The following is a 288,358-nucleotide window of genomic DNA, read 5'->3' on the forward strand; positions in this document are numbered from 1 at the left end:
TTCCATTTTGGATACTTATTTATGGATCACATGGTGGAGAGAGAGAGAGAGAGAGAGAGAGAGAGAGAGAGAGAGAGAGAGAGAGAGAGAGAGAGAGAGAGAGAGAGAGAGAGAGATGTATGAAGACAGTAGCAGTGGGCACTGAAGAGAGAAGTTATGATCTTTCCTTCATCAGGACCACAATCATGGAATATTTTTTGTAACAAATGTCCAGCAGTTGACTTCTGAGTGTGCTTTTATTTTGCACAATAATGGCTTTGGGATTATAGTCATTCTTGAGTGTATGTTGAAATGTTAAAATGTGTGTATCCTGCTGTGACATGCCATCACTGAAAAAACATGTTTCTAGTTTCATAGCCAGCTGAGGTTTTTAACTGTGCACAGTGGCAACCATATTCCGTATTTTCAACATGTACTTGTATTCCAAAATAAAACTTACAAGACCAAAATTGTTTTTTCGGTAAGTCACAGACAGGTAAAACATATTTTAAAATTTCAACAGGATACTGAGAATGGCTATGGAGCTGAAATCATGACTGTGTAAAACAAATGAACAATTAATAGTCAAATTATGGAAATTTCTTTTAAAAAGTGGAAAAGGAGGTATTAGTGGTCAGTGGGGCAGTGGCAGTAGAGGAGGAGGAGGAGGAGGAGGAGGAGAGACACCTGAAGAAGAATCAGTGGGAGAAAGAGAGAGATAGGAGGTAGTGTACACAAAACAAAAGATGTGTGTGGACATGATACACAGACTCAGTGGATTAGAGAGGGGTGGAGTCTGGACCCTCCAAGACCAGTGGGCTTGAACACACAGGTGTGGGAGAGTGCAAATTTTGGACTGAAATTTTACACACTTTGGCCTAAGAGGAAAAAAAACTTGGATGCCTCAGAATTTTTGAACTGTTCATGTGTTGTGGAGACTGTGGGAGTATCAAAGTAAGACAAAATGACAGTGTAATTGAGAGAGGTGACAGTGGCAGTGGGATATACAGTAAATCAGTGTGAGAAAATGAGAATGTGGGAAAGAGACATAAACAGTGACAGTGAGAGGGAGATAGTGAGTACAAAGGCTTCATTACAAAGAGAAACCAGTTAAAAAAATCTTGAATATTTTGTGTTAAAACAGTGGAAGTATGTTTGCAGATCAAAAATTTTGGTGATGAAGGCAGAACATAGACTGAAGCAACTGGTTCCCAATCTTCTGTCAGTATTTCAAAGAGGAACATATTCATATTTTATGTGCACTAGCAGGAGCATTTTTCTGCTGTTTTATTCTATGGTACTATTTGTTGCACGAGATACTGCTGGCCAAATTAGAGCAAATTAACAGTTGTTTGTGATACAGCAGGCTGATTCAGAGAATGTGGTAGTATACAAATGTGTCTCATCAACCCATTACTAGCAGTGCTAACTTATGTTGCATGCAATGCTATCCTGTATTGCGGAACATGTGAACATTTAAGTTCATAATCTTCCCATTGGAGAGAGGACAGGAATGTAAACATTACTTATGAATAGTACAGTTTCTGCTAATGCTTCATCTTTTGTGCAAAATCCAGTGCTCACCCCCACCCCCTCTCCATCACCCCTGATTTTAGATGCATTTATGCTTTTACTTCAACTGCGTTTCTTCCCACAGAAACAAAGAATTACTAATATTGGTCTCTCTTCCATGAAATTTGTTTGTATCTTTTCAGGCATTAAAATACACAACAATGTATTTCTATGAAAGTAAGGAAACAAGAGATTCCCAATTACAGAACTAACACAGAAAGTTTTTGCACAGTATTACTGTTTGTTTTTGGAGCATAACCTGCAACAAGCTTTGCGAAAGAAGTGGCGACACTTTCTGTGCACAACCCACCCATCATTTTGCACAACAATGTGCAGGTGCATAGAGCACAAGCTGTGGCTGCTCTGTTCAGTCGATGGAACTGGGACGTACTGTACCAGCTACTATATTCCTCGGTCTTAAGACCCTGTGACTTTGATTTGATTCCAAAGATGAAGGTACCACTTTGTGGCAATCATTTCAGAACTGTTCCAGAGATTTGACAGGTAGTAGACAGCTCCATTTGCACCATCAACAGAACGTGCTCTGCTATGGTATACTATGCATTCCGCATCATTGGCAAAACGTTATACACAATGCTGGTGACTACTTTAAGGGGCAGTAATAGGGGCAAACTCACAACTCTTCTCTATTGGTTGTGAATAAACAGTTGCAACTGTTTAAATTTCTACCATCATACAAAAGAATGCATTACTGAGCATTGCATTTTGTACCACTAGTCGAGTAGATTTTATGTCAGTCAAATTAAATTATAAAGAAGAAATAGTGTACTAAAGATTTAACATGAAATAGAAATTTACACAACTGGGTAGTTACTTGTAAAACTGAAGTGGAAGGAAGATCAGTTGTGCTGGTGCTGGAATTTGGTACTTTAAGTTATTATGAGATACAACATTTATTTTATAGTAGCAGCATGCTATTTGCTAAGTTAGGTCCCTGGGGATCTGAACCCTTGGGAGTTGCTTTCCATTAGAACATTCTAAACAGGGTACTAGCACTAATGGGCAGCCTGGGTAGCTGACTAGCGGGATAAGGATATCATGTAGAACAAAGCGGGAATTATATCAAAATGTTAGAAGTAGTCACAATCGAGCTACAGTAACCCATTGCAAACAGTATTTTAAGGTGTTTAAAAATGTTATTAGGAAGCTAAAGAATGTGTAATGCAAATAGAATAGCTAATTCACAGGATAAAATTTAAACCATGTGGTCTGTTGTGAAGGAAGTGTCTGGTCAACAGCACAAGGTTGACAATACAAAGTCAGTTCCCAGTATTTCTGTTACTGATAAATTAGATATGTTTATGCTATTTAACAATCATTTGCTGAGCAGTGCAGGTGAATTAAATAAAAATTTAGTTTCTACAGGAAATCGTATAACTTTCTTGGCAAATGCCTTTCCGAGATTGATGTCTGAACTGCTCCTCAGTGGTACAGACAAGAGGGAGATAGTCAATGATTAAATCACTGAAGACTAAGTACACTGATGGTTATGATGGAGTGTCTAGCAGAATATTAAAGTACTGTGCTGCACATGTTACCCCGGTATTTAGTCATATTTGTAATTTTTCCTTTAGGAACGGTTAGTTTCCTGAGCGATTACAGCACTCAGTAGTAAAGTCGCTTTATAAAAATGGAGAAACGGATAATGTAGATAATTTTAGACTTATTTCTATGCCATCAGTGTTTGCAAAAGTTACTGAAAAGGCCATGTATGTAAGGATAATTGATCATTTTATATCTCCTGAATGCTGTCTGTTTCTAAACTGAGAGGTGAACCAATTGTGAGCTACTCTCCGTATTCCATATTGGACCATTACAGAATACGGGGAGTAGCTCACAATTGGTTCACCTCTTAGTTTAGCAACAGACAGCGAAAGTTCATTATGAACATTGTGAATAATGGCTGTGTTGTGAGGTCTGAGTGGGGTACAGTCATGTGGGGGTGCCCCAGGGATCAGTGTTGGGGCCACTCATGTTTCTTATTTTCATAGATGGTAGGCCCTCTAGTATTACGGGTAACTCTAAAATATTTATGTTTACCAATGTCACAAGCTTGGTAGTAAAGGATGTTGTGTGCAACATTGGCTCGGTTTCAAATAGTGCAACACATGACCTCAGTTCATGGCTTGTAGAAAATAAACTAATGCTAAATCAAAGTAAGACTCAGTTTTTACAGTTTCTAACAGATAATTCAACAAAACCTGACAGTTTAATTACACGGAATGGGCATATGATAAGTAAAACTGAACCATTTCAGTTCGGAAGTGTTCAAATAGATAGAAAGCTGTCGTGGAAAGACCATGTTCAGGATCTTGTTCAAAGACTTTATACAGCCATTTTTACTATTCGAACGGTATCAGGAGTGAGTGAATGTTCAACAGGAAAATTAGTTTACTTTGCTTATTTTCATTCTCTGTTGTCATAGGGTATTATATTTTGGCGTAACTCTTCCCATTCTAAAAGGATATTTTTGGCTCAGAAATGGGTGGTTCAAGCAGTAAGCGGTGTTAGTTCACGATCCTCTTGTTGACCTCTGTTCACAAGTCTGGGTATTTTAACATTGGCCTTTCAATACTTCTATTCCTTATCATTGTTCTTTGTTACCAATGTTAGTTTATTCCCAAGAATAAGCAGCATGCACTTGGTTAATATACAGCAGAAATCAGATTTCCTTAACTCGTGTGCAAAAGGTCACTCCTTCTATTCAGTTGAGGAGTTCCCTGAAAAAATAAGCTGATTTTTATTGTATTGCTGATAGTGTTTACTTAAACTTTTGGACTGGCTTTCTTTAAGGTTCATGAACATTTATTTTTATCTGTTATTACGTTTATGTTGTAATTTCATGTACCGTCACGTTCCATGACCTTGGAGATTTGCTCCTCAATTTGGTCCTACAGAATGTGACGAGTAAATAAATAAATAATTCATGCACCCTGGAAGCTTTGGCCCCAATATTTTTGCACTCCTAGTCCACCTTCTCCCTCGCCGGCAATCCCACAATCCTACTCCATCAAGGGGCCTAATTGTAACATATTTTCATAACTCACTGTGTGCAGACATTTATTTAGTGGGACTGCTACCAGAACTTCAAACCAGGAGAGTGACTGCATCAGCTTTTGTATGCTATTTCTTACCATCACCATCCACAATGCTCAGTGATCCCTGTCCATCAGCACATAAGGCCTGCCTGGACTTCATTTAGCCTTCGTTGTTCCTTTAGATTTCCACTACACTGTCGCATCACTGACAGCTGACTTGGACAAATGTAGGTGGTTTGAAATGACTCCCTGTGTTAATTAATCAGGGGACATCCAAAGGCAAGTCCATGTTAAATATGCCGAGTTCTCATGACTGCCCATTCTGCCATTGCCACTTCTCTGCTGACAAAGCAGTACCATCTGCCATGTAGGGTCCACCTCTTGGTAGGTCTAGTGGTAAATTCTGCATTATATAAGGCTGTCCAGGTACTTTGATCACATAATATATTGATAATTCTCATTTGTGTGATTTCTGTAACCCTTAGTCATTCAAACACATTCAGACAAATTAGAATCCACAAATTACAATATATTTTACAACAGTGATGTTCGTGAATATTGAGAGGTTCAATCTAGGGCAGGTAGATACTGACTTACAAAAACTGGGAGTTTGCATATATAACAGTGGAGTGATGCAAGTGGAGATAGGTGTGGCACATAGTCAGGGGAATGGGTGGAAGATGGGGGGACAGAATTACATACTATAGAAATGAAGAGGAGAAAAATGCAGGTGATAATCAGCCAAGAGATGGGAAGTGGACATGCCTGTAGCTCGAGATTGGAATACTGGAAGTCTAGGGGGGAGGCTTTGTCCAACAGTGTGGCTCCAATGACTGATGATTTGAGTAGAAAAATGGAGGATTTTAATTTGAAAAATGAACGTTTATGTACAGTCTATTAGGGTAGTAACTGAAATGAAATATTAGAGTGTCAACCTAGTTCATAACTAGCTATAGCTGATGAATTCAACAATGCCAAATGAAATACTTGGAACTAACATTTTCAGAGTTTCTATTAACCATTCTGTGAACAATTTAACATGAGGGTCCTGCCAACATGTTTGTTTTAGAGTCCCCACAACTGTCTGCAAGTCCAATTTTTGTGTGGTTCTGTGATGTGTTGTTGAGTTTTCATACTATTTGAACACAGAGGCTGACAGTTGGCACTAGAAATATATATTTCTCCTTTATTGGTACAGAAGTGAGTACAGTAAGTTTTGTAAAAGGAGTTCCAATCCTTTTCTTTCTAGAGGGTGGCAAAATAAGTGAAGATATTATATTACATCATTTGCTACATATATAGTCTTAACATGCATAAACACTGGTGCCTTATTCTTGCAGAGAACTGATATCACTATCTCATAACTAGTGTGTACATAAAAATTTACATTTTGATCATTTCTTTACATTCAAAACTCTGTTTCTATATTTATAATAACTACCACAGCTAACACTACGTGTCTGTGGTTGGACATGCATGGCATTGCAGTAATAGTCTATAAAACCCAACCTTGCTAATTAACCTGTGTATCTATTAATGAAAACCATGTGGAAATCCTGACTGTAGCTTTATATTAGCCCTCACAAATGGGCCAGCCATTGTGGATGAGCAATTCTAGGCACTTCAGTCTGGAACCGTGTGACTGCTGCTCTTGCAGGTTCAAATCCTGCCTGGGGCATGGATATGGGTGATACCCTTAGATTAGTTAGGTTTAAGTTGTTCTAAGTCCTAGGGCACTTATGACCTCAGATGTTGAGCCCCATAGTTCTCAGTCATTTGAACCTCACAAATGTACGGATACTGTTCACTGATGTACTATTTTTGTTCCGTCTTATGAGATGGTGTACTGGAGACAATGGTATTGTTTCTTTTATTATGTCTTGGATGTTTTGAAAGTTCATTGGAAATCGCTTGAGACTTGACAATCCTTTATGGAGCACTCTTTTGAATCAGTGGTGAGGGAGAGTTGTGAAGAATCCAGTCAGCAGAAATAAGATTTCTGAGATGTAATTTATGATACATGAGGGCTGTTAACCTCTGAAATGAAGATGTTGGGAGTAAATAGTATAGTGGTAACAACTGAATTACATGATAAATGTGTTGACACATGAGGAGAGAATGGCAGATAATAAGTATTCAAAGGTATTGTACATACTGTATGAATTCTTGTTCTCTTGCTGTATCTTGGGTGCCACTCCCTTTGCTCATAAAATTTTTCCCGTTAATTCTTTCACTAAAGTCTGTTCCCAGACCAATCTGTTTGTCTTTCTGCCTCACCTCTTTATAGGGAGTCTAACAGGGAACTCCCTTGTCCCACCTGCCAACCACTCTCATTGTCCTATGAACCACCTATTGTGGATAATACATGCACAAGAAGAGAAATGTGTCCAAGTAGCCTTGGACATGAGAACTTCATTGCAACACAGAAGGTACATGATAACACTGAGCAAGTGAACCTGCTTCCTAGTGAAAGTAATGTAAAAATAATCTTGATATGCTGTAGGGTTGTCACTAATATGATGATCATTCTTGAAGGTGCATGTTGAGAACCATAAGTTGCACTGGTAGTGTCGCAGGTACCAGTGTTGTGTGTTGCACTCGAAGGAAAAGTTGTGACTATAACAGCAGTGACTGGCACACGACAGAGGCAAGATAAAACAAGTAATACTGAAGCAAAGAATCACAGAACATGAGAAAAAAAGTGAAAAGTCATGTGCAACCTAAAGGGAACAGAAGCAATTGTTTTTTGAACATGGAGCAAAAGCCTGCAAACACTGTTTGGAAGCACATGAACAAAGATAGGAAGGCTACCTGATAGAACACAACACACTGGGAATAAGTTCCCAGTGACAAAAGTAATTAAAAATATACAAGAAGGGAGATTTTACTGAGTACCCAAAAAGAAGAGACCTTCATTGCAACACAGATTATACATGTTACCATGCAGCAAATGAAACACAGCACTACAGATTAGATTGTTGATGTTGAGTCTGGAACTTGGACTGCGTGGTGAGCTGCTGTGCAGTGACCCATAAAGGCTGACCAGTGGAGGAATACTGGAAAGTTGTCTAGTGTCACACGGCTCATGGATGGGAACTATGCAGCAGCCATCACAGGCAAGATGAGATGCACGGAGTTTGGGTTCCAGGCCTCTTAATATGGCAGCAACAGACAGCCCTGGGTAGTGTCGTATAAAACTGGATTTCAAGGCAGTGGCCAGATGCTACACTACCCACTGCCACATCATTCTTATTGTGTCTCCTACTCAACCCAGTTAACATATCCATCAGGTTTTCTTCCTGCCTCACCTCTACAATGAATCCAGGTGAGTAATACCCCACCCCATCTGCCATGCATTCTCCTGGCTAAATGTACCCATCTGTATACAAAGAAAGGAGTGTTACAATGTACGTGTTTGATGTGGCAGTGTTACTGCATGAACAGCAAAAATGTAATAAGTGACAAAAGTACTTCCTGTAATGTTGTGTGAGGTATACCTGAGAAAAATTCATGATAGTTGCTAGGAGGAAAACCTCACCCATAATTTCCAACTAAGTGCTCTCTTTGAGTAATATGGGATTAATATAGTGTGGGTATATTCCTGCAGTGAGTGAGGTTGTGTATACAGTCATACACAGCATTTGTAACTGTAAAACTTGCCACAGTTAGTTAACTATGTAACATAATATTGTATGTTTTAATAAGTAGATTACTACTGGATTTACAATTTTAAAACTTAATAAACAAATACGTGAAATGTTGGCAATAAATGTTTATTTGCCCCTGACAGTCTTTAGATAACTGGCCTACAACTGGAGTAAAGTTCTGGTTTTCTGGCTCTTGGTTAATAATGTTGATTCTCATACATAATCGAGCAGATTAGATGCTCAGTTGTTCACTGATGAGTAGGGATTCCAAAAGATTGAAATAATTGATTCTGTTCTTTTTCATTTCATGTTGAAACAATCTTAGGTTCTCATTTAGTTGTTTTAATTTTGCAGATAAAATGTTTGTTATATTAACTCAAAATTTCTTTTTTTTGTCAATCAGGATCTATTGAGGACAACGGCCCACCTCCTGCCGCTGACACCCCTGAGACTGGCAGTGCAAGTGTGAGTTTCAGCAGTAGCAAGAAAGTTACATTTTGTAGTGTATCGTTAACCCCACATTCCTTCCTGGCCTCTTTCCAAGGTGCTAACCAGTTTAATCAGCCCAGGGTTTCAGCCATTACATTACTTCCTCCTGTGTGCTGCCCTGCACACTTCCAACTTACTTGATAAAATAAACTCCTCTCTACACAACCTGTTTACCACAACTTCATTCTCATTATGTCCGCACCCCAGTTGGTTTCCTGACACCACAACCTTTGCAACTTCTTCTGCACTGGTAACTGAAATGTTACCTTGAGTCCAAATTCTCTGTCAAACAATCCAAAATGTTTATCAAAGAATACTCACATACTAACTCTTCATTTAGAAGAGAATCACTCCTTAATAACTAAATGCTGCATGTGGGTTAGCAGGTAGTATACAGATCCCTAATGACAGTCAACTTCATCTTCATTCTCCTAATGTAATGGCAGTTCTCATAGTGCTCACAGATCTAAGGGCACGGCATATCAATGAACCAGAATGAGGTGGCATGCAATAAACGACTCAAATTGGCCAATACAGTGAAGCGTGATAAAGCAGCTATTGTTTTCCCACCCTGCAGAAATGCTTCATTCACGTGCGCCAGATTTCATGCACAAGAGAGAGAACTTCTAAAGCATATAAAATGTAAATCCTTCATTTGAACTAAAAAATAACTTTATGGTAGCCACCATCATCCATACATAATGTAGACATTGTGTAATACATAATGTTACCAAAGTAATAGGTCATATCACAGTTAGTATTCATTAAACATGCCAATTACCACTTAGAGCTGTCAAAAATATTTATGTGTATTGCAATTACACATCCAAGTACCTTTCTAAAATGATAGAAGAGCCATTCCTCTTGCTACAGTTGTGGCCGTATGAACTTCCTAAAATCTTCTTAACGTACTTCACTGGTTTTTAAATCTATATCACATAAACCTCATAGATAGGTCTCATTGTCTCTGGATATCAAGAGTTTCATACACACATTGATTAGTGATTCAATAAAACTGACTTCATGTTCTTAAGCTCATGTATCACAGCTTGTGCAGTGTAATGTAAAAGTAACTGTGTAGCTATTTCTGCTGTTTGGGATTTACTTCAAGTTATATTCAGATAGGTCTCTGGTAAATGAAACAGAATCAGATGATGATCCTTTTGACAATCCTCCATATCTTGTACTGACTTCTTTATGCTGACAGGTGTACCACCAGCAATGACTCTTATGATCAACACAATTGCTGTATGTCATACAAATTTCACTATATAGTGTCTGCCACATTGATTCACAATGATTCACATTTATTTTTGAGGAAAGCACAGACTCTTCAGATGACAGGGAGCTACTGGGACTCAGACTGGCTTCAGATTTTGTTCTTACAGACTGATCAACCTTTCCTTTCAGGAGCTGTGAAATAATATCTTGCTAGGATACATATAGTTGTAATGCCACCATTGCTTGCTGCAATGTTAAGCAGTGCATGAAGTTCACTTGGACATGCCCTTTCCATTGATGGGAGTGTTAAGTTTCTTCACATGTGTCGATAGTTACTTGACGGTTACTGTATCTGTTCCAAACCATATTAAAGGCCACATTAAAATAAGTGCTAGTCTGTAGAAGCTCAGCAGTTACATTGTGAGCTGCACATATTACATAGGTAAGCAAATGATAATACTTAGCAGTGCCCTGTAATTCATCATTATTTACAAGAAGACCCAAAAATCTCATAAAAATGCCTGAACTGTATTGCATCATCATTAAATGCAGCTCTGTGATGGGCAACTTGATGGAATTTTGTGATGCACTAAAGTCATATCCACCATCTAACAAAACGTTGTCACATGCATTTGTGTTCCTTTTTGCCTCCTTCACTTACTGCATTTTTATGTTTTCTCCTTTCATCAATTAAATTCACTATTTCTTCTGTTACCCAAGGTTTTCTACTAGCCCTAATGTTTTCACCTATTTGATCCTTTGCTGCCTTCACTACTTCATCTCTCAAAGCTACCCATTCTTCTTTTACTGTATTTCTTACCCCCATTCCTGTCAATTGTTCACTTATTCTCTCTCTGAAACTCTGTACAAGCCCTGATTTAGTCAGTTTATCCAGGTCCCATCTCCTTAAATTCCCACCTTTTTGCAGTTTCTTCAATTTTAAACTACAGTTCATAACCAATAGATTGTGGTCAGTCCACATCTGCCCTTGGAAAAGTCTTAAAATTTAAAACCTGGTTCCTAAATCTCTGTCTTACCATTATATAATCTATCTGAAACCTGTCAGTATCTCCAGGCTTCTTCCATGCATACAACCTTCTTTTATTTTTCTTGAACCAAGTGTTAGCTATGATGTATTTGTGCTCTGTGCAAAATTCTACCAGGTGGCTTCCTCTTTCATTTCTTAGCCGCAATCCATATTCACCTACTAAGGTTCCTTCTCTCCATTTTCCTACTACTGAATTTCAGTCACCCACGACTATTAAATTTTCATCTCCCTTCACTACCTGAATAATTTCTTTTATTTCATCATACATTTCTTCAATTTCTTCGTCATCTGCAGAGCTAGTTGGCATATAAACCTGTACTACTGTTGTAGGCCTGGGCTTCATGTCTATCTTGGCCACAATAATGCATTCACTATGCCGTTGGTAGTAGCTTACCCTCACTGCTATTTTTTTATTCTTTATTAAACCTCCTGCTGCATTACCCCTATTTGATCTTGTATTTAAAACCCTGTATTCACCTGACCAAAAGTCTTGTTCCTCCTGCCACCAAACTTCACTAATTCCTACTATATATAACTTTAACCTATCCATTTCCCTTTTTAGATTTGCTAACCTACCTGCTCAATTAAGTGATCAGACATTCCACCCTCCGATCCGTAGAACGCCAGTTTCCTTTCTACTGATAATGACATCCTCCTGACTAGTCCCCGCCCGGAGATCCAAATGGGGGACTATTTTACCTCCAGAATATTGTACCCAAGAGCACACCATCATCATTTAACCATACCATAAAGCTGCATGCCCTCAGGAAAATTATATGTATTAAAATTTCAGTTTCAAGTACAGCCCAGAGCTCAGTATCCTGGAAGCACGAGTGATAAATGAAAGGTCACCGGTTGTATTGAATATTCTGCTAGCATGTTTTTGATGGCACTAGTAATACATTTCAGCTGTGATTTGTCTCTGACACCCATTTTGAAGTAATAATGGATTAGAGTGCTACATTTGACCAGTCTCAGAGAATGTGACTTTCTTTTAGATATCTGAAATAATTTGAAGTGTATCTGTTATGTATGGCTCAAATGCTCATTTCTTTGTTATTAAATTGGCAAAATTGTTAGTGATGTGAAGATAGTGAGTAACTGAATGAAGAAAAGTAGGTCTCTAACAAGACCCCAGTGGTTCCTTTTTTCGTACATTTTTTGTTGTAATAAGAAGAGCTACATTTCATTTACTGAGGATCTCATGATACTGTGCTCTGCCATAATTAAATATTGATGTGTGAATGCTGGCACCTGTGAAAACCCTTTTGATTAGCAGGTTATTATAAGTAGAAATTATGAATTAAATTTATGTTAAACCTAAATTAAAGATTATTTGCTCCTCCTCTTGGGAAGAATTCATAGGTGATCATAAGAAAGCCAAATAGCATGAGTAGTGAGTACAAGAATTTTTAGGGAGGGCACTAGATGGGATCGTAGGTGGAATGAGTGTGATAACTGCTGAATTCTGAATACTTCAAAGTACTTTGTGCAAGCACAGTCAAAGTTTAAACTGTGAATGCAAAATGGGTAGACCCACCATATAATCTTCGGCTGCAGAACTCATCTTTTCGGCAGATTGTTTAGCTTTTGCTAATAACTTTTAAATACCCTTCAATACATAAATAAGCTGGCTTGCAGGACATGGTTGAGAATGTTTCTTACACTGATACTGCAAAACGTTGGCCCATGTTGCAAATTAAGTGGATTTCTGGGTAAACCCTAAAATACATGTAGTGTGGAAAAGGTGGATTGCCACAAGACTCTTTTTAACAGACAAGTAGAGTTTAGCCTATTGCCTGTGATCATGTTGAGAATCTAACAATAGTCAAATGTGGAAATGCTGTAATCAAAAGTATCCCACCCATGATTCTGTTCAGAAGAAAGATGTGTGAAGATGAAATACATTAAAATTTATGTGACGACACTTCTTTGGAAATAACAGAAATGGCTCACTAACAGCCAGTATCCGTGCAAAACCTTCCTCACCGTTGACACAACTAAATCACATCTGGATGGCTAGTATTTTTTCTGCTGCTTCAGAAAACAACAAAATATTCTATTGCCTACAAAGGAATTAAAAGTGAAGGTATTTCACTTGATAATAGAGCTTTGAAAACATTTGAATATTTTGGGATGTTGCTGACCTAATTACTGGACTAAACTGGAAGAGTTAGAACTGTCTCAGATGTGATATTTGTTACGTGCCTGGCTGAGAGAAATGACACAAGTGAGGCTGACTACTGTTTCTTTGAAACAGGAATCTTTGCTTCCAGTCCTTAAGGGATTCACAAGTCTAGATTGGCACCTTCAGTGTTCACTGAGCATGCTATTGAAACGACTTTCAGGTGTGATGCATCTAGCTTATCATGTGATGATTCAGCAATTGACAGTTCCCCCCAAGTTATTCATCTAATCTAGAGGCATTTATCAGGAACGTTCAGGGATCACAACCAAAGAATGACAGACAAACATCCTCACTGTGTAATACAAGTATTGTAGAATTTCTCGGTATTTTATCTACTAGACAACTACAGCAAAAACAAAAGAAAAAGAAGACTACTTCAGCACAGTGCTCAGAACACAGAGGACAAAATTATTTTGAAGTGATTATTACTAGTAAAATGAACATCAACAAACTCGTGGTTCACAGCAAAACCCAAAATAGGTGCCAAGCACAGAAGCAAAACTCCTCAACCTAATGAGAGAAACTGCTTGAAACACTAACCAGGACCAAATTGTACCCAAGGGAGATAAGCACCAAATTTCAAGATTTATTGTTTTATATTCTGAAAATACGGAAACTTCATTTGTGCTAGCCGGCTGAAGTGGCCGAGAAATTCTAGGCGCTATAGTCCAGAATCGCACGACAGCTACGGTCGCAGGTTCGAATCCTGCCTCGGGCTTGGATGTGTGTGATCTCCTAATGTTAGTTAGGTTTAAGTAGTTCTATGTTCTAGGTGACTGATGACCTCAGAAGTTAGGTCCCATAGTGCTCAGAGCCATTTGTCCTGATTATGTGGATGACCTGTAAAATTAAGTTGAACATTCCATTATCAACTTAACCTGAAAGTTTCGTTTGTTTTGTTTGCTTCATTATTTTTTTCTGAAAGTTTTAACTGAATTTTGTATTCATTAAATAAGGGCCACTTGATGAGTAACTCTTAGCCATTTACATCAGAAAAACTATGAAATTCGTAATCTACCATTTTTACCCATCTTAGAGAAATAAGTTGACTGTCTAGTACCATAGGATTGCCATGAATTTCTAAATTTAAGATTCAGGATGTACTGGCATCATGTTCCTTACTTCATAATGCCATCAGTTACAGAAAAGATTGATTGCTGCTCATTATAAACATGACATGTGGCCTACAGCAAAGTGGAGCACCCTGCACAACATGGAGATAAACATAACATGCCCAATTTCAGTGGTTGCTTCACTACCCAGGCCCTCTGCATTGTCTCATACACCACCAGCTTTTCTGAACTGTGAAGATTGGCATTATCCCAAAACTACTGTCGCCACATCATCTGCCAAACAGTCCCCTGCCATCCTCCCCCCACTCTCCTACCACCTCCTCCTCGAGCCACATCCCTGCATCCCCACTGTGCACAGCTCTCCGAAAGTGCACCAACAAGTCCCTTCTACTTTTCTGTGCTCCTCTCCTTTGTGCTCAGTTTCATTTTCCCCTCCACTTCCTCCCTCACAGTCTCCTGATGCTACATCAGATAGCCTTGTCAGCCACCTCCAGTCCCCGCACAAGTCACCAGATTGCACTGTTTCCCCCTCTTCCACCCGTGCTGGGCTGAACCTCTCCCTGCCCTGCTCCACTATTTATCGTTCCTCCTGTTCGACGTACCTCTGGCCTGAGCAGCCAGAGATAGTGTGTGTGTGTACGTGAAATGATTTAATAAGATCCTGCTATGGTGGTCACTGAAGACCCAACAATCCACGAACCGTGGACCGTGCCTAGCCGAGGTGGCTTAGATGATATAGGAATACATATATCTGTACCATATGTACCATCACAACATGGGTGTATCTCTGGAGATGTTAGACTAACCTGAAGTTCTCGAAGAATGAAGCTTCCTTTTCAGTAGTGGCAACTGCCTGTAAGACTTGTTTGTTCTGGTAACATATGCTAATACGGCCTCGATGTGCTGGTCCCACGAACAGCTGAAATCGTGGGGAAACTACAGCCATTCCTTTTTCTTGTGGCTGTGTAGCTCTACTGTGTAACTTAATCCATTAGCACCAAATTAATTTTTAGTTAACATATATTTTGTGTTTTTGGATAACAGTGCTTTGTAAAAAGGCAACAGTACCACTTTTTATCATGCACTGCATTGGTATTGTGGTTGTGGGAGGAGGGGCAGAACTAAGAGTAGAATACAAGTGGTTAGCTTTGAGAAGTGAAATAATGAAGGCAGCAGAGAGTCACATAGGTGAAAACAAGACTATGATGAAAGGAGAATGCATTAAAATGAAGCAGGTGAAATGAATAGAAATTTGTGGAAAATATTCACAAAAAGTGGAAAATGGCTATGCATGGCCAAAGGAGTGTGCATAATTATGGTAATGACAGAGACCTCCAGTAGTAAAATTAGAAATGTTGGGAGAAAAGAGGAGCACCTGAAAGAACATAGAGTTCTGATGGCAAGCGAGTAATAAGCAAAGAAGAGAAAGCTGGAAGGTTGGACGAAAAGAGAGGGTTATGTTATGGGGAGAGAGGGAAGCAGGTGAACATGAGATGAGGGATATGATGGTGCTAGAAGAGTCTGACAAAGCACTTAAAGACCTAAGTGGAAACAAAGTTCCTGGAGTAGATGACAGTCAATGCAAATTATTGAGACACATAGGAGAGCCAGCTACGTCAAAATTATTTCAAAAATTCCAATTCGAAGAAAGTTGTGTGCTCACACATGTGAATAATACTGAGCCGTTACTCTGCCACAGTTAGAAAGTAAGTCCATTATTATGTGCAGAAGAATCAAAAGCTGGCAGAACATTATCTCTGAGAAGGTTAGTTTTGGTTCTGGATAAATGTCAGTGCTGACCTTAGAACTTAACCAAGAAAGTGCCTTGAAGAAAAGCAAATCGACACTTTTATCATTTATCGATTTAGTGATAGCTTGGAAAAAAAATGTGGATTGGACTCGACTCTTTGAAATTTTGAATGTGGCATGCATAAAATACATTGAGCAAAAATTGATTTGCAATTTGGGAAACATACCATGGTTACAAGAGGACACAAAAAGGGACATTATACATCATAAGAGAGGGAGACAGGACTATAGCCTATCCTGAATGTCATTCAGTATACATCTACAGTTACACTAAATGCAAAAATGTGTAGTGCATGATAGAAGGTACTTTCCACTGTATCAGTTGTAGGGTTTTTTTCTTATTCTGTATGTGTATAGATCTTGTAAAGAATGATTGCTTAAATTCGGTGCATTTATTTGAACTAGTCTAACTTCGTCTTCATGATTCCTGTGGAAGTGGTATGTAAGGGGCTGTAACATTTTAAAAGGGTTTTTCTGGCCCTTCTAGGATGGACCACAATTTTTTTTTTTATGCAGTTTCTTTCGTGCACTGATTTCATTTCTGTTATTCTAGCAATGAACTGCATTATGCTGCCTGCTTCACCTCTGATGGGTTCTGTTTCATATCCATGAAAATGGTTACACCCAGGTGACCAGAAGAGTTGACAGATCACCACTTTGTCATTGATATATAGAATACCCTGCTTCTCCTGTTGGTTTTGTGCACAATTTTGAATTACCGAACATTCAAAATATGTTCCAAATGTTTCACCATTTTGAAAAAATTTCAGGGTATGACTATTTGTGCAGCTTCTTTCAGACTGTACTTAACTAAAAACAAATTCATGATCAGAGGTTATTAATATTAACAGCTGAAAGTTCATTAGGATACAACATTAACAGCAAATTTGTTAACATTCTTTCCTGGGACACACCTGAAGTTAGTTTCACATCTGTCAGTGACTCTCACCTGAGCTAACTTGGTGTGTCCTACCTGCCATAAAATCCCAGTACAGTTGTAAATTTTGCTCAGTTCCTCCCATGTTCATGCTTCGATATTAATTAAGCTTAGATGTGTTATCAAGTCAAACACCTTTCAGAAAATCCCAAATTCTGCACCTACCTGACTTTCTTGAGCCTTGGCTTTCAGTATCTTGATAGAGTAAATTGTGAGTCTGGTTTCATATGATTACTGTTTTTGGAATCTGTGCTGATTTTCATAAAGGAGATAATTCTGTTAGAAATACTTAATAATTATGTAAGTCACAACATGTTATAAGATTACGACAAATGAATTTACATTGAGGAAATTGTGAAGGAAACAAACCAGAAATTTGGAAAGGAAATTAAAGTTAAGAGGAAAGAAACAAGAAAATAAAAAAATAAAAATGGTGGATTGCACATGACACAGTTATTGTGTCAGAGATGGCACAGGACTTAAAGAAGCTGTTCAAGGGAATATATAGGTTCTTGAAAAAGAGATTGAGAGTTGAATATCAACAAAAGTTAAACAAGAGAAATGAGGTGATGTTGGGTGAATCAGATTGGAAAAAATATACTAAAAGTACTAGATTTGTTTAACTATTTTGACAGAAAAAAAATGACCATAGTAGAGAGGATATAAAATGCAGACTGGCAATTGCAAGGTAAGCATTTGTGAAAAAAATGGAATGTCTTCACAGCTGGTGTCAGCTTAGCTGTTAGGGACATTTGTGAAGGTACTATTCTGAAGTGAATGGAAATGTGGGTGATAAGCAGTTAAGACAAGAAGTGATCAGAAGTTTGTTAAATGTGGTCCTACATAAGCATGCTAAAAATTAGATGGATAGGACGAATAACAAATGAAGTACTGAATTGAATTGAATAAATGAAACTTGTGGTATAATTTGACTAAAAGAAGGGGTCAGTTGATAGGAAACATTGTGGGACATCAAAGGATTGTCAGATGGAAGTGAAGTGTGAGGGGATAAAAGTTACAGAGGGAGTCCAAGGCTTCGATGCAGTAAGCAGGTTCCACTGCTGTAGGTTTTGGAAGTTTCACAAAGATGAGGAGGAGTGCACTGGATAGAACATCACAGATAACTACATCAAACCAATCTTCAGACTAATGACAATAAGTGATTGCATATTTCATGTGTTGCCCTTTTGAGAGCTAGATGTGCTCCCATCACAATCTCTCTGTCTACAATACTGTTTTATTTTACATCTATTATTCAGTAGTCATTTTTCTATCAAAGTTTCCTTACAGTGTTCATCCTATCATTAACTGTTAAAAGATTTCAAGTACAAATATCTTGAACTGAAAAGAAAGTGTGTAAAAAAAAAAAAAAAACGGTGACATACATGTTGTGTGTTATGACAGTTTACACGACATCAAAAAGTAGCAAAGATGTATTCACTGTGTAACCGTGGCTATTTCAGGTAAAAAGATTCACAATTGCAGTGGCGTAGCATGGATTTAAAGGTTGGGGAGGCCTTACAGTTATTATAGGGAGACAAAATAGTACAGTAAACAATAATTTAAAGAAAAGAAACAAAATGCTTCAATTAAAACAACAAAAACTACTACTACTCTTACTACTACTACTCTTACTACTACTACTACTACTACTACTGCTACCACTACCACCACCACCACCACCACCACCACCACCACCACTGATGATGATGATGATGATGATGATGATGATGATGATGATGACATTCGGGTGTTGGACATTGAATTTCTTAAATAATTCATCACTCATTTAAGAGTACTCGTGCTTCTTTCTATGCTTGCTATAATTGTGGGTAGGGTCAAAACTAAAAGCAGGAACTTCATGGTTTCTTCATACACAGAGTTTAAATCATTGTTGACAATGTACTTTCAGAGAATTCTTGGAGGTAAGTGTTCTTTCTCAGCAGCGTATATGTTACACAGCTCATGCTCAAGTTGTTCTTGTTAGTAAAAAGGATACTGTTCTAATAACTGAAGCAGTTTCAATTTTGGAAATTCTTTTTCATAGTTAGGGAAACACTTTTCATTCAGAAGTTCAACAAACTGAATTTGCGATAAAGTCTTTAAATCTTCTTACCATCTGAACAATATGCAAATCCATTATCTCGTAAGTTAATGCCATGAGAGGTGTCTTTTGACAGTCACAGGATGATAAGATGCCATTCAAACACAAGCTGCATTTAATGCATTCATGAACGAATGTTTCTGTTCTTAATTGTCATAAGTTTCTCACAACAGTTCTTATTTCATTGTGGGAAGCAATTATGCTGACAGATTTTGACTGATGAACATTAAAGAGATGATCTACATCAACAAAGCACCCTTGGTAGAAGCAAAGCAAGTAGACAAACGTAGGATCATTCATTCGTCATTTCTTTCCAGCAGCACAGCTCAAAGATTTTGGGTCCCATTGACAGTCTGTATCATCAATTATATAATTAAAAGTACCATATAACTCTGAGAAATGAATAGATATTGTTGAAACTGCCCTGGAATGAAAGTTCCAGCGATTGTTGCTCATGTATGGCAGTTTAAATCCTTTCTCAGTTAGCAATACAGTTCATTTTGATGATTTGCTGAAGAAGTGTGGAATTTAGTACTAACAAACATGTGTATTTGTCATATGATTTTGGAGGTACCAAATTCAGGTGATGTGTGTAACAATGAATAAACAGTGCATGGAGTCAGAACTACTTACCAATTGTTGTAGTCACCTTCCTCTGCCCTCCATTACTGATGCGCCATCATCTGTTTGACTAACCACTTTTCCTTCCACATTCCATTCTTTCAATACTGCATGAATAATGTTTGATACACCTTCAGCAGTTTTATCTCCATAAACATTGTAAGAAACAATGAATCTTTCCTCAGTTTTGTCTACAATACGGTACCTGAATATTATAATCATTTGACTCTTGCATAATGTGTTTCTAATGTTTCATAACCCTGAATCCAAATGAAATTGCAGTTCTGAATTTCAGATCTTGTTTTCTCATTAAGTGCCAAACTTATCATTTCTATTACATCATTCTGTATATCTGGATAAGTTCCCTTAAAGGATGAAGATAATGAAAGGTGGTCTCAGGTTAACTGCTCTCCTTAAGCTAGTAAATCCAACAATCCAGACAGTTACCGTTGTCTTCTCCATGGCTGCAAAAGCCTAGATCTTGTTTACAAAAAAATAAAATATTCTGAATAAGACGTGCCAATACTCTCCTGTTGGATGCAAGTAGTTAATTTTATTTCGTTGCCGGCAGACGAGCAGCTTCAGAAAGGGCATGGTCAATTCTACTTTTGTCCAATAACTGAAATGATTCTTTGTTCTGCAGGTCACATTTTAATATCTGATGCTTTTGTTCTCTACTGTCTAAGTTCTTTTTTGTACAAATGCCCTCACTGCACCATTCCTTTTCACCACCGAGCAGAAGACATACTTAACAATATAATCAGTTGTTAACTGCATTCACAGTCAGCCAAGTATACTTTTCATACCAGGCTGTATGAAAAGTGCGTTTTTGTTTGGCTTCACTTAAAACTACACTGAGTATAGGAGTAGGTAATTTGTTCTCCAATTCACACTCTATTTCATACATAAGTGTAGAAAAAGGCATTCTTAATAAAAATTCTCTAAGGTGTTCAGTTGCTGGCTCACTCATGTTGGCGACACAACGAAAACATGCACTAAAATCACACAAGAATGACGAAGAACACAAACCGCATGACTGTTCACTTTCATGTTAAAAGCCAGCATAGAAGCGCCAGAGACTAGTCTCGATACCTGCTAGCAAGTGCAACGCACCGGCCTTTGTGGAAGGGCAACAGGAGGGCAGTGGAGAATGCTCAGGCGCACACAGCCACGTAAGGGAAGGGACGTAGAGACTGGGAGCAGCAGAGTCTCAAGCAGGCAAATACACCAATACTCGAGGTGTGGCACGGGCTACAAAACTGATGTCTTTGCACATTTAGAGCTCTTAGTAGAAAATTATTTATATTTTTGTTGTGAATTACTATTGCATATTTTTAAATCATGAATACAGGGGAGACTAAGTCTGTTTTCCCCTCACGCTAAGCCACTGCACAATTGTAAGCCAGTTCAATGTTCCTAAAATTGCCATTTAATGGATGTTGATGGGAAGGAACCTATTGTAATGGGAGAGGAGAGAAAGTGTCATATAGTACTGACATTTCATTTCACCAAAGAGCAAGAAATCTCCAAGAAATAGAAGACATGTTTATGAAGTTGGTCAATAATAAATTGTTGCCAAAATGTTGTAAGCTTTGTTACAATGGTCTGAGTTGTACGGATACAGTAATATCATTGAAAATTATTTTTTGGTCAATATTATTACAGTGATAGTGTCTTGTAATAACAACACTTTGTATAGTACCTACATTGAAACAGGTCTCATTGATTAAAAGACAGTCGCACAAACAATGGTCAGCAAACTACAAAGGGCAACAAAAACAGATAGAATATTTTTTCAGAGAGTGGAAATCCAGGACTGGGTAATGACGATATTATAAAAAGTAAAAATTGCTACTCACCATACAGTTGTGATATTGAGTCACAGTAATGCACAATAAAAAACTACAAAACGCAGAAGCTTCTGGCCAGAAGGCCATCTTATGAAGTAGCGTGCACACATGCATGCGTGGATGTGCACGCGTACATGCATTAGATTTGGTGTATCTGTTGTCTCTATCACATGATGTAGCAAGGCTCTCTGAGAAAATACAGAAGTGGCTGCCAGTCAACAATAGCATGCTGGGATGGCTATGCCAAGAATTAGATTATTGTATTGATGTCTGCTCAGTCACTCATGGTTTGCGTATCAAATGTCTGTAATTTTTTTTTTTTAAATCATAGTTTCTCTCCAAAATGCAGTATGTATGACAACTGTGCAATGTTTAGTTCTCCTGCAATAAATAATTAAATGTGTTCCCAGATGTTATGTACACCTAGTGAGATGGTTACATGGCCGCTGACACTGCAAGTTCTCAATAGTCAATCTGCTGGCAACATTTTTGGCCTGGATACTTTGTTGCTGTTTGTATTCTACATCGCAAATGAAGTTCAGATTTTCTCTGACACAACCTCCATTTTTTCCAAATTTTCCCAAAGAGCAAGCCAATAGAAGAAGGGCACCTTATCTGGTGCATCATGTGCTTTCATCATTCCTCATCATCACAGCTTTGCAGTTGTGCTCACACTCAATCTTTTGGGTGAGGATACCTTCCTGTGTGCAATTTCCTCCATCCACTATGCAGTGCCGGTTTCTGTACGGATGATGACGGTGGACTTCTTTGCACCTCATATCAAGCAAGGTAGCCAGTTAATTGTGGTGGGACCACCATGTATCCTGTTGGTTGTAGCCTCCTAACTACATAGGGATTGCTCAGCTGCTGCCTGTGCTGTTAACTCCCCATGTAGACCAAGAAGTAGATGAACCTCTACCTGGGGCATTATCGGGACTCCCGGGACTCCCGACAATGGCCATCCTGCAGCTGGGTGGTTTCCTTGGGGAGGGCCCTGGCCGGAGTGGGTGGTGTCAGGGCAGATGACGTGCCGTGAAGTGTACCATGTCATCACTTCGTGGTGATGAAACACCAGCAGTGTCTAAGCACTCCAGGTCTCAATTTAATGCAAGGAAGTGTGACCCAAACTTGTTCCCCTCCCTGTCCACACCTTGGGAGGAATGCTAGGCTAAGGATGGCAGTGAACCTAACTGACACTGGTACCTCATATATATGAGAGCTGATGGGGAATCCTTCATGTTGACAAAGCTTGTTTTTTGTAGAGCATTTAGAGAACAATTTTAGGGAGGTGGAGGGCTTGTCAAAAATGTGATCTGGGTCAGTCTCAATAAAACCAGCATCATTTTCCCAGTCACAGGCATTACTCACCTGTGACAAGCTGGGGATGTTTCTATTACCATTGGGCCCCATAAGAGCTTAAATATGGTGCAGGGTATTACGTTGCTCAGGGACTTTCTTTTGCAGTCTAATGTTTGGCTGTGCACCAATTTAGAGTAGTAAAGTGTCAACTTCATGTGGTGGGTCCATTGGGGTCTGAGGGATAATTAGGTTGCCACCGGTGCCTTCACCTCAACCTTCAAGGGTGACACATTACCTGAGAAGGTTGAGGTGATGGTCTATCACTATGATGTCAAGCCATATACCTACCCCAATGCAGTGCTCTAAGTGCAGGAGGTTTGAGCATGTCTTCCCACTGTACTTCCCACATCACCTGTCAACATTGTAGACATCCTTCACATCCCTACACTCCGTGTGCCCCACCTTCCATTTGTGTCGGCTGAAGAGAGCACTGTGCTCCTAGCTCGGCAGACTACAGGATTTTACAGAAAGAAAGGAAAATTGTGGAATACGAGACACTGAACCAATTGACCTACACTGAAGCTAAGATGAAATTTGAATGCCTGCATTCTGTGCATATGACATCCCCTTATGCCACCGCTATGAGAACAGTTCTAGCCCCATTAGTTCTGCCAATTCCTGTTAGCTCCCAGAGCCATAAGACTACACCTGCTCCCTTGCTGGTTGGGGGGGGGGGGGTTAGGGGGGGAGGCGGCCTGTGGTCCCTGGCATTAACATCAATGTCATTGCTGAGCATCTTTCTGTGCACTATGCCCGAGCCTCTGCGACAGAGAACTACCCCCCAGCCTTTGGCACCGTCAAACGATAGATAGAGGGGAATGTCCTGTCATTCACTGAACGTCACAGTGAACCCTATAATGCTCCATTTACAGAGTGGAAGCTTCTCAGCGCCCTTGCACATTGCCCTGACTCAGCTGCTGGGCCAGATTGGATCCACAGTCAGATGATAACACCTCCCTCATCGGATTGCATGGGACATCTAGTCATTTACAACCAGATCTGTTGCGATGGCATCTTTCCATCTCAATGGCAGGAGAGGACCATTATTCTGGTGCTCATATTGGGTAAAAACCCATTAGATGTGGATAGCTATCAGCCTCACCAATGTTTTTTTGTAAGCTGTTAGAATGCGTGGTAAGTCGGCACTTGTGTTGGCTCCTGGAGTCATGGGGCCTACTGGCTCCATTCCAGGGCTGTTTCCACCAGTGTTACTCTACCACTGATAATCTTGAGTCCCTAGTCTGCCAAATGAACAGCCTTTTCCAGATGGCAACACCTGATTGCCGTCTTTTTTGATTTACGAGAAGCATATGAAACGACCTGGTGACATCATATCTTTGCCACTTTATGCGAGGGGGGTCTCCAGGACCCACTCCAGATTTTTATCCACAACTTCCGGTCACTCCGTGCATTTGTGTGTCCAATAGATCTCTCTCTCCCCCCCCATATCGACAAGAACGTAGTCCCACAGGTCTTTGTATTGAATGTGTCTCTATTTTTAGTGGCCATTAACAGCCTAGCAACAGCTTTAGGTCCATCAGTCTCAACTTCTCTGCATTAAGACCACTTCTGCATTTTGTACTGCTCCTCCAGTACTGGTGCTGCTGAGTAGCATTGACAGGGAGCCATCCAAAAGGCGCAGTAATGGGTTCTAGATCAAAGCTTGTAGTTTTCAGCCATGAATTCCTGTGTCCTGCATGTCTGTTGGCATCGTACCATTCATCCTGAACCAGAACTTCTCCAAAATGAAGATCCACTCACAGTAGTGGAGGCATATCGATTCTTAGGACTGGTTTTCGACACCCAGTTGACTTTGCTCCCTCTTCTTCATCAACTCAAGTGGAAATGCTGGCAGCATCTCAATACCCCCCACTGCCTGAGCAACACCAACAGAGGTGCAGATCGTTCTACGCTGCTGCAGCTCTATAGATCCCTTGTTCAATCCTGCCTTGACTACAGGAGTGTGTTTTATTCTTTGGCCGCACCCTTAGCATTGTGTTTACTTGACCCGGTGCAGCGCTGCGGAATTAGACTATTGACAGTAGCTTTTAGGATGAGTCAAGTGACCAGTGTACTGGTGGAGGCTGGAGTCCCTCCATTTTAGATCAGACATGCACAACTGCTCGCCATTTACATTTCACATATTCCTAGCTCTCCTGAGCATTACAATTACCGTCTCCTTTTCCCAACCACTGTGATTCATCTCCCGCATCAGCAGCCCAGGTTGGCGGCTTAAGATTGCTGTTCATGTCCAATAACTTCTCTCTGAATTGGAGTCCTTCCCCTTACTACTTCTCCTTGTGGTACATTTGTGTACTTTTCCATGATGTAAACCTAGGCCTAAGCTTCGTCTGGAACTTATGTATGGCCCTAAGGGTTCAGTTAACCTCATGGCTCTCTGCTCCAACTTCCTTTTGATTCTTGACATGTCCTGGGGCTATGAAGTGGTTTACAGAGACAGCTTAATGGTGACAGTCATGTTGCCTTCGCCTGTGTTCACAGAGGATATATTGAACAGCACTTACTGCCAGATGGCTGCAGTGTTCTCACTGCAAAGCTGGTGGCCATATCTCATACTCTTGAGCACATCTGTTCTGGTCACGGTGAGTCATTTCCTCTCTGTACTGACTCCCTGAACAGCCCACAAGCTAAGTAGCAACCATCCAGGTGTCCATGTATACCCTGGAACAGTCCGTTCATTCAGTGGTGTATGTCTGGACCCTGGGACATGACGGAATCAGAGGTGACGAACCAGTCGACAGGCTGACCAAGTGGGCTGGCCAAGCAGGCTATGTGGAAATTGCTTATGGAGAAGGTATCTGTGAAACTGAAATGTGTTCAGCATTACACCACGAGGTTGTTGGGCTTTGAGACGAAATGACACAACCTCAGTACACATGACAAATTGTGTGCCACTAAGTAGACCACAAATGTTGGGAAGTCCTCCACGCGGTCCTCTCACAGGGACTCCGTGGTTCTCTGTTGGCTCCACATTGGCCATCATCAGTTGATCCATAGCTATATCCTGTGCCACACAGACCCACCTCAGTGTTGGTGCGGTGCCCGGTTAATAGTGGCCCATATGCTGTCGAGCTATCCTGCTTTGGCTACCTGCATCGTAATCTTTGTTTACCAGACTTGTTGTAGCTAATTTTAGCAGACAACACCTCATGGGCTGAGTTAGCTTTAAGTTTTATAAGTGAGGGGTTATTTATTGTTCTAAGTTTCAACACATCCTTTGTCCCTCTGTGTCCTCCACTCTGGTGTTTTTAGGCTGGAGGTCTTTCTGTGGTTCTTTTGGTTTTTCCTTCCTTGCAGTATTGTGCTGCTTATCTTGTGTGTTTTATACTTTCCTTTGTGGGATTGTTTTAACAGGAACAAGGGACCGATGACTGAGTAGTTCGGTCCCTTTCCCCACTTTTAAACCAACTGACTAACCCTTCCAGGAACTTCATGACCTCCGTGCTTTCACACCTGTTTGAGCCTGGCTTAGTGTGTGCCACAGATTTCTTTACATCCAGATGTAGTGCCCCGGTCCTGTTGTGCACATCATCTTCCAGTCTCCTAATGGATGCCTGTCAAGCTAGAACTCCATCACCTTAAAGATGATGGGATCCTAGAATTGGTCAAATCCAGTGCTTTGGCCACTCCTCTGGTTGTAGTCCAGAAGTCAAATGGTTCCCTCTGGCTGTGCGAAGATTTTACTTTGATAAACAATGCCCAAGATGTGATGGAAACCAACCCCATACTATGTCAAGCGGACCTCCTCTCAAAGCTTGTTGAAGGTGATTTTTTTTCTAAAATAGACCTTGCTGATCCTTGTTTACAGATTCTACTCGATGAGGAACCACAATACATTGTCATCAGTATTCCTCTTGGCTTATATGAATACAAGAGTTTGCCTATTGGTATCTCTTCTGCTCAAGTGATCTTCCAGAAATACCTGGTACAGTATACTGTGTCAATCCCAGCTTGTTCCAGTTACCTGGATAACTTAATTGTTATGGGTGCTACGCACCAAGACCACCTACATAACCTCTTTTCTACATTGCATGATGCAGGAGTCAACTGATGTTTACACAAATGCCAGTTTTTCCAGGAACACTTTCTCAGCAAGAACAGGATTCAGTTTGCTGATTCTAATGTTTCTGCTACTTATTCTGTCCTGTGTCCACAAAACTGTCAACCGTTACAGGCTTTTTTGGGAAAGTGAATTATTACTCAAAGTTCCTTCTGTAAGCAGCATACATCATTCATCTTCTCAACCAGTTGTGGAAGAAAAGGAATTCTGTTTCACTGTCAGCATCCTGTGAGCAGGCCTTAACACAGCTGAAGCATATGTTAAATTGGGCACTCTCCATTACAATCTTTTCTCTGTCATGCTCCCTTGTTTTGGCTGTGGACATTTCTCACAATGGCAGTGGTGCAGTGCAGCCACACCATAATGATGATGGTACAGAGCAATCCATCCCTCATGTATCCAAAACACTGATGCCTGCATAATGTAATTATTCCCGTACCTTTGAAACAGATGTTGGCAATCATCTTTGCTATACATTATGTCCTTACTTGTTACAGACCATAAACTTTTCACCTTGCACACAACTGGCTCACACACAGATTTTCTGGTACCTTTCCTGGGAAAATGTGGTTGATACTGTAGGACCTCCAGTCCTAATTCCCCTATATAGCATGGATGTCCACAACAACAGCACAAAACAGTGAGATCCACCAGCAAGAAGAGGGTGCACCAGCTATGCTACTCTGACACCCAAGGTTTGATGCATTCATTCACTGCGGTGGTATATAGCCCCTGGCCACCACTATCTTCCATCAAATATTGAACTCGGAGGTTGAGTGGAAAGTCAGGATATTTGAGACGCAAATGTGTAACGTTGTGCAAACAGTGACAGTAAATGATGATTTTCCACAATTCTTAGCCATGAACTGTGCCTATTGAGTAAATGAGTATAGTCAGATGGAATTTCTACACCGATGACAGCTCTGTATGTTGTCAGATCTTTTGCACCGCTAGCAGCCATGTTCTATGCCCAGTTTCCAGGTGTGTGTTCAGAGTGTAGCGGCAGTGGGGAGTCCGGTGCACCACGTGGTACACCCCAGGTGTTACATGGCTCACCCACTATCCCTGCTGTCGAGAGATATTTGTGGGTACTGGGTGCAGTTGGGCCACCCTCTCACCAAGGTAAATGGTGGGTTCAGCAGCATTCGCAGTACACGAGGCGGAGGGTCAATGTGGAGGCTGGCCATGTGGCATTTCCCACTCTGCCTGGGAGTGGACATGTGGCCGATCCTTCAGCAAGGTCCGAGGAGGCACAAGGGAGGAGGGATTTATTAGTGATTGGGAGCTCCAACGTTATGCGGGTGATGGAGCACCTTACGGAAATAGCGGAAAGTTCGGGGAAGAAGGCCAGTCTTCACACTGTCTGCTTGCCGGGGGGTCTCATCCGAGATGTGGAAGAGGCCCTGCCTGCGGTGATAGTGAGCACTGGGTTCATAGGTCATCCTCAGTTTGTACAGGAGTTGGTGAAGGCAGAAAGCCTCGCTCGCGGGGTGGAATCTGAGCTAATTATTTTTAGCATCGTTCCCAGAACTGAGCATGGTCCTCTGGTTTGGAGCCGAGTAGAAGGCTTAAACCAGAGGCTCAGACGATTCTGTGGAGATCTGAGGTTGCAAATTTCTCGACCTCTGCTATCGTGTGGAGAAATGTAGGGGCCCCCTGAATAGGTCAGGCACGCACTACATGCAGGAAGTGGCTACAAGGGTAGCGGAGTACGTGTGGAGTGCACAAGTGGGCTTTTTAGGTTACAGAATTCCCTCCCTAGGCCTGACAAGATGCCTTCTGAGACGCGGCATGGTAGGAGTAGGCAAAATGAAACAGGGAATAACAATATTAATGTGCTAATAGTAAACTGCAGGAGCATCTATAGAAAGGTCCCAGAACTGCTCTCACTAATAAACGGTCACAGTGCCCACATAGTACTAGGGACAGAAAGTAGGCTAAAATCAGATGTAAACAGTAATGAAATTCTAAACTCAGATTGGAATGTATACCACAGAGACAGGCTGGACAGTGAAGAAGGCATGTTTATAGGGATAAGAAGTGTGATAGTATCAAAGGAAATTGGAGATCTGAAATGTGAAATAATTTGGGTGAAGGTCACAGTTAAAGCGGGCTCAGCCAGGAAATTTGGATGTCTCTACACGCCCCCTGGCTCAGCAGCTGTTGTGGCTGAGCACCTGAAGAATATTATGGAAAATATTTCAAGCAGGTTTCCCCACCATGTTATAGTTTTGGGTGGAGATTTTAATTAGCCTGATATAGACTGGGAGACTCAAATGTTCATAATTGGTGGCAGGGACAAAGAATCCAGTGAATTTTTTTAAAGTGTTTTCTCTGAAAAGTACCTTGAGCAGTTAAACAGAGAACCAACTCGTGGCGATAACATATTAGACCTTCTGGTGACATAAAGATCTGAACTATTTGAAACAGTTAATGGAGAACAGAGAATCAGCTATCATAAAGCGCTTACTGCATCAATGATTTCAGCAGTAAATAGAAATATTAAAGAAGGTAGGAATATTTTTCTGTTTAGCAAAAGTGACAAAATGCAGATATCAGAGTACCTGATGGCTCAACACAAAAGTTTTATTTTAAGTATAGATAGTGTTGAGGATCAGTGAACAAAGTTCAAAACCATTGTACCATATGTGTTAGATGAGTATGTGCCAAGCAAGATGGTAAGAGATGGAAAAGAGTCACTGTCGTACAACCACCAAGTTAGAAAACTGCTGCGGAAGCAAAGGGAACTTCACAGCAAACATAAACATAGCCAATGCCGTGCAGATAAACAAAAATTATGCAAAGTGAAATTTAATGTGAGGGGGGGCTATGCAAGAGGCATTCAATGAATTTGGAAGTAAAGTTCTATGTACTGAAATGGCAGAAAATGGTAGTGAAAAGGAATATGAGAGACTAAAGGCCGAAATACTAAATGTCTTTTTCCAAAGCTGTTTCACAGAGGAAGATTGCACTGTGCTTCCTTCTCTAGATTTTCGCACAGATAACAAAATGGTAGGTATCAAAACAGATGAGAGAGGGATAGAGAAACAATTAAAATCACTCAAAAGAGGAAAGGTCACTGGACCTGATGGAATACCAGTTTGATTTTACACAGAGTACGCAAAGATAATGGCCCCCTTTCTTGCAGCGGTGTACCGTAGGTCTCTAGAAGAGCATAGCATTCCAAAGGATTGGAAAAGGGCACAGGTCATCCCCGTTTTCAAGAAGGGATGTCGAACAGATGTGTAAAACTATAACATAATACGTGTTCCAGAATTCTACAACTGATAGACGTTAGAGATACAGGTCTAGAGTATAATGACTATTCTGGAAACTAGAAATCTACTCGGTAGGAATCAGCATCGGTTTTGAAAAAGACAATCATATGAAACCCAGCTTGTGCTATTCATCCACGAGACTCAGAGGGCCATAGACACGGGTTCCCTGGCAGACGCCATGTTTCTTGACTTCTGCAAGGTGTTCGATACAGTTCCCCACAGTCGTTCAATGAACAAAGTAAGAGCATATGGACTATCAGACCAATTGTGTGATTGGATTGAGGAGTTCCTAGATAACAGAACGCAACATGTCATTCTCAATGGAGAGAAGTCTTCCGAAGTAAGAGTGATTTTACGTGTGCCGCAGGGGAGTGTCGTAGGACCGTTGCTATTCACAATATACATAAATGACCTTGTGGATGATATCAGATTCACTGAGGCTTTTTGCAGATGATACTGTGGTATACAATGGAAAATTGTACTGAAATGCAGGAGAGTCTGCAGCGAATTGATGCATGGTGTAGGGAATGGCAATTGAATCTCAATGTAGACAAGTGTAATGTGCTGCGAATACATAGAAAGAAAGATCCGTTACCACTTAGCTATGATATAGCAGGTCAGCAAATAGTTAATTCCATGAATTATCTGGGAGTATGCATTAGGAGTGATTTAAAATGGAATGATCATATAAAGTTGATCATCGGTAAAACAAATGCCAGACTGAGATTCATTGGAAGAATTCTAAGGAAATGCAATCCGGAAACAAATAAAGTAGGTTACAGTACGCATGTTCGCCCACTGCTTAAATACTGCCTACCAGTGTGGGATCCATACCAGATAGGGTTGATAGAAGAGATAGAAAAGATCCAACGGAGAGCAGCGCACTTCATTACAGGATCATTCATTAAACGTGAAAGCATTATGGACATGATAGATGAACTCCAGTGGAAGACCCTGCAGGAGAGATGCTCAGTATCTTGGTGTGGGCTTTTGTTGAAGTTTCGAGAACATACCATCACTGAGGAGTCAAGCAGTATATTGCTCCCTCCTACGTATATCTCGTGAAGAGATAAAATCGGAGAGATTGGAGCCCACACAGAGGCATGCCGACAATCCTTATTTCCACGAACAATACGATACTGGAATAGAAGGGAGAACCGATATAGGTACTCAAGGTACCCTCCGCAACACACTATCAAGTGCCTTGCTGAGTATGGATGTAGATGTAGAAGTGTGTGTAGATGTGTCTTCCCATGCCAACCAGAAAGGCTCCAAGAAATCAAAGAAAGGCAAATGATACGCTTCTTTATCTGCTCGGAGATCCTCCGTGATGGTGTCAGTACAAGATATCTATCACTGGCTGGCCAACTTGTTGCCAATATGCACCACCAGCCATTTCTCTGCTTTGAATTCCACGGAGAGACCGAATGAGAATGCTGACACCTCTGTAGATCTCATGGAGGTGGAATCTTCAGCCTCTTTGCCCTGTTGCAGTGAACTGCCACTCGATATCCACTGAGATGACACCCCCTCCATTATTTCCCTTTCCCCTTTTCTAATCATTGCACTCTTCCAGTGGAATGTTTGTGGCCTTTGATCCAACAAAGAGGATTTATTGCTGCTCTTGGAGTTACAGCCTCTACTGGGTTTCTGCTTCCAGGAAACAAAATTGCATGCTCACGACCTGCTTTGAACTCTCTCATTTATTTCCAGTCTGCTTTGACATGCCCCCAACCTCACACGATCACCCAGGGAAAGATTCCATTCATGCAGTGGAGTTATGCTGCTCATTCAGGATGACGTTCATAGTCTTCCTGACAACCCATCTTCAAGCTATTCCTGTCTGCCTTTTACTTCCTCTGCTGGACTTTTCCATTTCTACTGTTTACATCCCTGTCACTGGACAGTCTACATCCATTTGCTGTCCATTTTCTGTCTCATCCCCACCTACATGCAAATGGCAGCATTGCAAGGATGACTAGAGATTTTATGGTCCATGGCACCTGCTGAGAAACATTATTTCTGCAGTTAGAAATGTATTCATTACTGCCAACAAAGTTCACTTCATCTTTACCATTCCATGTCACAGTCACTCGATTGACTGAGTCATGTTAGGATTGAACTCGCATGCAGAGATGTGCTCTCCATGTTTTTAATCATCATTCTGTGATTGCAAACAACATTCATTATAAACAGTTGCACACACAGTGTCGTCGCACCGTTCAGGATGGAAAAAAGGCCAGATTTAATTTACTAGTTCTTTTAACAGTTCTGCTCCATTTTCTGTTGTGTGGCTCAACATCAGATTGCTCTCTGGGACCATGATCCATTCACAAAGTCCTGGCCTGATAGCAGCAGGTGGAGTGATGATGGATTTAATCACTCTTTCTATGATCCGTGATTTTTATGCCAGACGTAGTGGCCGAGTGATTCTAGGCGATACAGTCAGGAACCGCACAACCGCTACGGTCGCAGGTTCGAATCCTGCCATGGGAATGGATCTGTGTGATGTCCTTATGTTAGTTAGGTTTAATTAGTTCTAAGCTCTAGGGAACTGATGCCCTCAGCAGTTACGTCCCATAGTGCTCAGAGCCATTTGTATTATTTTGACATTTTATAATGGTATGTTACTCATTTCCTCTTCCATGATCCTTTGGACTACTACACCAGGTCATAGCTGAGGCATGTTTGATTCAGCAAACTATGCTGTACTTCTATTTTGATCACTGGCAGTATCCTTATACCAGCCTTCAAACATCCAGCAGCTATGGTTTGCATTCCCACCGTGCTGACATGCATTTTGTGGGCACCTTTGTCCTATTCTGCAACAGTGGCTGTATGTGGCAGCTGGCAGCTCTAGTGAATTCACACCGTTAAGCACAATTAAAATTAAAATATTTTGTGTTTCTTAACTTGGATTGTTATGCTGTTTTCATCAGTCTCACATCAATAATTTTCCTTATCTATCTACTCGTCACTGCACCTGATTCCTAATCGATATCAACATTTAATTTACCAACATATCAACACTTAGATGAACATGTGCAGTGAGATGACACACCACTGACACATTTCGAGGTGTTTGATTGACACTTAAATTAATTGATGTAAAATTATTCAGCTTTTTAATTTTTTTTTTGCAGGAGCCACTACAGGTGCAGGCAGAGGAGGTAGTAGCAGGTGAGAGTTTCACTTTCTTCAGTATCTTAAATATATGTTAAAGTTATCACTTTAATGTTGTCTTGTGTGGCACATCTTTTTCTTTGACATTAATTCTTCATTGGTCGTGTGCCAAAGTATATCAGTGAAACGGTTGTTCAGAATTTTATGCTTGAACCTGACACTGGATATTAATTACATAGTACATAATTCATACTGATAATTGGCACTGTCTTTGTAACTACAAGAGATTGGTCACAAATATGAAGTTGTGTTTCAAATGTGTACTTTGGTAGATTGTGTGGGAAATGTGTTAAAAAAGAATGAAGACAAATTTTTAGGTACCAAATTTACATTTAAAAATAAGTCATTGTATAGGTAAGTTAACATTAAAAATTGGCACACCACAGTAAGTACTAATGTTTAGATCAGTCCCCTTATTTCATAGTCATGGCTCATATTAAAATCATCATCCTTGGATGAATATAGTACTAACATGGTTCACATTTTCCATTGCATTTCACATAGAGTAGACTCGGAACTGTCTCCTAGGCATGCCTAATGTGAACTGACTGGGCACAGCCCGTGCTGCCTGAGTTGTTGTTGTTCCACCGGCAGAGGTCGCTGTCAAATTCTTGTGTGCCCTCTGATGGATGAGACTCTACTTGCAGCAACTACTGTCCATAACACGCCCGCAATCTTTTTGGTGGCTACTGCACACCTTCTCCTTCAGGGGGTGAAGCCACTGTGATGAAGGTGGAACGTTGTGCAGGAGTGATGACCTCCACATCCATCAGAAGGCTGGAGTCAAGGGGATATGCCAACCCTTGAGCTGGAACCTTCAAATGTGGCTGGAAGTGACCCACATGAAGAGGCCCCCGTCATCCCACCACCGGAACCCATGACAGAACTGGAGGCAAGCTGTCGTATTCCGGATCCTGGTCCACCTTGGGAGGGGCAAGACCCAGTGGCAGGGACGATGGGGAATGGACAACCACAGGTGGTCCATTGTCCTGAGAAACCAGGTCTGCGAGGGGGGCCGGCTCTCACTAGGGATCTCGAATGATGCCTGTGGTGGTGTTTGAGCTACTGGAGGCTGCCAAGGCTGAGAACCATCGCAGTGTGGAGGAGTCACAGGGGGGGAGGGGTGGTAGTGTCCACTGAGAAACCAACATGGCTGCCAGCAATGGGGAAGCCAGTGCATGAGGGGTCGTAGGGTGGGTGCCCAAACGTGGACGTAGCTGATGTCAAATCCTCCTCCGCAGGAAATTTGCACACATACTTTTTCATCTGTGTCTTAAATGTGCACACCATGCACTCGGCTTCCCCATTCGATTGTGGATGAAACGGGGGAGAGCAAACGTGCCGAATACCAAAGTTCCTACAAAAATCCTGGAAGGTCTGCGAAATAAACTGAGGACCATTGTCAGAGACCAGGTTGACTGGCAGACCTTCCACAGAAAAGATTTTTGCCAGTGCCTGGATTGCAACTTCTTAAGTGGTTGAGGAGCAGCAAACCACATATGGAAATAGGGAATAAGCATCAATGACAATGAGCCAAAAGCCATTGAGAAACAGGCCCACGAAATTGATGTGAACACGTTCCCATTCCTGGGTTACAGGCGGCTATGAAGAGAACGCTGACCTGGGAGTTGCCTGTCGGCAGACCTTCGCAAACTTGCAGGAACAACCATGTGAGGAGCTGTATCACCAGTAGCTAGAAGGAGAAATCCTTCCAAGACAGAGGCAGTCTCATAGAACAAAATAATTACGAAGAGGGTCAGAGGCCCGGCCTGGAGATCGGGATGACCACCCCTGCTGAATGAAGTGAACTACTTGCTGGAGAACCGGGTCAGCTGCCGTTTCCCTGGCGACTCTAGAACCAGTGATTGGGAAGCCATCTACAGCTCAGAAGGAAGCCACATCCAAATGAAAACACATAATCTTCTCTCGTACGAACTTACGATCCGGGCCCACCAGAAGATGGGAAGGAGCGTCTGTGTTGGCATGCTGTCCAGTAGGTCGAAAATGAATGTCATAATGGTACTTACAGAGGAACAAGTCCCAGCGCTGTAGTGTGTGGGCTGCCCTATCCGGAATCTGAGATGCAGGGCCAAATAATGATATGAATGGTCAGTGATTAACTGAAACTTCATGCCATACAAAAAAAGGTGAAACTTGGTAACAGCATAGACAATGGCCAAAGCCCCTTTTTCCACCTGGAAGTAATGGGCCTGTGCGAGATTAAGAGTTTTAGATGCAAACGCTAGTGGCTGCTCGGAACCATCCGTGTTTCAATGGGCCAGGACCACCCCAACCCCATACTGTGAAGCATCTGTAGCAGGACCAATGGCTTATGGGGGTCAAAAATAGCCAAACACAGCGCTGACATGAGAAGGCCTTTCAATGCCGTGAATGCTCTCACATGCAAGTGACCAATCAAAATGAACACCCTTGTGCAGAATGCAGTACAGGGGGGAGGTTATGGTGGAAGCCCTGGGAATGAACCGGTGGTAATAGGCAGTCATGCCTAAAAATGCTTGTAACTCCTTCAGTGAAGCGGGCCTTGGAAGGTCGACGACAACTTGGACTAAACTTTGTATACGCTGGACACTGTGCCAAGAGATGGTGTAGCCCACATACTCAATGGACGGTTGGAAGAAGTTCGACTTACGCAAGGCCACGGACCTGAATTTGAGAAAGAGGTTAAGAAGGTTGTGCAGGTGTTCCCCCATGCTGCGGCCTGTGACAATTACATAATCCAGTTAATTAATACAATGAGGGATTTTTGACGGGACTTGCTCAAGATAACGCTGGAATATCGCCAGGGCACAGGATATTCCGAAGGCCAAACGGGGTGTTGACAACTGCCAGCCGTTTATAGTCCTCATCAAGTGGTATCTGATAAGCCTTCGAAAAATTGATTTTTCGAAAAATATTGGCCTCCGGCAACGGTGGAGAACAATTCATCAGCATGAGGCAAAGGATAGGTGTCCACCACCAATTGGGAATTAATGGTGACCTTGAAATCGCCACAAATACGTAATTTTCCTGAGGGTTTCCTGACAGTAACGAGGGGCGAAGCCCACTTACTAGAAGAAATGGGAACAACATCCCTGAGGGCTGTCAGCCAGTCTAGCTCTTCTTTTACCTGAGTGCGGAGAGCCAAGGGGATCTTCCTCGTGATTAGAAAATGTTAAGTGAGCTTCAAAGTCTGAAACACAATCCAGGCCCTCCTCAAAGATATCCAGAAAGTCCTACATCAAAGATCCCAATAATTGATAGGGAACGTCTTTGGAGACCAGCTGTATGCTGTCAGCGATAGTAAAACCGAAAGCTTGAAAGGCATCCAAACCAAAAAGGTTAGCGGAGATCGCATCACTGACAACAATAAAAGTAATAGGCCGAGTAACTGATTAGTAATTCACGTTGGTAGTGAATTGACCCAGTAGGGGAATGAACTGTTTACCATAACCGTGTAGACACTGGTAAACTGGTGCCAATGGAGGCGACCCAAGGTTGGAGTAAGTCTGTGCATTCAACATAGTAACTGCCGCCCCCATATCTACTTGCAGTTATAATGGGTGAGATCAAACCAACACCTCAAAAAAGAGTTGGTGTGCCGATGCATCGGGAGCCTGGCCTGATGAAACTACCTGAATGTCAACGTCCGTGTCCTCTGTACTCGCTTCTTTCAATTCTTTTGAGGCTGAGCGGCAAACTTTAGAAATTTTATTACATCTGTGACAAACGGCTTAATGCTGTGGGCTCTCTGACCGATAATAATGTATATATCGCGATGCACAGTACAGTAACAGGGGCCGGCGGCCAGAACTCTGTTCACGCGCTGTGTGGGAGCGGCCGTAACGGCTGGATTGTACCGCTCGCACGTCGCCATCCCAGACGCAGTGGACGTGTGCGCGCCATCCTGAACTGCTGCGACGCCGCATGACACTTCCAACTGTTGACCTGCAGTGTGAGAGGCTTCATACGATTGAGCAATGGACAGGACTTCCTCGAGGAAAAGGTCTTCTAACTGCAGGGCCCATTGCGGGACCTCCCTATCAGGGGCCGAATGAACAATGACGTCACGCACCATAATGTGGCATACAACTATGCAACAGCTCCATGACAAAATTACACTTGTGACTAAGACCGTGCAGGGTAGCGGCCCACGCCAGGTAAGACTGATGGGGCTGCTATTTAAGTATACAACTAACACTTAACATAGTTGAGCTTCTTAAATAGAAAAACTGCCAATGTTATTGGGGACTGGAACAAGTTAACCACACTCATGGCCAGTGATTTGAAACCTCATCATCATGTCTTGGAATGAAGAATATTGCACCTGTAATGCTTCTTCTCTCCCAAAGTCATATTTTGCTACCTGACTATTGTGTGAAATAGCCTGACACATCTGGGTGCCACAGTTATCCCTCGCCTGCCAAGAGGTTAATTGACTATCAAAAGACAACATGCTACGGAGTACAAGGTGACTGACTTGTTGGTAGCTCCACAATATGTATACTGCATTCTCAAGACCTGTTTTGGTTGAAAAGGAGAAAAGTGAAGACTGGAAGTGATGGTGAAATGAGGGCTGAGCAGTGCTGGAATAAGAAGGTATGGATGTATGAGGAAAGTGAATAACCAAGGTGGAGGGTAGAAGGAACATACAATATGTTTGCAGGGAGGGATCCCACCTTCACATTTCGGAAAAGCTGGTGTTTGTGGGCATGATCTGTATGTCTCAGGCAGTGAAGCAGTCTCTGAAATGAAGGATGTAGTGTTGGGCAGCCTGCCCAGCACCACGGTATTAACTTGTTTCTTGCTGCAAACTTGTTTCTTGCCCTGTTTATAGGTGGCCCTTTATATGGACAGACAGCTTGTTTGTTGTCATGCCAACATAGAATGTAGCACAATGGTTGCATCTCAGCTTATATATCACATGACTGGTATCACAGGTAGCCCTGCCTTTTATGGGATACGTGGTGAATGTGACCGGACTGGAGCAGTAGGTGGTGGTGGTGGTGGTATGTATGGGACAGGTCTTGCATCTACGTCTGTTACATGGATATGAATGATGAGGTAATGGTTTGAAAATAATTCCTAAACACTCGTCTCGTTCAGGTTCACTGAAGAGATCTTTGTGATCTGGATGGAGATTGAAGACACCCTATTCACATCCCACAGAACTTCAACAGCTTCTCTCCCTTTGCTTCACCTGGACCTTCTCAAGCCAACATGACACCTTCATAGAAGTTGACATCCACTTCAAAGATGGCTACATCACTGCTTCTGTCTATATCACATCTACTAACCACAAGTTATGCCTCCATTTTGACGACTGTCACCCATTCCATACCTAGAAGTTCCTTCCATACAGCCTATCCTACCACAGTTCTCACATCTACAGTGATCAGCATTACTCTGTGAAATATACTGTGTGTCTCAATAAAGCTTACAAAAACCAATCTCTTGTGCCTTATCTTTGCAGTCTCCCACAACCCCCCAAATCTGTCTGTCTGTCGACAAAGGAGCATTTCCCTCGTAACTCAGTACCATCCAGAATTGGAACAACTGAATTACAGTGTCCACCAAGGTTTTGACTACCTGTCATTGTGTTCTCCCAAAGTGGTTTTGGTCCATCCATCAACCTACATTATATAATTGGCCATCCAAACACAGCCCCTACTCCCAACCCCTTACATCATGGTTCATATCCCTACAACAGAACTAAAAGGGGACCTGTCCCATACATCCTTCCACCGTCACCTACTCCAATCAGGTTACATACATCACCTACCCACCAAAGGCATGGTTTCCTGTGAAACCAGTCATTTGATTTACTAAGTAAACTGCAACCACTGTGCACCTTTTTGCATGGGACTGACAAGCAAGAAGCTGCCTGAAACTTCCTTGAAGATTGAAACTATGTGCCCGATCGAGACTTGAACTCGGGACCTTTGCCTTTGCAGGGAAGTGCTCTACCATCTGAGCTACCAAAGCTCGACTCACACCCGGTTCTCATAGCCTTACTTCTGCCAGTACCTCATCTCCTACCTTCAAAACTTTACAGAAGCTATCCTGCGAACCAAGCAGAACTAGCACTCCTGAAAGAAAGGATACTGTGGAGACATGGCTTAGCCACATCCTGGGGGATGTTTCCAGAATGAGATTTTCACTCTGCAGGAGAGCTTCAGTAAAGTTTGGAAGGTAGGAGACGAGGTACTGTCAGAAGTAATGCTGTGAGAACCGGGCGTGAGTCGTGCTTCGGTAGCTCAGATGGTGGAGCACTTGCCCACGAAAGGCAAAAGTCCCGGGTTTGAGTCTCAGTTGGGCACACGGTTTTAATCTTCCAGGAAGTTTCATATCAGTGCACACTCCGCTGCAGAGTCAAAATCTCATTCTGGAAACAAGTTTTCTGTCTGCAGGAAAGGCCACTTACAAACTGTTGCCAGTAAACAAGTGGACCACCATGTTGCTGCGCATGTGCCCAACATTACATCATTCACTTCAATGACTGCTTGAGAGCCTGTGCCATTATGGATCCTTCTCACCAACCCCAGCTTTTCTGAAATGTAAAAGTGGGAACCCTGCCTGCGGTACATCCTTCGTCCCCATAACACTCCTGGCCTCAACCTTGTGTAGTCAGTTTCCTCACCCATTCTGACCCTTCCCTGTCTCCACAGAAGAAATGTTTTCACACATGTGGAGAGAATGGCTGATAATAAGTATCCAACAATAATGTAAGTACAGTATCACCATCCCTTTGTTCATAAAATATTTGCCATTAAGAGTTTTGCTACAGTTTGTTCCCAGACCAATCTGTTTTTGTTTTATTTACTTAGTCTGGGTGATCTGATGGTACACAGTGTGTTGCAGATGTCGGAAAATGTGAGTTAACATTGTTAACATATATTAACATGGGCCCATAGTATCCTAATGTATTATATTGCTCAATGTTTTCAATTTAATAGAAATAGCAAGATTACTGTTGTAAGTATTCATTTACAGAGTAAAAACAGTGACACAACAAATATGACTTCACAGCTTTGCTAAATTTTATGTTGTCTTCGATGAACTTAACACTTATGAGAAGATTGTTGAACAGTTGGAGGTCCATGTGGAAATCTCCCTTTTTACACAGTTAAGTGTTTGTACGTATAACATGCAGATTTGCATTTTTCCCGGTGTTGTGTTCATGTATTTCATTATTTTTTACGACTCTGGGGTCAGTTGGCACTATGTGGTTTCTGAAAAATTTTAGTCTCGAGAATGTAGAGGCAAGGCAGTGTAAGGATTTCCAACTTTCTGAAGTTGGGTTTGCAGGAGTCTCTGGGTTTGCTCCCAGTAATAATCTTCATTGCTCTCTTCTGGATTCTGAATGTGCTCCAAGCAGTTGGAGAATTTCCCCAGAATATTACACCATATTTTAGGTGGGCTCGTATGTAATCACAGTACGTGCTGGTTAATGTTTTCAGGCTCGCACATTTTCAGTACACTCAATGCAAAACAGCCGGTACAAATCCTGGCATTTACCTCTCCTGTATGTGTATTCCATTTCAGGTTATCTTGAACCCACAGACCCAGGAATCTGAAAACAGTGTTGGTATATATTTGTTGGTTATTTACAGTGACAAATTTCTGAGAGGAATTTGTGCTTTGTGTTGTGTGAAAGTTCATGGAATCTGTCTTTTTGGTATTAATAGTTAATCTGTTGATTTTAGCCCATATGCTGAGTTGTTCAGTGGCCAAGTTCTCAGCTTTTTGCACAGCCTCTGTATTCTCCCCTTTGAGGAATACAGTTGTGTCATCAGCAAATATTATTGTTCTGTGTGCGTCAACATTCAGGCTCAAGTCATTAATATACAGGAGGAAAACTAGAGGTCCCAATACTGAGACCTGTGGAACATCTTGCTTTACAGTTTTATTACTTGATAGTATTTCGGTTATTGAGTTGCTTTGTCTATTAGTGTATTTCATGCTGACTCTCTGCATCTGATTGGTTAGGAATGTAGCAATCCAGTTGTTCGCAATTCCTCTGATACCATAGTGTTCTATTTTATCCAGTAATACTTTGTGATCAACAGTGCCAAAAGCCTATGGAATATCCAGAAATCTGCCTGTTATGGGTTGTTTTCTATCTAACAGTTCTAATAGCGTATTCATGCAATCACATACTGCAATTTCAGTAGATTTGTTGCTTCAGAACCCATGTTGAGCTAAACTTAATAAACTTTTTGTTTCTTTGTTTGTTTTTCAATGAAGTTCATCTTTTTTTTGTACATTCTTTTTTCAAAAACGATAGAAAAGCAGTATGAGACTGAGATAAGCCTGTAGTTATTCATGTATTTATCACCACCTTTTTTGAAGACAGGAATTACTGTAGAAAATTTCAAAGCTTCAGGGAAGATACCTGCCTGGAAAGAAAAGCCACAGAGGTGAGTTAATGGTCCAGCAATTGTGGGTTCACAATTTTTTATTACAGCTGCTGGGATACCATCAATTCCAGCTGAATATGAATTTTTTAACTCTCTGGGGGCTTTAGCAACATCATTTTCAGTGACTTTGGTAATTAAAGTTGACTCTGCACATGTGTGATATTTTTGGTTTGCTGGTTGGTAATTTGTGTTAGGATTATTTTCAACAATTTTTCAGCTATGCTCGTAAAGAAATTGTTGAGAGTTCACCACAATGTTGGGATTAGATACAGATTCATTGTCGACTTTAATTTCTATGTTAGTGTGTGAAGCTTTCATTTCCCCTCTTCACCTTTTTATGATATTCCACATTGCTTTCACTTTATTGCTGGATTTGTCATTGTTCTCATCATTTTGCACCTTTTTTGCTTGTCCTATCACTCTTCTTAGAATAAATGTGTAGCTTTTATAATAGTCTGTTAGTTCGGGAGTCACTACTTTGTTTCATAACATATGGAGTATTCTTTTATGTTTGCAAGAGATTGTTATAGCCGGTGTAAACCAACTCTTGTTTCTATTATTATTATTATTATTATTATTATTATTATTATTATTACTATTTACTCTTACTGGTTTTTGTTGAAAGGCCTCTTCAAAGTGGTGGATAATTTTGTCAAGAAATATGTTGAATTTCATGTTGACATTATTGGCTGTCTACCTATCTGTCCACTTTTCTTTACTAAGGAGGGCATTTAGTTTGTTGAAGTTCTCTTGGGTGAAAAACTTTAAAGTTTTAGGTGGGACTGGGTATGAGGTATGTTTGCTCTCATCAACCTATAGAATGACAGCTTGGTGGTTGCTGAATCCTGCACTGTATACTCGTAGAGTTGGGTTAAGTTTATTTCTATTTGCAAAAATTTGATCTAGAGCTGTCTTGGATGTTGGTGTTATTCTAGTGGGCTCATTTACAAGGCCATGCATTTTAAAAGTTTTTGCACTGTTAATCAATGTTTCCCTGTGTCTGTTGTGAGTGCGGAAGTCTATATTAAAGTCACCACATATAATCACATCTTGTTTCCACTGACTTATTTTGGACAGAAACAAGTCCATTTGTAACAGAAAATCAATAATACTACTGGAAGGGGGATGGTAAATTGTAGCTACAATTATATTTAGATTTGTAAGCATTATGGCTGCACATTCAAAGATCTTGTCTGTTCCTATTTCCTTTAAAGTAGGAAGTGGGCTATATTCAATGTGTCGATTGATGGAGATGCCAACACCACCATGTCCTTCATTTGATCTGGAGTAGTGTTAAGCTAATTTGAAGTATGGTAGTGAGATTAACTTAACTACATGAGTTCAGAGCCAGTGTTCTGCTAGGCATACTACTGAGATATCACTGAGTTCACTGGACAGCAAAATGCTTAAGTCATCAGTTTTGTTGCTCAAAGATTGTGCATTGTGATAACAGATTTTCAGGTCTGAGTGGGTTTTACTCAGAGGGGCTCGAAGTCATATTTACTGTGTCACTGACCTTTAGTTTAAATTGTGCTGTATTCCAGGTATGTTGACATCTGAGCAGCTATGCTGGTTCTGTTGGTTGTCCTTGGCAGCCGACTCATCTTCCAGGTGGGCCTGAAAAGTGTCCACATGCACTTCACACTGCTGAGGCATCGCATTGACATTTTGGAGGGACGTAATTCATAATATTCACTATCACATTATTGATCCTTTTTGAGGCATCAGGGGGTTTTGTGTTTCGTCTCTGTGACTTCATGACCCATTTGTCTAGTGCAGTTTGCACATTATGGTCGCTATTACTCTTTTTTATTTCCCATCTTGTTTGTCTTTATCCAATTGCATATAAGCATCTGTTTATGGTTTCTGAATTTTGGTTTCTTATTGTCCCCCAAAGTTGTCAGGAAGGCCAATCTACTGCAGGTAATCTCCTTGCCACATTTGTTTAGGTGTAAACCATGTGTTGTGAAGTGGTTTCTGGCTATTCTCTCTATTTCAAAGTTTGCAACAGTTCTTCTTTTGTATGCATGTTTTTCTAAAGTCAGGTGGAGGTTTGCAGTATCAACTTTACTACTTAAATTTTGAACATCATATGTCCTGGGTATAGAATGGATAATGATATTCATTTTGTGACTTAGAGTGAGTATTGGTGCCAATGGTTCTACCACATGTTTCAACATTAGATTCAGAGGTTTGTCTATGTCGTTAGAACCCACTATTATGTTCAAAGTACGAGGGCTATCCACAAAGTACATTACGTTTTGGAATTAAATACAAATAAAGTACTGGAAAAGTTTTTTATTATATACAGATGAAAGCCACACTTAAATACTACTTCTCTACATAGTTGACATTTAAATTAAGGTACTTATCATAGCGAGGGACGAGCTTGGAAATTCCTTAGTCGTAAAATTCGGCCACCTGCGCCTTCTACCACGTGGTTACCTCATTTAGGACAGAAAAGGTGTGATTTTTGTGGATTTCCCAGAAAGAGGCACTACAATAAACTCTCAAAAGTATTGCAAATTCTACACAACCTCAGAAAGAGCAATACAAAAGAAGCGCAGGGGAAAGTTGGGCTCAAAGATCTTGCTGATTCATGAGAACACCAAGGCCCACACGGCAAATGTCGCTCATGAAGTTCTCGAATCTTTTCACTGGGACTTGTTTCCTCCTCCACCTGACAGTCCCAACCTGGCACCGAGCCAGCAATGAAGAACTGGTTGGCTATGCAGTGTTTTGATGACGACGCACAGCTTCAAGAAGAGGTAACCTCGTGTTTGAAGGTGCAGGCGGCCAAATTTTATGACGAGGGAATGTCAAAGTTTGTCCATCGCTACAAGTTCCTTAATTTAAATGGCAACTAAGTAGAATAGTAGTATTTAAGTGTGGCTTTCATCTGTATATAATAAAAAATTTCCAATGCTTTATTTTTAATTGCAAATCATAACGTACTTTGGGGATAGACCTCGTATATACATCTACATGACTACTCTGCAATTCACATTTAAATGCTTGGCAGAGGGTTCATCGAACCACAATCCTACTATGTCTCTACTATTCCACTCCCGAACAGCGAGCGGGAAAAACGAACACCTAAACCTTTCTGTTCGAGCTCTGATTTCTCTTATTTTATTTTGATGATCATTCCTACCTATGTAGGTTGGGCTCAACAAAATATTTTCGCATTCGGAAGAGAAAGTTGGTGACGGAAATTTCGTAAAAAGGTCTCGCCACAACGAAAAACGTCTATGCTGTAATGACTTCCATCCTAACTCGTGTATCATATCTGCCACACTCTCTCCCCTATAACGTGATAATACAAAACGAGCTGCCCTTTTTTGCACCCTTTCGATGTCCTCCGTCAAACCCACCTGGTAAAGATCCCACACCGCGCAGCAATATTATAACAGTGGACGAACGAGTGTAGTGTAAGCTGTCTCTTTAGTGGACTTCTTGCATCTTCTAAGTGTCCTGCCAATGAAACGCAACTTTTGGCTCGCCTTCCCGACAATATTATCTGTGTGGTCCTTCCAACTGAAGTTGTTCGTAATTTTAACACCCAGGTACTTAGTTGAATTGACAGCCTTGAGAATTGTACTATTTATCGAGTAATCGAATTCCAACGGATTTCTTTTGGAACTCACGTGGATCATCTCACACTTTTCGTTATTTAGCGTCAACTGCCACCTGACACACCATACAGCAATCTTTTCTAAATCGCTTTGCAACTGATACTGGTCTTCGGATGACCTTACTAGATGGTAAATTACAGCATCATCTGCAAACAATCTAAGAGAACTGCTCAGATTGTCACCCAGGTCATTTATATAGATCAGGAACAGTAAAGGTCCCAGGACGCTTCCCTATGGAACACCTGATATCACTTCAGTTTTACTCGATGATTTGCCGTCTATTACTACGAACTGCGACCTTCCTGACAGGAAATCACGAATCCAGTCACACAACTGAGACGATACCCCTTAGCTCCGCAGCTTGATTAGAAGTCGCTTGTGAGGAACGGTGTCTAAAGCTTTCCGGAAATCTAGAAATACGGAATCAACTTGAGATCCCCTGTCGATAGCGGCCATTACTTCGTGCGAATAAAGAGCTAGCTGCGTTGCACAAGAGCGATGTTTTCTGAAGCCATGCTGATTACGTGTCAATAGATAGTTCCCTTCGAGGTGATTCATAATGATTGAATACAGTATATGCTTCAAAACCCTACTGTAGAACGACGTCAATGATATAGGTCTGTAGTTAAATGGATGACTCCTACTACCCTTCTTGAACACTAGTGCGACCTGCGCAATTTTCCAATCTGTAGGTACAGATCTATCGGTGAGCGAGCGGTTGTATATGAGTGCTAAGTAGGGAGCTATAGTATCAGTGTAATCTGAAAGGAACCTAATCGGTATACAATCTGGACATAAAGACTTGCCCGTATCAAGCGATTTGAATTGCTTTGCAACCCCTAAGGTATCTACTTCTAAGAAACTCATGCTAGCAGCTATTTGTGTTTCAAATTCTGGAATATTCCCTTCGTCTTCCCTGGTGAAGGAATTTTGGGAAACTGAGTTCAATAACTCCGCTTTAGCGGCACAATCATCGATAACAGTACCATCGGCACTACGCAGCGAAGGTATTGACTGCGTCTTGCAGCTTGTGTACTTTACATACGACCGGAATTACTTCGGATTTTCTACCAAATTTCGAGACAATGTTTCGTTGTGGAACCTATTAAAGGCATCTCGCATCGAAGTACGTGCCAAATTTCATGCGTCTGTAAGTTTTAGCCCATCTTCGAGATTTCACGTTCTTCTGAACTTCGCATGCTTTTTCCGTTGCCTCTGCAACAGCGTTCGGACCTTTTTTGTGTATCACGGGGGATCCGTTCCATCTCTTACCAATTCATGACGTATGAATATCTCAATTACTGTTGCTACTATATCTTTGAATTTGAGCCACATCTCGTCTACATTCGCATAGTCAGTTCGGAAGAAATGGAAATTGTCTTTTAGGAAGGCTTCTAGTGACACTTTATCCGCTTTTTTAAATAAAATTATTTTGTGTTTGTTTCTGATGGATTTAGAAGAAATGGTATTGAGCCTAGCTACAACGACCTTGTGATCACTAATCCCTCTATCAGTCATGATGCTCTCTATCAGCTCTGGATTGTTTGTGGCTAAGAGGTCAAGTGTGTTTTCGCAACCATTTACAATTCGCGTGGGTTCGTGGACTAACTGCTCGAAATAATTTTCGGAGAAAGCATTTAGGACAATCTCGGAAGACGTTTTCTGCCTACCACCGGTTTTGAACAAGTATTTTTGCCAATATACCGAGGGTAGGTTGAAGTCCCCCACCAACAATAACCGTTGAGTGGGGTATTTATTTGTTACGAGACTCAAACTTTCTCTGAACTGTTCAGCAACTGTATCATCGGAGTCTGGGGGTCGGTGGAAGGAGCCAATTATTAACTTAATTCGAATGTTAAGTATAACCTCCACCCATACCAATTCGCACGGAGTATCTACTTCGACGTCACTACAAGATAAACCACTACTGACAGACACAAACACTCCACCACCAATTTGGCCTAATCTATCTTTCCTGAACACCGTCTGAGACTTTGTAAAAATTTCTGCAGAACTTATTTCAGGCTTTATCCAGCTTTCTGTACCTATAACGATATCAGCTTCTGTGCTTTCTATTAGCGCTTGAAGCTCAGGGACTTTTCCAGCGCAACTACAACAATTTACATCTATAATTCCGACTGTTCCTTGATCCAAGCACGTCCTGTAATTGACATGCACCCTTTGACACTGCAGCCCACCCCGTAATTTCCCGAGGCCTTTTAACCTAAAAAACTGCCCAGTCCATGCCACACAGCCTCCGCTACCCGTGTAGCCGCCAGCTTAGTGTAGTGAGCTCCTGACCTATTCAGCGGAGCCCGAAACCCCACCACCCCATGGTGCAAGTCAAGGAATTTGCGGCCAACACGGTCGCAAAACTGTCTGAGCCTCTGATTCAGACCCTCCACCCGGCTCTGCACCAAAGGTCAGCAGTCGGTTCTGTCAATGATGCTGCAGGTGGTGAGATCTGCCTTCATCTCGTAAGCAAGACAAGCAGCCTTCACCAAATCAGATAGCCGCTGGAATCCAGAGAGAATTTCCTCAGATCAAAAGTTACACACGTCATTAGTGCCGAAATGTGCAACCACCTGCAGCTGGCTGCACCCTGTGCTCTTCATGGCATCCGGAAGGACCCTTTCCACATCAGGAATGACTCCTCCCGGAATGCACACGAAGTGCACACTGGATTTCTTCCCCTCCTTAGTCGCCGTATCCCTAAGGGGCCCCATTACGCGCCTAACATTGGAGCTGCCAACTACCAGTAAGCCCACCCTCTGCGATTGCACGGACCTTGAAGGCTGAGAATGATCCTCGGAAACAGGGCAGGCAGCTGCATCTGGCTCAGCCAGAGACAGTGCCTGAAACCGGTTTGTCAGACGCACCGCGGAGGCTTTCTGATCAGCCTCCGGGGACGCCTTTCGCTCCCTGCCACGCCTTGGAACGACCTCCCAATCAACCACAGGCGAGGGCTCAGCCCCACTGCGGGCAGCAACCGGGGCAACCACAGCGGCAGACCGATCTGGGGACAGACGGGACGAGGTTGACATTCCCGTGATACCCAAGTCCGGCTCCCCACAGTGGTGCCCATTGGCAACAGCCTCAAGCTGCGCGACTGAAGTCAGCGCCGATTGCAGCTGTGAGCGAAGGGATGCCAAGTCAGCCCTCATCCGAACACAGCAATCGCAGTCCCTGTCCATTCTAATCGATGCTGAACAACAGTTGCTGAAACAAGAGTCCATGCCTAGATAACGCAAATGAAACACGGAAAGAATGTATCAACTAACCTGTACAAATGCCTAACGACTGTGCGACAATCTGCTGAATTTACGATTACAGTAACTAAAACTCGAAATTGCACCTCCTATACGAAACTCTTACGCAATTTAAATACGAATCTACCAAGTAAACAATAAAGCGCGATGCTACCACTGTCAAATACTATAATACGCCTGAAATATATGAATTAAACAATGCAAGTACCCAAAAACACGCAAAGAAGCTAATTAAACTATCTAACAAGTAAGCAAGCTAGGGTTATACGACTTGCTGCTGCAGCTGCTTATCCAACGGCGGTAGGGAGCACGTGTACTGAAGTTTCTTTGTCAAATTTTCTGCGTTTTTATCGCCTTTTTAGTGGGGCACCAGGTTTACTATGCTTTTTACCTGATACAAGGGCCCTAGTTTGTCTTACAGTATTTGAGCACAGGCCCCTCCATCACTGTCACTTAATGTTATTACTTTCACTTTTTCCGATATTTTCTTGCTCTGTAACATTCCGGAATTTCTTTCACTTTTGTCCTGCACATACATTGGTGCTTGAGAAACTGTTCATCAGTGATTACTCGTACACTTTGTGGCAGATTGTTCACTTTGGGTTAATTTTTGTGTAAGATATTGTGCAACGTTAGACTGTAAATTGATCTTGCTAGCATCTTGCACCAGGTGGTTATCAGAAGTTACACTTTTAAAATCACTTTCTGGAACCATTTCGCATAGGTCTATCCCACATTAGCTTCGTTTTCATTGCAGTTTGTTCACATGCAGACTTTACAGAGCTATGATTACATGTGGTGCTAGACAACGCATGATTTCTGAGCATTGCATTCTGAGCATGATTTACAGCTTGACTATTTCTTGTACTACGCTGTCCTGTCAAACGCCAGTTTTTGTTACCGATATTTACATTCAAGGTGCGGATAAAGAGTTCATTGTTAGTTTTTTTACTGGTTACTGCCACTTCAAATTCATTACACTTCACTAATAGTTCATGATACTTAACCAGTAGGCTTTTATCCTTGTGGTTGAGGTCAATTGTTTCTTGTTTCAGCGACGTAATTATATGATCCTGCATTTTTAGAGTATTGTTTACTTTGGATTCAGTTGCTAGTATGATGCACTGGTGGCATGTCCACTGTTCTTGTCTGTTAAAGTATTTCAGGTTAACTTTAATGCACTTTTTGTGGTACCAGTAATTACAGTTAATACACAGAATACCTCGTATAACTCTTTTTGAACATGTTTTGCACTTACTACGGTCGAAATTCGTTAGAGCTGTTTGTATTCCTGCTTCACCTCTCTACAGGGAGTGCAGCAGGGAGCCGCTATTGGCCACCCAAACCCATGGTCATTTGTCCCACCTAATGTGGATGATCCATGCACAAGGGGAGAAATGTTGCTCAGGTAGCAATAACGTTAGTACTTCGTTGCAACACAAAAGGCACATGATAATGTTGTGCAAATGAATCAGCTTCCTAGTGCAAGCAACGTAAAAATGGTTCTTATATGATCTAAGGTTGTCACTAATATGAGAATCATTCTTTAAGGTGTCAGGTGAGCCCTGCAAATTGGACTGGTGATGTCCTCGATTCCAATGTTGTTGATGTGCTCAGTGGAAAAGTTGTCTATATAGCAGCAAAAAATATGGCAGTGCCATCCAGGAGGCACAGACCTGGAAGAATAATACAGTAATAAGGCCACATCATCATTGAAGAAGGATGGTGAGATGGAATGACCCTGGTAATAAGTTTCCAAAAACAAAGAAGTAATGAAAATAACACAAGAACAGAGATGTTCCTGAGCAGTCAAATTTAATAGTGTTTCTTTGCCACACAGATTGTGAGTAACAACATGCATCTAATGAAACACACTTCTAGTGAAGGCAAGATAGAGAATGCCTTGTTCCACTGGAATTTATTTGCTACAATGAGAACTATTCTTGAATCTCCAGTTCAGTCCTCAGTCGGTAACAACTGAGAAGCACTGCTGTAGGCACCTAAAGTGTAGGTTGCACTGGTGACGCCAATATAGAGGGCTGCATTCTTATTAAAACAGCCATGGCACACCGAAGTAGATAGTTGATATAGAGTTTGTGACCTGGGTTGGCTGGTAAGCTACTGTGCAGTGATCTATGAAGGGTGTACAGTGCAGGAATACTGGAAAATTGTCCAGTGTTATCGGCATCTGTACAGAAACTATACAGAGCCTGTCATGGACAAGATGAGTTGCACTGAGTTTGTTTCAGGCCCCCTAACATGCCAGCAACAAAGCACTTTGTTGAATTCCACAAGAAGGCATTGTAAGGTACCATCCAGATGGTACACCACACACTTCCTTCTCATTCCTATTATGTCTCCTACTCCATCCTGTTCCCATACCCATCAAAGCACTTCCTGCCTCACCTCTATGAAGAAAGAACCTGAGAAATACCCCACATCATCTGCCATGCCTGCTTGTGGCTGTATGTACCCATCTGTAAGTAAAGAATGAAGGGTTGCATTGTATTTGTTTCATGTGGCAGTTTGACTGCATGAACAGCAAAAATGTGGTAAGTGATAAACATTTCTTCTGTTACTTTGTGTGAGGTATTGCTGAGAAATATTCATAATAATTTGAAATTGGGGATGAAGTTTTCTGCAAGTAACTAAGTGCTCTCGTTATAAAATACTTGATGAATATAATATTTGCATATGCCTAAAGTGAGTGATGCTTTGTATACAGCCATACACACAGTTCCTAACTTGCCACAGTGAATTAATCCTGTAACATAAAGTTGTATTTTTCAATAAGCACGTTACTACAGGATTGTAAAATTTGGTCAATAATTATGTGAAATGTTGACTAAAAATTTATTTGCTCCTGGAAGTCTTCAGATAGCAGCCACGAACTGGAATAAAGTTTTGGCTTTATGGAACTTGGTTAGTAATGTTCACTGCTGTACATAATTGAGTGGATCAGATGCTCAGTCATTCACTGATCAGTAGGCACATTAAAAGATTGAAATTATTCTTTTCTTTATCATGCTATATAGTAACATTCTTAGTGAATCACCTGTTCGTTTTACCTTTGGAGACAAGGTTGTTTTTATATTAACACGCAATTTCTTTTCTTGTCAATCAGGCCCTGTCGAGGAGCAAAGTCCACCTCCTATTGCTCAGGTGAGTGAAACTATAGGGTAGCACCTGTGAGACTGGCAGAGCATGGGTGAGTTTCACCAGTAGCAAAACAAGTCTGGTTTTGTGGCATGTAATGAACATCACACTGTTTCCTGGCCTCCTCCTAGGGTGCTCACTAATTTCATCAGCCAAGGGTTTTCATCTCTTGTGTGTGCCGCCCTACACAACGTCATTGTAATTAATCAACTCCTATCTATGTATCCTATTCATCTCCACTTTCTTTCTCATTGTTTTCTGCACTCCACACCTTCCTGGCCCCTGCAACATATGCAACTTCGTTTACACTGGTTACCAAAATCCATTATCACAATAAAATTGTATACTGAACAATCCAAAAACTTTCTCAGACAATACTTTCATACTGGCTAATAACAGCTCAACTTCATGTTTTTCTCCTGATACAATGACAGTTGCCACTGTGCTTACAGATCTATGGGCTAGGCACATCACTGAACAAGAATGACGTAGCAAGGAATAAACCAAAAATGAGCAGGTACGGTGAAGCCTAATAATGCAACTATCGTTTTCCCATTCTGTAGAAATTCTTCATAAATTTGCAACAGAATTCATCCACAAGAGAAAAAATTTCTGAAGTGAAGAAAAGTTTAAATCAACTGTTTGAACTAAAATATGACTCTATTATTGCAGCCATTGTTTATTGGTAACATAGACATTGTGAAATATGTAATTTTACCCAAGTTTTAGGTTACACAGCAGTAGATATAACAACTAATTTGTCTAAAATATTTAGTTATTGCAACTACACAAGACGTACCTTCCTACATTAATAGCAGAGTCACTCTTCTTGCTATTATCATAGCCAGACAAACTTAAAAAAGTCTTCTTTGGATATTCTTGTGGCTATTTAATAGATATCTTGTGATTTTCATAGAGAGATCATCTTGGCTCTGGGTGTGAAGATTTTAACACATGTAGCTTAGTAATTCAATAAAACTAACTTCATGTTTGGTAGCTCATGTATCACAGATTGTACTGAGTGAAGTAAAAGTAAGGGTGTAGCTACTTTTGTTTTTTGGGATTTGCTTCCAGTAATATTCAGATAGGTCTCTGATACATGAAATAGAATCACGTGATAAATATTTGGATGATCATCCAAATCTTGTACTGATTTCTGTTTGCTAATAGGTGTCCCTCCTGCAGTGATTATACGATGAATGTGCATGCTGTCTGTCATATAAATTTGACTATATAGTGTCTGCCACAAGGAGTGAAACTCTGAGGGCAAGGGCCCAATTCACATTAACCTATGCTACCATAGATATTGCAAACATATCTCAGAACTGATGACAATGTGTCTAATAATCCAAAGGGATCAAAAATGTTTGATGTGTCACACAGTAGTGTGTGTTTTGTGAATCTGTAGATATTAGGTGCTGCTTTGATATTGTTTACAATTTTGAAAATGATCATCAGCTGGGTGCTAGAATAAATCTGAAGTTCTAATATCCTCATCATTTTCAAGCAGAAAAAAAAAGTTGTCGCTTGCACCACTGAGGGAATACTTTTAAATAGTGTGGCACTGTTTCTGTACCATTTCCATAGTGAAAATCCACTTCTGATCAATATGTTCACGAGATCTTCCTGGAGCTCAATTTCAGCCCTTACTGTATCACAACCTGAGATAAAGTGGTCCATACTGAAATAAGTGAGAATCTTTGCTGCCTCACTCTGCTCACTCTCTTCGTGAGCTAATCGTATCAGACACTGTGCTGCAAGGAAGGGGGCACAAGTCATTGTGTATGTGCTGGTCCTTCATTGGTATTCGTGAGGTGGTGCAGATCTATCACACCTCCACAATATTCATTGGAAAGTGTAATCTTCAATTAGAACCAGAACTTGTCGATACATGTTCTCCATGTCTACTGTGAAGTCAATGCGTTCCATGTGGAAGTATAACCATACAGACTACAGATAATATTTCGTGGTTGTTCTACATCTTCATCTACATCCATACTCCGCAAGCCACCTGACGGTGTGTGGCGGAGGGTACCCTGAGTACCTCTATCATTTCTCCCTTCTATTCCACTCTCATATTGTTCGTAGAAAGGAGGATTGTCGGTATGCTTCTGTGTGGGTTCTAATCTCTCACATTTTATCCTCATGGTCTCTTATCGAGATATACATAGGAGGCAGCAATATACTGTTTGACACTTCGGTCAAGGTATGTCCTCGAAACTTTAACATAAGCCCATACCAAGCTACTGAGCGTCTCTTCTGCAGAGTCTTCCACTGGAGTTTATCTATCATCTTAGTAATGCTTTCGCGATTACTAAATGATCCTGTAAAGAAGCGCGCTGCTCTCCGCTGGATCTTCTCTATCTCTTCTATCAACCATATCTGGTGTGGATCCCACACTGCTGAGCAGTATTCAAGCAGTGGGTGAACAAGCGTACTGTAACCTACTTCCTTTGTTGTTGTATTGCATTTCCTTAGCATTCTTATAATGAATCTCAGTCTGGCATTTGTTTTACCGATGATAAACTTTATATGATCATTCCATTTTAAATCACTCCTAATGCGTACTCCCAGATAATTTATGGAATTAACTGCTACCAGTTGCTGACCTGCTATTTTGTAGCTAAATGATAAGGGATCTATCTTTCTATGTATTTGCAGCACATTCCACTTGTCTACATTGAGATTCAATTGCCATTCCGTGCACCATGCGTCAATTCGCTGCAGATCCTCCTGCATTTCAATACAATTTTTCATTGTTGCAACCTCTCGATACACCTCAGCATCATCTGCAAAAAGCCTCAGGGAACTTCCGATATCATCCACCAGGTCATTTATGTATATTTTGAATAGCAACGGTCCTATGACACTCCCCTGCAGCACACCTGAAATCACTCTTACTTCGGAAGGCTTCTCTCCATTGAGAATGACATGTTGCGTTCTGTTATCTAGGAAATCCTCAATCCAATCACACAATTGGTCTGATAGTCCATATGCTCTTACTTTGTTCATTAAACGACTGTGAGGAACTGTGTCAAACGCAATGCGGAAGTCAAGAAACACGGCATCTACCTGTGAACCCGTGTCTATGGCCCTCTGAGTCTCGTGGATGAATAGTGCGAGCTGGGTTTCACATGACCGTCTTTTTCAAAACCCATGCTGGTTCCTACTGAATACTTTTCTAGTCTCCATAAAAGTCATTATACTTGAAGATAATACATGTTCCAAAATTCTACAACTGATCAACGTTAGAGATATAGGTCTATAGTTCTGCACATCTGCTCGACGTCCCTTCTTGAAAACGGGGATGACCTGTGCCCTTTTCCAATCCTTTGGAACGCTTCGCTCTTCTGGAGAACTATAGTATTCCACTGCAATAAGGGGGGCAAGTTCCTTCGCGTACTCTGTGTAAAATCGAACTGGTATCCCATCAGGACCAACGGCCTTTCCTCTCTTGAGCAATTTTGTTTCTCTATCCCTCTGTCATCTATTTTGATATCTACCATTTTGTCAACTGTGTGACATCTAGAGAAGGAAGTACAGTGCAGTCTTTCTCTGTGAAACAGCTTTGGAAGAAGACATTAAGTATTTTGGCCTTTAGTCTGTCATCCTCTGTTTCAGTACCATTTTCTGCCATTTCAGTACATAGAACTTTACTTTCAAATTCATTGAATGCCTCTTGCATGGCCCCCCTCATATTAAATTTTGCTTCACGTAATTTTTGTTTGTCTGGAAGCCTTTGGCTATGTTCATGTTTGCTGTGAAGTTCCCTTTGCTTCTGCAGCAGTTTTCTAAATCCGTTGTTGTACCTAGGTGGCTGTTTTCCATCTCTTATGATCTTGCTTGGCACATACTCATGTAACGCATATTAGATGATGGTCTTGAACTTCGTTCACTGATCCTCAAAATTATCTGTACTTGAGACAAAACTTATGTGTTGAGCTGTCAGGTACTCTGAAATCTGCTTTTTGTCAGTTTCACTGAACAGAAAATTCTTCTTACCTTATTTAATATTTCTATTTACAGCTGAAATTATCGATGCAGAAACCACTTTATAATCGCTGATTCCCTGTTCTGTGTTAACCTTTGTCACCAAAGGTCTAATATGTTGTTGCCACAAGTTGGTTCTCTGTTTATCTGAAAACTACCGGGAGCAGTTTAAGCACTTTAAAGAATTTCACTGTATTCTTTGTCCCAGCCACCCGTTATGAACCTTTGAGACTCCCTGTCTATATTGGGCAAATTAAAATCTCCACCCAGAACTATAACATGGTGGGGAAATCTACTCGAAACATTTTCCAAATTATTCTTGAGGTGCTGAGCCACAACAGCTGCTGAGCCCGGGGGCCTACAGAGACAACCAATTACCATCTCTGAGCCTGCTTTAACTGTGACCTTCACCCAGATCATTTCACAGTTCGAATCTCCGTCAATTTCTTTCGATACTATCGCACTTCTTATCGCTATAAACACGCCTCCCCCTTCACTGTCCAGCCTGTTTCTGTGGTATACATTCCAATCTGAGTTTAGGATTTCATTACTGTTTACATGTGGTTTCAGCCAACTTTCTTTCCCTAGTACTATATGGGCGTTGTGACCGTTTATTAATGAAAGCAGTTCTATGTACTTTCTATAGACTCTCCTGCAGTTTACTATTAGCACATGAATAATGTTATTCCCTGTTGCATTTTGCCTACTCCTGCCATGCCGTGTCTCAGGTGGTGTCTTGTCGGGAATTCTCTAACATAGAAAAACCCCATGTGCACTCCAAACGTACTCCGCTTCCGGCGTGTAGTGCACGCCTGACGTATTCATGGGGACCCTACATTTCTTCACCCGATAGCGGAGGTCGAGAAATTTGCACCCCAGCTCTCCGCAGAATCGTCTGAGCCTCTGGTTTAAGCCTTCCACTCGGCTCCAAACCAGAGGACCGTGATCGGTTCTGGGAACGATACTACAAATAGTTAGCTGTGATTCCGCCCCATGAGCAAGGCTTTCCACCTTCACCAACTCCGCCAACCGCCTGTATGAACTGAGGATGACCTCTGAACCCAGACAGCAGGAGTCATTGGTGCCGACATGAGCAACAATTTGCAATCGGGTGCACCCAATGCTCTCTATCGCTGCTGGTAGGGCCTCCTCCACATCTCAAATGAGACCCCCAGCAAGCAGACAGAGTGAACACCGACCTCCTTCCCCGACCTTTCCGCTATTTCCCTAAGGGGCTCCATCACCCGCCTAATGTTGGAGCTCCCAATAACTAATAAACTCCTCCACCCGTGTGCCTGCTCGGACCTTGCTAAAGGAGCAGCCACATGTCCACTCACAGGCTGTGTGGGCAATGCCACGTGGCCAGCCTCCACATTGACCCTCCGCCTCGTGCTCTGTGAACGCCGCTGAACCCGCCACTCCCCTTAGGGAGAGGGTTACCCAACCGCGCCCGGTACCCACGGAGATGTCTCGACAGCAGGGACAGTGGGTGAAGCATGTAACACCTGGGGTGTACATTGCGACTCACCAGACTCCCCACTGCCGCTACACTCTGAGGCAGCAGCCTGAAAACGGCTGACCGCGGCCATCAACATGCCCACCTGTTCTTGAAAAGTGGCCAGCTCCTCCTGTGTCCGTACACAGCAGTCACACATCATATTCATCCTAAGGAATCAATTTACTGAAGAGAGTTAATCAACTTTTAACGAGACTGCTAATTCACTAAAGGCAGCTGATTATTGACTAAACTATGATTGCTAGACACTTCTTGTAGAAAACAATGAAAATAGCACTACCTCTCTCTGACCTGTATTGAAAACAAACACTAACACTACTCTCACTATAGCTGACTAAACGGACTCTCTCTGACTGTATTAAAAACAAACACAAAATCTATGGAACACTATTACTAGCACTAGACAATTGAAAAGCTTCTTAAAACCAAAAACACACCAAAGAAGAAGTGACAAGTAAGAAAAATACAGTTATTACTTATATTAAGGTAGCTAGCTGCACAGCAGACGTGAAGCAGATGGCGGTTAGGGCGACACTGTTCCTACCATTGGAAGACTGTTCCCACCATTGGAAGGCTGTTCCCACCATTGGAAGGCTGTTCCCACCATTGGAAGGCTGTTCCCACCATTGGAAGGCTGTTCCCACCATTGGAAGGCTGTTCCCACCATTGGAAGGCTGTTCCCACCACTGGAAGGCTGTTCCCACCACTGGAAGGCTGTTCACACCACTGGAACTCTGTTCCCACCACTGGAAGGCTGTTCCCACCACTGGAAGGCTGTTCCCACCACTGGAAGGCTGTTCCCACCACTGGAAGGCTGTTCCCACCACTGGAAGGCTGTTCCCACCACTGGAAGGCTGTTCCCACCACTGGAAGGCTGTTCCCACCACTGGAAGGCTGTTCCCACCATCGGACGACTGTTGAGTGACAAATTCGTATTCCATTTGGCAAGACAATCAAACATTACTCTTGCTTTAGTAGCTAAGCTAGTTTTTTAAAGATATCTGATGTGGCATGTAATATGAAATGGCATCTGTTATGATTACTATTACCATATGTCTTAAATCTTCATACATCCCCATGAACTCTGTGTAGCTTTCGACAAACTTTGATTGTCTTGCTAGTTCCTGTTCAGTTTAAGAGAAGCATTTTGATTCATTGTGGAAAGACTTGCATAACAAACTCAGCTCTTCCTGAAATGGAAGATGAACAATGAATCTATCTTTTGAATCTTCAGTTTTTTTTTTCCTTTTTTTTTTTTTTTTTTTTTTTTTCTCCAGGAAATGTGAATCACATTGCTGCTCTTCTTCTGTTATAAAGACATTGATACCTCATAACTTGGGTTGAAACAGCTTTAAGGAAAAGAAATTGAATGTCAACTCGCATATTTTGTCAATTACTTTATGTGATTCACTTTATTACATACCGAAATTATTATTATTATTATTATTATTATTATTATTATTATTATTATTATTACAATTTACTAACTTTTTTAAAAATCACAATACTCACAGTTGAAACTTGAACAGGATTAATTAATTAGAAACCATATTTTGTCAATTGTACCATTTTGCAAAGGACTTGAAATTGGAAGTACACAGATTACAAAACTAGGAAACGTCACACCAATTGGGCAGGTTCAACAAAAAATTTTATCAGTCAAATGAACTACAATTACAGGCAGAAAATGAGCTAACAACTTGCAGCTTTTGTACCTGTTACACAATTGAATAACATTCATCCAAATACAGGAAGATTCACAAGTCACACAACTGATTGTAGCTCTTGGACAGCTGCTTAGTATTGTATAACACTTAAGAGAAAGAAACAAAAGCCCATAAGAAGTAACCCATGAATTGCAGACAAACATTAAAAAATGACCTTTATAAATATACAATCTACCAAAATTCAGAGCACGCTGAGAGCTACAGCAGAGAGCCATCAGAGTCAACAAGAAACAAGCAGCCAAATTCCCCAAGTGGAGTTAGGTAATGACTATTCACCGAGGTAACAATTGACAGTTTATACTTTTATGTCAAATGAGCAACTTCACTTCCCTTGAGCCACAACAGGGTGACTAGTAGGGCAGTAGACAGCCGTTCAATCTGGGTGCCACATGAAGAAGGAAGTGCCACCATGGCAAAGTGCAAACATATTTCTGCTCTATGCCAAGGGAACTGAAAATCATGATTTTCTGCTGACACATATCAATGGAATCAGTAATCTGCACAAATAAAGATTCACACAAAAAGGGCCAGGAAGTAGAAAATATGAAAGACTGGCAGAACTGGCTAGCAATATAAATTAACACTCTTTAAAATTTGTATTATTCAGAAGCAAATGTTTCAACAAGTTTTGATACATTAGCTCAAGCAAAAACATGTACCGAGATTGCTTTGCCTCTGACACAGGTAGTGTTGGAGTAGATTTCCTTCATGAGACTTAAAACATGGAATACTCTCGCACTTGCATGATGCATGACGCAGAACACAAAGTGCAATTCATAATATTGACAGATGATCAAGCACTGAATCACTCATAGGTGCATTATTATTGCAGACACAATTCTAAACAACACGGACAGGAACTTACTCAAATATAACAAAACAACTCAAAATGTGACTCAGTTGTGAAGGAGCAGAGCCTTGCAGGATACCAGCCAGGGTATTATTGTATCAGCGGCATCTTGGGACACACATGCACACATGAACAATTGCACATGTGCATCAATCAAAGATTTTCACTTGTGACACTCAATCGAATCAATATCAACAGTCTAAGTAGTTAGTGATGCCAGTGGAATGCTGTGCCCTGAGATTAGAGATATTGTGGCTCAGACATGATTTGACCCTTCTGACCTTCACAGTTTCTTCAAGAAACACGGCCTAAGTTTTCACAGAACACAACACAAATGGCTACCTTGACAAAATTTTTTGTTCTACCAATTGATACTGCTTTGACATACATAACCCAAAAAAGTTCTGTCTTTTGAAGCGCATGATGATCAGTTCCTATGGAGAGTGCTTGCCTTCTGAATGTACAGACAAACTTCTGCTCCCAACATCATATTGATCTTGCAAGGTGACCAAAATTCTGGATAAACAATTTTTATACTCACCAAATCTGAGACATTGGGATTGAGATGAGATGTCAGTTATCTCCAGCATCATTAAACAGACAGAAGGTAAAATGAAGACGCTTATACAGGAGTCTACTTGAACAGATATCCACTGTTTTGTTTCTGGTATGTTTCCATCTGTTCCCTGAATGGGTGCTCTACTTTGCCATTTGTGAAGTCAGAGGCACTGTGCACGTGCTTCAGATATAAATCGTGCCTGCAAGTATGAACTGAGAGAGCATAAGTTTTTCATGTGCCACTGCTATCTTTTAACCATATTGCCACTGTTGTAAGCAGCAATTGTTTTTGCCAGGGATGACTTAAGTGAGCAATAACACAATGTACTTGATGGATGTATACCATTGTGTTTGTGTTTTATGTCACTTGGACAGTCGTACCTTGTTCCACTTTGTGTGTTTTGTTTCTGTGTGGTGTCATTTTTGACAAGCATGACAGCATGCAGATGTGCAACTAGAAGTCCTATGGACACCCTTCAGGCAATTGGGCAAAACACTTTGTTGAGCATCATAATAGGTTTGTATTCACTACACATGGCTTGTCTGAATTTTCTGTATTTCAGCAAAGTATCAGGCAAGTGGCACATGACAAATGCAGCACTAACAGGTACTATATTCATCTCAAATGGGCAAAGTGCTTGGCATTGCAAGTGGTCTGATGTTTATTCCCATATGTGCTGTGCCATATCGGTCTGTAGCCTTCACGATTTCAGATTTGCTTTTATTTTAGAGAAAAGCTTATCTCTCTCCTAATGTCAGAAAGCTTTTGAAACTCCAGTGGGATTTAAATTCTGTTCTTACAGACTGGTCAACAATTTCTGCAAATAGATGAGATACAATTATGTCTTGCAAGGATACAATTAGTTGTAATACCATCAGCACATGAGTATTGTTTGAAGTAGTCCATGAAATTTACTTGCACCGTTCCCGTTTACTAAAGGAAGCACCAACAGGTTTTCCAGATGTGCTCCCACAATCAATCTCGGATTATTCTATGTATTGCAAACCGTGTCAAAAGCTGGATTAAAATTAATGCTAGTCACCAGAAAATGGGTGTTTATATTGCGAGCAGCACATATTACTGAATTAAGAAAATGGTTATTTTAGCAGTGATTTATGAATCCTCATTATTTACCACAAGACTCACGAAAGTCACAAAAATGCCTGCACTGCTTTATATAACCTTTGAATGATGGCAATTTCATGATGGGAAACTTGATGGTACATTATGATGCACTAAAGTCAGATCCCTCGCTGGGATCTCACAGTTGTTTAGTGACTTCACACGTGGCGCAGATGGGGCAATACAGCCAGTTCTTCTTCACTGCCTGCATTTGTCAACCTCCACTCCCTCTCTATCCTTGCTCATTCTCCAATGCCCTCTCCTTCTCCTTTCTCAGTGTTCAGATTCAAATTGACATGGCTATCCACCTGCTTTCCTGTATTGTTCACAATTTTGTTCCTTTTGCCTGTTCATTCATACTTTTTGGTGTTTAGGTCCCCACTTTAGGTTTGACCTCCACTTCAAAATTTCCTGTTTTTCAGTGTGAGCCACTTACGGAACAACTCCCTCCCTGGCATCTGTGATGCGGCTGTTATGTACCCATATGGGTGAGCCCCCTGACAACACAGGGATCACACTCCTAATTCTTCAGTTGTTCTTTCCACATGTATGGCAAGTAGTGTTTTATCTCCCTCTCGGAGGATTGGAAACCCTGGCAGCAGCTGTTGTCAGACGGCCCTTCTTGTGGGTGGGTGACACTCCTGTGGAGAGCCCATGGTCAGAGTGGCTGCTATTGGGGGGGGGGGGGGGGATGCTTGACGCACGAAGCATATTGAGTTACCAAGTTCTTTCTGATCTCAGAAGGAAGTTTCTATGAATTGTGAACAATCATTGAATGCAACTTCATATTAGACAGCAACTTTTCCTTTTCTGTCTACACCATTGGAGTAGGGCCTGGCTACCCTACCTTTTCTCACATTTGATAGAGAGATGCTACTGTCAAAGATCAGCAAAACAACACATTCTGAACACACTGCACTGTTACCAGTGTGATCATTTTGACCACACTGTAATGTCCTGGTGACACCCAGCCAACTGTGTAACCTGGCTGCCTCTTCCTCCCTGCTTCAAAAGTTGTAATGGTGACCATGCCATCTCCTCCTTCCATGTACCTTGATGATAGAGCATCCGTGAAATCTGGGTTAAGGAAAGAGGTGCCCTTCCAGGTCATTTGAAAATTGTCGGCTTCTCAGTAATCCTGTGTTCTACCATCAGGCAGTTCCAGTATTTCTTGCTATGTCTCAGTTCATGAAGGACATGGACATCCAGACATGTGATGAGAAATACAGCACTTTGGTTGTAAAAACACCCAGTGTCATAGTAGCAGCCCATCTCTGTCTCCTTCTGCTCCTCCGTCTCCTCCTTCTGCTCTTCCCCCGTCTCCTCCTTCTGCTCTTCCCCCGTCTCCTCCTCCTGCTCTTCCCCCGTCTCCTCCTCCTGCTCTTCCCCCGTCTCCTCCTTCTGCTCTTCCCCCGTCTCCTCCTTCTGCTCCTCCCCCGTCTCCTCCTTCTGCTCCTCCCCCGTCTCCTCCTTCTGCTCCTCCCCCGTCTCCTCCTTCTGCTCCTCCCCCGTCTCCTCCTTCTGCTCCTCCCCCGTCTCCTCCTTCTGCTCCTCCCCCGTCTCCTCCTTCTGCTCCTCCCCCGTCTCCTCCTTCTGCTCCTCCCCCGTCTCCTCCTTCTGCTCCTCCCCCGTCTCCTCCTCCTGCTCCTCCCCCGTCTCCTCCTTCTGCTCCTCCCCCGTCTCCTCCTTCTGCTCCTCCCCCGTCTCCTCCTTCTGCTCCTCCCCCGTCTCCTCCTTCTTCCCCCCCCCTCCGTCTCCTCCTTCTTCCCCCCCCCTCCGTCTCCTCCTTCTGCTCCTCCCCCGTCTCCTCCTTCTGCTCCTCCCCCGTCTCCTCCTTCTGCTCCTCCCCCGTCTCCTCCTTCTGCTCCTCCCCCGTCTCCTCCTTCTGCTCCTCCCCCGTCTCCTCCTTCTGCTCCTCCCCCGTCTCCTCCTTCTGCTCCTCCCCCGTCTCCTCCTTCTGCTCCTCCCCCGTCTCCTCACTCTGCTCCTCCCCCGTCTCCTCCTGTGCAAACAAGCCAAAAACTTTTGCCTCACAGGAAAAAATCATCTGCTACACAATTGACATTCCAGGAAGGATAGAAGGAACACTACCATGAAAACTTTCCATGTTCCTAAAGCCAACAAATATTTGAGTCTTCCTCTGCCAAACAGAAAGGCAAATGATCTGCTTATTTATTTGCTTGGAGATCCTCCTTGGTGGTGTTGTGACAAGATATCCTTGGCTGACTGACCTCCTTGTTGCTGGTATGCATCTCCAGACATTTTTCTGCTGTGGATTCCAAGGATGGACGGAATAGACAGAATGAGGATGCCAACACCTCTGTAGACCTCATAGAGGTGGATTCTCCAGCCTCTGTGACCTGCGCCAGTGAGCCTTCGAAAGCTGCCACTCGATAGCCACTGAGGTGACACACCTCCATTTTCTCCGTTTTCCCTTTCCTAATCATGGCACTCTTTTGGTGGCATGTTTGTGGCCTTTGAATCAACAAAGAGGATTTATGGCTGCTTTTGGAATCATAGCCTCTACTTGTTTTCTGCTTTCAGGAAACAAAATTGCATGCTCATGACCTGCTTTGAACTCTTATTTATTTCCAGTCTGCTTTGACATCCCCCCCAGACTCACACAATCACCCAGGGAAAGTTTCCATGTAATGCAGTGGAGTCATGTTTTTTATTAAGGATGAAGTTCATAGTCTTCCTGACTACTCAGCTTCTAGCTATTCCTGTCTGCCTTTTACTTCCTCACCTTGACTTTTCCATTTCTACTGTTTACATCCCTAAGTCACTGGACAGTCTGCTTCCAGCTTACTGGCCAACTCCCTCACCTGTTTCTCCTGCTCCCCTTGGGGCTCTCACAAAACCTGTCAGAAAGGTGCCCTCTTCGTTGACCTCCTGTCACCCCAACCTCATTTAGCTTCCTGTGGGAATACCCACATTTATTTCACACTCCATACACTCCTACCCCCATCTGGACCTCTCCTGCACTGCTGAATTTGCCCTGATGATTTCATATCATACACAATGATGAGATCATCAAGTTACCATTTCCCATTTGCCATCCATTTTCTGACTCCTACCCCACCTAAGTGCCCACACAAATGGCAGATTTCTAAGGATGATTAGAGATTTAATGCTCCCTATCACCCTTTGAGAAACATTATTTCCCCACTTACAAACGTAATCATCAGTGCCAACAATGTTCCATTCTTGCACTTCAACTTTACTGGGCAATGTCACAGTCCCTCATTTGACTGAGCCATGTTGGGGCTCTTCCCACATGAAGAGATGTGCTCTCTATGTTTTTAACCACCATTCTATGATGGCGAACAACATTCATTGTAAACAGTCGCATACTTTGTCTCGTCACACCCTTAAGGATAGCAAAAAAACTGGCTGGATTAAATTTACTTGTTCCTTTAACAGTTCGATTTCCACTTCTGTTGTGTGGCCCAACCTCAGATAGCTCTGTGAGACCAAGATACATTCACAAATTCCTGGCCCGATAGCAGCAGATGTAGCCATGATGGACCTAATCACTATCTCTACGATCTGTGATTTTATGTTGTCTGTTATTTTATGATGTCTGTTATTTTATGATGTCTGTTATTTTATGATGTCTGTTATTCATTTCCCCTTCCGTGATCCTTTTGACTACTACACCAGGTCATAGTTGAGGAGTGTTCAATCCAGAAAACTATGCTGTACCTTTGTTTTGGTCACTGGCAGTATCCTTAAACCAGCCTTCAAACATCCATAAGCTATGATCTGAATTCCCAACCTGCCTCCTTGCGTTTAGTAGGCATCTTTGCCCTGCTCTGCGACAGTTGCTGTATGTGGCAGCTGGCAGCTCTAGTGAATTCATACTGTTAAGCTCAATTAAAATTGAAATATTTTGTGGTTCTTAACTTGTATCAATATCCTGTTTTCATCAATCTCACATTTATAAAATTCCATATCTATCTACCTGTCACAGCACCTGATTCCTAATTGCTATAAATATTTAATTTACCAACTTATTAACACTTAGATGAGCATGTGCAGTGAGATGACATACCACTGCCACGTTTCAAGGTTTTTGATTTGCACTTAAATTAAGTCTATGTAAAGTTATTCAGCTTTTAAAATTTTTTTGCAGGTGCCAGAACAAGTGCAGGCAGAGGAGGAATTAGCAGGTGAGATTTTCGCTTTCCTCAGTAGCTTAATTACATGTTAAAGTTATCACTTTAATGTTGTCTTGTGTGGCACATATATTTTCATCTTTTTCTTTGACATAAGTTCTTCATTGGTGGTGAGGTAAAATATAAATTTTACCAGTGAAACGGTTGTTCAGAATGAGAAAAGTGAAGACTGGCTACGATGGTGGAATGAGGGCTGAGCACTGAGCAGTGCTGGAATAGGAAGGTATGGATGTATGAGAAAAGTGAATAACTGAGGTGGAGAGTCGTAGGAGCATAGAATATATTGCCTGGAGGGTTCCCACCTTCACATTTAGGAAAAGATGGTGTTTGTGGGCATCATCTGTATGTCTCAGGCAGTGAAACAGTAATTGAAATGAAGGATGTTTTGTTGAGGTCCCGCAAACTTGTTTCTTGCCCTGTTGGTAGGTGGCCCTTTATGTGGACAGGCAGCTTGTTTGTTGTCCTGCCACCATAGAATGCAGCACAATGGTTGCAACTTAGGTTATTTATAAAATGACTGGTTTCACAGTTACTCCTGCCCTTGATGGGACAGCTGGTGAATGGGACCAGAGTGGAGCAGTAGGTGGTGGTGGTGGTGGTGGTGGTGGTGGTGGTGGTGGTGGTGGTAGGATGTATGGGACAGGTCTTGTAGCTAGGTCTGTTGGATGGATATGAGTGATGAGGTAATGGATTGAAAATCCTTCCTAAACACTCAGAATCCTAAAGCCGTCCTTTCGTTCAGGTTCACTGAGCACATCTTGAGAGTTGGATTGAGATTCAAGACACCCTATCCACATCCCACTGAACCTCAACAGCTTCTCCCCCTTTGCTTCCCCTGGACCTTCACAAGCCATCAAGCCACCTTCATAGTAGTTGACATCCACTTCAAAGGTGGCTTCTTCACTGCTTCTGTCCATATTAAACCTACTAAACACAAGTGATGCCTCCATTTTGACAACTGCCAGCCATTCCATTCCTAGAAGTTCCTTCCATACAGCTTATCCACCTGCAGTTCTCACATCTACAGTCATGAGCATTACTCCTCGAAGTTACTGGGGGACTGAATAAAGCTTACAATAACGAATCTCCTGTGCCTTATATTTGCAGTCTCCCCCCAAGTCTCTCTGTCTGGCCACAGAGGAGCATTCCCCTCATAACTAAGTACCAACCACAACTGGAACAACTGAATTACATTCTCCACCAAAGTTTTGAATACCCGTCATTGTGTTCTGAAATTTGAAATGCCATGCCTACTATCCTTCCCACCCTTCCCACCCTTCCCACAGTGCTATTGCTCTGTCCACCAAACTTACAAAATATAATTGGCCATCTGAACACAAACCCTGCTCCCAACCCATTACATCATGGCTCATATCCCTGTAACAGAACTAAATGCAAGGCCTGTCCCATACATCCTTCCACTGTCACCTCCTCCCGTCAGTTCACAAATATCACATACCCACCAAACCAGTCATGTGATTCACAAGCTAATCTGCACCCACTGTGCTGCTATCTGCATGGGACTGACAAGCAACAAGCTGTCTGCAGGAAAGGCCACTTACAAACTGTGGCCAGTAAACAAGTGGACCACCCTGTTGCTGAACAAGATGCCAACATCACATCATGCACTTCAATGATTGCTTGACAGCCTGTGCCATTATGGATCCTTCTGAACTGCACAAGTGGGAATCCTGCCTGCAGTATATCCTTTGTTCCCATAACACTCCCAGCCTCAACCTTGCGTAGTCAGTTTGCTCACCCATTCTGACCTTTCCACGTCTCCATAGAAGAAATGTTTTCATGTACGTGGAGAGAATGACTGATAATAAGTATCCAAAGATAATGTATGTAAAGTTTCTCTGTCCCTTTGTTGGCAAAATATTTCCCATTAAGATATTTGCTACAGTCTGTTCCCAAACCAATCTGTATGTATTCGTGCCTCACCTTTGTACTGGGAGTCCAGCATGGAACTGCCATCTACCACCCATACTCGTGGTCATATGGCTATCTGAGCAATATTTCTCTCCTTGTGCATAACGTTAGAACTTTGTTGTGATACATAAGGCACATGTTAATGATGTGCAAGTGAAGCAGATTCCTAGTGCAAGCAACATAAAAATACTTCATATATGCACTAAGCTTGTCACTAATATGAGAATCATTCTTTGAAGTGTTAGGTGAACACTGCAAAGTTGCACTGGTGATATCCCAGATTCCAATGTTGTTGTTGTGCTTGGAGGAAAAGTTTTCTATGCAGCAGCATAAAATATATCAACTGTCACCCTCATGGAGGCAGTGGCAGTGGCATACAGGAGGCACAGACCTGGAAGAATAATATAGGAATCGGGCCACATGATTAGTGAAGGAGGATGGTGAGGTGGAATGACACAGATCAAGGCTACGCAATGGAACACAAGGCATAGGTATAATTTTCCAGAGACAAAGAAGTAATGAAAACAGCACAAAAAGAGAGATGTTCCTGAGTAGCCAAGTGGAATAGAGCTTCATTGCAGCACAGATTGTGTGTAACAACATGCAGCTAATGAAACAGATTTCTAGTGAATGCAAGATAGAGAATGCCCCATTCCACTGAAAGATATTTGCTACTATGAGAACTATTCTTGAATCTCCAGTTCAGCCCTCAGTCGGTAACAACTGAGGAGGACTGCTGTAGGCACCTGGAGTGTAGGTTGCACTGGTAACCTCAATATTGAGGACTGCATTCTTATTAAAATAGCCATGGCACCCCGAAGTAGATAGTTGATATAGAGTTTGTGACCTACTGCGCAGTGATCTATGAAGGCTCTGCAGTGCAGGAATACTGGAAAATTGTCCAGCGTTATGGGCCCTTGTATGGAAACTATACAGTGTCTGTCATAGGGAAGATGAGCTATACTGAGTTTGTTTCAGGCCACTTAATACACCAGCAACAGAGAGTCATTTGTTGAATTCCACAAGTTAGCATTGTAAGGTTCCAACCAGATGGTACACCACCCAGTTTCACCTCACCCTATTATGTTTCCTACGCCATCCTTTTGCCATACCCATCAAAGATCTTACTGCCTCACCTCTATGAAGAAAACACCTGAGAAATACCCCACTTTATTTGTCATGCCCTCTTGTGGCTGTATGTACCCATCTTTAAGTAAAGAATGAAGGGTTGCATTCTATTTATTTGATGTGGCACTTTGACTGCATGAACAGCAAAAGTGGTAAGTGATAACCATTTTTCCTATTACTTTGTGTGGTTTATCCCTGAGAAAAATTCACGATAATTTGAAATTTGGGGTGAAGTTCCTGCAAGTCACTAAGTGCTCTCATTGTAAAATACTTGATAAATATAATGTTTGCATATGCCTGCAGTGAGTGAGGCTGCATATGCAGTCATACACACAATTCCTAACTATTCCTCTTGCCACAGTGAATTAATCCTGTAACATAAATTTGTATGTTTCAATAAGCACATTACTACAGGATTGTAAAATTTGGTCCTTAATTATGTGAAATGTTGACTAAACATTTATTTGCCCTTGTGCATTCTTCAGATAGCACCCTCCAAATGGAATAAAATTTTGGCTTTCTTGGAATCGGTTAGTAATGTTCATTGTTGAACATAATTAAGTGGATCAGATGCTCAGTTATTCACTGATCAGTAGGCACATTAAAAGATGGAAATAATTCTTTTCTTTATCATGTCATATTGTAACATTGTTAGTGAATCATCTGTTTATTTTACCTTTGCAGGTAATGTAATTTTTATATTAACACGCAATTTCTTTTCTTGTCAATCAGGCCCTGTTGAGGAGCAAGGTCCACGTCCTATTGCTCAGGTGAGTGAAACTAGAGGGTAGCACCTGTGAGACTGTCAGAGCATGGGTGAGTTTCACCAGTAGCGAAACAAGTTTGGTTTTGTGGCATGTAATGAACACCACACAGTTTCCTGGCCTCCTCCTCAGGGTGCTCACAAATTTTGTCAGCCCAGTGTTTTCAGCATTTCTGTGCACTGCCCTTCATAAACCCCATTTTAATTAATCAGCTCCTTTCTACATATCCTATTCATCTCCACTTCATTCTGATGGTTTTTTGCACTCCAATCCTTCCTTGCCCCACAACCTTTGCAACTTCGTCCACACTGTTAACCGAAATGTTATCTCAAGTCCATTATCACACTAAAATGGTCTAGTGTACAAGCCAAAAAATATCTCAAACAATACTTTCATACTGGCTAATAACTGCTTCACTGCATGTTCGTGTCCAGATGTAATGACAGTTGTCACTGTGCTCATTGATCTAGAGGTTAGGTACATCACTGAACCAGAATGAGGTAGTAAGGAATAAACCAAAAATCAGCAGGTACGGTGAAGCCTCATAATGCAACTTTTGTTGTCCCACTCGGTAGAAATTCTTCATTCATATGCAACAGAGTTCATCCACAAGAGAAAAAACATTTCTAAAGTGAATAAAAGTTTGAACTCACTGACTGGCCTTATTGCTACAGCCATCATTCATAGATACTATAGACATTGCGAAATATGTAACTTTACGCTACAGAAGAATGCTGAAGATTAAATGGGTAGATCACATAACTAATGGGGAGGTATTTGAATAGGATTGGGGAGAAGAGGAATTTGTGGCACAAATTGACCAGAAGAAGGGATCAGTTGGTAGAATATGTTCTGAGGCATCATGGGATCACAAATTTTCTTACTGGAGGGCAGCATGGAGTGTAAAAATCGTAGAGGGAGATTAAGAGATGAATACACTAAGCAGATTCAGAAGGATGTAGGCCGCAGTAGGTACTGGGAGATGATGAAGCTTGCACAGGATAGAGTGGCATGGAGAGCTGCATCAAACCAGTCGCAGGACTGAACACGACAACAACAACACCCAAGTGATATGTTACACCTCTGTAGATGTGATAGCTACAGTTGTCAAATATATTGAAACTACAAAACAAGTACCTTTCCAAAATGATAGCAAGAGTCACGATTCTTGCTATTATCATATCGAGACACACTTCAATAAATCTTTGTAGAATATTTTCGTGGCTGTTAAACAGATATCTTGTGTTTTTGATAGAGAGGTCGTCATGTCTCTGTTTGTGAAGATTTTAACACATGTAGCTTAATAATTCAAGAAAACTAATTTCGTGTTTGGTAGCTCATGTTCACAGATTGTGCTGAGTGAAGTAAAAGTACGTGTGTAGCTACTTCTGCTTTTTGGGATTTGCTTCCAGTAATATTCAGATAGGTCTCTGAATCAGGAAACAGAATCAAATAATAAATCTTTTGTAAATCATACAGATCTTGTACTTACTTCTGTATGCTGATAGGTGTCCCTCCTGCAATGACTATATGAACAATGTGCCTGGTGCCTGTCATAAGAATTCAACTATATAGTGCCTGCCACAAGGAATGCAACTCTGAGGGCAACGGCTCATTCCACATTAACTTATGCTGCCGTAGACATTGCAAAAATATCCTTAATGTAATAACAATGGGACTAATTAATCCAAAAGGATACAAATGTCTGCTGTGGCACACAATAGTAAGTGTTTTGTGAAACTGTAGATATTAGGTTTGATATTGTTTGCAATTTTAAAATGATCATCACCTGGATGCTAGAATAAACCTGAAGTTCTAATATCCTCAACATTATCAAGCAGTGAAAGTAGTTGGGTTTCCTGCTCCACTGAGGGCATACTTTTGAATAGTGTGGCACTGTTTCTGTACAATTTCTGTAGTGAATATCCACTTCTGATCAATGTCTTCAGGATCTTGCTGGAGCTCGATTTCTGCCCTTACTGTATCACAACATGAGATACAGTGGTCCATATTGAAATGATTAGTGAGAATTTTTGCTGCCTCAGTCTGCTCACTCTCTTCGTGAGCTAATCGTAATAGACACGGTGCTGGAGGGAAGGGGCCACAAGTAATTGTGCATTTCTGAAGTGAAGCAGATCTATCGCTCGTCCACAATATTCACTGGAAAGTGACCCACCTGTGGGTCCGGGGTTAGAATAGGCCTGAGGTATTCCTGCCTGTCATAAGAGGAGTGTCGCCCCCCTTCTCCGTGCCGCCCCCCTTCTCCGTGCCAGTCTGTCCTTTCTTTCCCCCTGTCCTTGCCTGAAGGCTGAACCACACATTCGCACGCATTGCTGGTGACAGGTTATGCGTAATTCTCCATCCTGGGTAGACAAGTAAGGCATGCACGTACCCTCTGGTAAAGTCCAGGCCCAGGGAGGGGAGATTGACGGAGCTGATATCTTCAATGTCAATTGGTTCCTCCGTCTGTTTCTCGGAAGGTGTGACCTGAGGTGTGAACAATAACCTAAGGTGGGAGTGCCCTCTGATTGGGTCCCCACAAGAAAGGAAAGCGCCATTGGATATGCTGGCAATCATAGGGGATTACTCTGCAATGGATATCTCTTCTTTTCTCTCTTGACTTCCGCCCACAAAGGGAAACTTGACCAGGCACCAGTGACAAAAGTACTACCGCCTGCCCCACAGTTCCTCGTAGTTTCTTGATCTGAGGATGGAATGGATTTTTTCTCTGTCAACCCTTTCGTTATCCAGAAGGGCTTAAATGACATAGCAGGATCAGTCAAGCCTTGTACGAGGTTGCGTAATGGTACCTTGTTACTAGAAACTGAGAGCACCTTTCAGCTACAAAAATTGCTTCGGGCCACACCCCTGTACACATTCCCTCTCCGGCTGGAGGCTCACCGCACTTTAAATTCGTCTCATGGTGTGGTATACACTAGATCACTCAATGGATTGACTGACAAGAAAATTGTCTTTCGTCGCTGAGCAGGGCGTGATGGCTGTCCATAGGTTCATGAAAAAGGTCAACAATGACCTTGTACCACCCCGGACACTTTTCTTGACCTCTGATAGTGTTCAGCTGCTGTCGCACATCAAAGCAGGCTACGAGGTTATTTCTGTTCCCCCATATGTCCCGACACCTACGTGCTGCTACCAGTGTCACTGTTTTAATCGCACGCGCCAGTATTGTTCCAATGTGGCTAAATGTCACTTGTGGCTGGGCTGCCCATGAGGGTGAATGTCCACCTCCATCTCCTCGTTGTGTGAACTGTCAGGCTGACCATGCAGCTTCCTCCCGCGACTGTCCCATCTACAACGAAGAACGCTGTATCGAAGAAATTTGGGTCAAAGAGAAAGTCTCCACCTCGGCTGCTCGCAAGCTATTTGCAAGTAGGAATCCCACGCTGCTCCCAGCGGGGAAATAAAGTACTGTCCTCGCCTCTCCTTGGACTACAAGGAGGTGGCGATGCAGACTTGCGATCTGACCTTCAGCACTACGGTCGTCCGTTCAGCCAGTGCTAAGATCGCCCGGTTGACATCTCCTCTTCCTCCCATTACCCCTAAGACACAAGCACCTTCATCAGCTTCTGCCAAGACGAAGACCCAGAAGTCTGATAAATGGGCCTTCAAGAAGGAAGTCTCGTGCAGACTTCCTATGTACCTCGAATTCCCAGCCATCAACCAATACTTCCACAAAACGGCCTTCCAAGAAGGCTCATAGGAGACACAGTTCTCCTTCCCTGCCACGGCGCACTTCTTGTCCTGTGCCACCCAGCGGTTGCAGCCCCAGGCTGTCATCCGTTTCGCCTGGCTGCACCGCAGGTAGCTGAACATCTGTCTGTTCACCAGCAGAGGAAGCTTCCCCTGCCGGCCATCTTAACAAGATGGCCGATGAACCTATAGAACAAATGGACGATGACTGTCCGCCTACTGTTAGCGGCGGCAGTGCTCGCTCAACGCCGGGCCCTCAGCGGCCTTCGAGGTGAACCCTTCTTGCATCTTCATCTTCTCACGATGGCATTTATTCACAGGAATATTCGCAGCTTTATCTCCAACTGATAGGACTTGAAATTGCTGCTCCGCTTGCACCGTCCGCTCATCATAGCCCTCCAGGAAACGAAGCTATGCCCATGCAATCACATTGCGTTGGCACACTACACCTATGTGCGTTTTGACCTACCCTCTGTGGCAGGTATTCCGGCTCATGGAAGGATTATGTTGCTGGTCCGGGATGATATCTACTATGATCCCATGACATTGCACACCGGCCTGCAGGCAGTTGCCATCTGCATTACTCTCCCCAGTTTTACATTTTCCATTTGTACCGTTTACATTCCATCGTCGTCTGCTGTTACCAGGGCAGACATGCTGCAAATTATTGCTCAGCTCCCTGCACCATTTTTGTGAACTGGACAGCAACAATGCTCACCATCCTCTTTGTTGCTCTCCAGCATTCTGTCCGAGGGCTCCCTGTTAGCAGAAGTTTTCAACCAGCTCAATCTTATCTGCCTCAATACTGGCGCCCCTATTTTCCTTTCAGACACCTCTCACACCTATTCCCATTTAGACCTCTCTGTATGTACTACCCAACTTGCACGACGGTATAAGCGGTATGTGGTTTCTGATACATATTCGAGCAACCACTTCCCATGTGTTATCCATCTCCTGCATCATACCCCCCCTCCGTGCTCAACTAGTTGGAACATCTCCAAAGAAAAGTGGGGGCTCTTCTCTTCTAGGACGACCTTTCAGGATCAAACCTTCACAAACTGCGATAGTCCAATTTACTTTCTTTGTATCTGTTGATGTTATGTGATCTAAAGTGTTGTAGAAGTGGTTATGAAATTGCAGTGGTGTAGCCGATGTATTTATATGAGTGACTGCTTTGTGTATTTTGCTAGTTTATGCTCATTCTAGAAAGAATTTTCTTAAATTGTCTACCTTTCCATAATGAGGTTTCTTATGTCTATAAATCCCCTTCCTCCTCCCATTCTGCTTAATGTGAATCTTTCTGTTGCTGAATGTATGTGATGTATTTTATATTTGTGGTATTGTGATCGTGTAAGTGTATTGAGTGCTTCTAGGTCTGTATTACTCCATTTCACTACACCAAATGAGTAGGTCAACATTGGTATAGCGTAATTATTTATAGCTTTTGTCTTCTTTCTTGCTATCAATTCTGTTTTCAGTATTTTTGTTAGTTTTTGTCTATATTTTTCTTTTAGGTCTTCTTTAACATTTGCATTATCTATTCCTATTTTTGTCTGTATCATAGATATTTATAGGCATTTGTTTTTTCTATCATTGGTGAATACTTCTGTTATCTTTAGTAATTGGTCGAGTTGTTGATTTGTTGCTGCCAGTAGTTTTAGCTCACCCATGTATAGCAAATGTGTGATTTTGTGTGGGTATGTTCCAGTAATATTGTATCCATAATTTGTATTATTTAGCATGTTGGATAGTGGGTTCAGAGCAAGGCAGAACCAGAAAGGACATAATGAGTCTCCTTGGTATATTCCACGCTTAATCTGTATTGGCTGTGATGTGATGTTATTTGAATTTGTTTGGATATTAAGTGTGGTTTTCCAATTTTTCATTACTATGTTTAGGAACTGTACCAATTTATGATCAACTTTGTATATTTCCAATATTTGTAGTAATCATGAGTGGGGTACAGTATCAAAAGCTTTTACGTAATCAATGTATGCATAGTGTAGTGACCTTTGATAATAGATGAGGAGGTGACACATCAAGCTAAAACTAAACAGTTGCTCTTTACATCCTCATGCTCCTTTGCAACAACCTTTTTGTTCTTCATTTATAATTTTGTTCTTTGTTGTATGTGTCATTAATTTCTGTGTAATGACTGAAGTTAATACATTGTATATTGTTGGTAGGCATGTTATGGGGCGATATTTTAATGGGTTTGCTGTGTCTGCTTGATCTTTAGGTTTCATATAAGTTATTGCATGTGTAAGTGTATCAGGGAATCTGTATGTGCCTGCAATGTAACTGTTAACTGACTGTAACTGACCAGCAACAAACTGTCCATTCACATGAATGGACACAGGCAGACAGTGTTTGTTGGTAATGAGGATCACTCTGTGGCTAAACATGCCTTGGTGCACGGCCAGCACTTCTTGGCACAGTGTTACGCCGTCCAAGTTATCTGGATACTTCCCACCAACACCAACCTATCCAAACTCCGGAGATGGGAACTCGCCCTTCAGTATATACTCTCTTCTCGATATCCGCTAGGCCTCAACCTCCACTAATTTCAAGTTGCCGCCACTCATACCTCACCTGTCTTTCAACAACTTCTTTGCCTCTGTACTTCTGCCTCGACTGACATCTCTGTCCTTACTCTTCGCCCTTAAATGTGTGTGTTTCCCCCTAAGAGAAGTCTTTCCACTCCCGGGATGGAATGACTCCTAACCTTCTCCCTTAAAACCCACATCCTTTCGTCTTTCCCTCTTTCCCTCTCCTTCCTGAAGAAGCAACCATCGGTTGCGAAAGCTAGGAATTGTGTGTGTGTGTTTGTGTGTTTTGTTCATTGTGCCTGTCTGCCGGCGCTTTCCCGCTTGGTAAGTCTTGGAATCTTTGTTTTTGAATATGTTAAATAATTTAGTTCGATGAGAATGTGTTGAGGTGAACTCATTTAGCCATAAATTTGCTATTTTATCTTTTCCAGGGTCTTTCCAATTGTGAGTAGAGTTAATTGTTTTTGGTGACTTCATGTTGCAAAATTATCACTTCAGGCATTTGTGGTATCACATTGTATGTGTGTGTTTCTGCTTCTATGCACCGTGCGTGCCTGTTATGTTGTACCGGGTTTGACCATATGTTGCTGCAAAAGTGTTCCATTTCTGTTATGTTTGATGGATTATCTTTTACAATGTGTGTGTTACCTATTGTCTTGTAAAATTTCTTTTGGTTTGTGTTGAATGTTTGGTTTTGTTTCCTTCTATTTCCACATTTTTGTATCTTCTAAGTCATTTGGCCAATGCTTGTAATTTCTGCTTCTTTTCATCTAATTGCTCTATCGCTTCTTGTTGTGAGATTTTACCTAACCTTTTCCGTTTTTTTCTGACATTTGATGTCTTATACGTTGTTACCTGTCCGATGACTTTTCTGAGTTTTCTATTCTGATCTGTAGCCTGTGTTGTCATGCTGGGTTGTGCGTTTCTTCTGTGTGTTGGTTCGTTCTGATCTCTGCCTAGTGTGTATATTTAGTGTAGTGAGTGCTCCTATATAAACCACTAGTTGTAACTCTTCCATAGTTGTGTTTTCATTTATTTTGTTGTGTATGATTGTGTTGATAGTTTTTATTGTTGTTTCGACTTGTGGGTTATTTGGCGGTCTATGCAAGAATGGTCTAATCTCTGTATTTGTGTCTTTGTATTCTATATATATGTGTGTGCGCGCGAGTGTACATCTGTCCTTTTTTTCCCCTAAGGGAAGTCTTTCCGCTCCCGGGATTGGAATGACTCCTTACCCTCTCCCTTAAAACCTACATCCTTTCGTCTTTCCCTCTCCTTCCTGAAGAAGCAACCATCGGTTGCGAAAGCTAGCAATTCTGTGTGTGTGTTTGTGTGTTTTGTTCATGTGCCTGTCTGCCGGCGCTTTCCCGCTTGGTAAGTCTTGGAATCTTTGTTTTTTTATATATATATATATATATATATATATATATATATATATATATATATATATATATATATATATATATCAGCTGAAATTTTTCTTCTATATCTAACATGTGTGTCACTTCATGTTCTATTTGTACTTGTTCTGGTGACAGTCTTAAGATTTCGTTTTCCTCTGATTGTTTAATTGATGTGTGTTTTTCAATGTTTGTTTGCTCTGGGATGTGTGAGGCCATTACTGAATTTTCTTCTTCTTCTAATTGCACATTATTTTGTTCCAGTATTTGTTTTACTTCTTGTTTGATGTTTTCTAATTCTGACTGTGGTATCCTGTTATTTTTGATCATTACATGAATCTGAACAACTAGTCGTTGTTCTGTTAAGAATTGTAATTTAGGATATCTGGTAATAAATGTTGTTTATACTTGTGATCTGTATCCAGTTGTGTTTGTTCCTATGTTTGTTGTGTGGTAATAACAGAACATGAGGTGTCGATTAACTTCATCTGACCATCTCATCCTCTGTCTTTGTTTTCCTTCGAGGGTGGTTGCAGGAAGCATATCCTGCAAAACAGCTCTATTTGGATTTAAATCATTTTCCAGTTGGCTTGCAGTGTCGTTTCCATTTTGGGTGGGCATAGGGTTCAAGCGTCGTCCTCGACCATGACGGCACTTGTCTGAGGCTTCTTTAGTTGTGTACAGAACCAACTAATCACACTAAAAGGGAGGTTAGCCCTATTAGTGGATTGTTCTTTTCGATGCCTTTGACTGGCAGACCATACCAGAGGCCAATTCTTTTTGCGGTCCTCCACGGGTATTATTATTATTATTATTATTATTATTATTATTACTATTACTACTACTACTACTACAAATTAATAAACTACTTACAGTCATAATACTCACAGTCAAAACTTGAACAGGCTTAATTAATTGGAAGCCGTATTTTGTCAATTGTACCATATTGCACAGGGCATGAAATTGGAAGTACACAGGTCACAAAACAAGGAAAGGTCACACTGATTGGGCAGGTTCAACAAAAACATTTCAGTCCAATGAACTACAATGATAGACAGAAAATGAGCTAACAACTTGCAGCTTTTGCAACTGTTAGACAATTGAATAACATTATTCCAAACACAGGAAGATTCACAAGTCACACCACTGAAGCGGAAGCAAGGGCTCTTAGTAATGTATAACACTTCAGAAAAAGAAAGAAAAGCCCTTAAGTAGTAATTCATACATTGCAAAGAAACATTAAAAATTACCTTTTATAAATATACCATCATCCAAAATTCAGAGCAAGCTGAGAGCTACAGCAGAGAGCTATCACAGTCAACAAGAAACAAGCAGCCAAATTCCCAAGTGGAGTTAGCTAATGACTATTCACTGAGGTAACAATTGACAGATTATACTGATGGCTAACAGGGTTTAAACTTAATTTGTTGAAAATTAGTATTAAATATACAAGGTTTAATCAAGTAGTTAAAGGTATAATAAGGAGAAACCTGGGGCTTGGTAAATATGCCTTAATCTGCTGACCTCAATAAATTCACCAAAAAGAGCAAACTACTGGTTCCTGCCCAGAGGCGACACTCCACCACGGCACATGTCAAATGAGCAACTTCACTTCCCTCGAGCCACCACAGTGCAACCAGTAGGGGCAGCAGACTGCCCGTCAATTTGGACGCCAAGGGATGATGGAAGTGCCACCATGGCAAAATCCAAACATAGCTCTGCTCTAGGCCCAGGGAACTGGAACACCCATTTCCTGCTGCCACACGTCAATGGGAACAATAATCTGCGCAAATATAGCTTCATACAATAAGGGCCAGGAAGTAGAAAATATCAGCACCTGTTGATACATTAGCTCAAGTGTACACATGTACCAAGATTGCTTTGCCTCCAACACAGATCGTGTTAGAGTAGGTTCCCTTCATGAGACTTAAAACATGGAATACTCTTACACTTACACTTCCATGACGCATGACCCAGAACACAAAGTGAAATTAATAACATTGACTATTGGTCATGAACTGAATCACTCATAGATGCATTATTATTACAGACGCAATTCTATATAACACAGACAGGACCTTACTTAAATGTAACAAAACAACTCAAAACTTGACTCAGTTGTGAAGGAGCAGTGCCTTGCAGGATTCCAGCCAGGGTATTATTGCATCCTATCTCCACAGGTGATTGTCGAGGAGGCATAAAATTTAAGTTTGTAGAGTAGGCCTTTAACTTGCCAATCAGTTTGCATGCAATGTCTGTATGTCTTCACGCAGGTCACCACTATTGGTCCTCATGAGATCCAGCTCAGTTTGCCCTGACCAATGCAAACTTCAGCGGCATCTTGGGACACACATGCACAATTGCATGTGTGCATCAATCAAAGATCTTAGCTTGTGGCAACCGATCGGATCAATATCAGCAACCTAAGTAGTTCATGATACCAGAGGAATGCTGTTCCACCAAGATTAGAGATACTGTGGTTCAGACATTGCCCTTCAGTTTCTTCAAGAAAGACAGCCTAAGTTTTCACAGAACACAAGACGAGTGAATACCTTGACAAAATTTTGTGTTCTACCAATTCATACTGCTTTGACATACATAACCCAACACAGTTCTGTCCTTTGAAGCACATGATGATCAGTTCCTATGGAGAGAGTCCTTGCCTTCTGAATGTACAGACAAACTTCTGCTCCCAACATCATGTTGATCTTGCAAGGTGACCAAATTTCTGGATCAATAATTTTTATACTCATCAAATCCGACACATTGGGATCGAGATGAGATGCCAGTTATCTCCAGCAACATTAAACAGACAGAAGGTAAAATGAAGACATTTATTCATGAGTCTACTTGAACAGAGATGCATTGTTTTGTTTCTTGTATGTTTCCATCTGTTCCCTGAATGGGTGCTCTACTTTGCCATTTGTGAATTCAGAGGCACTGTGCACATGCTTCAGATATAAATCATCCCTGTGAGTCTGAACTGAGAGAGCATAAGTTTTTCATGTGCCGCTGCTACCTTTTAACCAAATTGCCACTGTTGTAAGCAGCAATTGTTTTTGCCAGGGATGACTTAAGTGAGCAATAACACAATGTACTTGATGGATGTATACCATTGTGTTTGTGTTTTATGTCTCTTGGACAGTCGTACCTTGTTCCACTTTTTGTGTTTTATTTCTGTACGGTGTCATTTTTGAAAAGCATGACAGCATGCAGATGTGCAACTAGAAGCCCTATGGACACCATTCAGGCAATTGGGCAAACACTTTGTTGGGCATCATAATAGGTTTGTTTTCACTACACATGGCTTGCCTGAATTTTCTGCACTTCTGCAAAGCATCAGGCAAGTGGCACATGACAAATGCAGCACTAGAAGGTACTAGATTCATCTCAAATGCTCTATGTGGCAGACGGCCCTTGCTTTGGCTTGGTGATGCCCTTGTGGAGAGCCCCTGGACAGAATGACTGGTATTGGGGTGGTAGCTTGACGCATGAAATATATTGAGCTGCAAAATTTTGGACGATCTCAAACAGTGGTTTCTATGAATGGTGAACAATCATTGAATGCAACTTCATATTATCCAGCAACCTTTCATTCCCTAGCTACACTGTTGTGTGAGGGCCAGGTTTGTCTTCCTTTCTTTTTTTCATATTTGATAGTGATGCTTCCATCAAAGATCAGTAAGACAAGACATTCTGAACAAAATGCACTGCAACCAGTGTCTTCATTATGACCATCAGTCAAATGTAATGGCCAACTGTGTAACCTGGCTGCCTCCTCCTCCCTGCTTCATAAGTTGTAATGGTGACCATGCCACCTTCTCCCCAGATTGTTTCATGTACCTTGATGGTCGGGCATCCAGGAAATCTAGGTCAAGGAAAAAGATGCCTTACCAGGTCACTCACAAATTGTCACCTTGTCAATAACCCACGGCCTCTCCTCTTGCCCCATCCTTTCCAATCAAGCCACAAACTTTTGTCTCACAGGAGAAAGTCACCTGCTACACAACTGATAGGCCAGGAAGGGTAGAAGTAATACTCCCACAAAAACTTTCCATATTCCTCCAGCCAACAAACATCTGAGTCTTCCTCTGCCAACCAGAAAGGCTCCAAGAAATCAAAGAAAGGCAAACGATCATCTTTATTGGCTTGGAGATCCTCCTTGATGGTGTCAGCACACGATGTGCTTGGCTGGCTGACCACCTTGTTGCCGGAATGCACCTCCAGCCATTTTTCTGCTCTGGACTTAAAGGACGGTTAGAATGAAAATACCGACACCTCTGTAGATCTCGTAGGGGCGGAATCTCCAGCCTCTTTGCCCTATAGCTGTGAGCTGCCACTCGATAGCCACTGAGGTGAGACCCTTCCATTTTTTCCCCTTTTCCCCTTGTTGCACTCTTCCAGTGGAATGTTTGTGGCTTGTGATACAACAAAGAGGATTTATGGCTGCTCTTGGTATCACAGCCTCTACTTTTTCTCTGCTTCCAGGAAACAAAATTGCATGCTCACGGCCTGCTTTGAACACTCTCATTTGTTTCCAGTCTGCTTTCACATGCCCCCCACCTCTCACCATCACCCAGGGGACAGATTACATGTCATGCAGTGGAGTTGGGCTGCTTAAGGAGGATGATGTTCATAGTCTTCCTGACAACCCATCTTAAAGCTATTCCTGTCTGCCGTTAACTTCCTCACCTCGACTTTTCCATTTGTACTGTTTACCTTCCTCAGTCACTGGACAGTCTGCTTCCAGCTTACTGGCCAACTCCCTCACCCATTTCTGCTGCTCCCCTTGGGGCTCTCCCTGAACCTGTCAGAGAGCTTCCCTCTTAGCTGACCTCCTCAGTCACCTTAACCTCATTTGACTTACTGTGGGAGTACCCACATTTCTTTCACACTCCATGCACTCCTACCCCCATCTGGACCTCTCCTGCACCGCCAAATTTGCCCTGATGATGATCTCATTATTATGTGTGGTAAAAAATCAAGTGACCATTTCCCGTTTGCTATCCATTATTGCCTCCTACCACACATACATGCACACCCAAATGGATGACTGGAGATTTACTGCTCCCTGACAATGTTCAAGAAACATTATTTCCCCATTTTTGATGACCAGGCAGAATATCTTACAAATGTTACCCTTACCACCACCAGTGTTGCATTCTCGAACTTCTTTTGCATGCCGTGTTCTGGTCCCTTGGTAGACTGAGGTGTTTCGTGACCCGACTTTTGTACAGAGATGTGCTCTCCATGTTTTTACCTCTAATTCTGCATTGGCAAACTGTCTTCATTATAAACAGTCTCATATTCAATCTTGTCACAGCTTTCAGAATAGCAAAAAATTGGCTGTATTTTATTTGCTAATTGTTTTAAGAGTTCCATTCCCTCTTCTGTTGTGTGGGCCAACGTCTGATGGCTTAATGGGACCAAGATGGATTCCCAAGTTTCTGTCCTGACAGCAGAAGGTTCACTATCTCCAATACATTGGACTCCTATTTTGCAGAGATTTTGATCTCCACCCACTATCACTTTGCTTTCTTGCATCAGAAACAAGTGACGGAATCTCAGGCAATAACCTTCTTTTGCCAGATTCGTGAGTGCTACAAGCTCTTGCACTCATTTTCTTACCTATCCTCCACCCCATTGCTGGGTGATGTTCCCATTCAGATGTTGCAAAACCTTTTCGTTGTGTGCAAGCACTTGCTGCTTCATATGTACAATCACATCTGGACAGAAAGCATGTTTCCCAGATGCTAGCATGAATCCACTGTCATACCCATACCCAAGCATGATAAGAACGAACAACTTCCTTCTAGTTACTGTCCCGTTTCTCTCATGAGCTGTGTTTGCAAAGTCATATAATTCATGCTTGGCTGGTGTAGTGGCTAGAGTCTGGCAATTTACCGCTCACTACACAGTGTGGATTTCGAGCAGGCTGTTCTGCATTTGGCCATCACGTCACTTCATCAATCTGTGTCATGAAAGGTTTTCTGTGGAAATAGCAACTGTGGCAGTGTTTCTCAATTTGGATAAAGCCTAAAACACCTCTTGAAGGATTGGTATCCTCAATGCTCTTTACATGTGGGGATTCACAGGCCACGTGTTCCATTTCCTTCAGGAATTTTTAATATACGGAGTTTCTAAGGTACGTGTGGGGTCTGTCTTGTTTGGACACCTGTATCAGGAAGACAGTGTTCCTAAGGGTACTGCCCTGAGCGTTGCCCTCATTACTATTGCCTTTAATCCTATTATGTTCTGTCTCCCCCATGTCATCTCTAGCAGTTTACTGTCCCCACCCCTACACTGGTATCCCTCACCCTCCCTGTCCCAGCCTCTTCCTTACCCTGCTTGGTTGCCTGTCCCATCACATGCAGTTTCTCCCAGTCTGGCTTCAGCTGCCAGAGACTGTGGTCACGCGTGTGCGTGTGCATTACCTATTTCTAAAGAAGGCCTTGTTGACTGAAAGCTCACTTTCTGACAGTTTTTTTGTTGTGTGTCTGTGACTCAGCATCTCTGCTTTATGGTGAGTAGCAGTTACCCTTTTCATAATATTGTTGAATTTGTTTTTGAAGGATTGTGATGGCTTGAGGCATTGAGGTGCAGAGGTATGGGCCAGTGTACACTCATCAGCAAACAAAAAATTGTGCCTCAGCAGACAAAAGGCAGGAAACATCAGATCATTTGGCAATAGTGCCATAACAACTGGACCAGAGAGTGATTTTGTAGAAATGAAGAGGGTCATCAGTTCTGTAAATGTGAGCTGTCTCATACTAACTCAGTTTTCACTTCTGCCCCCATGTGCTAGTGATTGCTTACTTAACTCCATGGATTATGGACCTGACTGTCAGAAGTTTCATGTCAGTGACTGTCATGAATGATAATAAATATGCTACATGGAGGTCCTGAAAGGCTAAGAGTGTGCTTGTAAGTGCTCACTCTGTACCATTCAGTTGATTAAGAATGGAAGACCAATTTTACCAACACGTTTTTTATATTTTGCAGTGACTCATATTCATCTCTTGCAACTTGAAAATATATCTTTCCATGTTTTGGAACAAAGGTTAGGGCAACAAAATTACCTTCTGTGAGCATGTGGAGTCTGTCTCACATCCATTCTTCAAAGTGTAATGACAGAAGCGTTGCTTGGTAACCTGAGGTTGCAGAGTACAATGCTACAGGTTTCCATTTCTTTAATTTTTGTACAAATTCAATAGAGAGAGAGAGAGAGAGAGAGAGAGAGAGAGAGAGAGAGAGAGAGAGAGAGAGAGAGAGAGAGAGAGTTATTTTGGGCAACATTTATGCAAATTATGGAATTGAGTGTGAGAGAAATAAAATTTCTGCCCTTTTTGCAAATGGGCTTCACTCTTCCAGATTATTTTCTTAACGTACCTGTAGCTAAAGTCATGAAAGTTAAAATGTCTTGTGATAGAGAAAATAACCAATCACAAAAGAAACATTTGAAGAGCTCTTTTCAAAATATATAATTGAACATGAAACCATTACCAATTTGTCATAAGAAATGTTACAGATTAGTACAGTTGCACATAATACTTAAAATACTTACATATTTAAATCTGTGGTTAAATTTTCTCAATAAATTAATGACTGAATGCTTTGAGAAAGTGTGATCAATTAACAATGTACTTGTGCACCTACATGCAGCCATTAAAGCTCTATTGGATGTGTAACATCATAAAATTACTTAAGCAACATTGCTGGGTCACCTACTTGCCAGAGAATATTAACTATGTAATATATTACATGTATTATAAACCACTAGACAAAATGAAAGTCAGCAGCAAAAGCTTTCAGATGCATACGATCTTGGATGCTCACCTCTTAAGCACTGACTTGCGTGCATTTGCTCATTTAAATGTGGAATTTGCTTTAAGTTTGATGTAGCTTGTTCAATGCAAAGCAAACATAAATGTAAGGAATAAAAACAGTAAAACTAATAATTAACAGTATCATCCAGTTCCTGGCCTAGGTAAGCAAAGTGTTCCAACAAGATACTTGATCACATTCCAACACATATCATCTGTCACATTTGCCAAAATATAATTTCACTTCCCATTGCTGTGCTTGTGTATGATCTAGCACAATGTTGACACTGTGAAGTGCACTTCCATAAACATTTCTACAGCAAAAAGAAGGTTCAATTACTTCTCGGGATTTACGATATTATGCAGGTTATCGTTGTATGATGTGTGTTTTGAATGGGAGTCCTAGTGCACTGTATATCCTTTGGATGCACCTACAGTTATTTACAAGCTGTTTGACAACAGACTAATTGTTCGAGAAACAGTGAGAAGGGTGGTGGTGGTGGTGGTGGTGGTGGTGGTGGTGGTGGTGAGCTGCAGTCTTCTGATAGACCATCATAGCAACAATAGTTAGGGACACAGAGCAGTGGAAGGTGTGATGGGAGGCCTTTGAACACAAGTGAGACCCTAGTTACTAGTAACAAATAAACATAAATAAATAAATGAATACACCTTTGGTTGTTATTACCCATGCCCTCGGCCCATCTCAAATCATTGATGTCTGCTTGACTGTGATATTCTTGTGTTTCTGATTGTGAAAGGATGTCTGTAACTGAGGTATTGTCAAAAGTGTTTGTCTTATATGTTAGAAATGCCAAATTAATCCAATGTTGATTTCTCTCTCGTCATGCTGATAATGGTGAAAGTGGTAAAGGAACTTTCCTTCGACCACATGGACTGTCCTCCAGTGTAAGCATTATGCAGATAATTTGACTTTCCATCTGTTCATATCGCATATCTGGCAGATTCATGAATTTCTAGGTATCCTGTGTTGTTGTTGATGTTGTTGTTGTTGTTGTTATTGTTGTTATCTTCAGTCCTGAGACGGGTTTGATGCAGCTCTCCATGCTATTCTCTGCTGTGCAAGCTTCATCTCCCAGTACCTACTGCAGCCTACATCGTTCTGAATCTGCTTAGTGTATTCATCTCTTGGTCTCCCTCTCTGATTTTTACCCCCCACACTGCCCTCCAATACAAAATTGGTGATCCCTTGATGCCTCTGAACATGTCAAACTAACCAATCCCTTCTTCTAGTCAAGTTGTGCCACAAATTCCTCTTATCCCCAATCCTATTCAATACCTCCTTGTTAGTTATGTCATCTACCCACCTAAACTTTAGCGTTCTTCTGTAGCACCACATTTCAGAAGCTTCTATTCTCTTCTTGTCCGAACTAGTTACTGTCCATGTTTCACTTCCATACATGGCTACACTCCATACAAATACTTTCAGAAATGACTTCCTGACATTTAAATATTTACTCGATGTTACCAAATTTTTCTTCTTCAGAAATGCTTTCCTTGCCTTTGCCAATCTACATTTTATATCCTCTCTACTTGGACCATCATGAGTTATTTTGCTCCCCAAATAGCAAAACTCCTTTACTACTTGAAGTGTCTCATTTCCTAATCTAATTCCCTCAGCATCACCCAACTTAATTAGACTACATTCCATTATCCTTGTTTTGCTTTTGTTGATGTCCATCATATACCCTCCTTTAATGACACTGCCCATTCTTGTGTTCATATGGCAACTATTCAGTGGTAGTAATATGTATTTTTAAAGCTATACAAATTCACCTCAAGGGCGACTATGGGAATGGAAGTTGCCTTAGTACTGGGAACTTTGGATTAAATATCAACCATGTGATGGATGAATCTTTGGAATGTCAGAAGTCTAACCCTAAACTTGATATCTGGATCCAGTAAATGAATGGTGTTCGGGACAAACAAACAAACAGCCGGACACACATCACCTAAAGTGTCTGCTGTAGCTACACTATGGGATCAAAACTATCTAGAGACCCCCAAAAACATATGTTTTTCATATTAGGTGCATTGTGCTGTCACTTACTGCTAGGTACTCGATATCAGCAACCTCAGTAGTCATTAGAGATTGTGAGAGAGCAGAATGGGGCTCTCTGTGGACTTTAAGTGTGGTCAGATAATTGGATGTCACTTGTCGTACGTCTGTATGCAAAATTTCCACACACCTAGACTTCCCTAGATCCACTCTTTCAGTTGTGATAGTGACATGGAAATGTGAAGGGACATGTGCAGCACAAATGTGTACAGGCTGGCCTCACCTGTTTACTGAGAGGGACTGCAGACATTTGGAGAGGGTTGTGAAGTGTAACAGGCAGACAGCTATCCAGACGATCACACAGGAATTCCAAACTGCAGCAGGATCCACTGCAAGTACTATGCAGTTAGGTGAAATGTGACAAAACTTGGATTTCATGGTTGAGTGGCAGCTCATAAGCCACACATCACATCAGTAAATGCTAAATGCTGCCGCACTTGGTGTAAGGAGCATAAACATTGGACAACTGAACAGTGGAAAAATGTTGTACAGAGTCACAAATCATGGTATACAATGTGGCGATCTGATGGCAGGGTGTAGGTATGGCAAATGCCTGGTGAACATCATCTGCTAGCGTGTCTAGTGCCAACAGTAAAATTTATAAATCCTGGTATTATGGTGTGGTTGTGTTTTTCATGGAGGGGGTTTGCCCCCTTTGTTGTTTTTCATGCCACTTCCACAGCACAGGCCCACATTGGTGTTTCAAGAACTTTCTTGCTTCCCACCATTGAAAAGAAATTGGGGTATGGACATGCATCTTTGAACACAATTGAGCACGTGTTCATATTGCATAGCCTGTGGCAGAGTGTTTACATGACAATAACATCCCTTTAATGGACGTGCTTGCACAGTCCTGACCTGAATCCTATAGAAAACCTATGGGACGTTTTGGAACGCCAACTCCATGCCAGGCCTCACCAACTGACATAGATACATCTTCTGAGTGCAGCAGTCCACAAAGAATGGGCTGCCATTCCCCAAGGAAACTCCCAGTAAGTGACTGACGATATGCGTGCGAGAGGGAAAGCTATCATCGAGGCTACGGGTGGGTCAACACCATATTGAATTCCATCATTACTAATGGAGGGTGCCATGAACATGTCATTTTCAGCCAGGTGTCCAGATGCTTCTACTGACATAGTGTATTTCTATTCTTCTTCCTTTTGCTTAAGAATTCAAGATGGGATACATGCATATTAAATAGTTCATCCCTGGACCAAATTCAAACTAACAACCTCTGTCTTTTCACCTTAGTTCCCTCTGCAATAAGAGGTCAACCAGACAAACTTTTTCCCTTTATCTATATATCTTTCAAAGACATTAGACTTCGACATGTCTGCTATGGCCACTGGCATTCAGCAACTGCACAGTACAGTTATCAATTATTTGTTCAAATTTGACTAAGTTTGTTAAGAACTAGCAAACAAATTTTTGTTTGGGGAAAAACACAGGTATGCACAGATGAGCATAATCTCAAGGTAACATCATACATGCAATATGTGGGATTCGAATCTATGACCCTAAAATGTCTCACCCTACACCTCCACAGGCTGGAGCTGCGTAGGTTTATGTTGAGACTTAGTTATACATCTGTCGCCACTGCCACACCTGATGGCAAAATGTATACTTCCTCCCCAGGCATCAGCACAACACCAAGAGGAAATAATGTCAGGAGCAGTCAGTTGTGATAGGTCACCAGAAGCATTCAACATTCTGATTGAAGGAGACAAGTTTTTGACTGGAGATGAATATAGGACGTATGGCATGCCATTCACTACTGTAAAGAGATGTTGGAACAGTTATGTTGAAAGAGGCATATTGGCAGAATTCCTGGTTTGAGCAGGAAGAGACTGAGCACACAGCAGGACAACACAGAGGTTGCATGTAAGAGCTAACAACTCCCTCTCCTAGATATGAAGCAGTTGTAGTGAGTGACCAACTTGCCAGTTCTGATGAGACAGTTCACTGAAGGCTGAGGAAAGCTGTACAGCATGTACTAATATCCACTATGATACAGGAACTGAGTGAGAAAAATGTGTTGTGCTGAGTGGCAGTCACAGAGCTCAACCTGAACGAGGTGTGGGAAAATGTACTTTTGACTGATACGGTGTTTTACAATGGTCCAAGAGTAGTTTAATGGCCCTGAGGGTTGAGACATCATGAAGAAAAAGGGGTGATAACATGCAGTACTAGCAGATAGTCAGTTTCCTGGAGGGATTGGATTTCTGTGAGAGGAGCAGGAATGCTTCCTCAATAGCAGGCAGTATGCCAACATTTTGAAGAAAGTAGTACTGCCTGTAGTGTGAATGCTATATTGATGGGAAGAATTAATGCTACAGAAAGTACATTCACTTGTGTACAAGTCTACTTCATTAAACAGCAGCTGTCCGACATGGACATAAATGTAATGGACTGGCTGTGACTGACTGCTTACATGAATGCAATGTAAAATGTGTGTTTGGAGGTAGCAGGAACTCTGTCAGAGAACTGGCTGTGAAATGAACCATTTATAGCTGATGCTCTTTGGTGCTGCTTTATTGAAGCTGTGGAGGGAATTGGCTCTTCTGACATTTATGGCCAGTGCTTCACAGATTCAGTGTCAGAGTACATGACTGAAGTTAGAAATAATGGGGTATTCTGAATAAAAAATAAAGCCCTAAAAATAATTTACTTTCTTTGTTCTGCTGCTCAGTTTCCTGTTAGTGAGAGCTAGCACAAAAACCCTTGGCAATGAAAAATACTGAACATGAGGTAAGAAAACTTGAGCTAGTTCTATTTAACATTCTTCTTGAAACTGAAATAAATTTCTTGCAATTTTATGTTTTGAATAGTACATCCTCTTCACTTGCTCCCTGCCTATATACATAAGACAAATAAATCCAGATTTCCATTTTTAAGGCTATTTCACATTACATCAAAATCATCTCTCAGTTCCCTTTCATTGCCACCCATTGGACTCGACTAGAAATGTGCAAAATATACCTTCTAATATTATATTCTCTCTCTCTCTCTCTCTCTCTCTCTCTCTCTCTCTCTATATATATATATATATATATATATATATATATATATATATATATCCCTCAAATGGCAATGTCTCTGATGACCATATAAGAAAACAGGACATTGTGATAATTTGTAGTTTCTAATCATGTTTAAATATTGAAATTTCTCTGTGTGCTGCATTTGTATGATGGAGCACACATGTGCTCTCATGGTTCACGTAGAATAAGAAACAATATGGCATTTTGTTTGTGTTGAGACAAGCAACAAACATATTTTGTCCAAAGCTGGACTACAGCATTAATCTGTTTCCAGACATCATTCTACCTATAATGGAGAAAAATTGCAACTGCAGACTCTGCATTATGTAATACCTACCATCCATCCTTCACACCATGTTGTGAATGCCATTGGGACCCTAATTTGCAATGACCTCTTTATTGAACATGTTCACATTAGTCACATTGTGTTTCTGCTATCATAATGTCAGCTTCTATCTCAGACAGCAATGACTACAGAGATACACCTGGCCAAAATACAAAGAAGCTTAAAAATTGTCCACAGCCACTGCTCTGACAGTTACCCAATTAAATGCTCGACTGCACCAAAAATGGAGTACAGATGAATTGTCTGTAGTTCTATCAAACTGTACCCTTATTGATTATTTTAAAGCCTTAAGTTTCAACATTTCCTTTCCTCTCCATGTGATGTAAGACTCACCATTTGCCTGTCACAGAATCCAAATTGACATTGCAGTTGGATTTAGTATAAATGTTTTATTAGATTCTTGCAAAAGTTGTAACAGCAGTACCTGTAAGGATTGCCACACTTATGCATGATAGTTTTGCTGGTTATGCTGCACATCGAAATTGAAATATGGTTCCTTTAGTTGCTGGATATAAAAGTTTGGATGTGTTGGAACTCCCATGTGAGTATGTTGTTTCTTCACTCAGTCACTGTTCCTCTCTGCAGTGTTGCTATGGATATGTGTTAAGCTGTCATAGTATTTTTGCTTTATATGTCACTGATACCAATGTTACGCAGTCCACTTCAAGACAGCTAGACTACCTTCTTTGTAAATTAGACATACATTTCTGCATAGAACCTTAACACTTTCCACAGTGTGAAGTGGCTTCCGCCAATTTGTTCACTATGAAACACACCAGCCTCACTTGTTCTGTGTGTACAGCTACAATTCAGTGAGGCTCATACACTGTTGCCAGTAGTGTCAGACACATTTTTTACAGGACACTGCCAGTGATAGCTATTTGGATGTCTACAGTGCCATATTTCAATCAAGTTTGCAGTCTGCTGTAGCGATGTGAACTGCAGTAGTTATTGACTGCAGTTTTGGGCTAACTGACCATGTGCTAATCAACACACATTATGTAGATTCACATAGAGAGAAAATGGCTATCCAAGACCTAACCAACAATGTACCTTGAACAACCTACCTGCATAAGTAAGAAGCTGCCCAAGAGGGTTGCATGACTGAATAAAATTGAAAACGTGCTTGCTGGCCCTGCATCTTAAGTATCCGTGGGCACATCTTCAACATGTTAAATTTCCTTGATCTAACCTCCGGTGCAGCTATTACTGTGTTGGATTCCAAGATATGGACTCTGATGATGAATTATTCTAACGCAGCAATGTTGTGGGACAGTCTAGTACACCCGTAAATTGACAAATCTCATAAAATCATAGTGTATTGTTGAGGCCAGTGTCCTCCAGTTTTGTAGGTATACAGTCATTACAACAGTTGCAAGAAATTCAAAGTGCTTCAGTCAGCATTCCCACTGGTTGTGTGACCTCTACAGCATCCTATCAACATCACACTGCCAATACACAAGAAAGTGAGTCACCAATGAATTTAAAGTTGTAAGCTGCCACAACTTTGCTATACTACATGGCATATGATTCCGGATTTCTGCCACATTTAACTACAAACTACAATGGCTCAACATTTTGGGATCTGTTTGTGATCAGTAACCTGTAAACTTATAGAACACTGTTAGTATTATACATGACATAATTTCTCCTACCCCCTAACTGAGACAGTCTGTAATTTTATGTTTAAAAAAATTGGTGTTTCTTCACTTGGATCATTATTCACTTTTTGTCAATCTCACTTTAATAAAATTCCACATCCACCTACTTGTCACTGCACCTGATTCCTATCTCCATCATTTCAGTTTAGCAACTTATTAAAACTGAGGTGAGCATGTGCAGTGAGATGACATAGGACTGCCATGTTTCAAGGTGTTTGACTTACACTCAAATTCAGTTGATGTAAAGTTATTCATCTTTGTAAATTTTTTTTGCAGGGTCCGCAGAAGTTACCGATGGCACAGCTATTGGCAGGTGAGTTTTTAGCTTTCTTCAGTAGCATTATTACACTTTAAATTTGCAACTTCAATATTTTCTTATGTGGTAAATTATTTTTCATCATTTCCTTTGACATTAATTCTTCATTGATGATGTGCTACAGTATTTCAGTAAAACAGTTTTTTAAAATTGTATACTTTGACTTAACACTGGATGTTAATTATGTAGTACATACATCATACTGAAAATTGGCAGTGTTATCGTAAATACAAATGATTGGTTACAAATGTGTAGATGCTTTTAAAATGTGTAATGTGGTAGATTGTGAAGGAAATGTGGTCAAAGGGAAAGAAGACAAATTTTTAAGTACCAAATTAACATTTAAAAGTACTCCACTTTAAAGATCAGCAAACATTACAAATTAGCACAATATGTAAGTAGTAATATTTAATTCACAATTCCTTTATTCCATTAACATGGCACATATTGAAATTGTCACCTTGAGATAAATATATTTAAGTATACAACTATCACTCTTCATAGTTGAGCTTCTTAGAAAAACTTGCCTACGTTATTGGGAACTGGAACAAGTTAACCACATTCATGCGAAATGACAGAATGACAATATGAAAATCGAATAGCTACTGCGAACTAAAATACAAAATGACAATTTATAAATAAACCAATAGCAACCAGAATACCAACATGCAAAAAACCCTAGCTACTTGAGCTCCAACCTAATATTTTTAATTTTTTGTGGCTAGGTTTCATAGGGAAAATAAATTTACTTTTAAACGAATTTTTGCCACTTGCCATTGAAACCACTTATTGTAAGCACCATTGTTCTCATTTAGCCCATTTAGCCATTTTAAATTAAAATCTATTAATGCTTTGTGTCAACATAATATTCATAGGTTGACTATTAATCTAAAAGAATGTGTCCACATTAGGTGAGAATTAGGTAATGTACTCCATAAAAATTGTGAAAAAGCAGACTGTATCCTTTGGGTTCTAGGCATATCAACTTGTCTTAGATCACATGTAATGTCACTAACAACAAAAAGCACAAAGATGGGAAAGGCTGACTAAAGGCATGCATTGTTTGCTCACTGTTACCATTATTGGTATCAGCTGCTTAAAGATGTCTCTCATTTGTGCTCCTAACATCTAATGTACCAGCATCACAAAATGTTGATAGGTTCTTTCACTAAGATATGTACAAAAGAAATGAAACTAGTGACAAGGCTGAGGATATATCTATTGGTAGGACATTACATAGAATTACATAGAACATTGTAGAAGTAACTTAAGATGTTTTCCAAAGAAGTGTGTTGGGCCCTTGGTGTTGATGTTGTGTATTAATAATGTTGCAGATATAATTGTTCTTATTTTTTTGGTTTTTTGTTTTTGCCTTTGGGACATCTAATGACCACATGTTAATTTCAATGCTTACTCCTTTGTTCCTCTTTCTTCTTCTTCCAGGTTTCTTTCATCTTCTCACTACCTATCCTTTTTCTCTTCTCAGACCATTATGACCCTGCCCTCTTCTTCCTCCTGCCTTGGAATCCTTCCATTTGCAAAACTTGCTTCTTGAAAATCTGCCTTTCTACTGCACACGTTTCTTGTATTCCTTTTGAAATCTTTCGTAACTTCTTGTATCGATGCTATTGTTGACACTTTGACCCAAAGATACTTAACAATCTGTTTGGTTAACCTGTTGCTGTTCATTCTTCAAAAATGGCCAAAAAATAGCAGTCAACTCTCCTGTAGCAATTCAGTTGTGTTTCCTATGTTGCAGTATACTACTTCTTTACTCCTTAATATCTATACCTCTGGATTTCTTAGCAAACTGAGTGTTTTTCAAGTGATTCATCATTCTAGGACATAAAGTTTGTATAATTAGTAATTCAACAGAAAACATTAACCTTCATAGACTTTTTTCTCCATTTTTGTTAATCCAAATGCATTCTTCAGTGCTCTATTCATTTCTTTGGATAATTCTTCCATTTTCCTGATTTAGCTGTTTTCATTTCTTCTGAAAAATGTTTTACTGTCTCTTTTGTGTTGTTAAGCCTGTCTGTGCCACATTCAATGAATGTTTTCTGTATCTTTTTGTTTTTATTAGGGAGAAGATTCAGGTCAATTTTCGTTAGATAATGATCAGCTTTAATTTCCCATTTTCTTGTTACTATCAAATTTTTTAGTACAAGTTGACATTTACTTCAACTGAATTGTTCTACTAAGATTAATTATTCTTGACCTTCTTCTGGTTGGTTCCTTTATGGGCTAGATATTCTCTTAATATTCTCCACCATTATCACATTACGTGCTTTTGGAATTTTTTATATTGTATTTTCCAAAAGTTCCCAGAGTGCTTTTACTTCACTCATAGTTTTCTTATTGTCATCATTAATTGGAACTTGGCAATTAACAATGGTATCCTGTTTATTTTTCATGTCACTGTGTTAATCAGTTTGAATTGTCACATAATCTTCTAAATTTTTCTTTATATGGAAAACAGTACCAGGTAGTCCTATTTTTTCATAATTTTTAATCCTTTTTTAACCCTAAAATGCCTGTAGTTTTTAAATTCTGTAACATTTTTGACTAAAATACATATTTCTTGTACTGCCAAAAAAAAAATATATGTTACGTTTATGTAGTTGCATTGTCTGAGGTGCCTTGCCCCTTGCCACTGGTGGCGTGGGTCTGTTAGTGAGCTACGCTATCTGTAGTTCTGAATATCATTGTTCACATAGAACTAATAGAGATGCAAAAACAAACCTGAGACAGAACTGAGCAGCACTGAATGCAAGTTCGAAAGAGAAGAGTAAGATCAGCATTATGTTGCTAACAGCAAGTACTATTAATGAATGGAACAGGTTTGTTTCCCAGCAATACATAGCAGGTATAATTTATATTTGCAGTGTTGTGCTGATGAATTCAGTACATCTGAAATACTATGAAATTTTCACCTAGATCTATTTATTATTTGACTAGTTCTTTGAAACCTTCACCAGAAATAGCCTTAGGATGACTTGTGTCTTTGGCTCACATTGCAGCACACTTCCATGTTAGAGTTGTTTATTATATCCAGTATCCCTGAAAGAGCTGTGACAGTGTGGGTTTCCTTACAGATGGGTTGCTTTAAAGAAGTGTTTCCTGAAACACCATAAAGCAAAAGCAGTACATGCGCAATATGTACAGACTAGACATGTTGTTTCTATACACAACCAATCAAAATTAATTCTACACTTCACTGATAAGAAACACCCTACTCCCCCCCCCCCCCCCCCCCCCCAATTTACTTCCACAATGTGTATGCACTGGTTTGTGCCTTACTCCTCACTGAATTGGCTATCTCAAGCTGCAAGATTACTCAGCCATAAATGAGAAGACATTGCTGGATGTACCCAAGAACTATACACAAGTTGAAAGCCTTTGGACTGAAACATTATCTAGATCTATTGAATGAAATTTCTGGCTTCTACTTGAATAGGGCAATGAACAATTGAATAGTGGCAAATGAAAATTTCTTCAGTATTGAAATTCAAACAGTGTTTTCTCATTTTACACATTTGTCCTCCCCTCCCTCCCCTCCCCTCCCTCCCTCCCCTCCCCTCCCTCCCCTCCCTCCCCTCCCTCCCTGTACAAGAGCGACAGTTACAATGTTTCCAAGGCTCCTCTTCTATGTCTCAGAAAGTGTACCAGTTTTTAAAATAACTGCACTTTGGAAACCTATACAACTGCAGGGCAGTGTGGTGACCCACAGAACACCTATTCCCACAGCTGAGCATATAGTTTATCACGCAATGCTGCTGTGACAATGCATATTTTCTCCTGACGTAACTCACCATAAACAAAATGGAAATAAATCTAATAAATCAAATGAACGATATTCGTATGCATCGCAAGTTGTTTTGTGTTACTTTATTCATACTGTATTAGTGACATATTTTTTAAAAATGTCAGTCTTTGTTAAGAGACATCGGTATGTTCATCACTCCTTCAAAGTGGTTTATGTAAGCGTGGTCCATGAAAGTTGTTCCAATGGACACTGTCAAAAAATTTTCTTTTTACACACACCATGTATGTGGCTTTCTATTTCTTAGTAATTCCTTCTAAGATTAGCAGAAGGCTCAATATGGCACTGTGTATGTTAAAAGATGCACATATGCCAGTTGTTGCAGCTATAATTTCAAAATAGTAGAAGAAGCATTTCACTAGAGCAGTAAGTAAGGTTATTAAAAGATGCTTTCCTCTCTCTGTGTGTGTATAGCTGCAGCTGCTGAAAGACGGCGGCAGCTCGAGCAAGAGGACAAGGCTGGAGACGCCAAGCACTCAGTGGGTGAGTAGCAGTGAGAGCCCACAAGGGGAGGCTTGTGAATCAAATGTATCAGGTCACATATTAGTGAACATTAAGATGGTGTGTGCGTCCACCCGTCTCCTTTATAGTGGCATGAACTGTTCTGTTAACACCCAAACCTCTGTGAAGGAATGGCAGCCCATTCTTCCTTGAGAGCCGAACCCAAAGAAGGTAAAGATGTAGGACATTGGGTTTGGAGTGAAGTCACCATTATAACTTGTCCCTAAGATGATCCATTGCTTTCTGGTTGGAACATTGGTGGGCAAGCTCAATGCAGGAATATAACTGTCCACAAAATTTTGCCTCACGATGCTAGTTCATCACAGGGGGCATTGTTGAGCTGATTCAGTCAGTCATTGTGCCTGAACTCTTCCTCTGCTGTAGACAGTAAACTGCTGTCAAATACACATTTTCTAAAGTGTGATAAGGAGGGAACAAGTTAAGAGGAGCAATTGCATACTGTCACACTGCCTTCTTTGCACATCATTGTTGGCACTAATGATGATGGCACGTAAAGTTAACAGTGTTCAGCTAACACAACTCCTTCCATTACATTGGCATAGAGTACAGAATGATTTGTCACTTCGCTCCTAATCCCTTGCTTCCAAATGTCCACTGTGTAGTGGATATTGCTCATTACACGACATTCAGCATTGCTTAATGTTGAGACCAGGAATGTGTGGCTTTCAGAATCAGCCCAGCTTTTGTAACCAGGACTACTGAGTGAGAGTGAAACATAACATAGTCTGGGGAGTATTGATGATACAGAAAAAATACACACTGAGATGAAATCTAAAGTAAATATAATTTCTTATTAAACACACAGCTTATCTGTGTATTTGCAATTGATAAAGTACATACAGTGTCACTTCTTGGTCTCTTGGTTTATCTCTGGTGCCAGGCCCTTTACTCATAAATTATTCCCCATTAAGACTTTCACTACAGTCTGTTCAAGGACCAGTCTGTTTGTCTTCCTGCCTCACCTCCCTACAGGGAGCCCAGTAAGGAACTGCCTTGCCCCATCTGCCACCCACACTCATAGTAACACATCCAACCTATTGTGGATGATCCATGCCCAGGTAGCCATAACATTAGAACTTCATTGCAACACAGAAGTCACATGATAGCGTTGGGTAAGTGAACCAGCTTCCTATTGCAAGCAACATAAAAATAGTCCTGATGTGATGTAAGGTTGAAATTAGTATGAGAATCATTCTTCAAGGAGCAAGTTGAGCACTGCAAGTTGTACTGGTGATGTCCTAGAGTCCAATGTTGTTGTTGTGCCCAGAGGAAATGTTGTGACTGTAACAGCAGCCAATGAAGGGGTGGTACAGGCAGAATTACAACAGAATGAAGAAATGAAGAGGTACAAGACAGAGACAAGATAAAACAAGTAATAATAAGGTAATGAATCAAAGAACATGCAAGAACAAAAATGTAGAGTCATCTGCAACTCAGAGGAAATGGAAACTGTTTTGGTCATGAAGCAAAACCATACAAAAAGTGTGCAGAAGCACTAGAACTCAGAGGTGAAGGCTACCCAATGGAACAGAAGACACTGGAAGTAAGTTCCCAGGGACAAAGCAGTAATGAAAAAAGCACAAGAAGAGAGATGTTCCCGAGTATCCAAGAGGAATAGAGTTTCATTGCAGCACAGGTTGTATGTGACAACACACAGCAAATGAAACAGCTCTCTAGTGAAGGCAAGGTAGAGATTATCCTGATCCACTTTAAGATTGTCCCTAATATGAGTACTATTCTTGAAGCTTCCAGTTCAGCACTCTGTAACAACTGACAATCATTGTTTTAGGCACATTTGGTGTATGTTGCACTGGAAATGACAATATTGTGGGCTGCATTCTTAGTAATATAATCATGGCACTCAGAAGTAGATAATTGATGTCAAGTTTAGGACTTCGGTTGGCTGGTGAGCCACTGCACAGTGACATATGAACACTGTGCAGTGGTGGTATACTGGAAAGTTGTCCAGTATCACATGGCCCCTGTACAGAAACTGTGCAGTGGCTGTCTGGGCAAGATTAACAGCACTGAGTTTCAGGCCTCTTAACATGCCAGCAACAGACAGCCCTGCATTGTGTGACAGAAGGCAGGATAATAAGGCACCACAGAGATGCTACACAACCCACATCCACATCATTCTTATTATGTCTCCTACTCCATACTGTCATTGTATCCATCAGTTTTTCATCCTACATCACCACTACAAATACAGCACCTTATCTCATCTACCATTCATTCTCCTGACTTCGTGTACCCAGCTGTAAATAAGGAAAAGAGGGTCGCATTGTATGTGTTACGATGTGGCAATTTTACTGCATGAACAGCAAAAATATAGTATGTTATAAACAATTTTGCTATTACTTTGTGTTGGGTAACCCTGAGAGAAATTTATGATAATTTGAATGATGAGTGAAGTTATCTGCAAGTCACTAAGTGCTCTTAATGTCAAATACTGGCTAAATATAATTTTGGCGTATGCCTGCAGTTAGTGAGGCTGCATATACAGTCATACACACAGTTCCTAACTTTTACACATGCCACAGTGAGTTAATCCTGTAACATAAAGTTGTATGTTTTTGTAAGCATATTACTAAAGGATTTTACATATTAAAATTTTGTCAACTACTTAAATCGTTGACAGTAAAATTTTATTTGTCCCAGTCAGTCTTCAGATAGCCAGCCTGCAACTGAAATAAAGTTCTGGCTTTCTGGAACAAGGTTAGTAATTATCACTATTGTCCATAATTCAGTAGATTAGATGCTCAGTAATTTACTGATCAGTAGGCACTCTAATAAATTGAAATAATTGATTCTGTTCTTTATCCTGTAATGTTGAAACAATCTTTGTGTATCACTTGTTTGCTTTTTACTTATGCATTTAAGTATTTTTTTTATATTGACTCGAATTTTTTTCTGTCAATCATGTTCAGGTGTTCTCTCTCCTATTAATGAAGAGCGTGAAATTGAAGAGGGGACTCTAGAGACCAGTGGAACAAGGGTAAGTTTCACCACTGGCAGAAAGTTAATTTTGTGGCATGTAATTAACACCATCCTCCTTCCTGGACTCATTCCAGGGCGCTCACAACTTTCACCAGCTCAGGGCTTTGAGCAATTACAATACTTCCCACAGGTTACTGACTTAATTAATCAAGTAAACTCCTTTCTTCATATCCTATTCATCTCCATTCCATTCTAATTACATCTCCCATGCTGGTTTGTTTCCTGACCCCACAAACTCTTTAACCTCTATTGCACTGGTTACTGAAATGCTATCTCAAGTCTAAATTATCTGCTAAATGATCCAAAACATTTCTCAAAGACCAGTCACATACTGGCTATTAATTTACAACAAGCAACTCTCCTTAAAAATTAATGCTGTGTTGTGTGTGAGTGGTTATTAACCTGAATCTTAATGAGAGTTAAACTTCATCTTCATGTAATTGCATATTTCACAGTGATCACAGATGTAGGGGGAAGGCATATCACTGACCCAGAATGAGACAATATGGAATAAAAAGTATCAGGACTGGACCACGCAAAAATTGGGACTTTGAATGGATGCTGATAACCATGCAATTGAGTGCCTCCCTAACCAGATATCTTTATCATGGAATAAATCACTCAAATCATCACGTACTATGAAGGACAATAAAGCAACTATCATTATCCCACCTTGCAGAAATGCTGCATGAATCTGTACAAGATTTCATGTACAAGATGGGATGTTTCTAAAGTGATTAAAAGTTTAAATGCACCATTTCAACTAAAAAATGACTTTCTGGTGGTGACCATTGTTCATCAGTACTGTAGACATTAGACTGTGAGATCCATAATTTTACCAGAGTGATAGGTTACATCATAGTTGATACTCATTAAATACGACAAATGATCATCTTAGAAAATGGCACATACTGCTTACTGTTGTCTAACAAAGTGGGGGGGGGGGGGGGGGTGTAAGGTGTGAACTGACGACTCCAGAAATTATAGGGATAATTATACCAGTATCAGTGTGGCTTTAGACTATCTATGTATGCAGACAAAGCAAGCTCCTGGAAACTACTGAAATGTCTCAAGGTTGGTGGCTGCAAAAATGCATCCAGTTTGTCTTCAGAAAAGTGTATTTCATGACCTTCTGTGGACTTGATAAAGAAGGCATCAATAATCGTTAAAGAGACAGTTTTCCAAGGTCCTATTTTTATTAGAGGGAAAAATTAGATAAGTTCTAAGAAACCTTGGAAAAAATCTTCTCTTTGTCTCATTAGCTGATAGTAGAGGGAGCTGTGAAGGTCAAATACAGGTAAGGCTAAAAGTCTTAAATTTTATAGTCACTGTAATGTGTTAAATAACTTTGTCAAATCAGCAATTTCTCTTGATTTTTTTTTATCTGATGAGCCTAAATATCAAGCCCCTCTTGTCCTACGTTATAACTTGCTACTTTTCGCATATGCTGCAATTGCTCTCCTATTACTGTGCCATCCCCCCTTCCCCTCCCTCTCTCCCAAGAACCATGGACCTTGCCATTGCCTCAGCGATACAGATAGCCGTACCCTAGGTGCAACCACAATGGAGGGGTATCTGTTGAGAGGACTGACAAACATGTGGTTCCTGAAGAGGGGCAGCAGCCTTTTCAGTAGTTTCATGGTTAATAGTCTGGATGATTTTCAGATCTGGCCTTGCAACATTAATCAAAACAACCTTGCTGTGCTGGTACTGCGAATGGATGAAAGCAAGGGGAAACCACAGCTGTAATTTTTCCCAAGGGCATGCAGCTTTACTGTATGGTTAAATGATGATGGCGTCCTCTTGGGCAAAATATTCCAGAGGTAAAATAATCCCCCATTTGGATCTCCGGGCGGGGACTACTCAAGAGAATGATGTTTCAGGAAAAAGAAAACTGGCATTCTACGGATTGGAGTGTGGAATGTCAGATCTAGCAGATAGGTTAGAAAATCTAAAAAGGGAAATGGATAGATTGAAGTTCTATATAGTTGGGAATTAGTAATGATCGGTGTCAGGTGGAACAAGACTTTTGGTCAGGCGAATACAGAGTTATAAATTCAAAATCAACTACAGGTAATGCAGGAGTAGGTTTAATAATGAATTAAAAAAAATTAATAGTAATTTGTGACTGGAATTCGAGTGTAGGAAAAGGGAGAGAAGGAAACGTAGTAGGTGAATATGGATTGGGGCTAAGAAATGAAAGAGGGAGCCGTCTGGTAGAATTTTGTGCAGAGCACAACTTAATCATAGCTAACACTTGGTTCAAGAATCATAAAAGAAGGTTGTATACATGGAAGAAGCCTGGAGATACTAGAAGGTATCAGATAAATTATATCATGGTAAGACAGAGATTTAGGAACCAGTTTTTAAATTTTAAGACATTTCCAGGGGCAGATGTGGGCACTGACCACAATCTATTAGTTATGAGCTGTAGATTAAAACTGAAGAAACTGCAAATGTTGGGAATTTAAGGAGATGGGACCTGGATAATCTGACTAAACTTGAGGTCGTACAGAGTTTCAGGGAGAACATAAGGGAACAATTGACAGGAATGGGGGAAAGAAATACAGTAGAAGAAGAATGGGTAGCTTTGAGAGATGAAGTAGTGAAGGCAGCAGAGGATCAGATAGGTAAAAAGACAAGCGCTAGTATAAACACTTGGGTAACAGAAGAAATATTGAATTTAATTGATGATGGGGGAAAATATAAAAATGCAGTAAATGAAGCAGGCAAAAAGGAATACAAACGTCTCAAAAATGAGATAAACAGGAAGTGCAAAATGGCAAAGCAGGCATGGCTAGAGGACAAATGTATAGATGTAGAGGCTTATCTCACTAGGGGTAAGATAGATACTGCCTACAGGAAAATTAAAGAGACCTTTGGAGAAAATAGAACCACTTGTATGGGTATCAAGAGCTCAGATGGAATCCCAGTTCTAAGCAAGAAGGGAAAGAAGAAAGATGGAAGGAGTATGAAGAGGGTCTATAAAATGGTGATGTACTTGAAGACAATATTATGGAAATGGTAGAGGATGTAGATGAAGATGAAATAGGAGATACGATACTGCCTGAAGAGTTTGACAGAACACTGAAAGACCTGAATCGAAACAAGGCCCCCGGAGTAGACAACATTTCATAAGAACTACTGATGGCCTTCGGAGAGCCAGTCCTGACAGAATTCCACCATCTGGTGAGCAAGATTTATGAGACAGACGAAATACCCTCAGACTTCAAGAAGAATATAATAATTCCAATTCCTAAGAAAGCAGTTGCTGAGAGATGTGAAAATTACCAAACAATCAGTTTAATAAGTCACAGATGCAAAATACTAATGCAAATTCTTTACAGATGAATGGAAAAACTGGTAGAAGCTGACCTTGATGAAGATCAGTTTAGATTCCCTAGAAACGTTGGAACACTTGAGTCAATACTGACCCTATGACTTATCTTAGAGGAAAGAATAAGGAAAGGCAAACATAGGTTTCTAGCATTTGTAGACTTGGAGAAAGCTTTTGACAATTTTGAGTGGAATACTCTTTCAAATTCTGAAAGTGGCAGAGGTAAAATACAGTGCGTGAAACACTATTTACAATTTGAACAGGAACCAGATATCAATTATAATAGTTGAGGGTCATGAAAGTGGAGCAGTGGTTGGGAAGGTGTGTGAGAGGATTGTATCCTGTCCTCGATGTTATTTAATCTGTTTATTGAGCAAGCATTAATGGAAACAAAAGAAAAGTTGGGAATAGGTATTAAAATCCTTGGAGAAGAAATAAAAACTTCGAGGTTCACCGATGACATTGTAATTTGGTCAGACAGCAAAGGACTTGGAAGAGCAGTTGAATGGAATGGACAGTGTCTTGAAAGGAGGATATAAGATAAACATCAACAAAAGCAAAATGAGGATAAGGGAATGTAGTCGAATGAAGTCGGGTGATGCTGAGGGAATTAGATTAGGAAATGAGACACTTAAAGTACTAAAGGAGTTTTGCTGTTTGGGGAGCAAAATAACTGATTATGGTTGATGTAGAGGGGATAGAAAATGTAGACTGGCAATGGCAAGGAAAGCGTTTCTGAAGAAGAGAAGTTTGTTAACATCGAGTATTGATTTAAGTGTCTGGAAGTTGTTTCTGAAAGTATTTGTATGAAGCGTAGCCATGTATGGAAGTGAAACATGGACGATAACTAGTTTAGATAAGAATAGAATAGAAGCTTTCGAAATGTGGTGCTACAGAAGAATGCTGAAGATTAGATGGGTAGATCATACAACTAATGAGGAGGTATTGAATAGGATTGGGGAGAAGAGAAGTTTATGGCACAACTTGACTAGAAGAAGGGATCGGTTGGTAGGACATGTTCTGAGGCATCAAGGGATCACCAATTTGGTATTGGAGGGCTGCATGGAGGGTAAAAATTGTAGAGGGAGACCAAGAGATGAATACACAAAACACATACCGAAGGATGTAAGTTTCAGTAGGTACTAGGGAGATGAAGTAGCTTGCACAGGATAGAGTTGCATGGAGAGCTTCATCAAACCAGTCTCAGGACTGAAGACCACAGCAACAACATACTGTGCCCACAATGTTCCTTCTATGTAATTCCAAAATTGCACCCTCTTTGGCTTAGAGAATGTTTCTTCCTTCTTGGTCTATATCTACGTCTACACCCATACTCTGCAAGCCACCTGACGGTGTGTAGTGGAGGGAAGGTTTTGGCTGAATCTGCATGCTGCTTCATTCCAGTATGGCGCAGTACTGTCGTGGGAAAAATTTGTCACATATTAATCTGCAAAATTTCGTCTCAACTATAATCTTATTACTTTTGTCACTATTTGACTTTCTCAAATATGCATATAACATCTTGGGTCTGAAACAGGTTATTTGAAATACAAAGAAAACCGTATAGCACAGGTGCTGAATCTTGATAGTCACATTAAAAAGATACACACACTCATAGCTTTTGGCCAGTAAGGCCTTTGTCATATATTGTTATATTCCACCTGGATTTTCCATTGTTTAACAAAGAAAACAATGATTGACAAACAAAAAAAGGAACATTTGTATGAAGATCATGGATAACTTTTATTTTTTTCCCTGTGAATAGACCATTTCAGGACCATGTTTCAGTTTCAGCTAAATTTGAAATATTTTCTGTATTACAGTGTATATCAACATTAATTTGTAATTTCCAACCTTCTGCTGTGTTTTGTGGTCTTAATATTTTCGTTGTAACTCTCCTTTGTAATACTACTAATTTATCTAAATTGCAGTATATTGCTAGGCATTCACTTGAATATAATCATTGTGACTTCATTACTGTTGTTGTAATGCCTTATCTTTGCAATTTTTGTGAGGCACTTTTTATTCCATAGTTACTTAGTGATGATCTATGCTCTCCCCAATGTATTCAAATTTTTTTGTACTGCATAATTTTGTAAATCACATTCTTGTGTTATCTCCCCTACATATTTTAATTTTTCTTACCCTCTCTATTTGGACATCTCTTTTCAGGGATTTCTAGCTTTCTTACCATTTGTTAAATTGTTCTTGTCCTATATAAGTCTTTAAGCCAGTTCTACTGCCTATTTCTTACAGAAATTTGTGTTGTAGTAGATGCCACATTTTTATCTATAGTTTTTCTGTCAAGTTAATGAAAAGCCTTCTTGTTATCCACAAGATAACTACAGTGTCCTTTGAATTAAGTAACTGATGATGAATTATTGTCTTGGGATTAAATATTTGTTATGACCATGATCATCCCTTCCTAAAACAACCTTGATATTCACCTAAATGGTCATCTAGTGTTGTTGTTATTCTGCTTAATACAATTTTGGAAAATACCTAGATGCTACTGACAGTAAATAGATTACTATGTAGTTGTTTACATCCTGTTTATTATCTTCCGTGTGCAGTGGATGTATCAAGGCAAATCTCCATTCTCTGGAATTTTTTTTTCTTTTTTCCAGGTTTCATCAAAGAGTAAATCTAGCTCATTTGCTTTATTTGGCAAAGACCACTTCAAAAGTTCAGCTGTAATAGAATCTTCTCCACAAGCTGTGTTATTTTTGAGGGTGTTAAGTAATTCTTCAGATTCTTACATAGCTGGTGGTAAAACTTCAGAATTTTCATTAATATCTCATAATTCAGATGTATGACTTTGTTCAGAACAGTTCAGAAGCTGATAATGATATCTTGCCATTATATCATAATTTCCAGTATTGCTCAACCCAGTTTGGCCGTTTCCATTTTAGAAACACATTTGCAATTTGGTATCCATGTCATTTGTTTTTCAAAGTTTGTTAAAAATCATGGGAACGATTATTACAAAGTTTTGTCTATGTGCAAAAGTTTCTCATTTTCAAATGCTCATTGGTATTTCTGATTAATCTGGCTATTTTCTTTCTTTGTTGTTTAAATTGATCATAATCTTGAATTTTCTTTGAGCTTTTTCATGTTTCTTGCCTTTCAGGCCTCTCTGCTATGGTTTGTTTGCATATTTCATTCCCCCATATTTTCCTTTAATTTTCTATAGATTGAAATATTTTTTGTGCAGCATTATTGATCACTGTGGATATCTTTTTGCCAGGGGCCATGTTTAGTCAGTTTAATTTCATGCTAATAGCTTTTAACAGATTCTTTTGGTGTAGCGAGTCTGTCTGCATTATATTTTAGTGACCTTTGTGTCTCTCTTCATTCTTTATTATGTAGGAGTTGGACTTCAAGTTCACCATTCATTACTACTTTCAAATTCATAATTTCCATTGTACTTCTTTGTGGAATAAGCACAAGATCTACAGTTTTTTCCAGACATTGTGTTTTGAGATACCCATTTGGAGCTACCCTTGGGAGCTTTGTAAGGTAGGATGACATTAGTTTCAAATGATTGGCATCAATTGTGTTGGTTTTTCTGTAAGATGAGTAATGCCCTACTTCATTCATCAATTTATCTTCTTTTTCTTTATTTTCATTACTGTCATGATTTTGGCATCAAGCCCTTACCAAGTACATAAAAATATGTGTCCGACAGGTAACAAACCTGTTTTCATTGATCCACAGAATAGACAATACAGTCATTACATTTGCTGTTTCTCTGAACATGTTAACAAATCACTGTGAAGTTTGAGGTCAGTTAAGTTCCAACATTACAGTAATTACAAGAAAAGTATCTTCCTTTGTCTTTTGGAAAATGCTCATTTGGCTGAGGAGGACCACTAGCAGTTAGTATTATTTTCTTATTACTTTGTTACATTTTCTGGAAATTCTAAAAGCTCTTGAATTTGTATGCATGGTTCATCATTTACAGACCTTCATCAAGGTAGTGTGGCACACTTGGCAGAAGTTCCAAAGCTTAACCCCCTCCTCTTGTCCAGACCACGTACTTAAAGTGATGATGCAGTCTATTGCAGTGTCACAAATATAGTATGAAACATTGTGAATTTTACATAAGCATATCTTAGCACCTACTTGAAAATATCTAATGGGGAAGCCTTGTCAGTGTTTAATTCTGTGCTTCCAGGAGTCCTGCAGAGTTTTTAACATTTTATGCATAATATTTTGATGACATATTGAGCAGGCCCTTTCAGGTGCTGCATGTCTGGAGTTACATGAACTCAGTGCTAGGTATCCAACCCGACAAAGAAGCCTTTGTTATTGATAGTGGTACATGACCAACAACAAAGTTTGATTGCTCATATCCACTATGCCCTTTCATGTACTACTCCGATATTCCATGACATGCAACTATTGTGTGTTTATCTCAGCACTAGTGAATTTGGTTGGCAGTGAGAGCTTAATAAATTCAACACTGCACTCCAAGCCTTGTTAAATGGAAATGACTGTTTATGTTTATTAGATTTTCTGACATATTTATTTCAACACTCCTTAACCCTTGGCGGTTGTGCTGATTTTTGTAACGCGAGCAAGCTTGTGGCGTACTTTATACACATGTAAAGGGTGGCTGTCTTGTAACTGAGGTAAACACTTATGAGAAAAATGACAGTTTAATCTTAATTTAACCAAGCAATGATAAAATAAACCCCTGCTATATTGGCTGAGTCACTTTTTAACTAAACAATAACAAAATAATCTTGATTGTGTAACTCTGTTGCCGCTTAAGAGTGTTGTTGCACAATTATGACCTACTCAGTGTATCAAACATCACAGTTGCATCAGATCCCAGCCAGACATATATTCAAGTACTATTTATCTCATAGGCAATTGCCTCATTAAGGGGTTGTGCTGCTATCTCAGACTCTGGGTCTTCTCTTTCACAGGTTGTAATTTTTTCTCACCTGGTTCACTGTGTATTTTATGATACTGCTGCTCACTTGGACGTGTAACAACACAGCTTTCCAATGTGTTAGCTAAAGCAATAATGAAGAAAGAGAAGTGGACTCCCAAATGTAAAATAACAATCAAGTGATACAATAGAATGTTATTTGCAGTTGGTGCACTTTATACGTAGGTGCACCCACTAGAGCTTTAATGACTTTGTTCAAGCTATCTGAAGTGTCCAACATGAAAATGGTCTCACCACATTTCATTTCATGATTATATTCAGAGCAGACTTTGGTGACATTTGATTTACTTCTTTGTTTCACTTGGTTGTGTTGCTGGTGCTCTATCTAGTTCATCTTTGATGTTACAAAGGAGACTTCTTATCCTAGCTGAAAAGAAAAAAATACACAGGATGTTGTGTATCCATAGGAGTCTCCCAATCTTCTCATATATTGGGTCAACATAAGCTAAAAAAGTAGTTTTTGGATTCTCTTACACTCTCACTCTCAATTTCTTATTCAGCTGTTGTTGAATTTCACTGCAACACCCATTCAATTTGATCATGTGGCTACTCATTCTTTGTAACACTTTTCTTATGTGATGTAATTCTTTGGTGAGGATCTCTTTGTCTGAAAGTGTTAGACATCTGTGGACTAGACTGAAACACTAAATTTGTTTGCAATAATATTGTGAAAAGGATAGTTGCTACTCACCGTGTAGCCAAGATTCTGAGTCACAGATAGACACAACAAAGTTAGTCTTTGGATTAGAGCTTTCACCTAACAAGGCCTCTGTTAAAAAAAAAGCTGTGGGCACCCCGTGGCACCATCCTATGCCTACCTATTCGTGGGGCATCCAGAGGAGTCTTTCCTAAACACCTAGACCCTCAAACTGATCACCTGGTTCAGATTCCTTAATGACATCTTTGTGCTCTGGATTGAGGGTGAAGACACCCTATCTACATTCTTCCAGAACCACAGCACCTTCTCTCTCATTTGCTTCATGTGATCCTACTCTACCCAACTAGCCACCTTCCTCAATGTGACCTCCACCTGAAATATGACTTCATCAGTATGTCTGTCCATATCAAACCTACCAACCACTAGGAGTTCCTCCTCATAGGCACCTGCCACTCATTCCATACCAAGAAACCCCTTCCACAGAGCCTTAAAATATAAAGGGTGTCATTCATGTCTTTACAGACAGTAATTACCCTTCCAACATTGTGGCATTTATTTCCAGTCACCACCCACCTCACAAAGTCTGACTGTTCAGCCACAGAGGAGCATTCACTTGTGACTTGGTACCACCCAGAACTGAAGCAAGTGAACTACATTCTCCAGCAGGGTTCTCACTACCTTTCATTGTGTCCTGAAATGTGAAATTTCCTACCCACTATGCTTCCCACAACCCCCACAATGCTATTACAGTGCCCTAGTCCATCCCTACACAATATCTGCTTCCAACTCCCTTGCTTCATGTCTCATGCCCTTGTAATAGATCTAGAGGCAGGGCTTGGCCACACATCCTCCCATCACCACCACCTACTGAAGTCCAGTCATGAACGTAGCCTATCCCATTAAAGGTAGGCAACCTGGGAAACCAGTCATGTGATCCACAAGCTAGGCTGTAACCACTGTACTGCGTTCTACAAGGAGGTGATAAACAACAAGTTGCCTGTCTGCATGAATGGCCACTAATAAACTGTGACCAAGAAATGATTGTACCACCCTGTTGCTGAGCACACCACCAAATACAATGTTGTGACCCATATCCCAGCCCCAGGTCAACAGGTAAGGTTTGCACATAAATTCTAGGACAGGCAAGGCCCAAGGAGGGGTGATTGCCTCAGCTGCTACCTTCCCAAATTACAGATTGGTCCGTCCGTCCATCTGTCTGTCAAGTGTTCAGGAGGTGTGACTTGAGTTGTGAACAATCACACAAGGCAGATGCGCTCCCCACTGAGAGGGGCGCCTGTTGAAGTAGTGTGCCATTGTCCTCATCATATCATCATCATCATCATTCATGACAGTCTCCAGACTGGACTGTGTAAAAAAATTGGACTGTGTAAAAATTGGGACTTTGCATGGACACTGCTTATATTGTAGTTCAGTGCCCCGAAAACCAGTCATCATCATCAGAGGCATTCTTAGAGAAAACACACACTCTTTTTTCTCACTTTTATTAGAGTGGTGTTTCTGTCAAAGGCCGTGGCCTATTCTCTATCACAAGACATTATAAATTTCATGACTTTAGCTACAGGTACTTTAAGAATATAATCTGAGTGAAGCCCATATGCAAAAAGTGCAGAAATTTCATTTCTCTCACACTCAATTCCATAATTTGCATAAGTGTTGCCCGAAATATCTTAGTCAGACAATACATTCAGAACCCACTGCACTGCTATGAGTATAATCATTGCAACCACGATTGTAGGTCGTGTCTACACCCAGCCAACTGTGTAGCCTGTCTGCCTTCTCCTCTCTGCTGCATCAGTTTCAATAGTGACCGTGTCACCTCTTCTGCTTGTTCTCTGCTCTGGACTCTGAGGACAGACAGAAGGAGAGTGACAACAACTCTGTACAGGAGTATAATCCAGCCTCTGTGCCCTTTAGCAGTGATCCTTTGAAAGCTGCCACTCCATAGCTGCTGAGGTGACACCCCTCCATTTCTTCCCCCTCTTCCCTTCCCTAATCATGACACTCTTCCAATGGAATGTTTGTGGCCTTCGATCCAAAAAGAGGACTTCCGTCTGCTCTAGGAATCGCAACCTCTGCTTGTTCTGTGCCTGCACAAAACAAAACTGCGTCCTAATGACTGCTTCGAGTTCTCGCATTTCTTTCTAGTCAGCTTTGAGATCCACACCCATCCCCCAAACACTTCTTATACATAATGTAGTAGACAGATTTTGCTAATTGAGAATGATGATCATAGTCTCCCTGACACACAGCTTCAAGCTATTCCAGTGTTCATTTTACTTCCGTACCTGAACGTATCCATTTGTACTGTTTAAATCCCGCAGTCATTCAGTGTCATGGGCAGAGTTCATCCAGCTTATTAGGCATCTTCTTCACCCTGTCCTGCTGCTCATTGACTGTAATGCACACCATCCCCTTTTAGGCTCTCCACTAACCTTTCATAGATGCCGTCTTGGCTGACATCCTCAATTACCTTAACCTCATTTGCCTTACCATGGGAGCACCCACATTCCTTCCAGACTCTGTGCACTCCTACCTCCATCTATAGCTCTCTGGCACTGCCCAGTTTGCCCATCATCTCTAATGTTCCATTGTCTCTGATAAGTATTCAAGCAACCATTTCCCATTTGCTGGCTACATTCTGACTCCTACCCCACCCTCGAGAACACCCAAATGGCAGCTTTTTAAGGATGACTGGAGATTTACTGCTCCCTGGCACCCTTCAAGAAACATCATTTCCCCATCTGTGATGACCAGGTAGAATATCTTACAAATGTTATCCTTACCACCACAGTGTTACATTCTCACACAATTTTAGTGTGGTGTATTGTGGTCTCTTGGTGGACTGAGGTATGTCACGTGCCAACTCGCACAAAGAGATATGCTCTTCACTTTTTAACCATCATTCTGCAAAGGCAAACTATCTTCATTATAAACAGTTCCATACTAAGTGTTGTCACATCTTATCAGGATAGAAAAAAACTTACTGTATTTCGTTTGCTAGGTGTTTCAACAATTCCACCTAGTTTTCTGTTGTGTGGGCCAACCTCAGTTGGATCTCTGGGACTGAGAACCATTCTCCAATTTCTGGCCTGACAGACGTAGATGAAGTCAAAATGGACCTTATTTTGATCACTGTTTCTATAATTTGTGATTTTAAAATGGTGCATCATTCATTTCCCCTTCCATGATCCTTTGGACTACTCCACCAGGTAATAGTTGAGGGGAGTTCATTCCACCAAACTGTGCTGTCCTACTGTTTTGGCCACTGGCAGTATCCTTGTTAACTTGAATTTTTTGGGCACCTTTGTCCTGCTCTCTGTCGGAAGCTGTGTCGCAGATGTCAGCTGTAGCGAATTCAGACTGTTAAGCTCATTTAAAATTCAAATATTTTGTGCTTCTTCACTTAGATAATTATGCATTTTTAATAATTCTCACTTCAATAACATTTCATAACTATCAACTTGTCACTGTACATGATTCCTAATCTCCATCATTATTTTAGTTTACCAACCTATTAACACCGAGGTGAGTATGTGTAGTGAGGTGACATACCACTGCCATGTTTCAAGGTGTCTGACTTACACTTAAATTAAGTTGATGTAAAGTTATTCAGCTTTTTTAATTTCTTGCAGGGGCCACAAGAGGTACACCTAGAGGAACAGTCAGCAGGTGAGATTTTTCGCTTATGACAGTAGCTTAATTATACGTTAAAGTTGCCACTTTAATATTTTCTTATGTGGTACATTTTTTTCATCTTTTTCTTTGAAACTAATTCTTCATTGGTGGTATGCTAAAGTATTTCAGTCAAATAGTTGTTCAAAATTGTGTACATGAACTTGACACTGGACATTAATTATGTAGTACATAATTCACACTGAAAATTTTCATTGTCATCATAACTATGAAAGATTGGTTACAAATGTGCAATAGCAATTAAATGTTTATTGTCATAGATTGTGAGGGAAATATGATCAAAGAGGAAGAAGACAAATATTTAAGCTGCAAATTGACATTTCAAAATAAGTCATTGTAAAGGTCAGCAAAAATTACTAATTGTAGTTGTGTTTAGACCACAGTCCACTTATTCCATAGTTATGGCACATATTAAAATCAGCATCTTCAGATAAATATATATTTAAGTATACAACTATCACTCAGCGTAGTTGAGTTTCTTAAAGAGGAAAATATGCCAATGTTAATGGGGACTGGAACAAGTTAACCACATTCTTAGCAAGTGACCTGGAATCTCATCATGCTGTGAAATGGAGAATATTGTCTGTGTAATCCTTCTTTTCTCCCAAAGCGGTATTTATCGCTTGACGGACATATGAAATAGCCTGGCCCATCTGGGTGCCACAGTTAATTTGCATCCTTTGCCTGCCGAGAGCATACTAGACTACCTAATGACAACAAGTCACTCAGTACAAGGTGCCTGACTTGTTGGTAGCTCCACAACAGGTGTACAGCATCCTCGAGACCCATCTCCAGTCCTCTCACCACTCCCATACCAGCTTCACCAACTTAAACATATGGGATTTCCCATTAACTTGTTCTTAAGTTCCACAATCCTCCTCCCTCAGTAGTTGGTAGCCCCTACATCTACATCTAGATCCATACTCCGCAAGCCACCTGACTGTGTGTGGCGGAGAGTACCCTGAATACCTCTAGAGGTTCTCCCTTCTATTCCAGTCTTGTATTGTTCGTGGAAAGTAGGACTGTTGGTATGCTTCTTTGTGGACTCAAATCTCTCTTTTATCCTCATGGTCTCTTCACGAGATACACATAGAAGGGAGCAATATACTGCTTCACTCTTTGGTGAAGGTATGTTCTCAAAACTTTAACAAAAGCCCATACCGAGCTACTGAGCATCTCTCCTGCAGAGTCTTCCACTGGAGTTTATCTATCATCCCCGTAATGCTTTTGCGATTACTAAATTATCCTGTAACGAAGCGCGCTGCTCTCCATTGGATCTTCTCTATCTCTTCTATCAACCCTATCTGGTACGGATCCCACACTGCTGAGCAGTATTCAAGCAGTGGGCGAATAAGCATACTGTAACCTACTTCCTTTGTTTTCGTGTTGCATTTCCTTAGGATTCTTCCAATGAATCTGTCTGGCATCTGCTTTACCAACGATCAACTTTATATGATCATTCCATTTTAAATCACTCCTAATGCATACTCCCAGATAATTTGTGGAATTAACTCCTTCCAGTTGCTGACCTGCTATTTTGTAGCTAAATGATATGGGATCTATTTTTCTATATATTCGCAGCACATTACGCTTGTCTACATTGAGATTCAATTGCCATTTCCTGCACCATGTGTCAATACGCTGCAGATGCTCCTGCATTTCAGTACAATTTTCCATTGCTACAACCTCTCGATATACCACAGCATCATCCACAAAAAGCCTCAGTGAACTTCCGATGTCATCCACAAGGTCATTCATGTATATTTTAAATAGCAACGGTCCTGTGACACTCCCCTGCGGCACACCTGAAATCACTCTTACTTCGGAAGACTTCTCTCCATTGAGAATGACACGCTGCGTTCTGTTATCTAGGAACTCCTCAATCCAATCACATAATTGGTCTGATAGTCCATATGCTCTTACTTTGTTCATTAAACGACTGTGAGGAACTGTGTCAAACGCCTTGGGGAAGTCAAGAAACACGGCATCTACCTGTGAACCAGTGTCTGTGGCCCTCTGAGTCTCATGGACGAATAGCGCGAGCTGGGTTTCACACGACCGTCTTTTTCGAATCCCATGCTGATTCCTACAGAGTAGATTTCTAGTCTCCAGAAAAGACATTATACTCGAACATAATACGTGTTCCAAAATTCTACAACTGATCAACGTTAGAGATATAGGTCTATAGTTCCGCACATCTGTTAGATGCCCCTTCTTGAAAACAGGGATGACCTGTGCCCTTTTCCAATCCTTTGGAATGCTACCTTCTTCTAGAGACCTACGGTACACCACTGCAAGAAAGGGGCCAAGTTCCTTCGCGTACTCTGTGTAAAATCAAACTGCTATCCCAGCTGGTCCAGCGGCCTTTACTCTTTTGAGCGATTTTAATTGTTTCTGTGTCCCTCTGTCATCTATTTCGATATCTACCAATTTGTCATCTATGCGACATTCTAGAGAAGGAAGTACACTGCAGTCTTCCTCTGTGAAACAGATTTGGAAGAAGCCATTTAGTATTTCGGCCTTTAGTCTGTCATCATCTGTTTCAGTACAGTTTTGGTCACAGAGTGTCTGGACATTTTGTTTTGATCCACCTACCGCTTTGACGTAAGACCAAAATTTCTTAGAATTTTCTGCCAAGTCAGTACATAGAACTTTACTTTCGAATTCACTGAACGCCTCTCGCATAGCCCTCCTCACACCACATTTCGCTTTGTGTAATTTTTGTTTGTCTGCAAAGCTTTGGCTATGTTTATGTTTGCTGTGAAGTTCCCTTTGCTTCTGCAGCATTTTTCTAATTCAGTTGTTGTACCACGGTGACTCATTTCCATCTCTTGCCGTCTTGCTTGGCACATACTCATCTCATGCTGCCCTTTTGCATGCATAACTCTATCCCTGTCCCTGTGCCTCCTATATTATACCCTCTGTCATCCCATCCCCTCACTGACATTCTCACTCTGTCCACCACAACTCCTCATGCAGTTAGCCTGCTGGTTTAAGACAATTTATTTGATTGGCAGAGGGATTGACTGTGGCAAATGTTATTCCATACTTAGCCTTTTACTGTTTGTTTCCAGATTAACCCTTTCATGACCAATGGATCATCTTAGCCCAATAAATAAAGCTGTAGTGTTTACTATAAGCTCAAAAAACGCATATTATACATAATGGAGACTTAAGTCATCAAATAACGTAATCTGCTGCACTGTTCACTACCATATTCCAGTGTAGGGGTAACTTTCTCAATCCACAACTTTAGAATTCATTTAGTTTTGTAGCAAAGAACACACAGAGCCATGTTCAAACTGTATTTTCACTCCAAAAGGGAGTACGTGAAGATCGTCGAACAGAGAGCAGAAAAGATGAAACTGGAGTGTGCAATATCAGATGGAAAAAGGTGGGTGCAGAAAGGCATCTGCAAGATGTCTGTTTTGCAAGGAACTCATAGTACACCACATGGCCACTGTTTGACCAGATGCATAACATTATCTTATGTGGATGCAAATAAGTCTTTCTATGTGGCATTGCTGATTGTTTGGACTAAAGAATACCTTTCTATTCTTTCCCTTAGATTAACATAAAGAAAAATTTTCTAGTCAGCAGTAATGAAACAGGATAGGAATGATCAGTGGCGTTCACATACTAATTGAGGACAAGCAAGAGGATAATGCACATAAGGCCAACCAGTAATTTTTCTGACTTGGCTTGTGGTACTCATAAACTTCATTGTTGAACGTTCTCCATTGCATTCAAATGCTACACAATGGTGGAATGGACATGAGGGAACAAACGTGGGGAATTTTTTAGAACAAATTTCCATAAATTGACTTTAGAGTGTGCTTTTATTTTTCACAATAATGGCTTTATCTTTATAGCCATTCTTCAATGCATGTTGAAATGTTAATATGTCTGTCATGCTGTGTTGTTCTGTTATTGGAAAAAGGTATTTCTATCTTTATAGGCTAATTTGTGGTTTTCAACTGTGCACAATGACAGCCATTTTACATATCCTCCTCATGTACTCATATCCTGCAGTAGAACACATCATAAGACCAATAATACAATTTTTCTATGACTCACAGACATGAGCTTGAGAATGGGTATACAGCTGAAATCATGACTGTGTAAAACAAATGAACTATTAATAGTCAAATGATGGAAATTTCTTTAAAAAGAAAGGTAAGGAGATATTGGTGGGCAGTGGGACAGTGGTAGTAAAAGAGGAGGAAAGATATGTGAAAGAAAAGTGGGTGGAAAAGAGATAGGAGCCAGTGTAGACAAAAAGACTTGTGGACGCCATACATCAGTCTTGTTGTGTACTTGAAAACACAGGTGTGGGGGAGTGACAATTTTGGCCTGAGGTTTTACACTCTTGAATATAAGGGAAAAAAACCAAATTGGATACCCCAGAACTATTTTTGAGCTGTTAAGGAGTTGTGGAGACAGTGGGAGTAAAGGCAAATGCAAACAGTGTGATTGAGAGAGGTGACATTGGCAGTGGGATATACTGTAAATAGGTGGGGAAAAAATGAGACAGTGGGAGAAGAAAGAGAGAGTGGCAGAGAGCCATATACATACACAGGGACAGTGAGATGGAGATGCTGAGTATGAAGGTTTCACTGCAGAGAGAGACCAGGTAAATGATTTTAGATTCTTGTGTGTTAAATACAGTGGGAATATGTTCACATACAAAGATTTTGGGTGAGGAAGGCAAAATGTAGACTGGGGCAGCTGTTTCCCCACTCTAATGCAAGTATTTTGAAGAGGAATGTGTTCATCTTTCACGTGCCTTAACAGCAGCATTTTGCCGGTGGTTTGCCCTATGGTACTATTTGTTGCATGAGATACTGATGTACAGAGTAGAGCAAATTAATAGTTGTCTGTGGTGCAGTACATTGAATCAGAGAATGTGGTAGTCTAAAAAAGTGTATTGTCTAGCCACTGTTGACAGTACTACCTTTGGTTGCATGTTGCATGCAGTGTTATCCTGTATTGTGGAACATGTGGACACTGAAGTTCATAATCTTCTCATTGGATAGAGGACAGCGATGTAAGCATTACTAATCAATACTACATTGCCTCCTAATACTTCATTTTCTGTGCAAGAGAGAGTGCTCATCACTCTGATTTTTAGATGTTTTCCTTCAGCTGTATTTCTTCCCACAGAGACAAGGAATTACTGAAATTAGTGTTATATGTAAACTTTATTTACTTCATTTCAGGCATAAAAATACTTGAGTGTTTCCCTATGAAAGTATGGAAAGACAAAAGGGAAACAATGGAAAATCTGGGATGTAATGTAACAATATTATGAGAAGGAAAGTTGCTATTCGCCATATAGCAGAGATGCGGAGTCGTACATAGGCAGAACAAAAAGACACCCACATAAAAGGCCGTTAAGGCCTTCATCAACAATAGTCTCTCTGTTGTGCCTACCTGCAACTCAGCATCTCCGCTATGCGGTGTGCAACAGCTTTCCATTTCATAGTATGGAAAGACAGGAGACCTAATTACAGAACTGACAATGAAAGCTAAAATTGCTGCCTCCAATAAGTAATTTATTTATTTTACAAGCACATTTTCTGCATTCACACACATTTTCAGTCAGAATTAGATTTTGCTATGAACAAATTTAAATAACATTTAAAACTGTATTTGCAAATTTAATTGTATTTAATTATGATGATTTCATAGAAATAAAACAATAGTATATCCGTATGATGAGCGCTTGCTAAGTTGTTGCTCTAAATATCTCATTTGCTTTGCTGTGAAGTACTTCCAGCCCTTTCATTAAATCCCAGCATAAGTACAAAAAGAATGCAGTAATGGACATTTCATTATTAAGAAAAATGTTTAATTTATTGCCCTCTGTTATTTCACAAGACTAGTAATAGCTATTATGATAGATCTTGTATGAAATTTATTACAATTAAAATTATCTGGAACATAGCAAAACAAAAATGTAATCATGAACCCTAACTCCAGTTTCCCACTGTGGCTTGGAAAGGGCACAAACACTAGATAAATCATGGCAAGTGATAAAAAGTACTATCACCATGATGTCTTCATGGAGGAGGAGACAGAAATAATAGTAACATATGAGTTGGAAAAGTAATGATGGAAGACAGTTTTTCAGGAGCCCGAGACCACCACAGCTAGGTAACAGAATGATAGCTCAACCATGAGCTACATGATGAGGTAGAAAACAAATATTACTGCTAAACTTACAAGCTCACCTTCAGATGCTGCTCAGTAATGAATTATTGTAAAATGTATGTATGCTCCATTTCATTTAATTTTTAAAATTACTTTTACTACTTCAGTATAAAAACTACTAAATATTGTACTTACGTGTAAGATGATGAAATGCCTGGTGTGATATGGAGTATTGAGTCCCCGTTCTTTCCCCAACATGCCCACACATTTCAGTAAACAGTGCACTCTCATGTAAATCACCATTATTTGTGTAGTGGGTAGCATATTATAACCTTCTGACTGTTACACTGGCAATGACAATTAGTGGGCCTATCTTTCAGGAAATGTTTCATCTAAAGTTTTCACTGTTTCATATTGCCTTTAAAGTTAGATTGTCAATAAGATAAGATATATTTATCTTGAATAAATCTGTTCCTGGTTTCATCAAGGAACACCTAGTGAAATTCATGATTGATATTAACTTCACTGGCAGCAACTTTAGTCCAGGGGGAGTGGGGCCCCAATTTTCATAAAAATATTTTAAGTCACTTCATAAGCTCCGAGTGTCTTACCACAACATCAGTGGTAATATTTTGAGCTTGTAGTAATTCGCTTCTCTATTCAATTGATGCCAACAACTTTAGCTAAATGGACATCATGATTAAACACCTGAATAATTTCACATAATCCTAAATGCCCTACACCACAGAATGTGTTTTACCTGACAAATATAACAATTTGGTAGCCCTGCGCCTGCTATACAGACGTTTGAGTCACAGCTCCCATACAAGATAAGTAATTTTAGTAGTAATAAACGGTTTCTAACACTTTAAACTAATTTATTACGTTAATTATAGTGCTCTTCAAGTGTACCATTAAAAGTTTTTGTCTTACTTGCGTATTTTCATAGTAATCAAGCAACGTTCGTTTTGTTTACCTATTGGGGCCAGGCCAAACTTTTGAGCTTTCAGATTAAACTTCATACCGCAATTTTAAGTGCATTTACTGATAGTTTAGTGTGCCAAATACGTTTGCTGCTGCTTTATATCTGTAGAGTATCGTCGTCTCTAAAGTAATTTTCAGTAAGAAACTTCTGAACCATTGTTTACATTGTCGCGAGTAGGCCTAATTTTTTGTACACGTATTTTCATTGTTTTCCAGTAACTTAATTGTCTTTCTGTCACTAAAATCGATTTGTACCATGAGTGTAAAGTGCCTGACGTGCCATAGAATTGTTAGCTCTGGGGTCTGGTGTGATGGATGTAGTAACTCTTTTCATTGGGGAGATTGTAGTGGTTTGGGAATTGGGAAAATGAGCGAGACTCATCAGTGGTTCTGTAGGCTATGCAGTAGAGATAGAAAGATTGTGGAACAGGAGGGGAAAATTGCTGCCCTTCAGGCTGAGTTAAATGACGCTAGACGAGAACTGTGCAGGTTAAGGGGGGAGAAGGGTAAACAGGGGTGGGAAGTGGCAACAGGCGTAAGGAACCGGCCAAGAAATTCTTCTGACAGCTTTGTTATTAATGTACAATATAGGTTTGACCTGTTGCCTCAGTCGGAAACTGATGAGCCTCTCACAGAAGTAGATGTAGACAGGGCTCAACAAGCTTTCGGCAGCAAATTGAATAAGAAGGTAGGGAAGTGTGCAAAGAGAAAGAAAGTCTTGTTGCTAGGTAGTTCGCATGCTAGGGGTGTGGGCCAACTTCTGCAGGATGAATTAGGGTCAGAATACCAGGTCACAAATTTTATCAATCCTAGTGCTGGACTGGGGCAGGTTACAGAGGATTTAGGTTCACTATGGAGAGGCTTTACTAAGGAAGATACCGTGGTTATTGTGGTTGGGCCGGGCAACTGTATTGACAAAGATCCGGGGTACAGCATAGTGTGTGACCTGGCAAATATTGCATCGGCATCGAGTCATACCAGTGTTGGGTTTGTGTCAGTTCTGGAGCGCCACGACCGGCCTCATTTGAGCTCTTCTGTCAGGAGAGTTAATTTGGAGTTGGAACGGCTACTTGGCTCTTTTGCTGGATCACACATTGGTGTGGTTCCTGTTGATTCACTCTGTAGGTGGGACTATACTAGACATGGCCTTCACCTCAACAAGAAGGGGAAGGGTAAACTGTCTGGGCTGATAGCAGGAAATTTAAAGGGGGCAGGAACTACATCTCGTGGTGGTAACTCTCTTTTTAGTGTAAGATCAGTGTCCAGTGGGAAACTCAGCCAGGCCAGTACTAAAGATGTTAAAAAAGTTAAAGATACTCACAAAAGTAAAATGAAAAATGTTAGTATATTTCATCAAAATGTTGGGGGATTGAAGAATAAAATTGATGAGCTTCTGCTTTGTTTAGAAGATATAGAAACTGAGAATGTAATAGATGTACTATGCCTGTCTGAGCATCACATTGTCACTGATATGCAAAAGGTTAGCATCAATGGGTACAAATTAGCTGCACATGTAAATAGAGATAATATGATGAGAGGAGGAGTTGCCATATATGTCAAAAGCTTGCACAGTGCAAAACATTTAGAAACTAAAAATTTTTGTGTAGAGCAACATATGGAAGCATGTGCCACTGAACTAAAACTAAATGATGGCACTTTCATAATTGTAACAGTGTATAGGTCCCCCTCAGGGAATTTCCAGCTATTTCTAGAAAACTTGGATGCTTTGTTGTGCTATCTGTCAGACAGGGGGAAGCAAATTGTCATTTGTGGGGATTTCAATGTTGATTCCCTGAAAGAGTGTGATAGGAAGAATGACCTTGTAGTATTACTAAGTTCTTTCAATTTGAGCTCCGGCATTGATTTTCCTACTCGGATAACAAAGAACAGCAGGACATTGATAGATGACTTTTTTATAGACCAAGATAAGTTTAAGGACATAAATGTTTATCCTGTTGAGGATGGTCTTTCAGATCATGGTGCACAGCTAGTTACAGTACATGCCATAGCTCCATGCAGTATATCAAATAAGAATTTCAAAGCAGTGCGTTCAATTAACAATATAAATACTGCAAACTTTAGGGAAAGACTAAAGGAGCTAGACTGGGATGAAGTGTATGTGGAACCCGATGCAAACTTGAGATATAACATATTTCACGATACATTTTTAAGGGTATTTGAAAATTGTTTTCCCAAGAAAACAGTGAAACATAATTCCAAGAAAACATATAAAAACCTTGGCTAACTAAAGGAATAAGAATATCTTGCAACCATAGAAGAGAACTGTATCTAACAGCAAGAGGGAGTACTGACCCCCAAATTGTTCAATATTATAAAAACTTGTTTTAATATTTTATGTCAGTGATTGGTTATGAGCCATTACAATTTTATTTCTCTTTTCTGTTTCTGATGTACTGCAGCAAACTTGAGGTGAAACTCGAAAAACAAATTCAGGTTTTTATGATATCATAAGTTCATTACATTAATGGAAGGTGAGATCTAACATGTAACACAGTAATGTTTCTGGATATGCTTTGTAACATTTATTCGACATGGGAAATTACAGAAAATTGACAAGAAATTGAACCACATTATTCTAATGCACATCACTTTTTTGTCTTGTATAGTGAATCTTTCTTCTCTTGAATGATATCCCATGAATATTCTGCTAACATAGAAGGTACCCACTTCCCTCCTAACGCCTTTCTATGGTAGAAATGTCTTCATCAAATTTTCACCATGTTCATCCAATATGTCACTACAGCTCTCTATGTAGTAGTCCAGATGAGAGTCCATCAAACATACCTTGAAAGACATACTGCACCACAAATGTTGTTACTCTTTCATCATCTCATTCACCAGGGCTTTGTAGTTATTAGCTCTTTTCCTTCCGAGGAAGGTTTCTGACAGCGTCTTGGTACAGGACCAGGCTGTCTTTTCTTCGTCAGTTTAACACGCTTCAAAACTGGCATCTTTCTGCAGCTCCTTTATTTGTGGTTCCACAAATACACCTTGCTATACTTTTGCAGCTGGAAGATGGGGGAATCTAGTAGCTAGATATGCCAACCCACTGCCTGTTGGATCCATGGCCTTTACAAATAGTTTCATTAGGCCAAGTTTGATGTGAAGTGGTGGATGTAGTATACCTTAAGGAGCTACCAGACTTTAATGTTGCACATTCTTTTTGCCCACTTTCCATCTCCACCTAGGCCATTTCCTTTTCACATAGTGACAATTTCTTTCTCGACTATTCTACTCACAAAGGAAACGGACATATATCAGGTAGCCTTGTTGCATTCTCTGTACCGTAGCAATTACTTTGAACTCTGCAAATACTTTCCATTTGTATTCATGGTATAGTAATGAATTTAATACCCTTCCTATGAATTTGTAATTCTCTTGGGTGAATCTGGCATAAGCTACTGGAGCAGAGGTATCTTATTTCCGTTGTACAGCAAAACACCCTTGAGACTTGTTTTCGATGCAGCGATCGGCATTCACCAATAGAGATAATGAGCTATTGCAGGTGGTCTCAATGACTTACACATGGGGGGGGGGGGAATATAACACAATGACATCGAATTCTTCTCACACGCTGTTGAACAGGCAACTGTCATATTCCATTATTACTGGATGCGGCAACATACTTGTTTCTCTGTAACGTCCATGTGTTTGAATCATGGATATATACATCGTTACATATTACATAAAAAGTATCCCACACAATGATATTTTGATTGCATATTTGAATTTCCTGTGGTAAACTGTGTTAGAAGCACACCCTTAAATATCAGAAATAGAACCTTCTTGAACAGTGTAATTTATTTGGATAGATAAATACATCTAATCACATATTACCTTGTTTCATGTGTATGTTCTGCTGCTGCATGGCAGGTAATTTTTTCTCTATCAAATTAAATTGCAAAGGAGAAATAGTTGATTAAACACAAAATGGGACTGTATGTAACTGGGGTGAATGACATAAAACTGAAGCACTGCACTGAAGTGAAAAGTGGAGGTACTAACGAGCCGTGTTTCGGGTGGGAGTGAAAGTGAAGTGCTGCTTGAAAGCTCCCAGAGATGAGGTGGGGAGAGAGTAGGGTGGATGGACGTAGTCACATGATGGGGGGCTGTGTGAATGGGGTGGGGGGGGGGGGGGAGGAGAGGAGGAGGGTGTTGTGGACAGGTGGTTGGTGGTACCAGAAAAGGAGGGTGTTGTGGACAGGTGGGTGGTGGTACCAGAAAAGGAGAAAAGTGAGGACTGGGTGTGATTGTGGAATAAGGGATGAGCAGTGATGGAATAGGAAGATATGGATGGATAAGAAAAGTGACTAACGGAGGTGGAGGCCAGAGGGGCGCAGGAACATAAAATATGATGCAGGGAGGGTTCCCACCTATCACATTTCAGAAAAGATGGTGTTTGTGGGCATGATCTATATGGCTCAGGCTGTGAAGCAGTCATTGAAATGAAGGATGTTGAGTTGAGCAGCTTGCCCAGCAGCTGGGTATAAACTTGTTTCTTGCCCTGTTTGTAGGTGGCCATTTAAGTGGACAGGCAGCTTTTTAGTTGCCGTACCCACATAGAAAGCAGCACAATGGTTGCATCTTAGCTTATATATCCTAGGTAGCCTTGCTTTGATGGGATAGGTGGTGATTGTGCCCGAACTGGAGTATGAGTAGGCGGCGGCGGCGGCGGCGGCGGCGGGGGTGGTGGTGGTGGTGGTGGTGGTGGTGGTGGTGGTGGTGGTGGTGGTGGTGGCTAAAGGACTCTTCTCGTTCAGGTTCACTGAAGACATCTTTGTGATCTGGATCGAGAGTGAAGTTACCCTATCCACATTCCACAGATCTGCAACTGCTTCTCCACCTTTGCTTCACATGGACCTTCTAAAGCCAACAAGCCACCTTCATAGATATCGTCATCCACTTCAAAGATGGCTACATCACTGCTTCTGTCTATATCATATCTACTAACCACAAGTTATGCCTCTATTTTGACAACTGCCACCCATTCCATACCTAGAGGTTCCTCCCATACAGCCTGTCCACCCACAGTTGTCAAATCTATAGTGATGAGTATTCCTTCTTGACACATACTGCAACAACTGAATTACATTCTCTGCCAAGGTTTTGACTGGACTTCGTCATATCTCCCACCTATTGTGGATGATCCATGCACAAGGGGAGAAATGTGCTCAATTAGCCATAATGTTAGAAATTCATTGCAACACAGAAGGCAAATTAAAATGTTGTGCAAGTGAAGCAGCTTCTTAGTGCAAGCAACATAAAAATAGTTCTGATATGCTCTAAGGTTGTCACCAATATAAGGATCATTCTTTAAGGTGTTAGGTGAGCACTGCAAGTTGCACTGGTAGTGTCCTAGATTCCAATGTTGTTGTTGTGCTCAGAGGAAAACTAGTCTGTAACAGCAGTAAAAAATGACGACTGTCACCCTCATGGAGGCGATGGCAGTGCCATCCAGGAGGCACAGACCTCGAAAAATAATACAGGAATCGGGCCACATGATCATTGAAGGAGGATGGTGAGGTGGAATGACACAGAGATGAAGGCTACCCAATGCAACACAAGACACTGGTAATAAGTTTCCAGGGACAAAGAAGTAATGAAAATAGCAAAAGAAGAGAGATGTTCCTCAGTAGCCAAGGGGAATAGGTCTTCATTGCAACACAGATTGTGTGTAACAACATGCAGCTACTGAAACAAATTTCTACGAAAGGCGAGGTAGAACATGTGCTGATCCACTGAAAGATATTTACTAAATGAGTCTTATTCTTGAATCTCCATTTCAGCACTCCGTCTGTACCAACTGAGAACCACTGCTGTAGGCACCTAAAGTGTAGGTTGCACTGGTGATGCCAATATTGAGGGCTGCATCCTAATTAATATAGCCATGGCACTCCGAAGTAGATAGTTGATGCAGATTTAGTGACTTGGGTTGGCTGGTAAGTAAAGAAAGGAGGGTTGCATTCTATTTATTTGATGTGGCACTTTGACTGCATGAACTGCAAAAATGTGGTAAGTGATAACCATTTCTGCTATTACTTTGTGTGGGGTATCCCTGAGAGAAATTCATAATTTGAAATTGGGGGTGAAGTTCCTGCAAGTCAATAAGTGCTCTTATTGTCAACTTCTTGATGAATATAATGTTGGCAATGCCTGCAATGAGTGAGGCTGCATATACAGTCATACACACTGTTCCTAACTGTTCCACTTGCCACAGTGAATTACTCCTGTAACATAAAGTTGTATGTTTCAATAAGCACGTTACTACAGGATTGTAAAATTTGGTCCTTAATTATGTGAAATATTGACTAAAAATTTATTTGCCACTGGCAGTCTTCAGGTAGCACCCTCCAAATGGAATAAAGTTTTGGCTTTCTTGGAATCGGTTAGTAATGTTCATTGTTGTACATAATTGAGTGGATCAATGGTCAGTTATTCACTGATCAGTAGGCACGTTAAAAGACTGAAATAATTCTGTTCTTTATCACGTCATATTGTAACATTCTTAGTTAATCACCTGTTTCTTTTACCTTTGCAGATAAAGTAGTTTTTATATTAACACGCAATTTCTTTTCTCGCAATCAGGCCCTGTCGAGGAGCAAGTTCCATCTCCTATTGCTCAGGTGAGTGAAACTAGAGGGTAGCACCTGTGATACTGGCAGAGCATGGGTGAGTTTCACCAGTAGCGAAACAAGTTTCGTTTTGTGGCATGTAATGAACACCACACAGTTTCCTGGCCTCTTCCTAGAGTGCTCACTAATTTCATCAGCCAAGGGTTTTCATCCCTTGTGTGTGCTGCCCTTCACAACCTCATTTTAATTAATCAACTCCTTTCTATGTATCCTATTCATCTCCACTTCAATCTCATTGTTTTTTGTACACCACTCCTTCCTGTCCCCACAACCTATTCAACTTCATTTACACCGGTGACTGAAATGTTATATCAAGTCCATTATCACAATAAATTTGTCTACAGTAAAAATCCAAAAAATTTCTCAAACAATATTTACATACTAATGACAGCTCAACTTCATGTTTGTGTCCTGATGTAATGACAGTTGTCACTGTGCTCACAGATCTAGGGACTAGGCTCATCACGGAACCAGATTGAGGTAGCGTGGAATAAACCAAAAATCAGCAGGTACGGTGAAGTTTCATAAAGCAACTATCATTGTCCCACTCTGTGGAAATTCTTCATACATCTCTAAAGAAGTTCATTCACAAGAGAAAAAAATTCCTGAAGCAAATAAAAGTTTAAACGCACTGTTTGAACTAAAATATGACTTTATTGCTGCAGCCATCATTCATCGGTACTATAAACACTGCGAAATATGAAACTTTAACCAAGTGATTGGTTACACCACAGTAGATATGATAAATACAGTTGTCTAAAATATTTAGTTATTGCAATTACCCATCAAGTACCTTTCTAAATGATAGCAGAGTCACGCTTCTTGCTATTATCATAGCCAGACAAACTTCAATAAATCTTCTTAGGATATTTTCGTGGCTGTTAAATAGATATCTTTTGTTTTTGATAGAGAGGTCGTCTTGTCTCTGCTTGTGAGGATTTTAACACATGTAACTTAGTAATTCAATAAAACTAACTTCATGTTTTGTAGCTCATGTATCAAAGATTGTGCTGAGTGAAGTAAAAGTAAGGGTGTAGCTGCTTTTGCTTTTTGGGATTTGCTTCCAGTAATATTAAGATAGGTCTCTGATACATGAAATAGAATCAAATGATAAATCTTTGGATAGTCTTCCAAATCTTGTACTGACTTCTGTATGCTGATAGGTGTCCCTCCTGCAATTACTATACGATCAACGTGCATGCTGTCTGTCATATGAATTTGACTGTATAAAGTCTGCCACAAGGAATGCAACTCCGAGGGCAAGAGCTCATTCCACACTAACTTACGCTGCCATAGACATTGCAAAAATGTTTTAAGTTTTATCACAGTTGAACTAATTCATCAAAAGGACCAAAGATATTTGACGTGTCACACAGTAATGTGTGTTTTGTGAAGCTGTAGATATTAGGTGCTGGTTTGACATTGTTTACAATTTTAAAATGATCATTAGCTGGATGCTAGAATAAACCAGGTGTTCTAATATCCTCATCATTACCAAGCAGTAAAAGTAGTTGTGTTTCTTGCTCCACTGAGGGGATATTTTTGAATAGTTTGGCACTGTTATTGTACAATTTCCATAGTGAAGATCCACTTCTGATCAATACCTTCAGAAGTTCTTGCTGGAGATCGATTTCAGCCCTTACTGTATCACAACCTGAGATACAGTAGTCCATATTGAAATGATTAGTGAAAATGTTTGCTGCCTCACTCTGCTCATTCTCTTTGTGAGCTATTGACAGACACACGTCTGCAAGTAAGGGGGCCCAAGTCATTGTGTATGTGTTTATCCTTCATTGGTATTCCTGAAGTGGTGCAGATCTATCACTCCTCCACAACATTCATCGGAAAGTGTGCTCTTCATCTACTTCCAGAACTTGTCGAAACATATTCTCCTTGCCTACTGTGAAGACAACGCGATGCATTTGGAAGCATAACGTTAAGGTGTACAAATAATATTTCATGGTTGGTCCCACCATTTGAAGACTGTTAAGTGACAGTTTCGTATTCCATTTGGCAAGACAATCAAACATTACTCTTGCTTTAGTAGTTGAGCTGGTTTTTTAAAGATAGCTGATGTGGCATGTAATATGAAATGGCATCTGTAATGATTACTATTACCATATGTCTTAAATCTTCATACTTCCTCATAAACTCTGTGTAGCTTACAACAAACTTTGATTGTCTTGCTAGTTTCTGTTCGGTTTAAGAGAATCATTTTGCTGCATTGTGGAAAGAATTGCATAACAAAATTGGCTCTTCCTGAAATGGAAAACGAACAATGAATTTGTCTGTTGAATCTTCAGTTGTGTGCTCAAGGAAGTGTGACTCACATCACTGCTCTTCTTCCATCATTAAGACATTGATACCTCACAACTAAGGTTGGAACAGCTTTAAGGAAAAGTAAAGGAATGTGGACTCGCATATTATGTCCCTTGTTGTTTTATGTAATACCCTTTATTACTTACCAACATTATTATTATTTCTTTCCTTTCTCAGACGTTATGTCTGGTTAAAAATGGAAAGTGATGTGGACCTTGAACAAGTGTGACTTCCTTTTATCTGTGTGGAATATGTTACATTGCATTTAGGAACTTTCGGGTAATTGAACATGATCAATAATTACAGATTTCTGTAGTTGTATATACAAGTTTGGATGTAGCTGTATGGCATTGATGTACTGGTGGATATTGTGTGGTATGACTGCTGTACTTGATAGTATAGTAGGTATAGCGTCAGCTTTATCCTGATGCCACATGTCCTTGCTTCCTCAGCTGGTTGGATGTATTTTTCATTTTTTTCTCCTGTTTTCTTTTGTATATTTGTTGTATTGGGTATGGATATTTCGATTAGTTGTGTTAATTTCTTCTTTTTATTGGTGAGTATGATGTCAGGTTTGTTAAGTGGTGGTGTTTTATCTGTTATTAGGGTTCTGTTCCAGTATAATTTTTATTCATCATTCTCCAGTATATTTTGTGGTGAATACTTGTATGTGGGAACGTGTTGTTTTATTAGTTTATGCTGTATGGCTTTTTGTTGATCTATTATTTTTGCTACATTGTCATGTCTTCTTGGGTGTTGTGTATATGCTAGTATTGTACATCCACTTGTGATGTGATCTACTGTTTCTATTTGTTGTTTGCAAAGTGTGCAATTATCTGTTGTGGTACTAGGATCTTCAATAATATGCTTGCTGCAATATCTGGTGTTTACTGTTTGATCCTGTATTGCAATCATGAATCCTTCCATCTCACTGCATGTATTGCCTCTTCTTAGCCATGTGTTGGATGCATCTTGATCAATGTGTGGCTGTGTTAGATGTTACGGATGCTTGCCATGTAGTGTTTTCTTTTTCCAATTTACTTTCTTTGTATCTGTTGATGTTATGTGATCTAAAGGGTTGTAGAAGTTGTTATGAAATTGCAGTGGTGTAGCCGATGCATTTATATGAGTGACTGCTTTGTGTATTTTTCTAGCCGGCCGCGGTGGTCTCGCGGTTTTAGGCGCGCAGTCTGGAACCGTGCGACTGCTACGTTCGCAGGTTCGAATCCTGCCTCGGGCATGGATGTGTGTGATGTCCTTAGGTTAGTTAGGTTTAAGTAGTTCTAAGTTCTAGGGGACTGATGACCACAGCTGTTAACTCCCATAGTGCTCAGAGACATTTGAACCTTTTGTATTTTTCTAGTTTATGCCAGTTTTAGAAATAATTTTCTTAAATTGTCTACCTGTCCATAATGTAGGATTTTTATGTCAATAAATCCACTTCCTCCTTCATTTCTGCTTAATGTGAATCTTTCTGTTGCTGATTGTATGTGATATATTCTATATTTGTGGTATTGTGATTATGTTAGTGTATTGAGTGCTTCTAGGTCTGTGTTACTCCATTTCACTACCCCAAATGTGTAGGTCAATATTGGTATAGCATAATTATTTATAGCTTTTGGTTTGTTTCGTGCTGTCAATTCTGTTTTCAGTATTTTTGTTAGGCTTTGTCTATATTTTTCTTTTAGTTATTTAATATTTTTATTATCTATTCCTATTTCTTGTCTGTATCCTAGATATTTATAGGCATCTGTCTTTTCTATCACTTCTATGCAGTCGCTGTGGTTATACAATATGTAATCTTTTTGTTTAGTGTGTTTCCCCTTGACTATGCTACGTTTCTTACATTTTTCTTCTCCGAAAACCATATTTATATCATTGCTGAATGCTTACTTTATCTTTAGTTATTGGTTGAGTTGTTGATTTGTTGCTGCCAGTAGTTTTAGATCATCCATGTATAGCAAATGTTTGATTTTGTGTGGGTATGTTGCAGTAATATTGTATCCATAATTTGTATTATTTAGCATGTTGGATAGTGGGTTCAGAGCAAGGCAGAACCAGAAAGGACATAATGAGTCTCCTTGGTATATTCCACGCTTAATCTGTATTGGCTGTGATGTGATGTTATTTGAATTTGTTTGGATATTAAGTGTGGTTTTCCAATTTTTCATTACTATGTTTAGGAACTGTACCAATTTATGATCAACTTTGTATATTTCCAATATTTGTAGTAATCATGAGTGGGGTACAGTATCAAAAGCTTTTACGTAATCAATGTATGCATAGTGTAGCAACCTTTGTTTGGTTTTAGCTTGATATGTTACCACTGCATCTATTATCAGTTGCTCTTTACATCCTCATGCTCCTTTGCAACAACCTTTTTGTTCTTCATTTATAATTTTGTTCTTTGTTGTACGTGTCATTAATTTCTGTGTAATGACTGAAGTTAATACTTTGTATATTGTTGGTAGGCATATTATGGGGCGGTATTTAAATGGGTTAGCTGTGTCTACTTGATCTTTAGGTTTCATATAAGTTATTGAATGTGTTATTATATCAGGGAATCTGTATGGGTCTGCAATGTAACTGTTAAATAATTTAGTTAGATGAGAATGTGTTGAGGTGAACTCATTTAGCCAGAAATTTGCTATTTTATTTTTTCCAGGGTCTTTCCAATTGTGAGTAGAGTTAATTGGTTTGGTGACTTCATGTTGCAAAATTATCACTTCAGGCATTTGTGGTATCATCTTGTATGTGTCTGTTTCTGCTTCTATGCACCGTGCGTGCCTGTTGTGTTGTACTGGGTTTGACCATATGTTGCTCGAGAAGTGTTCCATGTCTGTTATGTTTGGTGGATTGTCTATTTCAATGTGTGTTATCTATTGTCTGGTAAAATATCTTTTGGTTTGTGTTGAATGTTTGGTTTTGTTTCCTTCTATTTCCACATTTTTGTATCTTCTAAGTCATTTGGCCAATGCTTGTAATTTCTGCTTCTTTTCATCTAATTGCTCTATTGCTTCTTGTTGTGAGATTTTACCTAACCTTTTTCTTTTTTTCCTGACATTTGATGTCTTATAAATTGTGTTAGCTGTCCGATGTCTTTTCTCAGTTTTTCTATTCTGATCTGTAGCCTGTGTGGCCATGCTGGTTTTGTGCATTTCTTCTGTGTTTTGGTTGGTTCTGATCTCTGCCTGGTGTGTATATTTAGTGTAGTGAGTGTTCCTATATAAACCAGTTGTTGTAACTCTTCCATAGTTGTGTTTTCATTTATTTTGTTGTGTATGATTGTGTTGATAGTTTATATTGTTGTTTCAACTTGTGGGTTATTTTGCGGTCTATGCAAAAATTGTCTAATGTCTGTATTTGTGTCTTTGTATTCTATATATATCGGCTGAAATTTTTCTTCTATATCTAACATGTGCGTCTCTTCGTGTTCTATTTGTACTTGTTCTGGTGGCAGTCTTAAGATTTCGTTTTCCTCTGATTGTTTAATTGATGTGTGTTTTTCAATGTTTGTTTGCCCTGGGATGTGTGAGGCCATTACTGTATTTTCTTCTTCTTCTAATTGCACATTATTTTGTTCCAGTATATGTTTTACTTCTTGTTTGATGTTTTCTAATTCTGACTGTGGTATCCTGTTATTTTTGATCATTACACGAATCTCATCAGCTAGTTGTTGTTCTGTTAAGAATTGTAATATGGGGTATCTGGTAATAAATGTTGTGTATACATGTGATCTGTATCCATTTGTGTTTGTGCCTATGTTTGTTGCGTTGTAATAACAGAACGTGAGGTGTTGATTAACTTCATCTGACCATCTCATCCTCTGTCTTTGTTTTCCATCTAGTGTGGTTGCAGGAAAGATATCCTGGAAAACAGCTCTATTTGGATTTAAATCATTTTCCAGTTGGCTTGCAGTGTCGTTACCATTGTGGGCGGGCATAGGGTTCAAGCGTCGTCCCCGACCATGATGGCGCTTGTCCGAGGCTTCTTTAGTTGTGTCCTGAACCAACTAATCACACTAAAAGGGAGGTTAGCCCTGTTAGTGGTTTGTTCTGTTCGATGCCTTTGACTGGCAGAGCATAACAGAGGCCAATTCTTTTCCCGGTCCTCGACGGGTATTATTATTATTATTATTATTATTACTACTGCTACTAGTACTACTACTAGTACTACTACTACTACTACTACTACTAGTAGTAGTAGTACTACTTACAGCATAATACTCACAGTCAAAACTTGAACAGGCTTAATTAATTGGAAGCCGTATTTTGTCAATTGTACCATTTTGCACAGGGCATGAAATTGGAAGTACACAGGTCGCAAAACAAGGAAAGGTCACACTGATTGGGCAGGTTCAACAAAAAAATTTATCTGTCCAATGAACTACAATGACAGACAGAAAATGAGCTAACAACTTGCAGCTTTTGCAACTGTTAGACAATTGAATATCATTATTCCAAGTACAGGAAGATTCACAAGTCACACCACTGATTGAAGCTGTTGCAAGGGCTCTTAGTAATGTATAACACTTACGAAAAGAAAGGAAAGCCCTTAAGTAGTAATTCATAGATTGCAAACAAACATTAAAAATGACCTTTTACAAATATACCATCATCCAAAATTCATAGCAAGCTGAGAGCTACAGCAGAGAGCTATCACAGTCAACAAGAAACAAGCAGCCAAATTCCCAAGTGGAGTTAGTGTCTCACTGTGCATCAGGTTAACAATCGACAGTTTACACTTTTAACTAGCAGGGTTTAAACTTAATGTCTTGAGAATTAGTAGTAAGAGATCAAATTTTAAGCAATTAGTTAAAGGTACAATGAGGAAGAACCTCAGGCTTGGTAAATGTGCGTTAATCTCCCAATTTCAAGAGATGCTCCAAAAAGAGCACACTACTGGTTCCTGCCCAGAGGTGACACTCCACCATGGCACATGTCAAATTAGCAACTTCACTTCCCTTGAGCCACCACAGTGTGACTACTAAGGGCAGCAGACTACCAGTCAATCTGGGTGCCACGTGACGACGGAAGTGCCGCCATGGCAAAATGTAAACATACCTCTGCTCTGGGCCCAGGGAACTGGAACACACCATTTCCTGCTGACACACATCAATGGGAACAGTAATCTGCACAAATAAAGCTTCATACAATAAGGGCCAGGAAGTAGAAAATGTGAATGTCTGGCACAACTGACTAGAGATACAAGTTAATACTCTTTAAAATTTGTATTATTCAGAAGCAAAAATTTCAGCACCTGCTGATATATTAGCTCAAGTGTACACATGTACCAAGATTTCTTTGCCTCAAACACAGATAGTGTTAAAGTAGATTCCCTTCATGAGACTTAAAACTCAGAATAGTCTTACACTTGCATGATACATGGCCCATGAACACAAAGTGCAATTAATAACATCGACTGATGATCATTCACTGAATCACCCATAGGTGCATTAATATTACAGATGCAGTTTCAGGTAATGCAGAAATGACCTTACTCAAATATAACAAAACAACTCAAATCTCTACTCAGTTGTGAAGGAGCAGTGCCTTGCAGGATTCCAACCAAGGCATTATTGCATTGTACCCCCACATGTGATCATCAAGGAGCGATAAAATTTAAGCCTTTAGAATAAGCCAGTAACTTGCCAAGCATGTTGCACCCAATGTCCGTATGTCTTCATGCAGGTCACCGCTATCAGTCCTCATGTGATCCAGCCCAGTTTGCCCTCACCAAATCGACCTTCAGCAGCATCTAGGGACCTGCACTGGACAGTGGTATGTCTTAATGCAGGTCACCGCTATCAGTCCTCATGTGATCCAGCCCAGTTTGCCCTCACCAAATCGACCTTCAGCAGCATCTAGGGACCTGCACTGTACAGTGGAAGTCCCCCAAAAGCAACAACTTGCCAGCCACGTGCCCTTCAGCCAAATGTTTTCCAGGCTCCACCAAACTGACACACATGCACACATGCACGATCACACTTGTGCATCGATAAATTTGGAACATGAGATCAAATCAATATTGGCAACTTAAGTAGTTAGTGATGCCAGTGGAATGCTGTGCACTGAGATTAGAGATATTTTGGCTCAGACATGATTTGATCCTTCGGTCCTTCACAGTTACTTCAAGAAAGACAGCCTAAGTTTTCACAGAACACAACACGAATGATTACCTTGACAAAATTTTGTGGCTACCAATTGATACTGCTTTGACATACTTAACCCAAAAGAGTTCTGTCTCTTGAAGAGCATGATGATCAGTTCCTAAGGAGAGAGTCCTTGCCTTCAGAATGTACAGACAATCATCTGCTCCCAACATCATGTTAATCATGCAAGGTGACCATAATTCTGGATCAAAAATTTTTATACTCAACAAATCCGACACATTGGGATGGAGATAATACGTCAGTTATCTCCAGCAACATTAAACACACAGAAGGTAAAATGAAGATGTTTATACAGGAGTCAATTTGAATGAAGATGCAATCTAGGGTTATTGCATCTGTTGCAAACTGTAGCAAAAGCTGCATTGAAATTAGTGCTAGCCACCAGAAGATGGGCGATTACATTGTGAGAGGCACATGTTACTGATCTAAGTAAATGTTTATTTAGCAGTGTCTTATAACCCCTTATTATTTACCACAAGACTCACAAATGTCACAAAAATGCCTGAACTGCTTTACATAATCTCTGAATGATGGCAGTTTTATGATGGGCATATTGATGGAAAATTCTGATGCACTCGGGTCAGATCCCTCCCTGGGGTCTCACAGTTGTTTCCTTAGTTCAGATGTGGTGCACATGGGGCAATGCATCCATTTCTTCTTTATTGGCTGCATTTGACACCCTGCTTTTTCTGCATTGCCCCCCTCCTTCCGCTTTCTCAGTGTTCTGATTTAAATCGACATCACTATCCAATTGCTTTCTTGTATTGTTTGCAATTTTGTTTCTTCTGCCTTGTCATTCATCCTTTTTGGTGTTTAGTTCCCTACTTCAGGTTTAACCTCCACTTTAAAATTTCCTGTACTTTAGTGTGAGCCTATTGAGGAACAACTCCCTCCCTGGCATCTGTGGTGTGAATGCCTCTTTTCCCCCATTCCTTCCCTCGCCCTTTCTCCCTGTAGTCCCCTTCAACCCTGCTGAGCTACCAGGATCATGGGGCTGTTATGTACCCATATGGCTGAACCCCCTGACAACACAGGGATCACACTCCTGATTCCTGAGTTGTTCACTCCCCATGTATGGCAAATAGTTGTTGCTTGTTTTCTCAGAGCATCGGACTCGCAGCAGTGGCTGCCATTCCAGACAGCCATTGCTGTGGCATGGTGGTGTCCTTGTGGAGGGCTCCCTTGTCACAGTGGCTGGTATTGGTGGGATGCTTGATGCATGAAGCGTATTGAGCTGCAAAATTCTGGCCGATATCAAATGGGCATTCCTGTGAATGTTGAACAATCATAGAATGCTATTTCATATTACCCAGCAACTCTTCCTTCCCTGGCTACACTGTGGGAGGAGGTCCAGGCTTGCCTTCTTTTTTTCACTTTTGATAGAGTGATGCTTCTGTCAAACATCAGTAAGACAACACATTCTGAACAAAATTAACTGCTACCAGCATCATCATTATGACCACACTCGAATGTCCTGGTGACACACAGCCAACTGTGTAACCTGGCTCCTTCCTCCTCCAGCTGCAAAAGTTGTAAAGGTGACCATGCCACCTCTGCCTGAGGTTGTCTCTTGTACCTTAATGATGGGGGATCCAGGAAATCTTGGTCAAGGAGAATGATGCCTTACCAGGTCACTAGAAAATTGTCGGCTTGTCAGTAACCCTGTGTTCTACCATCAGGCAGTTACAGTACTGTACATGCTACATCTCAGTGCATGAAGGACATGGACATCTAGACATATGATATGGAATACAGCACTGTGGTTGTAAAATCACACAGTGTCAGAGTAGCAGCCCCATCTCCTCCTCCTCTTCTCCAGCTGTGCAAACAAGCCACAAACTTTTGCCTAATGGGTGAAAGTCACATGCTACTCAACTGACAGGGCAGGAAAGATAGGAGGAACACTCCCATGAAAACTTTTCATGTTCCTCCAGCCAACAAACATCTGAGTCTTCTTCTGCCAAACCAGAAGGCTCCCCCCAAACTCACACTATCACCCAGGGACAGATTCTATGTCATGCAATGGAGTCGTGCTGTTTATTAGGATGACATTCATAGTTTTCCTGACTAACCAGCTTCAAACTATTCCTGTCTGCCTTTTACTTCCTTGCCAGGACTTTTCCATTTGTACTGTTTACATCCCTAAGTCACTGAACAGTCTGCTTCCAGCTTACTGGCCAACTCAATCACCCCTTTCTGCTGATCCTCTTGGGGCTCTCACAGAACCTGTCAGAAAGGTGCCCTCTTCATTGACTTCTTGTCACCTTATATTTACTGTGCTAGTACCCACATACCTTTCATTCTCCATGCACTCCAATCCCCATCTGGACCTCACCTGCACTGCCCAATTTGCCCATCCTCTCATCATTATCTACAGAACAAAAACAAGTGAGCATTTCCCATTTGCAATCCATTTTCTTACTCCTACCCCACCCACGTGCACACATAAATAGCAGCTTTGTAAGGATGACTAGAGATTAAATGTTCCCTGGCACCCTCTGTGAAACATTATTTCCCCAGTTATAAATGTAATCATTACTGCCAACAATGTTCCATTCTTGCACTTCATCTTTACCATGCCATGTCATAGTCACTCGTCTGACACAGCAATGTTGTGACTCAACTCACGTGCAGAGATGTGCTCTCCATGTTTTTCAACCATCATTCTATGATGGCAAACAACATATGTTACAAACAGTTGCACACACAGTGTTGTCACACCCATCAGGATAGCAAAAAATGTCTAATCGCTATCAATATTTAATTTGCCAACTCATTAACAATTACAAGGGCATGTGCAGTGAGATGACATACCACTGGCACATTTAAGGTATTTGATTTACACTTAAATTAAGTTGATGTAAAGTTATTCATATTATTATTATTATTTTTTCTTTTGCAGGATCCACAAGAGGTGCAAGCAGAAAAGGTAGTAGCAGGTGAGATTTTTACTTTCTTCAGTAGCTTAATTACATGTTAAAGTAATCACTTTAATGTTATCTTGTATGAAACAGTTTTTCATAATTTTCTTTGACATTAATTCTTCATTGATTGTGTGCTAAAGCATATCAGTGAAACAGTTGTTCAGATTTTTATGATAGAACCTGACACTGGATATTAATTATCTAGTACATAATTCATACTGAAAATTGACAGTGCCTTTGTAACTACAAGTGATTGTCACAAATGTGCAGTTGTGTTTCAAATGTGTACTGTGATAGATTATGAGGAAAACGTGATCAGAGAGGAAGAAGACAAATATTTAAGTAGGAAATTGACATTTAAAAAAAAGTCATTGTAAAGGTAAGCTCATATTACTAATTGGCACACTACAACAAGTAGTAATGTTTAGATCACAGCCCCCTTATTCTGTAGTCATGGCTCATACTAAAATCATCATCTTGAGAGAAATATTTTTAAGTATACAATTATTGCTCAGCATAGTTGAGCTTCTTAAAGAGGAAAATTGACAAAGTTATTGGGGACCGGAACAAGTTAACCACATTCACGGCCAGTGATTTAAAACCTCATCATCATCTCATGAAATGAAGACTACTGTCCTTGTAATCCTTCTTCTTTCCCAAAGCAGTATTTTACCATCTGTCTGATGTGTGAAATAGCCTGACACATCTGAGTGCCACAGTTACCCATCACCTGCAAAGAGGCTAATTGACTACCAAATGACAGCATGCTACAGAGTACAAGGTCCTTGATATGTTGGTAGCACCAAAACATGTGCACTGCATTCTCGAGGTCATCTCCAGTCCTACCCATTGCACACCCATACCAGCTTTCTTAATTTGAACATGTGTTATTTCCTCTTAACTCATCCTTAACTTCCACAAAACTCATTCAAGCTGGTAGTCGCTACTCCTATGCTGCCCTGCAGTAGCATGATGGTAACCTGGCTGTGTGTGAGCATGTGTTGTGTGGTAGGGTGAGGGGGGGGGGGGGGTGGTAGCAGTTAAGGAGAATATTGAAGACTCCGTGCAATGGCAGAATGGGGGCTGAGCAGTGCTGCAGTGCTGGAATAGGAAGATATGGATGAATGAGAAACATCACTAACTAAGTTGGAGTCCAGAAGGGTCACAGAAACATAGAATATGATGCAAGGAGGGTTCCCACCTTCACCTTCATTTGTCTGTTTCTCACCGATTCAGACCCTTTCCTGTCTCAATAGGAGAAATATTATCTCATATGTGGAGAGAATGGCTGATAATAAGTATCCAATGATAATGTATGTACAGTATCACTTTTCCTTTGTTTATAAAATATTTCCCATTAAGATTTTCCCTACAGTCTGTTCCTAAGCCAATCTATTTGTATTCCTGCTTCAACTCTCTACAGGGAATCCAGCAGGGAACTGCCATGTGCAACCCACACTCATAATCCCATGTCCCACCTATTTTGCTCAGGTAGCCATACCGTTGTAACTTCGTTGCAAAAAAGAAGGCACATGATAATGTTGTGCAAGTGAAGCAGCTTCCTAGTGCAAGCAACACAAAAATAGTTCTGATATGCTCTGAGGTTATAACTAATGTGGGAATCATTCTTCAAGGTGTTAGGTGAGCACTGCAAGTTGCACTAGTGGTGTCCCAGTATCCAATGTTCTTGTTGTGCTCAGAGGAAAAGTTGTCTATAACAGCACCAAAAATGTGACAACTGACATCCTCATGGAGTGCCATCCAGGAGGCACAGACCTGGAAGAATAATGCCGGAATCGGGCAACATCATCATTGAAGGAGGATAGTGATGTGGAATGACACAGAGATGAAGGCTACTGACGGGAACACAAGACACTGGTAATAAGTTTCCAGAAACAAAGAAGTAATGTAAATAGCACAAGAAGAGAGATGTTCCTTAGTAGACAAGGGGAATAGAGCTTCATTGCAACACATTTTGTGTGTAACAGCATGAAACAGGTTTCTAGTGAAGGCAAGGTAGAGAATGCCCTGATGCACTAAAAGATATTTGCTACTATGAGAACTATTCCTTTACTCTCCATTTTAGCACTCTGTCTGTAAAAACTGAGAAGCACTGCTGTAGGCACCTAAAGTGTAGGTTGCACTGGCGATGTCAATATTGAGGGCTGCATTCTTATTTGTATAGTCATGGCACTCTGAAGTTATAGTTGATGTAGAGTTTGTGACCTGGGTGGGCTGGTAAGCCCTTGTGCAGTGATCTATGAAGGCTGTGCATTGCAGGAGTACTGGAAAATTGTCCAGTGTTATGGGCCTCTGTACAGAAACTATGCAGTGTCTGTCATGGGAAAGATGAGCTATACTGAGTTCGTTTCAAGCCTCTTAATATGCCAGCAACAGAGAGCCCTCTGTTGAATTTCACAAGACAGAATTGTAAGGAACCATCCAGATGGTACACCGCCCACGTCCACCTAATTCCTGTTATGTCTCCTGCTCCATCCTGTTGCCATACCCATCAAAGCTCTTCCCACCTCACCCCTGTGAAGAAAGCACCTGAGAAGTACCCCACATCATCTTCCATGCCTTCTTGTGGCTATATCTACCCATCTGTAAATAAAGAAAGAAGGGTTGCATTGCATTTGTTTGATGTGGCAGTTTGACTGCACGAACATCAAAAATGTGGTAAGTGATCAAAATTTTTGGTATTACTTTGTGTGAGGTATTCCTGAGAAAAATTCATGATAATTTGAGATTGGGGGTGAAGTTTCCTGCAAGTCACTAAGTGCTCTTATTGTCAACTTCTTGATGAATATAATGTTGGCAATGCCTGCAATGAGTGCGGCTGCATATCCAGTCATATACACTGTTCCTACCTGTTACACTTGCCACAGTGAGTTAATCCTGCTAAATAAAGTTGTTTGTTTCAATAAGCACATTACTACAGGATTGTAAAATTTTGACCTTAATTATGTGAAATGTTGACAGTAAAATTTGTTTGCACTATGCAGTCTTCAGACAGTAGCCACCAACTGGAATAAAGTTTTGGCTTTATGGAACTCGGTTAGTAATGTTCACTGCTGTACATAATTATGTAGATCTGATGCTCAGTTATTCACTGATCAGTAAGCACTCTAAAAGATTGAAATAATTCTGTTCTTTATCATGTCATACTGTAACATTCTTAGTTAATCACCTATTTTTTTTTTACCTTTGCAGATAAAGTAGTTTTTATATTAACACACAATTTCTTTTCTCGCAATCAGGGCCTGTCGAGGAGCAAGTTCCACCTCCTACTGCTCAGGTGAGTGAAACTGGAGGGTAGCACCTGTGAGACTGTCAGAGCATGGGTGAGTTTCACCAGTAGCGAAACAAGTTTGGTTTTGTGTCACACAGTTTCCTGCCCTCCTCCTAGGGTGCTCACTAATTTCATCAGCCAAGGGTTTTCATCCCTTGTGTGTGCTGCCCTTCACAACCTCATTTTAATTAATCAACTCCTTTCTATGTATCCTATTCATCTCCACTTTCTTTCTCATTGTTTTTTTGCACTCCACTCCACTCCTTCCTGGCCCCTACAACATATGCAACTTTGTTTACACTGATTACCAAAATGTTATCTCAAATAAATTGTCAAGATAAAATTGTGTACTGAAGAATCCAAAAACTTTCTCAAACAATACTTTCATACTGGCTAATGACAGCTCACCTTCAGGTTTTTCTCCTGATACAATGACAGTTGCCACTGTGCTTACAGATCTATGGGCTAGGTACATCACTGAACAGGAATGGGGTAGCAAGGAATAAACCAAAAATCAGCAGGTACGGTGAAGCCTAATAGTGCAACTATCGTTTTCCCACTCTGTAGAAATTCTTCATAAATTTGCAACAGAGTTCATCCACAAGAGAAAAAAATTCCTGAAGTAAATAAAAGTTTAAATCAACTGTATGAACTAAAATATAACTTTATTGCTGCAGCCATTGTTCATCGGTCCTATAGACATTGTGAAACATGTAACTTTCGCCAAGTTTTAGGTTACACAGCAGTAGATATGATAACTAATTTGTGTAAAATATTTAGTTATTGCAACTACACAAGACGTACATTCCTACATTGATAGTAGTCACACTTCTTGCTATTATCATAGCCAGACAAACTTAAAAAAAATCTTCTTTCGATATTTGTGTGGCTATTTAATAGATATCTTGTGATTTTCATAGAGAGATCATCTTGTCTCTGGGTGTGAAGATTTTAACACATGTAGCTTAGTAATTCAATAAAACTAACTTCATGTTTGGTAGCTCATGTATCACAGATTGTGCTGAGTGAAGTAAAAGTAAGGGTGTAGCTACTTTTGTTTTTTGGGATTTGCTTCCAGTAATATTCAGGTAGGTCTCTGATACATGAAATAGAATCAAGTGATAAATATTTGGATGATCATCCAAATCTTGTACTGATTTATGTTTGCTGATAGGTGTCCCTCCTGCAATGATTATACGATCAATGTGCATGCTGTATGTCATATGAATTTGACTATATAGTGTCTGCCACAAGGAGTGAAACTCTGAGGGCAAGGGCCCAATTCACATTAACCTATGCTGCCATAGATATTGCAAACATATCTCAAATGTGATGACAATGTGTCTAATTAATCCAAAGAAATTAAAAATGTTTTATGTGTCACAGAGTAGTGTGTGTTTAGTGAAGCTGCAGATACTAGGTGTTGCTTTGACATTGTTTACAATTTTTGAATGATCATAAGCTGGATGCTAGAATAAACCAGGTGTTCTAATATCCTCATCATTACCAAGCAGTAAAAGTAGTTGTGTTTCATGCTCCACAGAGGGGATATTTTTGAATAGTTTGGCACTGTTGTTGTACCATTTCCATAGTGAAGATCAACTTCTGATCAATATCATCATGAGATCTTGTTGGAGCTGAATTTCAACCCTTACTGTATCACAAACTGAGATAAAGTGGTCCATACTGAAGTGATTACTGAGAATGTTTGCTGCCTCACTCTGATCACTCTCTTCATGAGCTAATTATAACAGACACAGTGCTGCAAGGAAGGGGGCACAAGTCATTTTTTATGTGATTGTCTTTCGTTGGTATTCCTGAAGTGGTGCAAATCTATCACTCCTCCACAATATTCATCGGCATGCAATATTAAATGGCATCTGTCATAACTACTATTACCATATGTCTTAAATCTTCATACTTCCTTATAAACTCTGTGTAGCTTTCCACAAACTTTGATTGTCTTGCAAGTTTCTGTTCAGTTTAATAGAGTAATCTTGCTGTATTGTGGAAAGAATTGAATAACAAACTCAGCTCTTCCTGAAATGGAAGATGAACAATGAATCTGTCTGTTGAATCTTCAGTTGTGTGTTCCAGGATGGGTGAGTCACATTGCTGCTCTTCTTACATAATTAAGACATTGATACCTCACAACTAGGTTTGGAACAGCTTTAAGTAAAAGAAATGGAATGTGGACTCGCATATTTTGTAACTTGTTATTTTATGTAATACACTTTCTTATTTACAACATTATTATTATTATTATTATTATTATTATTATTGTTACAAATTAATAACTTACTTAAAGTCACGATATTCACAGTTGAAACTTGAACAGGCTTAATTAATTAGAAGCCATATTTTGTCAGTTGTACCATTCCAAACAGGGCATGAAATTTGAAGTACACGGGTCACAAAACAAGGAAACGTCGCAGCAGTTGGGCAGGTTAAACAAAAATATTATGAGTTAAATGATTTACAATGACAGACATTAAATGTGCTAAGAACTTGCTGCTTTTGTAACTATTACACAACTGAATAACATTCATACAAACACAGGAAGATTTGCAAGTCACATCACTTATTGTTGCTGTTGGAAGGTCCCTCAGCAATGTTTAACACACAACAAAAAGAAAGAATAACCCTTAAGCAGTAACCTGTACATTGCAGACAAACATGAAAAATTGCCTTTAATAAATAAACATTCGTCCCAAATTCAGAATAAGCTGAGAACTACAGCAGAGCTACCACAGTCAACAAGGAGCAAACAGCCAAATTCCCCAAGTGGGGTTAATGAATGACTATTCACTGAGGTAACGATTGACAGTTTATACTGATAGCTAACAGGGTTTAAACTAAACGTGTTGAGAATTAGGATTAAGAATGCTAGGTTTAAGCAAGTAGTTAAAGGCATAATGAGGAGGAACCTCAGGCTTAGGAAATATGCCTTAATCTCCTGATTTCAATAAATCAATAAAATAATAGCAGATTACTGGTTCCTGCCCCACTTCCTTCGAGGCCCCACAGTTTGACTGGTAGGGGCAGCATACTGCCAGTCAATCTGGGTGCCACGTGATGACAGAAGTGCTGCCATGGCCAAATGCAAACATACCTCTGCTCTGTGTTCAGGGAATAGCAACATGTCATTTCCCGCTGACACACATCAATGGGAACAGTGGTCTGCACAAATAAAGCTTCACACAATAAGGGCCAGGAAGTAGAAAATGTGAATGCTTGGCACAACTGACTAGAGATACAAATTAACACTCCTTAAAATTTGTATTATTCAGAAGCAAAAATTTAAGCACATCCTGATACATTAGCTCAAGTGTACACATGTACCGAGGTTGCTTTGCCTCTGACACAGATTGTGTTGGAGTAGATTCCCATCATGAGACTTAAAACACGGAATACTCTTACACTTGCATGATGCATGACCCAGAACACAAATTGCAATTAATAACATTTACTGATGATCATGCACTGAATCACTCATAGGTGCATTATTATTACAGATGCAATTCTAGATAACACAGATATGACCTTACTCAAATATAACAAAACAACTCAAAACTTGACTCAGTTGTGAAGGAGCAGTGACTATGCAGGATTTTAGCCAGGGTATTATTGCATCCTACCCCCACTTGTGATCATCAAGGAGCGATAAAATTTAAGCTTGTAGAGTAAGCCAGTAACTTGCGAAGCAGGTTGTGTGCAATGTCCGTATGTCTTCTTGCATGGCACCGCTGTTGGTCCTCATGTGATCTGGTCCATTTTTCTCTCACTGACTCGACCTTCAGTGGTATCTTTTGTCCTGCACTGGATAGTGGGAGTCCCCCAAAAGTAACAAATTGCCAGCCATATGCACTCCAGCCAACTGTTCTCCAGGCCCCACCAAACGGACACACATGCACAATCGCACGTGTGCTTTGATCAAAGATCTTAGCTTGCAACTTGCAATCTAATCAATATCAGCAACCTAAGTAGTTAGTGATGCCAGTGGAATACAGTACCACCAAGATTTGAGATACTGTGGCTCAGACTTGATTTCATCCTTCTGTCCTTCAGTTTCTTCAAGAAAGTCAGTGTAAGTCTTCACAGAGCATAACACAAATGGCTACCTTGACAAAGTTTTGTGTTCTACCATTTGATACTGCTTTGACACACATAACCCAACACAGTTCTCTCTCTTGAAGCACAGGATGATCAGTTCCTATGGAGAGAGTCCTTGCCTTATGAATGTACACACAAACTTGTGATCCCAGCAACATGTCCATCTTGACAGGTGACCAAATTTCTGGATCAACAAGTTATATACTCATCAAATCCAACACAATGTGATTGAGATGAGATGTCAGTTATCTTCAGCAACATTAAACACACAGAAGGTAAAATGAAGACTTTTATACACGAGTCAATTTGAATGAAGATGCACTGTTTTGTTTCTGGTTTGATTCCATCTGTTCCTTGAATGTGTGCTCTACTTTGCCATTTGTGAAGTCAGAGGCACTGTGCACATGGTTGAGATATAAATCATGTCTGCAAGTCAGAAACTGAGAGAGCATAAGTTTTTCATGTGCCACTGCTATCTTTTAACCATATTGTCACTGTTGTAAGCAATACTTGTTTGCCAGGGATGATTTAGGTGAGCAATAACACAATGCAGGTGATGAATGTATACCATTGTGTTTGTATTTTGTCACTAGGACAGTCCCCTACCTTTTTCCATTTTGTGTGTTTTATTTCTGTGTGGTGTGATTTTTGACAAGCATGACAGCATACAGATGTGCAACTAGAAGCCCTACAAACACGCTTTAAGCAATTAAGCAAACAATTTGTTGGGCATCAGAATAGGTTTGTGTTCACTACATGTGGCTTGCCTGAATTTTCTGCACTTCTGCAAAGTATGAGGCAAGTGGCACATGACAAATGCAGCACTATCAGGGACTAGATCAATTTCAAATGCGCAAAGTGCTTGGTATTGCAGGAAGTCTGCTGTTTGTTCCCATATGTGCTGTGCCATGTAGGTCTGTATCCTTCTTGATTTCAGATTTGCATTTATTTTACAGAAAAACCTACCTCTCTCCTAATGTCAGAAAGCTTTTGAACTCCAATGCAATTTAAATTCTGTTCTCACAGACTGGTCAACATTTTCTACAAATACGTGAGATATAGTCATGTCTTGCAAGGATTAATTTAGTTGTAATGCCATCAGCACATGAACATTGCTTGAAGTAGTCCAAGTATCTATGGTAAGAAACCAAGTGACCATTTGTCATTTGCTATCATCAGACTGCAAGAATAATTCGAATTATTCCAATCACAAAGAAAACAGGTTATGACAGGTGTGAAAAATTACTGAACTATCTTTTAAATAAGTCATGCTGGAAAATAATAATGCGAATTCTTTACAGACAAATGGAAAATCTGGTAGAAACAGACCTCAGGGAAGATCAGTTTCGATTCCGTACAAATATTGGAACACATGAGGTTATACTGATTCTATGGCTTACCTTAGAAGCTAGATTAAGGAAAGGCAAACCTACGTTTCTAGCATTTGTAGACTTATATGAAGCTTTTGACAATGTTGACTGGAATACTCTTTCAAATTCTGCAGTGTTACTCAATCTGTATTTTGAGCAAGCAGTAAAGGAAACAAAAGAAAGGTTTGGAGTAGGTATTAAAATCCATGGAGAAGAAATAAAAAATTTGAGGTCTGCTGATGACATTGTAGTTTATTCAGAGACAGCAAAGGACTTGGAAAAGCAGTTGAACGGAATGGACAGTGTGTTGAAAGGAGGATATAAGACAACCATCAACAAAAGCAAAACGAGGATAATGGAATGTAGTAGAATTAAGTCAGGTGACATTGAGGGAATTAGATTAGGAAATGAAATACTTAAAGTAGTAAAGGAGTTTTGCTATTTAGGGAGCAAAATAACTGATGATGGTCGAAGTAGAGAGGATACAAAATGTATACTGGCAATGGCAAGTAAAGTGTTTCTCAACAAGAGAAATTTGCTAACATCGAGTATAGATTTAAGTGTCAGGAAGTTGTTTCTGAAAGTATTTGTATGGAGTGTAGCCATGTAATGAAGTGGAACGTGGGTGATAAATAGTTCAGACAAGAGATTAGAAGCTTTCCAAATGTGGTGCTAAGAAGGATGCTGATGATTAGATGGGTAGATCACATAACTAATGAAGAGGTATTGAATAGAACTGGGGAGAAGAGGAGATTGTGGCACAACTTGACTAGAAGATGGGATTGGTTGGTAGGCATCTTCCGAGGCATCAAGAGATCACCAGTTTAGTATTGGAAGGCAGTGTTAAGGGTAAAAATCGTAGAGGGAGACCAAGAGATGAATACATGAAGCAAATTCAGAAGGATGTAGGTTGCAGTAAGTACTGGGATATGAAGATTGCACAGGATAGAATAGGATGGAGAGCTGCATCAAACCAGTCTTAGGACTGAAGACAACAACAACAACATCCATTTTCTGATTCCTACGCCACCTTTGTGCACACCCACAAGGAAGCTTTCTAAGGATGACAAGAATTTCAGTGGTCCCTGGCACCCTTCGAGAAACATTATTTCCCCAGTTGTGGTGCCCAGGTAGAATATCTTACAAATGTAATCATTACTGTGACACAATGTTCCATTCTTGCACTTCATCTTTACTGCGCCATGTCACATTCACTCGATTGACTGAGCCATTTAGTGACTCATCTCACATGCAGAGATGTGCTCTCCATGTTTTTAACCATCATTCTATGATGGTAAATTGCATTCATTATAAACAGTTGCACACACAGTGTCATCGAACTCTTAAGGATAGCAAAAAGCTGGCTTTATATAATGTAATAGTTCTTTTAACAATTTCACTCTCTCTTGTGTGTGTGAACCTCAAATGGCTCTCTGGGACCAAGATCAACTCACAAATTCCTGTCCGAGTAGCAGCAGATGTAGTCATGATGGACCCTATCACTATCTCTATGAGCTGTGATTTTATAATGGTCTGTTATACATTTCCCCTTCCACTATCCTTTGGACTACTACACCAGGCCATTGTGAGGGGTGTTTGATCCAGCAAACTATGCTGTACTTCTATTTTGGTCACTGGCAGTATCGTTACACCAGCCTTCAAACATCTAGCAACTATGGTCTGCTTTCCCATTCTGTTGACTTGCGTTTTGTGGGCACCTTGTCCTACTCTGTGACAGTGGCTGTATGTAGCATCTGGAATTCAGACCGTTAAGCTCAATTAAAACTCAAATATTTTGTGATTCTTAACTTGGAGCATTATGCAGCTTTATCAGTCTCACATTAATAGAATTTCATATCCATATACTTGTCACTGCACCTGATTCCTAATCGCTATCAATATTTAATTTGCCAACTCATTAACAATTACAAGGGCATGTGCAGTGAGATGACATACCACTGGCACATTTAAGGTATTTGATTTACACTTAAATTAAGTTGATGTAAAGTTATTCATATTATTATTATTATTATTATTTATTTATTTTCTTTTTTTTTCAGGAGCCACAAGAGGTGCAAGCAGAAGAGGTAGTAGCAGGTGAGATTTTCACTTTCTTCAGTAGCTTAATTACATGTTAATGTAATCACTTTAATGTTATCTTGTATGGCACATTTTTTCATAATTTTCTTTGACATTAATTCTTCATTGATTGTGTGCTAAAGCATATCAGTGAAACAGTTGTTCAGAATTTTATGCTAGAACCTGACACTGGATATTAATTACCTAGTACATAATTCATACTGAAAATTGGCAGTGCCATTGTAACTACAAGTGATTGGTCACAAAGGTGCAGTTGTGTTTGAAAAGTGTACTGTGGTAGATTGTGAGGAAAACGTGATCAAAGAGGAAGAAGACAAATATTTAAGTAGTAAATTGACATTTAAAAAATAAGTCATTGTAAAGGCAAGCTCACATTACTAATTGGCACACTACAACAAGTAGTAATGTTTAGATCACAGTCCCCTTATTCTGTAGTCATGGCTCATACTAAAATCATCATCTTGAGAGAAATATTTTAAAGTATACAACGATTGCTCAGCATAGTTGAGCATCTTAAAGAGGAAAATTGACAAAGTTATTGGGGACCAGATCAAGTTAACCACATTCATGGCTAGTGATTTGAAACCTCATCATTATGTCTTGATATGAGGACTACTGTCCTTGTAATCCTTCTTCTTTCCCAAAGCAGTATTTTGCCATCTGTCTGATGTGTGAAATAGCCTGACACATCTGAGTGCCACAGTTACCCATCACCTGCAAAGAGGCTAATTGACTACCAAATGACAGCATGCTACAGAGTACAAGGTCCCAGATATGTTGGTAGCACCAAAACATGTGTACTGCATTCTCTAGGTCATCTCCAGTCCTACAAACTGCACACCCATACCAGCTTTCTTAATTTGAACATGTGTTATTCCCTCTTAACTCATCCTTAACTTCCACAAAACTCATTCAAGCTGGTAGTCGCTACTCCTATGCTGCCCTGCAGTAGCATGATGGTAACCTGGCTGTGTGTGAGCATGTGTTGTGTGGTAAGGTGAGGGGGGGGGGGGGGGGTTGGGGGGAGTGTTAGCAGTTAAGGAGAATATTGAAGACTCCGTGCAATGGCAGAATGGGGGCTGAGCAGTGCTGCAGTGCTGGAATAGGAAGATATGGATGAATGAGAAACATCACTAACTAAGTTGGAGTCCAGAAGGGTCACAGAAACATAGAATATGATGCAAGGAGGGTTCCCACCTTCACCTTCATTTGTCTGTTTCTCACCGATTCAGACCCTTTCCTGTCTCAATAGGAGAAATATTATCTCATATGTGGAGAGAATGGCTGATAATAAGTATCCAATGATAATGTATGTACAGTATCACTTTTCCTTTGTTTATAAAATATTTCCCATTAAGATTTTCCCTACAGTCTGTTCCTAAGCCAATCTATTTGTATTCCTGCTTCAACTCTCTACAGGGAATCCAGGAGGCAACTGCCATGTGCAACCCACACTCATAATCCCATGTCCCACCTAGTTTGCTCAGGTAGCCATACCGTTGTAACTTCGTTGCAAAAAAGAAGGCACATGATAATGTTGTGCAAGTGAAGCAGCTTCCTAGTGCAAGCAACACAAAAATAGTTCTGATATGCTCTGAGGTTATAACTAATGTGGGAATCATTCTTCAAGGTGTTAGGTGAGCACTGCAAGTTGCACTAGTGGTGTCCTAGTATCCAATGTTGTTGTTGTGCTCAGAGGAAAAGTTGTCTATAACAGCACCAAAAATGTGACAACTGACATCCTCATGGAGTGCCATCCAGGAGGCACAGACCTGGAAGAATAATGCCGGAATCGGGCAACATCATCATTGAAGGAGGATAGTGACGTGGAATGACACGGAGATGAAGGCTACTGACGGGAACACAAGACACTGGTAATAAGTTTCCAGAAACAAAGAAGTAATGTAAATAGCACAAGAAGAGAGATGTTCCTTAGTGGACAAGGGGAATAGAGCTTCATTGCAACACATTTTGTGTGTAACAGCATGAAACAGGTTTCTAGTGAAGGCAAGGTAGAGAATGCCCTGATGCACTAAAAGATATTTGCTACTATGAGAACTATTCCTTTACTCTCCATTTTAGCACTCTGTCTGTAAAAACTGAGAAGCACTGCTGTAGGCACCTAAAGTGTAGGTTGCACTGGCGATGTCAATATTGAGGGCTGCATTCTTATTTGTATAGTCATGGCACTCTGAAGTTATAGTTGATGTAGAGTTTGTGACCTGGGTGGGCTGGTAAGACCTTGTGCAGTGATCTATGAAGGCTGGGCATTGCAGGAGTACTGGAAAATGGGCCAGTGTTATGGGCCTCTGTACAGAAACTATGCAGTGTCTGTCATGGGAAAGATGAGCTATACTGAGTTCGTTTCAAGCCTCTTAATATGCCAGCAACAGAGAGCCCTCTGTTGAATTTCACAAGACAGAATTGTAAGGAACCATCCAGATGGTACACCGCCCACGTCCACCTAATTCCTGTTATGTCTCCTGCTCCATCCTGTTGCCATACCCATCAAAGCTCTTCCCACCTCACCCCTGTGAAGAAAGCACCTGAGAAGTACCCCACATCATCTTCCATGCCTTCTTGTGGCTATATCTACCCATCTGTAAATAAAGAAAGAAGGGTTGCATTGCATTTGTTTGATGTGGCAGTTTGACTGCACGAACATCAAAAATGTGGTAAGTGATCAAAATTTTTGGTATTACTTTGTGTGAGGTATTCCTGAGAAAAATTCATGATAATTTGAAATTGGGGGTGAAGTTTCCTGCAAGTCACTAAGTGCTCTTATTGTCAACTTCTTGATGAATATAATGTTGGCAATGCCTGCAATGAGTGCGGCTGCATATCCAGTCATATACACTGTTCCTACCTGTTACACTTGCCACAGTGAGTTAATCCTGCTAAATAAAGTTGTTTGTTTCAATAAGCACATTACTACAGGATTGTAAAATTTTGACCTTAATTATGTGAAATGTTGACAGTAAAATTTGTTTGCACTATGCAGTCTTCAGACAGTAGCCACCAACTGGAATAAAGTTTTGGCTTTATGGAACTCGGTTAGTAATGTTCACTGCTGTACATAATTATGTAGATCTGATGCTCAGTTATTCACTGATCAGTAAGCACTCTAAAAGATTGAAATAATTCTGTTCTTTATCATGTCATACTGTAACATTCTTAGTTAATCACCTATTTTTTTTTACCTTTGCAGATAAAGTAGTTTTTATATTAACACACAATTTCTTTTCTCGCAATCAGGGCCTGTCGAGGAGCAAGTTCCACCTCCTACTGCTCAGGTGAGTGAAACTAGAGGGTAGCACCTGTGAGACTGTCAGAGCATGGGTGAGTTTCACCAGTAGCGAAACAAGTTTGGTTTTGTGTCACACAGTTTCCTGCCCTCCTCCTAGGGTGCTCACTAATTTCATCAGCCAAGGGTTTTCATCCCTTGTGTGTGCTGCCCTTCACAACCTCATTTTAATTAATCAACTCCTTTCTATGTATCCTATTCATCTCCACTTTCTTTCTCATTGTTTTTTTGCACTCCACTCCACTCCTTCCTGGCCCCTACAACATATGCAACTTTGTTTACACTGATTACCAAAATGTTATCTCAAATAAATTGTCAAGATAAAATTGTGTACTGAAGAATCCAAAAACTTTCTCAAACAATACTTTCATACTGGCTAATGACAGCTCACCTTCAGGTTTTTCTCCTGATACAATGACAGTTGCCACTGTGCTTACAGATCTATGGGCTAGGTACATCACTGAACAGGAATGGGGTAGCAAGGAATAAACCAAAAATCAGCAGGTACGGTGAAGCCTAATAGTGCAACTATCGTTTTCCCACTCTGTAGAAATTCTTCATAAATTTGCAACAGAGTTCATCCACAAGAGAAAAAAATTCCTGAAGTAAATAAAAGTTTAAATCAACTGTATGAACTAAAATATAACTTTATTGCTGCAGCCATTGTTCATCGGTCCTATAGACATTGTGAAACATGTAACTTTCGCCAAGTTTTAGGTTACACAGCAGTAGATATGATAACTAATTTGTGTAAAATATTTAGTTATTGCAACTACACAAGACGTACATTCCTACATTGATAGTAGTCACACTTCTTGCTATTATCATAGCCAGACAAACTTAAAAAAAATCTTCTTTCGATATTTGTGTGGCTATTTAATAGATATCTTGTGATTTTCATAGAGAGATCATCTTGTCTCTGGGTGTGAAGATTTTAACACATGTAGCTTAGTAATTCAATAAAACTAACTTCATGTTTGGTAGCTCATGTATCACAGATTGTGCTGAGTGAAGTAAAAGTAAGGGTGTAGCTACTTTTGTTTTTTGGGATTTGCTTCCAGTAATATTCAGGTAGGTCTCTGATACATGAAATAGAATCAAGTGATAAATATTTGGATGATCATCCAAATCTTGTACTGATTTATGTTTGCTGATAGGTGTCCCTCCTGCAATGATTATACGATCAATGTGCATGCTGTATGTCATATGAATTTGACTATATAGTGTCTGCCACAAGGAGTGAAACTCTGAGGGCAAGGGCCCAATTCACATTAACCTATGCTGCCATAGATATTGCAAACATATCTCAAATGTGATGACAATGTGTCTAATTAATCCAAAGAAATTAAAAATGTTTTATGTGTCACAGAGTAGTGTGTGTTTAGTGAAGCTGCAGATACTAGGTGTTGCTTTGACATTGTTTACAATTTTTGAATGATCATAAGCTGGATGCTAGAATAAACCAGGTGTTCTAATATCCTCATCATTACCAAGCAGTAAAAGTAGTTGTGTTTCATGCTCCACAGAGGGGATATTTTTGAATAGTTTGGCACTGTTGTTGTACCATTTCCATAGTGAAGATCAACTTCTGATCAATATCATCATGAGATCTTGTTGGAGCTGAATTTCAACCCTTACTGTATCACAAACTGAGATAAAGTGGTCCATACTGAAGTGATTACTGAGAATGTTTGCTGCCTCACTCTGATCACTCTCTTCATGAGCTAATTATAACAGACACAGTGCTGAAAGGAAGGGGGCACAAGTCATTTTTTATGTGATTGTCTTTCGTTGGTATTCCTGAAGTGGTGCAAATCTATCACTCCTCCACAATATTCATCGGCATGCAATATTAAATGGCATCTGTCATAACTACTATTACCATATGTCTTAAATCTTCATACTTCCTTATAAACTCTGTGTAGCTTTCCACAAACTTTGATTGTCTTGCAAGTTTCTGTTCAGTTTAATAGAGTAATCTTGCTGTATTGTGGAAAGAATTGAATAACAAACTCAGCTCTTCCTGAAATGGAAGATGAACAATGAATCTGTCTGTTGAATCTTCAGTTGTGTGTTCCAGGATGGGTGAGTCACATTGCTGCTCTTCTTACATAATTAAGACATTGATACCTCACAACTAGGTTTGGAACAGCTTTAAGTAAAAGAAATGGAATGTGGACTCGCATATTTTGTAACTTGTTATTTTATGTAATACACTTTCTTATTTACAACATTATTATTATTATTATTATTATTATTATTATTATTACAAATTAATAACTTACTTAAAGTCACGATATTCACAGTTGAAACTTGAACAGGCTTAATTAATTAGAAGCCATATTTTGTCAGTTGTACCATTCCAAACAGGGCATGAAATTTGAAGTACACGGGTCACAAAACAAGGAAACGTCGCAGCAGTTGGGCAGGTTAAACAAAAATATTATGAGTTAAATGATTTACAATGACAGACATTAAATGTGCTAAGAACTTGCTGCTTTTGTAACTATTACACAACTGAATAACATTCATACAAACACAGGAAGATTTGCAAGTCACATCACTTATTGTTGCTGTTGGAAGGTCCCTCAGCAATGTTTAACACACAACAAAAAGAAAGAATAACCCTTAAGCAGTAACCTGTACATTGCAGACAAACATGAAAAATTGCCTTTAATAAATAAACATTCGTCCCAAATTCAGAATAAGCTGAGAACTACAGCAGAGCTACCACAGTCAACAAGGAGCAAACAGCCAAATTCCCCAAGTGGGGTTAATGAATGACTATTCACTGAGGTAACGATTGACAGTTTATACTGATAGCTAACAGGGTTTAAACTAAACGTGTTGAGAATTAGGATTAAGAATGCTAGGTTTAAGCAAGTAGTTAAAGGCATAATGAGGAGGAACCTCAGGCTTAGGAAATATGCCTTAATCTCCTGATTTCAATAAATCAATAAAATAATAGCAGATTACTGGTTCCTGCCCCACTTCCTTCGAGGCCCCACAGTTTGACTGGTAGGGGCAGCATACTGCCAGTCAATCTGGGTGCCACGTGATGACAGAAGTGCTGCCATGGCCAAATGCAAACATACCTCTGCTCTGTGTTCAGGGAATAGCAACATGTCATTTCCCGCTGACACACATCAATGGGAACAGTGGTCTGCACAAATAAAGCTTCACACAATAAGGGCCAGGAAGTAGAAAATGTGAATGCTTGGCACAACTGACTAGAGATACAAATTAACACTCCTTAAAATTTGTATTATTCAGAAGCAAAAATTTAAGCACATCCTGATACATTAGCTCAAGTGTACACATGTACCGAGGTTGCTTTGCCTCTGACACAGATTGTGTTGGAGTAGATTCCCATCATGAGACTTAAAACACGGAATACTCTTACACTTGCATGATGCATGACCCAGAACACAAATTGCAATTAATAACATTTACTGATGATCATGCACTGAATCACTCATAGGTGCATTATTATTACAGATGCAATTCTAGATAACACAGATATGACCTTACTCAAATATAACAAAACAACTCAAAACTTGACTCAGTTGTGAAGGAGCAGTGACTATGCAGGATTTTAGCCAGGGTATTATTGCATCCTACCCCCACTTGTGATCATCAAGGAGCGATAAAATTTAAGCTTGTAGAGTAAGCCAGTAACTTGCGAAGCAGGTTGTGTGCAATGTCCGTATGTCTTCTTGCATGGCACCGCTGTTGGTCCTCATGTGATCTGGTCCATTTTTCTCTCACTGACTCGACCTTCAGTGGTATCTTTTGTCCTGCACTGGATAGTGGGAGTCCCCCAAAAGTAACAAATTGCCAGCCATATGCACTCCAGCCAACTGTTCTCCAGGCCCCACCAAACGGACACACATGCACAATCGCACGTGTGCTTTGATCAAAGATCTTAGCTTGCAACTTGCAATCTAATCAATATCAGCAACCTAAGTAGTTAGTGATGCCAGTGGAATACAGTACCACCAAGATTTGAGATACTGTGGCTCAGACTTGATTTCATCCTTCTGTCCTTCAGTTTCTTCAAGAAAGTCAGTGTAAGTCTTCACAGAGCATAACACAAATGGCTACCTTGACAAAGTTTTGTGTTCTACCATTTGATACTGCTTTGACACACATAACCCAACACAGTTCTCTCTCTTGAAGCACAGGATGATCAGTTCCTATGGAGAGAGTCCTTGCCTTATGAATGTACACACAAACTTGTGATCCCAGCAACATGTCCATCTTGACAGGTGACCAAATTTCTGGATCAACAAGTTATATACTCATCAAATCCAACACAATGTGATTGAGATGAGATGTCAGTTATCTTCAGCAACATTAAACACACAGAAGGTAAAATGAAGACTTTTATACACGAGTCAATTTGAATGAAGATGCACTGTTTTGTTTCTGGTTTGATTCCATCTGTTCCTTGAATGTGTGCTCTACTTTGCCATTTGTGAAGTCAGAGGCACTGTGCACATGGTTGAGATATAAATCATGTCTGCAAGTCAGAAACTGAGAGAGCATAAGTTTTTCATGTGCCACTGCTATCTTTTAACCATATTGTCACTGTTGTAAGCAATACTTGTTTGCCAGGGATGATTTAGGTGAGCAATAACACAATGCAGGTGATGAATGTATACCATTGTGTTTGTATTTTGTCACTAGGACAGTCCCCTACCTTTTTCCATTTTGTGTGTTTTATTTCTGTGTGGTGTGATTTTTGACAAGCATGACAGCATACAGATGTGCAACTAGAAGCCCTACAAACACGCTTTAAGCAATTAAGCAAACAATTTGTTGGGCATCAGAATAGGTTTGTGTTCACTACATGTGGCTTGCCTGAATTTTCTGCACTTCTGCAAAGTATGAGGCAAGTGGCACATGACAAATGCAGCACTATCAGGGACTAGATCAATTTCAAATGCGCAAAGTGCTTGGTATTGCAGGAAGTCTGCTGTTTGTTCCCATATGTGCTGTGCCATGTAGGTCTGTATCCTTCTTGATTTCAGATTTGCATTTATTTTACAGAAAAACCTACCTCTCTCCTAATGTCAGAAAGCTTTTGAACTCCGATGCAATTTAAATTCTGTTCCCACAGACTGGTCAACATTTTCTACAAATACGTGAGATATAGTCATGTCTTGCAAGGATTAATTTAGTTGTAATGCCATCAGCACATGAACATTGCTTGAAGTAGTCCAAGTATCTATGGTAAGAAACCAAGTGACCATTTGTCATTTGCTATCATCAGACTGCAAGAATAATTCGAATTATTCCAATCACAAAGAAAACAGGTTATGACAGGTGTGAAAAATTACTGAACTATCTTTTAAATAAGTCATGCTGGAAAATAATAATGCGAATTCTTTACAGACAAATGGAAAATCTGGTAGAAACAGACCTCAGGGAAGATCAGTTTCGATTCCGTACAAATATTGGAACACATGAGGTTATACTGATTCTATGGCTTACCTTAGAAGCTAGATTAAGGAAAGGCAAACCTACGTTTCTAGCATTTGTAGACTTATATGAAGCTTTTGACAATGTTGACTGGAATACTCTTTCAAATTCTGCAGTGTTACTCAATCTGTATTTTGAGCAAGCAGTAAAGGAAACAAAAGAAAGGTTTGGAGTAGGTATTAAAATCCATGGAGAAGAAATAAAAAATTTGAGGTCTGCTGATGACATTGTAGTTTATTCAGAGACAGCAAAGGACTTGGAAAAGCAGTTGAACGGAATGGACAGTGTGTTGAAAGGAGGATATAAGACAACCATCAACAAAAGCAAAACGAGGATAATGGAATGTAGTAGAATTAAGTCAGGTGACATTGAGGGAATTAGATTAGGAAATGAAATACTTAAAGTAGTAAAGGAGTTTTGCTATTTAGGGAGCAAAATAACTGATGATGGTCGAAGTAGAGAGGATACAAAATGTATACTGGCAATGGCAAGTAAAGTGTTTCTCAACAAGAGAAATTTGCTAACATCGAGTATAGATTTAAGTGTCAGGAAGTTGTTTCTGAAAGTATTTGTATGGAGTGTAGCCATGTAATGAAGTGGAACGTGGGTGATAAATAGTTCAGACAAGAGATTAGAAGCTTTCCAAATGTGGTGCTAAGAAGGATGCTGATGATTAGATGGGTAGATCACATAACTAATGAAGAGGTATTGAATAGAACTGGGGAGAAGAGGAGATTGTGGCACAACTTGACTAGAAGATGGGATTGGTTGGTAGGCATCTTCCGAGGCATCAAGAGATCACCAATTTAGTATTGGAAGGCAGTGTTAAGGGTAAAAATCGTAGAGGGAGACCAAGAGATGAATACATGAAGCAAATTCAGAAGGATGTAGGTTGCAGTAAGTACTGGGATATGAAGATTGCACAGGATAGAATAGGATGGAGAGCTGCATCAAACCAGTCTTAGGACTGAAGACAACAACAACAACATCCATTTTCTGATTCCTACGCCACCTTTGTGCACACCCACAAGGAAGCTTTCTAAGGATGACAAGAATTTCAGTGGTCCCTGGCACCCTTCGAGAAACATTATTTCCCCAGTTGTGGTGCCCAGGTAGAATATCTTACAAATGTAATCATTACTGTGACACAATGTTCCATTCTTGCACTTCATCTTTACTGCGCCATGTCACATTCACTCGATTGACTGAGCCATTTAGTGACTCGTCTCACATGCAGAGATGTGCTCTCCATGTTTTTAACCATCATTCTATGATGGTAAATTGCATTCATTATAAACAGTTGCACACACAGTGTCATCGAACTCTTAAGGATAGCAAAAAGCTGGCTTTATATAATGTAATAGTTCTTTTAACAATTTCACTCTCTCTTGTGTGTGTGAACCTCAAATGGCTCTCTGGGACCAAGATCAACTCACAAATTCCTGTCCGAGTAGCAGCAGATGTAGTCATGATGGACCCTATCACTATCTCTATGAGCTGTGATTTTATAATGGTCTGTTATACATTTCCCCTTCCACTATCCTTTGGACTACTACACCAGGCCATTGTGAGGGGTGTTTGATCCAGCAAACTATGCTGTACTTCTATTTTGGTCACTGGCAGTATCGTTACACCAGCCTTCAAACATCTAGCAACTATGGTCTGCTTTCCCATTCTGTTGACTTGCGTTTTGTGGGCACCTTGTCCTACTCTGTGACAGTGGCTGTATGTAGCAGCTGGAATTCAGACCGTTAAGCTCAATTAAAACTCAAATATTTTGTGATTCTTAACTTGGAGCATTATGCAGCTTTATCAGTCTCACATTAATAGAATTTCATATCCATATACTTGTCACTGCACCTGATTCCTAATCGCTATCAATATTTAATTTGCCAACTCATTAACAATTACAAGGGCATGTGCAGTGAGATGACATACCACTGGCACATTTAAGGTATTTGATTTACACTTAAATTAAGTTGATGTAAAGTTATTCATATTATTATTATTATTATTATTATTATTATTATTATTATTATTTTTTCTTTTGCAGGATCCACAAGAGGTGCAAGCAGAAGAGGTAGTAGCAGGTGAGATTTTCACTTTCTTCAGTAGCTTAATTACATGTTAAAGTAATCACTTTAATGTTATCTTGTGTGGCACAGTTTTTCATAATTTTCTTTGACATTAATTCTTCATTGATTGTGTGCTAAAGCATATCAGTGAAACAGTTGTTCAGAATTTTATGCTAGAACCTGACACTGGATATTAATTACCTAGTACATAATTCATACTGAAAATTGGCAGTGCCATTGTAACTACAAGTGATTGGTCACAAAGGTGCAGTTGTGTTTGAAAAGTGTACTGTGGTAGATTGTGAGGAAAACGTGATCAAAGAGGAAGAAGACAAATATTTAAGTAGTAAATTGACATTTAAAAAATAAGTCATTGTAAAGGTAAGCTCACATTACTAATTGGCACACTACAACAAGTAGTAATGTTTAGATCACAGTCCCCTTATTCTGTAGTCATGGCTCATACTAAAATCATCATCTTGAGAGAAATATTTTAAAGTATACAACGATTGCTCAGCATAGTTGAGCATCTTAAAGAGGAAAATTGACAAAGTTATTGGGGACCAGATCAAGTTAACCACATTCATGGCTAGTGATTTGAAACCTCATCATTATGTCTTGATATGAGGACTACTGTCCTTGTAATCCTTCTTCTTTCCCAAAGCAGTATTTTGCCATCTGTCTGATGTGTGAAATAGCCTGACACATCTGAGTGCCACAGTTACCCATCACCTGCAAAGAGGCTAATTGACTACCAAATGACAGCATGCTACAGAGTACAAGGTCCCTGATATGTTGGTAGCACCAAAACATGTGTACTGCATTCTCGAGGTCATCTCCAGTCCTACAAACTGCACACCCATACCAGCTTTCTTAATTTGAACATGTGTTATTCCCTCTTAACTCATCCTTAACTTCCACAAAACTCATTCAAGCTGGTAGTCGCTACTCCTATGCTGCCCTGCAGTAGCATGATGGTAACCTGGCTGTGTGTGAGCATGTGTTGTGTGGTAAGGTGAGGGGGGGGGGGGGGTTGGGGGGAGTGTTAGCAGTTAAGGAGAATATTGAAGACTCCGTGCAATGGCAGAATGGGGGCTGAGCAGTGCTGCAGTGCTGGAATAGGAAGATATGGATGAATGAGAAACATCACTAACTAAGTTGGAGTCCAGAAGGGTCACAGAAACATAGAATATGATGCAAGGAGGGTTCCCACCTTCACCTTCATTTGTCTGTTTCTCACCGATTCAGACCCTTTCCTGTCTCAATAGGAGAAATATTATCTCATATGTGGAGAGAATGGCTGATAATAAGTATCCAATGATAATGTATGTACAGTATCACTTTTCCTTTGTTTATAAAATATTTCCCATTAAGATTTTCCCTACAGTCTGTTCCTAAGCCAATCTATTTGTATTCCTGCTTCAACTCTCTACAGGGAATCCAGGAGGCAACTGCCATGTGCAACCCACACTCATAATCCCATGTCCCACCTAGTTTGCTCAGGTAGCCATACCGTTGTAACTTCGTTGCAAAAAAGAAGGCACATGATAATGTTGTGCAAGTGAAGCAGCTTCCTAGTGCAAGCAACACAAAAATAGTTCTGATATGCTCTGAGGTTATAACTAATGTGGGAATCATTCTTCAAGGTGTTAGGTGAGCACTGCAAGTTGCACTAGTGGTGTCCTAGTATCCAATGTTGTTGTTGTGCTCAGAGGAAAAGTTGTCTATAACAGCACCAAAAATGTGACAACTGACATCCTCATGGAGTGCCATCCAGGAGGCACAGACCTGGAAGAATAATGCCGGAATCGGGCAACATCATCATTGAAGGAGGATAGTGACGTGGAATGACACAGAGATGAAGGCTACTGACGGGAACACAAGACACTGGTAATAAGTTTCCAGAAACAAAGAAGTATTGTAAATAGCACAAGAAGAGAGATGTTCCTTAGTAGACAAGGGGAATAGAGCTTCATTGCAACACATTTTGTGTGTAACAGCATGAAACAGGTTTCTAGTGAAGGCAAGGTAGAGAATGCCCTGATGCACTAAAAGATATTTGCTACTATGAGAACTATTCCTTTACTCTCCATTTTAGCACTCTGTCTGTAAAAACTGAGAAGCACTGCTGTAGGCACCTAAAGTGTAGGTTGCACTGGCGATGTCAATATTGAGGGCTGCATTCTTATTTGTATAGTCATGGCACTCTGAAGTTATAGTTGATGTAGAGTTTGTGACCTGGGTGGGCTGGTAAGCCCTTGTGCAGTGATCTATGAAGGCTGTGCATTGCAGGAGTACTGGAAAATTGTCCAGTGTTATGGGCCTCTGTACAGAAACTATGCAGTGTCTGTCATGGGAAAGATGAGCTATACTGAGTTCGTTTCAAGCCTCTTAATATGCCAGCAACAGAGAGCCCTCTGTTGAATTTCACAAGACAGAATTGTAAGGAACCATCCAGATGGTACACCGCCCACGTCCACCTAATTCCTGTTATGTCTCCTGCTCCATCCTGTTGCCATACCCATCAAAGCTCTTCCCACCTCACCCCTGTGAAGAAAGCACCTGAGAAGTACCCCACATCATCTTCCATGCCTTCTTGTGGCTATATCTACCCATCTGTAAATAAAGAAAGAAGGGTTGCATTGCATTTGTTTGATGTGGCAGTTTGACTGCACGAACATCAAAAATGTGGTAAGTGATCAAAATTTTTGGTATTACTTTGTGTGAGGTATTCCTGAGAAAAATTCATGATAATTTGAAATTGGGGGTGAATTTCCTGCAAGTCACTAAGTGCTCTTATTGTCAACTTCTTGATGAATATAATGTTGGCAATGCCTGCAATGAGTGCGGCTGCATATCCAGTCATATACACTGTTCCTACCTGTTACACTTGCCACAGTGAGTTAATCCTGCTAAATAAAGTTGTTTGTTTCAATAAGCACATTACTACAGGATTGTAAAATTTTGACCTTAATTATGTGAAATGTTGACAGTAAAATTTGTTTGCACTATGCAGTCTTCAGACAGTAGCCACCAACTGGAATAAAGTTTTGGCTTTATGGAACTCGGTTAGTAATGTTCACTGCTGTACATAATTATGTAGATCAGATGCTCAGTTATTCACTGATCAGTAAGCACTCTAAAAGATTGAAATAATTGTGTTCTTGGCGTAAACTATGTTCAAAATACTTAGGGGCATTCAGGCAGGTTGAATTTTCGACAACTGCCGATATTTCGGCTTATGCACACTCCGCCATTTTCAAGGCTTAAACACTGATACATTTCCTCCCCGTAGGTCTCACATTTTTTACCTCGACGGGGAGGAAATGTATCGGTGTTTAAGCCTTGGAAATGGCGGAGTGTGCATCCGCCGAAATATCAGCAGTTGTCGAAAATTCAACCTGGCTGAATGCCCGTAAGTACTTTGAACATAGTTTACGCCAGGAGAAACTAAGGTCTCACATTATTTACCTCTACGGGGAGGAAATGTATCGGTGTTTAAGCCTTGAAAATGGCGGAGTGTGCATCCTCCGAAATATCGGCAGTTGTCGAAAATTCAACCTGGCTTAATGCCCGTAAGTACTTTGAATAATTCTGTTCTTTATCATGTCATACTGTAACATTCTTAGTTAATCACCTGTTTTTTTTTACCTTTGCAGATAAAGTAGTTTTTATATTAACACGCAATTTCTTTTCTCGCAATCAGGGCCTGTCGAGGAGCAAGTTCCACCTCCTACTGCTCAGGTGAGTGAAACTAGAGGGTAGCACCTGTGAGACTGTCAGAGCATGGGTGAGTTTCACCAGTAGCGAAACAAGTTTGGTTTTGTGTCACACAGTTTCCTGCCCTCCTCCTAGGGTGCTCACTAATTTCATCAGCCAAGGGTTTTCATCCCTTGTGTGTGCTGCCCTTCACAACCTCATTTTAATTAATCAACTCCTTTCTATGTATCCTATTCATCTCCACTTTCTTTCTCATTGTTTTTTTGCACTCCACTCCACTCCTTCCTGGCCCCTACAACATATGCAACTTTGTTTACACTGATTACCAAAATGTTATCTCAAATAAATTGTCAAGATAAAATTGTGTACTGAAGAATCCAAAAACTTTCTCAAACAATACTTTCATACTGGCTAATGACAGCTCACCTTCAGGTTTTTCTCCTGATACAATGACAGTTGCCACTGTGCTTACAGATCTATGGGCTAGGTACATCACTGAACAGGAATGGGGTAGCAAGGAATAAACCAAAAATCAGCAGGTACGGTGAAGCCTAATAGTGCAACTATCGTTTTCCCACTCTGTAGAAATTCTTCATAAATTTGCAACAGAGTTCATCCACAAGAGAAAAAAATTCCTGAAGTAAATAAAAGTTTAAATCAACTGTATGAACTAAAATATAACTTTATTGCTGCAGCCATTGTTCATCGGTCCTATAGACATTGTGAAACATGTAACTTTCGCCAAGTTTTAGGTTACACAGCAGTAGATATGATAACTAATTTGTGTAAAATATTTAGTTATTGCAACTACACAAGACGTACATTCCTACATTGATAGTAGTCACACTTCTTGCTATTATCATAGCCAGACAAACTTAAAAAAAATCTTCTTTCGATATTTGTGTGGCTATTTAATAGATATCTTGTGATTTTCATAGAGAGATCATCTTGTCTCTGGGTGTGAAGATTTTAACACATGTAGCTTAGTAATTCAATAAAACTAACTTCATGTTTGGTAGCTCATGTATCACAGATTGTGCTGAGTGAAGTAAAAGTAAGGGTGTAGCTACTTTTGTTTTTTGGGATTTGCTTCCAGTAATATTCAGGTAGGTCTCTGATACATGAAATAGAATCAAGTGATAAATATTTGGATGATCATCCAAATCTTGTACTGATTTATGTTTGCTGATAGGTGTCCCTCCTGCAATGATTATACGATCAATGTGCATGCTGTATGTCATATGAATTTGACTATATAGTGTCTGCCACAAGGAGTGAAACTCTGAGGGCAAGGGCCCAATTCACATTAACCTATGCTGCCATAGATATTGCAAACATATCTCAAATGTGATGACAATGTGTCTAATTAATCCAAAGAAATTAAAAATGTTTGATGTGTCACAGAGTAGTGTGTGTTTAGTGAAGCTGCAGATACTAGGTGTTGCTTTGACATTGTTTACAATTTTTGAATGATCATAAGCTGGATGCTAGAATAAATTAGGTGTTCTAATATCCTCATCATTACCAAGCAGTAAAAGTAGTTGTGTTTCATGCTCCACAGAGGGGATATTTTTGAATAGTTTGGCACTGTTGTTGTACCATTTCCATAGTGAAGATCAACTTCTGATCAATATCATCATGAGATCTTGTTGGAGCTGAATTTCAACCCTTACTGTATCACAAACTGAGATAAAGTGGTCCATACTGAAGTGATTATTGAGAATGTTTGCTGCCTCACTCTGCTCACTCTCTTCATGAGCTAATTATAACAGACACAGTGCTGCAAGGAAGGGGGCACAAGTCATTTTTTATGTGATTGTCTTTCGTTGGTATTCCTGAAGTGGTGCAAATCTATCACTCCTCCACAATATTCATCGGCATGCAATATTAAATGGCATCTGTCATAACTACTATTACCATATGTCTTAAATCTTCATACTTCCTTATAAACTCTGTGTAGCTTTCCACAAACTTTGATTGTCTTGCAAGTTTCTGTTCAGTTTAATAGAGTAATCTTGCTGTATTGTGGAAAGAATTGAATAACAAACTCAGCTCTTCCTGAAATGGAAGATGAACAATGAATCTGTCTGTTGAATCTTCAGTTGTGTGTTCCAGGATGGGTGAGTCACATTGCTGCTCTTCTTACATAATTAAGACATTGATACCTCACAACTAGGTTTGGAACAGCTTTAAGTAAAAGAAATGGAATGTGGACTCGCATATTTTGTAACTTGTTATTTTATGTAATACACTTTCTTATTTACAACATTATTATTATTATTATTATTATTATTATTATTATTATTACAAATTAATAACTTACTTAAAGTCACGATATTCACAGTTGAAACTTGAACAGGCTTAATTAATTAGAAGCCATATTTTGTCAGTTGTACCATTCCAAACAGGGCATGAAATTTGAAGTACACGGGTCACAAAACAAGGAAACGTCGCAGCAGTTGGGCAGGTTAAACAAAAATATTATGAGTTAAATGATTTACAATGACAGACATTAAATGTGCTAAGAACTTGCTGCTTTTGTAACTATTACACAACTGAATAACATTCATACAAACACAGGAAGATTTGCAAGTCACATCACTTATTGTTGCTGTTGGAAGGTCCCTCAGCAATGTTTAACACACAACAAAAAGAAAGAATAACCCTTAAGCAGTAACCTGTACATTGCAGACAAACATGAAAAATTGCCTTTAATAAATATACATTCATCCAAAATTCAGAATAAGCTGAGAACTACAGCAGAGCTACCACAGTCAACAAGGAGCAAACAGCCAAATTCCCCAAGTGGGGTTAATTAATGACTATTCACTGAGGTAACGATTGACAGTTTATACTGATAGCTAACAGGGTTTAAACTAAACGTGTTGAGAATTAGGATTAAGAATGCTAGGTTTAAGCAAGTAGTTAAAGGCATAATGAGGAGGAACCTCAGGCTTAGGAAATATGCCTTAATCTCCTGATTTCAATAAATCATTAAAATAATAGCAGATTACTGGTTCCTGCCCCACTTCCTTCGAGGCCCCACAGTTTGACTGGTAGGGGCAGCATACTGCCAGTCAATCTGGGTGCCACGTGATGACAGAAGTGCTGCCATGGCCAAATGCAAACATACCTCTGCTCTGTGTTCAGGGAATAGCAACATGTCATTTCCCGCTGACACACATCAATGGGAACAGTGGTCTGCACAAATAAAGCTTCACACAATAAGGGCCAGGAAGTAGAAAATGTGAATGCTTGGCACAACTGACTAGAGATACAAATTAACACTCCTTAAAATTTGCATTATTCAGAAGCAAAAATTTAAGCACGTCCTGATACATTAGCTCAAGTGTACACATGTACCGAGGTTGCTTTGCCTCTGACACAGATTGTGTTGGAGTAGATTCCCATCATGAGACTTAAAACACGGAATACTCTTACACTTGCATGATGCATGACCCAGAACACAAATTGAAATTAATAACATTTACTGATGATCATGCACTGAATCACTCATAGGTGCATTATTATTACAGATGCAATTCTAGATAACACAGATATGACCTTACTCAAATATAACAAAACAACTCAAAACTTGAGTCAGTTGTGAAGGAGCAGTGACTATGCAGGATTTTAGCCAGGGTATTATTGCATCCTACCCCCACTTGTGATCATCAAGGAGCGATAAAATTTAAGCTTGTAGAGTAAGCCAGTAACTTGCGAAGCAGGTTGTGTGCAATGTCCGTATGTCTTCTTGCATGGCACCGCTGTTGGTCCTCATGTAATCTGGTCCATTTTTCTCTCACTGACTCGACCTTCAGTGGTATCTTTTGTCCTGCACTGGATAGTGGGAGTCCCCCAAAAGTAACAAATTGCCAGCCATATGCACTCCAGCCAACTGTTCTCCAGGCCCCACCAAACGGACACACATGCACAATCGCACGTGTGCTTTGATCAAAGATCTTAGCTTGCAACTTGCAATCTAATCAATATCAGCAACCTAAGTAGTTAGTGATGCCAGTGGAATACAGTACCACCAAGATTTGAGATACTGTGGCTCAGACTTGATTTCATCCTTCTGTCCTTCAGTTTCTTCAAGAAAGTCAGTGTAAGTCTTCACAGAGCATAACACAAATGGCTACCTTGACAAAGTTTTGTGTTCTACCATTTGATACTGCTTTGACACACATAACCCAACACAGTTCTCTCTCTTGAAGCACAGGATGATCAGTTCCTATGGAGAGAGTCCTTGCCTTATGAATGTACACACAAACTTGTGATCCCAGCAACATGTCCATCTTGACAGGTGACCAAATTTCTGGATCAACAAGTTATATACTCATCAAATCCAACACAATGTGATTGAGATGAGATGTCAGTTATCTTCAGCAACATTAAACACACAGAAGGTAAAATGAAGACTTTTATACACGAGTCAATTTGAATGAAGATGCACTGTTTTGTTTCTGGTTTGATTCCATCTGTTCCTTGAATGTGTGCTCTACTTTGCCATTTGTGAAGTCAGAGGCACTGTGCACATGGTTGAGATATAAATCATGTCTGCAAGTCAGAAACTGAGAGAGCATAAGTTTTTCATGTGCCACTGCTATCTTTTAACCATATTGTCACTGTTGTAAGCAATACTTGTTTGCCAGGGATGATTTAGGTGAGCAATAACACAATGCAGGTGATGAATGTATACCATTGTGTTTGTATTTTGTCACTAGGACAGTCCCCTACCTTTTTCCATTTTGTGTGTTTTATTTCTGTGTGGTGTGATTTTTGACAAGCATGACAGCATACAGATGTGCAACTAGAAGCCCTACAAACACGCTTTAAGCAATTAAGCAAACAATTTGTTGGGCATCAGAATAGGTTTGTGTTCACTACATGTGGCTTGCCTGAATTTTCTGCACTTCTGCAAAGTATGAGGCAAGTGGCACATGACAAATGCAGCACTATCAGGGACTAGATCAATTTCAAATGCGCAAAGTGCTTGGTATTGCAGGAAGTCTGCTGTTTGTTCCCATATGTGCTGTGCCATGTAGGTCTGTATCCTTCTTGATTTCAGATTTGCATTTATTTTACAGAAAAACCTACCTCTCTCCTAATGTCAGAAAGCTTTTGAACTCCGATGCAATTTAAATTCTGTTCTCACAGACTGGTCAACATTTTCTACAAATACGTGAGATATAGTCATGTCTTGCAAGGATTAATTTAGTTGTAATGCCATCAGCACATGAACATTGCTTGAAGTAGTCCAAGTATCTATGGTAAGAAACCAAGTGACCATTTGTCATTTGCTATCATCAGACTGCAAGAATAATTCGAATTATTCCAATCACAAAGAAAACAGGTTATGACAGGTGTGAAAAATTACTGAACTGTCTTTTAAATAAGTCATGCTGGAAAATAATAATGCGAATTCTTTACAGACAAATGGAAAATCTGGTAGAAACAGACCTCAGGGAAGATCAGTTTCGATTCCGTACAAATATTGGAACACATGAGGTTATACTGATTCTATGGCTTACCTTAGAAGCTAGATTAAGGAAAGGCAAACCTACGTTTCTAGCATTTGTAGACTTATATGAAGCTTTTGACAATGTTGACTGGAATACTCTTTCAAATTCTGCAGTGTTACTCAATCTGTATTTTGAGCAAGCAGTAAAGGAAACAAAAGAAAGGTTTGGAGTAGGTATTAAAATCCATGGAGAAGAAATAAAAAATTTGAGGTCTGCTGATGACATTGTAGTTTATTCAGAGACAGCAAAGGACTTGGAAAAGCAGTTGAACGGAATGGACAGTGTGTTGAAAGGAGGATATAAGACAACCATCAACAAAAGCAAAACGAGGATAATGGAATGTAGTAGAATTAAGTCAGGTGACATTGAGGGAATTAGATTAGGAAATGAAATACTTAAAGTAGTAAAGGAGTTTTGCTATTTAGGGAGCAAAATAACTGATGATGGTCGAAGTAGAGAGGATACAAAATGTATACTGGCAATGGCAAGTAAAGTGTTTCTCAACAAGAGAAATTTGCTAACATCGAGTATAGATTTAAGTGTCAGGAAGTTGTTTCTGAAAGTATTTGTATGGAGTGTAGCCATGTAATGAAGTGGAACGTGGGTGATAAATAGTTCAGACAAGAGATTAGAAGCTTTCCAAATGTGGTGCTAAGAAGGATGCTGATGATTAGATGGGTAGATCACATAACTAATGAAGAGGTATTGAATAGAACTGGGGAGAAGAGGAGATTGTGGCACAACTTGACTAGAAGATGGGATTGGTTGGTAGGCATCTTCCGAGGCATCAAGAGATCACCAATTTAGTATTGGAAGGCAGTGTTAAGGGTAAAAATCATAGAGGGAGACCAAGAGATGAATACATGAAGCAAATTCAGAAGGATGTAGGTTGCAGTAAGTACTGGGATATGAAGATTGCACAGGATAGAATAGGATGGAGAGCTGCATCAAACCAGTCTTAGGACTGAAGACAACAACAACAACATCCATTTTCTGATTCCTACGCCACCTTTGTGCACACCCACAAGGAAGCTTTCTAAGGATGACAAGAATTTCAGTGGTCCCTGGCACCCTTCGAGAAACATTATTTCCCCAGTTGTGGTGCCCAGGTAGAATATCTTACAAATGTAATCATTACTGTGACACAATGTTCCATTCTTGCACTTCATCTTTACTGCTCCATGTCACATTCACTCGATTGACTGAGCCATTTAGTGACTCATCTCACATGCAGAGATGTGCTCTCCATGTTTTTAACCATCATTCTATGATGGTAAATTGCATTCATTATAAACAGTTGCACACACAGTGTCATCGAACTCTTAAGGATAGCAAAAAGCTGGCTTTATATAATGTAATAGTTCTTTTAACAATTTCACTCTCTCTTGTGTGTGTGAACCTCAAATGGCTCTCTGGGACCAAGATCAACTCACAAATTCCTGTCCGAGTAGCAGCAGATGTAGTCATGATGGACCCTATCACTATCTCTATGAGCTGTGATTTTATAATGGTCTGCTATACATTTCCCCTTCCACTATCCTTTGGACTACTACACCAGGCCATTGTGAGGGGTGTTTGATCCAGCAAACTATGCTGTACTTCTATTTTGGTCACTGGCAGTATCGTTACACCAGCCTTCAAACATCTAGCAACTATGGTCTGCTTTCCCATTCTGTTGACTTGCGTTTTGTGGGCACCTTGGCCTACACTGTGACAGTGGCTGTATGTAGCAGCTGGAATTCAGACCGTTAAGCTCAATTAAAACTCAAATATTTTGTGATTCTTAACTTGGAGCATTATGCAGCTTTATCAGTCTCACATTAATAGAATTTCATATCCATATACTTGTCACTGCACCTGATTCCTAATCGCTATCAATATTTAATTTGCCAACTCATTAACAATTACAAGGGCATGTGCAGTGAGATGACATACCACTGGCACATTTAAGGTATTTGATTTACACTTAAATTAAGTTGATGTAAAGTTATTCATATTATTATTATTATTATTATTATTATTATTATTATTATTATTATTTTTTCTTTTGCAGGATCCACAAGAGGTGCAAGCAGAAGAGGTAGTAGCAGGTGAGATTTTCACTTTCTTCAGTAGCTTAATTACATGTTAAAGTAATCACTTTAATGTTATCTTGTGTGGCACAGTTTTTCATAATTTTCTTTGACATTAATTCTTCATTGATTGTGTGCTAAAGCATATCAGTGAAACAGTTGTTCAGAATTTTATGCTAGAACCTGACACTGGATATTAATTACCTAGTACATAATTCATACTGAAAATTGGCAGTGCCATTGTAACTACAAGTGATTGGTCACAAAGGTGCAGTTGTGTTTGAAAAGTGTACTGTGGTAGATTGTGAGGAAAACGTGATCAAAGAGGAAGAAGACAAATATTTAAGTAGTAAATTGACATTTAAAAAATAAGTCATTGTAAAGGTAAGCTCACATTACTAATTGGCACACTACAACAAGTAGTAATGTTTAGATCACAGTCCCCTTATTCTGTAGTCATGGCTCATACTAAAATCATCATCTTGAGAGAAATATTTTAAAGTATACAACGATTGCTCAGCATAGTTGAGCATCTTAAAGAGGAAAATTGACAAAGTTATTGGGGACCAGATCAAGTTAACCACATTCATGGCTAGTGATTTGAAACCTCATCATTATGTCTTGATATGAGGACTACTGTCCTTGTAATCCTTCTTCTTTCCCAAAGCAGTATTTTGCCATCTGTCTGATGTGTGAAATAGCCTGACACATCTGAGTGCCACAGTTACCCATCACCTGCAAAGAGGCTAATTGACTACCAAATGACAGCATGCTACAGAGTACAAGGTCCCTGATATGTTGGTAGCACCAAAACATGTGTACTGCATTCTCGAGGTCATCTCCAGTCCTACAAACTGCACACCCATACCAGCTTTCTTAATTTGAACATGTGTTATTCCCTCTTAACTCATCCTTAACTTCCACAAAACTCATTCAAGCTGGTAGTCGCTACTCCTATGCTGCCCTGCAGTAGCATGATGGTAACCTGGCTGTGTGTGAGCATGTGTTGTGTGGTAAGGTGAGGGGGGGGGGGGGGGTTGGGGGGAGTGTTAGCAGTTAAGGAGAATATTGAAGACTCCGTGCAATGGCAGAATGGGGGCTGAGCAGTGCTGCAGTGCTGGAATAGGAAGATATGGATGAATGAGAAACATCACTAACTAAGTTGGAGTCCAGAAGGGTCACAGAAACATAGAATATGATGCAAGGAGGGTTCCCACCTTCACCTTCATTTGTCTGTTTCTCACCGATTCAGACCCTTTCCTGTCTCAATAGGAGAAATATTATCTCATATGTGGAGAGAATGGCTGATAATAAGTATCCAATGATAATGTATGTACAGTATCACTTTTCCTTTGTTTATAAAATATTTCCCATTAAGATTTTCCCTACAGTCTGTTCCTAAGCCAATCTATTTGTATTCCTGCTTCAACTCTCTACAGGGAATCCAGGAGGCAACTGCCATGTGCAACCCACACTCATAATCCCATGTCCCACCTAGTTTGCTCAGGTAGCCATACCGTTGTAACTTCGTTGCAAAAAAGAAGGCACATGATAATGTTGTGCAAGTGAAGCAGCTTCCTAGTGCAAGCAACACAAAAATAGTTCTGATATGCTCTGAGGTTATAACTAATGTGGGAATCATTCTTCAAGGTGTTAGGTGAGCACTGCAAGTTGCACTAGTGGTGTCCTATCCAATGTTGTTGTTGTGCTCAGAGGAAAAGTTGTCTATAACAGCACCAAAAATGTGACAACTGACATCCTCATGGAGTGCCATCCAGGAGGCACAGACCTGGAAGAATAATGCCGGAATCGGGCAACATCATCATTGAAGGAGGATAGTGACGTGGAATGACACAGAGATGAAGGCTACTGACGGGAACACAAGACACTGGTAATAAGTTTCCAGAAACAAAGAAGTATTGTAAATAGCACAAGAAGAGAGATGTTCCTTAGTAGACAAGGGGAATAGAGCTTCATTGCAACACATTTTGTGTGTAACAGCATGAAACAGGTTTCTAGTGAAGGCAAGGTAGAGAATGCCCTGATGCACTAAAAGATATTTGCTACTATGAGAACTATTCCTTTACTCTCCATTTTAGCACTCTGTCTGTAAAAACTGAGAAGCACTGCTGTAGGCACCTAAAGTGTAGGTTGCACTGGCGATGTCAATATTGAGGGCTGCATTCTTATTTGTATAGTCATGGCACTCTGAAGTTATAGTTGATGTAGAGTTTGTGACCTGGGTGGGCTGGTAAGCCCTTGTGCAGTGATCTATGAAGGCTGTGCATTGCAGGAGTACTGGAAAATTGTCCAGTGTTATGGGCCTCTGTACAGAAACTATGCAGTGTCTGTCATGGGAAAGATGAGCTATACTGAGTTCGTTTCAAGCCTCTTAATATGCCAGCAACAGAGAGCCCTCTGTTGAATTTCACAAGACAGAATTGTAAGGAACCATCCAGATGGTACACCGCCCACGTCCACCTAATTCCTGTTATGTCTCCTGCTCCATCCTGTTGCCATACCCATCAAAGCTCTTCCCACCTCACCCCTGTGAAGAAAGCACCTGAGAAGTACCCCACATCATCTTCCATGCCTTCTTGTGGCTATATCTACCCATCTGTAAATAAAGAAAGAAGGGTTGCATTGCATTTGTTTGATGTGGCAGTTTGACTGCACGAACATCAAAAATGTGGTAAGTGATCAAAATTTTTGGTATTACTTTGTGTGAGGTATTCCTGAGAAAAATTCATGATAATTTGAAATTGGGGGTGAATTTCCTGCAAGTCACTAAGTGCTCTTATTGTCAACTTCTTGATGAATATAATGTTGGCAATGCCTGCAATGAGTGCGGCTGCATATCCAGTCATATACACTGTTCCTACCTGTTACACTTGCCACAGTGAGTTAATCCTGCTAAATAAAGTTGTTTGTTTCAATAAGCACATTACTACAGGATTGTAAAATTTTGACCTTAATTATGTGAAATGTTGACAGTAAAATTTGTTTGCACTATGCAGTCTTCAGACAGTAGCCACCAACTGGAATAAAGTTTTGGCTTTATGGAACTCGGTTAGTAATGTTCACTGCTGTACATAATTATGTAGATCAGATGCTCAGTTATTCACTGATCAGTAAGCACTCTAAAAGATTGAAATAATTGTGTTCTTGGCGTAAACTATGTTCAAAATACTTAGGGGCATTCAGGCAGGTTGAATTTTCGACAACTGCCGATATTTCGGCTTATGCACACTCCGCTATTTTCAAGGCTTAAACACTGATACATTTCCTCCCCGTAGGTCTCACATTTTTTACCTCGACGGGGAGGAAATGTATCGGTGTTTAAGCCTTGGAAATGGCGGAGTGTGCATCCGCCGAAATATCAGCAGTTGTCGAAAATTCAACCTGGCTGAATGCCCGTAAGTACTTTGAACATAGTTTACGCCAGGAGAAACTAAGGTCTCACATTATTTACCTCTACGGGGAGGAAATGTATCGGTGTTTAAGCCTTGAAAATGGCGGAGTGTGCATCCTCCGAAATATCGGCAGTTGTCGAAAATTCAACCTGGCTTAATGCCCGTAAGTACTTTGAATAATTCTGTTCTTTATCATGTCATACTGTAACATTCTTAGTTAATCACCTGTTTTTTTTTACCTTTGCAGATAAAGTAGTTTTTATATTAACACGCAATTTCTTTTCTCGCAATCAGGGCCTGTCGAGGAGCAAGTTCCACCTCCTACTGCTCAGGTGAGTGAAACTAGAGGGTAGCACCTGTGAGACTGTCAGAGCATGGGTGAGTTTCACCAGTAGCGAAACAAGTTTGGTTTTGTGTCACACAGTTTCCTGCCCTCCTCCTAGGGTGCTCACTAATTTCATCAGCCAAGGGTTTTCATCCCTTGTGTGTGCTGCCCTTCACAACCTCATTTTAATTAATCAACTCCTTTCTATGTATCCTATTCATCTCCACTTTCTTTCTCATTGTTTTTTTGCACTCCACTCCACTCCTTCCTACCCCTACAACATATGCAACTTTGTTTACACTGATTACCAAAATGTTATCTCAAATAAATTGTCAAGATAAAATTGTATACTGAAGAATCCAAAAACTTTCTCAAACAATACTTTCATACTGGCTAATGACAGCTCACCTTCAGGTTTTTCTCCTGATACAATAACAGTTGCCACTGTGCTTACAGATCTATGGGCTAGGTACATCACTGAACAGGAATGGGGTAGCAAGGAATAAACCAAAAATCAGCAGGTACGGTGAAGCTTAATAGTGCAACTATCGTTTTCCCACTCTGTAGAAATTCTTCATAAATTTGCAACAGAGTTCATCCACAAGAGAAAAAAATTCCTGAAGTAAATAAAAGTTTAAATCAACTGTTTGAACTAAAATATAACTTTATTGCTGCAGCCATTGTTCATCGGTCCTATAGACATTGTGAAACATGTAACTTTCGCCAAGTTTTAGGTGACACAGCAGTAGATATGATAACTAATTTGTGTAAAATATTTAGTTATTGCAACTACACAAGACGTACGTTCCTACATTGACAGTAGTCACACTTCTTGCTATTATCATAGCCAGACAAACTTAAAAAAATCTTCTTTCGATATTTGTGTGGCTATTTAATAGATATCTTGTGATTTTCATAGAGAGATCATCTTGTCTCTGGGTGTGAAGATTTTAACACATGTAGCTTAGTAATTCAATAAAACTAACTTCATGTTTGGTAGCTCATGTATCACAGATTGTGCTGAGTGAAGTAAAAGTAAGGGTGTAGCTACTTTTGTTTTTTGGGATTTGCTTCCAGTAATATTCAGATAGGTCTCTGATACATGAAATAGAATCAAGTGATAAATATTTGGATGATCATCCAAATCTTGTACTGATTTATGTTTGCTGATAGGTGTCCCTCCTGCAATGATTATACGATCAATGTGCATGCTGTATGTCATATGAATTTGACTATATAGTGTCTGCCACAAGGAGTGAAACTCTGAGGGCAAGGGCCCAATTCACATTAACCTATGCTGCCATAGATATTGCAAACATATCTCAAATGTGATGACAATGTGTCTAATTAATCCAAAGAAATTAAAAATGTTTGATGTGTCACAGAGTAGTGTGTGTTTAGTGAAGCTGCAGATACTAGGTGTTGCTTTGACATTGTTTACAATTTTTGAATGATCATAAGCTGGATGCTAGAATAAATTAGGTGTTCTAATATCCTCATCATTACCAAGCAGTAAAAGTAGTTGTGTTTCATGCTCCACAGAGGGGATATTTTTGAATAGTTTGGCACTGTTGTTGTACCATTTCCATAGTGAAGATCAACTTCTGATCAATATCATCATGAGATCTTGTTGGAGCTGAATTTCAACCCTTACTGTATCACAAACTGAGATAAAGTGGTCCATACTGAAGTGATTATTGAGAATGTTTGCTGCCTCACTCTGCTCACTCTCTTCATGAGCTAATTATAACAGACACAGTGCTGCAAGGAAGGGGGCACAAGTCATTTTTTATGTGATTGTCTTTTGTTGGTATTCCTGAAGTGGTGCAAATCTATCACTCCTCCACAATATTCATTGGCATGCAATATTAAATGGCATCTGTCATAACTACTATTACCATATGTCTTAAATCTTCATACTTCCTTATAAACTCTGTGTAGCTTTCCACAAACTTTGATTGTCTTGCAAGTTTCTGTTCAGTTTAATAGAGTAATCTTGCTGTATTGTGGAAAGAATTGAATAACAAACTCAGCTCTTCCTGAAATGGAAGATGAACAATGAATCTGTCTGTTGAATCTTCAGTTGTGTGTTCCAGGATGGGTGAGTCACATTGCTGCTCTTCTTACATAATTAAGACATTGATACCTCACAACTAGGTTTGGAACAGCTTTAAGTAAAAGAAATGGAATGTGGACTCGCATATTTTGTAACTTGTTATTTTATGTAATACACTTTCTTATTTACAACATTATTATTATTATTATTATTATTATTATTACAAATTAATAACTTACTTAAAGTCACGATATTCACAGTTGAAACTTGAACAGGCTTAATTAATTAGAAGCCATATTTTGTCAGTTGTACCATTCCAAACAGGGCATGAAATTTGAAGTACACGGGTCACAAAACAAGGAAACGTCGCAGCAGTTGGGCAGGTTAAACAAAGATATTATGAGTTAAATGATTTACAATGACAGACATTAAATGTGCTAAGAACTTGCTGCTTTTGTAACTATTACACAACTGAATAACATTCATACAAACACAGGAAGATTTGCAAGTCACATCACTTATTGTTGCTGCTGGAAGGTCCCTCAGCAATGTTTAACACACAACAAAAAGAAAGAATAACCCTTAAGCAGTAACCTGTACATTGCAGACAAACATGAAAAATTGCCTTTAATAAATAAACATTCGTCCCAAATTCAGAATAAGCTGAGAACTACAGCAGAGCTACCACAGTCAACAAGGAGCAAACAGCCAAATTCCCCAAGTGGGGTTAATTAATGACTATTCACTGAGGTAACGATTGACAGTTTATACTGATAGCTAACAGGGTTTAAACTAAACGTGTTGAGAATTAGGATTAAGAATGCTAGGTTTAAGCAAGTAGTTAAAGGCATAATGAGGAGGAACCTCAGGCTTAGGAAATATGCCTTAATCTCCTGATTTCAATAAATCAATAAAATAAGAGCAGATTACTGGTTAGTGCCCAGAGGTGAAACTCCACCACAGCACACGTCAAATGAGCAACTTCACTTCCTTCGAGGCCCCACAGTGTGACTGGTAGGGGCAGCATACTGCCAGTCAATCTGGGTGCCACGTGATGACAGAAGTGCTGCCATGGCCAAATGCAAACATACCTCTGCTCTGTGTTCAGGGAATAGCAACATGTCATTTCCCGCTGACACACATCAATGGGAACAGTGGTCTGCACAAATAAAGCTTCACACAATAAGGGCCAGGAAGTAGAAAATGTGAATGCTTGGCACAACTGACTAGAGATACAAATTAACACTCCTTAAAATTTGTATTATTCAGAAGCAAAAATTTAAGCATGTCCTGATACATTAGCTCAAGTGTACACATGTACCGAGGTTGCTTTGCCTCTGACACAGATTGTGTTGGAGTAGATTCCCATCATGACTTAAAACACGGAATACTCTTACACTTGCATGATGCATGACCCAGAACACAAATTGCAATTAATAACATTTACTGATGATCATGCACTGAATCACTCATAGGTGCATTATTATTACAGATGCAATTCTAGATAACACAGATATGACCTTACTCAAATATAACAAAACAACTCAAAACTTGACTCAGTTGTGAAGGAGCAGTGACTATGCAGGATTTTAGCCAGGGTATTATTGCATCCTACCCCCACTTGTGATCATCAAGGAGCGATAAAATTTAAGCTTGTAGAGTAAGCCAGTAACTTGCGAAGCAGGTTGTGTGCAATGTCCGTATGTCTTCTTGCATGGCACCGCTGTTGGTCCTCATGTAATCTGGTCCATTTTTCTCTCACTGACTCGACCTTCAGTGGTATCTTTTGTCCTGCACTGGATAGTGGGAGTCCCCCAAAAGTAACAAATTGCCAGCCATATGCACTCCAGCCAACTGTTCTCCAGGCCCCACCAAACGGACACACATGCACAATCGCACGTGTGCTTTGATCAAAGATCTTAGCTTGCAACTTGCAATCTAATCAATATCAGCAACCTAAGTAGTTAGTGATGCCAGTGGAATACAGTACCACCAAGATTTGAGATACTGTGGCTCAGACTTGATTTCATCCTTCTGTCCTTCAGTTTCTTCAAGAAAGTCAGTGTAAGTCTTCACAGAGCATTACACAAATGGCTACCTTGACAAAGTTTTGTGTTCTACCATTTGATACTGCTTTGACACACATAACCCAACACAGTTCTCTCTCTTGAAGCACAGGATGATCAGTTCCTATGGAGAGAGTCCTTGCCTTATGAATGTACACACAAACTTGTGATCCCAGCAACATGTCCATCTTGACAGGTGACCAAATTTCTGGATCAACAAGTTATATACTCATCAAATCCAACACAATGTGATTGAGATGAGATGTCAGTTATCTTCAGCAACATTAAACACACAGAAGGTAAAATGAAGACTTTTATACACGAGTCAATTTGAATGAAGATGCACTGTTTTGTTTCTGGTTTGATTCCATCTGTTCCTTGAATGTGTGCTCTACTTTGCCATTTGTGAAGTCAGAGGCACTGTGCACATGGTTGAGATATAAATCATGTCTGCAAGTCAGAAACTGAGAGAGCATAAGTTTTTCATGTGCCACTGCTATCTTTTAACCATATTGTCACTGTTGTAAGCAATACTTGTTTGCCAGGGATGATTTAGGTGAGCAATAACACAATGCAGGTGATGAATGTATACCATTGTGTTTGTATTTTGTCACTAGGACAGTCCCCTACCTTTTTCCATTTTGTGTGTTTTATTTCTGTGTGGTGTGATTTTTGACAAGCATGACAGCATACAGATGTGCAACTAGAAGCCCTACAAACACGCTTTAAGCAATTAAGCAAACAATTTGTTGGGCATCAGAATAGGTTTGTGTTCACTACATGTGGCTTGCCTGAATTTTCTGCACTTCTGCAAAGTATGAGGCAAGTGGCACATGACAAATGCAGCACTATCAGGGACTAGATCAATTTCAAATGCGCAAAGTGCTTGGTATTGCAGGAAGTCTGCTGTTTGTTCCCATATGTGCTGTGCCATGTAGGTCTGTATCCTTCTTGATTTCAGATTTGCATTTATTTTACAGAAAAACCTACCTCTCTCCTAATGTCAGAAAGCTTTTGAACTCCGATGCAATTTAAATTCTGTTCTCACAGACTGGTCAACATTTTATACAAATACGTGAGATATAGTCATGTCTTGCAAGGATTAATTTAGTTGTAATGCCATCAGCACATGAACATTGCTTGAAGTAGTCCAAGTATCTATGGTAAGAAACCAAGTGACCATTTGTCATTTGCTATCATCAGACTGCAAGAATAATTCGAATTATTCCAATCACAAAGAAAACAGGTTATGACAGGTGTGAAAAATTACTGAACTGTCTTTTAAATAAGTCATGCTGGAAAATAATAATGCGAATTCTTTACAGACAAATGGAAAATCTGGTAGAAACAGACCTCAGGGAAGATCAGTTTCGATTCCGTACAAATATTGGAACACATGAGGTTATACTGATTCTATGGCTTACCTTAGAAGCTAGATTAAGGAAAGGCAAACCTACGTTTCTAGCATTTGTAGACTTATATGAAGCTTTTGACAATGTTGACTGGAATACTCTTTCAAATTCTGCAGTGTTACTCAATCTGTATTTTGAGCAAGCAGTAAAGGAAACAAAAGAAAGGTTTGGAGTAGGTATTAAAATCCATGGAGAAGAAATAAAAAATTTGAGGTCTGCTGATGACATTGTAGTTTATTCAGAGACAGCAAAGGACTTGGAAAAGCAGTTGAACGGAATGGACAGTGTGTTGAAAGGAGGATATAAGACAACCATCAACAAAAGCAAAACGAGGATAATGGAATGTAGTAGAATTAAGTCAGGTGACATTGAGGGAATTAGATTAGGAAATGAAATACTTAAAGTAGTAAAGGAGTTTTGCTATTTAGGGAGCAAAATAACTGATGATGGTCGAAGTAGAGAGGATACAAAATGTATACTGGCAATGGCAAGTAAAGTGTTTCTCAACAAGAGAAATTTGCTAACATCGAGTATAGATTTAAGTGTCAGGAAGTTGTTTCTGAAAGTATTTGTATGGAGTGTAGCCATGTAATGAAGTGGAACGTGGGTGATAAATAGTTCAGACAAGAGATTAGAAGCTTTCCAAATGTGGTGCTAAGAAGGATGCTGATGATTAGATGGGTAGATCACATAACTAATGAAGAGGTATTGAATAGAACTGGGGAGAAGAGGAGATTGTGGCACAACTTGACTAGAAGATGGGATTGGTTGGTAGGCATCTTCCGAGGCATCAAGAGATCACCAATTTAGTATTGGAAGGCAGTGTTAAGGGTAAAAATCATAGAGGGAGACCAAGAGATGAATACATGAAGCAAATTCAGAAGGATGTAGGTTGCAGTAAGTACTGGGATATGAAGATTGCACAGGATAGAATAGGATGGAGAGCTGCATCAAACCAGTCTTAGGACTGAAGACAACAACAACAACATCCATTTTCTGATTCCTACGCCACCTTTGTGCACACCCACAAGGAAGCTTTCTAAGGATGACAAGAATTTCAGTGGTCCCTGGCACCCTTCGAGAAACATTATTTCCCCAGTTGTGGTGCCCAGGTAGAATATCTTACAAATGTAATCATTACTGTGACACAATGTTCCATTCTTGCACTTCATCTTTACTGCTCCATGTCACATTCACTCGATTGACTGAGCCATTTAGTGACTCATCTCACATGCAGAGATGTGCTCTCCATGTTTTTAACCATCATTCTATGATGGTAAATTGCATTCATTATAAACAGTTGCACACAGAGTGTCATCGAACTCTTAAGGATAGCAAAAAGCTGGCTTTATATAATGTAATAGTTCTTTTAACAATTTCACTCTCTCTTGTGTGTGTGAACCTCAAATGGCTCTCTGGGACCAAGATCAACTCACAAATTCCTGTCCGAGTAGCAGCAGATGTAGTCATGATGGACCCTATCACTATCTCTATGAGCTGTGATTTTATAATGGTCTGCTATACATTTCCCCTTCCACTATCCTTTGGACTACTACACCAGGCCATTGTGAGGGGTGTTTGATCCAGCAAACTATGCTGTACTTCTATTTTGGTCACTGGCAGTATCGTTACACCAGCCTTCAAACATCTAGCAACTATGGTCTGCTTTCCCATTCTGTTGACTTGCGTTTTGTGGGCACCTTGGCCTACACTGTGACAGTGGCTGTATGTAGCAGCTGGAATTCAGACCGTTAAGCTCAATTAAAACTCAAATATTTTGTGATTCTTAACTTGGAGCATTATGCAGCTTTATCAGTCTCACATTAATAGAATTTCATATCCATATACTTGTCACTGCACCTGATTCCTAATCGCTATCAATATTTAATTTGCCAACTCATTAACAATTACAAGGGCATGTGCAGTGAGATGACATACCACTGGCACATTTAAGGTATTTGATTTACACTTAAATTAAGTTGATGTAAAGTTATTCATATTATTATTATTATTATTATTATTATTATTATTATTATTATTTTTTCTTTTGCAGGATCCACAAGAGGTGCAAGCAGAAGAGGTAGTAGCAGGTGAGATTTTCACTTTCTTCAGTAGCTTAATTACATGTTAAAGTAATCACTTTAATGTTATCTTGTGTGGCACAGTTTTTCATAATTTTCTTTGACATTAATTCTTCATTGATTGTGTGCTAAAGCATATCAGTGAAACAGTTGTTCAGAATTTTATGCTAGAACCTGACACTGGATATTAATTACCTAGTACATAATTCATACTGAAAATTGGCAGTGCCATTGTAACTACAAGTGATTGGTCACAAAGGTGCAGTTGTGTTTGAAAAGTGTACTGTGGTAGATTGTGAGGAAAACGTGATCAAAGAGGAAGAAGACAAATATTTAAGTAGTAAATTGACATTTAAAAAATAAGTCATTGTAAAGGTAAGCTCACATTACTAATTGGCACACTACAACAAGTAGTAATGTTTAGATCACAGTCCCCTTATTCTGTAGTCATGGCTCATACTAAAATCATCATCTTGAGAGAAATATTTTAAAGTATACAACGATTGCTCAGCATAGTTGAGCATCTTAAAGAGGAAAATTGACAAAGTTATTGGGGACCAGATCAAGTTAACCACATTCATGGCTAGTGATTTGAAACCTCATCATTATGTCTTGATATGAGGACTAGTGTCCTTGTAATCCTTCTTCTTTCCCAAAGCAGTATTTTGCCATCTGTCTGATGTGTGAAATAGCCTGACACATCTGAGTGCCACAGTTACCCATCACCTGCAAAGAGGCTAATTGACTACCAAATGACAGCATGCTACAGAGTACAAGGTCCCTGATATGTTGGTAGCACCAAAACATGTGTACTGCATTCTCGAGGTCATCTCCAGTCCTACAAACTGCACACCCATACCAGCTTTCTTAATTTGAACATGTGTTATTCCCTCTTAACTCATCCTTAACTTCCACAAAACTCATTCAAGCTGGTAGTCGCTACTCCTATGCTGCCCTGCAGTAGCATGATGGTAACCTGGCTGTGTGTGAGCATGTGTTGTGTGGTAAGGTGAGGGGGGGGGGGGGGGTTGGGGGGAGTGTTAGCAGTTAAGGAGAATATTGAAGACTCCGTGCAATGGCAGAATGGGGGCTGAGCAGTGCTGCAGTGCTGGAATAGGAAGATATGGATGAATGAGAAACATCACTAACTAAGTTGGAGTCCAGAAGGGTCACAGAAACATAGAATATGATGCAAGGAGGGTTCCCACCTTCACCTTCATTTGTCTGTTTCTCACCGATTCAGACCCTTTCCTGTCTCAATAGGAGAAATATTATCTCATATGTGGAGAGAATGGCTGATAATAAGTATCCAATGATAATGTATGTACAGTATCACTTTTCCTTTGTTTATAAAATATTTCCCATTAAGATTTTCCCTACAGTCTGTTCCTAAGCCAATCTATTTGTATTCCTGCTTCAACTCTCTACAGGGAATCCAGGAGGCAACTGCCATGTGCAACCCACACTCATAATCCCATGTCCCACCTAGTTTGCTCAGGTAGCCATACCGTTGTAACTTCGTTGCAAAAAAGAAGGCACATGATAATGTTGTGCAAGTGAAGCAGCTTCCTAGTGCAAGCAACACAAAAATAGTTCTGATATGCTCTGAGGTTATAACTAATGTGGGAATCATTCTTCAAGGTGTTAGGTGAGCACTGCAAGTTGCACTAGTGGTGTCCTATCCAATGTTGTTGTTGTGCTCAGAGGAAAAGTTGTCTATAACAGCACCAAAAATGTGACAACTGACATCCTCATGGAGTGCCATCCAGGAGGCACAGACCTGGAAGAATAATGCCGGAATCGGGCAACATCATCATTGAAGGAGGATAGTGACGTGGAATGACACAGAGATGAAGGCTACTGACGGGAACACAAGACACTGGTAATAAGTTTCCAGAAACAAAGAAGTATTGTAAATAGCACAAGAAGAGAGATGTTCCTTAGTAGACAAGGGGAATAGAGCTTCATTGCAACACATTTTGTGTGTAACAGCATGAAACAGGTTTCTAGTGAAGGCAAGGTAGAGAATGCCCTGATGCACTAAAAGATATTTGCTACTATGAGAACTATTCCTTTACTCTCCATTTTAGCACTCTGTCTGTAAAAACTGAGAAGCACTGCTGTAGGCACCTAAAGTGTAGGTTGCACTGGCGATGTCAATATTGAGGGCTGCATTCTTATTTGTATAGTCATGGCACTCTGAAGTTATAGTTGATGTAGAGTTTGTGACCTGGGTGGGCTGGTAAGCCCTTGTGCAGTGATCTATGAAGGCTGTGCATTGCAGGAGTACTGGAAAATTGTCCAGTGTTATGGGCCTCTGTACAGAAACTATGCAGTGTCTGTCATGGGAAAGATGAGCTATACTGAGTTCGTTTCAAGCCTCTTAATATGCCAGCAACAGAGAGCCCTCTGTTGAATTTCACAAGACAGAATTGTAAGGAACCATCCAGATGGTACACCGCCCACGTCCACCTAATTCCTGTTATGTCTCCTGCTCCATCCTGTTGCCATACCCATCAAAGCTCTTCCCACCTCACCCCTGTGAAGAAAGCACCTGAGAAGTACCCCACATCATCTTCCATGCCTTCTTGTGGCTATATCTACCCATCTGTAAATAAAGAAAGAAGGGTTGCATTGCATTTGTTTGATGTGGCAGTTTGACTGCACGAACATCAAAAATGTGGTAAGTGATCAAAATTTTTGGTATTACTTTGTGTGAGGTATTCCTGAGAAAAATTCATGATAATTTGAAATTGGGGGTGAATTTCCTGCAAGTCACTAAGTGCTCTTATTGTCAACTTCTTGATGAATATAATGTTGGCAATGCCTGCAATGAGTGCGGCTGCATATCCAGTCATATACACTGTTCCTACCTGTTACACTTGCCACAGTGAGTTAATCCTGCTAAATAAAGTTGTTTGTTTCAATAAGCACATTACTACAGGATTGTAAAATTTTGACCTTAATTATGTGAAATGTTGACAGTAAAATTTGTTTGCACTATGCAGTCTTCAGACAGTAGCCACCAACTGGAATAAAGTTTTGGCTTTATGGAACTCGGTTAGTAATGTTCACTGCTGTACATAATTATGTAGATCAGATGCTCAGTTATTCACTGATCAGTAAGCACTCTAAAAGATTGAAATAATTGTGTTCTTGGCGTAAACTATGTTCAAAATACTTAGGGGCATTCAGGCAGGTTGAATTTTCGACAACTGCCGATATTTCGGCTTATGCACACTCCGCTATTTTCAAGGCTTAAACACTGATACATTTCCTCCCCGTAGGTCTCACATTTTTTACCTCGACGGGGAGGAAATGTATCGGTGTTTAAGCCTTGGAAATGGCGGAGTGTGCATCCGCCGAAATATCAGCAGTTGTCGAAAATTCAACCTGGCTGAATGCCCGTAAGTACTTTGAACATAGTTTACGCCAGGAGAAACTAAGGTCTCACATTATTTACCTCTACGGGGAGGAAATGTATCGGTGTTTAAGCCTTGAAAATGGCGGAGTGTGCATCCTCCGAAATATCGGCAGTTGTCGAAAATTCAACCTGGCTTAATGCCCGTAAGTACTTTGAATAATTCTGTTCTTTATCATGTCATACTGTAACATTCTTAGTTAATCACCTGTTTTTTTTTACCTTTGCAGATAAAGTAGTTTTTATATTAACACGCAATTTCTTTTCTCGCAATCAGGGCCTGTCGAGGAGCAAGTTCCACCTCCTACTGCTCAGGTGAGTGAAACTAGAGGGTAGCACCTGTGAGACTGTCAGAGCATGGGTGAGTTTCACCAGTAGCGAAACAAGTTTGGTTTTGTGTCACACAGTTTCCTGCCCTCCTCCTAGGGTGCTCACTAATTTCATCAGCCAAGGGTTTTCATCCCTTGTGTGTGCTGCCCTTCACAACCTCATTTTAATTAATCAACTCCTTTCTATGTATCCTATTCATCTCCACTTTCTTTCTCATTGTTTTTTTGCACTCCACTCCACTCCTTCCTACCCCTACAACATATGCAACTTTGTTTACACTGATTACCAAAATGTTATCTCAAATAAATTGTCAAGATAAAATTGTATACTGAAGAATCCAAAAACTTTCTCAAACAATACTTTCATACTGGCTAATGACAGCTCACCTTCAGGTTTTTCTCCTGATACAATAACAGTTGCCACTGTGCTTACAGATCTATGGGCTAGGTACATCACTGAACAGGAATGGGGTAGCAAGGAATAAACCAAAAATCAGCAGGTACGGTGAAGCTTAATAGTGCAACTATCGTTTTCCCACTCTGTAGAAATTCTTCATAAATTTGCAACAGAGTTCATCCACAAGAGAAAAAAATTCCTGAAGTAAATAAAAGTTTAAATCAACTGTTTGAACTAAAATATAACTTTATTGCTGCAGCCATTGTTCATCGGTCCTATAGACATTGTGAAACATGTAACTTTCGCCAAGTTTTAGGTGACACAGCAGTAGATATGATAACTAATTTGTGTAAAATATTTAGTTATTGCAACTACACAAGACGTACGTTCCTACATTGACAGTAGTCACACTTCTTGCTATTATCATAGCCAGACAAACTTAAAAAAATCTTCTTTCGATATTTGTGTGGCTATTTAATAGATATCTTGTGATTTTCATAGAGAGATCATCTTGTCTCTGGGTGTGAAGATTTTAACACATGTAGCTTAGTAATTCAATAAAACTAACTTCATGTTTGGTAGCTCATGTATCACAGATTGTGCTGAGTGAAGTAAAAGTAAGGGTGTAGCTACTTTTGTTTTTTGGGATTTGCTTCCAGTAATATTCAGATAGGTCTCTGATACATGAAATAGAATCAAGTGATAAATATTTGGATGATCATCCAAATCTTGTACTGATTTATGTTTGCTGATAGGTGTCCCTCCTGCAATGATTATACGATCAATGTGCATGCTGTATGTCATATGAATTTGAATATATAGTGTCTGCCACAAGGAGTGAAACTCTGAGGGCAAGGGCCCAATTCACATTAACCTATGCTGCCATAGATATTGCAAACATATCTCAAATGTGATGACAATGTGTCTAATTAATCCAAAGAAATTAAAAATGTTTGATGTGTCACAGAGTAGTGTGTGTTTAGTGAAGCTGCAGATACTAGGTGTTGCTTTGACATTGTTTACAATTTTTGAATGATCATAAGCTGGATGCTAGAATAAATTAGGTGTTCTAATATCCTCATCATTACCAAGCAGTAAAAGTAGTTGTGTTTCATGCTCCACAGAGGGGATATTTTTGAATAGTTTGGCACTGTTGTTGTACCATTTCCATAGTGAAGATCAACTTCTGATCAATATCATCATGAGATCTTGTTGGAGCTGAATTTCAACCCTTACTGTATCACAAACTGAGATAAAGTGGTCCATACTGAAGTGATTATTGAGAATGTTTGCTGCCTCACTCTGCTCACTCTCTTCATGAGCTAATTATAACAGACACAGTGCTGCAAGGAAGGGGGCACAAGTCATTTTTTATGTGATTGTCTTTTGTTGGTATTCCTGAAGTGGTGCAAATCTATCACTCCTCCACAATATTCATTGGCATGCAATATTAAATGGCATCTGTCATAACTACTATTACCATATGTCTTAAATCTTCATACTTCCTTATAAACTCTGTGTAGCTTTCCACAAACTTTGATTGTCTTGCAAGTTTCTGTTCAGTTTAATAGAGTAATCTTGCTGTATTGTGGAAAGAATTGAATAACAAACTCAGCTCTTCCTGAAATGGAAGATGAACAATGAATCTGTCTGTTGAATCTTCAGTTGTGTGTTCCAGGATGGGTGAGTCACATTGCTGCTCTTCTTACATAATTAAGACATTGATACCTCACAACTAGGTTTGGAACAGCTTTAAGTAAAAGAAATGGAATGTGGACTCGCATATTTTGTAACTTGTTATTTTATGTAATACACTTTCTTATTTACAACATTATTATTATTATTATTATTATTATTATTACAAATTAATAACTTACTTAAAGTCACGATATTCACAGTTGAAACTTGAACAGGCTTAATTAATTAGAAGCCATATTTTGTCAGTTGTACCATTCCAAACAGGGCATGAAATTTGAAGTACACGGGTCACAAAACAAGGAAACGTCGCAGCAGTTGGGCAGGTTAAACAAAGATATTATGAGTTAAATGATTTACAATGACAGACATTAAATGTGCTAAGAACTTGCTGCTTTTGTAACTATTACACAACTGAATAACATTCATACAAACACAGGAAGATTTGCAAGTCACATCACTTATTGTTGCTGCTGGAAGGTCCCTCAGCAATGTTTAACACACAACAAAAAGAAAGAATAACCCTTAAGCAGTAACCTGTACATTGCAGACAAACATGAAAAATTGCCTTTAATAAATAAACATTCGTCCCAAATTCAGAATAAGCTGAGAACTACAGCAGAGCTACCACAGTCAACAAGGAGCAAACAGCCAAATTCCCCAAGTGGGGTTAATTAATGACTATTCACTGAGGTAACGATTGACAGTTTATACTGATAGCTAACAGGGTTTAAACTAAACGTGTTGAGAATTAGGATTAAGAATGCTAGGTTTAAGCAAGTAGTTAAAGGCATAATGAGGAGGAACCTCAGGCTTAGGAAATATGCCTTAATCTCCTGATTTCAATAAATCAATAAAATAAGAGCAGATTACTGGTTAGTGCCCAGAGGTGAAACTCCACCACAGCACACGTCAAATGAGCAACTTCACTTCCTTCGAGGCCCCACAGTGTGACTGGTAGGGGCAGCATACTGCCAGTCAATCTGGGTGCCACGTGATGACAGAAGTGCTGCCATGGCCAAATGCAAACATACCTCTGCTCTGTGTTCAGGGAATAGCAACATGTCATTTCCCGCTGACACACATCAATGGGAACAGTGGTCTGCACAAATAAAGCTTCACACAATAAGGGCCAGGAAGTAGAAAATGTGAATGCTTGGCACAACTGACTAGAGATACAAATTAACACTCCTTAAAATTTGTATTATTCAGAAGCAAAAATTTAAGCATGTCCTGATACATTAGCTCAAGTGTACACATGTACCGAGGTTGCTTTGCCTCTGACACAGATTGTGTTGGAGTAGATTCCCATCATGACTTAAAACACGGAATACTCTTACACTTGCATGATGCATGACCCAGAACACAAATTGCAATTAATAACATTTACTGATGATCATGCACTGAATCACTCATAGGTGCATTATTATTACAGATGCAATTCTAGATAACACAGATATGACCTTACTCAAATATAACAAAACAACTCAAAACTTGACTCAGTTGTGAAGGAGCAGTGACTATGCAGGATTTTAGCCAGGGTATTATTGCATCCTACCCCCACTTGTGATCATCAAGGAGCGATAAAATTTAAGCTTGTAGAGTAAGCCAGTAACTTGCGAAGCAGGTTGTGTGCAATGTCCGTATGTCTTCTTGCATGGCACCGCTGTTGGTCCTCATGTAATCTGGTCCATTTTTCTCTCACTGACTCGACCTTCAGTGGTATCTTTTGTCCTGCACTGGATAGTGGGAGTCCCCCAAAAGTAACAAATTGCCAGCCATATGCACTCCAGCCAACTGTTCTCCAGGCCCCACCAAACGGACACACATGCACAATCGCACGTGTGCTTTGATCAAAGATCTTAGCTTGCAACTTGCAATCTAATCAATATCAGCAACCTAAGTAGTTAGTGATGCCAGTGGAATACAGTACCACCAAGATTTGAGATACTGTGGCTCAGACTTGATTTCATCCTTCTGTCCTTCAGTTTCTTCAAGAAAGTCAGTGTAAGTCTTCACAGAGCATTACACAAATGGCTACCTTGACAAAGTTTTGTGTTCTACCATTTGATACTGCTTTGACACACATAACCCAACACAGTTCTCTCTCTTGAAGCACAGGATGATCAGTTCCTATGGAGAGAGTCCTTGCCTTATGAATGTACACACAAACTTGTGATCCCAGCAACATGTCCATCTTGACAGGTGACCAAATTTCTGGATCAACAAGTTATATACTCATCAAATCCAACACAATGTGATTGAGATGAGATGTCAGTTATCTTCAGCAACATTAAACACACAGAAGGTAAAATGAAGACTTTTATACACGAGTCAATTTGAATGAAGATGCACTGTTTTGTTTCTGGTTTGATTCCATCTGTTCCTTGAATGTGTGCTCTACTTTGCCATTTGTGAAGTCAGAGGCACTGTGCACATGGTTGAGATATAAATCATGTCTGCAAGTCAGAAACTGAGAGAGCATAAGTTTTTCATGTGCCACTGCTATCTTTTAACCATATTGTCACTGTTGTAAGCAATACTTGTTTGCCAGGGATGATTTAGGTGAGCAATAACACAATGCAGGTGATGAATGTATACCATTGTGTTTGTATTTTGTCACTAGGACAGTCCCCTACCTTTTTCCATTTTGTGTGTTTTATTTCTGTGTGGTGTGATTTTTGACAAGCATGACAGCATACAGATGTGCAACTAGAAGCCCTACAAACACGCTTTAAGCAATTAAGCAAACAATTTGTTGGGCATCAGAATAGGTTTGTGTTCACTACATGTGGCTTGCCTGAATTTTCTGCACTTCTGCAAAGTATGAGGCAAGTGGCACATGACAAATGCAGCACTATCAGGGACTAGATCAATTTCAAATGCGCAAAGTGCTTGGTATTGCAGGAAGTCTGCTGTTTGTTCCCATATGTGCTGTGCCATGTAGGTCTGTATCCTTCTTGATTTCAGATTTGCATTTATTTTACAGAAAAACCTACCTCTCTCCTAATGTCAGAAAGCTTTTGAACTCCGATGCAATTTAAATTCTGTTCTCACAGACTGGTCAACATTTTATACAAATACGTGAGATATAGTCATGTCTTGCAAGGATTAATTTAGTTGTAATGCCATCAGCACATGAACATTGCTTGAAGTAGTCCAAGTATCTATGGTAAGAAACCAAGTGACCATTTGTCATTTGCTATCATCAGACTGCAAGAATAATTCGAATTATTCCAATCACAAAGAAAACAGGTTATGACAGGTGTGAAAAATTACTGAACTGTCTTTTAAATAAGTCATGCTGGAAAATAATAATGCGAATTCTTTACAGACAAATGGAAAATCTGGTAGAAACAGACCTCAGGGAAGATCAGTTTCGATTCCGTACAAATATTGGAACACATGAGGTTATACTGATTCTATGGCTTACCTTAGAAGCTAGATTAAGGAAAGGCAAACCTACGTTTCTAGCATTTGTAGACTTATATGAAGCTTTTGACAATGTTGACTGGAATACTCTTTCAAATTCTGCAGTGTTACTCAATCTGTATTTTGAGCAAGCAGTAAAGGAAACAAAAGAAAGGTTTGGAGTAGGTATTAAAATCCATGGAGAAGAAATAAAAAATTTGAGGTCTGCTGATGACATTGTAGTTTATTCAGAGACAGCAAAGGACTTGGAAAAGCAGTTGAACGGAATGGACAGTGTGTTGAAAGGAGGATATAAGACAACCATCAACAAAGGCAAAACGAGGATAATGGAATGTAGTAGAATTAAGTCAGGTGACATTGAGGGAATTAGATTAGGAAATGAAATACTTAAAGTAGTAAAGGAGTTTTGCTATTTAGGGAGCAAAATAACTGATGATGGTCGAAGTAGAGAGGATACAAAATGTATACTGGCAATGGCAAGTAAAGTGTTTCTCAACAAGAGAAATTTGCTAACATCGAGTATAGATTTAAGTGTCAGGAAGTTGTTTCTGAAAGTATTTGTATGGAGTGTAGCCATGTAATGAAGTGGAACGTGGGTGATAAATAGTTCAGACAAGAGATTAGAAGCTTTCCAAATGTGGTGCTAAGAAGGATGCTGATGATTAGATGGGTAGATCACATAACTAATGAAGAGGTATTGAATAGAACTGGGGAGAAGAGGAGATTGTGGCACAACTTGACTAGAAGATGGGATTGGTTGGTAGGCATCTTCCGAGGCATCAAGAGATCACCAATTTAGTATTGGAAGGCAGTGTTAAGGGTAAAAATCATAGAGGGAGACCAAGAGATGAATACATGAAGCAAATTCAGAAGGATGTAGGTTGCAGTAAGTACTGGGATATGAAGATTGCACAGGATAGAATAGGATGGAGAGCTGCATCAAACCAGTCTTAGGACTGAAGACAACAACAACAACATCCATTTTCTGATTCCTACGCCACCTTTGTGCACACCCACAAGGAAGCTTTCTAAGGATGACAAGAATTTCAGTGGTCCCTGGCACCCTTCGAGAAACATTATTTCCCCAGTTGTGGTGCCCAGGTAGAATATCTTACAAATGTAATCATTACTGTGACACAATGTTCCATTCTTGCACTTCATCTTTACTGCTCCATGTCACATTCACTCGATTGACTGAGCCATTTAGTGACTCATCTCACATGCAGAGATGTGCTCTCCATGTTTTTAACCATCATTCTATGATGGTAAATTGCATTCATTATAAACAGTTGCACACACAGTGTCATCGAACTCTTAAGGATAGCAAAAAGCTGGCTTTATATAATGTAATAGTTCTTTTAACAATTTCACTCTCTCTTGTGTGTGTGAACCTCAAATGGCTCTCTGGGACCAAGATCAACTCACAAATTCCTGTCCGAGTAGCAGCAGATGTAGTCATGATGGACCCTATCACTATCTCTATGAGCTGTGATTTTATAATGGTCTGTTATACATTTCCCCTTCCACTATCCTTTGGACTACTACACCAGGCCATTGTGAGGGGTGTTTGATCCAGCAAACTATGCTGTACTTCTATTTTGGTCACTGGCAGTATCGTTACACCAGCCTTCAAACATCTAGCAACTATGGTCTGCTTTCCCATTCTGTTGACTTGCGTTTTGTGGGCACCTTGGCCTACACTGTGACAGTGGCTGTATGTAGCAGCTGGAATTCAGACCGTTAAGCTCAATTAAAACTCAAATATTTTGTGATTCTTAACTTGGAGCATTATGCAGCTTTATCAGTCTCACATTAATAGAATTGCATATCCATATACTTGTCACTGCACCTGATTCCTAATCTCTATCAATATTTAATTTGCCAACTCATTAACAATTACAAGGGCATGTGCAGTGAGATGACATACCACTGGCACATTTAAGGTATTTGATTTACACTTAAATTAAGTTGATGTAAAGTTATTCATATTATTATTATTATTATTATTATTATTATTATTATTTCTTTTGCAGGATCCACAAGAGGTGCAAGCAGAAGAGGTAGTAGCAGGTGAGATTTTCACTTTCTTCAGTAGCTTAATTACATGTTAAAGTAATCACTTTAATGTTATCTTGTGTGGCACAGTTTTTCATAATTTTCTTTGACATTAATTCTTCATTGATTGTGTGCTAAAGCATATCAGTGAAACAGTTGTTCAGAATTTTATGCTAGAACCTGACACTGGATATTAATTACCTAGTACATAATTCATACTGAAAATTGGCAGTGCCATTGTAACTACAAGTGATTGGTCACAAAGGTGCAGTTGTGTTTGAAAAGTGTACTGTGGTAGATTGTGAGGAAAACGTGATCAAAGAGGAAGAAGACAAATATTTAAGTAGTAAATTGACATTTAAAAAATAAGTCATTGTAAAGGTAAGCTCACATTACTAATTGGCACACTACAACAAGTAGTAATGTTTAGATCACAGTCCCCTTATTCTGTAGTCATGGCTCATACTAAAATCATCATCTTGAGAGAAATATTTTAAAGTATACAACGATTGCTCAGCATAGTTGAGCATCTTAAAGAGGAAAATTGACAAAGTTATTGGGGACCAGATCAAGTTAACCACATTCATGGCTAGTGATTTGAAACCTCATCATTATGTCTTGATATGAGGACTACTGTCCTTGTAATCCTTCTTCTTTCCCAAAGCAGTATTTTGCCATCTGTCTGATGTGTGAAATAGCCTGGCACATCTGAGTGCCACAGTTACCCATCACCTGCAAAGAGGCTAATTGACTACCAAATGACAGCATGCTACAGAGTACAAGGTCCCTGATATGTTGGTAGCACCAAAACATGTGTACTGCATTCTCGAGGTCATCTCCAGTCCTACAAACTGCACACCCATACCAGCTTTCTTAATTTGAACATGTGTTATTCCCTCTTAACTCATCCTTAACTTCCACAAAACTCATTCAAGCTGGTAGTCGCTACTCCTATGCTGCCCTGCAGTAGCATGATGGTAACCTGGCTGTGTGTGAGCATGTGTTGTGTGGTAAGGTGAGGGGGGGGGGGGGGGGGGGGGGGGGTTGGGGGGAGTGTTAGCAGTTAAGGAGAATATTGAAGACTCCGTGCAATGGCAGAATGGGGGCTGAGCAGTGCTGCAGTGCTGGAATAGGAAGATATGGATGAATGAGAAACATCACTAACTAAGTTGGAGTCCAGGAGGGTCACAGAAACATAGAATATGATGCAAGGAGGGTTCCCACCTTCACCTTCATTTGTCTGTTTCTCACCGATTCAGACCCTTTCCTGTCTCAATAGGAGAAATATTATCTCATATGTGGAGAGAATGGCTGATAATAAGTATCCAATGATAATGTATGTACAGTATCACTTTTCCTTTGTTTATAAAATATTTCCCATTAAGATTTTCCCTACAGTCTGTTCCTAAGCCAATCTATTTGTATTCCTGCTTCAACTCTCTACAGGGAATCCAGCAGGGAACTGCCATGTGCAACCCACACTCATAATCCCATGTCCCACCTAGTTTGCTCAGGTAGCCATACCGTTGTAACTTCGTTGCAAAAAAGAAGGCACATGATAATGTTGTGCAAGTGAAGCAGCTTCCTAGTGCAAGCAACACAAAAATAGTTCTGATATGCTCTGAGGTTATAACTAATGTGGGAATCATTCTTCAAGGTGTTAGGTGAGCACTGCAAGTTGCACTAGTGGTGTCCTATCCAATGTTGTTGTTGTGCTCAGAGGAAAAGTTGTCTATAACAGCACCAAAAATGTGACAACTGACATCCTCATGGAGTGCCATCCAGGAGGTACAGACCTGGAAGAATAATGCCGGAATCGGGCAACATCATCATTGAAGGAGGATAGTGACGTGGAATGACACAGAGATGAAGGCTACTGACGGGAACACAAGACACTGGTAATAAGTTTCCAGAAACAAAGAAGTATTGTAAATAGCACAAGAAGAGAGATGTTCCTTAGTAGACAAGGGGAATAGAGCTTCATTGCAACACATTTTGTGTGTAACAGCATGAAACAGGTTTCTAGTGAAGGCAAGGTAGAGAATGCCCTGATGCACTAAAAGATATTTGCTACTATGAGAACTATTCCTTTACTCTCCATTTTAGCACTCTGTCTGTAAAAACTGAGAAGCACTGCTGTAGGCACCTAAAGTGTAGGTTGCACTGGCGATGTCAATATTGAGGGCTGCATTCTTATTTGTATAGTCATGGCACTCTGAAGTTATAGTTGATGTAGAGTTTGTGACCTGGGTGGGCTGGTAAGCCCTTGTGCAGTGATCTATGAAGGCTGTGCATTGCAGGAGTACTGGAAAATTGTCCAGTGTTATGGGCCTCTGTACAGAAACTATGCAGTGTCTGTCATGGGAAAGATGAGCTATACTGAGTTCGTTTCAAGCCTCTTAATATGCCAGCAACAGAGAGCCCTCTGTTGAATTTCACAAGACAGAATTGTAAGGAACCATCCAGATGGTACACCGCCCACGTCCACCTAATTCCTGTTATGTCTCCTGCTCCATCCTGTTGCCATACCCATCAAAGCTCTTCCCACCTCACCCCTGTGAAGAAAGCACCTGAGAAGTACCCCACATCATCTTCCATGCCTTCTTGTGGCTATATCTACCCATCTGTAAATAAAGAAAGAAGGGTTGCATTGCATTTGTTTGATGTGGCAGTTTGACTGCACGAACATCAAAAATGTGGTAAGTGATCAAAATTTTTGGTATTACTTTGTGTGAGGTATTCCTGAGAAAAATTCATGATAATTTGAAATTGGGGGGGAATTTCCTGCAAGTCACTAAGTGCTCTTATTGTCAACTTCTTGATGAATATAATGTTGGCAATGCCTGCAATGAGTGCGGCTGCATATCCAGTCATATACACTGTTCCTACCTGTTACACTTGCCACAGTGAGTTAATCCTGCTAAATAAAGTTGTTTGTTTCAATAAGCACATTACTACAGGATTGTAAAATTTTGACCTTAATTATGTGAAATGTTGACAGTAAAATTTGTTTGCACTATGCAGTCTTCAGACAGTAGCCACCAACTGGAATAAAGTTTTGGCTTTATGGAACTCGGTTAGTAATGTTCACTGCTGTACATAATTATGTAGATCAGATGCTCAGTTATTCACTGATCAGTAAGCACTCTAAAAGATTGAAATAATTGTGTTCTTGGCGTAAACTATGTTCAAAATACTTAGGGGCATTCAGGCAGGTTGAATTTTCGACAACTGCCGATATTTCGGCTTATGCACACTCCGCCATTTTCAAGGCTTAAACACTGATACATTTCCTCCCCGTAGGTCTCACATTTTTTACCTCGACGGGGAGGAAATGTATCGGTGTTTAAGCCTTGGAAATGGCGGAGTGTGCATCCGCCGAAATATCAGCAGTTGTCGAAAATTCAACCTGGCTGAATGCCCGTAAGTACTTTGAACATAGTTTACGCCAGGAGAAACTAAGGTCTCACATTATTTACCTCTACGGGGAGGAAATGTATCGGTGTTTAAGCCTTGAAAATGGCGGAGTGTGCATCCTCCGAAATATCGGCAGTTGTCGAAAATTCAACCTGGCTTAATGCCCGTAAGTACTTTGAATAATTCTGTTCTTTATCATGTCATACTGTAACATTCTTAGTTAATCACCTGTTTTTTTTTACCTTTGCAGATAAAGTAGTTTTTATATTAACACGCAATTTCTTTTCTCGCAATCAGGGCCTGTCGAGGAGCAAGTTCCACCTCCTACTGCTCAGGTGAGTGAAACTAGAGGGTAGCACCTGTGAGACTGTCAGAGCATGGGTGAGTTTCACCAGTAGCGAAACAAGTTTGGTTTTGTGTCACACAGTTTCCTGCCCTCCTCCTAGGGTGCTCACTAATTTCATCAGCCAAGGGTTTTCATCCCTTGTGTGTGCTGCCCTTCACAACCTCATTTTAATTAATCAACTCCTTTCTATGTATCCTATTCATCTCCACTTTCTTTCTCATTGTTTTTTTGCACTCCACTCCACTCCTTCCTACCCCTACAACATATGCAACTTTGTTTACACTGATTACCAAAATGTTATCTCAAATAAATTGTCAAGATAAAATTGTATACTGAAGAATCCAAAAACTTTCTCAAACAATACTTTCATACTGGCTAATGACAGCTCACCTTCAGGTTTTTCTCCTGATACAATAACAGTTGCCACTGTGCTTACAGATCTATGGGCTAGGTACATCACTGAACAGGAATGGGGTAGCAAGGAATAAACCAAAAATCAGCAGGTACGGTGAAGCTTAATAGTGCAACTATCGTTTTCCCACTCTGTAGAAATTCTTCATAAATTTGCAACAGAGTTCATCCACAAGAGAAAAAAATTCCTGAAGTAAATAAAAGTTTAAATCAACTGTTTGAACTAAAATATAACTTTATTGCTGCAGCCATTGTTCATCGGTCCTATAGACATTGTGAAACATGTAACTTTCGCCAAGTTTTAGGTGACACAGCAGTAGATATGATAACTAATTTGTGTAAAATATTTAGTTATTGCAACTACACAAGACGTACGTTCCTACATTGACAGTAGTCACACTTCTTGCTATTATCATAGCCAGACAAACTTAAAAAAATCTTCTTTCGATATTTGTGTGGCTATTTAATAGATATCTTGTGATTTTCATAGAGAGATCATCTTGTCTCTGGGTGTGAAGATTTTAACACATGTAGCTTAGTAATTCAATAAAACTAACTTCATGTTTGGTAGCTCATGTATCACAGATTGTGCTGAGTGAAGTAAAAGTAAGGGTGTAGCTACTTTTGTTTTTTGGGATTTGCTTCCAGTAATATTCAGATAGGTCTCTGATACATGAAATAGAATCAAGTGATAAATATTTGGATGATCATCCAAATCTTGTACTGATTTATGTTTGCTGATAGGTGTCCCTCCTGCAATGATTATACGATCAATGTGCATGCTGTATGTCATATGAATTTGACTATATAGTGTCTGCCACAAGGAGTGAAACTCTGAGGGCAAGGGCCCAATTCACATTAACCTATGCTGCCATAGATATTGCAAACATATCTCAAATGTGATGACAATGTGTCTAATTAATCCAAAGAAATTAAAAATGTTTGATGTGTCACAGAGTAGTGTGTGTTTAGTGAAGCTGCAGATACTAGGTGTTGCTTTGACATTGTTTACAATTTTTGAATGATCATAAGCTGGATGCTAGAATAAATTAGGTGTTCTAATATCCTCATCATTACCAAGCAGTAAAAGTAGTTGTGTTTCATGCTCCACAGAGGGGATATTTTTGAATAGTTTGGCACTGTTGTTGTACCATTTCCATAGTGAAGATCAACTTCTGATCAATATCATCATGAGATCTTGTTGGAGCTGAATTTCAACCCTTACTGTATCACAAACTGAGATAAAGTGGTCCATACTGAAGTGATTATTGAGAATGTTTGCTGCCTCACTCTGCTCACTCTCTTCATGAGCTAATTATAACAGACACAGTGCTGCAAGGAAGGGGGCACAAGTCATTTTTTATGTGATTGTCTTTTGTTGGTATTCCTGAAGTGGTGCAAATCTATCACTCCTCCACAATATTCATTGGCATGCAATATTAAATGGCATCTGTCATAACTACTATTACCATATGTCTTAAATCTTCATACTTCCTTATAAACTCTGTGTAGCTTTCCACAAACTTTGATTGTCTTGCAAGTTTCTGTTCAGTTTAATAGAGTAATCTTGCTGTATTGTGGAAAGAATTGAATAACAAACTCAGCTCTTCCTGAAATGGAAGATGAACAATGAATCTGTCTGTTGAATCTTCAGTTGTGTGTTCCAGGATGGGTGAGTCACATTGCTGCTCTTCTTACATAATTAAGACATTGATACCTCACAACTAGGTTTGGAACAGCTTTAAGTAAAAGAAATGGAATGTGGACTCGCATATTTTGTAACTTGTTATTTTATGTAATACACTTTCTTATTTACAACATTATTATTATTATTATTATTATTATTATTACAAATTAATAACTTACTTAAAGTCACGATATTCACAGTTGAAACTTGAACAGGCTTAATTAATTAGAAGCCATATTTTGTCAGTTGTACCATTCCAAACAGGGCATGAAATTTGAAGTACACGGGTCACAAAACAAGGAAACGTCGCAGCAGTTGGGCAGGTTAAACAAAAATATTATGAGTTAAATGATTTACAATGACAGACATTAAATGTGCTAAGAACTTGCTGCTTTTGTAACTATTACACAACTGAATAACATTCATACAAACACAGGAAGATTTGCAAGTCACATCACTTACTGTTGCTGCTGGAAGGTCCCTCAGCAATGTTTAACACACAACAAAAAGAAAGAATAACCCTTAAGCAGTAACCTGTACATTGCAGACAAACATGAAAAATTGCCTTTAATAAATAAACATTCGTCCCAAATTCAGAATAAGCTGAGAACTACAGCAGAGCTACCACAGTCAACAAGGAGCAAACAGCCAAATTCCCCAAGTGGGGTTAATTAATGACTATTCACTGAGGTAACGATTGACAGTTTATACTGATAGCTAACAGGGTTTAAACTAAACGTGTTGAGAATTAGGATTAAGAATGCTAGGTTTAAGCAAGTAGTTAAAGGCATAATGAGGAGGAACCTCAGGCTTAGGAAATATGCCTTAATCTCCTGATTTCAATAAATCAATAAAATAAGAGCAGATTACTGGTTAGTGCCCAGAGGTGAAACTCCACCACAGCACACGTCAAATGAGCAACTTCACTTCCTTCGAGGCCCCACAGTGTGACTGGTAGGGGCAGCATACTGCCAGTCAATCTGGGTGCCACGTGATGACAGAAGTGCTGCCATGGCCAAATGCAAACATACCTCTGCTCTGTGTTCAGGGAATAGCAACATGTCATTTCCCGCTGACACACATCAATGGGAACAGTGGTCTGCACAAATAAAGCTTCACACAATAAGGGCCAGGAAGTAGAAAATGTGAATGCTTGGCACAACTGACTAGAGATACAAATTAACACTCCTTAAAATTTGTATTATTCAGAAGCAAAAATTTAAGCACGTCCTGATACATTAGCTCAAGTGTACACATGTACCGAGGTTGCTTTGCCTCTGACACAGATTGTGTTGGAGTAGATTCCCATCATGACTTAAAACACGGAATACTCTTACACTTGCATGATGCATGACCCAGAACACAAATTGCAATTAATAACATTTACTGATGATCATGCACTGAATCACTCATAGGTGCATTATTATTACAGATGCAATTCTAGATAACACAGATATGACCTTACTCAAATATAACAAAACAACTCAAAACTTGAGTCAGTTGTGAAGGAGCAGTGACTATGCAGGATTTTAGCCAGGGTATTATTGCATCCTACCCCCACTTGTGATCATCAAGGAGCGATAAAATTTAAGCTTGTAGAGTAAGCCAGTAACTTGCGAAGCAGGTTGTGTGCAATGTCCGTATGTCTTCTTGCATGGCACCGCTGTTGGTCCTCATGTAATCTGGTCCATTTTTCTCTCACTGACTCGACCTTCAGTGGTATCTTTTGTCCTGCACTGGATAGTGGGAGTCCCCCAAAAGTAACAAATTGCCAGCCATATGCACTCCAGCCAACTGTTCTCCAGGCCCCACCAAACGGACACACATGCACAATCGCACGTGTGCTTTGATCAAAGATCTTAGCTTGCAACTTGCAATCTAATCAATATCAGCAACCTAAGTAGTTAGTGATGCCAGTGGAATACAGTACCACCAAGATTTGAGATACTGTGGCTCAGACTTGATTTCATCCTTCTGTCCTTCAGTTTCTTCAAGAAAATCAGTGTAAGTCTTCACAGAGCATTACACAAATGGCTACCTTGACAAAGTTTTGTGTTCTACCATTTGATACTGCTTTGACACACATAACCCAACACAGTTCTCTCTCTTGAAGCACAGGATGATCAGTTCCTATGGAGAGAGTCCTTGCCTTATGAATGTACACACAAACTTGTGATCCCAGCAACATGTCCATCTTGACAGGTGACCAAATTTCTGGATCAACAAGTTATATACTCATCAAATCCAACACAATGTGATTGAGATGAGATGTCAGTTATCTTCAGCAACATTAAACACACAGAAGGTAAAATGAAGACTTTTATACACGAGTCAATTTGAATGAAGATGCACTGTTTTGTTTCTGGTTTGATTCCATCTGTTCCTTGAATGTGTGCTCTACTTTGCCATTTGTGAAGTCAGAGGCACTGTGCACATGGTTGAGATATAAATCATGTCTGCAAGTCAGAAACTGAGAGAGCATAAGTTTTTCATGTGCCACTGCTATCTTTTAACCATATTGTCACTGTTGTAAGCAATACTTGTTTGCCAGGGATGATTTAGGTGAGCAATAACACAATGCAGGTGATGAATGTATACCATTGTGTTTGTATTTTGTCACTAGGACAGTCCCCTACCTTTTTCCATTTTGTGTGTTTTATTTCTGTGTGGTGTGATTTTTGACAAGCATGACAGCATACAGATGTGCAACTAGAAGCCCTACAAACACGCTTTAAGCAATTAAGCAAACAATTTGTTGGGCATCAGAATAGGTTTGTGTTCACTACATGTGGCTTGCCTGAATTTTCTGCACTTCTGCAAAGTATGAGGCAAGTGGCACATGACAAATGCAGCACTATCAGGGACTAGATCAATTTCAAATGCGCAAAGTGCTTGGTATTGCAGGAAGTCTGCTGTTTGTTCCCATATGTGCTGTGCCATGTAGGTCTGTATCCTTCTTGATTTCAGATTTGCATTTATTTTACAGAAAAACCTACCTCTCTCCTAATGTCAGAAAGCTTTTGAACTCCGATGCAATTTAAATTCTGTTCTCACAGACTGGTCAACATTTTATACAAATACGTGAGATATAGTCATGTCTTGCAAGGATTAATTTAGTTGTAATGCCATCAGCACATGAACATTGCTTGAAGTAGTCCAAGTATCTATGGTAAGAAACCAAGTGACCATTTGTCATTTGCTATCATCAGACTGCAAGAATAATTCGAATTATTCCAATCACAAAGAAAACAGGTTATGACAGGTGTGAAAAATTACTGAACTATCTTTTAAATAAGTCATGCTGGAAAATAATAATGCGAATTCTTTACAGACAAATGGAAAATCTGGTAGAAACAGACCTCAGGGAAGATCAGTTTCGATTCCGTACAAATATTGGAACACATGAGGTTATACTGATTCTATGGCTTACCTTAGAAGCTAGATTAAGGAAAGGCAAACCTACGTTTCTAGCATTTGTAGACTTATATGAAGCTTTTGACAATGTTGACTGGAATACTCTTTCAAATTCTGCAGTGTTACTCAATCTGTATTTTGAGCAAGCAGTAAAGGAAACAAAAGAAAGGTTTGGAGTAGGTATTAAAATCCATGGAGAAGAAATAAAAAATTTGAGGTCTGCTGATGACATTGTAGTTTATTCAGAGACAGCAAAGGACTTGGAAAAGCAGTTGAATGGAATGGACAGTGTGTTGAAAGGAGGATATAAGACAACCATCAACAAAAGCAAAACGAGGATAATGGAATGTAGTAGAATTAAGTCAGGTGACATTGAGGGAATTAGATTAGGAAATGAAATACTTAAAGTAGTAAAGGAGTTTTGCTATTTAGGGAGCAAAATAACTGATGATGGTCGAAGTAGAGAGGATACAAAATGTATACTGGCAATGGCAAGTAAAGTGTTTCTCAACAAGAGAAATTTGCTAACATCGAGTATAGATTTAAGTGTCAGGAAGTTGTTTCTGAAAGTATTTGTATGGAGTGTAGCCATGTAATGAAGTGGAACGTGGGTGATAAATAGTTCAGACAAGAGATTAGAAGCTTTCCAAATGTGGTGCTAAGAAGGATGCTGATGATTAGATGGGTAGATCACATAACTAATGAAGAGGTATTGAATAGAACTGGGGAGAAGAGGAGATTGTGGCACAACTTGACTAGAAGATGGGATTGGTTGGTAGGCATCTTCCGAGGCATCAAGAGATCACCAATTTAGTATTGGAAGGCAGTGTTAAGGGTAAAAATCATAGAGGGAGACCAAGAGATGAATACATGAAGCAAATTCAGAAGGATGTAGGTTGCAGTAAGTACTGGGATATGAAGATTGCACAGGATAGAATAGGATGGAGAGCTGCATCAAACCAGTCTTAGGACTGAAGACAACAACAACAACATCCATTTTCTGATTCCTACGCCACCTTTGTGCACACCCACAAGGAAGCTTTCTAAGGATGACAAGAATTTCAGTGGTCCCTGGCACCCTTCGAGAAACATTATTTCCCCAGTTGTGGTGCCCAGGTAGAATATCTTACAAATGTAATCATTACTGTGACACAATGTTCCATTCTTGCACTTCATCTTTACTGCGCCATGTCACATTCACTCGATTGACTGAGCCATTTAGTGACTCATCTCACATGCAGAGATGTGCTCTCCATGTTTTTAACCATCATTCTATGATGGTAAATTGCATTCATTATAAACAGTTGCACACACAGTGTCATCGAACTCTTAAGGATAGCAAAAAGCTGGCTTTATATAATGTAATAGTTCTTTTAACAATTTCACTCTCTCTTGTGTGTGTGAACCTCAAATGGCTCTCTGGGACCAAGATCAACTCACAAATTCCTGTCCGAGTAGCAGCAGATGTAGTCATGATGGACCCTATCACTATCTCTATGATCTGTGATTTTATAATGGTCTGTTATACATTTCCCCTTCCACTATCCTTTGGACTACTATACCAGGCCATTGTGAGGGGTATTTGATAGAGCAAACTATGCTGTACTTCTATTTTGGTCACTGGCAGTATCGTTACACCAGCCTTCAAACATCTAGCAACTATGGTCTGCTTTCCCATCCTGTAGACTTGCGTTTTGTGGGCACCTTGTCCTATTTGTGACAGTGGCTGTATGTAGCAGCTGGAATTCAGATCGTTAAGCTCAATTAAAACTCAAATATTTTGTGATTCTTAACTTGGATCATTATGCAGCTTTATCAGTCTCATATTAATAGAATTTCATATTCATATACTTGTCACTGCACCTGATTCCTAATCGCTATCAATATTTAATTTGCCAACTTACAAGGGCATGTGCAGCGAGATGACATACCACTGGCACTTTTAAGGTATTTGATTTACCTTTAAATTAAGTTGATGTAAAGTTATTCATATTATTATTATTATTATTATTTATTTATTTTCTTTTTTTTTCAGGAGCCACAAGAGGTGCAAGCAGAAGAGGTAGTAGCAGGTGAGATTTTCACTTTCTTCAGTAGCTTAATTACATGTTAATGTAATCACTTTAATGTTATCTTGTATGGCACATTTTTTCATAATTTTCTTTGACATTAATTCTTCATTGATTGTGTGCTAAAGCATGTTAGTGAAACAGTTGTTCAGAATTTTATGCTAGAACCTGACACTGGATATTAATTATCTAGTACATAATTCATACTGAAAATTGACAGTGCCTTTGTAACTACAAGTGATTGGTCACAAATGTTCAGTTGTGTTTCAAAAGTGTACTGTGATAGATTGTGAGGAAAACGTGATCAAATAGGAAGAAGACAGGTATTTAAGTAGGAAATTGACATTTAAAAAATAAGTCATTGTAAAGGTAAGCTCATATCACTAATTGGCACACTACAACAAGTACTAATGTTTAGATCACAGTCCCCTTATTCTGTAGTCATGGCTCAAACTAAAATCATCATCTTGAGAGAAATATTTTTAAGTATACAATTATTGCTCAGCATATTTGAGCTTCTTAAAGAGGAAATTTGACAAAGTTATTGGGGACCGGAACAAGTTAACCACATTCACGGCCAGTGATTTGAAACCTTATCATCATCTCATGAAATGAAGACTACTGTCCTTGTAATCCTTCTTCTTTCCCATAGCAGTATTTTGCCACCTATCTGATGTGTGAAATAGTCTGACACAGCTGGGTGCCACAGTTCACCATCACCTGCCAAGAGGCTATTTGACTACCAAATGACAACATGCTACAGAGTATATGGCGCCTGACTTGTTGGTAGCACCACAACATGTGTACTGCATTCTCCAGACCCATCTCCAGTCCACTCACCCACTGCACTTCCGTGCAGGGAGGGTTCCCACCTTCACATTTCAGAAATGCTGGTGTTTGTGGGTATGATCTGTATGGCTCAGGGTGGGAAGCAGTCATTGAACTGAAGGATGTTGTGTTGGGCAGCCTGCCCAGGAACAGGGTATAAACCTGTTTCTTGCCCTGTTCGTAGCTGGCCATTTCTGTGGACAGACAGCTCATTCATTGTCATGCCCAAATACAGTGCTGTACAATGGGTGCATCTAAGTTTTATGTATCAAATGACTGGTTACACAGGTAGCCCTGATTTTGATGGGATAGGTCGTGATTATGACTGCACAGGAGCAGTCGGTGGTGGTGGTGGTGGTGGTGGTGGTGGTGGTGGTGAATGGACAGGTCTTACATCTAGGACTGTAACATGGATATGAGTGATGAGGTAATGGTTTGAAAATCCTTTTTAAACACTGAGAATCCTAAACCCCTCCTCTTTTTCAGATTTACTGAAGAAATATTTGTGATCTGGATCCCTTTGTTTCACCTGGAGTTTCTTAAGGCAACAATCCACCTTCACAGAAATTGACATCCTTCAAAGATGGCTACATCACTGCTTCTGTCCATATCCAACATTCTAAACACAAGTGATGCTTCCATTTTGACAACTGCCAACCATTCAGTACCTAGAATTTCCTTCCATACAGCCTATCCACCCACAGTTGTCGCATCGACAGTTGTGAACATTTCTCCTCGAAATGTACTGGTGGTCTCAATAAAGTGTACAAAAACAAAACTCCTGTGCCTTGCCTTTGCAGTCTCCCACAATCCCCTAAGTCTCTCTGTCTGGCCACAGAGGAGCATTCCCATTGTAACTCAGTACCACCCAGAACTAGAACAACTGAATTACATTCTCTGCCAAGGTTCTGACTACCCATCATTGTGCTCTGAAATTTGAAATTCAGTGCCTAATATCTTTCCCTCCCCTCCCACAGTGGTATTCCTCCGTCCATCAAACCTACATTATATAATTGGCCATCAGAACACAACCCCTGCTCCCAACCCATTACATCATGGCTCATATCCCTGTAACAGAACTAAATGCAAGACCTGTCCCATACATCCTTCCACCCTCACTTACTCCAGTCATCTCACTTACATCACCTATCCCACCAAAGGCAGGGCTTCCTGTGAAACGAGTCATGTGATTTACAAGATAAACCGCAACCACTGTGCTGCTATCTGCATGTGACTGACAAGCAACAAGCTGTCTGTGTGCAGGAATGTCCACTGACAAACTGTGGCCAGTAAACAAGTGGACCACCCTGTTGCTGAGCCTGCTGCCCAACATGACATCCTTCATTTCAATGACTGCTTCCCACCCTGAGCCATACAGATCATACCCACAAACACCAGCTTTTCTGAAATGTGAAGGTGGGAACCCTCCCTGCACAGAAGTGCAGTGGGTGAGTGGACTGAAGATGGGTCTGGAGAATGCAGTACACATGTTGTGGTGCTACCAACAAGTCTGGCGCCTGTGCCTGTGACATTATGGATCCTTCTAACCAACTCTAGCTTTTCTGAACTGCACAAGTCTGAACTCTCCCTGCAGTATATTCTTTGTTCCCATAACCCCATGGCTTCAACCTTGATTGGTCAGTTTTCTCACACATTCAGACTCTTCTCTGTCTCCATAGGAGAAATATTTTTACACATGTGGAGAGAATGGCTGATAGTATGTATCCAAAGATAATGTATGTACAGTATCACTTTTTCCTTTGTTTATAAAATATTTCCCATTAAGGTTTTCACTACAGTCTGTTCCCAAACCAATCTATTTGTATTTCTGCTTCACCTCTCTACAGGGAGTCCAGCAGGAAAGTGCCATCTGCCACCCACACTCATAGTCCCATGTCCCACCTAGTTACCTCAGGTAGCCATACCATTATAACTCTGTTTCAGCACAGAAGGCACATGATAATGTTGTGCAAGTGAAGCAGCTTCCTAGTGCAACCAACATAAAAATAGTTCTCATATGCACTAAGGCTGTCACTAATACAAGAATCATTATTTAAGGTGTTAGATGAGCACTGCAAGTTGCACTGGTGGTGTCCTAGATTCCAATGTTGTTGTTGTGCTCAGAGGAAAAGCAGTCTGTAACAGCAGCAAAAAATATGACGATTGACATCCTCATGGAGGTGGTGGCAGTGCCATCCAGAAGGCACTGACCTTGAAGAAGAATAAAGGAATTGGCCACATCATCATTGAAGAAGGATGGTGAGGTGGAATGACACAGAGATGAATGCTACCCAGTGGAGCACAGGACACTGGTAATAAGTTTCCACAGACAAAGAAGTAATGAATACAGCACAAGAGATGTTCCTGAGTAGCCAATGTGAATAGAGCTTCATAGCAACACAGATTGTGTGTAACAACATGCAGCTAATGAAACAGATTTCTAGTGAAGGCAAGATAGAGAATGCCTTGATCCACTGAAAGATATTTGCTACTATGAGAAGTATTCCTTGAATCTCCATTTCAGCACTCTCTCTGTAACAACTGAGAAGCACTGCTGAAGGCACCGAATGTGTAAGTTGCACTGGTGATGTCAATATTAAGGACTACATTCTTATTAACATAGTCATGGCAATCTGAAGTTACAGTTGATGAAGAGTTTGTGATTTGGGGTATCCCTGAGAAAAAAATTCATGATAATTTGAAATTGGGGGTGAAGTTCCCTGCGAGTCATTAAGTGCTCTCATTGTCAAATACATAATGAATAAATGTTTGCATATGCCTCCAGTGAATGATGCTGCATAAACAGTCTTACACACAGTTCCTAACTGTTCCACTTGCCACAGTGAGATAATCCTGTTACATAAAGTTGTATGTTTCAATAAGTATGTTACTACAGGATTGTAAAATTTGGTCAAACATTATGTGAAATGTTGACAGTAAAAATTTTGTTTGTCCCTGTCAGTCTTCAGATAGCAGCCTCCAACTGGAGTAAAGTTCTGGCTTTCTGTAAATCGGTTAGTAATGTTCACTGCTGTACATAATTAAGTAGATCAGATGCTCAGTTGTTCAATGATCAGTAGGCGCTCTAAAAGATTGAAACAATTTTTTTCTGTACCTTGTCATATTGTAACATTCTTACTTAATCACCTGTTTGTGTTACCTTTGCAGATAAAGTAGTTCTTATATTAACATGCAATTTCTTTTCTTGTCAATCAGGCCCTGTTGAAGAGCAAGTCCCACCTCCTATTGCTCAGGTGAGTGAGAGAGAGTAGAGGATAGCACCAGTGAGACTGGCCGAGAACAGGTGAGTCTCACCAGTAGCAAAACTAGTAAGGTTTCATGGCATGTAATGAACCCCGCAGTGTTTCCTGGCCTTCTTCCCGGGTGCTCATACGTTTCAACAGCTCAGGGTTTTCATCCCTTTTGTGCACTGCCCTTCACAACCTCATTTTAATTAGTAAACTCGTTCCTATGTATCCTATTCATTTCCACTTTCTTTCTCAGTGTTTTTTTCACCACACTCTTTCCTGGCCCCACAACGTTTGCAACTTGGTCTACACTGGTGACCAAAATTTTATCTCAAGTACATTATATGAAACACTTCCTCCATTACCTCATCTGTGGGACGCCAGATATGGGACACATGCTTTGTGAGAAAGACATTGTTTTTTGTGGAATATATTGAGCATAAATTTGTTGATCAAAGTCTTCTGCCACCTATTCGGCAGCTGCTTGTACCTTTAATCATCTTGGCAATGTTCCAGTGTCTATTACCCTTACCAATCTATTAATATGTTGCAGAGAGTGATTTTTCATAGGGATCTCATCCTGCAAACTGATGAGGAACTTTAGGTTAATTTGGATTTTTGTGGCATTCTTTTTGTTTGATGTGTTCAGAAAGGCCAGAAAGAAAACCATCCAATACTGGTGGCCTCATTCTAACTTTTGATGGGGATACCCTCCCAGAGGAGGTCAAGGTTTCATGCTACAGATGTGACGTTAGCCATTCATCCCTCCTCCTATGTGCTTCTTTCCATGGTTGCATTTTGAGAATGTCATTCCACTGTACAGCAGACCCTTTAGTGACTGTGAACACAGAGTTCATGATGAAAGCCCCTCTGTCGTAACACCTGCGTGTGATAAATGAACTGAAATACACACCACCCACTCTCCAGATTTGCCCAGTGTACAAGAGAGAAGATCAAAGTATACAAGTGTCTGTATCACCTGTATTTTTTCTGAGGATGGCCGTAAGAATGAGACACTTCATCCACTGTTAGTATCTTCAACTTTCTCCTATGTTCTTGTCCATTACTTATTTGCTCATTTAACGTCTTCCTTGCACAGCCCTGGTCTCTCCCTTCCCTCGCCGGACTCTCCCTCCCACCCCACCCCATCCTGCTCCTACTCCCCAGCCCAAAAAGTCTCCACTTCCTTCGCCAGTAACTTGGCTACTTCCCAGAACCCCACTTCCCAGCATCTCTCAATCCGGAAGTCTCTTACCATCACTGTACGGTGCATCACTCCAACCCAAGGTTACCTGCTAATAATAATAATAATAATAAACACAACAACAACAACAACAAAAACAACAACGCCTGTGGAGACCCGGAAAATGAATAGGCCTCCGGTACATTATGCCAGTCATAAAAGGCGACGAAAACAACAAACCATTATTATTGCTAACCCACCTTTTTAGTGTGATTAGTTGGTTCAGGACACAACTAAAGAAGCCTCGGACAAGTGCCGTCATGGTTGGGGACGACGCTTGAACCCTATGCCCGCCCACAATGGTAACGACACTGCAAGCCAACTGGAAAATGATATAAATCCAAATAGAGCTGTTTTCCAGGATATCTTTCCTGCGACCACACTAGATGGAAAACAAAGACAGAGGATGAGATGGTCAGGTGAAGTTAATCAACACCTCATGTTCTGTTATTACAATGCAACAAGCATAGGAACAAACACAACTGGATACAGATCACAAGTATACACAACATTTATTACGAGATACCCCATATTAAAATTCTTAACAGAACAACGACTAGCTGATGAGATTCGTGTAATGATCAAAAATAACAGGATACCACAGTCAGAATCAGAAAACATCAAACAACAAGTACAACAAATTCTGGAACAAAATAATGTGCAATCAGTAAAAGGTGAAAATACAGTAATAGGCTCTCACATCCCAGAGCAAACAATCAAAGAACAACACGCATCAAATAAACAATCAGAGGAAAATAAAATCATAAGACAGCCACCAGAACCAACACAAATAAAACACGAAGTGGCACACATGTTAGATACAGAAGAAAAATTTCAGTTGACATATATAGCATATAAAGACACAAATACAGACATTAGACCATTATTGCATAGCCTGCCATATAACCCACAAGTCAAAACAACAATAAAAACTATCAACACAGTCATACACAACAAAATAAATGAAAACATAACTATGGAATAGTTAAAACTACTGGTTTATATAGGAGCACTCAGTACACTAAATATACACACTAGGCAGAGATCAGAACCAATCAACACACAGAAGAAACCCACAAAACCAGCATGGCAACACAGACTACAGATCAGAATAGAAAAACTGAGAAAAGACATCGGACAGCTAACGCAATTTATAAGCCATCAAAAGTCAGAAAAAAACGAAAAAGGTTAGGTAAAATCTAACAACAAGAAGCGATAGAGCAATTAGATGAAAAGAAGCAGAAATTACAAACATTGGCCAAATGACTTAGAAGATACAAAAATGTGGAAATAGAAGGAAACAAAACCAAACATTCAACACAAACCAAAAGAAATCTTAGAAGACAATATGTAACACACACATTGAAACGGACAATCCACCAAACATAACAGACATGGAACACTTCTGGAGCAACATGTGGTCAAACCTGGTACAGTGTACCAGGCATGCATGGTGGATTCAAGCAGAAACAGGCATATACAAGATTATACCACAAATGCCTGAAGTGATAATTTTGCAACATGAAGTCACCAAAGCAATTAATTCTACTCACAATTGGACAAGATAAAATAGCAAATTTCTGGCTAAAGAATTTAACCTCAACACATTCACATCTAACTAAATTATTTAACAGTTACATTGCAGACCCATACAGATTCCCTGATACACTTACACATGGAATAAATTATATGAAACCTAAAGATCAAGTAGACACAGCAAACCCAGTTAAATACCGCTCCATAATATGCCTACCAACAATATAGAAAATATTAACTTCAGTCATTACACAGAAATTAATGACACATACAACACAGAACAAAATTATAAATGAAGAACAAAATAGGCTGTTGCAATGGAGCACGAGTATGTAAAGAGCAACTGATAATAGATGCAGAGGTAACATATCAAGCTAAAACTAAACAAAGGTCACTACACTATGCATACATTGAATACCGAAAAGCTTTTGATAGTGTACCCCACTCATGGTTACTACAAATATTGGAAATATACAAATTATATCCTAAATTGCTACGGGTCCTAAACATAGTAATGAAAAATTGGAAAACCACACTTAATATTCAAACAAATTCAAATAACATCACATCACAGCCAATACAGATTAAGCGTGGAATATACCAAGGAGACTCATTATGTCCTTTCTGCTTCTGCCTTGCTATGAATCCACTATCCAATATGCTAAATAATACTAATTATGGATACAATATTACTGGAACATCCCCACACAATATCACGCATTTGCTATACATGGATGATCTAAAACTACTGGCAGCAACAAATCAACAACTCAACCAATAACTAAAGATAAGGTAAGCATTCAGCAATGATATAAATATGGCTTTTAGAATAGTCAAATGTAAGAGAAATAGCATAGTCAAGGGAAAACAAACTGAACAAGAAGATTACAAAAACTCGAACTCGGGACCTTTGCCTTTCGCGGGCAAGTGCTCTACCAATCGAGCTACTGAAGCACGACTCACGCCCGGTACTCACAGCTTTACTTCTGCCAGTATCCATCTCCTACCTTCCAAACTTTACAGAAGCTCTCCTGCGAACCTTGCAGAACTAGCACTCCTGAAAGAAAGGATATTGCGGAGACATAGCTTAGCCACAGCCTGAGGGATGTTTTCAGAATGAGATTTTCACTCTGCAGCGGAGTGTGCGCTGATATGAAACTTGGTAGAGCACTTGCCCGCGAAAGGCAAATATCCCGAGTTCGAGTCTCGGTCGGGCACATAGTTTTAATCTGCCAGGAAGTTTCATATCAGCGCACACTCCGCTGCAGAGTGAAAATCACATTCAAGAAGATTACATATTGGATAACCACAGTGACTGCATAGAAGAAATGGAAAAAACAGATGCCTATAAATATCTAGGATACAGACAAAAAATAGGAATAGATAATAAAAATATTAAAGAACTAAAAGAAAAATATAGAGAAAGCCCAACAAAAATACTGAAAACAGAATTGACAGCACGAAACAAACCAAAAGCTATAAATACTTGTGCTATACCAATATTGACCTACTCATTTGGAGTAGTGATATGGAGTAATACAGACCTAGAAGCACTCAATACACTTACACAATCACAATGCCACAGATATAGAATACATCACATACATTCAGCAACAGAAAGATTCACATTAAGCAGAAAGGAAGGAGGAAGGGGATTTATCAATATAAAAAACCTACATTATGGACAGGTAGACAATTTAAGAAAATTCTTTCTAGAACGAGCATAAACTAGCAAAATACACAAAGCAGTCACTCATATAAGTACATCGGTCACACCACTGCAATTTCGTAACCACTTCTACAACCCTTTAGATCACAAAACATCAGCAGATACAAAGAATGTGAATTGGAAAAAAAAAACACTACATGCCAATCTCCCCTATCATCTAACACAGCCACACATCGATCAAGACGCATCCAACACATGGCTAAGAAAAGGCAATATAATCAGTGAGATGGAAGGATTCATGATTGCAATACAGGATCAAACAGTAAACAAAAGATATTACACCAAGCATATTATGAAAGATCCCAATATCACAACAGATAAATGCAGACTTTGCAAACAACAAATAGAAACAGTAGATCACATCACAAGTGGATGTGCAATACTAGCAAATACAGAATACCCCAGGAGACATGACAATGTAGCAAAAATAATACATCAACTGCTTGCCTTACAACATAAACTTATACAACAACATGTTCCCACATAAAAGTATGCACCACAAAATGTACTGGAGAATGATGAATACAAATTACACTGGAACAGAACCATCATAACAGATAAAACAACACCACATAACAAACCTGACATCATCCTCACCAATAAATAGAAGAAATTAACAACTAATCGAAATATCAATACCCAATATGACAAATATACAAAAGAAAACAGGATAAAAAATTAAAAAATACATCCAACCGGCTGAGGAAGACAAGGATATGTATCATCAGGATAAAGTTGACATTATACCAATTATTCTGTCAATTACAGGACTCATACTACACAATATCCACCAGTACAACAACGCAATACACCTACATCCAAACTTATATATACAACTACAGATATCCGTAATTATTGATACATGTTCAATTACCCGAAATTTCCTAAATGCAATATAACATATACCATACAGTTAAAAGGAAGGCACACTTGATCAAGGTTCACGTCACTTTCTACTTTAGACCAGACATAACGTCTGAGATCAGAAAGAAATAATAATAATAATAATAATAATGGAAACATCATCTTATTTATGTATATCACCTCATCCTTGTCGGTGACGACTATTAACAGCAAGGTGTTATTTTCACCTGAATTTTGGCCACACAATCATCCAGAGGAATTTCCATGGATACTATAATCACCTACCAGAAATGCAACCTTCTGTCAGAACTGTACTGGCCCCAGGCAGCATCTGGTAGGATCTTCCCTTTAATTCACTCCAATGTCATTAGTGACCAGATCCCCCTATGTATCAACCTGGAAGCAACCTCTGGGAATCACCATTTGCAGTGTCCACTTTTCTCCAGGTAAGATAACTCCTTATGTTGCACTGTACCTTAATCCAGCAATTTCCACCCCTGTTTCTCCTCCTTCGGGACCTGAATGCCTGCAACTGACTATGGGAGAGTATGTCTTCAATGGGTAGGGGTCTCTTAAATAACTAGCTTATTACAAACCTGAATTTGTGTCTCCTCAATGATGGTTCCTCTACCCAGTTCAGTGCTCATCATGACACCTTTACTGCTATTGATCTCATGATCTCCTCCCCTGCCTTTGTGGTTTCCCTACATTTGTCATCACATGATGACCCTTTGTGATAGTGACCAGTTTCCAGTGATTCTATTGTATACCTGCTGCTGCCAGGCAGACAGGTCTCAAAGTTATGCATTATTCAGGGCCAATTTTCCTTTATATATGTGTGCTATGCATTTGTACACCTCCATGTTGAATTCCATTGATATAGTCAGTCAAGGTATATATGCCACTCTTCTTCACGCTGCTGGCACTGCTGTGCCCCCCATCCACAGGTCCTCCATTGTCAGCTGATACTGTGGTGGGTCAAGGGCATCACAGTCGCTGTCCATAACCACTGATGAGCATTGCAGCAATTTAAGTGATACCTTTCAGAGACCAACCTCTTCGCATTTAAGTGTGTCCATGATAAGGCTCATTATGTTATTAAGCAGCATAAAAAGGAATGCTGGGAGCACTATGTGTCCTCTCTGGGGACATATTCATCTTCATCGCAGATTTGGTCCACGCTCCGCAGCGTTCTGGGCTGCCAGTGACCATCAGTTGTCCGGGGCCTTAACCTTGAATGTGGTCTGTGCACTGATACATTGGTCCTCACAGAACACCTTGCTACACACTTTGTGATGGCATTGACATCATCTTTCTTTCCTACTAACTTTCTCCAGCAGAAGTGCGGTGTTGACTAGACCCCTCTTTGTTTCATCCCACACCACACGGAGCCCTATAATGAACCCCTCACTGAATGGAAATTGTTGCAGGTTCTTACCTCTTCACGGGACATGGCACCTGGCCAAGATTACATCCACAACCAGATTGTCTTGGAACTTAAACTGCATTTGGTTCACATCTGATTTATGGTCACAATGACGAGACAGTATAGGTATTCCTTTCCTTAAGACCAGGAAGAACCCAACAGCTCCCGACAGCTACCACCAAATTAAGCTGACGAACGTATTATGTAAACTGCTTGAGAGGATGGTTAGCTTCAAATTATGTTGGGTACGCAAATCTCTGTGCCTTTTGTCCCCATATCAAGCAAGACAATCTCCAACTGACCATTTACTCGGATTGGAAACAGCCACCTACAGGTTTTTACCCACTGCCCACATCTTGTCGTGGTCTTCTTTTTACCTAAGGCCCATGATATGGGTTGGTGCCATCACATTTTAGTTACCCTCCATGACTGAGGCTTCAGTGGTCCGCTTCAGAATTTTATCCACAAATTTTTCTCTCAGCGTCTCTTTCAGGTTCAAGCTGGCGCTTCATTCAGCACCCTGGCATTCTAGAGAATGATATCCCACAGGGGTCGGTGGTAAGTGTCCCACTCTTCCTCTTTGCAATCAACCTCTGTTGAGCCTCTGGTTACCCTGGCATTGTACATTGATGATTTTTGCATGTGATGTAGCTCCAACTAAATAGCATCTGGTGAGCGCCGGCTCCAAGATGCCATCCCATGGATCTCTGCGTGAGCCACCTCCTATGCCTTAAAGTACTCTCTCTCCAAAATGTGGGTTATGCATTTTTACCATAGACTCACAGTACACGCCAATTAAGATCTTTATTTAGGTGACCAGTTCCTCGATGTTGTACCACAGTCCTGTTTCTTGGGCCTTATCTTTGGTAACAAGCTGACATGGCTGCCCTACATTTGCCACCTAAGGACTGTATGTGGGAGCTTAATGCTCACTACTTTCTGGCCCATGTCTCTTGGCGTGCAAACTGTATCACTCTTTTCTATCTTTACTGTGATCTGGCCTTGTCCAAACTAGATTGTGGTAGTCAGGTTTATGGCTCTGCAGACTTTCACACTAGTCTTATCGATAGTCCCTCACAGAAGTGGGGCATCCCCCGCCACAGATACAACAGAGCAAACTATCACTTTCTTATGCAGTCATCATTTGCCTGTTCCCTGACCATCCGATGTACCCTGTGCTGTTCACCAATAAGGGATGTCTTGCTCCTGAGACCCGCTCTTGTGTGGGACTGACAGTTGGCATGCGTCACACTTCCCTGTGTTAGCATCCCCATCTCCACTCACTGTAATGCACCTCGTGTCTTTCCTTCCATAACCCCCCCCCCCCCCCTTTCGATTGTAACTAGACCATGGTTTAGGACTGATCTATTCCATGGTCCGAAGATCTCTGTGTTGCTCCTTTCGTTCTCCACCAATATGTACGTGCCATCCTTGAAGAGTTCCAGGGTGCCACAATCTTGTACACTGATCATTATAAGACAGGCAGTAAGGTGGAATACACTTTCATGTCTCCTACTGTCTTAGCAAAAAATTTACTGCTGGGATCATTAAGTGTGTTCACAGCATAGATTCTAGCAATTCAGAGCCCTCCACTTTTGTTTCTCAGGCCTCCCTCCAAGTGTTCCAATACTTCAGACTCAATGAGCAGCATGCATGCTATCAACCAATGCTAATCTCATCATCCTAGGTCTCTGTTATCCATGCCCTTCTCTCTGCCCCTGAGTGTGCCGCCTGTTCAGTTGTCTTTCTCTGGGTCCCAAGTCATGTGGGCATCCCTGGGAATGAACTGGCTAACCATTTGACTAGAGAAGCAGATACTTACTGCCATTTCCTTCCATGATTCCAGGTGTGGATATGCGGATCTATGTCATATCCCTCTTTGCCCAAAAATGGAATGACAGCTTGTGTGCTACTGCTCATAGTAATAAACTCACCACAATCAAGTAGTCTACTCCTCTCAGAGGGAGTCCAATGTTTTCGGCCGTCAATGCATTGGTCCTACCAGGCTCACCCATTGTTTCCTCCTAAGTAATCTATGTAATGCCCCCCCTCCTCTACCCCACCATCCCTCTATGTGGTTGTTGAGCCAGACTGATGGTATCCTGTAAATGTTTCTTTTTTTCAGTATAAAATTATTTGGATTTTCTGAATAAAACAAATCAAGTTTCACACTTCTCATGGAATTCTAAGTGTGTTTTCTTATTGCTGCAAAGTAGATGCACTGCATAAATGGTTGTAGCAACTTGGTGTGTAACCTCTGATGGCAGTGCTCGCTGACTGCAAGCAGGGTATCTTTGCGGAATTAGACAACGTTTTGTTTTCAGATGTTGCATGGCTTTCTGTGTGACAAGTGACTGTTCATATCTGTAAACATAAATGCTTTGCCATATGTGTTGACTTGTGGAGTTTGCTTTGTGTCGTTTAGCTGTTCAATTTTGCATATTTGATGAATTTTGCTCATACCTGTTTTACATATTTGGTTTGTGGATATCAATATGCCCTGCTTCAGCAATTGAGTGTTTAAGAAAAGGCACATTGCAAGGAAGAAGAAATCTTTTTGTTTTGTTTTGTTTTGTTTTGTTTTGTTTTGTTTCAAAGGGAGATGCTGCTCAGACTGCTTCACCGACAACTCCTAATGAATGTGACAAAACTTTTTCCAGCAAGAAACTTTGTGACAGGAAAGAAAAATTTGAAAATTACGAAAGTGACAGTAATGATGTGAATGAAATAACTAACCTTTCCTTGCTCTCTTATATTTTGAAACATAACACATTATGCCAAATTTGCAAAGAGAGAGGACTGGAATTGAAAATAACTTCAAACATTTGTTTGGCATGTTATTGAAGTGTAACAAGTGTGCTGCAGAAGCTTCATTTTCTAACATTAATCCTCATAGTGGTAATAGTGGAATGAAAGTGTAAGATATAATTGTGAGGCTAATGTATGGCTTGCGTTGCATTGGCATGGGCAGTGCTGCAGGGAAAATGTTACGTGGAATTATGAACTTACCAAAACCGCCAACCAAGTTTGAATTTTGTAATGAATTGGTGTGATCTTCTGCTGAAGATATTGCTCAAGCAACACAGAAGAAAGCAGTTTAAAAATCTGTAACAGATAATGGGAATTTTAGAGATTTAACCATTGCTTTACATAGATCAAGGCAACATAGAGGTCATAAATCTCTAAACAGAGTTGTGACAGCTACAAGTGGAGACAGTTGCAAAGTAATTGATGTTGTTGTTCTCATAAAACATTGTAGATGTAAGGGCAATACCAAGGATGACCATATTGAAAGTTGTGAAGCAAATTTTCATGGCACGAGTGGAGCGATGGAAGTAGAGGGAGTAAAAGCAATATTTTTCAGATCACAGGAATGGAATGATGTACAATACACTAACTAGGAGATGGCGATTCTAAGGGATATAAAGCTGTAGACAAACTCAAACCTTATGGTAATGAAATTCACATTAAAAAACAGGAGTGCTTTGGACATGTGCAGAAGCACATGGGGGCTCACTTGTGCAAACTAAAGCAGACATTAGGATCCCAGAAGTTTGGTGGTGGTAAGACGCTAGGAGGAAGAGGAAGATTGACAGACAAAGCAATTGATAGATTACAGAGATATTATGGGTGTTCAATTATGCAAAATACAAGAACCATTGTTCATATGAGTAGAGCGATATGGGCATTACATTTTCATACTGCATCAACAAACGAACATCGACAACATGCATTGTGCCCCACAGGTGATGACTCATGGTGTAAGTACCTATCAGGAAAGGAATATGCCCATAAAAAGTGTTTCCCAAATGCTGTAATTGATTTAATTAAGCCCACATTCAGAGATTTATCACAGCCAAGTTTATTGGTAAAGTTTTTACATGGGAAAACTCAAAAACCAAATGAAGGTGTAAATAATTTAATTTGGATTAGGATTCCCAAAAGTGTGCTAGTACAGACAAAAATATTGCACTTTGGAGTGTATGATGCAGTGGAAACATACAATGAAGGAAACATTGTCAAATATGATGTGCTGAAACGTTCAGGTTTACAACCAGGACACACCACAATTTCCACAAAGTGCTTAATTGATGGAGAAAGACTAAGAGTTGCAGGAAGAAGAGACAAAAGCCTACAACATGCAGCAAAAGGGAAGAAAATGTCAGTGAAAAGGAAACTAACACTGCAAACAGAAGAGGATGCTGATAATCCATCATATGGGGCAGGAATGTATTAAAAAACTTAGGAAGCCATTTCCTGTAACTTTAAAATTTTTATCTTTGAGGAACATTTTCTCAAAAACTGCTAACAGTATATCAATGAAATTTATACAGAATATTGGTTACTTCTTTGCCTTCATTTTTATAACAAATTGTAAAAAAATATTGTATATAACAAGAGTTAAAGAAGAAAAAGTGCAAAATTTTAGAGAAAAATGACCATCTGTCTAAAAAAGAAAAACCAATAAATATTTCTTAACATGGCAATATATGTTTGTAGAGAAGTACTCATTGAACATGTATGTGAAATTTCAGAGCAATATGTTTCATGATTTTAGAAAAAAATGTTCCTTCTATTTGCTAAAATTAACATGGAGGAGATGGATTATTCCAGCTCCCCTTAAATTTAATATTACCAGATGAATCTTGGATGATTGAACAGGTCCTCAGTTTCCTTTGTGAAAGTGGTTTTTATTTCCAGATATAATTTTCTACTTCAGTAATCTTAGAGCAGGGCTTGGGACCTCTTTTACCGTCTTTTCAGTGTGGGACCTCATGAACACTCCCCCATGGAAAGACCACTCCACATTTTCTGCTTTTTCCTTTCTTTTTCCAGTTTTTAGATTTGGTCTAACCTTTTATGGCGTTTGCTGCGTCTCTTTAATCTTCATTATTTTACTATTTGACACCCCTGACTGGGTGCATACACTTTCAGCGGACTCTCTTTCATCTGTGTCTAACTTTGGAATCGCTGGAATGATGACCTCGCTGTTTGGTCCCATAACCCCTCTCAATGAACGAATTGGTCAAGTCAGTTGCGTCATTAATGAAATCCTGTCACCTGCATTGGCATGATCTGTTATTTTGAAACCTCAAATAGCATGTTTCTGAAGTTTTCCCTGTTATCAGCACGTCTGTCTGTCTGTCTATGTCTTAAACAATTCACTCTGTGGCTGTGAATCTTCATATTTATCCACTATCTTTGGGAGCTGTTCCAGCCTGACAGTAGTACCCAAAGTGTTCAAAATCCCCTTTATGCCAAATTCATTTGCAAACTTCAGCAAACATGTGAGCCATGCTTTCACCACTGAGGTTGTAATAACAAGTTCCTTTCTTAAAAATTTGTCCATCATGGAAGGTTAGCAAAGCATGTGTAAGCAGATGCAGCATTCAGAATGAGTGGGAAATTTACAGGAATCAGAATAACCAGACCATGTAGTTAGCTTATAATGTGCCGTGTCTGTCACTGCCTTCATCCCCATGCTGCTCCATTGAAGCTCACTGCATTTTCACCCACAGGTGGCTGCCCAACTTGCTATTTCATCGAATCCATAACAGTCCAGCCCACATGGACCAAAATGTTAGTGTCCACAGACAGGAATTTAAATCATCAGTTTTATCTGAGTACCGGGAATTTAAAGGATGTATAATGGTTCAGATCCATTCAGATGGCAGTGAATGAGGGTGTGTGTAAAGAATCACTTATAATTAACACTTACCACACACAAAAGAAAACACACACATTCACCCTTTAGTGTAAGAGGAGCATATGCAGTGACCTGTGACAGATGCCAGATTAAGTACTCTTTCACAACTGTTCCCCCCTCTTGCTGTGGCAAGTGTCCTATTAGTCACACTAGGAGTGGTGGCATCTTGGCCATTGTCCCTCAGATAGAAATGGCTTGAGAGAGGGCAGTGTACTCCATTGGCTCGGTCAAGTGTAGCAACTGAACAACCACCTACTCCTGTCCGCTCGCAAGCATCACGTATCCCATCAAAGACAAGGCTACCTGTAAAAGCAGTCATGTAATCTAAAAGCAGTCATGTAATCTAAAAGCTAAGCTGTGATCACTGTGCCATGTTCTATTGGATGAGACAACCAACAAGCTGTAGGTTCACATGAATGGTCACAGAGAGATAGCTGGACCACCCAGTTGTTGAACATGCTGCCCGACAGAGCGTCCCGCCCGACAGAACATGCTGCCCGACAGAACATGCTGCCCGACAGAACATGCTGCCCGACAGAACATGCTGCCCGACAGAACATGCTGCCCGACAGAACATGCTGCCCGACAGAACATGCTGCCCGACAGAACATGCTGCCCGACAGAACATGCTGCCCGACAGAACATGCTGCCCGACAGAACATGCTGCCCGACAGAACATGCTGCCCGACAGAGCGTCCCGCCCGACAGAGCGTCCCACCCTTTAATGACTGCTTCACAGCGTGCACCATCTGTACCCTTCTTTCCCAACCTAGCTTCTGTGAACTGCATAGGTGCGAATGGCCCCCTCCCCATTGCAATATGTCATATGTCCCTGGAGACCACACCTCATCTCTTCACCCCCCCCCCCCTTCCACCAGCATCAAACTCTATTAGTCCCTGTCCTCCAAATGCACCACTACGCAGTACAAGGAGTCTTTTTTCCCCCCTCCTCTAATTCTCTCCTTTTCCTATCTCCTTCCCCCCCCTTTTCCCATCCCTCTTCCTTGTCCAAAATTCTGATTGCACATAATTCCCCTGCCCTGTCCCTACCACACTACCACATCACTGTATGCAACCACAACCAGCACTTCAGTCACGTACCCCTACCCTGGTATCACCCCCCCCCCCCCTTCCTGCCCCAGCCTCATATCTGCCCTGCCCACCCAGATGGCTTCTCCCATCATGTGCAGTTGCTCTGAGTCCCACCTTCATTGGCAGAGACAGTGGTTATTTGCATGTGAGCTGTTTGCCATAAGTTCACATGTTTGGTAGTTTTCTTGTTGTGCCTGTATACATCGTATCTCCACTCTATGGTAAGTAGCAAGCTACTATTTTCATATTATTATTATTATTATTATCATCAATATTCAGTCCTGGTTTTCTTTATTGTTCAAATATTTATGTATGAATGTACAGATGTGTCTCGGTGTTTACAAAAATTGTTCATCTGTTTGCATTGTGATACTGTAGCAAATTGAGATTCTGTAAAATTATGTTTCTGGAAAATGTCATTGGAGTACTGTAACCAATGAAATGCATAACTTCATCATTCTTAAGTTTTTCAGCCAGTGTTACATAAGCCGAAATGAAATGCCTCCTCTTTCACTCGAATTTCTGCTCACAAAATTTTACCTATCCCTCATCCTCCTTTTGGCTTTCAGTTTGGCCTCTCATCATTCTGGTTGTGTTTATGGATTACGCATGTACTTCTTTCACTGTGTTCACTTGTACATAAAAACTACTACTTAAACTGTAGAGAGACTGCTGTTATATTACTGAGATATCAATGGTTAACCTCTGGATCCACTGTCTTAAGCTGAGGGTTATGTAAAGTATGAGACACTCCATTGAGTGTCACTACATCAACATCTACACCTATATGTACATGCATACTCTGCAAATCACATTCAAGTCCCTAGCAGATGGTTCATAGAACCACCGTCACAATTCTCTATTATTCCCATCTCATATGTTGTTGTTGTTGTCGTTGTTGTTGTTGTTGTCTTCAATCCAGAGACTGGTTTAATGCAACTCTCCATGCTACTCTATCCAGTGCAAGCTTCATCATCTCCTAGTATCTACTGACCTACATCCTTCTGAATCTGTTTGGTGTATTCATCTTTTGGTCTCCCTCTATGACTTTTTCCCTCTGTGCTGCCCTCCAATACTAAATTGGTAATCCCTTTATGGCTCAGAACATGTCCTACCAACCGACTCCTTCTTCTAGTCAACTTGTGCCACAATCTCCTCTTCTCCCCAATTCTATTCAATACCTCCTCATTAGTTATGTGATGTACCCATCTAATCTTGAGCATTCTTCCGTAGCACCACATTTCGAAAACTTCTATTCTCTTTTTGCTTGAACTATTTATCATCCATGTTTTACTTCCATACATAGCTACACTCTATACAAATACTTTCAGAAACGACTTCCTGACACTTAAATCTATACAAAAAGTTAACAATTTTCTCTTTATTTAGAAACGCTTCTTTTGCCATTGCCAGTCTACATTTTATATCCTCTCTACTTCAACCATCATCAGTTACTTTGCTCCTCAAATAGCAAAACTCCTTTAAGTGTCTCATTTCCTAAGCTAATTCCCTCAGCATCACCTGAGTTAACTCGACCACATTCCATTGCCCTTGTTTTGCTTTGTTGATATTCATCTTATATCATCCTTTCAAGACACTGTCCATTCCATTCAACTGGTCTTCCAAGTCCTTTGCTGTCTCTGACACAATTAAAATTTCATTGGCGAACCTCTAAGTTTTAATTTCTTCTCCATGGATTTTAATTCCTACTCCTATTTTTTCTTTTTTTCTCTTTACTTGTTGCTAAATATACAAATTGAATAACATTGGAAATAGGCTAAAACCATGTCTCACTCCCTTCTCCAACCATTGCTTCCCTTTCATGACCCTTGACTATTATAACGCCCATATTGTTTCTGTACAAATTCTAAATAGCCTTTTGCTCCCTGTGTGTTACCCCTGCAACCTTCAGAATTTGAAAGAGAGTATTTCAGTCAACATTGTCAAAAGCTTTCTCTGAGTCTACAAATGCTAGAAACATAGGCTTGCCTTCCCTTAATCTATTTTTGAAGATAAATCCCCCACATGAAACATGGACCTTGCTGTTGGTGGGGAAGCTTGCGTGCCTCAGTGATACAGATGGCCATACCGTAGGTGCAAGCACAATGGAGGGGTATCTGTTGAGAGGCCAGAGAAACGTGTGGTTCTTGAAGAGGGGCGGGCAGCTTTTTCAGTAGTTGCAGGGGCAACAGCCTGGATGATAGACTCATCTGTAACACTAACCAAAATGGCCTTGCTGTGCTGGTACTGCAAACAGCTGAATGCACGGGGAAACTACAACCATAATTTTTCTCCAGGGCATACAGCTTTACTGTATGGTTAAATGATGATGGTGTCCTCTTGGGTAAAATATTCCAGAGGTAAAATAGTCCCCCATTCCGATCTCCGGGTGGGGACTACTCAAGAGGACATAGTCATCAGAAGAAAGAAAACTGGTCTTCTATGGATCAGAGTGTAGAATGGCAGATCTCTTACTCGGGCAGGTAGGATAGAAAATTTGAAACAGGGAAATGGATATGTTAAAGTTACATATAGTGGGTATTAGTGACGTTCGGTGGCAGGAGGAACAATACTTTTGGTCAGGTGAATACAGGGTTATAAATACAAAATCAACTAGAAGTAATGCAGGAGTAGGTTTAATAATGAATAAAAAAATGTGAGTTTGGGTAAGCTACTCCAATCAACATAATGAACACATTAATGTGGCCAAGATATACGTGAAGCCCATGCCTATGACAGTAGTATGTGATTATATGCCAACTAGCTCTGCAAATGAAGAAATTGATGAAATGTTTGATGAGATAAAACAAATTATTCAGGTAGTGGAGGGAGACGAAAATTTAATAGTGACAGTGACTGGAATTTGATAATAGGAAAAGGGAGAGAAGGAAACCTAGTAGGTGAGTATGGATTGGGGGTAAGAAATGAAAGAGGAAGCCACCTGGTAGATTAATGCACAGTGCATAACTTAATCATAGCCAAAACTTGGTTCAAAAATCATAAAAGAAGGTTGTATACTTGGAAGTATCCTGGAGATACTAGAAGGTATCAGACAGATTACATAATGGTAAGACAGAGATTTAGGAACCAGGTTTTAAATTGTAAGACATTTCCAGCGGCAGATGTGGACTCCGACCACATTCTATTGGTTATGAACTGTAGATTAAAACTGAAGAAACTGCAAAAGGTGGGAATTTAAGGAGATGGGACCTGGATAAACTGAATAAACCAGCAGTTGTACAAAGTTTCAGGGAGAGTGTAAAAGCACAAGTGACAGGGATGGGGAAAAGAAATGTAGTAGAAAAAGAATGGGTTGCTCTGAGGGATGAAGAAATGAAGGCAAGAGGATCAAGTAGGTAAAAATACGAGGGCTAATAGAAATCCTTGGGTAACAGAAGAAATACTGAATGTAATTGATGGAAGAAGAAGAACACCCAAAATTTATTGAAATAAGCAGGCAAAAAGGAATACAAACAACTCAAAAAATGAGATCAACAGGTAGTTCAAAATGGCTAAGCAGGGATGTCTAGAGGACAAATGTAAGGATGTAGAGGATTATCTCACTAGGGGTAAAATAGATACTGGCTACAGAATTGTATGAATATCAATAGCTCAGATGGAAGCCAAATTCTAAGCAAAGAAGGGAAAGCAGAAAGGTGGAAGGATTATGTAGAGCATCTACACAAGGGCTATGTACTTGAGGACAAAATTATGGAAGTTTAAGAGGAGGTAGATGAAAATGATATGGGACATAAGGTACTATGTGAAGAGTTTGACAAAGCAATGAAAGATCTAAGTTGAAACAAGGCCCCGAGATTACACAACATTCCAATACATGTTCACCTACTAGGTTTCCTTCTCTCCCTTTTACTACTGAGTGCCTTGGGGGAGCCAGCCCTGACAAAACTCTACCATCTGATGAGCAAGATCAATGAGACAGGTGAAATACCCTCAGACTTGAAGAAGAATATAATAATTCCAATACCAAAGAAAGCAGGTGTTGATAGATGTGAACATTACTGAACTATCAGTTTAATAAGTCACAGCTGGAAAATACTAATATGAATTCTTTACAGATGAGTGGAAAAACAGGTAGAAGCTGACCTTGGGGAAGATCAGTTTGGATTCCATAGAAATACTGGAACTTCTGAGGCAATACTGACCTTATGACTTATCTTAGAAGAAAGATTAAGGAAAGGCAAACACATGTTTCTAACATTGGTAGAATTAAAGAAAGCTTTTGACATTGTTGATTGGAATACTCTCTTTCAAATTCTAAAGGTTGCAGGGGTCAAATACAGGGAGTGTAAGGCTATTTACAATTTGTACAGGAACCAGATGGCAGTTATGAGTGTTGAGAGACTCAAAAAGTAAGCAGTGGTTGGGAAGGGAGTGAGACAGGGATGTAGCTTCTCCCCGGTGTTATTCAATCTGTATATTGAGCAAGCAGTAAAGGAAGTAAAGGAAAAATTTGGAGTAAGTATTAAAATCCATGGAGAAGAAATAAAAACTTTGAGGTTCGCCGATGAAATTTTAATTATCAGAGACTGAAAAGGACTTCGAAGAACAGTCAAAAAGAATTGACAGTGTCCTGAAAGGATGGTGTAAGATGGACATCAACAAAAGCAAAACGAGGATAATGGAATGTAGTTGAATTAAGTTGGATGATGCTGATGGAATTTGATCAGGAAATGGGACAGTTAAAGTAGTAAAGTAGTTTTGCTATTTATATAAGAAACACACACATCTTTCCATATGAGCTCTGATTTCCCTTATTTTATTGTTCCTACCTATGTAGGTCAGTGTCAACAAAATATTTTCGCATTCAGAGGAGCAAGATGGTGATTGAAATTTTGTGAGAAGATTCCATCGCAATGAAAAACGGCCTTCTTTTAATGATTTCAAGCCCAAATCCTGTATCATTTCTTTCGCGATCTCTCCCATATTTCTCATTAAGACAAAATGTGGTGCCTTTCTTTGATCTTTTTGATGTACTCTGTCAATCCTATCTGGTAAGGATCCCACACTGCACAGTAGTATTCTAAAAGAGGATGAACAAGTGTAGTGTAGGCAGTCTCATTAATAGGTCGGTTACATTTTCTAACTGAACTGCCAATAAAAGTCAGTCTTTCGTTGGCATTCCCCACAACATTTTCTGTGTGTTCCTTCCAATTCAAGTTGTTTGTTATTGCAGTACCTAGGTACTTAGTTGAATTTGTGGCTTTTAGATTAGGCTAAACAAGTTCCTTTCAGCATTCATGTTGATGACTTCACACTTTTCATTATTTATGGTCAATTGCCACTTTTTGCACCATTAAGATATCTTTTCTAAACCAATTTGCAGTTTGTTTTATTCTTCTGATGACTTTATTAGTCGATAAATGACTCAGATGGCTGCTCAGATTGTCTCAAAAATGATTTGTATAGATATGGAACAGCAAAGGGCTTAAAACACTTCCTTGGGGAATGCCAGAAACCACTTCTGTTTTACTCGATGACTTTCCTTCATTTATTACAAACTGTGGCCTCTCTGGCAGGAAATCCAAATTCAGTCATATAACTGGGGCAATATTCCATAAGCACGCAATTTCAGTACCAGTCACTTGTGTGGTAGTGTCAAAAGCCTTTTAGAAATCCCTTGTCAATAGCACTCAACACTTCATGTGATAATAGAGCTAGTTGTGTTTAACAGGAACGATGTTTTCTGAACCCATGTTGACTGTGCATCAATAGACCGTTTCCTTTGAGGCAATTCATAATGTTTGAACACAATATATGTTCTAAAATCCTGCTGCATATCGATGTTAATGATATGGGCCTGTAATTTAGTGGGTTACTCCTACTACTGTTCCTGACCTGCGCAACTTTCTAGTCTTTGGGTAAAGATATTTCAATGAGCGAACAGTTGTATATGACCATGAAGTATGGAGCTAATGCATCAGCATACTCCAAAAGGAACCTAATTGGTATTCAGTCTGGTCCAGAAGACTAGCTTTTATTAAATGATTTAAGTTGCTTCATTACTCCGAGGATATTTACTTCTATGTTACTCATTTTGGCAGCTCTACACAATTTGAGTTATGGAATACTTACTCCATCATCTTTTGTGAAGGCGTTCTGGATGGCTGTGTTTAGTAACTCTGCTTTGGTAGCACTGTCTTCAGTAGTATCTCCATTGCAATCATGTAGAGAAGGCATTGATTGTTTCTTCCTGCTAACATACTTCACATGCGGCCAGAATCTCTTTGGATTTTCTGCCAGGTTTTGAGAGAAAGTTTTACTGTGGAAACTGTTTTAGTTTCCAATTATTTTAACTTGATTACTGTGAATAATTTATTATGAGCGAATGGGGCATAAAGAAGTAAGTTTTCTAGTTTCAAATGAAACCCACAGCTCACAGTTCTGAAAGTATGAGTGAGATGTGGAATATTGCAGCTTGCACTGAATCTTCTGCTTGTATATGCTTAAGCACTAGTAATGTATTTAAGCTATGATATCATTTATCCCCCCCCCCCTCCCCCTTCGCCCCTTGAAAAATTCGGTTAGAGTGCTACATTAGACCAGCTTCAAATAATGTGAATTCTTCAGATATCCAAAGTAATTTGTAAGAAAACTGTCATTATATATGCCTCAAAAGCTCATTTCTCTGTTACTAGGACATAGTTATTAAATTTGCAAATTTATTTGTGGTATGAAGCTAGTGAGTAGCTGAATGAGGAAAAGTAGGTCTCTAATAAAACCTTGGTGGCGCTTGCTTCATACATTTGTTGTAATAAGAGGACTTTAGATTACTGCTCATGAACAAGCTCAGAATGTAGCAGTAGTTGAACATGTAAATGCTGTACTTTAAAGTATTGCTCCCATGATTTTGTTTAGAGGAAAGATGTATAAAGGTGAAAGGCACATTAATTAATCTGGCAACACTTGCATGAAGTAACAGAAAAGGCTCAGTGATAGCCAGTATCCTCACAAAACCTCCCTCATTGTTAATGGAGGTAAATCATGTCGTGATGCCAATTATTGTTGCTGCTGCTTAATTAAACAATAGATACTTTATTGCTTCTAAAGAAATTAGAAATGTGAACATTCGCTACTTTAAAAGGGTATTTTCAAACCATCTGAATATTTTGGGATGTTGCTGACCTAAGTACTGGATAATTGGAAGAGATAAACCAGTCACATGTGTTGTTGGAAGTGCCTGGCTGAAAGAAATGGCACAAGGTAAGCTTGACTGTTTCAAAGAAACAGGAATCTTTCCTTCAAATCCTCAAGTTATTCCCAAGTCTAGACTTGCATGTTCAGTTTTTACAGAGCGTCAAATTTCACCTGAGATGACTTTAACTTATTATCTAATCATTCAGCAGTGAACAGTTCTCCCCAAGTTATAACTCTAATGTAGAGAGAATTCATCCAGAACATTCACAGAACACTGCCAAAGAATGACAGATAAATGGCCACAGTATCTAACACACATGCTACAGCATTTCATGGTATTATATCTACTCCACAACTATAGCAAAAAGAACCACCATCTCATTGCAGGTCTCAAAATACTCAGATCAAATATTGTTTTGAATTTTTTGCTAGCAGAAAAGGAACACCAACAAAATGTTATGGTTCACAACAAAACCAAAATTATTTGTCAAGCAAAGAAACAGAACATCACAGCCTAATGGGGTAACCTGCTTGGAAAACCAATCAGGACATAATGGTACCCAGGAGAGAGCAGCATCAAATTTCAAGATTTATTATGTTCTGAAGATAAAGAACCTTTATTTATCCTGGTCATGTGGATTATCTGTAAAATGACAGTTGAACATTTCAATGCCACTTGGAAATTTTCATTTATCTTTCTTGTTTCATTATTTGTGTCTGTAAGTGCTGACTCAAATTTGTATTAGATTTAATAAAGGCAACGTGACGAGTAACTCTTTGTAATTTACACCAGAAAAACTATGAAGTTCATAATTTACATTTCTTCCCCAATACAGAAAAATAAATTGACTGTCTAGTATCATAGAAGCATTTTCTTGAATATCTAAACTAAATATTCAGAATCTACTGGCCTTTCAGTTACTTAATTCATAGTGTCAGCTGTTGTGAAGAGAAGGCTGACATTCAAGAGATTGGTCATGAAGACTCAATACACAAAGAAGTGCAGTTGATCAATAAAAGAAGGAAGTACAGAACTGTTCAGGGAAATTAAGGAATACAAAAATAAGTCACTGAGGGATGAAATAAAAAGGAACAGGGAAGCTAAGATGAAATAACTGCATGAAAAATGTGAAGAAATCGTAAAAGAAATTATGGTCAGAAGGACTAAATCAGTATGTAGAAAAGTCAAAACAATGTTTGCTGAAATTAAAAGTGAGAGTGGTAACATTAAGAATGTAATTCGAATTGAACTGATAAATTCATGGAAGTGAGTAAATAGGTGGAAAAGTACTTTGAAGGCCTCTGTGAAGGGATAGATTTGCCAGCTGTGGTAGAAGAAGAAACAGGAGTCCATCTGGTAAAGATAGGGTATCCAGTATTAGAATCAGAATTCAAGACCTTTGGAACCCTTGAGATAAAATAAGGCACAGTGGGTAGATAACATTCTATCAGAATATCTAAAATCATTGGGGGAAATGGCAACAAAACAATAATTCACATTGGTGTGTAGAATGTATGAGTCTGGCAATATCCCATCTGACATTCAGAAGAGTATTGTCCATGCAATTCCAAAGACTGCAAGCTGACAAATGTGAGAATTATCACACAATCAGCTTAACAGGTCATGCATCCAAGTTACTGATAAGAATAAGAATCATAAAGAAAATTGAGGATGTATTGCATGATGATCAGTTTGTCTTTAGGAAAGGTAAATGCATGAGAGAGACATTACTGATGTTTTAGTTCATAATTGAAGCAAGATTAAAGACAAATACACACATGTTCATATGATATGTTGATCTGGAAAAAGTTTTCAACAGTGTAAAATGGTGCAAGATATTTGAAATTCTGAGGAAAATAGGGGTAAGCTATAGGAATAGATGGGTAATATACAATATTTACAATAGCTAATATGGATAAATAAGTGAATGACCAAGAACAAATTGCTTGGTTTAAAAGTGGTGTAACACAGGGATGTAATCTTCTGCCCCCACTGTTAAAATCTGTACAGCGTAGGAGCAATGATGAAAAATCAGTAATGAGATTAAAATTGAAGGTGAGAGTATATCTGTAGTACAGTTCACTGATTACATTTGCTAGAGTGCAGAAGAATCAAGTGATCTGCTGAATGGAGCGAACAATCTAGTGAGTACAGAATTTGAATTGAGAGTAAATTAAAAGAAAGATGAAAGTAATGAAAAGTAGCAGAAATGAAAAGAATGAGAAACTTAACATTGGAAATGATGGTGATGAGGTTGATGATACCAAGGAATTCTACTACCTAGGCAGCAAAACACCCAATGATAGCTGGGAAAGGAGGACATCAAAAGGATACTAGATATGGCAAAATGGTGTTCCTGGCCAGGAGTAGTCAATTGGTATCAAACATAGTCCTTAATTTGAGGAAGAAATTTCTGAGAATGTATGTTTGGAGCACAGCCTTGTGTGATAGTGAAACATGGACAGCAGAAAAACCAGAAGAAAAGAGAATCAAAACATTTGAGATTATGTGCTCTAGGTGAATATTGAAAAATATAGGGCCTGATAAGCTAAGGAATGAGGAAGATTTGCCGGAATTGAAGACGAAAGGAATATGTGGAAAACATTGATATGGATGAGGGACAGGTTGATAGGACATGGGTCAAGACATCAGGGAATGACTTCTGTGTTACTATAGAGAGCTGTAGATGGAAACAATTGTAGCGCAAGTTAGAATACATCCAGTAAATAATTGAAACATCGGTTGCGAGTGCTACTCTGAAATTAAGAGGTTGGAACACGAGAAGAATTCATGGTGAGCCACATCAAACCAGTCAGATAACTGACGACAAAAAAGCAGTTCCATAAAGGATAGACTGATGCTCATTGTAAACGTAACACGTGGTCAAGAGCAAAGTGGAGCACAGTGCACAACATGCAAATGAACATAACCTATCAAATTACAGTTGCTGCCTCACAGCCCAGGCCATCTGGTTTGTCTCCACCACCACAAGCTTTTCCAAACTGTGAAGCTGGGAGTTATCCTTACAGCACATTCACTGCTCCAGAATTCATCCTGCCCTCAACCTATGGTAACCTATGCTAACCTATGGTAACCTATTGTAAACTACTGTCCCTACATCCTTCGCCCAACATTTCGCACAGCATGCAATCTTTGGTGGTTTGCATCTAGTATGTAATTCTGTTCAAATATTGATTTCAAAATATGTTCTGAGGTTCTGCAATTCATGAATGTCAATGAAATAGTATGTTAGTTCTGTCAAACACTTCTAATATCCTTTTTGTAGATAGGTATGTCCTGTTCTTCCTTCCAATCACTGGGCACAGATTGTTAGCTCGAGGTATTTATGGTGTAATGTATTAGAGTGAAAACAGGAGTTACCTCAGCTGGAAATTGTATATAGGTAACGACAAGAATTTTTCAGGCCCTTAATTCTGGTTCAATGTTAGTGATTTTAGCTGTTTCTGAATTCCAGTGACACTAATATCTACATCAGTCATCTTTGCAGTGGTGTAAAAAGGAAACTGAACCAATTCTTCTGTATCTTCCTTTGTAATGAAAAGATATATGTAGTGAGAACTAGTAAAATACTGTGGAAGAAAGAATAGGATACCTGGTCAGGGCATTTCAGGGCTGTCAACACAAAGTTAAATAGCAGTAATTATGGAATAGGTTTAATAATGAATGATGATGATGATGATGAGGAGGAGGAGGAGGAGGAGGAGGAGGAGAATATGAAATGCAAGCTACAATAAAAAAATGGTTGTATATTTGGGAAATATCTGGGATCACTGGAAGCTTTCTAATAGATCTAATGGTGAGATAGATATTTTGACACCACATTTTAAACTGACATTTCCTGGGGGAGATGTGACTGCTGTCAATAAAAAGATAGAACATTATCTCTAGGAAGTTTAGATTTTGTACTGCAGAAATGTCAATACTGTCTTTAGAATTTGCCTATCAAAATAGATTGAAGAAGGTTAAGTCCCATATTTATATCATTTATGGATACTGAGGAAGATGAATTCAGCAGTTATTCTCTCAAAGATCTATACATGAATGGAATATAAAAGAAGCCCAAACAATGGTACCATAGGAAGTACTTCTACCATGCACTACACTGCAGTCTGCAGAGAGTATAACTGTAGGTGTAAATGTGTACTTAATAACATTTGGGATAGGCTATAATCTTGTCTCCCTCTCTCCTCAACTGCACTGCCCATATTTATCTGTTTTTTTTTCTCTTACAATTACAGCTGGTTTCTGAAGTTGCAAATAATATTTTGCTCGCTGTATTTCATCCCTGCCACCCTCAAGATTTCAGTGTGTCTAGTCCAACCCATGTTGTTTCAAGTTTTATGCAGGGATATGGTGAGGAGAGGGTAGGACAGCGAGATGCATTGGGGAGTTCACATGGTGTATTGGAGGGGAACTGGGGGAATGAGGGAAGGAAAAAGACTATGAGTGCTCTTGTGGAATAAAGGTTGTGTGATGCTGGAGTGGGAACAGGCAAGCAGTTAAGTAGTTAAAGTACAGACCAGTAGGTTTATGGGAACAGGGGAATTCACGCTGCTATATATCTTATCAATGCAGTAAATGAATCAGGCAAAAAGGAATACAAATGTCTCAAAAATGAGATTGACAGGAAGTGCAAAATGGCTAAGTACGGATGGCTAGAGGACAAATGTAAGGATGTAGAAGGTTACATCACTAGGGGTAAGATAGATGCAGCCTACAGGAAAGTTAAAGACACCTTTGGAGAGAAGAGAACCACGTGTATGAATATCAAGAGCTCAGATGGCAAACCAGTTCTAAGCAAAGAAGGGAAGGCAGAAAGGTGGAAGGAGTATATAGAAGGTTTATACAAGGGCAATGTACTTGAGGACAGTATTATGGAAATGGAAGTGGATGTAGAGGAAGATGAAATGGGAGGTAAGATACTGCGTGAAGAGTTTGACAGAGCACTGAAAGACGTGAATCAAAACAAGGTCCCCAGAGTAGACAACATTCCATTAGAACTACTGACGGCCTTTGGAGAGCCAGTCATGACAAAACTCTACCAGCTGGTGAGCAAGATGTATGAGACAGGTGAAATACCCGCAGACTTCAAGAAGATTGTAATAATTCCAATACCAAAGAAAGCAGGTGTTGACAGATGTGAAAATTACCAAACTATCGGTTTAATAAGTCACAGCTGCAAAATACTAACGCGAATTCTTTACAGACGAATGGAAAAACTGGTAGATGCAAACCTTGGGGAGGATCAGTTTGGATTCCGTAGAAATGTTGGAACATGTGAGGCAATACTGACCTTACGACTTATCTTAGAAGAAAGATTAAGGAAAGGCAAACCTACATTTCTAGCATTTGTAGACTTAGAGAAAGCTTTTGACAATGTTGACTCGAATACTCTCTCTCACATTCTGAAGGTGGCAGGGGTAAAATACAGGGAGCAAAAGGCTATTTACAATTTGTACATAAACCCCATGGCAGTTATTAGAGTCGAGGGGCATGAAAGGGAAGCAGTGGTTGGGAAAGGAGTGAGACGGGGTTGTAGCCTCTCCCCGATGTTATTCAATCTGTATATTGAGCAAGCAGTAAAGGAAACGAATGAAAAATTTGGAGTAGGTATTAAAATTCATGCAGAATAAGTAAAAATTTTGAGGTTCGCCAATGACATTGTAATTCTGACAGAGACAGCAAAGGAATGGAAGAGCAGTTGAACGGAATGGACAGTGCCTTGAAAGAAGGATATAAGATGAACATCAACAAAAGCAAAACGAGGATAATGGAATGTAGTCAAATTAAATCGGGTGATGGTGAGGGAATTACATTAGGAAATGAGACACTTAAAGTAGTAAAGGAGTTTTGCTATTTGGGGAGCAAAATAACTGATGATGGTCGAAGTAGAAAGGATAAAAAATGTAGACTGGCAACGGCAAGGAAAGCGTTTCTGAAGAAGAGAAATTTGTTAACATCGAATATAGATTTATGTATCAGGAAGTCATTTCTGAAAGTATTTGTTTGGAGTGTAGCCATGTATGGAAGTGAAACATGGACGATAAATAGTTTGGACAAGAAGAGAATAGAAACTTTTGAAATGTGGTGCTACAGAAGAATGCTGAACATTAGATCGGTAGATCATGTAACTGATGAGGAGGTATTGAATAGGATTGGGGAGAAGAGAAGTTTGTGGCACAACTTAACTAGAAGAAGGGATCGGTTGGTAGGACATGTTTTGAGGCATCAAGGGATCACAAATTTAGCGTTGGAGGGAAGCCTGGAGGGTAAAAATCATAGAGGGAGACCAAGAGGTGAGTACACTAAATCGATTCAGAAGGATGTAGGCTACAGTATGTACTGGGAGATGAAGCAGCTTGCACGGGATAGAGTAGCATGGAGAGCTGCATCAAACCAGTCTCAGGACTGAAGACAACAACAACAACAACATATATCTTATCAGTATAGTATTAAAAAGTTGCAGTTGGCAGGCAGCCCATTGGTGGATACAGTCATTACAACACAGTGTTGGACAGCTTTCTCAACTGGGTGGTCCAGTTGTTTCTTCAAGATACTTTGTTCATGGCCATTCATACACACAGACAGCTTATCTGTTGTTTTGCCTGAGTAGAATGCAGAACAGTGGTTGCAGATTAGCTTGTACATCACATGACTTGTTTCACAAATAGCCTGGCATTTTATGGGATAGTAATTGCTTCTGATGGGACTGTAGGTGGTGGTGGTGGTGGTGGTGGTGGTGGTTGTGTTGGTGTGGGAAACCTTGGTCTGGCAAGGGTTTGGGAATAGAGGTTGTGTAATGATTGCGGAAGTTATTGTGTAGTTCTAGTGAGTGGCAGAATACCACTATGGGATGGGTGGGAGGGTTAGTAGGAAGGACATTGGTTATTTCAGGCCATGGCAATAGATCCTAGTAGGGAATGTGATTCAGTTACTCCGCTGCTGGGTGGTACTGAGTCACGAGGAGAAGGCTCCTTTGTGGCCGGATGGTGGGGCTTACAGGGGGTGATTGAATGACTGGAGAGATGAGGCCTGTGATGTCTCCAGTCACCCACCATCTTCCAAAGTCCCACTGTCCAGCTGAAGAGGAGTATTACCCTCATGACTCATTATGATCCAGGACTGGAGCAACTGAATCACATACTCTCCTAGGGTTTCAACTGCCACTCATTGTGGCCTGAAATGAAGAATGTCCTACCCACTATCCTTCCCAGTTCTCAAACTGTGGTATGCTGCTGCCCACCAAACCTACAAAATATCTTCACCCATCCCTACACAACCCCTGCTCCCAATCTCTTGTCTGTTGGCCCATATCCCTGTAATAGACCTTGGTGCAAGGCCTGGACTGTACTTCCTCCTACCACCACCATCTACTCCAGTCCAGTCACAAAATCACCTACCTCATCAAGAGGCAGGGCCACCTATGCAATAAGTCACATGATGTACAAGCTAAGCTGCAATCACTGTGCTGCATTCTACATGAGCATAGCAAACGGCAAGCTGTATTTCCATATGAATGGCCACTGACATACTGTTGCTGAGAGACAGCTAGACCACCCAGTTGGAGGGCATGCTGCCTGACATGTTCTTCCCTCGAAAGACTACTTCACAGCCTGTGCCTTCTGCATTCTTCCTACCAACATCAGCGTTTTTCAACTTCACAGTAGTGAACTCTCCTTAGAATGTACCCAACATTTCTGTAACCCTACTGGCCTCAACCTTCGTTCACTAGTCATTTTCCTTCACTTGCCTAGCCCCTTCTCAGATCAGAAACAACAATGCTAGCAGCCAGCAAATGGGGTGCAGTTACAGTGTCTGCTGACAGAGCTTGACTTAATCATGTATGTTGGAAAAGCCTCTGGTTTATGAGGCATAAAGGGAACGGAAGGTAACCACTGACTTGATGCTTTTGGTAGGGTGGTTGCTTAAAAGTCAGGCCTGCTGATATTCTACCAGTCATAGATGTGGCCTGTTTCCTCTATTGATGTATTATGCTCCCTTTTCTGTCTAGTGTTGAATTGGCTCAGTTCTTCGAAAGTTCAAATTACTGATGTTCACAATTTGGTATAGGCTGGATAGGGTGTGATGTCATCACCCCCCACCCCGATTTGTGACCTAGCATATCTGAACTTGAACCCTTTGAGTGAGTTGTAAAAGTGGTGACAATTGTGGCTCGTGCATCCATCGATACAATTGCATCATCTCATGCAGCCACTTTACAGAAGTATGGCGGTAGCAACGGCATCAGCAGGAGCAATATAGTAACAACATGCTGGACAGTTCACCTTCTTCAAGTGTTGTCATTTTGAGAGAAGCTATAGAAACACACATCACTGACACCAGGCACCCTTCCTGTTTCCCCTAACCCATCCAAATTTCTAGACGTTATTATGTATGTATGTATGTATGTATGTATGTATGAAATGGAACAAATGCCTGAACTGGCTGTGAGTGCAGACTTCATTCATTCTAGTTCCTTTCTTTATAATTTGGTGTGATCCCAACTTATTGAAATTTGATTGTTAGTGTAAATCAATAACTGCAAATGTTGAATGTAAATTGCAAGTTGTGGCAATGTAGCTTAAGGTAAATTGGTGATAGATGTGTGCTAAAAAATTGGTGATAGATGTGTGCTAAAAAATTGGATGCAGAGTGGATAGCAGAATTACATAATATGTCTAGAAATTGTAAGTTTGAATGTCATCAGTGTGGCATATCTTATGTAGATGCCATTATCTGTGATATAATTATGAGGTTCCTTTTTAATCAGTTGTTGAAAGTGAAGTCTTCAGTTGACTGATGTATCTGTAGATGACATAGCACAGTTGGTATGGTCATACAAGCTGTCTGCACAGACCTGGGAAGCATTTGTTGACGAGTGCCATATAGCGTAAGACGATTGTAGCTGTTCCTGTAGTCAATTGTCAGATGACACAATAGGGTCTCATTCCTTGGGGCTTATCTGCACCTGCCACTATTAGTTGTCAAAAAGCAGTCTTGCTACAGCTCTGTTAAGCAACTTAATAAGACAGACAGTAGGGACAAGCTTTCCCCATTAGTGGACATGTCTTCATATGAAAGGTGCAGTGGTATCACAATTTGTTGTCCAGTATAAGAGAAGATACCTGCCACCTCCTTGGCACTGGTAAGCTTCTTATATTGTAGGGCATGCCTCAGTTGCTACACTCAACATAAGTGCTGGAAATGTCTGCATGTAAACAAAGGTGTTGTCAGGTGCAACCACAGTAGCCACATCACTGATGTCTATGCTGTGGAGTGGAGTGTTTACAATGCGGACTAGTTGTCAATTAACACATTTTCCATGCCTAGCTCACAAATCAGGTAAACAGCCCACAATCTCATAATGCACTTGTCTATTTTGAGATGGCTAGTTGTGTTTCAGCTTGATATTGGCACTGTGGCCTTGTTGGTAAATGTGCCATATGTATCATGAGCTGTGTAGCATTTAGCAAAGAAAGTGTCTCCTGTAGTTGCCAAAAAGCTCCATTAAGAGGTCAACTGGTTGTGGCCTGCAGAGTATGAGAATTTGGAGAATCGAGTAGCATTCTTGGTGGTTGATCTCTCTTTGACAACATTTTTTTTGATTAGTTGCTTTCACAGCATTTTGATTTCAAAGTTGTTGATTGTATTAATTTAGTGTCATGAGTCATTTCCTTCTGTGACCTTTAATAACTTTCACAGTTGCATAAACAGTGTTTTGAGCCAATGCTGGGTGAAGCAAGGGATTTGCTAGCCCACATTTAGCTAGAGTGACCTGTGAACCCGAAGGTTTTCTGTGCTTGCACTTTGCCATTTGTTATGAGTTTTGCAGTTGACACTGAATTAGCTAAACTATAGGAATTAAGGGTTATTTTGCCTGCAGCATTGAGTCAGTAGGCAATACAGTTAATGTTGATTAAAAAAACCCAGTGCAGTAATTGGATCATGTGGCAGTTTTAAAGCCAGAATTAAAAAACAGTGTGAGGTGGAACTTGATCCGGTCACTGGCACCAAGGAGATACTAATGAGGGTGGCTGGTGGACATTATTTTTCAAACAGTGATTAGAGATACATGTAACTGCAGTTGCCAATTACTAATATGACATTTGGCTTCTATAAGTTTACCAGATTTCCTTTTGGTGTTCTTACAGTTGGAGAAAGTCATAAAGCAGAGAGCTCACCATAACATGAAGTGTGCATCTTATCTGGATGATCTACTTTTCAGAGGTGCTGCCAGTATTTTCAGTACTTACAGGTGGTGGTTCGGGTGTGGAGGACAGTGGTCTGCATTGTAGGTTGGGAAATTGTACATTTTTGCACCCCGTGTCTAGTATTAACGCCATGCCTTAAATGACTGCTTTCTACCAGTTGATTAGCTGCCTGGACATCAGAACTTGAAGGAGCTGGATGTTGTTGTTCCTTGCCAGGGGTAACTATTAAAACAAATCCAAACCAAAAGCATCTGTGGTCTCTCACTCTCTCAATCAGCTCCTTAAGAAAGATGCAAAATTTGTTTGGTCAGACACTTGTCAGAATGTCCTTTTGTGGTTAAAACATTGTTGATGATCATTGCCTTACAACCTTTGATCCCAAGAAAACCTTAATATTGGCTACTGATGCATCACAGCAGATAATTATCTTTGGGACTAAGACCCTTCCACCCACCGAAATGAATTACTCTCTGACAGAGGTGGTGTTAAAAAAGCTTTAAGTTTCCCTGTATGGCTCCAAATCTCAGTTGGTCATGGATCATAAACAGTAAGTACTATTGTTTAAACCTAAGGCCAGACTTCCTGAAAAGATGGCTCACACTACACCATTGAGGAATATTTCTCAACAATTATTTTGATGATAGCCACTTTTGGCCCAACACCGGGTATGATAATGCCATTGCATTGTCCCAGTTGCCTGTGGGTCCTGATATTTAGTTTGATGGGATGGAAACAATTTGTTTTGTTACCTACAATATTTTATCCATGACTTCCACAGCTACTGACAATATTAACTAAAGTTCCACAAATTGTTATGTAATCTGAAAACAAGCTTAATTAGTTCCTGGAAACCAATATCAGTAAGGTCAGGTCTACACAGGATTTTACCAAGTTATGGGAAAATTACAGTGAAATCACTCATTGTGCTGCTCATTTGGTGTGACTGTAGCCAAACAATCTTATTGAATACACAGGTGCAAGCTGTTGCAGTCCACATTTTCCTTCTTCATTTAACCTTTTCTCAAGGTCTGTTCCTCCATCATTACCTGTCACAATTGCATCTTAATGGTCAGCTCCCTCACCCCTTTTTTCCTGCTCAATGACTTTAATGTCCACCATCCTGTTTGGGGCTGTTTGAAAACCTGTCAGATAGGTTCCTTCTTGACTGACCTTCTCAACTGACTCAACGTCATCTACCTTAACACGGCAGCACCCAAGTTCCTTTCAGACACCATACACACCTATGGATGTCTTGTTCTGCACTGCCCAGCTTGCCTGTCATCTTCAGTGGTCATTTCTCTCTGACACATACCCGAGCAACCATTTACTGGGCACTATCCATTTGTCGACTCATACCTCCATCTATGTGTAAACCCAATTACCAGCTTCCCAAGGCCAACTGGAGGCTTTGTTGCCCCTGACTACCTTCAACGGACATCATCTGCCCAGTTAAGATAACCACATACAGTACCTGATGAACATTATCTTTACTGCTGCAGAATGTTGCATACCACACAGTTCTTTACCGCACTGTGTCCTGATCAGCTGGTGGTCTGAGGCATGCTGTGATGAAATTTACATGCAGAGAAGTGCTCTCCCCTTTATTAACTGTCATCCCATGATGGCAAAATATATTGATTATAAACTGTTGCATGTACAGTGCCATTTCATTCTTCGGGGTAGCAAGAAAACTAAATGAATTTTTTTTACTAATTCTTTCAACAGTTCCACCCCCATCTTCTCATCTTCTGTCACAGGGTGCACCCTGCAACGTCTGTGATGGAGGTCTGTTGATAGATGACCAGTCTGACTGTAGCAGATGTCATTGTAGACCCTACACCAGTCTCCAACAGTGTGGGCCACTATTTTTTGTAGAATTATAGCTACACTCACTGTCACCACAACTTCCTCCTTTTGAAATGAGTGGAGGCAGCTTGGATGATATACTTCTCCTCTCAGAATTATGAATACTACAATGTAGCCTTTATGTGCTGTCACCTCATCGCAATCCTCCACCCCAGAGCCAGACACTGTTTGCCCACTAGAGAATGGAATCACTTTCTCCTTCATAGTAACACACTCTTTTGGGCAGATGTCATGTTTTCCCGACACTGGCAGAAGCCACTCTTGTACCTATCCATATGCCTGGTAAGGACAAAATACGTGTCTTCTAGCTGCCACTCCATTACCCTCACCAGTCATGTTTGCAGGATGATGGAATGTATGATTCATGGCCAGCTGGTGTGGAGCCTGGAGTCTCACAATCTACTAACTGTGGACTGTGATCAGGCTTTTTGATTTAGAGAAAGCCTGTGACACCAGTTGGAGAACTGGTACCCTTTGTACTATATACATGTGGGGCTTCCCATGCTGCCTGCCCCATATTGTGTACAAATCTTTAAAAGACCAAATTTCCAAGGTACATGGTAGTTCACCCTTATTGTATACCTTTATCCAAAAGCACAGAGTGCCTCGAGGCTTTGTCCTAAGCGCCATTAACCCTGCTAAGGCGATTCCCCCCAGGCATCTCGGACTTCCTTTTTAGTTGATGACTTAGCAATCTATTGCAGTTCTCCATGGACTCATCTCCTTGACCAACATCTTTGGTGGTGTCTGGATTCTCCTTACTTGTGCAGCATCAAAAATGGCTTTTGCTTTTCCATTGGGAAAAAAAACAGTTTGTACAAATTTCTAGTGGTGCAATGGGTTCCACCATCATTACATCTTGGACCCATTGTTCTTTGTTTCACTGCAACTACAAAATTCATGGAAGTTGTGCTTGTTAGGAAACTTTTTTGTCCCTCCCACATGTCTTGTTTGGCCACACACTGTATCCAGTCTATCAGTGTCCTACATGTCCAAAGCTGTATTTCCTTGGGCTTAAATCAGATCACCCTCCTCCATTTTTACTGATCCCTTGTCCATTTGAAACTAGACTACATCTGTTTGATTTATTAATCTACACATCCATCCACTGTACATGGATGTAACCCAATCCACCAGAGTGGAATATGTTAGGCCACTGGCAACCTTTACGTAGTCCCATTGAGAGCCTCTATGCACAAGCTGCCTAACTACAACTGCGCTCCTGGCATGATCTTCTCCTTGGCAAATATGAATGCCATTCGTTGTGTGTGCCCAGCCACACATCCTATGCCCTGTATTTTGATGCCTACCTCAATTGCCTGTATGGGTCACACCATTCTTCTGTTTGGATTCGTCAACCTTTGCACACAAATTAGTGGAAGCATATTGATGTAGACTGTTGACTCAGACAGCCCGTGGCGTCAGATGTGCCTTGGTGACTGGCACTGACCATTTTTGTTATGAGCTTCCTGTAAACTGGTAGATTTTTAGAGCAGAGCTATTTCCTCTGTCAGACCACCTAGTACACCCAACAACATATACTTTTTAACTGGGCCGTATGCTCCAATTCTCTCAGGAGCATTCAGGTCTTCATTGTACTTAATGCAACAAGTCCAAGAAAGCTTACACTTGCTTGCTTTCAAGGGAGCCACCACGATTTCCTTGTCATGTTGGTCTGATGAGAAATGAGGCTGCTGCCGAAGCTACATTCCTACCTCGACCTGCTAGCTCTTCCGTTGCTTTGGATGATCTCCTTGTTGCTCTCTGTTGGTAGATGGTACCACTTGGGAATAACTGCTAGTCTTCTCTTCACAGGAACAAGCTCCAGGGAATTGAACCTCTCCCAATGGTTTGGCTGGCCACCTCTTGGCCCTTTCATCACAAGATGATTGTTTTAGCTAGGCCTTTTATTGGGCACTGTCTATTTGGCCATTACCATTTGATAAGCAGCGATCCTTCACCAATTTGTGCTTGTCATAATAATGAATTGGTGGTTTGCTATTTCTTGAGCCAATATCTTTTTCTGAAATGCTTATGTTTCACTATATGTTTGCTGCCTGAATTATTGGCCATTTTAGCATACTGCATGCAGGCTGTTTTAGAAGTGATAGCAATTTTTTAAGGGACATTTAACCCTTCATTGCTTGCATGGATGGCACTCATCATCCACATGATTTTTCTTGCTCAGTTTTCTCTGACATGGCTGGACTCAGTTCACACCATTTTCAGTACCTCTCTGTTAACTCTCTGGCCGTTAGCTCCAATCATTGTTTATGAAACATTATTATAGTCTGGAGAACAGCTCTGCTGCCACAGTCTGAAACAAATCAGGTCTGTATTACTTTATTACTTCATTGCTTTCCTAGATTCAGTCAATCTTTCATAGGTGTAAATTTAGATGTATTGAAACTCATTGCAGTTGCCTTCCATGTTGCTTAGTATTGTCTTTATTTTTAAATTGTGGAAGAAATGTCAAAGGCAAAAAATCTCAGACAGAGTTCAGTAGGGATCCTAACGTATGGGTGGGATGGTTCAATGAGCTGAGTGATGAAGATGCTAATAGTGATGGCACTGTCTCAGAGACTGAATCAAAAAAAAAAAAAAAAAAAAAAAAAAAAGGAAGTCAAGAGGCTACATTTTTTTAGGGAAAGATGGAATAACTAAACGGAGGAAAAATAAATATCCTACCAGTGTTAGAAGAAGATGTTGTAATTTTATTATGCATTTGCCTAGACCAAAAAAGCAAACTCATATAAAAAGACAGAAATAGAAATTCTGAATTTGTTCTTGGATGGAAACATAATAAGCATTATCGCAACATGCACTAATATACACATCAATGAAGTTTGTGGTGACTTCTCTAAGGAAAGGGAAGCTAAAGGAACAGAGGTGGTAGAAATCAGAGCTTTCATTGGTTTCTTATATCTATGTGGATGTTAGAGATGTTCTAGGAAGAGTATATCAAAATTGTGGGATAACTCAAAGGGAAACAGACTTGATTTATGTTATTTATGCGTAAGTGTAAACCAATTCCGCCTTCTGTTGAGATGCCTGAGATTCAATAATATCTGTGATAGAAGTGTTCTCAGAGAGATTGACAAGTTGGCTGCTGTCAGAGCTCTTGGAGAGGTATGTGAACTTTTCATGAACAATTGCCAAAAATATTTTTCACCTAGTGAATGTCTTACTGTTGACAAACAGCTTTTGGAATTTAGAAGAACCTGCCCATTCAGGCAATATATTCCTAGCAAACCAGCAAAGTATGGGTTAAAAGTGTTTGCTTTGGTTGATGTAAAAACTGCTTACACTTTGGGTTTAGAACAATGCATTGGTAAGAAACAAGAAAGGCTATGTAATGCCAGTAATTCACTACAAGATATTGTTCTTCGAATGGTCACACTGTTTCAAACCACAGAATATTTTACAGTGTGTACAAATATTAAATATATTATATTTAGATTTAATAAAAAAATCATAAAACCAGTCGTAAACACTATTCAAAGTGTACAAATAGTTCACTTGCTTTGTGGATGACACCAGTCATCCACACGAGTGATGATGTCACGAATTTTCGTGTGAGTAATGGATGGTTAATATTTGGTTAGTGACCTCTAATGTCACTATGGCAAATTTTAGGGACCTTTCTTCAAGAGGAAGTCTTTGTTTTTATCTGTTTCCTTCTGTTTATTTGGGTTAGCATATAGTTGCTCTCAATGACTTTCACATATTTGTGTTGTAAGGTTATGACATGGGCACTTACAACCTAACGCAAAAAATAAGGCAGGTACAGATACGGATATTAGTTGTAGCTTCCAGCAAGGAAATCATGTTATGATCCTCATTACATTGTATAGTGATGACAAGACAAGCAATATTAATAGACATTCAGTCTTTGCAGAGATGACATTTATCTGTAATGATGTACTGTATATAAATAGTCACGTGTCGATAGGTTTCCAAACCGATGCAATGATTGGCAAATTGCTTTAAATGTGACATAGTATAATCTTATTTAATTTTTGTAAATTTGTTTGTTTGTTGTTCTATACCATACACACAACCAATTTATTTCAGGAACAGGAAATACAGCTGGTTGATTGGTGCCCTATACTGGAGGCGGGCAATCTCCACTTTGAGGGATTGAGGTATTTATCATTTTTTAAATTTAACTTTTCCCCTTAAATACAGATGTGCCTTTACAAATACTTGCTGTTTTTCTCCACTGCAGTCCTTTTTCCTTATTAGTTCCACTGTTCAAGAAGATCACAAGTCACTGTGATTCTGTGTAGACCAAAGTACAATTGACTTGATCACTGTCTTAATCTGGCTTCAAAAGGAGCCTAACAGGGTTGTATGATGAATACAGGTGCCACTAATTAAAATAATAATTTGGGTATCAGAATGAAAATGTTAGGAAAATTAATTACAGATTTTCCAGAAAACTGTAAAAATATTTGTAATTTTCCCTCAGCATTGTGGCTTTTTCGAAAACTTCTTTACATTGAGGGCAAGATTCTGTTTTTCTGGAACTCCACTTAACCCATTAACCTGTTTGGATTTAAACTAATAATAAAAGTACAGGTCTGATTTTACTGGTTTGGAAATATTTGAGATTTTACGGTATCTGACACAACTTGACTTCAATGGTGAACAATCATTAGTTCATCACTGAAACAGAACACGATGATGATGATGATGATGATGATGATGATGATGATGATGATGATGATGCAAATGCTGAATTAGACATTGATCCTCTTGCATGTGGAATTTTCCAAATCTACATTTTTTGTGTGCAATACCTTTGCCTATTAATACAGTGCATATATATGTCATTGTTTCCATTTTGGAGGCTAACAAATTAGTCACTCCATTACTGAACAAAATGATTTTTTTTTTGAGCAGCGTTTTCTGAAACACACACACACACACACACACACACACAGACACGCACACACATACACACACACACAAACACGGTATTAATTCAGTACAAACCTCCCCCCGGTGGGTCCGGGGGTTAGAATAGGCCCGAGGTATTCCTGCCTGTTGTAAGAGGCAACTAAAAAGAGTAACTCCCCCTCAAGGGGCTAGTTAGCGCCTGCGTCCGGAGACGGATGGTTTCACGACCAATATTTGCGTTCATTTTGGTTTTTCACTTCTTCTGGTTTCTTCCTTCCTTCGGTTGGTTCCTTTCTTTGTTCTTCTCCATCTCACTGTCTTACTTACTCTTCTCCTTGCCTTCTTCTCCTTGCCTTCTTCTCCTTGCCTTCTTCTCCTTGCCTTCTTCTCCTTGCCTTCTTCTCCTTGCCTTCTTCTCCTTGCCTTCTTCTCCTTGCTTTCTTCTCCTTCTCTGGTCTCCGCTTCGGCGTTTGAGACAGTCTGTCCTATCTTTCCCTCTCTCCTTTCTTTTTCCTCTTCTTCCTTCCTCCCTGTACATGCCTGAAGGCCGACCCACGCGTTCGCACACGTAGCCGGTGACGGGGTAACGCGTAATTCCCCGCCCTGGGTAGACAAGTAAGGCACGCACGTACCCCCTGGTAAAGGCCAGTCCCAGGGACAGGTGATTGCCTGAGCTGACACCTTCCGACCATGCCGATTGGTCCCTCCATCCGTTTCTCGGGAGGTGTGACCTGAGGTGTGAACAATCACCTAAAGCGGGAGTGCCCTCTGAGAGGGTCCCCACAAGGAAGGAGCGCGCCATCGGAGATGCTGGCAATCATGGGGGATTCCTCTGCAATAGATTTCTCTTCTTCTTCTCTCTCGACTTCTGCCCACAAATGGAAACTTGACCAGCCACCAGTGACAAAAGTACTACCGCCGGCCCTCAGTTCCTCGTAGTTTCTCGATGTGAGGACGGAAAGGATTTTTCCTCTGTTAACCCTTTCGTTATCCAGAAGTGTGTAGATGCCATAGCCGGATCTGTCAAGTCTTGTACCAGGTTGCGTAATGGTACCTCGTTACTAGAAACTGAGAGCGCCTTTCATTCACAAAAACTGCTTCGGGCCACACTCCTGTCCAGGTGGAGGCTAACTGCACTTTGAATTGGTCTCGTGGTGTGGTCTATACTAGATCACTCGACGGATTGACTGAAAAGGAGATTCAGTCTTTCCTCGCTGAGCAGGGTGTGACGGCTGTCCATAGGGTCATGAAAAAGGTCAATAATGACCTTGTACCGACCCGGACACTTTTCTTTACCTTTGATAGTGTTCAGCTGCCGTCATGCATCAATGCGGGCTACGAGGTTATTTCTGTTCGCCCCTATGTCCCGACACCTTCGCACTGGTACCAGTGTAAATGTTTTAATCACACTCGCCATTCTTACTCCAATGCGGCTACATGTGTGACTTGTGGCAGGGATGCCCATGAGGGTGACTGTCCACCTCCGTCTCCTCGTCGTGTGAACTGTCGCGGTGACCATGCAGCGTCCTCCCGCATCTGTCCCATCTACAAGGAAGAATGCTGTATCCAAGAAATTCAGGTCAAAGAGAGAGTCTCCATCTCGGCTGCTCGCAAGCTATTCGCTAGAAGGAAGCCCACGTTGCTCTCAGCGGGGATGTACAGTACTGTCCTCGCCTCTCCTCGGACTACTAGGGAGGTGGCGATACAGACATGCGATCTGACATTCAGCACTACGGTCGTCCTTTCGGCCAGTGCTAAGATCGCCCGGTCGATGTCTCCTCTTCCTCCCATCGCCCCTCCTACACAAGCACCCTTATCAGCTTCTGCCACGATGAAGACACAGAAGTCAGAAGCACGGGCCTTCCAGAAACACAGGGTGTGAAGGTGATAACATTATGATGGTAGAGGGGGGGAGTTAAGAGGATGGTGGCGGGGCAGCACACTGTTTAGTATACCATGATGCAGTGCAGTGGCAGTGTGGTGTAGAATGGAGCATCTGTGCTGGTCTTGGCTAGATGAGAATTAGCCAACACCTGGAGTGGAACTGAGTAAACAATTGAATGTACATTACCACATCATGTGCAGATGGGATGTGTTTCCTTGATAGCACTGCCCTCTGTTTCCTGATGAGTGCACTCTGTAGAAATGTGGCTAGTGCCCCCTGGTGGCACATGTAACTCTTCGTGTATCAACAAATTGTTTGTATACTGCATCATGTTCGCAACACGGATGTCCTTGTGGTATTCGTAAGCACACACTAGTGAAGAGAGACATCTGTGGGCTGAGGGTGGACAAACCGTCAGTGTGAAGCCATTGTACTGGTAGCATAAGTCACCTTGCAGTCCATACACAATTATCTCAAAGGAGGTGAAGAAATATGTGATTCAAAATATTAAAAATTTTAATGTTTGGAATAACACACAAATCTATACATATGAATGGGGTGGATAAAGTTACACACTCCCAAAAAATAGTCTATTTTGTTGTTTACAACAAAATTATAATTGAATACGGTATATTAATTATCAGGGATACACATCCCTTAATGCATTCATAAATCAAACATATTTTAAAATTGTAGTTAAGCCTACACAAGACTTAAGTGGCATTGGATACCATTGTAAACTATTGTTAGAGGTCATCAGACTTAGATAAAAATAAAAACCATAGGTTGAGCACTTCTGTATAGTGTGTGTTTCATGTGAATTAAACAGAGAACTGACTCGTGGAGATAACATCTTGGACCTACTGCTAACAAACAGACCCAAACTTTTCGACTCTGTAAGTGCAGAACAGGGAATCAGTAATCATAAGGCCATTGCAGCATCCCTCAATATGGAAGTTAATAGGAATATAAAAAAGGGAGGAAGGTTTATCTGTTTAGCAAGAGTAATAGAACGCAGATTTCAGACTACCTAAGAGGTCAAAATGAAAATTTCTGTTCCAACACCGACAATGTTAAGTGTTTATGGAAAAAGTTCAAGGCAATCATAAAATGCGTTTTAGACAGGTACGTGCCGAGTAAAACTGTGAGGGCTGGGAAAAACCCACCATGGTTCAACAACAAAGTTAGGAAACTACTGCAAAAGCAAAGAGCTTTACTCCAAATGAAAACGCAGCCAAAACCTCTAGGACAAACAGAAGCTAAATGATGTCAAATGTAGCGTAAGGATGGTTATGCATGATGCGTTTAGTGAATTCGAAAGTAAAATTCTATGTACTGACTTGACAGATAATCCTAGGAAGTTCTGGTCTTATGTTAAATCAGTAAGTGGCTCAAAACAGCAAATCCAGACACTCCAGAATGATGATGGCATTGAAACAGAGGATGACACATGTAAAGCTGTAATGCTAAACACCTTTTTCTAAAGCTGTTTCACAGAGGAAGACTGCACTGCAGTTCCTTCTCTAAATCCTCACACAAATGAAAAAATGGCTGACATCAAAATAAGTGTCCAAGGAATAGAAAAGCAACTGGAATCACTCAACAGAGTAAAGTCTACTGAACCTGATGGGATACCAGTTCGATTCTACTCAGAGTACGCGAAAGAACTAGCCCCCCTTCTAACAGCTGTGTACCGCATGTCTCTAGAGGAACAAAGGTACCAAATAATTGGAAAAAAGCACAGGTAGTCCCAGTCTTCAAGAAGGGTCATCGAGCAGATGCGCAAAAGTATAGACCTATATCTCTAATGTCGAACATGTTTTTTGCTCGAGTATCACATCGTTTTCGGAAACCCATAATCTACTCTGTCTGAATCAACATGGATTCTGGAAACAGCAATCGCGAGAGACACAACTCACTTTATTTGTTCATGAGACTCAGAAAATATTAGATACAGACTCCCAGGTAGATGCTAGTTTCCTTGACTTCCGCACTGTCGCCTGATAAACAAAGTAACAGCCTACGGAATATCAGACCAGATCAGGTTGATGGAGGAGATAGAGAATATCAAAAGAAGAGCAGCGTGTTTCGTTACAGGGTTATTTGGTAACCATGATAGTGTTATGGAAATGTTTAGCAAACTCCAGTGGCAGACTCTGCAAGAGAGACGCTCTGCATCGCGGTGAATATTGTTTGCCAGGTTCCGAGAGGGTGCGTTTTCGGATGAGGTATCGAATATATTGCTTCCCCCTACTGCTACCTCCCGACGAGATCATGAATGTAAAATTAGAGAGATTCGAGCTCTCATGGAGGCTTTCAGACAGTTGTTCTTCCGACGAACCATATGCAACTAGAACAGAAAAGAGAGGTAATGACAGTGGCACGTAAAGTGCCCTCCACCACACACTGCGGGGAGGCTTGTGGAGTATAAACATAGATGTAGATGTAGTTGTTGATCCTTTTATAAATGAGTTGTATTACATGTATTTAGTTAAATATTGTCCAGTGCCTGTTTATCATTGGATGTGAAAGATTAAGACAAATATCAAAACAGATTTGAGTGTTTATACTAATTAGTTCAAGTATTTCTAGTAATTACTAAAAAGTTTTAAAAATTTGATAGAAGATAAAGAGAAGTAAAAACAAACAGTTTTCTTTGAAGTAAAGTCATTAAAAGAGGTATACCTCTGTAAATATCTCCTTGGACAGCTGTACAATTCATAGCTCTGTAGCACAGCATGTTAACAGTGATTGTAAAAATATCCTAACTGAAAGAGACTTGAGGTATTTGTAACACCTTGTCAGTGACATTTTATTTCAAACTTAACATGAATTTCATAACAAAGATTCCAAGACTTACCAAGCTGGAAAGCGCCGGCAGACAGGCACATGAACAAAACACACAAACACACACACAGAATTACGAGCTTTCGCAACTGGCAGTTGCTTCGTCAGGAAAGAGGGAAGGAGAGGGAAAAATGAAAGGATATGGGTTTTAAGGGAGAGGGTAAGGAGTCATTCCAATCCCGGGAGCGGAAAGACTTCCCTTAGGGGAAAAAAAGACAGGTGTACACTCGCGCGCACACACACACACACACACACACACACATATCCATCCGCACATACACAGACACAAGCAGACATATTTAAAGGCAAAGAGTAAGGGCAGAGATGTCAGTCGAGGCAGAAGTACAGAGGCAAAGAAGTTGTTGAAAGACAGGTGAGGTATGAGCGGCGGCAACTTGAAATTAGCGGAGGTTGAGGCCTGGCGGATATCGAGAAGAGAGGATATACTGAAGGGCGAGTTCCCATCTCGAGAGTTCGGATAGGTTGGTGTTGGTGGGAAGTATCCAGATAACTCGGATGGTGCAACACTGTGCCAAGATGTGCTGGCCGTGCATCAAGGCATATTTAGCCACGGGGTGATCCTCATTACCAACAAACAAGTCTGCCTGCGTCCATTCATGCGAATGGACAGTTTGTTGCTGGTCATTCCCACATAGGAAGCATCACAGTGCAGGCAGGTCAGTTGGTAAATCACGTGGGTGCTTTCACATGTGGCTCTCCCTTTGATCGTGTACACCTTCCGGGTTACAGGACTGGAGTAGGTGGTGGTGGGAGGGTGCATAGGACAGGTTTTACACTGGGGGCGGTTGCAAGGGTAGGAGCCAGAGGGTAGGGGAGGTGGTTTGGGGATTTCATAGGGATGAACCAAGAGGTTACGAAGGTTAGGTGGATGGCGGAAAGACACTCTTGGTGGAGTGGGAAGGATTTCATGAAGGATGGATCTCATTTCGGGGCAAGATTTTAGGAAGTCGTATCCCTGCTGGAGAGCCACATTCAAGGTCTGATCCAGTCCCGGGAAGTATTCTGTTACAAGTGGGGCACTTTTGGGGTTCTTCTGTGAGAGGTTCTGGGTTTGAGGGGATGAGGAAGTGGCTCTGGTTATCTGCTTCTGTACCAGGTTGGGAGGGTAGTTGCGGGATGCGAAAGCTGTTTTCAGGTTGTTGGTGTAATGGTCGAGGGATTCAGGACTGGAGCAGATTCGTTTGCCACGAAGGCCTAGGCTGTAGGGAAGGGACCGTTCGATATGGAATGGGTGGCAGCTGTCATAATGGAGGTACTGTTGCTTGTTGGTGGGTTTGATGTGGACGGATGTGTGCAGCTGGCCATTGGACAGATGGAGGTCAACGTCTAGGAAAGTGGCATGGGATTTGGAGTAGGACCAGGTGAATCTGATGGAACCAAAGGAGTTAGGTTGGAGAGGAAATTCTGGAGTTGTTCTTCACTGTGAGTCCAGATCATGAAGATGTCATCAATAAATCTGTACCAAACTTTGGGTTGGCAGGCTTGGGTAACCAAGAAGGCTTCCTCTAAGCGACCCATAAATAGGTTGGCATACGAGGGGGCCATCCTGGTACCCATGGCTGTTCCCTTTAATTGTTGGTATGTCTGGCCTTCAAAAGTGAAGAAGTTGTGGTTCAGGATGAAGCTGGCTAAGGTGACGAGGAAAGAGGTTTTAGGTAGGTTGGCACGTGATCGGCGTGAATAGAAGTGCTCCATTGCAGCGAGGCCCCGGACGTGCGGGATATTTGTGTATAGGGAAGTGGCATCAATGGTTACAAGGATGGTTTCCGGGGGTAACAGACTGGGTACGGATTCCAGGCGTTCGAGAAAGTGGTTGGTGTCTTTGATGAAGGATGGGAGACTGCATGTAATGTGTTGAAGGTGTTGATCTACGTAGGCAGAGATACGTTCTGTGGGGGCTTGGTAACCAGCTACAATGGGGCGGCCAGGATGTTTGGGTTTGTGAATTTTAGGAAGTAGGTAGAAGGTAGGAGTGCGAGGTGTCGGTGGGGTGAGGAGTTGGATGGAGTCAGGTAAAAGGTTTTGTAGGGGGCCTAAGGTTCTGAGGATTCCTTGAAGCTCCGCCTGGACATCAGGAATGGGATTACCTCGGCAAACTTTGTATGTAGAGTTGTCTGAAAGCTGACGCAGTCCCTCAGCCACACACTATCGACGATCAAGTACCACGGTCGTGGAACCCTTGTCAGCTGGAAGAATGATGATGGATCGGTCAGCTTTCAGATCACGGATAGCCTGGGATTCGGCTGTGGTGATGTTGGGAGTAGGATTAAGGTTTTTCAAGAAAGATTGAGAGGCAAGCCTGGAAGTGAGAAATTCCTGGAAGGTTTGGAGAGGGTGATTTTGAGGAAGAGGAGGTGGGTCCCGCTGTGATGGAGAACGGAACTGTTGCAGGCAGGGTTAAATTTGGATAGTGTCTTGGGGAGTTGGATCAGGATTGTTTTTCTTCATGGCAAAGTGATATTTCCAGCAGAGACTACGAGTGTAGGACAGTAAATCCTTGACAAGGGCAGTTTGGTTGAACCTGGGAGTGGGGCTGAAGGTGAGGCCTTTGGATAGGACAGAGGTTTCGGATTGGGAGAGGGGTTTGGAGGAAAGGTTAACTACCGAATTGGGGTGTTGTGGTTCCAGATTGTGTTAACAGGAATTTTGAGGTGGTACTTGATCATCGGGAGTATGTGGCTGAGGGACTGCGTCAGCTTTCAGACAACTCTACATACAAATTTTGCCGAGGTAATCCCATTCCTGATGTCCAGGCGGAGCTTCAAGGAATCCTCAGAACCTTAGGCCCCCTACAAAACCTTTCACCTGACTCCATCAAACTCCTCACCCCACCGACACCTCGCACTCCTACCTTCTACCTACTTCCTAAAATTCACAAACCCAAACATCCTGGCCGCCCCATTGTAGCTGGTTACCAAGCCCCCACAGAACGTATCTCTGCCTACGTAGATCAACACCTTCAACCAATTACATGCAGTCTCCCATGCTTCATCAAAGACACCAACCACTTTCTCGAACGCCTGGAATCCGTACCCAGTCTGTTACCCCCGGAAACCATCCTTGTAACCATTGATGCCACTTCCCTATACACAAATATCCCGCACGTCCAGGGCCTCGCTGCAATGGAGCACTTCCTTTCACGCCGATCACGTGCCACCCTACCTAAAACCTCTTTCCTCTTCACCTTAGCCAGCTTCATACTGACCCACAACTTCTTCACTTTTGAAGGCCAGACATACCAACAATTAAAGGGAACAGCCATGGGTACCAGGATGGCCCCCTCGTATGCCAACCTATTTATGGGTCGCTTAGAGGAAGCCTTCTTGGTTACCCAAGCCTGCCAACCCAAAGTTTGGTACAGATTTATTGATGACATCTTCATGATCTGGACTCACAGTGAACAACAACTCCAGAATTTCCTCTCTAACCTCAACTCCTTTGGTTCCATCAGATTCACCTGGTCCTACTCCAAATCCCATGCCACTTTCCTAGACGTTGACCTCCATCTGTCCAATGGCCAGCTGCACACATCCGTCCACATCAAACCCACCAACAAGCAACAGTACCTCCATTATGACAGCTGAAACCCATTACACATCAAACGGTCCCTTCCCTACAGCCTAGGCCTTCGTGGCAAACGAATCTGCTCCAGTCCTGAATCCCTCGACCATTACACCAACAACCTGAAAACAGCTTTCGCATCCCGCAACTACCCTCCCAACCTGGTACAGAAGCAGATAACCAGAGCCACTTCCTCATCCCCTCAAACCCAGAACCTCTCACAGAAGAACCCCAAAAGTGCCCCACTTGTAACAGAATACTTCCTGGGACTGGATCAGACCTTGAATGTGGCTCTCCAGCAGGGATACGACTTCCTAAAATCTTGCCCCGAAATGAGATCCATCCTTCATGAAATCCTTCCCACTCCACCAAGAGTGTCTTTCCGCCGTCCACCTAACCTTGGTAACCTCTTGGTTCATCCCTATGAAATCCCCAAACCACCTCCCCTACCCTCTGGCTCCTACCCTTGCAACCGCCCCCGGTGTAAAACCTGTCCTATGCACCCTCCCACCACCACCTACTCCAGTCCTGTAACCCGGAAGGTGTACACGATCAAAGGGAGAGCCACATGTGAAAGCACCCACGTGATTTACCAACTGACCTGCCTGCACTGTGATGCTTTCTATGTGGGAATGACCAGCAACAAACTGTCCATTCGCATGAATGGACACAGGCAGACAGTGTTTGTTGGTAATGAGGATCACCCTGTGGCTAAACATGCCTTGATGCACGGCCAGCACATCTTGGCACAGTGTTGCACCATCCGAGTTATCTGGATACTTCCCACCAACACCAACCTATCCGAACTCCGGAGATGGGAACTCGCCCTTCAGTATATCCTCTCTTCTCGATATCCGCCAGGCCTCAACCTCCGCTAATTTCAAGTTGCCGCTGCTCATACCTCACCTGTCTTTCAACAACTTCTTTGCCTCTGTACTTCCGCCTCGACTGACATCTCTGCCCTTACTCATTGCCCTTAAATATGTCTGCTTGTGTCTGTGTATGTGCGGATGGATATGTGTGTGTGTGTGCGAGTGTACACCTGTCCTTTTTTTCCCCTAAGGGAAGTCTTTCCGCTCCCGGGATTGGAATGACTTCTTACCCTGTCCCTTAAAACCCACATCCTTTCATTTTTCCCTCTCCTTCCCTCTTTCCTGACGAAGCAACTGCCAGTTGCGAAAGCTCGTAATTCTGTGTGTGTGTTTGTGTGTTTTGTTCATGTGCCTGTCTGCCGGCGCTTTCCCGCTTGGTAAGTCTTGGAATCTTTGTTTTTAATATATTTTTCCCATGTGGAAGTTTCTTTCTGTTTTATTTTCATCATTATTAATTTGAACCTAACATGAATTTCTGTACTTAGTGGATGTCATGCCACACATGGGCAGTTTTTTTTAACCCACCACTGGGACACAATTTCTGTAGAGCTCAAAAGGCCTCTGGTGTCTTCTGTATATTGCTGCTGTAGTTTCCATCATGGTTTGGCTGCTTCCATTATTGAACTAGGTTTATTGAGTTTAGTGAGACATGAGTTTTGGATTTTTCTAGGGTCATATCATTATATAAAGACTGGACAGTTATTGTGCAAAGATTTAGTCACTTCATTTAACCATCTAGGCATCTTAACACCAAAAAGTCCTTAAGTGTGAAAGAGTGACCTGTGAGTCACTGCTATAAGTAGTGGCATATTGTCAGAGGTGGGTATTCAGTTAAGATAAGAAGTAAGGGAGGTAGAAAGGAATGAAAGATGACTAAGGTTGAATATCCTGTCACCAGTCGGGTCATTTGAAATGGAACTCTATCTTGGACTGAGAGAGGATGTTCAAGAAAGTCAGTCTTGTGCTTGCCTCTAGTGATTTAGCAGAAGTTTGATATAATATAGGCACCTTTTCAATAAGGCATGTAATGATTATGGATCAATTTTGTGGTTTGGTCACAAGGAGGGATCAAGTGCTTGATGATCCTCTCTCACAGCTGTGGGTTAGGCAGGAGAGAGTAGAGGACAAGTATTAGTGTACATCATGCAAAGTTAGTAATTATGTAGCTACAATTGAAAGGTTGACTAAAGAAAATCTAATGGGAACTGGGAAAGAGTAAGAAGTAAAAAGGAAAATGAAAAAATATAGAAATCACGTCAGCAATTCAGGTTAACAAACAGTTTGGCTTGTTGCCTGGAATAAGTGGCTTTCAACTTTGTTAAAATGGAATGCAGTAGACTCATTGGAATATCATTAATGTTTTTCATAAACGTTAGAAAATAGAAAGAAAAGAATCTTGCTGCTTGATAACAACCACTGGAGATGTGCGAGACACACAGCAGAGGGGGGAAAAAAAAAAAAAATAGGTGTAGAGTCCCATATTTGTAATTGTCATGAAATAAAGTGTCACACTTAACCATGTTTCAGAGAATAACATGCCTTGAGCAAATTATCTAATGGAATGTTCAGGTTCTTACAGGAGGAGGTACAGTGTGTTTTAGTTAATAAATTAATCACAGCTTTAAAAATGACATGAATGGATTGTAGCATGCAACAGCCCTCACTAGTCTGTCTTTCATTGCGGTTAAGCAGCACAATGACCAGTTTTGTTGCCTTTGACTGTAGGTTGGACTAATATCTGTGATGCAACTCTTGCTCCAATTATTAAATTAGATTTCTTATAATTCCACTGGAAGTAAGATGGATCAATCAGAGTGTTTATAAACACACCCAATGAGGTTACTAGGCACAACAGAGGATGGCGTGTAGTGATAAATGTGTCAACACCAGGCCAAGTGGCTAAAAACCAACAGCAGATGAAAGGGCTGCAAAAGTCAACCTCAGCTCCTCTTGTATGTACTTGCTGAAGAGTGTTACGTAGTGTCTGGAGGACACATTTACTGTGAGCTTAGAAAATTTAGCTATTCATGAACACTGATTTGGTCTCTGTTTTCCCTAACCACTGCTGTTTGGCTTGCATGTGGACATGTCTGTTTTCCTAATGTGGGGAAGCCCTCATCCTCTATTCAACTGCATGTAGTGCCTACTGTGAGTGCACCCTCAGCTTTGTGTGCATGGAATGTGTGTTCCATATAAGAGGATTCGTAGCCTGGCAATGTTAGTGTTCTCCAGCACTAATGTTAGAGTTATTGGTAAATTTTGAGAGTGCTTCATCTTCCAAGATGTATCTGCCACTAGGAAATCTTGTTTATGTTTGGTTTAAGAAGAGCAGTGATCTGTTACTTTCTGAGAATTATTTGTACTTAACGGATGTTAAGTAAATCCATTTATGTTGAAACAGCAAACCTACAATAAGGCTATACTAACCATGGTCTACAGTTAAGATGGATTGTGAATGATGCACTAGAAGAGCTCCTCGGAGGATGTGTAACAGAGACAGACAAGCACACAAAGATAGTTCTCTGTAGAGTCAAATTTCAGCACCACCACCACCACCACCGCTGCTTCCCCCTGCTCCTAAACTGGTGATGCCTTGATGCCTCATAATGTGCTCTACCAACGTCTCTCTTATTTACTCAAGTTGTAACAAAAATTTCTTCTTCAACCAATTCTGTTCAGTACCTCCTCATTATGTACACAATCTACCCATCTTAATATTCACCATTCTTCAGTAGCACCACATTTCAAAAGCTTCTACTCTGTTATTGTCTATGTTTCTGGCATACTTTACTACACTCAAGACGAATACCTGCATTAGAGACTTCCTAATGCTTAACTCTAAATTCTGAAGGTGGCAGTGTTAAAAGATAGGGAGCGGAAGGCTATTTACAATTTGTACAGAAACCAGATGGCAGTTACAAGAGTTGAGGGGCATGAAAGGGAAGCAGTGGTTGGGAAGGGAGTGAGACAGGGCTGTAGCCTCTCACCGATGTTATTCAATCTGTATATTGAGCAAGCAGTAATGGAAACGAGACAGCAAATGACTTGGAAGAGCAGTTGAACAGAATGGATAGTGTCTTGAAAGGAGGATATAAGATAAACATCAACAAAAGCAAAATGAGGATAAGGGAATATAGTCGAATGAAGTCGGGTGATGCTGAGGGAATTAGATTAGGAAATGAGACACTTAAAGTAGTAAATGTGTTTTGCTATTTGGGGAGCAAAATAACTGCTGATGGTCGAAGTAGAGAGGATATAAAATGTAGACTGGCAATGGCAAGGAAAGCATTTCTGAAAAATTGTTAACATCGAGTATAGATTTAAGTGTCAGGAAGTCATTTCTGAAAGTATTTGTATGGAGTGTAGCCATGTATGGAAGTGAAACTTGGACGATAAATAGTTTGGACAAGAAGAGAATAGAAGTTTTTTAAATGTGGTTCTACAGAAGAATGCTGAATATTAGATCAGTAGATCACATAACTAATGAGGAGGTATTGAATAGAATTGGGGAGAAGAGAAGTTTGTGGCACAACTTGACCAGAAGTAGGGATTGGTTAGTAGGACATGTTCTGAGGCATCAAGGGATCACCAATTTAGTATTGGAGGGCTGCGTAGAGGGTAAAAATCATAGAGGCAGATCAAGAGATGACTACACTAAGCAGATTCAGAAGGATGTGGGTTACAGTGGGTTCTGGGAGATGAAGAAGCTTGCACAGGATAGAGTAGCATGGAGAGCTGCATCAGACCAGTCTCAGAACTGAAGACCACAACAACAACATACCACTTTACATTTGACTACAGCAATGGCTGCAAGAAACTGGTACATTTACATGTATGAGGATAATGAGTGCTACATGGACATGTCTCACTCCTGACTTTGAAGAGAATGACCTTCATCATTCAGAAGAAAACCCAATGAAAAGTACTCAAAACATTGTATGGGCCTTGGGGTTCTACTTGCCCCATAGGTCTGAGGTAAATGTTTATACTGTTTGTGTACCCTAAAGCAGGAGATATGAAATTGCTACAGTCCTCAAACTGAGTTTTGTAACTATATGAGTTTTAGTGAAAATTTCTTAAATCATTTTTTTCTTTAAATTGCATGCAGTGTAATGTAAAATAATACACAGATGTAATTCATTTTTTATGTTCATTAGGTACTTCCGAGGCAGTGTAATGAGATATGTGACTGCAGCTGTGAAGGCTAGAGTTGGCCAGGGCCAGAGTTGCAGTTACGTCAGGCTCACCGATGGCAACACTTGCCACCTCCTCGGCGAGTTGCGGGATGATAATAATCGTAAGTATTTCAAAGGTTAAATATATCATCAGTCAACAGTGTTTTTTAGAAATGACCCCTGTGGCAAGGATTTGGCATGGGGGGAGAGTAATAGTCATGGACTAAGATGTTGCAGAGGTGGGGTGGGCTATGGAACACCATTTTAGGATGGGTAAGAAGGAGATTGGGTTGGAAGTACCACATTTTGTGGCATGATGATAGATGTAGCCCTCTGATAGACCTTGGATCCCCTATCATTGTGCCCTGAAACAAGGGATACCCTAACAGAGCTTCTTCCCATCCCTCCTAAAGTAGTGAACCATGCCTGCACAACCTTCACAAAATCCTAGTTCATCCCTATGATACTGAAAATCCCTCACCTCTCCACGGGGATATCATCTCTATGGGAGACCTAGGTCCAAACCTGTCCCATCCAACAAAACAGTGATTCCAGTCCCAGTCCTGTCACGGGATTATTCCAACATATCAAAGGGCATACCACATGTGAAAACAAGTTTGTCAGATACCAGCACTGATGCATTAATTGCATAGCTTTTTATATTGGAAGGACTATCAATCAGCTGTCAACCAGGATGAATGGTCACTGCCGAACTGTGGCCAACAGGTATGGGGCCCACCATGTGGAACAACATGCAGCAGAACATAATATGTTTCATTATGTGCCTGTTTTATAACCTGGGCCATCTGGATCATTCCTTCCACCACCATCTTTCCTGAACTGTACAGATGGTAGTTATCCTCTCAGCACTTGCACCACTCTAAAAATTATCTTTTCCTCAGTCTACTACAACCTGTTGCTCACACACAGTCTATCCAACAGTTTCTGCTGCATCTGTCCCACACGACCTTCCCTCACTTCCATTGTGTGCTGCTCTCTCCCAATGCACCCTCTGGTTTTTCTCCCCACTCTCTGCACCTCTCCTTCCCCATTCCCTTTTCTCCCCAATCCTTCTGCACTTGCTCCCCCACAGCTTCCAGATACTGTGCCTGGCAGCATTCTCCTGCTGCCAAGTAGAACCTGCCTGCTCTGTTACAGTGCTGCTCCCTTGTCACACCTGTATTCTCTATATCAACCCTTTTTGTGTCCCATTCTGGATTGCTACTTTAAATCAATGTGACTGTAGCACTGTTGCTGGAGCTTCTTGAGACAGTGGTAATGATGTGTGCTTGTTTGTGAGAGTGTGACTTTTCTTTTCTTAAGAAGGCTTTAGCCAAACCTGAAGTGAGTAACACTCTTCATTGTGTGGGGATACAACTCGATATGTCATCTTCATGGTAGGTAAAAAATACAGTGCCTTCATTTTCCATTATCTTACCCTCTGGATGGATTGATTCACCCCTAAAAGCATCACTGCTTTAAGTGCTTTAATTTCTTGATTTGGAATTTGCTCTCTGTACTCACAGATACGAGCTACAATGATTAAGAAAGAAAACAGATTTAGAGGAAGGAAAAAAATGAGTAATACAATTAAGAAATGGAGGGCAAGGAGGAGAAGCATTAGACAGAGAAAGGGAGGGTAGGCTGAAAATAAGAAGGTTAGAACAGTGAACGAAATAATGAGATGCAATAGGTATGATAATTACTACTATTACTATTATTATTATTATTATTATTATTATTATTATATAATTTCCTTTCTCAGGCGTTATGTCTCAATAAAAATGGAAAGTGGTGCGGACCTTGATCAAGCGTGACTTCCTTTTAACTGTACGGTATATGTTCCATTGCATTTAGGAACTTTTGGGTAATTGTACATGTATCATTAATTACATATTTCTGTAGTTGTATATTTCTGTAGTTGTATATATATGTTTGGATGTAGCTGCATTGCATTCATGTACTGGTGGATACTGTGTGGTATTACTCCGGTAGTTGATAGTATAATTTGTATTCATCATTCTCCAATACATTTTATGGTTCATAATTGTATGTGAGAACATGTTGCTTTATTAGTTTATGTTGTATGGCAAGTCATTGATGTATTATTTTTGCTACATTGTCATATCTTCTGGGGTATTCTGTATTTGCTAGTATTGTATATCCACTTGTGATGTAATCTACTGTTTCTATTTGTTGTTTGCAAAGTCCGCACTTATCTGTTGTGGTATTGGAATCATTAATAGTATGCTTGCTGTAATATCTAGTGTTTATTGTTTGATCCTGTACTGTAACCATGAATCCTTCCATCTCACTGTATATATTGCCTTTTCTTAGCCATGTGTTGGATACGTCTTCATCGATGTGTGGCTGTATTAAATGATATGGGTGATTGCCATGTAGTTTTTTCTTTTTCAAATTTACTTGCTTCATACCTGTTGACGTTATGTGATCTAAGGGGTTGTAGAAGTGGTTATGAAATTGTAATGGTGCAGCCGATGTATTTATATGAGTGATTGCTATGCGTATTTTGCTAGTTTCTGCACGTTCTATAAAGAATTTTCTTAAATCGTTTACCTGTCCATAATGTAGCATTTATTTGTCAATAAATCCCCTTCCTACTTCGTCTCTACATAATGTGAATCTTTCTGTTGCTGAATGTATGTGATGTATTCTATATTTGTGGTATTGTGATCGTGTAAGTGTACCGAGTGCTTCTAGGTCTGTATTACTCCATTTCACTACTCCAAATGTGTAGGACAATATTGGCATAGCGTAATTATTTATAGCTTTTGTCTTTTTTTCTTGCTGTCAATTCTTTTTTCAGTATTTTTGTTAGTTTTTGTCTATATTTTTCTTTTAGTTCCTCTTTAACATTTGCATTATCTATTCCTATTTTTTGTCTGTATCCTAGATATTTATAGGCATCTGTTTTTTCCACTGCTTCTATGCAGTCACTGGGGTTATCCAATATGTAATCTTTCTGTTTAGTGTGTTTTCCCTTGTCTATACTGTTATTCTTACATTTATCTGTTCCAAAAGCCATATTTATATAATTGCTGAATACTTCTGTTATCTTTAGTAAATGGTTGAGTTGTTGATTGGTTGCTGCCAGTAGTTTTACATCATCCATGTATAGCAAATATGTGATTTTGTGTGGGTATGTTCCAGTAATATTATATCCATAATCTGTATTATTTAACATGTTGGATAGTGGGTTCAGAGCATGCCGGACCCAGAAAGGACTTAATGAGTCTCCTTGGTATATTCAATGCTTAATCTGTATTGGCTGTGATGTGATGTTATTTGAATTTGTTTGGATATTAAGTGTGCTTTTCCAATGTTTCATTACTATGTTTAGGAACTGTATGAATTTAGGATCTGCTTTGTATATTTCCAATACCTGTGGTAAGCAAGAGTCGTGTAGACTATCAAAAGCTTTTTGGTAATCAATGTGTGTGTAGTGTAGTGACCTTGTTTAGTTTTAGCTTGATTTGTCTTCTCTGAATCTATTGTCAGTTGCTCTTTACATCCTCATGCTCCTTTGCAACATTTTTTTTATAATTCATTTATAATTTTGTTATGTGTTGTATGTGTCACTAATATCTGTGTAACGACTGAACTTAATATTTTGTATATTCTTGGTAGCCATGTTATGGGGCGATATTTTGCAGGGTATGCTGTGTCTGCTTGATCTTTAGGTTTCAGATAAGTTACTCATTGTGTAAGTGTATCAGGGAATGTGTATGGGTCTGCAATGTAACTGTTAAATAATTTAGTTAGATGTGAATGTGTGGAGGTGAACTCCTTTAGCCAGAAATTTGCTATTTTATCTTTTCCAGGGGCTTTACAATTGTGCATAGAATTAATTGCTCAGTTGACTTCATGTTGCAAAATTATCACTTCAGGCATTTGTGGTATCATCTTGTATGTGTCTGTTTCTGCTTCTATGCACCGTGCATGCCTGTTGTGTTGTACTGGGTTTCACCATTTGTTGCTCCAGAAGTGTTCCATGTCTGTTATGTTTGGTGGATTGTCTATTTTAATGTGTGTTATCTATTGTCTGGTAAAATATCTTTTGGTTTGTGTTGAATGTTTGGTTTTGTTTCCTTCTATTTCCACATTTTTGTATCTTCTAAGTCGTTTGGCCAATGCTTGTAATTTCTGCTTCTTTTCATCTAATTGCTCCATTGCTTCTTGTTGTGAGATTTCACCTAACATTTTTCATTTTTTTCTGACATTTGACGTCTTATAAATTGTGTTAGCTGTCTGATGTCTTTTCTCAGTTTTTCTATTCTGATCTGTAGGCTGTGTTGCCATGCTGGTTTTATGCGTATCTCCTGTGTGTTGGTTGGTTCTGATCTCTGCCTGGTGTGTATATTTCGTGTAGTGAGTGCTCCTATATAAACCAGTAGTTGTAACTTTTCCATAGTTGCATTTTCATTTATTTTGTTGTGTATGATTGTGTTGATAGTTGTTATTGTTGTTTTGACTTGTGGGTTATTTGGTGGTCTAAGCAAGAATGGTCTAATGTTTGTATTTGTGTCTTTGTATTCCATATATGTCAACTGAAATTTTTTTTCTATATCTAACATGTGTGTCACTTCATGTTCTATTTGTGCTTGTTCTGGTGGCTGTCTTAAGATTTAATTTTCCCCTGGTTGTTTAATTGATGCGTGGTGTTCTTTGTTTGTTTGCTCTGGGATGTGAGAGTCCATTACTGTATTTTCTTCTTCTTCTGATTGCACATAATTTTCTTCCAGTATTTGTTGTACTTGTTGTTTGATATTTTCTAATTCTGACTGTGGTATCCTGTTAATTTTGATCATTACATGGATCTGATTAGCTAGTCGTTGTTCTGTTAAAAATTTTAATTCTGGTTATCTGGTAAAAATGTTGTGTATACTGTATCCAGTTTTGTTTGATCCTAAGTTTGCTGCTTGGTAATAACAGAACATCATGTGTCGGTTAACTTCATCAGACCATCTCATCCTATGTCTTTGTTTTCCTTCTAGAGTGGTTGCAGGAAGCATATCCTACAAAACACCTCTATTCGGATTTAAATTATTTTCCGTGTGGCTAGCAGTGTCATTACCAATGTGGACGGGTATAGGGTTTAAGCGTCATCCCCGACCATGACAGCGCTTGTCTGAGGCTTCATTAGTTCCGTCCTGAACCAACTAATAACAGTAAAGGGTGTTAGCCCTATTAGTGGTTTGTTCTTTTTGTCGCCTTTTATGACTGGAGGCCTATTCTTTTCCCGAGCCTCCACGGGGTACTACTACTACTACTACTACTACTACTACTACTACTACTACTACTACTACAATAATAATTGTTGTTGTTGTTATTGTGAAAAAAAGGGAGGTGTTAAAGGAAGCTAAGTTCATAAGGCTGTTGGGATGGAAAGGTGTGTGGATAGTAATATGCGTGCATCACCAGTACTAATACTTCTACACCTTAATTTAAGAACTAGTTTATTTTATCATATTTTTGTAATAGCCTTGACCACACTTTACTTTCAGTGATATATACTACTCAGGAAAAGGGAGGTTATACTGATGGAAGGTTAAATTTAGAAAGGTAGTGGGATGAGACTATATGCTGGAGGCAGGTTTTCTAACTAGTGCTGAATCTGAGAGATCCTGATGACCCACAGATGCCACTCAACTCTTGTGGCAACTGCATACTGGATGTCCCATATTTGGGTAGTTCTCGGAGGTCTGTTTCTTAATTTGGCCTACGTGATGGTTGTCATCCATATACAGGGTGGAGCAAAATTGTCGTGAAATTTTAACTCTGGATACCTGATGCCAGTAGGAACTAAAATTACTAATGTTGTGTAGGTCAACAATCTTTAAACTGTGGAAACTTGGTGTCATGTGGTCCAATTGGCCATGGCATTGCTGTGTTGCCAGGTTTTCTGGACAATGTGTGACTGGAATGCTTTGCCTGTTGGAAATCGCGGTGTATCTGAGGCGGCACACATGCTCAGTGGTAGCATACCAGCCTTCCACTCTGGGGCGCTAGGGGCAAATCCGTCAGGGTCCCAACACATCCATTGTAGTTTCATGATAAGATGTACTGAGAACAAAATCATCAGCAGCTGTTAATTTGCATACGGAAAGTCTTTTACAAATTCTTTTGGCCCTTAAAAGGGCCTTTTTTGTAGCTACAACATTGTTTACAAGCTTGATAATGTCGAATGGTGTTTTGCCAAACTCTTTCAAAGATTCCTGGCATGGCCTTGATGTGATTGGCAGCGTGTTGAATGAGATGCACTAATTCCTCTTTGTTTCTAAGTGGATCCTGCCCAGGTGGGTGAACTAGAACATTGAAGAATCAACACAGGAAAAAGTTTTGTGGCACGAGTTGTGGTGACTGCGGGGGCCGTGTCCTATGGCCACCTCTGCCAATTACCTGGCCATCACAAAGTTCATTTAAATATCTGTGCACAGCATGACTCTTATGTGGAGGCACCCCATGCTGCAATCACTTGCATAGCTGTATTTCCAGGGGAACATCTTCCAGCAGGCCGGGTAGAGTTTGTTCAATAAGTGAAGGTAATTTCCCCCAGTAAGCCAAAGAGGTAGATGGACAGGCCCAGTAAGATGGTCACCCACAATGATCGCCCAAATGTTGAGCAAAAATTGTTCCTGGGGTCCATGGGTGTACATGTAGATGACACTAGGATTTCCTCTTGCCCCAATGTTTTGAGTGCTGTAAACACTATCTCAGTAGGAGGCACACTCGTCGGTAAAAAACACAATTGAGGTGGTGGCCGGGGAGGGGGGTTTGGGATCTCATGCAACATGTTGCTGAAACCACTGGATAAACTCTAGCCAGTATTCATTGTCCCCCACAGGATTTAGGTCTAGAGCAGGGTGGAAAGTAAAAGGATGCTGGGCACCATTCCTCAAAACCTTCCAGACTAACTGATGTGTGGCTCCTATGTTGCTTCCAACTGCTCAAGTACATGTTTTAGGTGCTTCCTAAAAGTGATTGAGTCTTCAAATGCAGTGTCCCATCATGTTTGAGGTCTTCCAGCATCACCATGATATCCTGTTAACGAGCCTGATTCACCAATTCAATGGTGAATTGCTGTAAATGTTTGCGAGTGTGGGTGACATATTGCTGGGTACCATTCCTCATACAAACATCAAGTTTCATGTGTGTTACCATCAGCTAGTCCATGAACAAAATCCGTGTCTCATCATTCTTCAAACAAATACTGTGTTGCCACGCTCACTGTATGAACAAATTGCAGAAGATTTGTGTGCTCCAAAACAAAGGTGACATGTGAATGCCTCTTATGTGAGATGGAGACAAACATTGAGACCTATTTGACACATGTTCATATTGTGTTAGGGTAGTGACAGTGCGAGGGACATTTGTTTGCGAGGATTGACAGCTATAGCACTGCCCGTCAACTGACGAACAGCAACAAGTCAATCCCATGGCCAATTGATGTGAATTGCACCAAGTTTACATAGTTTAAAAATAGTGTGTTGTTAACTGACACTATGTTAGTAATTTTGGTTCCTATTAGCATCTGCTATCCAGGGTTAAAATTTTGGGACTCAGTTTTTCTCCACCTGTAAAAAGGAGAATTGTTGGGAAAATATCAGTTACTAAATAGTATCCTGTGTGATATTGTGTAACTCGTCTCCCTCTCCCACTAATTTACCTTCAGATACTTAAAATTCTGCAATTTATTGCCACCAAATAAGAAGTAGTAGAAGCTGTTTTGCTTAAGGTCCAGCTTATCACAATCTAACTGAACATACTGCAATGAAGTACAGATGGGACAAGAGGTGGGTATGTTTGGAGATTTAAAAATGTTGTCCAAGTTGCCTCACACTGTTCTGTGCCCTCGGCAAAATACAATCTGCAATTACCTACAGTTTTTAGTGAGTATGTGAGCAGTGCCAAGCCTCGATAAAGCTGTCTTCAAAGGATTCTCAGTCCAGGTAGCAGCGTTTCTAAATCTCAGCCCCAAGGGTCAACATGTCCAGTTTGCATGACAATCACAATTTGGTAAAACTATCAAGTCTGTATTGTCATTTGACGGTCAGTCTGTCTGCCTGTCTTTGTGTTACCTGTATCACAAAGGGTGACATTCCATCTGATACGTGTTTCTGATGCACTTGCAATCTTGTGTGTTTAACAGGTACCACTATAATGTTAACAATCTTACACAACTACAGCTGGCAACACAAAAATTGTCCAAATGTGCTTTGCCTACTTTAAAGCACCTCTTTCTGCAGGGGACAAATATTAATTATTATCAGTAGTAGTATATTAAGCTGCAAATTATGATTTTTAAACTTGTGTGGTCTCCCTGGTGTGTCAAATGACCACCAGACCCCATCGTGTTGTTCACTCCAACAACAGAGTACATTTAGGGCTGAAGACATGGAGAAAGATAGGTATCATCACAATATGAATTTAGAGTAATATAACTTTCTTACCATTATTGGTTGTTGGTGCACGCTTGTCGTCCAGTGATGAATATCGCCATCCACTGTTTGCTAAATAAATTTGTGGTCCAGGGTGTGTATTTTGCTGCATAAAAACAGATGCTTAGTTAAACTTCCAACTTTTATTTTACAAATCCTGATTGTGATGATATTTTCCAGTACTTCATTTCATTCCCGCCATCCTTGATCTTTTCAAAGCATGCATATTACAAGACATCCCAACACCAACTCCCCACTGACTCTACACCCGCCAACAACCGGCTCCTGTTCAGAGATTACAAACTGTGCAGTATTGCCAACCTTGGTTGTATATTGATATTTTACACACCTCACGTATACATATATGAAAATCATAGTTTAAAAAATTAAAAGTGTTTATAATATAATTCTGTGGCAGTATACCTCATTATTGTCATTGTATTATTTTGTAACAAAATAATAATATTTCACTTCATGTCTACGTAGTTAAAGTTCACTTGCTCCTTCAAGTTGATTGACGACACCGCACACCTTGCCAACTGGCAGTATCAGTAGTTTCAGTAGTCCGTTACATGACACTACTCACACAATGTGTGACAAGTCTTTTTAGACATTCAGAAAACTTTGTGTTACTCAGAGAGAGAAATTTGAAGAAAATGTCAGAAATAAGTTTTTTATGAGTATTATACAGAATCTCAATGCTGTCGATGTCCTTTCATAAAATGATAGCTTTCAAACAATTTTCTTCAGAAAAATTGTGCCCATATGGGGAGCGGTTTGAATGTGATGGAATTTGTTTTTGACTTTTCAGTTTTTAGCATGTCCTCGAAACTGGTATCTACAGAACGTCGCTTGCAGTTGTATGTTGTGGGACCTGAGGAATGTGCAGAAGCACTGTTTTTCCAATTCCCTAAGATAAAAGGCGAGTCATGTCATAGTTCTAAATAATACTTTAGCTGAAAGCAGTTAATATCGGTTAGAAACATGCATGGCTTCAAATGAAGATTGTGCAATAAGTTCCTCAATGGTAGGCCATGTGGGACAGACAGGTTCTAAATGCTACACTTTTGTTGTGATTACTCATGGTCTCACTTTGATTCTGGCTGTTTCCTCTATGATTTGGAGCTATTATAAGAGCTTAAGGGTGACAATTAAGGCTTGCAGAAAGGCATTCATTCTTGGCCTGTCTTCTCAAAATAACAAACACTCGATGGTGAAGTACAAACAAGACTCACTGTGTTTGCAGATTGTGCATGTGATAATGTACTGTGGTCATAGGGGCTCACTTCAAAGCAGGACTCGTCACTGAAGACAATTCTACTAAAGTCACTGAGATTCCAGGCAGAAGGCATGTCACGAAGTGGTACAGGCAGAAGTGAGATATCAGCTTTACTGTCACTAGCCATTTAGCCTGACAACCAGTAGTGATGTGTGCTGTTTCTATTTGTAGCAGGATTCCTCGGGTTGTCATCCATGGCATCCTTAAAGTACGGAGGTACAAGACGATATTCTGTGCCTCATTTCATTGCCATTCATTGAAAGCCATTTTGGGCTCACATTTCATTGGGATAATGTCTGCTCATACATGGTGAGAGTTTCTACTGCTCGCATTCATGCTCGACTAATGTTACCTCAATCGGCAGCATTACCGGATCTCTTCTGACTAGTGTGTGTTTGGAGCATTATGACCACAGCACTCAAACCGTCTTGTGATTTTGATGACTACACACACCACTTGGCCAGGTTTGGCATTGGAACACTCTGGAGGATATTCACCATCTCTATGAAGCAATAGCAAGCTGAAAACCGCTTGCATAAGGGGCAGAGTTGAGCCAATGCATTACTTATTTGCACAGTTTGTGAAGCTCTTTTTTGTGGGATAAATTATCCCACTTTTCTAAAATTGTAATCATTTGTTTATCTGTATATGTACACAAAATCCCGATTTCTATCCCGTACAGTCAATTCCTTTGTGATGGTTCATTTTATTTGCCTTGGGTTGTATAAGTCAGAAAAGCAGCTGTTATAGGGGGGCAATTTTCCTTAGGTACTCATCAGAAATGGGAATTTTTTGTGTTACCTGACAGCTAGTCAGCCTCCTTTCATCACTGAATACACTTGTGCTCTGTTGTGCTGCTCTGTTCAGAGGCAAGCCAGCTTTAATACTGGTGGCGCATGAAATGTTCACTGCTAGTATTTGGCTACCATGGAGAATAGGTGTGGTGGCACAAGTATCCTGATCACTCAATATCCCACCTCTTCTCTGTGTGTTAAGACGTGAGGACTGACTACATTGTTCATAGGGTTCCATCTGTCAGACGGGGACTAGAAGCTTTGTGGCCCTGTGAGTATTGGGTCATGAATCGATAACATGTTTCATCCTCTTCCTTCTTCTCTGCCCTCCCTCCCTCCCACCACTCGACCTCTCCACTCGACCTCTCCACTCGACCTCTCCACTCGACCTCTCCACTCGACCTCTCCACTCGACCTCTCCACTCGACCTCTCCACTCGACCTCTTGTTCATTTTTGTCTCTCTGTGGTGTAAAGCAGAACTTTTTACATTTTAGGTAAGATCCGAGTGTCAATGATGGTTATTGATATATCTTTATTTATGTTTTCAGGAGTGCCTGATGAGATAAAGAGGAAATTTTGTAACGGAGTACCTCGATGTTGGAGACACTGCTGTTCAGAGTGGACAAAGAATAAAGGTAATTAATTTCATTTGTTGTTTTTGGTGAAGCTATTTTACTTACAGTTCACAATGAACTCACCATTGGCAAAACATTCTGGATTAGTCCCTCATTTCAATCTACCTAAGGGTAGGTAACTATGAGAAAAAGATGGAATAACCAATTTATTTAAGGCATATGTTATCAGATTTTCAATCAAATGATACATATACAAACTACTACATTTCAACACAGCTCTCAAATGTAATATGACACAAATGGCAGTAGGTGTAATTTCAGATGGTTACTTTTTAAATGAAAAGATTTGACACGAGATGACATATTACTTCGATATTTATGCTTTACAGATTACTCACACCTGCAGCTCTGTTATGTAGTTCATCACATTAATCATCACTGTCAGAAATTCTTCAAAACAACCCTTGTAGGAACTTGTGAGACATGTTTATAACATATGAGCTACTATCTGCCATCACACACCACAGTCCCAAGATGGTAATGAAGATTTGCCTCACTTGCGGAACGTGTTTACACATCTTCCTTGCACCATTCAAATACACAAATTTCTCAAGGCTTGTCAAGTCCATGGGTTTTCTCGTGGGTGCAAGACAGTTTCAGTCATGGCAGAGAACACTTTTGTTGCTGACCGCATTTCTGTTTATTGGTGGCATTGAATTCATTTTCAGGAAGAAACCAAGCCATGATAAGAATTCTGATATGTGTGTAGTAGAGCACTTTTTCACATTATGTAATGATGTGGAATGTGACCTGATATAGGTAACCAATGTGTGGAAATATACTGTACAGACCTACTGACAGTGGATGCACATCAGTTAAGATGTACATATACCTTTTTCACATATGTACTATTCCACTAAATGGGCACACAGTAGATGTACTCTGCTATTGACTGAAATGTGTTTGCTGACACTGCCCGACAAGAACACAGAGCTGGTGCAGAATGTTGTATGTGCTTTTCAGCTTTCCAGGTGTTGGTTGTAAGTGCTACATAAAACGAAGTGTCTGTCCCAAGGTACTTCAGGTGCACATTATGACACTCTGTCTCTGTCAAAATGAGCATCAAGGACTCTATGTGCCAGTCTGTTTTACAAGTGAAAATGTGCAACTTGCGTTTTCTTACATTAGGTTGTAACCTACTTTTTTGGAAGTTTTGGCTGAATATGGCTAGGTCAGATGATGTTGACGAGTCATCTGCATAGCCAAATTATATGGGTTGTATTGGAGAAATATCGGAGCATAAGGCAGCAATTGAAAGGAATTGGGGAAAGGAATACAGGAGAAGATGAATGAGTAGCTTTGAGGGATGAAATAGTGAAGGCAGCAGAGGACCAAATAGGTAAAAAGATAATGGCTAGTAGAAATCGCTGGGTAACAGAAGAAATATTGAATTTCATTGATGAAATGAGAAAGTATAAAAATGCAGTAAATGAAGCAGGCAAAAAGGAATATAAACACCACAAAAATGAGGTCAACAGGAAGAGCAAAGTGGCTAAGCAGGGATGGCTAGAGGACAAATGCAAAGATGTAGAGACTTACGTCACTAGGGGTAAGATAGATACTGCCTTCGCATAAAGCAGAGAGACCTTTGGGGGATAGGAGAACCACTTGCATGAATATCAAGAGCTCAGATGGAACCCAGTTCTAAGCAAAGGAGGGAAAGCAGAAAGGTGGAAGAAGTATATAGAGCGTTAATACAAGGGTGATGTACTTGGATAGTATTATGGAAATGGAAGAGGATGCAGATGAAGATGAAATGGGAGACATGATACTGCGTGAAGACTTTGACAGAGCACTGAAAGATCTGAGTCGAAACAAGGGACCCAGAGTAAACATTATTCCATTAAAACTACTGACAGCATTGGGAGAAGGAAGGAGAATGCCATTGGAGATGACAGCAATCATGGGGGATACTTTCGCAATGGTTTCTTCATCATCTACTATGTCTGCTCACAAGCATAAGTTCAATGAGTCTCAGCCACAGACAGTCCTTCCATCATTGCCACAGTTTCCTGTTGTTTCTAGGTCTGACAAAAGTCACAACTTCTCCATGGTCAACCTTTTCATTATTCAGAAAGGTGTTGACGCAATCGCACGTCCTGTAAAGTCTTGTTCCAGATTACAAAATGGCACCTTGTTGTTAGAAACAATCAGTGCCCTCCAGACACTAAAATTGCTGCGTACTTAACTGCTACACACCTTCCCTGTCCGTGTGGAAGAGCACCAAACTTTAAATTCCTCACATGGCGTCTTATTGATATTTGACAAAGTTCAACTCCCATCAAAAATCAAAGCAGGCTATGAGAGAATTTCTGCTCACCCTTACATCCCAAACCCTATGCGTTGCTATCAGTTTCAGCGGTTCAATCACATCAGCCAGTCCTATTCCAATCTGGCCAAATGTGTTACGTGTGGCAAGGATGCCCATGAAGGTGCTTGTCCATCTCCATCCCCTTGTTGCGACAACTGTATGGGTGACCATGCTGCTTCCTCTAGAGATTGTCCCATTTTTAAAGACGAAAAGCTCATTCAGGAAATCAGAGTGAAGGAAAAGGTGTCGACCTTTGCTGCTCGAAAATTATTAGCCAGTCGAAAGCCTATTGTGCCTCAGACAGGAAAGTGCAGCACTGTCCTTGCCTCTCCTCGGCCAACGAATGAGGCGGCCATGCAGACTTGTGATCTCACCTTTAGTGCCACGGTCATCAGATTGGCCAGCGCAAAGATAACCTGTTCAACCTCCCCACTTTCACCTGTTCACTCTAAGGCTCACCCTTCATTGGGTTCTGCTAAGTCTCGAGCCCAAAAGTCAGACACGCGGACTTATAAAAAAGAGCACACTCGTGAAGATTTTTTACATACCCCAACTTCACAACCATTGGTTCCTCCTTCATCTAAACATTATGGTTCCAAGAAGGCTAATAAGAAACCCAGTTCCTCTCCTTCTCTGCCAAGGCATATCTCATCTACAGCACCACGTGGCGGTATCCACACTCGGCCGTCTTCTCTGTCGCTGTTGCGCACTGCTGCCGGCCAATCAACCGGCTGATCACTGGTGGCAGGAGCTGCTCCTGAACAACCTATGGATCAGCATCTTTTGCATTCAGCTGAATGCCGTTCCATGCTGTCGGCTGCAAGCTCTGAGCAGTCATTGAGTTGATGGCAACCTAGGTCACATTCCTCCATTTTCTGTTCACCCTATGGCCTTTATCCGCTGGAACATCCATGGTATTCAAGCCACTTTGGATGAATTGTTGATCCTCTTACGATCTTACTCACTGGTCATTTTCTGTCTTCAGGAAACAAAGCTGTGTCCCCATGACTGCTTTGTTCTCCCCCATTTTCAGTCCGTCCTATTTGATCTCCCCTCTGTTGAAGGCACTCCAGCACATGGAAGACTCATGATCCTTCTCCATGATACTCTCCATTATCACCCATTCCCCTTTCTTCAAAGCTGTCACTGTCTGTCTTTCCCTTTCTGCATACACCTTCTCTCTTTGCAATGTATACATTCCATCGTCCACACCAATGGTACGAGCTGATCTCCTTCATCATCTTGGTCAGCTTCCACCCGCCTATTTGCGGTTGGGGACTTCAATGCCCACTACCCGTTTTGGGGACTTCCACATCCATGTCAGCGTGGCTCACTATTGATAGACGTCTTCCACCAAGCGGATCTTGTTTGCCTCAACACTGGGAACCCTGCATTTTGGTCTACCTCCACGACAAATATCTCTCATTTGGACCTTTCGGTTGGTACTGTTCCGCTAGCTGAGCACTTCGAATGGTTCGCCCTTGATGATACACACTCGAGTGACCACATTCCATGTGTCCTTAGACTACAGTTTCAACTGCAATATATATATGCACCCGCGACGCTGGAAGTTTGCCCAAGCCGATTGGACACTTTTTTTCATCTCTAGCAACATTCGATGACCGTCACTCTCCTAGCACCGACAATGAGGTCACACACATTACAGACGTTATCCTTACAGCTGCAGAACGTTCAGTACCATGCACCGCTGAATTGCCCCAGTTCCCCCCAGTTCCTTGGTGCAACGACGCATGCCATGATGCAATACATGAGCGGTGACGTTCTCTTCGCGTTTTCCACCAACATCCTACTTTGGCCAACTGTGTCTGCTATATGCAGTTCCACGCACGATGCCGTCATATCATCTGCGATAGCAAGAAGGCAACCTGGAACTTCTTTACTAGCTTATTTAACACCTTCACTCCCTCCTCTGAAGTTTGGAGTCAGAATTGACAGTTATGTTGCGTGCCTAGTTTCTTGCCGGTCTCTGGGCTAACTTTGGCACATGATACATTAGTGGACCCCATCGCAATTTCTAACTCATTGGGTCAACACTTTGATGAGATTTTGAACTCTTAAAATTACTCGTGAGTGTTTCTCCTGAAGAAATGTGCAGCGGAATTGCAACCTCTTGCTTTCTCCTCTCAAAATTTCGAAAGCTGTAATATTGTTTTCTCCATGCGGGAGCTCCAACACAAACTCTCTTCTTCTCGCTCCTCCACCCAAGGACTGGATGGTATCCAAATGTTGTTGCATTTATCATACCATAGTCTGCACTACCTCCTTCACCTTTATGATCAAATTTGGAACGACAGTACTTTTCCCAGAAGATGTCGGGGAAGCTATCATCGTTCCTGTTCCAAAACCTGGAAAGGACAAACATCTCCTCTCTAGCTATCGCCCCATTTCTCTCATCAGTAGGGCATGTAAGGTTTTGGAGCATATGGTAAATTGCCGTTAACTTGGTGGCTGGAGTCCCGCAGTCTTTTAACACCTGCCGAGTGCGGTTTCCGAAAGCATTGTTCTGTAGTTGACCATATTGTTGCTCCCTCCACTTATGTGTTGTGGTCTTCAGTCTTGAGACTGGTTTGATGCAGCTCTCCAAGCTACTCTATCCTGTGCAAGCTTCTTCATCTCCCAGTACTTACTGCAACCTACATCATTCTGAATCTGTCTCCACTAATATCATGAACAATTTTCTCTGGAAACGCCAAACGGTAGCAATATTTTTTGATCTGGTGTGAGCATAAGATACCTGTTAGAGGACAGGCATCCTCTGCACGCTGTTCTCTTGGGCTTTCTAGGTCGGCTGCCACTTTTTCTCCACGAATTTATGGCAGAGTGCACATATATAGTGCGGGTGAAACTACTCTCTCCCGTACTTTCTCCCAAGAAAACGGGGTACACCAGGGGTCCATGCTATCTACTACAGCTCTCAACGTAACAGGCTTCTCGAACAAGGTCTCAAAGGATGTCTCGATTGCCTCCACTCTTGAAGCATCGCAACAGGTTTCCGCTTTTCTCCCAGTAAAACCGTTTGTGTTAATTTTTGCGTTGTATGGAGTTCCTTCAACCTTTCTTACATCTAGGACATGTCAACCTTCTATTTTCGGACGTTGCTAAATTCTTGGCTCTTATGTTTGACAGAACACTGTGCTGGTCCTCCCACATTTCCTATCTTTCGGCTCACTGTCTGCGATCCCTCAACACCCCCCGTGTCCTGAATGGTACCTCCTAGGGAGAGGACCGAGTGGTCCTCCTCCGCCTCTACCATGCCTTAGAGCACTCGAAATTGGACTATGGAAGCATAGTTTACTCCTCTGCTTGGCCGTCTATTCTTCGGCATCTTGTCTCTATCCACCACTGTGGATTACTTTTACTGTCTAGAGGTTTTTTACACCAGCCCTGTGGGAAGCCTTTATGCTGTGACCGCTGAACCTTCACTGTCCAATCAGCGAGCAGTCCTAGCCATCTGTCTTCCATGCCTGCTAATCTGGCCCATGACATTTTTTTGATGCCTCCCTGGATTTAGTGTATGCATTCCGCCATTCCTCCCTAATAACAGCGGGAGTCCGCTTCTGTCAACTGCTCCATTCTGTTTCCTTCCGCTTTCCTAAAACCTTCTTAACAACTTGGGGTACAGCACCGTCTTGGCTCCATTCCCAGACCTGCCTCCTCCATGACCTTTGTCAATTTCCCAAGGATGGTACCCCTTCACTTGTTTATCATCGGGCATTTGCTGCTCTATGTGCACAAATTAAGGAAGACACATTTATTTACACTGATGGCTCGAAAACATCGTTAGGTGTAGGGAGTGCCTATATTGTTGGCGACACCACAAATTGATTTCAGCTTCCCGATCAGTGCTTGGTTTATACTGCAGAGCTTTATGCTGTTCTCTAGGCTGTCCAATACATCCGTTGCCATCTGCAAATACAGTATGTTATCTGTTCAGAGTCTCTCAGCTCTCTCCTCAGTCTCCAAGGTCTGTACCCTGTCCACCCTGTGGTCCACTGGATTCAGGACTGCCTCCACTTGCAGGGCGTCTCTGTGGCATTTCTCTGGATCCCAGGACACATTGGTATCTGTGGAAATGAGGGGGCCGATATAGCGGCCAAGGCTGCAGTCTCTCTTCTTCATCCAGCTATTCGCACGATTCCCTTCGCTGATCTACGGAGTGTTTTATGTTGTTATGTTACCCTTTCATGGCATGCACATTGGTTGACACTTTCCAATAATAAATTGTGGGATGTGAAAGCTCTTCCCCATGCTTGGACCTCTTCCTCCTGAATGCATCGTCGAGAGGAGGTACTTCTAACTAGACTCCGGGTAGGGCACTGTCTTTTTAGCAATCGATATCTTTTAAGTGGTGATCCTCCCTCACTCTGTTCCCACTGCTCTCAGCTGTGGACGGTAAGACACCTTCTATTTGAGTGCCCCTATTTTACTCCATTACGGGTCCGTCTACATCTGTCGCCTGATATATCTTCCGTTTTAGCAGATGACACGCACTCAGCTGATTGTATTCTTGAGTTTATTAGTGCCAGTGAGATTACGTCAGTCATTTGAAGCTCTTCTTGGGGACAACCAACCCTCTTCTATAGTGGTTTTTTAAGCTTTCCTCTAATTTTTAGTTTCTCCAATTTTTTGAGTTTCGTTCTCATTTCTGAATTTTCCTAAGTCACAGACAGGGCGTTTATGACCGTAGCAGTTTTGTGCCCCAAAAACCATAATAAAAAAGAAAGAAAAAGCCTTGGGAGACCCAGTTCTGACAAAACTCTACCGTCAAGTAAGCAAGTTGTATGAGACAGGTGAAATACCCTCAGACTAAAATTACTGAACTATCTGTTTAATACGTCACAGCTACAAAATACTAACATGAATTCTATAAAGACAAATGGAAAAACTGATAGAAGCTGACCTCAGGGAAGATCAGTTTGGATTCTGTAGATGTGTTGGAACACATGAGGCAATACTGACCCTACGCCTTACCTTAGAAGAAAGATTAAGTAAAGGCAAATGTATGTTTCTAGCATTTGTAGACTTAGAAAAAGCTTTTGACAATGTTGATTGGAATAATCTCTTTCAAATTCTGAAAGTGTCAGGGGTAAAATATAGGGAGTGAAAAGCTATTTACAATTTGTACAGAAAGCAGATGGCAGTTTTTAGAGTCGAGGGGCATGAAAGGGAAGCAGTGGTTGGGAAGGGTTGAGACAGAGTTGTAGCCTCTCCCTGATGTTATTCAATCTGTATATTGAGCAAGCAGTAAAGGAAACAAAAGTAAAATTCTGAGTAGGAATTAAATTGCATGGAGAAGAAATAAAAACTTTGTGGGTCGCCGATTACATTGTAATACTGTCAGAGACAGCAAAGCACTTTGAAGAGCAGTTGAATGGAATGGACAGTGTCTTGAAAGGAGGGTATAAGATGAACAACAACAAAAGCAAAACGAGGATAATGGAATGTAGTTGAATGAAGGCAGGTGATGCTGAGGGAATTAGATTAGGAAATGAGACACTTAAAGTAGTAAAGGAGTTTTGCTATTTGGGGAGCAAAATAACTGATGATGGTCGAAGTAGAGATGATATAAAATGTAGACTGGCAATGGCAAGGAAAGCGTTTGTGAAGAGAAATTTGTTAACATCGAGTATAGATTTAAGTGTCAGGAAGTCATTTCTGAAAGTATTTGTATGGAGTGTAGCCATGGACAATAAATAATTTAGACAAGGAATAGAATGGAAGCTTTTGAAATGTAGTGCTACAGAAGAATGCTGATGATTAGATGGTTAGATCACGTAACTAATGAGGAGGTATTGAATAGAATTGGGGAGAAGAAGAGTTTGTGGCACAACTTGAGAAGAAGGGATCATTTGGTAGGACATGTTCTGAGGCATCAGGGGATCATAAATTTAGCATTGCAGGGCAGTGTGGAGGGTAAAAATCATAGAGGGAAATCAAGAGATGACTATACTAAGCAGATTCAGAAGGATGTGGGTTGCAGTGGGTTCTGGGAGATCAAGCAGCTTGCACAGGACAGAGTAGCATGGAGAGCTGCATCAAACCAATCTTAGGACTGAAGACAAAAAAAAATGAGAACTGAGGATTGATCTGAGTGGCATGCCATTATGCAAAACTTCTGTTCAGATGCTGTCATCCCTTGTAATCATAGCAAATATCTTTCCGACTAATATGTTGTCAAATAGTTTCAATGTCCATTTTCATTGAATAAGTTGTAATAATTCATGGCAGAAATCTAAAGCCAAGAAGCAGAGGCAGTCACACAATCGCAAAGATTCCTTAGCTGAAATGAAATGAGTCACTGTGTATGATCTAATCCCAGAAGAGAACACTATGTTGTGACAGACACAATGAACTTTATTAAGCCTAGACACAGCTTGTTATAATCGATACACTGGCAATGGAGAGGGCACAATAACAGTGAGGTGACACACACATCAAGGCAAAAGTGACTGAGTTAGAGCTGGCCAGTCCTGTCTCCAAAAGCTGTCAGCCAACCAGTAGAGTGCACAGATGAGAGGCTCTGTGAGCATCCATGAGTGTCAGCCTCTGGCTGTTGTTGAACTTCTAGCTGTATCAGCTGACTTGTGTGATGCACATTACAACTGCTTATCTAGATTTTGGGTGTGGATCTGTGCAGGTAAATACATTGGGCAGTTGAGTAATAAGATTATGCTCATCAGAATTGACAGGGGGGAAAAAACCACTAATGGTTCAGATATATCTGCAAGTGTCTGATAAAGAGAAAGTGAAAGTCTATGACAAAATGTTAATGACAGGAGAATGGAAATCTAATAATTGTGAGTGATTGGAATGCTGTAGTAGGCGATGTAATAGAAGACAGAATTGTGGAACAGTATCAACTTGTCAATGGGAGTGACAAAGTAAAAAACACAGATTCAATTGTTCTATAAGTTTGTTGTTAATTATGATTATACTATTCAAAAATTAATAGAGGAGGTATATTTCGAATAGTCTTCGAGTTGTGAGAAGATTCTAGTTGGATTACATCATTTTGAGACCTTTTGCAAAATCTGATATTGGATTGCAAGGTGTACCTGGGAGCAGATACAGAGTCATAACACAATTTAGTAATGATGTTAGTAATGATGAAGAATAGACTGAAGCTTATGAGAATTGTCCAGAAATATTGGTTGTGAAGGAAGTGGGGTACTTGGATGAATTTTGTGTGTCTGAAGTTCTCTGAAGCAGTAAATACTGTGGGAATGAGTACTGTAGTAGGCAGGTCAGTTGAAGAGAAAGGGATTTATCTGAAAAGGATAATCACATAAGTTGATCAGACAAATGTAAGTATGTACAAGGCGACCGTAAAGAAACATTGTGTTACAGAGGAAATACTGAAATTGATTTCTTAAGTAAGGAAATACAAAAATCTGCAGTAAGAGATAGGAATACATCATTATAAGACATTTAAGTGTAAAATAAATAGGAAAGCTGAAAAGTCAAAGTGGAATGACAGCAGAAAAATGTGAAGAAAACAAAAGTGAAATAGTCATTGGTAGGACTATTGAGCATATATAAAAATTCAAAGCAACCTTTGGTGAAATTAGACCAAAGGAACAAACATTAAGAGTGCGACGTTAGTTTCACTGTTGAACTCAGAGTACTGAGCTGATAGGTGCCAAGTATATATTAAGGCATCTATGTGGGTACAATTTGTCTGATGACACAATAGAAGAGGAGTTAGAAGGCATTGGTTAGCCAATGAAGATTAAGAGTTAAACAAAGAATTGGGAAACGTGCAATCAAATAATGCTAGAGGCACAGTTAACATTTCTTCATGGGTCATAAAAGACTGGGGTGTAGGGGTCAGGGTGGGGGAGCATTGTTAATTGACATCTGTACAATTATGTGGTCCTTCTAAATTAAGTATTGTGAGAAAACCGGAAGAGGTCAGGATCAAAGTGTTAGAGATATCGTTCTACATAGAAATGTTGGAAAATCAGTGGCCCAAATTATAGGAAATGAAGAGTTTCACCACAGAAACAATGACAAGAAGGGAAAGAATGTGAGAGGTCACATGTTAAGAGAACAAAGAGTATCTTCCATCATACCTGGGGGAGCTACAGAGAAAAGAACTTCAGGAGAAGGGAGAAATTAGAGTAGTCCAGAAAATAATTGAGTGTGTTACACTGCGAGGTGAAGTAGTTTGGTTTGCTGTGGGCCATCCTGATCTACTCTATAATCCCATCAGAAGACTGATGAACTCTTCTGGATCATGTACAAGAAATTTGATAAGAGAAAACTTGTACTGTAAATCCTTAGATAAAATATCTTATCCCCCATCAATTTAAACCAAGGGAGAATGCCACATACTTTTGTGGCATCCTATTATACAATAATGTCTTGCTTAATGTGTCTAATTAAATCAAGTGATTCTGAGTGAATTAGATCATGGAATTAAACTACTTTCCATTAAATTTGTTTCACTTTTGTTGTTTATCTTTTAATCTCTTTAAAGACATTTATTTAACTGCTCTCCCAAGTGATTATCCATCTCTCACAGAATTAAAGTTCATTCAGAAACCTCATTGTTTTCCTTTCATCTTTTTTAAACTTCTTGTTCATTGTACAGACTGAATAGCATTGTGGCTCTCTCTCTGCTTCCAAACACTGTTCTTCTTCTGTGCTTTTCAACGCTTGTATCTGCAGTGTGGCATCTGTAAAATTTTGAAATAACATTCTTCTCCAGGTGCACAGTGTCAAATTGAACACCTGTTAGCCACCTAAATTTCCAAATTGTTATTTTACCAAGAATACTCTTTTGCAATGTGTTGGAAGATTCCCACGTCTGATCCAGTCAGAACAATGGCCAATATTCAATGACGGTCACCTGTAGATTTTTGATACAGTGATCACTTGAAACATCACCTGCTGGCTTTTCAATTGCACAGATTGGACAGTCTGTACTGAAAATCCAAGACCCACAACCATCTGTGAGAAGATGGATGTACAGAATCTTCCACTCCATGTGTTTTGTAGAGTTCAAATGCTCCATTTGTGTGTTTGTATGTGACCCTCTGTATGTGGCTAATGTTTGTGCCTTAAAACTGAAGGCCTACTCATTATTCTTCACTGCAGTATGTTCATTTGTCCTATTCTCTGAGTAGTGAGTCATGTTTCTTTATTAGTAAATATATCCATTTAAAATTGGACCTCTCCCGCCCACTCACCTGTAGCTCTGTAAAATAGTCTGCATGCCTCCATTATTGTGGTCAAGGCCTTAGAGATGAGCATCTTAAACTAGATTCTCTCACGTACTCCACACATAGTACTTGTATCATATGCTGAAGCTGCTGTAAATCTGGCCAACATTTTGCAGTATATGCTTCTGTGTGTTAAGTGTACATACTTTTTCCTCATTTCTGTATAATTAACCTAGTGTTTAATTAGTCTGATACGGAAAATGGAACTTTCACATGAATGTCACCAATCCTTGTTTTCTATAGAGTTAACCTATCTTGTTACTTTCACCTACCTTCACTTTGCAGATAGAGCTGTTTTTATTTTATTTTTTTGTTTCATGCAGTTTGTCTGATGTCTTGGACATAATGTTGACTTTTTTAAATTTTCAGAATCAATGATATTTTGGGCTGAGAGTTTGATTATAAGCTTACATGGATGTCATACTTACGACTTGAATCATGATTCCTTATGTAATACATATTTTAAAGTAGGTTTATTAATGTAGTCTGTGGGGAACAGACCACCCTTTCTTGTCTGTTCCAATTCCACATGACTTGCTCTGCAGTCCCAGCTTTGTTATGTATGCATACTTCATTTATCTGCTATACCCCTGAACCATAATTCATTTTATACTCTACGCAAGGAGAGAATCAAATGGACCGTGAAATAAGGTCATTTAGTATAGAAGACACCTGAGGAATGAACTACTTGTCAAAGCAGCGAAATTCCTATCTCGAATAATTTTCTGAGTCCGATACTTTCTGAAGGTAGGAATATCCTGTCTGTTAATGTCTGGACATGTGGAATACCTTTTCTTACTCAACTAATCCCCCAGACCCAATGTCAGTTAATGTCCTTCAAATAGACCTGGTAGCCCGTACCTCACTCCAGCTGGCTTACAACCAATGTTTTTGCTTTCTGTGGGTGCATAATGACCACTAAACTTCACATTAGAATGAGTGTCTGGTGCAGCTATTGTTTGATTTCAATGTGTACATCATCTAAGAACCACAATTTAAAAACAACTTTCTCAACAGCATGAGATTTGTCACCTAAATCTCTTCTTGGTTTCCTCCACTTCCATGAGATTACCACACCGTGACATCCTTCAACTCCCCTGCATCCCCCGTGCCACTTTATCATAGGTGTTTCATGTTGGGCAAAGTCTCTTACAGTTCTGTGTTATAATTATTTGTTCCCCGTTTGGTATCTTGGTCTATATTTTATTTGATGACTCTTTGCCCTTTTCTGTATATTGACAAGATACTGTACTGGGGTGCCATTCCTGCAGGGCACATTTTACATGGTTTATACACTAATATGTTGATGAGTGAGGCATAGTGGACTACTCAGCATACTTTTCTCTCTTTAGTTGTGTTTGATTGTGGGCTGCGTAATCAGAAAATATTTGAAGCTGGTGCTTTTGGTCTCTTCTTGAGCAACTAAGGAGGGATTACAGTTTGAAGTTCAGTAGGCATGTATGTTGTGACTGAAATAACACAGTTGCCTTTCCACACCACACCTCCACACCAACCTCCTCCACTTCACCACCCCATTAGCCAAACACAAGCACACACGAGAACAGAATGTCCTAGTAATTACCAAGACATGCAGCTTTATAAAATTAAAACAGTGAACACTATCAAATTGTGTCACATATCATGTTCTTTATCCCAAGTGTACTTTTGAGGTGAAATTACGTTTGAATCACATTTCAGTTACCTATTTGGTTTTTTTACCCATCAGCAGCGTTACAAGTGCACTACTTTTATTTTTCACAATTGTTTGTTAGACATCGGAATTAATTTACATTTTTTATTTTTATCATAAATAAACTCATAACTAAGTAACAGTACACTACTGAAAAGTACCTTTACGCAGAATGTGCCTTTGTTTTATAGCAAATGACAGCAGTCTTTGGGAGGTTGACACAATGAAAGCTGCTGGCATCAAAACCAGCAAACGTGGCCGTCCTCAGATCCGGTGCTTGAAACACTGGCTAGGTAGTAACATTATACTAATTTACATATCTTTGTTATTTTGCAAAAACAGACATAATGTCTTATGGGACAACAGCAATCAGTTAAATTATAATGATACTTAAAAACCGTCTTGATTGCAAATATTTTTATTCATATGACCGGTTTCGGTTATTTCAGAACCGTCTTCAGATCTGATATTTCAGTTACAGGAGTAACCCGTCCAAATCCAGCAGTTTTCACATGCTACGTCATATGATATTTGAAATCAAGACGGTTTTTAAGTAACATTATATCTTTGTTAATTGTAAACAACTCAAATAGATATTCAGAGTTATGTAATAGTTTTTACAAAAATTAGTCCTCAGATTCAAATTTTTGTTGACTTGTGGTAAGTGTTCAATACCTGTGGCTTTTGAAGCTATGATAAATGTCCCCAACTTGCACTGTGAACCTTTGCCTTTCACTTGCATATGGTCTGTTGACTGAGCTACTCAAGTAAAAGTCATTTCTGCCAATAAATATCTTTCAGAAATGTTTTCATCTGTTTTTGTTCACATTTCAGCTATTCTACATACATCTGTTCTCATACATAATGTTCTTTGTGCAGGTGAGGATAGTGCCACATATATTAAGCAGAGGGTGAAGAGGTTGAGATTGACAGAGTAATGGATCATTCTATAGAGGTATGAAGTAGATTATTAAAATATCCTTGAAATAATGAAAAGTAATTTGGCCACAAAATTTCTTGTTTAAAGGGGAAGTTCTCATTAACCTGTCCAACTCTCAAAGCTCTCTTTCTCCACGTTTACTTTCAGGATGGTAACTTGATTTTAGGATCTGTTCAATTTAATAAACATGCAGGAACTTTTTACATTTTACACTATTAAAGTTTTGTTCATTATCAGAAATGATTACACTCCACATGTTGGCAATCAAGAAGTAATTTTTAATTGCCTGTCTTTGTCACTGCACTAGTGGCACTTTTCAATATATGTAAGTTGACATATTTAGAAAATAGCTCACATATTGTAACAATGTGTAACACCTGCACAGCTCCAGGGAAGGGGACCACCTTAAGTGAATGGCAAGGATTTGCAGGGGTTTCTTGGTAATGACTAGGTGTAGCTCACCTTTGGAGCCATGGTTCAAAGGTTCAGCATTTTGACAGACTAGGCATTTGTGGATAATCCATTACACGCTGCTTTGGAGGAAAGGAAAATAGCAATACTCACTGATTTTCTCAGCACATTTAGCCACTCCAGGATCCCCAGTGCTCTATGGGTGCACAAGCTTAGCTTTTACCAGTTATCATACCTCATGAGACAGCAATAACGTAATACATTATTGATAAGCACACAGTGTGAATACAACTTACCCTTAACCCACCTGATGCACTAGTTACAGATTTCTCTCCACCTGGTGGGTGGTGGGGGGGGGGGGGGGGGGGAAGGAGGGGGTGGTCTGTCTCTGAGGTGTGACACGTAACTAAATATAGTTGATGCAGATAATAAATTTTATCTTGCATCAGTAAGATCTTATATTTAGTACTTTATCCCTTAGATTCCAAGTTACTACATCATTCTCTCCCTTTACGTAAACTATTTCAAAACCGTATTGTAGAACTGAACCAGTGTTGTGTGCAGTACTTTTCAATTGAGAAGAAAGCTTAAGGGCTGGTTATCACAGTATACTTTGGTGTGATTACCAACAAAACAATGATGGAATTTCCTAAAAGTACATATAATTGTGAGAACTTCTAACTCAGTGGCTATCTGGCTCACTAGCAAAGAGTATTGTACAGACAGTTCATGTACTGTAAATGCCTCTGATATGGAAGGGCAGGCTCCCGACCTGGTACATATCCAGATGGTACAATTATTGTGGACTAGCTAGTGCATTTTTGATTTTACTGAAAGCAGATTGGCATACTTGTGACCAATTCTATGATATCTGTTGTGTAGAAAGTTCAGTAATGGATCTGCGTTTAATAATTGGTCTGGAATGAAGTTACGCTAGAAGTTGGATAAATCTAAAGGTACTTTTAATTGCCTCTTTGTCTGGGATACTGGAAAGTAATGAACTGGTTGTATTTTTGTTATCAGTTAGGACACTTCGAGGCATAATTATGTGCTCCAACAAATTCATTTTCTCACCACAACATTTCATTTTTTTGAAACTGCCTGTAACATCATGTTGCTGAAATTGATATAAAACTTCCTCTAACATCTCCTCATGCTCTTCCCAAGTAAGCGTGGCAATCAACAAATCATACACAAATAAAGTAATTCCAGACCTAATAAATATTCCATTGGTGCTATAATCAAACCACCACTCCTCACATTGAGAGTAAATGACATCATTCTAAACTGGTACGTATGACCTGTAAAGATAAAAGCATGGTCTTTCTAGAAGTGTCTGCGAGTATGACACACTGAAATTAATTGAAATGAAGTACCTGATCCCTTGGATCCACTGGATTTGTTGATTTAAAATTTTCTGGTGAGATTCACACAGTATTACCATTTTATTAATTTCCCTCATGGGTAATACCAGCCTAATACTTCTCCCAGCTTTAGCTGCAGCTAACAAGAGGTTAGAGATTGGGCTGCTTTATGGCCCAATTGCTTCATCATGTGTAACTCTTTTGCTACAGCTGTCCGTTTCAAACAAGGAATGGGCGGAAAGGTAGACAGAATGGTTCATGTGCTATAAATATTCATATAACACTATCTTTTCCTTCAAATATCTCAGCTCATTTCCCTGAAATATTAATTAAACTTTTTCTCTGAATTTTAGTTAAACACTGAGATTGTCATAACTTCAATTTAATTTTCCGTTCAGTATTCAGTCAAGTAAGTATTTCAATATGCTGGTGTCAAAATTTATTTTCCATGTTGAAGAACTGTGATTTGATCACCTGACAATTTTCATCCCAGTGAGATGAGACTGTGCTTTACATTTGTGAACATAATATAGAATTGACTCCATGTAGGCATCTACTATAGCCTTCTTCTCCCAAGACAAATGGACATCTATTAGGCTCTCTGTGATCAATGCCTTTACTATGAGCAACATGCCTATCATTACTACATTCCCTATCAGTAGCAGAACACAGGTCTGCCATTTAATTTTCTGAGATTGTGTGCTATGCTATAGCTACTAAAATCCTACCATAAATTAGGCACGTTAATCAGATGACACTATTCTTCAAACAGGCCTCGGGGAAATAACACTTGCTGCGACACCCGTGTCTATTGTCACTATCATAAGTATGTCTCCCACCACAGCATGTATGGCAGCCTGCAACACAGTTTGGCTAGTCTGACAGTTTATGTTGCCGTTAGATAGATAAAAAATCTACTCAGCGGGCAGGAGGGTCAAGTGGGGCACGAGGGGTCACACACACACACACACACACACACACACACACACACACACACACACACACACACACACACACACTCAAACTCTCTCTCTCTCTCTCTCTCTCTCTCTCTCTCTCTCTCTCTCT

General features: G+C 40.2%; 2 protein-coding genes and 1 long non-coding RNA gene across 3 annotated transcripts; 2 read left to right on the forward strand and 1 right to left on the reverse strand.

The window, feature by feature from the left end:
• Positions 1–60,692: 60,692 nt before the first annotated feature.
• On the reverse strand, positions 60,693–64,159 carry LOC126321990 (uncharacterized). Its single transcript, XM_049994245.1, has 3 exons — positions 64,154–64,159; positions 63,008–63,741; positions 60,693–60,816 (listed from the first exon to the last, which is right to left on the reverse strand). Exons 1-3 carry the CDS (start codon positions 64,157–64,159, stop codon positions 60,693–60,695), a joined length of 864 nt encoding a protein of 287 aa, XP_049850202.1.
• A 27,021-nt stretch (positions 64,160–91,180) lies between these two features.
• Positions 91,181–233,555, forward strand: LOC126321991 (chaplin-A-like). Its single transcript, XM_049994246.1, has 20 exons — positions 91,181–91,232; positions 92,629–92,665; positions 98,218–98,361; positions 98,454–98,559; positions 112,625–112,661; positions 126,429–126,466; positions 137,869–137,905; positions 141,151–141,188; positions 148,726–148,762; positions 152,021–152,058; positions 159,607–159,643; positions 163,335–163,372; positions 170,927–170,963; positions 174,653–174,690; positions 182,271–182,307; positions 185,997–186,034; positions 193,606–193,642; positions 197,342–197,379; positions 204,938–204,974; positions 233,473–233,555. Exons 1-20 carry the CDS (start codon positions 91,181–91,183, stop codon positions 233,553–233,555), a joined length of 984 nt encoding a protein of 327 aa, XP_049850203.1.
• A 26,703-nt stretch (positions 233,556–260,258) lies between these two features.
• Positions 260,259–285,471, forward strand: LOC126321994 (uncharacterized). Its single transcript, XR_007558711.1, has 3 exons — positions 260,259–260,283; positions 271,243–271,329; positions 285,455–285,471. It is a non-coding gene; the product is annotated as an uncharacterized LOC126321994 (long non-coding RNA).
• Positions 285,472–288,358: the final 2,887 nt, after the last annotated feature.

The sequence above is a fragment of the Schistocerca gregaria genome, unplaced genomic scaffold (assembly GCF_023897955.1).
Source record: "Schistocerca gregaria isolate iqSchGreg1 unplaced genomic scaffold, iqSchGreg1.2 ptg000784l, whole genome shotgun sequence".
Taxonomy (NCBI): Eukaryota; Metazoa; Arthropoda; class Insecta; order Orthoptera; family Acrididae; genus Schistocerca; species Schistocerca gregaria.

Excerpts from the sequence above, each read along its gene's own strand:
- LOC126321991 (XM_049994246.1), top strand. The coding sequence starts at position 91,181 with ATGGTTCCTTTAGTTGCTGGATATAAAAGTTTGGATGTGTTGGAACTC. Across the intron at positions 159,644-163,334 it reads AGCAGAAGAGGTAGTAGCAG|GGCCTGTCGAGGAGCAAGTT; the intron begins GTGAGATTTTCA and ends TCTCGCAATCAG. Across the intron at positions 170,964-174,652 it reads AGCAGAAGAGGTAGTAGCAG|GGCCTGTCGAGGAGCAAGTT; the intron begins GTGAGATTTTCA and ends TCTCGCAATCAG.
- LOC126321990 (XM_049994245.1), bottom strand. Across the intron at positions 60,817-63,007 it reads GCAGAAGGAGACAGAGATGG|GCACGATTTATATCTGAAGC; the intron begins GCTGCTACTATG and ends TCATACTTGCAG.